Consider the following 212,891-nt stretch of genomic DNA (forward strand, 5'->3'; position numbering starts at 1 on the left):
GGGTGCTGGTATTGTTTACATTTAGGTGCAGGTATTCCACAATACTTTTTAGCTAATATTCTATAAGAGGTGCAGGAACTCAAGCAGTAGAGGTGCTGTCGGATATTCAGTTCCAGTGAGCTCTTTCCCAAGTACTGGATATTAGCAATTACATGACACCCAATTGGAAATGTAATTGGAATTTGTTTGAGAGAAAAGGCCAAAATTGTAATTTATAAACAACAAAACAATTCTTCCATTTACCACTGTCATAATAATAAAAGCCTGTTACTTTGGTCTTTATTATATTTTTATTTTATGGCCGATTTACTCCTGATCTTACACAAAGTAATGAAATGTAATATGTTGCCACCAATCCATTTGTGAATAATAAATGAATGAATTGTAGTATGTCTTTATAACTTGACAACCATTCACACTGTTGGCTCCATAAAGTATGTCATTCACATGGACTTCCACATTGAGAACATATTTCTCCCCTAATCTTCAATACCCAGCTTTTACGCAGATTAGAGTTAAAAAGAAACACACAGAGGGAAAATAAACAGCAGTTCTTCTTAGTCTGAGGGGGCTTTAGAGATGCTATCAGCAAGATGCAAAGTTGATTCCAACGCACTGTTGGGATCAACACACACACACCCCCCGAACACACACACCCACGTCCTGTGTAATTGTTTATCTATCCCGTTGGAAAGACACCTGCTTCTCCCGAGAGACGTGTTTGTTTTTGTTTGCACTTGGGACATGGGATGGAGCCAGAGGGTAGGGATACAGGCAGGGAGAGAGCTAGGAATATCCGCCATGCAGCCAGGTCTGTAGATTGGCCGGAAATATACTGGGTGTTGACTAAGTAGTAGAGCATGTAGACTAGAGTGAAATCATGGGGAGAAATAGGCAGGAAAAACCCATGGGATCAACCTATAGGACTCATGAGGAGAGTATAGGTTACACATAAGGTGATCCTACCTTGAGACATTATTTTCAGAAATATAGAATCAAACTATTACTGTTTCCAACGCTAATGTAGAATAATTTATTTGAGCATAAATTCAGTTGAGCAACAGACACATTGCTTTCATTAGAACTTGGGCCCTGAGTTTTTCCTTAGCATATGATATGACTGTGGTGAGGAGAAACTCAAGGCCCCATGACTATGACTAGTCACTAGACTATAACCAGGAAGTGACAAAGAGAGGCGACCTGTTTCTTTCTTTTGAAGACTTTAAAATTTTCCAAGGAATAAGTCTTGGCAAGCTTTGATAAAGAATGCGCTGAGCAAAACAACTGAACCAACAAAGGGATGAATGATGACATCTTGATTGGTGGAGAGAGACATGTGATGAGCTACAAGATGCTTTTGCTGTTTCATATGACTGCAGTACATACTGTATGTGGAAAATACAGACCAAATCAAGCCAAATACAGTATATCAGCTGATCAAAATCAAGTGATCTGAGGCAGATTCCTTGCATTATATCAATCACCAAACCAGCATCTCTGATATTAATTATTCTCAGATAGTTATTTTGCTAGTACAATACCAAACCTTCTAAAAGACAGCTCTGAATCCTGGGGAGCCCATTTAAAGCTAACTAATAACATCTGATCATTTCGTTTTCCTCACCAAGTATTGACATAGATTATAAGCTTTCAGTGTCTTATTGGGAATTGTCTGGGCTTGAGTCTGTCTAAGGAACAAAGCACAGTCAGTGAATACAGTGTGATCATGTTATCTTTGTGAAATCAGCAATAACATAATCTCTTCATGAGTTTGTCTATGGTTTCCAACAGTTAGCAGCCCTCCATGGTTGCCTGATCCTTATCTGTTAAACAGTCTATTTATTGGGTGGGTTTGGGATGATATCTGTTTTGTTTGGGAAAAGCCATATATCCCGTTCACTCTCACACCCTCATTCCCATTGGTTCATCCTGGAATCCCTGACCGTTGGCACTAACAGCCTGCTCTACACTCTTGGCACTCAACAACTAACCAGGATCTCATGGAAATAACATGCAAATGAATCCTCTTATCTAGGTTTGTTAGCTCATGTCTTAGCTGAGACTTATGTTATGTTGTCCCAGGCACATGAGGGTGGATGTCACTTCTCCTGTATTATCGATGAAACGAAATAAACCCGGGTATGAGTATTCATTTAATGGAGTTTCTTCATATCCTATTTGAACAAAGCAACGGTATGCTTATTTGAAGATCTCTATCAGACAGTATTCCTCTTAGGGCAATTCCACGGTAACAGAATTGCACTGAGACTCAGATTTTTCACTTAAAGTGTGTGCCAAACAAAAACCATTGATTTAAAAGTTTAACAAACCATTCAACTCTATGCAGTTTTAACAATTTACACTGAACAATTTACACTGAACATTTTACAAAAACACATTTACTGGAAGAACTGTGCAGACGCAAAGTTCGGTAACAGAATTTCTGTAAAATCTCCCTCCATTTTATATGTCCACATTTTCCCCAAACTCTGTTAAATATCTGCTCCGAATTAAGATTCGACATGACACATTGACTTTGAAAAATTATATTTTGGTCATTGAGCTACAGTAAGTGAAGTAGATTTACACCCGGTAACGGAATTGCAGTAACAAAATTTCATCATGGGTCCCTGTACATGAATGCATAATTATGCATATGAATGCCATTCTTTTCATGGTGATGTATCCTAAATAGGTACACAAAGGTATAAAATGGAATATCCTCCTTTACATATTTGGGTATTATTCTACACACTGGCTTTTATTTTAATAAGCTCTGCCCCCAAACAAGCCAAATGCTCTGCCCATAAACAAGCCAAATGACAAATTAACACACCTTTTCCAAATATTACTTTTTTGATAACATACTTTATTGACTTAAGACACACACAAAAAATGAATGGCACATGGCACACATCCAATAGCCTCCAGAGGGGAGCAGGTAATAGGAATTAAACCCGTATTAGTCACAACAGACACATTCACGTATGGTAAAACACAGGTAGGAAAAGCTGTAGAAGTAAACCATATCAATCATCTATGCACAATATTCTATGTTTTGCCAGGGAGAAATAACACAGAGAGTTGGTGCACATAAATATGATGACTAAGCCAGGGCATACGGATATGATGAGTTGAGGATGTATTTTGCTGAGGCTCGGCTTAGATGTTATCACATTGCTCTCTATGCTTACAGTGCAAACACTGGGAGACCGTAAGGGTACGACAGGCCTGTATACTAACCCCACCACCACCCTCCTCCACCCTAGCCCATCTCTTCACAATAACCTGTGTGTGTGTGTGTGTGTGTGTGTGTTTGTGTGTGTGTCAGAGACCCTGGGATCCTTAATGGAGTGTGTTGTTGCTTCAAACAACAGAGGAGATGTTATTACCCTCAGCTATGTGGAAGTTAATGGGGCTCTTAACCGACTAAAAGGAAGGACTGTTACCAACCACAACAAAGCTATCTTAAACCTGGCACAGATCACATAGGACCAGGATGATATTGTGGTGGTTATGTTGATCAGAATCCTGTAGGAAGGGGAGTTTACCAATAAACGACTTTATAATATTATTATACATTATTGTTCAAAGAGTGCTGTTCCACGCCACACTTGGATTACATTGTTTGTTCAGGCTCCAGGTTATACTGTGCTATGAACACAGCAGTATTTTACACAGTATAATCAAACAGAGTGCCTATGAAAGTCATTTATATACAGAAACTTAAGGTTCAACAGTACCTCTATTAATTTAGCTACAGGTAACTGTATTGTCCTTACAGTATATACAGGAGTACTTGTTTTTGACTTGTCTGCGCATGGCCCTACTAAAAAAATATGGTAGCCCAAAATACATAACACTTTCTGCATGTGAGATGAACTTTGAAAGACAAAGGCAAGCACCCCAACCGTCAGAGGGAGAGATATGACATAACATGACAACAGCAGAGTAACCTGAGCAGTGGAGTGCTACAGGCTCAGACATTTCCATGGGTAAATGTGGCACTGCAGCAACTGACATACCTATTCAAATCAGCCTCTGCCTGCTGATCTCACCCTAACACTTACAGAAAATGAAACTACCTCATAAGTCATGTCAAGTTGTCAAGGTTTAGTGTAGATGTGGTGTGGAATCAAGCGCAGGACACACAGAGGCTTCGTACCAACGTCTTTAGTGAAGACAACAAAAGAACAAGCCAACACCGGCAGGCAAGCGAACTTTACGCACAACGGTAAATGTACAAAACAAAAGGCACACACTGTGCGGAACTCTCTACAAAACAATACCGAGAGATAAACGAACTAGCATCCCAAGTTGACAAAGAACAATTACACACAACACATGACAAAACCCAAGAGAACTTATAGGACACATAATTAACACTAACAAGGAACAGGTGTAACAAAACAGACCAAACCAAACAAACATCGAAACATAGAACGGTGGCAGCTAGTACTCCGGAGACGACGACCGCCGAAGCCTGTCCGAACAAGGAGAAGGAGCAGCCTCGGCCGAAACCGTGACAGTACCCCCCTTGACGCGCGGCCCCAGCCGTGCGCCGACCCCGGCCTCGAGGACGACCAGGAAGACGCGGAGCAGGGCGCGTGGGATGACCACGATGGAACTCGGTCAGAAGAGACGGGTCTAAGATGTCCCTCCTCGGCACCCAGCACCGCTCCTCCGGGCCGTACCCCTCCCACTCCACGAGATATTGGAGACCCCCCATCCGGCGTCTCGATTCCAGGATGGACCGAACAGTGTACGCCGGAGCCCCCTCGATGTCCAGCGGGGGCGGAGGAGTCTCTTCTATCTCATAGTCCTGGAGTGGACCAGCTACCACCGGCCTGAGGAGAGACACATGGAACGAGGGGTTAATATTATTGTAATCAATTGGCAGTTGTAACACACCTCGTTCAATCTCCTCAGGACTTTAAAAGGCCCCACAAACCGCCGACCCAGCTTCAGGCAGGGCAGGCGGAGGGGCAGGTTTCTGGTCGAGAGCCAGACTCGATCTCCCGGTGTGTACACCGGCCCCTCACTGCGGTGGAGATCGGCGCTCGTCTTATGTCGACGGATGGCCCGCTGCAGATGGACGTGTGCAGCGTTCCACGTCTCCTCCGAGCGCCGCACCCACTCATCCACCGCAGGGGCCTCGATCTGGCTCTGATGCCAAGGTGCCAGAGCCGGCTGGTACCCTAACACACACTGGAAAGGAGTTAGTTTAGTGGAGGAGTGGCGGAGAGAGTTCTGTGCCATCTCGGCCCAGGGAACATACCTCGCCCACTCCTCCGGCCGGCCCTGGCAATACGACCTCAGAAACCTACCCACATCCTGGTTTACACGTTCGACCTGCCCATTGCTCTCTGGGTGGTACCCCGAGGTAAGGCTCACCGAAACCCCCAAACGCTCCATGAACGCTCTCCAGACTCTGGAGTTAAACTGGGGGCCTCGATCAGACACTATATCCTCGGGTACCCCGTAATGCCGGAAGACGTGGGTGAATAGGGCCTCAGCGGTCTGTAGGGCAGTAGGGAGACCCGGCATGGGAAGGAGACGACAGGCCTTCGAGAACCGATCCACAACGACCAGGATGGTGGTATTCCCCTGTGAGGGGGGAAGGTCTGTAACAAAATCCACCGAGAGGTGAGACCAGGGTCGTTGTGGAACGGGCAGGGGTTGTAACTTACCCCTGGGCAAGTGTCTGGGCGCCTTACACTGGGCACACACTGAGCAGGAGGAGACATAAACCCTCACATCCCTGGCTAACGTTGGCCACCAGTACTTTGTGCTAAGGCAGTGCACTGTCCGGCCAATACCTGGATGCCCAGAGGAGGGTGACGTGTGAGCCCAATAAATGAGTCGATCCCGAACCTCGAGCGGAACGTCACGTCCGACCCACCGGACACTGTGGAGGGCTAGGGTCGGTGCGTAACGCCCGCTCGATCTCCGTATCGACCTCCCACACCACCGGTGCCACCAGACAAGACTTCGGTAGTATGGGAGTGGGCTCAACGGACCTCTCCTCTGTGTCATACTGCCGAGACAGGGCGTCTGCCTTTCCGTTCTGGGACCCAGGGATGTAAGTGATCTTAAACACGAACCGGGCTAGAAACATAGTCCACCGAGCCTGGCGAGGATTTAGTCTCCTAGCTGCCCGAATGTATTCCAGGTTACGGTGGTCAGTCAAAATGAGAAAAGGGTGTTGAGCCCCCTCAAGCCAATGCCTCCACACCTTTAGGGCCTGTACCACGGCTAACAGCTCCCTGTCCCCTACGGACAACTGATAACCCAAAAAGGAGACCGACTCCTGGAAGAACAGACATTTCTCTGTCTTGACATACAGGTCATGCTCCAACAGCCTCCTCAACACTCGGTGCACCAGGGCTACATGCTCGGCTCGGGTAGAACTGTACACCAGAATATCGTCTATGTACACGGCCACTCCCTGCCCCTGCATGTCCCGGAAAATCTCATCCACAAAGGATTGGAAGACTGACGGAGCATTCATTAACCCGTATGGCATGACGAGATACTCATAATGACCCGAGGTAGTACTAAATGCTGTCTTCCATTCAACGCCCTCCTTAATGCTCACCAAGTTGTATGCGCTCCTGAGGTCCAATTTTGTGAAGAACCGTGCCCCGTGTAATGACTCCGTCATAGTCGCAATCAGAGGGAGTGGATAACTATATTTCACAGTAATCTGATTGAGACCGCGGTAATCAATACACGGGCGCAAACCTCCATCTTTTTTCTTCACAAAAAAGAAGCTCGAGGACGCAGGGGAAGTGGAGGGCCGTATGTATCCCTGTCTCAGAGACTCGGCAATATATGTCTCCATCGCCCTCTTCTCCTCTTGTGACAAAGGATACACATGGCTCCGCGGGAGCGCAGCTCCTGCCTGGAGGTCTATCGCACAATCCCCCTGTCTATGAGGTGGCAATCGCGCCGCCCTCGCCTTGCTAAACACGAGTGCTAAATCCTCATACTCGGGGGGAACGTGCATTGCGGGCATTTGGTTTGGACTCTCCACCGAGGTCGCCCCTACGGAAACACCCAGACACAGCCCCACACACTGGGCAGACCACCCCTTAAGAGCCCTCTCTCGCCACGAAATGGTAGGATCATGAGTAATCAACCAGGGAAGCCCCAGCACCACCGGATGCGCAGGAGAGTCGATCAGATATAGCTGAATCGTCTCCTCATGACCCCCCTGCGTCTCCATCCTAAGTGGCGCTGTGACCTCCCTAATCAACCCGGATCCCAACGGACGGCTATCTAGGGCATGTACAGGGAAGGGATTATTAACCGGAAGGAGAGGGATCCCTAACTCTATACAAAATTTTCGATCTACAAAATTCCCAGCTGCGCCTGAATCTACTAGCGCCTTATGCTGGGAACGAGGTGCAACCTGTGAAAAACAAACAGGTATGGTTAGGTGCACGACAGAGAGCTCTGGGTAAGTGGGGCGCCTACTCACCTGGGAGGACTCCCCAGTGCGTGGCCTGCCGTCTCGTCCTCCTGGAGACCCCCCTCGGACTCCTTCTCCTCCGTTCTCTAGCGCCAGCACCCCCGAGCTCCATGGGACTCGGCTCGGAGGTGCTGGAGGGTGGAATGGGCGACCCCCATCCGGGACGTCCGCGGGTGGCGAGCAGGGTGTCTAGCCGAATGGCCATGTCAACCAATTGGTCAAACGTGAGAGTGGTGTCCCTGCACGCCAACTCTCTACGGACGTCCTCCCGGAGGCTGCAGCGGAAGTGGTCTATGAGAGCCCGCTCATTCCACCCTGCATCTGCCGCTAGAGTCCGGAACTCCAGTGCAAACTCTTGAGCGCTCCTCATCCCCTGCCGGAGGTAGAATAGACGCTCCCCCGCCGCCTTCCCCTCAGGTGGATGGTCGAACACTGCCCGGAAGCGGCGGGAGAACTCCGCATAGGTGATCGTTGCGGCGTCTATCCTCCTCCATTCGGCGTTGGCCCACTCCAACGCCTTGTCGGTGAGACAGGAGATGAGGGCGGAAACGCTCTCGTGTCCCGAGGGCTCCGGGTGTACGGTGGCGAGGTAGAGTTCGACTTGCAAAAGGAAACCCTGACACCCGGCAGCGGTGCCGTCGTACGCCCTCGGGAGCGAGAGCCGAATCCCACTGGGTTCCGGAAGTTGGACAGGTGGACTGACCGATGGTGGTGGTGTGGTAGGTGGGGGCGTGGGTACCCCGCTGGTCTCCCATCGATGAAGGGTGCTCATCACTCTATCCAGAGCGTGCCCGATCTGGTTGATTCTGTCCTCCTGTCCACGAAGGTGCTCCTCAATAACCTCGGTAGGTGCGGCTGCTCCTGCTGATTCCATGGTGATAGGTGTGTAATTCTGTCAAGGTTGAGTGTAGATGTGGTGTGGAATCAAGCGCAGGACACACAGAGGCTTCGTACTAACGTCTTTAGTGAAGACAACAAAAGAACAAGCCAACACGGCTAAATACAACCCGGCAGGCAAGCAAACTTTACGCACACCGGTAAATGTACAAAACAAAAGGCACACACTGTGCGGAACTCTCTACAAAACAATACCGAGAGATAAACGAACTAGCATCCCAAGTTGACAAAGAACAATTACACACAACACATGACAAAACCCAAGAGAACTTATAGGACACATAATTAACACTAACAAGGAACAGGTGTAACAAAACAGACCAAACCAAACAAACATCGAAACATAGAACGGTGGCAGCTAGTACTCCGGAGACGACGACCGCCGAAGCCTGCCCGAACAAGGAGAAGGAGCAGCCTCGGCCGAAACCGTGCCACAAGTGTTTCGGACTTTAGATAGGTTGCTATACATTGACTCTTTCTTATGGTGTAATGAAACCTGAAAATATCTCTATAGAAGCAATCTATTATTATCAGTTTTGTTTGATTTCCTTTTGGTTTGATGGGCCCCGCTGCTGAGGCAAATAGTTCAGGTCACAATACTAGAGGAAGAGACTTGAGATTATCTTGGTCCTTGTAAACCCCGCTGTGTCCTTACAAACTGTATGTGGCTGTACAAACCACCGCACCTGACCTACCATTATCGCTGTGACCAACACTGCGCCCTCTGGCCTATTACTGAAATGTCATCATGGTGGAACATTCTATCAGATCTCTTTCAGGTTATAACATTTATACGGTTTGGGATATCTTACTACACAATGGTATAAAGTTGCTGCGTTCCATTTATTTCTCTCTCTGTCGCTCTGTGGCGTGAACTAGGCTACCTTTGTAAGGAACTTATCAGAAAATATGACCATGAATTGTTGACACACTAACTGTGATCATAATTTAGGACCAATGGTGACACCACCAGTGATAATGTCATGAGTTGCCTTATGTACTCCTGTAGATGAGGTGACAGTCATGTCATTTGTAAGGATCTGGTTTGGTTCGATCATTTTGGAATGCCAGCAAAGAGAACTTAGTGCATTCCAGTTTGATCATGGGATTTGAACATGTTCTTTTAAAAACTCACACCCATTTTGGTTTGGCAAATTTTTTAGTTTGTTCTTTGTAAGATGAAAACGTATAATTTGGTTCTATGCAACTGTGTTTTATTATATTACAGTATAATAAAGTTAGTTAATTATGCACAATGAGCAATTTTTTCCATTAAAGTTTTGAGTTAGAACCCATGAGATGGACAACGCTTACAAAAATAATGCAGAGAAAGGATGCTAGCCTATGCTTTTCTTTCTGTACAAAGATGGATTGTGTGAATTCAATGCAATTAATAACTGAACATTTTCTTAGTTGAACCTTTTAGAAATGTGTAAATGGGATATCTAGATTTAGTACTAGATAGCCCTTTTTCAGTGGTCCGCCCTAAATGTGTTTCAAGCTGTACTGTAGCAGCGCTATCCACGCCTTCAGCTGCCCAAGTTCAGGTGGTGTCAAAGTGACAGGGGAGGCAAATTATATTTATACCCACCTCTACAACTATATATGACACATAGCCAACTGCAATGTGAGATCTCTAGGCCTACATCTGTAAAAAATAAAAATAAAAATAATAAGCTATCTCCATATCAGCTCTCAGAATAAGGTCAGGATTTGTTAGACACTATACAACGGGTGGGTCTAATCCTGAATGCTGATTGGTTAAAAGTGCATTCCAGCCAGTGTCTATTGCACAAGTTACCACCTGCTAAATCTATGATTTTAAAATGCCTACAGTGCATTTGGAAAGTATTCAGACCCCTTGACTTTTTCCACATTTTGTTATGTTACAGCCTTATTCTAAAATTGATTACATTGTTTTTTCCCCCCTCATCAATCTACACACAATACCCCATAATGACAAAGCAAAAACAGGTTTTTAGCAAATGTATTTATTTTTAAACCCGGAAATATCATATTTACATAAGTATTCAGACCCTTTACTCAGTACTTTGTTGAAGCACCTTTGGCAGTGATTACAGCCTCAAGTCTTCTTGGGTATGACACTACAGGCTTGGCACACCTGTATTTGGGGAGTTTCTCCCATTCTTCTCTGCAGATCATCTCAAGCTCTGTCAGGTTGGATGGGGAGCATCGCTGCACAGCTATTTTCAGGTCTCTCCAGAGTTGTTCGATCGGGCTCTGGCTGGGCCATTCAAGGACATTCTGAAACTTGTCCCGAAGCCACACCTGCGTTGTCTTGGCTGTGTGCTTAGGGTTGTTGTCCTGTTGGAAGGTGAACCTTTGCCCCATGTCTGAGGTCCTGAGCAGGCTTTCATGTGCCTTTTACTGAGGAGTGGCTTCCGTCTGGCCACTCTACCATAAAGGCCTGATTGGTGGAGTGCTGCAGAGATGGTTGTCCTTCTGGAAGGTTCTCCCATCTCCACAGAGGAACTCTGGAGCTCTGTCAGAGTGACCATTGGGTTCTTGGTCACCTCCCTAACCAAGGCCCTTCTCCCCTGATTGCTCAGTTTGGCCGGGCAGCCAGCTCTAGGAAGAGTCTTGGTGGTTCCAAACTTCTTCCATTTAAGAATGATGGAGGCCACTGTGTTCTTGGGGACCTTCAATGCTACAGAAATGTTTTGTTACCCTTCCCCAGATCTGTGCCTCAACACAATCCTGTCTCGGAGCTCTACGGACAATTACTTCGACCTCATGGCTTGGTTTTTGCTCTGACATGCACTGTCATCTGTGGGACCTTATATAGACAGATGTGTTCCTTTCCAAATCATGTCCAATCAATTGAATTTACCACAGGTGGACTCCAATCAAGATGTAGAAACATCTCAAGGATGATCAATGGAAACAGGATGCAGCTGAGCTCAATTTCGAATCTCATAGCAAAGGGTCTGAATACTTATGTAAATAAGATATTTCTGTTTTTTATTTTTAAATACATTTGCAAAAATGTCTAAAAAACAGTTTTTGCTTTGTCATTATGGGGTATTGTGTGTAGATTGATATACGTTTAAAAAAAAAAAAAAATCAATTTTAGTATTTCAAAAGGGGTCTGAATACTTTCCGAATGCACTGTAAATTCATCAAAATAATGTTTTTAATGAAAATATGTCAATCATTATTTGAATATCATTTGGAGGATATATTGGCACGTTTTGCCAAACCTTGACTACGTCTCGGGCCTAACAACACCCATGCCAATATATCCTCCAAACACCGGCTTCGAGGGCATTATCACTTAACTGTTCCATAGGTAGAAAAACACACAATGCAATTTTTTAACCCTTTCTTTCTTTTCTCTGTGTGGAATACTGACACACTCTATCTGTGTGCATGTGTGTGACATAGCATACAGTATCTATTACAAAACAACAACTTTTTATCTCACATGCTACATAGAAGAGCAACATCCTACAGACATTGAATATTCATAACTATTGGAGAATCTACCATTTCATCAGGCTGGGTCACATAATCAGGGGAGAAATCAGGACTTAGTCATGACACATGAGTTTGGCAGAGTTGAGAGATGAAGTGGACCAGTGGGATAACTTGACTGAAGTGAGGCTTGGTTTAGGGAAGGTTTGTGTTAGGGAAGGTTTGTGTAAAGGAAAGTTTGTGTTAGGGAAGGTTTGTTTTAGGGAAAGTTGTGTTAGGGAAGATTTGTGTTAGGAAAGGTATGTTTTAGGGAAAGTTTGTGTTAGGGAAGGTTTGTGTCAGAGAAGGTTTGTGTCAGGGTAGGTTTGTGTTAGGGAAGGTTTGTGTTAGGAAAGAGTTATGTTAGGGAAGGGTTATGTTAGATATGCGTGGGAGGCCACCAAACCTTGTCTCGTCCGGTTAGATTTATGAAAGCCATTTCTGTGTGTGTGTGCAGTACACAGATTTGTTATCAAACCTGAAGTAATCTTAGAGGAAGTTAGAACTCATTTTTGTGTTCTGGTAAAAGCACTGGGTTCCATTGTGTCTTGGCCTGAGATCCCCCGCTCTACCTGTTGGTGGGGATGTTACAACATTTCTCTATTGCTTTGAGAGAGTCCCATGCAGGCCCACTTTTATTCGTTTTTTCAGAAACGGTTTTAAGAACCCTTTACCATTTTACTTTACTGCTGAATCAAATGACGGTTGAACAACGTTGAACTAATGGATGATGTTGAACATGTCTACAATCAACGTGTTTCCTGCTTACAAAGCAGCTTTACAGACCTCATCTCTGCTTTACATCCACTTTCATTGAGAGACTCTCACGTGCCAATCAAAATCAAGAAAATAACCATTCCACAAGTCTCAAAGGGAATCACACTTTTGTCAGTCAGTCAACACCAGAGTATGGGCTAAGTTGAAAGGTAGCAGCAGAAGCCAACAAAAAAAATCGGTTTCGCTACCAGCAGTCCTTATATTCATTTCACTGAGAGGGTGTGAAAGAGGAGGGGCGCTTTGGTTGTTCCCTGTCCCACAATATCCCCCCCTAATCCCATTAACCACACACACACACTGTAGGTCTGTGTGTGTGTGTGTGTGTGTACAACTGTGTGTGTTTGCGTGACGTATGTGCACAACATGTGTTTGTACTTGCTTGTTCGTTTGCATGTGTGTGAGTGTGTCGGGACAGGGGTGGGGAGGGAGAGAGAGAGAGAGAGAGAGAGAGAGAGAGAGAGAGAGAGAGAGAGAGAGAGAGAGAGAGAACAGACTGGATCCAGTTAGTAAAGGATCTCAGGGCAGGTAGGAACAAGCCTAGCTGAGTTTCTGTTGTACCACAGCCAAACTCAGCAGGTTGTTGATTACTGTCATCTTCACGTAGAGAGAAAGAGAGAAAGGAACCACAACGGTGCTCCGAAAGCCATTTATCCTTTTCTCTCAGTCTATTGCTTCCCATGTGGGTGTAGCACAGTGAAGAAAGCAACTGTCAAAAGGGCAGAGAGCTAAACCACATACTCATAAAGGGCTTGTATAGAGGCCCTTACCGCTCACCCCTTAACATAATAGTGTTGTTTAGACAGAGGGCGGCCGAGGTGTCACTTGTTTCTCAACAGACTACACATTTCAGCAAAGTCGAAGTGTTATTCCATACATACTGTATCTATCAACAGCCAATGTCTCATGCCATTATGTAAGCTTGGGAATTTTTCCCACGATCCCTGGGAATTCTAGGATGAGGCAGAATTCCCCATACGAAAAATTCCCATGTACAATCATCCCCAGCTTCCAATTGGCTCATTCATCCCCCCTCCTCTCCCATGTAACTATTCCCCAGGTTGTTGCTGTAAATGAAAATGTGTTCTAAGTCAACTTACCTGGTAAAATAAGGGTAAAATAAAATAATAACAAAAATATATTATTGACCTTGTGACTAATTAGTAAAAAGAAAACTTCAGGCCCTAATAATGAGCCAGGTGGATGACCATTGACCTTTCATGATGATTGTGAAAAAATTAAACTTATGAGACCTTTCGATGACCCATCAAGTTCAACTTCTTTCTTTCTCCTCCCCTCTCAAGATACTTATACTCTTCCTGTGTGAGACACCATTTTACTGCAATTTCATCTAATTAACCCCTTGTGAAACTAGCCTAAAATCCCTCTGGTAGGAAGGATCTTCATAAGGGATTAGATCTAATGTCTGTGCTAATTTGAAGTGAAAAATCTTTGGAGGAAAATGTCAGGACAACCCATGCACTTAAGGCGAGACAACAGACAGAGAAAAACAGAGGAGTTTCACTTGAACCTGAGCCAAGCCTCTAACCCTGCAGATCAGTGGATTGGTGTGTGTGTGTGTGTGTGTGTGTGTGTGTGTGTGTTATTGATGTTTCCAATGAATTGGTGTCTGTGTGTGTTTCTGTGTGTGTGAGTAAACACTTAACTAATGGTCCCAAAAAAAACTTGTCATTGTTAGAAGGCTATAATGTTCTCATTAACTATGGCGTTCTCATAAATCAAAGTACTGTCTTTAAGGAGTGTCTATAATAAATCAGAAACAACTTTGGGTTAGTCTATTGTTAACAGAGCTACACCCGTTAGACCTGTAGTGGTTCAACCCTGACAGACAGGTAGGCCCATCCCTGGGTGGAGTGGATAGAAATCACTGCACTTCACAAAGGTAGAGGTTAGTCCAACTGCTACCAAGGAAGTCACATCAGAGAGGACAGGAGCAATAGTGTCCATATGATTTCTTTATTTAGTGGTCCTCAAACCCCTGGTCTGTTGGCCGGTATTGGTCCCTGGGATGTTGGCCGGTATTGGTCCCTGGGATGTTGCTGATCAGATGGTTAGTGTATGCCAATTTAGACAGTTCTCAAGTGTCAATTCTAATCACTTGTCCCCAAAGAAGGAGGACCATAACAATAAGGTGCCTTCCACCTAATAGTGCTTGGCCCCCTAAACAACGTGATCAATCCAAAGAGGGTGTAATTGTATTTGTGTATGTGCAGCAAGGAGAAACAGATGTGTTAAGTTTGGGTTGACATATAGTAGGCCTACATACATAAATCTCTTGTACATGTCCAATGTTCTCCTCGCCTTTTTTCATAAATAAATTCTCAACATCAGGAAAAAGATTTTCAGAATTTATTTCATCCACACTAAAGTGTAGAGTGTTATGACCCAGACCATAATAAGCACATCAAGTGCCCTGCCGAGCAGAGATGGGTAAGTCCAGTTCTTGTGGGTACTGCTGGTTTTCCATCCTCCCTTAATCATGGACTGATTCTAACTTGGAGAATCAGTCATGTGGAATACCTAGCCATTAATGCCCCCCATTCAGTCTTTGTAATTACATTTTTAAATCATCACAGTATGCCTAGTAGCTCACTGTGTGTTTATTTAAATAAGAATAACTCAAAACTATATATTTTTGCAATTATTTTCCTCAGCCTCCTCTGGCCCTTGAAATGCTCAGTCTGATCGTGTGGGTGTTAGGAAACAAATTTGAAGATATTTACATACACAGCCCTGACTGGAAGGTCTAGAGCCCACCCCCTTACCCAGATGAACAGTCAATGGTCTATTATAATCAGATTACATTGGGAGGTCATGATGTGGGCCAAAAGTTCCATCCCACCTGAACAGGCTGAAATTCCAGGCATTTCTTTTCAAACAGCTCTTACACAAAAGGGCATTACAGTATCTTCATTTTCACAATTTAAGATAGTTATTTCGACCTGATAGTGTGGAAATATCATTAAAAAAACATGTAAATCATGTTTTTAACTGCACTGCCCCTTTAACTAATTAAAGTACCAGGAACCAAGAGTAAAACCAAAAACCAGCAGTGCCCATCCCTGAGGAACAGATTTGCCCACTCCAGCTCCCGAGTTTGCTTTTACTTTTAAAGAACAGTCAGACAAGTTATATGTTATATACAGAGCCCACTGGGCACATCACGTCATTTCAACTTGGAATTGTTGGTAATATTTGTTTGAGACCAATGCTCCCCAAAAAATATCTTCACTGAGCAAATTTCAGGTCTGCTGAGCGCAAATTTGAACGTTGTGAAAATCCTTTGTAACTTCCAGCGTGCGTTTACTGTGAACACTGAAGCTGTACCCACTTACTTACTGTTTTAACAGTGGCCAAGTAGGCTACTGTGGCTATTTGATCATAATCTAGGCCGACCAGAGTGGCCTACCATCAAAAACAATGGAGAAAATGCATCACATAGCATTTCTAACATGGAAATGGCTGTTCTATCATTCAGCCTACAGAAGCAGCCAATGTGTGGTGTTCAATGTAGGCCTACATTCCATGAGACTTTTGAAAAAACATGCAGGGCTTGACATTAACCTGTTTATCCACTTGTCCTTCAGACAAGTAGGTGACTGAAAATGTTGTGTTGTTTGATGCAAGAAACCACTTTACAAAATAAAATGCATTATTATTCCCTTACCATTATTACAGAGAATCAGACAAATTATGCTACCCTCTGCCTATTGGCTACTTAGCTTATTCAAGCCTGTCTCAAAATACAACACTGCCCCTTTAAGACAAAAATAAGCTCTTTACCTGACTCACTTTTCAAAGATGTCTAGAAATGTACACGTTTTGTGCTCTTGTGGGAAGCAATCACTCCCCTATTGCTGACTACAAATTATCTATAACTGGGCTAACTCTCACTAGCAAAGAGTGGCTACATGCAGCTCTCGCTTTGATCTCAAAACATGTGCGTCTACTCACAACCGCTCATACTGTAAACAAAGTCCAGTTCAAAGTAAATTGCACAGATCCATATATGGCAATGGTCTATTTGTACATTATATAGGCCTACTGCAGCTCTAATTGGTTATGCCACACCGGTCTTTGTAGAGTACATGCTTAGTCTTGCCTGTCAATGCAATAGTATCCTACTCCGATGCGTTCTGCCTACAACAAAATCTCTTAGTTAGTTTTGCATACTAAGTCTTGCATAGTTCGTTTTGTTTCGGTATGGATTGAAAGTGGCTAATATTGCGTTGATTCGATCACAGTTGCCACAGTAAAGGGAAACGTTAATAGTGTTAACAGAGAAAACTCTAGAAAGTTGAGTGAAATTCAATCTCGTGCTTCTCTCAGTGGGCTGATATTTATTCTTCACAGCAGTCCCAGGGAGCTGCGTCTATGCATGTGCGCAACATAGAGGGAACATTGGTTGGGTCTTTGACCAATGAGATTTCAACCTTTATTCACCCACTCAAAAAGACATCCAGAAGTTTGTTTAATTCTCAATGCATTAGCACAACCAAATTCCAATAGAAAAACAACGTCTGATTTTTGGTTTAGTTGTCATCTAAATGAGACATCACTGCGCTTTTAACCATTTAAAAGCACAACAAAGTTCAAATGGGAATACAGTGGCAGGTATTTTGTGAGTACATTGCACAACAACTTAATGTGTTATCACTGTGCTTCATCTAATAGCACAACCAAATGACCTGGATTGCAGTTGAGATTACCTTAAAAGTATTTACTGCAAGTGATCAATGCTGTTTGAGATTCTACAGATTATTATAGCAATTGTAAAAGATCTCCACAAACCTGCGATCTTTGCATGCCATCTTGGACTTCCCGAGTGGTGCAGTGGTCTAAGGCACTGCATCGCAGTGCTAGCTGTGCCACTAGAGATCCTGGTTCGAATCCAGGCTCTGTCGTAGCCGGCCGCGACCGGGAGACCCATGGGGCGGCGCACAATTGGCCCAGCGTCGTCTAGGGGAGGGGAGGGAATGGCCGGCAGGGATGTAGCTCAGTTGGTAGAGCATGGCGTTTGCAACGCCAGGGTTGTGGGTTTGATTCCCATGGGTGGCCAGTATGAAAAATATTTATAATGTATGCACTCACTAACTGTAAGTTGCTCTGGATAAGAGCGTCTGCTAAATGACTAAAATGTAAATCTTGAACATGCACATTTATAGTTACAGTAACCTCAAAATGTGTCCATGGATGTGTTACTCATTGAGATTGAACAAGTACTGTTACATTAGTTTGCAATATAGCCTTACCTTTAGGCTATTTACTGTATTACAAAAGTAATAATGAAATATGTTTGGATTACATCACAACCAAATATTAACATTTAAAGAATAGGACTAAATCAAATCAAACTTTATTTAAAGTGCATTTAAAGTTTGATTTGATTTAGTCCTATTCTTTAACTTAGATTTTTGGTTGAGATGGAGACGTGAATCCAATATATCAATTATTAATTTGTAGACAAACTGGAATTAAAGATTGCCCTATCCAAGCAGAAGATACATCTCCTTCAAATATTGATATTTGGTTCCGTTGACAACTAAACAATTCAATATCCAGTTTGTCTACAAATTAGTAATTGATATGTTGGATTCACATCTCCATCTCAACCAAAAATCAAAGTTAAGGAATATAACTAAATCAAACTTTAAATGCACTTAAAATAAAGTTTGATTTGATTTAGTCCTATTCTTTAATTATTATTATTTTTGGTTGAGCTGGAGACATGAATCCAACATATTAATTAATCATTCACGTGAAGATTAAATTTGAAATCAACCAACGCTTGAAATCCTAGGCCTATGTGTATTGTCTATTTTCAGTTGAATCCTGGGTTGAATTGAAACAATAGCTGTTAATGACTTCGCAAATGTTATATAGGCCTAGTATCATTGATGATATGACTTAAGAGATCTCTCAATAATCATTCTCACGATAGCACATTGGTAGTAGTCAGTGACAAATATCAAAGCTAAGCAGGGCTGGTCTTAGTTAAAACCCTGGATAAGAGACCAAAAGAATAGCTGTAGATAGAGCAAATATCCTGTAGGAGGTGCTGCTCAGCTTATTGTTATTTTCTGAAGTTGTTTCAAAAGGTACAAATTCAACAGACAAACCTTGTATAAAATATGTTGAAAATTGATAACCATGATCCTGTGGTTAAAATGTTACCCTCAAAACAACAGTTTAAGTTGATTACTTTTTGCAAATCCAATGTGTTTCCCCTTAGATTCCACGTCACAATACGTTGACAAATTACGTTAAAACAATGTTGATTCAACCAGTGTGTGTCCAGTGGGAAAATAAATGTTTGAATCTAGACCGATGTATGTAGTTTATTACTTTATATTATTAAAACATATTAAACTCTATAATTGAAAGAGTATGAGGAGAAAATGACCAAACAATCACATTGGTTTTTGTAATGTAAAAATGTTATGAAAGGGCACTTTCATCATTTGTCCCGTCAAATTATTTATCGTACTGTCCTGATCCCGCAAACAGTTCTATAACACCAGAACTTTCCTGTTGGGTCAAAAATCACTCCCGTCCCGTCATTATTTTTACGAGCTGAAATCAGAAATGGAAACATCAGCTCTGCATGTGAGTATCCGTAGCAACTGCTCCATCTGGCTGCTGCTCAGTATTCACGAGAAAGTTGCCTGCCCTGCACAGCACACACAGCTGAAAACAACCACATTACAAGATTTGGGCAATGCAGGCAGCCCTTCTACTTACCCAGAGTTGGATGAACTCAATTCTTCACCTGAAGGCTTCATCATTCACTGACCTATATTGGCATCTGAGGTAGCAACCTGGTCTCAGAGCATTTCGTATTATTCTGTACGTGAATTTGATTACTGCTTTTCATATGATATGTTACGAATTGCAATTCGTACATGTTTCGAATGAGCAAAATGTACAATATTCCAATTTGTTGTTCCTAACGTTAGCTAGGTGGCTAGGTTGCTAACGCTAACGTTAGCTAGGCTAAGGGTTAGGGTTAAGGCTAAACAGTTAAGGTTAGGGGAAGGGTTAGCTAAAAGGGTTAAGGTTAGGGTTTGGGGAAGTGTTAGCTAGCATGCTAAGTAGTTGCAAAGTAGCTAAAACGTAGTAAGTATACTGATCATAAATATAAATGCAACATGCAACAAGTTCAAAGATTTTGCTGAGTTACAGTTCATATAAGGATATCAGTCAAGTAAAATAAATAAATTAGGCCCTATTCTATGGATTTCACATGACTGGGAATACAGATATGCATCTGTTGGTCACAGATACCTTTTAACCCTCCCGTTGTCCTAGGGTCAAAATGACCCGCCACTGTGTTGAACCAACTTTATTAAATTTTTATATTTTTTTGATCATTTGTGAGAAGGAGGCAGTGATACTTTCTTTGAAGTCTCACTGCCTCCTTCTCACAAATGATCAAAAAAATATAAAAATTAAATAAAGTTGGTTCAACACAGTGGCGGGTCATTTTGACCCTAGGACAACGGGAGGGTTAAAAAAGGTAGGGCGTGGATCAGCAAACCAGTCTGTATCTGGTGTGACCACCATTTGCCTCATGCAGCGCGACACATCTCCTTCGCATAGAGTTGATCAGGCTGTTGATTGTGGCTTGTGGAATATTGTCCCACTCCTCTTCAATGGCTGTGCGAAGTTGCTGGATATTGACGGGAACTGGAACATGCTGTCATATGTGTCGATCCAGAGCATCCCAGACATGCTCAATGGGTGACATTTCTGGTGAGTATGCAGGTCATGGAAGAACTGGGAAATGTTCAGTTTCCAGAAATTGTGTACAGATCCTTGCGACATGGGGCCGTGCATTGAATGGCATGACAATGGGCCTCAGGATCTTGTCACGGTATCTCTGTGCATTCAAATTGCCATAGATAAAATGCATTTGTGTTCATTGTCTGTAGCTTATGTCTGCCCATACCATAACTCCACCGCCACCATGGGGCACTCTGTTCAGAACATTGACATCAGAAAACTGCTCACCCACACGATGGCATACACGTGGTCTGCGGATGTGAGGCCGGATGGACGTACTGCCAAATTCTCTAAAACAACACCGGAGGCAGCTTAACATAAATTCTCTGGCAACAGCTCTGGTGGACACTCCTACAGTCAGCATGCCAATTGCACGCTCCCTCAAAACTTGAGACATCTGTGGCATTGTGGTGTGACAAAACTGCACATTTTAGAGTGGCCTTTTAAGGTGCACCTGTGTAATGATCATGCTGTTTAATCAGCTTCTTGATATGCCACACCTGTCAGGTGGATGGATTATCTTGGCAAAGGAGAAATGCTCACTAACAAATTTATGCACAAAATTTGAGATACATTTAATTTAATTTCATGTAACATGGAACCAACACTTTACATGCTGTGTTTATATTTTTGTTTAGTGTAGTTACAAAGTTGCTAATTAGCTAAAATGCTTAAGCTGCCCGTGATGAGATTCAAATACGCACATTTTGGGTTGCTAGACGTTCGCTTTATACACCTACCCATCCACCCCGACCAACCACCCTCCTTTTGTTTTTGCCTTACGTCACCTTCGGTCTTATGTAACCATACCAAACATAACATATCTTACTAATTGGAGTGTCCTGGATTTACGTTTACTGTGTTACGTCTAGTCCAGGGGTCTCCAACACGTCGATTGTGAGCTACCAGTAGCTCGAAGCCAACATATGAGTAGCTCGCCAAACAATTCTGAAAGTTCATGCAATTTTTCATGTTTTCCACTGCAAACTGTCATAAACAAATCTCACAAGTATCAGACACTGCAAGCTCCCAGCTAATATGTAATCAATGCAACATTGACATTATCCCACCCCTGGCTAGCCACTATTGCCTTAAAAAGCCAAACCTAACACAATATCTGGCAATTAATTTCCAGAAGTCTTGCCCCTGTCTATGTGGTGCACATGTTTGTCTATCACTCTGTGTGTAGTCAGTTGATGTGATAACCCTCTTGTGGGTTGACAGAAATACATTCCACAAAACCTTCTCAATTAAATGTTCACTGCAAAGTAGGCTAACCTGGCAGAAGTATCTCATGAGTAATTTTATAATTTGCATCTATTATTTGTTATTTGCAAACTTTGCCATGAAATGAATTGTAACTTTTAGAATGGAAAAAATAAACATTCTAAAACCACGAGAAAACCCCCCGGAGAAAACATAATTTGGGAAAATATAAAATACCTTTTGGGGAATAAATCACATATTTTATAGGACCCCCTTAGAGTTGTTTATTAACCATTATTTTACCAGGTATAGTGACAGAAAATGTAGTGCACTACTTTCTCTTGTACTCTAAGGACCCGGGAAAGAGCTGCAGGGGAGAGGAGAAGAATGTGCCTATTTGAAAGCTAGAAGAAAATGAATAGCTCTCATGCTACAGAAGGTTGGAGACCCCTGGTCTAGTCTACGAGACCAGGCTGGAGGTAAAGCAGTGACTGAGCAGTGGCCATGGCTACAACTGGAGCAAGGCGTGAGAGTGAGCTGACGGAAGGGGGAGGGGGGAAATGACCATTAATTTTTTTATAGATTTTAATTATATAAGCTATTAGGCCTACACAGTTCGTTTTTTTTTTTTAATGAAATGCTCCACACATGACATATTTCTAGAACTTGACTCCCATTCCTGCCATGGGACCCGCAAGAGTCCTGTTCCTGTGTCAACCTCTACTCGTCATCACTACTGACATTTCTTCATGGACTCATGAGTGACCAAAGAGACCTCTTCCCTTATTTGGCTAGCACCAGTAGCAGCAGAAGCTGCAGCAGCAGCAGCATCAATAGGGTCATCAAACACTCCAGCAGCGCCTAAAACACCTACACTTCCTGCTGCAAAAATAGCCTCATTTGCCTACAGGGAGAAAGACAAATGGACAAAAGTACCCATCAATATGAAGTGCCTCTAGACAAAGCAAACATCATTGGAATATATATTATCTTAGTCATAGATGCTTACCTGTTTGGACTCTGATTTACCATAACAGAGGTTGATAACAAAATGCTCACAGTTACTTTTAAGGTGGTCATTTGACATTCTGGGCCTTTCAGTTTGTCTTCATCCTCCAGGGAATACTTTCAGTTTCTCTACATTCCTCCATAATTTCACTGATCACCCGTGGTGTGTACTTTCCATCCAGGTAGTTGTTGACTTGGTAAGGTCTCCTGCTGCCACACCCGTTAACTTCTCCACTGTAACTGGGCCTTTAGGAACAGCTGCATGATCCACTAACACTGATTGTGACTCTACAAATTGCCGGAAAGTGTGTTTTGATGACCAGAGAGCAAGACAGCGAGAAGAGACAGAGACAGATACAGAGACAGATACAGAGACTTTCTTAGGATATGTGTGATTGAATAAGTCCATGAATTTGTCTATGTTCTTAAAAAATGGCCTGTAAAGTTTTCATTCCATGTTAACATTCCTTCAGATTTGACTTTGTGTTATGCTTTTATCACCCATTTTTGATCAATTATAAATAATATTAACGCTTTTGTCACGCTCGTCTACGGAGGAGGACCAAGGCGCAGCGTTGAAGGCAAACATCTTCTTTATTTAATAAATGATCACACGATCAAAACAACAAAACGAAACCGTGACGTCCCTGGTTACATACACCAACCAACACGGAACAAGAAACCACAAACACAAAGTGAAAGACAGACAGTTAAATATGGCTCCCAATCAGAGACAACCAGCTGACACTCGTTGCCTCTGATTGGGAGTCACTCAGGCCAACATAGAAATACAAACATAGAATTACACACCCTGGCTCAACATAACAGTGTCCCCAGAGCCAGGGCGTGACAGTACCCCCCTAAAGGCGCGGACTCCGACCGCGCCAACTAAGTACCACAGGGGAGGGACCGAGGTGGGCACTCCGCCTAGGCGGCGGGATCCGGCTCGGGCATGATCCCCACTCCTTCTCTAACCCCCCAAAGTACCCCTGGTCCGGGTCTGGCCCTGCTGACCAGAGCTGAACTGAACACTGGTGGAGCGGATTGCTCTAGCTCCGGCGTGACGCAGCACCTGACCGGTGCCGACCCGCCACCGGTGGAACAGGCACGGGCCGTGCCGGACTGGACGACGCACACCACTGGCTTGGTGTGGGGAGCAGGAGCGGGCCGAGCCGGGCTGACGCAACGCACCACTGACTTGGTGCGGGGAGCAGGAACGGGCCGGACAGGGCTGACGAAAACGCACCACAGACTTGGTGCGGGGAGCAGGAATGGGCCGGACTGGGCTGGCGACGCGCACCACAGACTTGGTGCGGAGAGCAGGAACGGGCCGGACAGGGTTGACGAAACGCACCACAGACTTGGTGCGGGGAGCAGGAATGGGCCGGACTGGGCTGGCGCGCGCACCACAGACTTGGTGCGGAGAGCAGGAACGGGCCGGACAGGGCTGACGAAACGCACCACTGACTTGGTGCGGGGAGCAGGAATGGGCCGGGCCGAGCTGGCGATGCGCACCGTAGACTTGGTGCGAGTGGCAGGAACAGGCCGGACCGTACTGGGAACACACACCACTGGCCCTACGTGGGGATCAGGAACAGGCCGGACCGGACTGGCAACACACGCCAGTACCTCTCGCCGTGCCTCTACATCTTCCACCCCCTCTTCGACCAGTGGCCCCCGTAACCTGGCGGCCTCCTCTGCCAATCCGCTGGGCCGCTCTGCCGCGGTCTCCTGCTGGCCCGTCGTCCACGGCGTTAGCTCCCCCCCTAAACATTTTCTGGGCTTCACTCCTACCCGTGGCCAAGGTCTCCATGTCCCTCGCCAGCCGTTCGCCCTTCTGCCACAATGTCAAGCCCCTCTCCTCCTCATCCGGCTTGACCCAGTCGAGGAGGCGAAGGAGATCTGTTAGAGATCTCCCTGGCGATGGCTCCTGGACACGCTGCTTGGTCACATCTTGGAGGTTTCTTCTGTCACGCTCGTCTACGGAGGAGGACCAAGGCGCAGCGTTGAAGGCAAACATCTTCTTTATTTAATAAATGATCACACGATCAAAACAACAAAACGAAACCGTGACGTCCCTGGTTACATACACCAACCAACACGGAACAAGAAACCACAAACACAAAGTGAAAGACAGACAGTTAAATATGGCTCCCAATCAGAGACAACCAGCTGACACTCGTTGCCTCTGATTGGGAGTCACTCAGGCCAACATAGAAATACAAACATAGAATTACACACCCTGGCTCAACATAACAGTGTCCCCAGAGCCAGGGCGTGACAGCTTTATTTTATAATAAATTACATTATATTAAATTAATATTTTCATCCCAACAGCAACCCCGCCATTTGATTTTGAACATTGTTGGTTATTGTAACCACTCAAATTCAGAGCTATGGATGCAAGAACTGACAGTAAATGAGATTGACATGATTGTTTTAAATACTGTAGCTATATTTTGATGCTATACATTGTTTACAATGATTCATGACAACAAAAACAATGGATCTACTATATATATATACACACACACAACCTTTGGGGTTCTTTAAGACACTTGTACTAAGCTCAAAGTATTTATGCCACATTCAATGGATATACAGTACATTGTTAATTGAATACATCTCTAGAATAACCTGGAGTTATAAAATGGATGACATTGCCATTTCAATGGATGACATGGCCATTTCCAACGTACAAGGCCCAGTGTTTGTATGAACCCATTTTTATCTCAATCATGTCACCCATCTCCATCTAAGATTAAGGTTGGGAAGAAATGTACAGTTATGTAAAAAAACATAGAGAGATACATTATACTTTAATGCTACTGTTTATTAATAGTAATTAGTCCATGCTCTACTTCTCCTCAGTGTGTCAACATTGATTGTGCTCTGTGTCCCCAAATCCAAAACAAATTCAATGCAACGCACAGTAGTATATAGAGCCATGGTTACATGGAACTCCCTTCTCAAATTACTCAAGCAAACAACCAGGTACTCATCATGTAATCTCTGATACAATCAGACTTTAATTTGGGGAAATGGGGCTTTACCTTCCAGCAGTCACTGTCTCCTAAGCCACGTCAAAGTTTATACAAATATTATTTGAGCGCAGAAAACAAACAATAACCTTTGTGCGTCCTTCGTGTTTGTGTAGGATGGTCTCTCTTAAAGGTCTTTGGTTTAGAGGGCCTTTTCAGGACACAAGGTCGCAGGTTAGAATCCATCCTCTGCTTTCATTTTTCTCAGAAATTCCACTCCCTTAACAAGTATAGTATGATAAAGGCAATTTCTAATACACCCTCCTGTGTTCAAAGATCAATTGGTATCAGATGTCAGTGCATGTGAATGACCAGGAGAGGGCGCTACATGATAAACATTTATATCATTGCAACATCCATTCGCTTTATCCCCGCTAACGTTCATAACTAGGGCAGAGATCCTGTATATAATGACGAGATGATCTTGTCTCCACCCTAACAATGGGAATCGTTCTGCCAAATGCGGGTAGGCAGGCGGTCTGCTTATCGCTGTATTCCCGTGTGGACAGATTTTGACGGGAGTGGACCCTCTCGCATCGCATCTTCCTCTGACTAGGGCAAGGAGTTTTGGCGAAATTTTTTGAGGAACTAGGCTTTTATGGGTGTTTCCAGCATTGTCTGCAGGTAGGAAATCCTAGAAAATGTTCTGTAATTGACACAAGCTGTCTCCAATCAATCAATCAATGTCTGGTTGTGCGCGTGTTTTTGGCATAGCTCTGCGAATCTTAAATCGCACAAAACCTATTATTTGGCAGGGAATACTATTTGTAGATCAGTGATCCTAATAAAATACCAAATACACCTCAATTTGCTCAAGCTGATCATCTCCAACTGACTTTATGACAAAAAATAGGTCAATTAGGGGCAGTTAACGGAAGTACAATTTAGGGGTTGGAACTGGTTCACGAATACAGAATCGAAAACCGAAAGAATTAAAATAATAATCAAGGAACAGAAACGGAACGAAAGTGATCCATACTGTTCTGGAACAGAACCGTTATTTTTAAAAGCTTGGGAACCGGTTAATAACATTATTTTACTTTCCAGGCATTTTTTTCTTAACCAGATGCCCAGCGCTTCAAGCCTCCTCCTCAACCCTGTCTCGCCCTCTCCCCACCAGCAACATTTCTGTTGCATCTTGTGCCATAGGCTGCACTTGTCTGGCCATCAGTCATGTAAATAACTAGCTTGCAGGCTCTATCCACACTGATTGGTGAAGTAATTTAATGAGCTAAAAAAACAACATATGATTTCACAGGTTAAAAAAGGAACAGAAAGGAACAATATAAACTGGTACTTTTTTGGGGTTCGAACTGGTTCAGAACTTTATGTTGCTGGTCGGAATAGTGGAACTGAACTAAAAAAGTGTTTATGTTCAGAACAAAATGATTGGAGAAAGTATATTGTAGCGAATTCAGGAGGTAGCCTCGACCGGGACTGGAACCCGGGTTCATTGACTGTCAAGCCAACACCTTAACCATTACACCAAGAGGTCAGAACCTATTGGGGTAACAATAAAGGGGTTAGCTTGCCAGTCGCTGGATCCGGGTTTGAGTCCCAGTCAGGGCTACCCCCGAATTCACTACATTGGAGTCAGAAGTAGAATGGCTCCCGTGAGGCCATTTGAGAGGTGTGTACACGTTAGGGACTTGGTATAGCTGTAACAGCTGTCCAGCGAAGACAAGAAGACTGGTCTCGGCCCCAATGTAACAGATGTGATCGTACTTCGTAACTCTCTTTCGTAGTTGTTAGCATGGAAATTACTGAATTAGCAGGGGTTAATGCGACCATTGTATTAGAGCATGCTAGCTAACTCACTCTTACAACAATAACATACAAGAGCACATCCCAGGATGACCCCAATATCTAACAGCTACCGTACACATATACACTGAGTATACAAAACATGAAGGACACCTTCCTAATGTTCAGTTGAACCCACTCCCCTTTGGCCCTCAGAACAGCCTCAATTTGCATCCTCAATTTACATTACACAGGGATGCTGGACCATGTTGACTGAAATGCTTCCCACAGTTGTTGTTGGCTGGATGTCCTTTGGATGGTGGACCATTCTTCATACACACGGGAAATTGTTGGGCGTGAAAAACCCAGCAGCATTGCAGGTGCGCCTGGCACCTACTACCATACACTGTTCAAAGACACTTAAATATTTTGTCTTTCCCATTCACCCTCTGAATGGCACACAGACACAATCCATGTCTCAATTGTCTCTTCATCTACACTGATTGAAGTATATTTAACAAGTGACATCAATAGCTTTCACCTGGATTCACCTGGTCAGTCTGTCATGGAAAGAGCAGGTGTCCTTAATGTTTTGTACACTCAGAGTATAGCAGGCCATGTACAAAGTGAACTCATACACATTGTAAATATGGAACTAGAATACAGTATTTCAGAACGTGACCTACCGCTTGCATGTCAATATCAGATTAGGAAGAATTTAAGTTCGCAATCTCCCCCTATCTGCAAGTGTACCCAATGGCATAACACTTTATTGATATGTAAATTCAACCAACCAATAGGAATACATAAACATCGAAGTGGCAAGTGGAAACATAACCAACCCTGTTACATAGAGAAGCGTGGGGACGCTCTTCCGAAGGATGGGTGAGGTGTAGCGACCTTAAGCCAACACCAAGCAAGCCTGTCAAGAGGTTCAGACCTCTAGGCTTAGCGGTTAAGGTGTTGGCTTGACAGTCGCTGGACCCAGGTTCGAGTCCCAGCTGGGGCTACCTCCCCAATTCAGTTTATTAGGTACACCACCCCGTTAATGAAAATGATTTGCTTCTACAGACAGTGAGTCACGTGGCTGTGACTCACTATATAAAGCAGGCATAGAGGCATTCAATTACTGTTCGATTGAATGTTAGAATGGGGAAAAATTAGTGACCTGAGCGTGGTATGATCGTCGGTGCCATTTCCAGTATCTCAGAAAAGGCCGGCCTCCTGGGCTTTTCATGCACGACAGTGTCTAGGGTTTATCGAGAATGGTGCGACAAACAAAAAAACATCCAGTCAGCGGCAGTCCTGTGGCAAAAACAGCTCGTTGATGAGAGAGGTCAAAGGAGAATGGCAAGAATTGTGCAAGCTAACAGGTGGGCCAGAAACGGGCAAATAACGTTGCAGAACGGCATCTCGGAACGCACAACTCGTCAGTCCTTGTCACGGATGGACTATTGCAGCAGACGACCACACAGGATTCCACTCCTATCAGCTAAAAACAAGAAGCGGTCACCAACACAGGACAATTGAGGCATGGAAAAACATTGCCTGCTCCGACGAATCCCAGTTCCTGTTGTGTCATGCTGATGGCAGAGTCAGGATTTGGCGTAAGGAGCATGAGTCCATGGCCCCATCCTGCCTGGTGTCAACGGTACAGGCTGGTGCTGCAATGTTGTGGGGAATGTTTTCCTGACACATGTTAAGTCCCTCGATACCAATTGAGCAACGTTTCCATGCCCCGAAGAATTGTGACTGTTCTGCAGGAAAACTGCCTACAGAGTGTACTTCCATGGTTTAACAACCCCTAATTAACCTATTTGTAGCTACAACTTCCAAGTCTGTTGGAGAGGATCAGCTTAAGCAAATTGGGGTATAGAATCACTGAGCTACAAATCGTATTCCCTGCCAAATAATAGGTTTTGTGCAATTAAGATTCGCAGAGCTACGCCTCCCCTGGCTTAGACAATCCCCCAACCAAACTCACACACACAACCAGACACTGACTGATTGATTGTTGGAGACGGCTTGTGTCAACTACAGACCATTTCCTAGGATTTCCTACCTGCAGCAACACTAGTGGACAATGCTGGAAATACAGGTAAAAGCACAGTGCCTCAAAAAGTGCCCCAAAAGTGCCCCTGAGCCAAGCCGCTAACCCTGCAGGGCTGATACAGTTCTAAGGATGTGTTGCAGATGATTCCAGTGGAGTGTGTGTGTGTGTGTAATAATAATAATTTGGGGGGGTGCTTATATTTGTCCTGTTACAAGTGTGTAATGGAAATGTGCTTCTTGCATATCCCAACTATCTAGGGTCTTTCAGTTTGTATACATCCTTCATAATTTAATTGGTTGCCCTTGGTGTGTTCTCGCCATCCAGGTAGTTGTTGACTTTGTATTTGGTCCCCTGCTGCCACATACTCTAACATCTCTATTGTAACCATGCCCTTACAGGGACCGCTGAATGAGCTAATACTGCAGAGAAGTAAAGTTGAAGGGGCCTCTACAAAACAGGAGGAAATAAGAAGTAGTGAGCATGCTTATGACTGAAGGCCTTTTCAGGGCACAAGGTCGCTAGTTTGAATCCACCCTCTACTTTCATCTATAACAGTGCATTCAGCAGCAGATTATCTCAGAATTGTCACCGCCTTAACAAGTATATTATGATACAGCCAATTTCTAATACACCCTCTTGTGTTCAAAGAGCTATTTTAAGGCAGGTAGCTTAGTGGTTAAGAGCGTTGTGCCAGTAACCGAAAGTTCGCTGGTTCTAATCCCCGAGCCGACTAGGTGAAAAATCTGTCGATGTGCCCTTGAGCAAGGCACTTAACCCTAATTGCTCCTGTAAGTCGCTCTGGATAAGAGCGTCTGCTAAATGACTAAAATGTAAATGTTAAATATCAGATGTCAGTGCATGTGAATGACCAGGAGAGGGAGCTACATAATAACACAACATCCCTTTGCTCACAGTAATGTCATGCAAATGTCTTTCTGTAAGACCTAATCTCAATGGAAATCAATGTCATGCTGTAACTGACAAGCCATTCCTCATAAAATACATACTGTTTGATATGAGGCCTCTTGTTGGGCCGGGGGCAGACAAGGGCTGTTGAGAGGAGGAGGGTTATTTAAGCAATAAGGCCTGATGGGGTGTGGTCTATGGCCAGTATACCAAGGCTAAAGGCTGTTCGGCGTGCCTGGATACAGCCCTTAGCCGTGGTATATTGGACATATACCACAAACCCCTGAGGTGCCTTATTGCTATTATAAACTGGTTACCAACGTAATTAGACCAGTAAACAGTATTTTCTCAGCCAATCTGCATTCAGGGCTCCAACCACCCGGTTTATAATATGAGTTTATACAATGGGTGGGTCTAATCCTGGATGCTGATTGGTTAAAACCGCATTCCAGCCGGTGTCTATTCCACAAGTTACCACCGGCTAAATCTATGATGTTAAAATGCCTATTTACTCTGTTCCATCTCACTGCGCAATCCAATGTAAAAAAAAAACATCTACACATTATCACCAATTTCTTTTAGACTAGCAATTGGTTTTCAACAACAGAGATTTGTATAAACCTTGCTGTCTGTCTCTCCGACATTTGCAACATTGTTTCAATAATTGAAATTCCATCTCCAGCTATCCCATAGTAATGAACGTGTTGGGAGTCGGGACGAGACAGACAGGCAGCTTTTCTCAGCCAGTCGAAATCATGAATCAGCATAATATTTATGGTTATATACAAAGAAATGCCAATAGAAAAATAAAGCACAGCTAGTTTTCGGTCATTCCAGCTTCAGTTTGAAGTGATTGTTAACTGTGTAGTTGGTTAGCTCCTCTGAACAGTGTCCTGGCGAGAGAGCAAAGGTTCTATGCCAGGCGAAATCGCGCATCATTAGCTCATTGTTATAGATGTACCACCCCAAAAATCACTAGAAAACAGCAAATGCAGCTACTTTGCTGTTATTCTGGCTGCACTGTTTTTGACGTGACTGTGTTAGCGGAAGTTGGCTAGCTAGGAAGCAAGGGATAAGAACGTTGCCAGCCATCATGGCAATGGAACATTTACAACGAACTACTGGGTCGCGTCCATACATTTAGAACAAAAAAACGTAACGACTGGGTCGCGTCTCTGGCAACGAACGACCAGCATGTCGTGCACAGGAATACCCTCACACCCTCACTCATCACACACACATTCATTAATATTTTATTATTTTCATCCCCCATCACAGCCAGCCTCCTGCTCGATGCTAATGTGCTGCTGATTCGGACTGGGCTACCACTCTTCAAGCTTCATTCCCCTCTTCCACACTCTTTCATATTTTTAAAGAGAGAGGATAGCAATCTATTTACTCTCCACAGGTCGGATCACAGGAGAAAGCTGCATTCGTTGCACTTACATCCACAAACAGAGCAGAGGCCCTGCTAGCATGCTAATTGGCAATGCTAACACCCAGGGCAGTATGATTCATCTGGGTGTTTGAAGGACAGAGGAAGTGTTCATACATAGCAAAGTTACATTACATTATGGCTCACCCATATTAAAATATGCTTTTACATGACATATGAGCCCCTTCTATTTCAATCTGCTTGATTAGCTAGAACAAGCCTCTATCCCAGGGGTACTCAAGTACAATTTGAGAAGGTCTGGTCACACAAATTTCCAAGGTGGCAAAGGTCCGGATGGATAATGTAATTTATCGGTGTAGTAACAAACCCCACCTCGCAACCACTCTTGTTGGCAGAGATAAAACGTTGCAGTTTTTCCATGTCGTGTGTGTTTATACAGTGGGGGAAAAAAGTATTTAGTCAGCCACCAATTGTGCAAGTTCTCCCACTTAAAAAGATGAGAGAGGCCTGTAATTTTCATCATAGGTACACGTAAACTATAACAGACAAATTGAGATTTCTTTTCCAGAAAATCACATTGTAGGATTTTTAATGAATTTATTTGCAAATTATGGTGGAAAATAAGTATTTGATCACCTACAAACAAACAAGATTTCTGGCTCTCACAGACCTGTAACTTCTTCTTTAAGAGGCTCCTCTGTCCTCCACTTGTTACCTGTATTATTGGCACCTGTTTGAACTTGTTATCAGTATAAAAGACACCTGTCCATAACCTCAAACAGTCACACTCCAAACTCCACTATGGCCAAGACCAAAGAGCTGTCAAAGGACACCAGAAACAAAATTGTAGACCTGCACCAGGCTGGGAAGACTGAATCTGCAATAGGTAAGCAGCTTGGTTTGAAGAAATCAACTGTGGGAGCAATTATTAGGAAATGGAAGACATACAAGACCACTTATAATCTCCCTCGATCTGGGGCTCCACGCAAGATCTCACCCCGTGGGGTCAAAATGATCACAAGAACGGTGAGCAAAAATCCCAGAACCACACGGGGGGACCTAGTGAATGACCTGCAGAGAGCTGGGACCAAAGTAACAAAGCCTACCATCAGTAACACACTACGCCGCCAGGGACTCAAATCCTGCTTAAGCCAGTACATGTCCAGGACCGTCTGAAGTTTGCTAGAGTGCATTTGGATGATCCAGAAGAGGATTGGGAGAATGTCATATGGTCAGATGAAACCAAAATATAACTTTTTGGTAAAAACTCAACTCGTCGTGTTTGGAGGACAAAGAATGCTGAGTTGCATCCAAAGAACACCATACCTACTGTGAAGCATGGGGGTGGAAACATCATGCTTTGGGGCTGTTTTTCTGCAAAGGGACCAGGACGACTGATCCGTGTAAAGGAAAGAATGAATGGGGCCATGTATCGTGAGATTTTGAGTGAAAACCTCCTTCCATCAGCAAGGGCATTGAAGATGAAACGTGGCTGGGTCTTTCAGCATGACAATGATCGCAAACACACCGCCCGGGCAACGAAGGAGTGGCTTCGTAAGAAGCATTTCAAGGTCCTGGAGTGGCCTAGCCAGTCTCCAGATCTCAACCCCATAGAAAATCTTTGGAGGGAGTTGAAAGTCCGTGTTGCCCAGCGACAGCCCCAAAACATCACTGCTCTAGAGGAGATCTGCATGGAGGAATGGGCCAAAATACCAGCAACAGTTTGTGAAAACCTTGTGAAGACTTACAGAAAACGTTTGACCTGTGTCATTGCCAACAAAGGGTATATAATAAAGAATTGAGAAACTTTTGTTATTGACCAAATACTTATTTTCCACCATAATTTGCAAATAAATTCATAAAAAATCCTACAATGTGATTTTCTGGATTTTTTTTTCTCATTTTGTCTGTCATAGTTGACGTGTACCAATGATGAAAATTACAGGCCTCTCTCATCTTTTTAAGTGGGAGAACTTGCACAATTGGTGGCTGACTAAATACTTTTTTTCCCCACTGTATGATACCATGGCTCAAAGCTCGACCGAGTAAAATTATGAATCTTTTTTTTTTTTCTATCAGGACCCGCGGCCCGTATTGATCCCGTTCTGGGTCTGGATCTGGTCCGAGGTCCATCAGTTGAGTAAGGGGGCTCTATCCTGATTTATAAGGGATTCTCTCCTTTACATTCCTAAATTGCTGTAAGCAGAAGAAGAGAATAGAAGGGAAGAGAAAGGGTGTGGCAGGGAGCAGCTGAAGCGCTGTACTGTGGCTTGTGGCCAGGGAGAGAGAGGTGGCAGCGGCTAGCTGTCAGACATTGGGCTGCTGAGACACAGCTCTCTCTCTTTCTTTTTTTCCCCTCTCTCTGGAGCAGTGCCTGAGCCCAGCTGGTAAGGGTTGGGCAGCTGCATTGAGAGACTGACACACACAGAGAGATGGAAAAACAGCAGGAAACAGGAAGCAGGATATGTGGACAGGAAGTCAAGCAGCAACATTACTCCTTCCTTCCATGTTGTCCCTCCTTTCCCAGGGCCACTGCTGTATTTTAACATTTAACATTTAAGTCATTTAGCAGATGCTCTTATCCAGAGCGACTTACAGTTAGTGAGTGCATACATTATTTTTTTATTATTATTTGTATTTATTTTTCATACTGGCCCCCCATGTATGGCTGTCATGGTAAACAGATGTGTTGCCTCTTCCTGGGTTTTTTGTCTAAGGGATGGTGTGGAGGGCTCATCTATGAATGCCAAGCATGTGTGAATACATTGTGTATAGGCTTGTCTCCCATATGAATCTTCTCTTGGTGCCAGACTGGGTTCATATGCCTTCTGTTTCTTTATTTTTCTGTATTTATTTATCTGTATTTGTTATGTATGAATGTGTATATATATAGTGTGTATGTACTGTATGTATGTATGTGTGTATGTATGGATATTATTTTACTGCTCTAGCGATATAATTATTGTTTGGATAACCTTATTTACTATTATGTACAGATTTGTACCTTACATTTCTTCACTCTTTATGCGATGCACAATGCTGAGAACACCGGAAGAAGAATTATCATTTAATTACCACAGTGAATTATTGTAATGTTTGTTTATGTGTCAATTAATCCCATAAGGGATGGGTTGCCAATTGGCGATTTGACACGAAAATAGAATTTCATTCATTCATTCATGCAGACATTCACATGCGCACACATACAAAACACATACATACACCCACCCACACACAGTAGAATGGCCTTACTGAACAGCTCAGTGACTTTCAATGTGGCCCGCCATAGGATGCCTCTTTCCAACAAGTCAGTTGGTAAAATTTCTGCCATGCTAGAGCTGCCCCGGGTCAACTGTAAGTGCTGTTATTGTGAAGTGGAAACGTCTAGGAGCAACAACGGCTCAGCCACTAAGTGTAGGCCACACAACCTCACAGAACGGGACCACCGAGGGCTGAAGCGCGTAGCGTGAAAAAATCGTCTGTCCTCGGTTGCAACACTCACTACCTAGTTCCAAACTGCCTCTGGAAGCAACGTCAGCACAATAATTGTTCGTCAGGATCTTCATGAAATGGGTTTCCGTGGCCGAGCAGGCGCACATAAACCTAAGATCGCCATGCGCAATACCAAGCGTCGGCTGGAGTGGTGTAAAGCTCACCGCCATTGGACTCTAGAGCAGTGGAAACACGTTCTCTGGAGTGATGAATCACACTTCACCATCTGGCAGTCCGACGGACGAATCTGGGTTTGGCGGATGCCAGGAGAACGCTACCTGCCCCAATTCATAGAGCCAACTGTAAAGTTGGTGGAGGAGGAATAATGATCTGGGGCTTTTTCATGGTTCGTGCTAGGCCCCTTAGTTCCAGTGAAGGAAAAGCTCAACGCTACAGTATACAATGACATTCTAGATGATTCTATACTTCCAACTTTGTGGCAACAGTTTGGGTCAGGCCCTTTCCTGTTTCAGCATGACAATGCCCCCGTGCACAAATCGAGGTCCATACAGAAATGGTTTGTTGAGATCCGTGTAGAAGGACTTGACTGGCCTGCACAGAGCCCTGACCTCAACCCCATCGAACACCTTTGGGATGAATTGGAACGCCGACTGCGAGGCAGGCCTAATCGCACAACATCAATGCTCGACCTCACTAATGCTCTTGTGGCTGAATGGAAGCAAGTCCCCGCTGCAATGTTCCAACATCTACTGGAAAGCCTTCTCAGAAGAGTGGAGACTGTTATAGGAGCAAATGGGAGACCAACTCCATATTAATGCCCATGAATTTGGAATGAGATGTTCGACGAGCTGGTGTCCACATACTTTTGGTCATGTACTGTATGTACATATACACTACCGGTCAAAAGTTTTAGAACACCTACTCATTCAAGGGTTTTTCTTTATTTTTACTATTTTCTACATTGTAGAATAATAGTTAAGACATCAAGACTATGAAATAACACATATGGAATCATGTAGTAACCAAAAAAGTGTTAAACAAATCAAAATATATTTTATATTTGAGATTCTTCAAATAGCCACCCTTTGCCTTGATGACAGCTTTGCACACTCTTGGCATTCTCTCAACCAGCTTCACCTGGAATGCTTTTCCAACAGTCTTGAAGGAGTTCCCACATATCCTGAGCACTTGTTGGCTGCTTTTCCTTCATTCTGCGGTCCGACTCATCCCAAACCATCTCAATTGGGTTGAGGTCGGGAGATTGTGGAGGCCAGGTCATCTGATGAAGCACTCCATCACTCTCCTTCTTGGTAAAATAGCCCTTACACAGCCTGGAGGTGTGTTGGGTCATTGTCCTGTTGAAAAACAATTGATAGTCCCACTAAACCCAAACCAGATGGGGTGGCGTATCACTGCAGAATGCTGTGGTAGCCATGCTGGTTAAGTGTGCCCTGAATTCTAAGTAAATCACAACAGTGTCACCAGCAAAGCACCCCCACACCATAACACCTCCTCCTCCATGCTTTACAGTGGGAAAAACACATGCAGAGATCATCCGTTCACCCACACTGCGTCTCACAAAGACACAACGGTTGGAACCAAAAATGTCAAATTTGGACAAGACCAAAGGACAAATTTCCACCTGTCTAATGTCCATTGCTCGTGTTTCTTGGCCCAAGCAAGTCTCTTCTTCTTATTGGTGTCCTTTAGTAGTGGTTTCTTTGCAGCAATTCGACCATGAAGCTGAACCTCGGCAAGACGGAGCTTCTCTTCCTCCCGTTTCATGATCTCGCCATCACGGTTGACAACTCTGTTGTGTCCTCCTCCCAGAGTGCAAAGAGCCTTGGCGTGACCCTGGACAACACCCTGTCGTTCTCCGCTAACATCAAGGCGGTGACCCGATCCTGTAGGTTCATGCTCTACAACATTTGCAGAGTACGACCCTGCCTTACACAGGATGCGGAACAGGTCCTAATCCAGGCACTTGTCATCTCCCGTCTGGATTACTGCAACTCGCTGTTGGCTGGGTTCCCTGCCTGTGCCATTAAACCCCTACAACTCATCCAGAATGCCGCAGCCCGTCTGGTGTTCAACCTTCCCAAGTTCTCTCACGTCACCCCGCTCCTTCACACACTCCACTGGCTTCCAGTTGAAGCTTGCATCTGCTACAAGACCATGGTGCTTGCCTACGGAGCTGTGAGGGGAATGGCACCTCCGTACCTTCAGGCTCTGATCAGTCCCTACACCCAAACGAGGGCATTGCGTTCATCCACCTCTGGCCTGCTGGCTCCCCTACCTCTGCGGAAGCACAGTTCCCGCTCAGCCCAGTCAAAACTGTTCGCTGCTCTGGCACCCCAATGGTGGAACAAGCTCCCTCACGACGCCAGGACAGCGGAGTCACTCACCACCTTCCGGAGACACTTGAAACCCCACCTCTTTAAGGAATACCTGGGATAGGATAAAGTAATTATTCTACCCCCCCTTACCCCACCAAGAGGTTGTCCCACTGGCTATCATAAGGTGAATGCACCAATTTGTAAGTCGCTCTGGATAAGAGCGTCTGCTAAATGACGAAAATGTAAAATGTAAAAAAAAATGAAGGCCTGATTCACACAGTCTCCTCTGAACAGTTGATGTTGAGATGCGTCTGTTACTTGAACTCTGTGAAGCATTTATTTGGGCTGCAATTTCTGAGGCTGGTAACTCTAATGAACTTATCCTCTGCAGCAGAGGTAACCATGGGTCTTCCATTCCTGTGGCGGTCCTCATGAGAGCCAGTTTCATCATAGTGCTTTATGGGTTTTGCGACTGCACTTGAAGAAACTTTCAAAGCTCTTGAAATGTTCCTTATTAACTGACCTTCATGTCTTAAAGTAATGATGGACTGTCATTTCGCTTTGCTTATTTGAGCTGTTCTTGCCATAATATGGACTTGGTCTTTTACGAAATAGGGCTATCTTCTGTATACCCCCCCCCTACCTTGTCACAACACAACTGATTGGCTCAAACACATTAAGAAGGAAAGAAATTCCACAAATTAACTTTTAAGAAGGCACACCTGTTAATTGAAATGCATTCCAGGTGACTACCTCATGAAGCTGGTTAAGAGAATGCCAAGAACGTGCAAAGCTGTCATCAAGGCAAAGGGTGGCTATTTGAAGAATCTCAAAAATAAAATACATTTTGATTTGTTTAACACTTTTTTGGTTACTACATGATTCCATATGTGTTATGTCATAGTTTTGATGTTTTCACTATTATTCTACAATGTAGAAAATAGTAAAAATAAATAAAAACCCTTGAATGAGTAGGTGTTCTAAAACCTTTGACCGGTAGTGCAGGTAGGGGTAAAGTGACTAGGCAACAGAATATACTGTATAATAAACAGTAGCAGCAGCATATGTCAGGTGTCAAAATAGTTAGTGCAATAAGGGTCAATGCAGATAGTCCGGGTTGCTATTTGGTTAACTATTTAGCAGTCTTATGGCTTGGAGGTAGAAGCTGTTCAGGTTCATATTGATTCTGTACCGCTTGCCATGCAGTAGCAGAGAGAACAGTCTATGACTTGGGTGGCTGGGGTCTTTTACCATTTTTAGGGCCTTCCCCTGACACCGCCTGGTATAGAGGTCCTGGATGGCGGTTGCTATACCAAGCGGTGATGCAGCCAGGCAAGACGCTCTCAATGGTGCAGCTGTAGAACTTTGAGGATCTGAGGTGCCATGCCAAATCTTTTCAGCCTCCTGAGGGGAATGAGGCGTTGTTGTGCCTTCTTTACGACTGTGTTGGTGTGTGTGGACCATGTTAATTCCTTAATGATGTGGACATTAAGCTCCACTACAGCCTTGTCGATGCTCGGCCCTCCGTTTCCTGTAGTCCATGATCAGCTCTGCTTTGTCTTGCTAATGTTAAGGGAGAGGTTGTTGCCCTGTCAGGCCTACCACCGTTGTGTCATCAGCAAGCTTAATGGTGTTGGAGTTGTGCGCGGCCACACAGTCGTGGGTAAACAGGGAGTACAGGACTAAGCACGCACCCCTGAGGGGCCCCCGTGTTGAGTGTCAGCATGGCGGATGTGTTGTTGCCTACCCTCACCACCTGAGGGCGGCCCGTCAGGAAGTCCAGGATTCAGATGCAGAGGGAGGTGTTCAGTCCCAGGGTCCTGAGTTTAGTGATGCGCTTCGAGGGCACTATGGTGTTGACCGCTGAGCTGTAGTCAATGAACAGCATTCTCACATAGGTGTTTCTGTTGTCCAGGTGGGAGAGGGCAGTGTGGATTGCAATAGAGATTGTGTCATCTGTGGATCTGTCGGGCGGTATGCAAATTGGAGTGGGTCCAGGGTGTGTGGGATGACCGTTGATGTGAGCCATGACCAGCCTTTCAATGCATTTCATGGTGTGAATGCTACAGGGTGAAAGTAATTTAGACAGGTTACCTCTGCGTTCTTAGGCACAGGGACTATGGTGGTCTGCTTGAAACATGTAGGTATTACTGATTGGGTCAGGGAGAGGTTGAAAATGTCAGTGAAGACACTTACCAGCTGGTCAACACATCCTCAGAGTATGCATCCTGGTAATCCATTTGGCCCCACGACCTTGTGAATGTTAACCTGTTTAAAAGGTCTTACTCACATCGGCTACGGAGAGAGAGCACACCTTCACACAATCGCCCGGAACAGCTAGTGCTCTCATACATGGTTCAGTGTTGCTTGCCTCGAAGCGAGCACTGGGCAGCTCGCGGCTGTGTTTCTCTTTGTAATCGGTGATAGTTTACAATCCCTGCCACATCCAACTAGCGTCAGAGCCGGCGTAGTAGGATTCGATCTTGACGCTTTGCCTGTTTGATGGCTTGGAGGTCGTAGGGAGATTTCTTATAAGCGTCCGGATTAGAGTCCCGCTCCTTGAAAGCGGCAGCTTTAGCCTTTAGCTCAGTGCGGATGTTGCCTGTAAACCACGTCTTCTGGTTGGGATATGTATGTACGGTCACTGTGGGGATGACGTCGTCAATGCAGTTATTAATGAAGCCGATGACTGATGTGGTAAACTCCTCAATGTTATTGGATGAATCCCGGAACATATTCCAGTCTGTGCTTGGAAAACAGTCCTGTAGCTTAGCATGTGCGTTATCTGACCACTTCCGTATTGAGCGTGTGACTGGTACTTTCTGTTTGAGTTTTTGCTTGTAAGCAGGAATCAGGAGGATAGAGTTATGGTCAGATTTGCCAAATGGAGAGAGAGGGAGAGCTTTGTATGCGTTTCTGTGTGTGGAGTAAAGGTGATCAAGAGTTGTCGCCTCTAGTTGCTCAGTTTCCCTACATTAAAATCACCGGTCACAAGAAGAGTCGCTTCTGGATGTGCATGTTCTTGTTTGCTTATTCGCCAGCATCGGTTTGTGATAGTAAATAGACAGCTACGAAAAATATGGATGAAAACTCATGGTAAATGTCTGCAGCTTATCATGAGGTAGTCTAACTCTGCAGGCAGAAACTCGAGACTTCCTTAACATTAGAGATTGCACAACAGCTGTTGTTAACAAAGACACACCGCTCCCCCCTTCGTCTTACCAGAGGCTGCCGTCCGCTCTTGACGATGAATGGAAAACCAGCGAGATGTATATTATCCACGTCCTTGTTCAGCCACGACTCCGAGAAACAGAGAATATTACCGTAGAGGCGGTTTATTTGCTCACCAATGTAGTCTCGTCAGGTTGCCGGCTCATCTCGTCTGCCTCTTGCGCCTTCGTTTCTTCTTTCGAGCCCAGATGATTAGGGCCTTGTGCGGATTAAGCAGCTGGCAACTCGTTGAAGTAAAAATTGTCATCCAAATCAAGATTAGTTGATCGCTGTTCTGATGTCCAGAAGCGGTTTTCGTCATAGGAAATGATTGTGGAGACATTATATACAAAAAAAGTTAGGATCAGCGAAAGAAACACAAAATAGCAGAATTGGTCAGGAGCCCGTAAAACTGCAGCGCCATCTTACGCATTATGCTGTATGCACATATGCATGCAGTACACACACTGACAAAGCACACACATGCACACACACACGTGGGTGCACACACGCAGCTCTTTAATTCCCCACCATTTCTCTGAGGACTCGTCTGTTAGTCTCTGCACACTTGTAACAGCAGCATGCTGCGGGTCGCCATGGAAACCATTGTACTGCATGTCGTTTTCTTGAAATCCATAGACTTTATTGTTCTCATTTCTTGTGGACGCTGCCAGTGACATTTAGGACTAAATTGTAATATATTCATCCTATGAAAATGATATTTTTCAACCACCATAGAGAGAATGCAAAGGGATTGTTCATTTGTCTATTCTCAGGAAAGCCAAAACATGATATTGTGAAACAGACATACAGTACATGTCTTTATTGAACTATTGTAACTGTAATATAATTGGAATGGTCTCAGTGGTGGTTGGTTGTGTCATCACAGAATTTGGCTGATCATATCACTTTAGATAGCAATGGCAGAGTAGTCAGTTCGGATTTTTCTGCTCTGGACATCTCTTGCTCTATATTTCTCCCTCTGTCATCAGAAAGCTATAGCAACTAACCTTGAAATGTCCTATTTGTTTGCAGTCAACTGAGTTTTGCCTTGGGCTATGTTTCAGCTGTCATTGAGGAAGCGTAGCAAGGCTGAGACAGTGAAAGCCAGGCTGATGGTTTGGAACACATTCTCTGAGTAGAACTCAGTAAATACCAACGGCCAACAACACTCCATCTTCCTTCAATCCGACGGGGACAGGGGGACGGGGTCGATAGTTACAGTGCCTTCAGAAAGTATTCGTACCCCTCAACTTATTCCACATTTTGTTGTGTTACCGCCTGAATTCAAAATGGACGAAAAATATATATAATTTCACCCATCTACATACAATACCCCATATAATGACAAAGTGAAAACATGTTTTTAGACATTTTTGCAAATTTATTTTAAATGAAATACAGAAATCTAATTTACTTAAGTATTCACACCTCTGAGTCAATACATGTTAGAATCACCTTTGGCAGAGATTACAGCTGTGAGTCTTTCTGGGTAAGTCTTCTAAGAGCTTTGCACACCTGGATTGTACAATATTTGCACATTCTTAAAATTATTCAAGCTCTGTCAAGTTGTTGATCATTGCTAGACAGCCATTTTCAAGTCTTGCCATAGATTTTCAAGCCGATTTACAGTAAGTCACAATTGTAACTAGGCCCACTCAGGAACATTCAGTGTCATCTTGGTAAGCAACTCCAGTGTATATTTGGCCTTGTGTTTTAGGTTATTGTCGTGCTGAAAGGTGAATTTATCTCCCAGTGTCTGTTGGAAAGCATACTGAACCAGGTTTTCCTCTAGGATGTTGCCTGTGCTTAGCTCTATTCTGTTTATTTTTATCAAAAAAACTGAGTGGTACTCAGTGATGTGCTGGATCTGCCCCAAACATAACGCTTTGTATTGAGGACATAAAGTTAATTTCTTTGGCACACTTTTTGCAGTTTTACTTTAGTGCCTTATTGCAAATAAATGCATGTTTTGGAATATTTTTATTCTGTACAGGCTTCCTTCTTTTCACTCATTTAGGTTGGTATTATGGAGTAAAGACCATGTTGTTGATCCATCCTCAATTTCTCCTATCACAGCCATTTAACTCTAACTGTTTTAAAGTCACCATTGACCTCATGGTGAAATCCCTGAGCGGTATCATTCCTCTCCGGCAACTGAGTTAAGAAGGACGCCTATATGTTTGTAGTGACTGGGTGTATTGATACACCATCCAAAGTGTAATTAATAACTTCACCATGCTCAAAGGGATATTGAATGTCTGCCTTTTTGTTGTTGTTGACTCATCTACCAATAGGTGCCCTTCTTTACGAGGCATTGGAAAACCTCCCTGGTCTTTGTGGTTGAATCTGTGTTTGAAATTTACTGCTCAACTGAAGGACCATGCAGATAATTGTAGTTGTGGGGTACAGAGATGAGGTGGTCATTCAAAAATCAGGTTAAACACAATTATTAGACACACTGATCCCATGTGACTTGTTAAGCACATTTTTACTCCTGAACTTATTTAGCCTTGCCATAACAAAGGGGTTGAATACTTGTTGACTCAAAACATTTCAGCTTTTCATTTTTTATTAATTAGTAAAAATGTCTAAAAACATAATTCTAGGTTGACATTTTGGGGTATTGTGTGTAGCCCAGTGACACACAATCTAAATGTAATCCATTTTAAATTCAGGCTGTAACAAAATGTGTAAAAAGTCAAGGGGTGTGAATAATTTCTGAAGGCACTGTACATGTCGCAATATTATTTTTGGACGATATTATATTGATATTAGAGAATCGATTCTGAATGTTTTTGGGGGACTACTGTAGGTAGCGTTAGCTAGTGCTAGTCGGCTGTACCAGCGCCAAATCTCATCCTATAGCTTGTTCTCCATCTGCGGGCTGATTTGGTAGCCTAAGAAGGAGACCGTCCTCTGGTGAAATTGTCACTTCTCACTCCGCAGGTCCAGTTTGGTAAAGAACCGGGCCCCGCGGAGCTGCTCGATGGCTGAATGCACCAATGGGAGAGGGTACCGATATGTTGTGGTGATTACGTTGAGTCCTCTGTAGTCAATACAGGGATGTAACCCTCCATCCTTCTTGGCCATGAAGAAGAAACCAGCCGACGCAGGGGAAGTGGATGTGCGGATGAAACCTTGTTGGAGCGACTCTTGGATGTAATCCTCCATGGCCTGGGTCTTAGCCACCGACAGAGGGTAGATGCGTCTACGCGGAGGCACAGAACCTGAAAGCAGGTTGATGGCACAGTCCCAGGGGCGATGAGGAGGAAGACAGGTGGCGCGGGTCTTGGAGAATACCTCCCACAGGTCCTGGTATACCTCCGGGATGTTGGGCTGAAGGGCAACCACAGGACTCGCAACCGACGTGGTACCACAGGGGACAGGGAAGCAGGTCCTCCGGCATTCTGGTGACCAGTCTGGAATTCTCATTCTCGAACATGAGATGGTAGGGTTGTGGCGTTGAAGCCAAGGGAGGCCGAGGATGATCTTGTGGACTGGTGCACTGGTAATGAAGAAGGGAATGTTCTCCTGATGAATGAACTCCACGGTGAGAGTGAGTGGTTGAGTGATGTGGGTGACGGTTCCAGGGCTTGAACCGGAAAAGGAGAGGAGAGCGGGTATGAGTTGATGTTAAGAGAGGAGGCAAGGGTTTGGTCAATAAAGTTCCCTGCGGCACCGGAATCCACTAACACTGTAGACATTACATGAGGGACAGTCCGATAGTGTAATGGACACCAAAAAGAGCCTAGTAGACAGTGATGAAGATGGAATACTCCCTCCTGCCCTAGGGGGTGGAAGATCACGTGACCGTCCCTCTGCTCTTGTGGATCCCGGATTCGGACATGCCGGACACCTCTGGAGCTTGTGCCCTCCTTGTCCACATTACAGACAGAGCCTCAGCTGTATCCATCTGCGGCACTCTGCCGCGGGGAGACGAGTAACCCCTACCTCCATGGGTTCAGTCTCTGATCTCAAGTGTTCACTGAGGGAGGGAGAGAAGCGATGAGAGTACCGGCGCTCCCAAAGTAGGTTATCCAGATGGATGGCCATCGCAATGAGTCCGTCCAAAGTGAGGTTGTCGTCACGACAGGCCAGTTCCGTCTGGACCTCTTCACACAAACCTCTTCTAAATAGCTTACGAAGCGTCGGCTCATTCTATCCACTGGATGCTGCTACTGTCCGAAAGGTGAGCGCGTACTCAGCAGCCGTCTGGTTCCCCTTCCGTAATTGCTGTAGCCGACTGGTTGTAGAGTATCCTCCGCTGGATGAAGGCAACGCTTCCCGGGTGTGTTCGAGACGTTGCATACTGCGAAGAACCTCCTCCATAGCTGATCCCAGTTGTGCCAGCTGGTCATTGTGTTGACATAGAAGGTAACCCTGTTCATCGACCTTCTGAGAGATATTCGAATTTCCTGCTGCTTCCATGGTTTGAGTTGGTATTCTGTAACAATGACGCTGTGAGTCGAGAAGCAGGTGCAGGTGAAACGTTTCATAAAACAACAAACATGAAACGAGACAGCGTAACAGTGGCGATATAGCATGAACACAGGAACAATACTGACTGAGGAATGAACGTAAGGGAGGGACAGATAAAAGGGGAGGTAATGAGAAAGGTAATGGAGTCCAGGTGTGAATCATAATGATATGTAGGTGCGCGTAATGATGGATGCCAGGTGTTCGTAATGATAAATCCCAGGACCGGTGGTTAGTATTCCGGCGATGTCGCACGCCGGAGGGGAGGAGCAGGAGTAGATGTGACACTGACCACATGGCCAGGTAAAACTCCGGTCCCTAATGTCTTGAAATCTGCTTCAAGCAGTCTTTTACGTTTCACCCCCATGAAGCCTGCACGATTTAGAAACAAACCAGTCTTCAGTTATATGACAAAACAAGGCGTAGACTGGTCAGTGTTGCATTGCTATGGCAACAAGAACACAATTTCTTGTCCATCACAGGGGGTGAGATAGAGAAAGGGGGAGATGGAGATAACAGAGAGAGGTATGGAGTGAATGAGGGAGGAGGGAAGGAAAAAGAAAGAGGGGGAGAGGGAAAGAGAAAGATGAGGGAGAGAAACAGAGAAAGAGAAAGATGAGAGAGAAAGAGGAGCTGAGAGAACAGAGAGAGAGGGAGAGAGATGGGGTAGAGAGGTAGAGAGATAGAAAGAGGAACCGAGAGAACACAGAGCGAGAGGGAGAGAGAGAAAGAGAAAGTCTATCAGAACCACAATGGGATGGATGAAAAACACTTAATTTGAAGTGACACTACATTCAAATAGCTCCCACATACCTAATAATCCCAGCTCTTCCTATGGGCTATGTCAGACAAAGGTCACTGGGTAGGTTGACTGAACACAGATGTGTGGGTTCATAGAGAAGTGTGTAGCAGATGGGGATCTGTGAAAGTCACAGATCCCAATCCTGAAGTGAAGCACTTTTTCAATAGCGCAATAGGTAGGAACACTTCAGAAGGGTGGTCACGTGTGTTAGCGAGGCAGAGGTCCTGAGGTCGAGCCTCGGTATGAGCTGATCAGGGGTATGCGGTACTCTATAAGCAAGCAGCATCACATTCTTTACATCAGGGGGTGGTACAGTTTGAGATAACTCCATGTACCTATTCCCAGAGAGGATGCTGCAGTGTGCAAGGGTAAATAAGAGATTGCTATGGAGCGGATATGTCCTAATAGTGGTCAAAGGCTTTGACCACTATTAGGACATAACAGCCCCATAGCAGTCTACTACATAGAAATAGAATGGGGATGTCCATTCAAACTTCCTCTCCTCATCTCCTTTCCTTCACGACCACTAATATAACATAAAAAGGATTTGATAGTGTTACGAACCCCGTGGCTTTTAAACGTCTAGGGTGACGGACATGAGACCCGTAACATAAATTCATGCAAATTATAAGTGTAGTATGGAACAGTGAGAACAAATAGGACACAACTACCATGAACTACCGTCAAACACACATGGTTTATTTCAGAACACACGGTAAGGGTTTGGGAAAAAGGGCTGAGCAGGACCCAAGAAATGAAACAATAGTGTAAAACCCCCTAAACTGATCTTGCCTGCCTCAAGAACCGCTAGGCTACTGCTACCATACAAAAAATACAGTGGGTGGTCCGCTCAGGTCTAACTGGTGTTTATAGACAGATTTCTTCCCCTACGGGTAATGTACGCCCAAGGGCATCTAGCTTAAACTCCCCTTTTCCCAGAAACACACCACGCTACAAAACAGGGTAATCAGCAATAAAGTATGTACACAATACACAGGACACAACAGTATCCACACTCACATAAAGAAATGGCTTCTAACAAAGTTACCAATAGGGTAACCAACAACTTAGTGAGTACACAACACACAGGACACCACCGTGTCCATACTCACATATGGCAAAAATCTCTCTCTCTTGCAACACACACAAGTTTGGTTTTTATACAATGGGATGTGTGATTGAACAAACGAGTAACAGGTGGTGCAATTCACAGGAATGTTCACTGATTGGTCCAATCATCAGACACCTCAACGACCACCAATCAGGAACATACAGGACACCTGTGATTAGGGCAGAAGGAGAGAAAAACACAGGACACAGGATACCTGTATCCGTAACACTCCCACCCTTAAAAGAGCAAACCACAATGGTTTGCGACACACGTACTATCACAACACCCAAAATTCAATAATCATCCTACCGGGATAACAAAAAAAAAACCTAGATCATCAAACACGAGACAAAGCATCTGCCATCACATTATCTAACCCCTCATTATTTTTCTCTTAGCGACGTTGACACGATACGGATGTTGCTTGATAGGTGCAGCGTTTCCAACATTAATGTCATGTTCTAACACATTTGTACATGTAGGAACATCATTAAAAAGACATGGAAAGCTGTGTAATAGTCTCACAATATCATCTGACTGTCTGTCCGTTAAATGAATCAGGCTTGACGGGAGAGACAGCAGCATCTCTGAATTAGGCAATCTAGCACACTGCTGCTGAGTATTGCGCAACTCCAAACCATCTCCGTCCACATCATTAACATGACCTCCCACTACAGCCGTAGCAGCAACAGAGACAGCCAACTCGGCCAGTTTCTCTGGACTGTCTACCTGAGTGACGGGTCTGGTGTGGTATGTCTTCAACATGTTAACGTGGCACACACGAGATTGGCGTTTTCTATCAGGAGTCTGTATCACATAGTCAGTTTCAGTTAGTTTCTTTTCAATGACATAAGGACCAGAGAAACGTGCTGACAATGACGCTCCTGGCACAGGCAACAATACAAGAACTTCGGTCACCTGGCTGCAGTGAACGAGAAACAGCCTGTGTGTCATAGTGTCGTTTCATCCGTTTCTGTGAGGGAAGACAGTGCTTCCTTTGCTAGAGCACAGGCAGCATGTAGGCGCTCACGAAAGCGACTAACGTAGTCCAACACATTTTCTTTCACACACAACTCTTGTGACAAAAACTGATCCTTAAGGACTTTCATAGGTCCTCTCATGGTGTGTCCAAACACCAGTTCAGCTGGGCTGAACCCTAGGGATTCCTGTACTGTCTCACGGACAGCAAACAACACTAGAGGAACTCCCTCATCCCAATCTTTCTCAGATTCCATGCAATATTTACGGAGCATAGACTTCCAGTGTCTGATGCCAACGTTCAAGCGCACCCCTGAGACTCTGGGTGATATGCGCTTGACACACGGTGTGTAACTGACAAGGATTTTAACACTTGTTTGAAAAGTGTAGAAAGGAAATTCGTACCCTGATCAGTTTGTATCACCTTAGGTAATCCAAAAGTTGAGAAGAATTTGATCAACGCTTTACTCACCACTGGAGCAGTAATCCTTCGCAGAGGAATGGCCTCTGGGTACCTGGTAGCCACACACATAATTGTCAACATAAACTGGTTACCAGATTTTGTTTTTGGTAATGGTCCAACACAATCAACCATCACATGTTCGAATGGTTCACCTATGGCGGTATGGGACAAAGAGGCGCGGGGAAATAACCTGGTTCGGTTTCCCAACTACTTGACAGGTGTGGCAAGTCCGACAGAACCGAGCCACATCTTGTTTTAAGCCAGGCCAAAAGAAATGTCGCAAAACTTCGATCATAAGTCTTGGTGACCCCCAGATGTCCGGACCACTGGTGATCATGAGCGAGGATAAAACATTTTGTCGAAAGGCTGTAGGAATCACTATTTGGTAAACAGCATTCCAATCTCCGCCAGCGTCAACATGGGATGTCCATTTACGCATGAGGAGATTACCATCAATGAAGTATGCCATGTTTTTCTTCTTTAGCTCCTCCTCTGAGACAACACTAGAAAAACATTTAGCCAGGCTACTGTCAACCTGTTGGTTAGCGATCAGCTGCTCACGAGTAACTGGTAACTGTATTGCCTCAGCAACAAGTTCCACATCCTTCTTCCTTTCTCTGGGCTGTTGGTCAGACTGCACCAGCTTACCAGAGGTAGCACCCGAACTATCCTCTGGGTCACACTCTCTGAATAGAATCGTGTCTGACAAATCTACCACTTCACCCACTTGTCGTGCTTGAGCACGTGTGACAGCACAAGCGGGGAACACATCTGGATAACCCTGTGCCAGCTCCTCGGAGAGAGACTGGTCACTTTTTATCCATTACCTCCAATACGGGTATCACCTTTCCTCCGGCAATATCGTTGCCCATTATAAATGTCACACCTTTTACTGGCAACATTGGACGTACCCCAACTCTGAACAATCCACTGACTAACTCAGAGTGTACGTTCACAAAGTGCAATGGCACTGGGACGAAACCCATTTCAATTCCTTGTACTAACACACTGGAACCACAATATGTATTATTAGACAAGGGCAACACATCAGCTAGTATGAACGACTGCGCCGCACCAGTATCTCTGAGGATTCTAACTGGACGCTGAGACGCTTCGTCATCTGATATAGAAACAAACCCCTCAAAAATGAACGGTTCATAACTGTGATCTGGGACAGGGACTTTCAAACCACATTCACTATGAGGCCTCTGTCTTGATTCCGGCCTTACAACCGTACGAATCAGCCCAACACCCGTTGGTGGCCTGGTGTGCTGAGGCATCCCCGGTTTGCGTTTAAGCAAAAAGCAATCATTAACCATATGTCCCACCTTATGACAATAGAAACAGTGACGCACATCTTTTGGGCGTGCTGGATGTACTGCTGGTCGACTAGGACTAAAAGTTAGCAACTCCGCAGCCCTGCTCTCCGTCACGAGCCGGAAAACACGCTCTTATGCGTCAACACAAACTCGTCTGCCAATACAGACGCTTCCGACAGTGAGGATACTTTCTGTTCGTTCAGATAAACTACAATGCGTTCCGGTAAACAATTTTTAAACTCTTCTAACAAGATTAACTCCCGTGAGAGTTAAAATCAGTTACCTTACTAGCACTGTGCCATTTGTCAAACAGATTTCCTTTGTCTCTAGCAAACTCCACATAAGTCTGAGTAGGAGACTTTTTATGAGACCTAAATCTTTGTCGATATGCCTCAGGAACAAGCTCATAGGCACGAAGAACAGTAGCTTTGACCACTTCATAATTCAAACTGTCTTCAAGAGGTAGCGCTGCCAGAACCTCTTGGGCTTTACCTGTTAGTTTACACTGAAGTAATAGGCACCATACCTCTTCGGGCCATTTCAATGCTACCGCTATACGTTCAAACACACTGAAATAGGAATCAACCTCTGACTCCCTGAACACAGGTACCAAGGTGATCTGCCTACTAATATCAAACGTAGCAGCCGACACAGCTGGTGAGGATGGCTCACTAGCAGGCATAGTATGAGCAGCGACTAACCTCGCTGTTTCTGCCTCCAGTTCCATTTTACGCAGCTCCAGTTCCATCTTACGCGTCTCCAGTTCTTGATCAAGCCTACGCGTCTCCAGTTCTTGATCAAGCCTACGCGTCTCCAGTTCTACCTCTAGCTTACGCGTCTCCTGTTCTGCCTCTAGCTTACGCGTCTCCTGTTCTGCCTCTAGCTTACGCATCTCCAGCTTGTCTTGCCTGATTTGTGCCCGCTCTTCCGCCTCCATTTGGAGCCGTGTCGAGCGGACATCGATCCTGGCATCACTGTCAGTCAGTGGGGAGAGTGGGTCATAACGGGGCAATGTGGCTGGAGCCTTAGCCTCGTCCTCAGACACTGATGGGCTTACAGGAACAGCAACCACATCCCCCTACCGGAGCAGCAGACTCAGGCGGCGGTAACTCAAGCACTCGCTCGTTTAACAATATCGCTAGCACTACTTCCCTAACTTCTGCTTTCACTAAACCCCCTCGGTATGGGTACAGAAAAGTGGTCAGCCAAAGCCTGTAGATCCACTCTACGGCAATTATCAAAAACCTCCCACGTAGGGTTTTCCAAAAATGCCTCCAACTCAAAAGTAGCCATCCTACTAGCAACACGAGCCGTCGACTACCGAACACACAAAAAAAACAGGTAGTTACAGCTGCCAAGCTCAACACTGAACCAGACACTGACTAATTTACATGAGTATCATGGGATAGATAGGATCCCGGACGAACCCCCACTTTATGTTACGAACCCCGTGGCTTTTAAACGTCTAGGGTGACGGACATGAGACCCGTAACATAAATTCATGCAAATTATAAGTGTAGTATGGAACAGTGAGAACAAATAGGACACAACTACCATGAACTACCGTCAAACACACATGGTTTATTTCAGAACACACGGTAAGGGTTTGGGAAAAAGGGCTGAGCAGGACCCAAGAAATGAAACAATAGTGTAAAACCCCCTAAACTGATCTTGCCTGCCTCAAGAACCGCTAGGCTACTGCTACCATACAAAAATACAGTGGGTGGTCCGCTCAGGTCTAACTGGTGTTTATAGACAGATTTCTTCCTACGGGTAATGTACGCCCAAGGGCATCTAGCTTAAACTCCCCTTTTCCCAGAAACACACCACGCTACAAAACAGGGTAATCAGCAATAAAGTATGTACACAATACACAGGACACAACAGTATCCACACTCACATAAAGAAATGGCTTCTAACAAAGTTACCAATAGGGTAACCAACAACTTAGTGAGTACACAACACACAGGACACCACCGTGTCCATACTCACATATGGCAAAAATCTCTCTCTCTTGCAACACACACAAGTTTGGTTTTTATACAATGGGATGTGTGATTGAACAAACGAGTAACAGGTGGTGCAATTCACAGGAATGTTCACTGATTGGTCCAATCATCAGACACCTCAACGACCACCAATCAGGAACATACAGGACACCTGTGATTAGGGCAGAAGGAGAGAAAAACACAGGACACAGGATACCTGTATCCGTAACAGATAGATATAAGTGATTAGGTTGAGATATATCCAGGCCTTTCAACTATCCATGCTCATAGGGAGATTTCATTAGTCTCAGAACAACAGAGCAGAGAGTGCCGCAGATGCTACAGCTCTACCATTGCTCAGGCTAACTCAGGCTAGCAGGCAGGGCACTGCTGGATGTAAGTGTATCTGTGTGCTGATCTGTGCCCCCCAGGCATAAGGCATAACCCAGAAAAGACAGTGCTGACAGTCAGTTGGTGAGGCGGGCTGGGGGATGGGCCGCGGGATGGAACCTCATGATTGCCTTGTTCATCACACAAGGGTTTTTGTCTGAGATACAGAGGGATAAGAGAGGGTTTTGGAAGCAAACAGGCATTGGTGTGTGTGTGGTGACAGCTGCAATGTAAGCCATAATGTTGTCCTTAGCCATGTATGCTCCAATGTATCCTCAAAAAACCTCTCTCCAATTTACTTTTAGTAAATAGATTACCGCCACAGACATTAGCACCAACATGCTAACGCTACCCCGCTAATCAGTAGCAGTAGAAATCAACACTGACCTATTACAACATGCTAACGCTACCCCGCTAATCAGTAGCAGTAGAAATCAACACTGACCTATTACAACATGCTAACGCTACCCCGCTAATCAGTAGCAGTAGAAATCAACACTGACCTATTACAACATGCTAACGCTACCCCGCTAATCAGTAGCAGTAGAAATCAACACTGACCTATTACAACATGCTAACGCTACCCCGCTAATCAGTAGCAGTAGAAATCAACACTGACCTATTACAACATGCTAACGCTACCCCGCTAATCAGTAGCAGTAGAAATCAACACTGACCTATTACAACATGCTAACGCTACCCCGCTAATCAGTAGCAGTAGAAATCAACACTGACCTATTACAACATGCTAACGCTACCCCGCTAATCAGTAGCAGTAGAAATCAACACTGACCTATTACAACATGCTAACGCTACCCGCTAATCAGTAGCAGTAGAAATCAACACTGACCTATTACAACATGCTAACGCTACCCCGCTAATCAGTAGCAGTAGAAATCAACACTGACCTATTACAACATGCTAACGCTACCCCGCTAATCAGTAGCAGTAGAAATCAACACTGACCTATTACAACATGCTAACGCTACCCCGCTAATCAGTAGCAGTAGAAATCAACACTGACCTATTACAACATGCTAACGCTACCCCGCTAATCAGTAGCAGTAGAAATCAACACTGACCTATTACAACATGCTAACGCTACCCCGCTAATCAGTAGCAGTAGAAATCAACACTGACCTATTACAACATGCTAACGCTACCCCGCTAATCAGTAGCAGTAGAAATCAACACTGACCTATTACAACATGCTAACGCTACCCCGCTAATCAGTAGCAGTAGAAATCAACACTGACCTATTACATTGTGGCCTAGCGTGGTTAGAGACCAGCGATCCCGGCTTTTGTCAGCTCGAATGTTGTCATTAAAACATTATTTGATTGGTTGTCAAGATTAATGATGCTCTGTTAGGCCTACTGCTGCTAGGTAGCTCTCTCTCTGCTCTCCCCCTCCCCTCTGTCTGTCCTTGATTGCAGGAGTGAAGTCTGGTGTGCGGGAGTCAGGGTTCCAGCTGCAGCTCATTCACCATAATCACCTCAGCCTTTAAGACCCGGTCAAACTTTCCACTCATCGTCAGATCATAGTCAAGACAACCATGTTAGTCTCGCTGCCGACTCAACCTGTCTGTTTTCGCTCTTGTGTTTTTTGGACTGTTTATTTACTTTTTCTCCTGTGCCACAGATATTTGGAACCTGACTCCTGCCTCCGCTTCACTCCTGCCACCACCATCCTGCTCTCCACTATCGGGCCTCTCCTTTGGACTCACCACGGACACTAGGACATTACGGTACCACACCTGCCCTGACCTGGATCTGTACCCTCCCTGTAACCTGGACTTGCTCTTCCCCATTTATTGGAAACCTGGACTATTGAACATTATAATAAACCTGTTAACTTCTCTGGCTTGGTGTACTTGTCTGCATTTGGGTTCTATCCAGTTAAATCATAACAGTATGATCTGACCAACATGAACCCAGCAGACAGTAGCTCGGATACCACCCCAGAGTGCACTCAAATTTGGACTGCCATAGCCAATCAGGGCATTCTACTTGGCCAACATGATACCCTGTTTAAGACGATTGCTGAGGACAGTCAGGTGCTGCTTAATCAGGTTCAATTACTCACCAATCAAGTGTCTGTCCTTACTACCCCTTCAGCCCAGATCAGAGAGCCTTTTGTTCCTGCTCCAGAGCGCTATGACGGGAACATGGGAACCTGTGGCGATTTTTTTGACTCAATGCTCGTTAGTGTTTGAACAACAGCCCCTCACCTACGCCTCAGAAAGAGCCCGTATTGCCTACCTTATCAACTCTACTAGCGGTTCCGCTCGTGCCTGGGGATCCGCGGTCTGGGAGAGTCAGTCGGACATTTGCAACGCTTACGTGGCCTTCACCACGGAGATGAGGAAGGTTTTTGACCACCCCGTACGAGGCAAGGAGGCTGCGAAACGGTTGTTTTCTCTTCGGCAGGGGGCTCGTAGTGTGGCGGAGATGGCAGTGGAGTTTCGGACTTTAGCAGCAGTGAGTGGTTGGAATGACGAGGCATTACAAGGAGTGTTCATCAATGCTTTGTCTGAGACTTTAAAAGATGAATTGGTGTCATATGATGAATCGCCTACGCTGGATAATCTTATTTCACTCACTATCAGGTTGGATAATCGGATTCGGGAGCGCCGCCGGGAGAGGAGTGTTAGTTCCAAGCAACCTGTCTGTCATCAACAAACTCCTCCCTGCATCGTCCCTACGGAGAGAGCCGTGTCTTCCCGAGTCGATCACGAGGAGCACTGAACCCGAAGCCATGGAGGTGGGTCGTGCACGGTTGTCCTCAGAGGAGCGTGCACGTCGTATTCAGGCTCGGGTCTGCCTGTATTGTGGAGAAGCTGGTCATTTCGTTCCTTCCTGCCCAGTTCGTCCGGGAAAAGGGCCGGCTCATCATTTATGGGAGAAGTTTTGGTGAGCCGAGCAGCGGATTCTTCCTCTTCTCCCCGCATTCTGCTCCAGGCATCCCTCCAGTGGCAGTCCCAGAATTTCTCTGTTAGTGCGCTGATTGACTCTGGTGCCGACGAAAGCTTTTTGGATAGAGAGTGGGCTCAACAAATGGATTTGGAGACTGTTCCTATGGACTGTCCGCTGCAGGCTAAGGGTCTAAATGGACAATTGTTGACCCGCATTACCCATCAGACTGTTCCTGTTTGTCTTAGAGTGTCGGGAAATCATCAGGAGAACATTCAATTCCATATTATCGACTGCCCACAGACTCCCCTGGTCCTTGGTATCCCCTGGCTCATAAAACACAATCCACACATTGATTGGGTGACAGGTAGCATTGTTTCATGGAGCACATTTTGTCATGTGAATTGTTTGTGTTCTGCTCAGACTCCTGCCAGTACTGTGCCTCAACCTCCACTGGAGTCCATGGGTCTTTCTGCTGTTCCTGACGTGTATCATGACCTGGCATCCGTTTTCTGCAAACACAGAGCTACTTCTCTTCCTCCTCACCGGCCTTACGACTGCGCCATTGACCTCCAGCCAGGAGCCCCGCTCCCCAGCAGTCGCCTGTACAATCTCTCCCGGCCGGAGACGGAGGCTATGGAGAACTACATTCGGGACTCCTTGGCGGCAGGTATTATGCGTCCTTCCTCGTCACCTGTAGGAGCGGGATTCTTTTTTGTTGCTAAGAAGGATAAGACCCTCAGACCCTGTATTGATTACCGTGGACTTAACAACATCACCATTAAGAACAAGTATTCTCTGCCTTTGATTAATTCTGCTTTTCCCCTCCTTCATGGTGCTACCATCTTTACGAAACTGGATCTACGAAATGCGTATCACCTGGTGCGCATTCGTAAGGGTGATGAATGGAAGACTGCCTTCAACACACCCTTGGGACATTTTGAGTATCGGGTTATGCCTTTTGGGTTGTCTAATGCCCCTGCTGTTTTTCAGGCACTAGTCAATGATGTCCTTCGGGACATGTTGAATCGGTTTGTTTTTGTCTATCTGGATGATATCTTGATTTTCTCAGAGTCCTCCCAGGAACATGAACTGCATGTGCGCCAGGTGTTGCAAAGGTTGTTGGAGAACAAACTGTTTGTGAAGATGGAGAAATGTGAATTTCATGTGTCTGAGACCTCTTTTTGGGTTACATCATAGCTCAGGGGGAGCTGCGGATGGACCCAGCTAAGATCTCTGCTGTCACGGACTGGCCAGCTCCCTCTACCCGCAAACAACTTCAACGATTCCTGGGGTTTGCGAACTTCTATAGGAGGTTCATCAAGGACTACAGCCGCATTGCGGCGCCACTCACCGCTCTCACCTCCATCTCACGACCGTTCGCTTGGAATGAAGGGGCCGAATCAGCGTTCGAAGAACTGAAACATCGCTCGCCTCGGCTCCCATTCTGATGCAGCCGGACCCCGACCGCCAGTTTGTCGTGGAGGTGGATGCATCCGACACTGGGGTAGGTGCAGTGTTGTCACAACGTTCTCCTGAAGATAACAAACTGCATCCCTGTGCTTTTCTCTCAAGGAAACTTTCTCAGGCAGAGAGGAATTATGATGTTGGAAATCGTGAACTGCTCGCCGTTAAGCTGGCTCTCGAGGAGTGGCGACATTGGTTGGAGGGGGCGGAACAACCCTTCATCGTTTGGACGGATCATAAGAATCTGGCTTACCTCCAGTCAGCGAAGCAGCTCAACCCCGTCAAGCCAGGTGGGCACTATTTTTTGGGAGATTCAATTTTTTCTCTGTCTTACCGTCCTGGGTCACGCAACGTAAAGCCTGACGCCCTGTCTCGTGTTCATTCGGCTGTTGATACTGGTAGTAACCCTGAACCCATTTTGCCTCCTACCTGCAGTATTGCAGTCATCACATGTGACATCGAGGGGATTGTTAGACAGGCTCAACATCATCAAGCTGACCCTGGGAGGGGTCCTCCCTAACCGGATGTTTGTCCCTGAGTCTGCTCGCTCCCAGGTACTTCAGTGGGCTCACTCGTCTCCCCCTTACCTGTCACCCTGGAGTTTCACGGACCCTTGACTTTGTGCGACGGAAGTTCTGGTGGGCCACGATGGAGGCGGACACTCGAGCCTTCATTGCTGCTTGTGCGGTATGTGCACGAAGTAAAGACTCCACCCAGGCCAGCGCTGGTCATCTACGACCTCTACCTATACCCAGCCGGCCCTGGTCGCATATCGCTATGGATTTTGTCACTGGACTTCCCCCTCATCTGGTAAGACTGTCATTCTTACGGTGATTGATCGTTTTTCTAAGTTCGCTCATTTTTTGGCCCTACCTAAACTGCCCACTGCCAGAGAGACGGCTGATATTTTGGTTGAACATGTGTTCCGCTCTCATGGTCTACCCACGGATATTGTCTCTGACAGGGGTCCCCAGTTTGTCTCCCAGGTGTGGAAAGCTTTCTGTAAAGCTTTGGGCATTACATCCAGCCTGTCCTCTGGATATCACCCCCAGACCAACGGGCAAGCCGAGAGAGCGAACCAGGAGATGGAGACCGCACTTCGCTGTGTCACTGGGTCTAACCCTGGGTCATGGAGCTCCATGCTCCCCTGGGTGGAATATGCTCATAACACCTTGACTAACGCTTCCTCTGGTTTGTCTCCTTTTCTGTGTGCTCTGGGTTATCAACCTCCCCTGTTCCCTTCCCAAGAGAGGGAACTTGCGGTACCCTCGGTGCAGTCCCACATGCGCCGCTGCTGCAAGGTCTGGAGGAAGACCAGGGTAGCTCTGTCCCGAGCTTCGGCGTACATGCAGAGGCAAGCCAACCGTCACCGGTCCCAGGCTCCCAGTTACTCTCCTGGTCAAGAGGTATGGCTGAAGTCACGGGACCTTCCATTGAAGGTGGAGTCGAAGAAGATGGCGCCTCGTTTTATAGGACCGTTCAAGATACTGTCTATTGTTAACCCCTGCGCGGTTAAGCTACAGCTTCCTGCCTCCCCTACGGGTTCATTCCACCTTTCATGTTTCCCAGATTAAGCCTGTGTCGGTTAGCCCTTTGTGCCCGCCCTCTCGTCCCCCTCCTCCGCCCAAGATCGTGGGTGGGGGTCCGGTCTACACTGTCCGGCGACTTCTGGATGTTCGCCGCCGGGGTCGTGGTTTCCAGTACCTGGTGGATTGGGAGGGTTATGGTCCTGAGGAACGTTCCTGGGTGCCCAGGAGCTTCATTGTGGATCCTGCTCTGGTTCGTGAGTTTCATAGGTTACATCCTGATAGACCCTGTCGGCCGCCAGGTGGCGTCCGTAGAGGGGGGGTACTGTTAGGCCTACTGCTGCTAGGTAGCTCTCTCTCTGCTCTCTCCCTCCCCTCTGTCTGTCCTTGATTGCAGGAGTGAAGTCTGGTGTGCGGGAGTCAGGGTTCCAGCTGCAGCTCATTCACCATAATCACCTCAGCCTTTAAGACCCGGTCAAACTTTCCACTCATCGTCAGATCATAGTCAAGACAACCATGTTAGTCTCGCTGCCGACTCAACCTGTCTGTTTTCGCTCTTGTGTTTTTTGGACTGTTTATTTACTTTTTCTCCTGTGCCACAGATATTTGGAACCTGACTCCTGCCTCCGCTTCACTCCTGCCACCACCATCCTGCTCTCCACTATCGGGCCTCTCCTTTGGACTCACCACGGACACTAGGACATTACGGTACCACACCTGCCCTGACCTGGATCTGTACCCTCCCTGTAACCTGGACTTGCTCTTCCCCATTTATTGGAAACCTGGACTATTGAACATTATAATAAACCTGTTAAAACTTCTCTGGCTTGGTGTACTTGTCTGCATTTGGGTTCTATCCAGTTAAATCATAACATGCTCATTGGTCAACCATGCGTGGCAGCCGCTCAAGACTTCAGTTAATTATTTATTTTGGAGCCTCGAACGCGCTCACGGGAGCTTGAGACATTCACCACTTACCGCGGCCTGTCTGTAAGCGCCTTAACAGACCCACACACACTCTCCTTCCCTCACACACTGTCTCCCTCTCTCTCATAAACACACACGTCTCTCTCCCACAAACACACACTGCTCCAAAGTTGAAAAATGTTAGGCACCAAACAGAATGTAAGGAGCACCATAAAGAGATATATTTTTTATATAGCTTAGCCTTACATTAGTCCTGTATGAATCCTAGCTTTGAACCACATCTCATGAGTAGCAGACCCTTCCCACTGGGCACACACTGGTTGAATAAACATTGGTTCAACGTAATTTAATTGCAATGAAGCGTAAACAATGTGGAATTGACATCAGTGCCCAGTGGGTTTTCATTTCTTCCTGTGCCAATCAAATTTGCCTAGACCTACTGTCATGTTAGCAGGTTGTTAGTGTAGTGTCTGAGGAATTATGACTTTGCTAATGTTTTCAAGTGGAACCTGAGAGGATGGTTATTCAGTTTTAGAGGGAGCAGTTTTAGGAGGACACCCCATAGAACAGAAGAAGTCTGTTGTGTGGAGACAGGTGATTGGTCTGTGGGGAACACCCATATCAGATTACATAGGATATATACCACAGTTAGGACAGAGGAGAAGCAGAATAATCAGATTAGAGATGGGGCGATTGTTCTCCGGGTATCTGCAGGTATCTGTAAATCGACGCTGTAACCCTTTGTTATGAATAAACCTTATGATGAAAATACAGCGTCAGCGGGTCCTCCTTGGTCTCACAGCATAATTAGCAACGTTTGCTCGACACAACATTAGCTAGGTAACATGACTGAGTAATGTTGTGTTATTAAACCAATAATTAGCGACCCGGGATTGGTTTGTGAAATTATATTAAATGCGCGCAACATCGCGCAGGGAGAAAAACAAAAGGTAGCTCTGGTAACATGGGGCATATTATTTTAACCATTTGCGCTAGAAACAAGCCATTCTCTTTGCTGTAAAGCTGCAAGCATGCCTGTAGCGAAGCTGGCACTTACAAAGCCTACTCAGACTGACCTGTGCTCTTGGTTACCAGGGGTGAAATTATACAATGTATCAACTTTGCTCGCTCTGCGCGCTGCTCCAATGTATAAAATATACAAATGTAACAACAGAAGACTCATCAGGATCTGCATCCCCACTCGCCATCACGGCTAAATTATATTTTAAAAACGGATTGATTGAAGAATAGACGCTCAGGAAGAGTAGATGGAGAGAAGCAGATGAGTGAAGGCTGATACGGGATGCAGCTGGCTGATTACAGCTGTCACACATGATATGAGGATGAAAGTGAAGTGGTAATTATTGGACCGGCGCATACAAGAGGCTTGTTGCTTAAATTAAGCTGAATTTATAACTTTATAAACATGTTATAACAGGCGCCAGCAGTCAGGTCAGCTAAATGCTATGGCGTTTTGTAAACACATTTCATGCAATTCTACTACACTTTATATGACTGGAGACATAAGCAACATCTTTTTTAATACGACAAATTAGTAGCCTACTCTGCTGACACTGACAAACAGATCAGTACAAACAACCTTGTCTTGAATGCAACCGGTTGGATGTACTGCCAAACGTTGGAGGCGGCTTATGGTAGAGAAATGAAAATGTACTTCTCTGGCAACAGCTCTGGTGGACATTCCTGCAGTCAGCATGCCAATTGCACACTCCCTCAAAACTTTTGTCCAGCACAACTTGCACCTGTGTAATGATCACACTGTTTTATCAGCTTCTTGATATGCCACACCTGTCAGATGAATGGATAATCTTGTCAAGGAGAAATGCTCACGAAAAGGGATGTAAACAAATGTGTGCATAACATTTTAGAAAAATAAGCTTTTTGTGAGTACGAAACATTTCTGAGAACTTTTATTTCAGCTCATGAAACATGGGACCAACACTTTACATGTATAAACATTGATTGGTAAACAGAATGCATGTTTTGGAATAAATAAATAAATACACACACGACCAAAAGTATGTGGACACCTGCTTGTCGAACATCTCATTTCAAAATCAAAGCCCTTTCCTGGTGGTATATTTTGGGCAAGATTATATCAGTTGTAGAGACCCCTGGGTGGGGTCTTAGAATGTATATATTGTGAATAGGCAAGCCTGCATACCACAGTGTATGTGCAGCTGCCATGAAAGCATGAGGGCATCCGACTATTTCAGACTACCATGTATTTCAGGAATGTGACATCGTCACGGGGGGGTGGTGGGTCTGCAGGGTGTGTGTGTATGTGTGGAGGGGGGTTACTGATATGAGTGACGGGGCGTGGGGTTTTCTTGCCATGTGGTCTGCCTGTGGTCTGTCTACGATCTATTTGTGTTTGTATGAGCTAACCAGCCCCCCGCAGAATTTGACTGATAATGTCGAGGTCCACCCATATCCATTTAAATTCACTGCATCGCTGCCACTATGACCATGGTGTCCACTACTGTGTGTGAGAAATCTCACAGCAGTAGACTGGTACTGGAGTAAGCAGAGATGGAAAGTGAAAGCCCCCCTGTGGTTTGGTTTACCTGTGGTGAGTTTTTTCAAAGGCATTCTCATCCGTCATGGATGTGGCTGGTAATGCTCTCTCAATGGCTAGGTGTGGCCCTTCATGACTAGGGCCAGACTGAAGGAAACTGAGGGTGGAATTTCCCCATAAGCCTCTAGAAATGATTGACATAGAAAATCCAGTGGAGTTCATTCAAATCAAATCAAACCAGATACTACTCTTAAAGAAATGTGTACTGTATTTAATCAACTGTATTGATTAAATACATAGGGTATTGTTAAAATAATGTCACAGCCAATTATGGCCCATGGCTCATTGCAGCGGTGATTCACCTGGAGGGCGTGGCTCAGCCAGGCAGCCAATGAGGCACCAGACACCACCCTGCATATGCCAAGACATTCAGGTTATGGTAGCATGAGAAGCAAACCACAACTGATCATAGATCAGTGTCTGAATGCAACTTACTCCTACTCAATAGGAAGGGATCTCTGCTCTCTCATCACTGTGGGTCTAATGGATAGGTCAGCCATAATCAACAGGCGGACCGCAGGCCGGATCCGGACCCAGAACGAAATTGGAAATTCGGTCGGGATTTGACTCCTGGTATGAACACACAAGACATGTAAAGTCTGGAGGAAATTAGCTTTAAAACTGCTAAAGATTCCCATCACTCAATGGCATAATGTGTTGAATTGCTGGAAATGAGCTTTAAAACGGCTAATTTGTTGTCTCTTCCAACAAGAAGGGTGAGAAAAGTTGAAGTTGCAAGGTGGGGGTTTGTTACTGCGCCAATAAATGACTATCTATCTGGACCTTTGCCACCTAGGACATTTCTCAAATAGTATTTGAGTAACCCTGGGATAGATGATACAGCTGTAGCCTACACTATGCATTTATAGACATGCCTCACTTCAACCATGGGAATGGAGCCACTTGTATTGAATCTATGCTTCTGTCAAACCAATCCGGAGTGCTCCAGTGAATGACAAATTATACAGCTGTGACATTTATGCATTGACTTAATTTCCCCTATGGGCAATGTGCTTTTATGTTGTTCCCCTTTGGAGAAATCTGTTCCCCTCACAAACCAATCCTAACTGATTTGTCACCCGAAGCTATGCTGGCTTAGAGGCAAGCAACACTGAACAATGCATGAGAGCACCTGTCAGTAGTTCCGATGTGGATGTGGTGGAGGAGTCAGGCGCAGGACACAGAGGATACGTCCAAAAATACTTTAATAGTCCAAAGAGCAACAAACAAAACACGACCTCGAAAACAGACGGAGGCGAGGCAATTACGCAAACACGCGTAAACAATAATCCCAAACATAGACAGAGTGCAGACACGCAGCTCTGCACGACAGGCAGAAAATAACAACACACAATCAGACTAATGCAAAACAAGGAACTTATAAGACAAGTAATCAACACACAAATGGACACAGGTGTAAAAGACAGACAAAAGCAATCACACTACGAAACATAGAGCGGTGGCAGCTAGTACTCCGGGGACGGCGAACGGCGAAGCCTGCCCGAACCAGGAGGAGGAGCAGTCTCGGCAGAATCCGTGACAGTACCCCCCCCTTGACGCGCGGCTCCAGCTGTGCGCCGACCCCGGCCTCGGGGACGGCCAGGAGGACGCGGACCCGGGCGCGTGGGATGCCCACGGTGGAACTCAGTCAGGAGGGATGGATCGAGGATGTCCCTCCTGGGCACCCAGCACCGTTCCTCCGGACCGTACCCCTCCCACTCCACGAGATACTGGAGACCACTCATCCGGCGCCTCGAGTCCAAGATGGTCCGGACCCTGTACGCCGGGGCCCCCTCGATGTCCAAAGGGGGCGGAGGGGTCTCTCCTATCTCATCTTCTTGGAGTGGGCCAGCTACCACCGGCCTGAGAAGAGACACATGGAACGAGGGGTTAATATGTTTGTACTCTATAGGCAGTTGTAACCTGTAACACACCTCGATCAATTTTCTCAGGACTTTGAAGGGCCCCACAAACCGCCGACCCAGCTTCCGGCAGGGCAGGCGGAGGGGCAGGTTTCGAGTCGAGAGCCAGACTCGATCTCCCGGTGCGTACACCGGTCCCTCACTGCGGTGGCGATCGGCGCTCGCCTTTTGTTGACGGATGGCACGCTGCAGATGGACATGGGCAGCGTCCCCACGTCTCCTCCGAGCGCCGAATCCACTCGTCCACCGCAGGGGCCTCGATCTGGCTCTCGTGCCATGGTGCCAGGACCGGCTGATAACCTAAAACACACTGGAAAGGTGTTAAATTGGTGGAGGAGTGGCGGAGAGAGTTCTGGGCCATCTCTGCCCAGGGGATGAACCTAGACCACTCCTCCGGCCGGTCCCGGCAATAGGACCTCAAAAACCTACCCACATCCTGGTTGACACGTTCCACCTGCCCATTGCTCTCTGGGTGGTACCCCGAGGTAAGGCTTACCGAGACCCCCAATCGTTCCATGAACGCCCCCAAACTCTGGAGGTGAACTGGGGACCTCGGTCAGACACAATATCCTCGGGGACCCCATAGTGCCGGAACACATGGGTAAATAGGGCCTCAGCGGTTTGTAGGGCAGTAGGGAGACCCGGCATTGGAAGGAGACGACAGGCCTTGGAAAACCGATCCACAACGACCAAAATGGTGGTATTCCCCTGGGAGGGGGGTAGGTCAGTTACAAAATCCACCGATAGGTGGGACCATGGTCGTTGTGGAACGGGCAGGGGATGTAACTTACCCCTGGGCAAATGTCTAGGCGCCTTACACTGGGCACACACCGAGCAGGAGGAGACATAAACCCTCACATCCTTAGCTAACGTTGGCCACCAGTATTTCATGCTAAGACAGTGCACGGTCCGGCCAATACCTGGATGTCCAGAGGAGGGTGATGTATGAGCCCAATAAATAAGACGATCACGAACCTCGAGCGGAACGTACGTCCGCCCCACAGGACACTCGGGGGGAGTAGGGTCGGTACGCAGTGCCCGCTCGATTTCCGCATCGACCTCCCATACCACCGGAGCCACCAAACAAGACTCTGGCAGTATGGAAGTAGGCTCGTTGGACCTCTCCTCTGTGTCATACCGCCGGGACAGGGCGTCTGCCTTACCATTCTGGGACCCTGGGATGTATGTGATCTTAAAAACAAACCGGGTTAGGAACATGTTCCACCTAGCCTGACGAGGGTTCAATCTCCTAGCTGCTCGGATGTACTCCAGGTTACGGTGATCAGTCAGAATGAGGAAAGGGTGTTGAGCCCCCTCAAGCCAATGCCTCCACACCTTTAGGGCCTGGACTACGGCTAACAGCTCCCTGTCCCCAACGTCATAGTTGCGCTCCGCCGAGCTGAGCTTCTTGGAGTAGAACGCAAAGGGGCGGAGTTTAGATGGCGTGCCGGACCGTTGTGACAGGACTGCCCCAATACCGGTCTCGGACGCGTCTACCTCTACTTGGAATGGTAAAGAGGGATCCGGATGCGCCAGCACCGGGGCCAAGGTGAACAGGTTCTTCAGTTTGACAAATGCCCTGTCCGCCTCAGCCGACCACTGCAAACGAACCGGACCCCCCTTTAGCAGGGACGTAATGGGAGCTGCAACTTGTCCAAAACCCCGAATAAACCTCCGGTAGTAATTAGCAAAACCCAAGAACTGCTGCACCTCTTTTACAGTGGTTGGAGTTTGCCAATTACGCACGGCCAATACACGGTCTACCTCTATCTCCACACCAGACGCGGACAACCGATAACCCAAAAAGGAGACGGACTCCTGGAAGAACAGGCATTTCTCTGCCTTGACATACAAGTCATGCTCCAACAGTCTTCTCAACACTCGGCGCACCAGGGCTACATGCTTGGCTCGTGTAGAAGAGTACACTAGGATGTCGTCGATGTACACTACTACACCCTGCCCATGCATGTCCCGGAAAATCTCGTCAACAAAGGATTGGAAGACTGAAGGAGCATTCATTAACCCGTATGGCATGACGAGATACTCGTAATGACCCGAGGTGGTGCTAAATGCTGTTTTCCATTCATCCCCCTCCCTAATGCGCACCAGATTGTACGCACTCCTGAGATCCAACTTTGTGAAGAACTGCGCTCCGCGTAACGATTCCGTCATAGTCGCAATCAGTGGAAGTGGGTAACTGTACTTAACTGTGATCTGATTGAGACTACGGTAATCAATACACGGGCGCAATCCCCCGTCCTTCTTCTTCACAAAGAAGAAACTCGAGGAAACCGGGGAAGTGGAGGACCGTATGTATCCCTGTGCCAAGGACTCGGCTATGTAAGTCTCCATAGCCGCTGTCTCCTCTTGAGACAGGGGGATACACACGACTCCGTGGAAGAGCCGCTCCTGTTTGGAGATTTATCGCACAGTCCCCCTGTCTATGAGGAGGTAGCCGTGTTGCCCTCGATTTGCTGAACACAAGTGCTAAGTCCTCATACTCAGGGGGAATGCGCAGTGCGGGCACTTGGTTCGGACTCTCTACGAGGTCGCCCCTACGGAAACACCTAGACATCTCCCTACACACTGGGCAGACCACTCCATAAGAGCCCTCTGTTGCCACGCAATGGTAGGATCATGGGTGCTTAACCAGGGAAGCCCCAACACCACGGGGTACGCAGGAGAGTCAATCAGATAAAACTGAATGATCTCCTCATGACCCCCCTGCGTCGTCATCGTCAGTGGTGCTGTGACCTCCCTGATCAGGCCCGACCCCAACGGCCGGCTGTCTAAGGCGTGGACAGGAAATGGAGCTTCTACCGGCCGAAGGGGAATTCCTAACCTACAACAAAATGCCCGATCAATAAAGTTCCCACTAGCGCCTTATGCTGGGAATGAGGTGCCACCTGTGGAAATCTCACAGGAATACTCATGTGACCAACAGAAAGCTCTGGGTAAGTGGGGCGCCTACTCACCTGAAATGACTCCCCAGTGCGTGACCTGTTGTCCCCTCTCCCAGGAGACCCTCCCCAGCACCTGGCCGCGGTGTGTCCTCCACGACCACAGTTGGTGCAGGGGATGGCCCCCCTCGGGTTCTCTCTCCTCCTCTCTCTAGCGCCAGCACCCCCGAGCTCCATGGGAATCGGCTCGGAGGTGCTGGAGGGTGGAATGGACGACCCCCACTCGGGACGTCCGCGGGTAGCCAGCAGGGTGTCTAGACGGATGGAAATGTCCACCAACTGGTCGAATGACAGGTTGGTGTCCCTGCAGGCCAGCTCACGACGAACGTCCTCTCGTAGGCTACACCGGTAGTGGTCGATGAGGGCCCTCTCATTCCACCCCGCATCCGCCGCTAGCGTCCGGAACTCCAGTGCGAACTCCTGTGCGCTCCTCTTCCCCTGTCGGAGGTGGAACAGACGCTCTCCCGCCGCTTTCCCCTCAGGTGGATGATCGAAGACAGCCCTGAAGCGGCGGGAGAACTCCGCGTAGGTGATGGTAGCGGCGTCTATTCCCCCTCCATTCGGCGTTGGCCCACTCCAACGCCTTGCCGGATAGACAGGAGATGAGGGCGGAGATGCTCTCGTATCCCGAGGGCGCCGGGTGTATGGTGGCCAGGTAGAGTTCCACCTGCAGGAGGAATCCCTGACACCCGGCTGCAGAACCGTCATATGCCCTCGGGAGCGAGAGCCGAATGCCACTGGGTTCCGGTGCTGAGAGAGGAGGACTGGCCGTTGGTGATGGGATGGTGTAAGAGTGCGTGGGCACCTCTCGAGTCACCAACCGGCGCAGAGTGTTGGACACCTCGTCCATGGCGGCCCCAAGTTGCCGGATCATGGTGTCTTGGTAGCTGATCCGGTCTTCCAGGGATTCGGGTGCCGCCGCTGTTCCTGCTGACTCCATAGTTTAGGTGTGTTGTTCTGTCAGTAGTTCCGATGTGGATGTGGTGGAGGAGTCAGGCGCAGGACACAGAGGATACGTCCAAAAAGACTTTAATAGTCCAAAGAGCAACAAACAAACACGACCTCGAAAACAGACGGAGGCGAGGCAATTACGCAAACACGCGTAAACAATAATCCCAAACATAGACAGAGTGCAGACACGCAGCTCTGCACGACAGGCAGAAAATAACAACACACAATCAGACTAATGCAAAACAAGGAACATATAAGACAAGTAATCAACACACAAATGGACACAGGTGTAAAAGACAGACAAAAGCAATCACACTACGAAACATAGAGCGGTGGCAGCTAGTACTCCGGGGACGGCGAACGCCGAAGCCTGCCCGAACCAGGAGGAGGAGCAGTCTCGGCAGAATCCGTGACAGCACCAGTGTTCCGGACAACTGTGTGATCACGCTCTCCGTAGCCGATGTGAGTAAGACCTTTAAACAGGTTAACATTCACAAGGCCGCAGGGCCAGACTGATTTCAGCATGCTTATAGGGATGGACATTCAACAAGCACAGCACTTACACAAATGACTGATGATTAGCTAAGAGAAATTGCTGATAAAAAATTGTCAGAGCTGTTTTGTTAGACTTCAGTGCGGCTTTTGATATTATCTATCATAGTCTGCTGATGGAAAAACGTATGTGTTATGGCTTTACACCCCATGCTATATTGTGGATAATGAGTTACCTGTCTAACAGTACACAGTGGGTGTTCTTTAAATGGAAGCCTCTCCAACATAATTCAGGTAGAATCAGGAATTCCCCAGGGCAGCTGTCTAGGCCCCTTACAGGCTCTAGTTTTGTCGCACCTGGACTACTGTTCAGTCGCGTGGTCAGGTGCCACAAAGAGGGACCTCGGAAAAGTGTTGACATGCTGAATGCACCGAGGTGTCTGTTTAAACTACTAGCACACAGCTCGGACACCCATGCATACCCCACAAGTCATGCCACCAAAGGTCTCTTCACAATCCCCAAGTCAAGAACAGACTATGGGAGGCGCACAGTACTACATTGAGCCATGACTACATGGAACACTATTCCACATCAGGTAACTGATGCAAGCAGCAGAATCTGATTTAAAAAACAGATAACAGTGGGGAATGTGAAGAGACACACACAGGCACAGACACACATACACATGATAAGACATGCACTCTACACACACGTACACATGGATGTTGTATTGTAAATATGTGATAGTGGAGTAGTGGCCTGAGGGAACACACTAAATGTATTGGGTAAAGTGTTATAAAATGTAATGTCATGTAATATTTTAAACTGTATATACAGTGGGGAGAACAAGTATTTGATACACTGCCGATTTTGCAGGTTTTCCTACTTACAAAGCATGTAGAGGTCTGTAATTTTTATCATAGGTACACTTCACCTGTGAGAGACAGAATCTAAAACAAAAATCCAGAAAATCACATTGTATGATTTTTAAGTAATTCATTTGCATTTTATTGCATGACATAAGTATTTGCTCACCTACCAACCAGTAAGAATTCCGGCTCTCACAGACCTGTTAGTTTTTCTTTAAGAAGCCCTCCTGTTCTCCACTCATTACCTGTATTAACTGCACCTGTTTGAACTCGTTACCTGTATAAAAGACACCTGTCCACACACTCAATCAAACAGACTCCAACCTCTCCACAATGGCCAAGACCAGAGAGCTGTGTAAGGACATCAGGGATACAATTGTAGACCTGCACAAGGCTGGGATGGGCTACAGGACAATAGGCAAGCAGCTTGGTGAGAAGGCAACAACTGTTGGCGCAATTATTAGAAAATGGAAGAAGTTCAAGATGACGGTCAATCACCCTTGGTCTGGGGCTCCATGCAAGATCTCACCTCGTGGGGTATCAATGATCATGAGGAAGGTGAGGGATCAGCCCAGAACTACACGGCAGGACCTGGTCAATGACCTGAAGAGAGCTGGGACCACAGTCTCAAAGAAAACCATTAGTAACACACTACGCCGTCTTGGATTAAAATCCTGCAGCGCACGCAAGGTCCCCCTGCTCAAGCCAGCGCATGTCCAGGCCCGTCTGAAGTTTGCCAATGACCATCTGGATGATCCAGAGGAGGAATGGGAGAAGGTCATGTGGTCTGATGAGACGAAAATAGAGCTTTTTGGTCTAAACTCCACTCGCCGTGTTTGGAGGAAGAAGAAGGATTAGTACAACCCCAAGAACACCATCCCAACCGTGAAGCATGGAGGTGGAAACATCATTCTTTGGGGATACTTTTCTGCAAAGGGGACAGGACGACTGCACCGTATTGAGGGGAGGATGGATGGGGCCATGTATCGCGAGATCTTGGCCAACAATCTCCTTCCCTCAGTAAGAGCATTGAAGATGGGTCGTGGCTGGGTCTTCCAGCATGACAACGACCCAAAACACACAGCCAGGGCAACTAAGGAGTGGCTCCGTAAGAAGCATCTCAAGGTCCTGGAGTGGCCTAGCCAGTCTCCAGACCTGAACCCAATTGAAAATCTTTGAGGGAGCTGAAAGTCCGTATTGCCCAGCGTCAGCCCCGAAACCTGAAGGATCTGGAGAAGATCTGTATGGAGGAGTGGGCCAAAATCCCTGCTGCAGTGTGTGCAAACCTGGTCAAGACCTACAGGAAACGTATGATCTCTGTAATTGCAAACAAAGGTTTCTGTACCAAATATTAAGTTCTGCTTTTCTGATGAATCAAATACTTATGTCATGCAATAAAATGCAAATTAATTACTTAAAAATCATACAATGTGATTTTCTGGATTTTTGTTTTAGATTCCGTCTCTCACAGTTGAAGTGTACCTATGATAAAAATTACAGACCTCTACATGCTTTGTAAGTAGGAAAACCTGCAAATTCGGCAGTGTATCAAATACTTGTTCTCCCCACTGTAACTGTCTTAATGTTGCTGGACCCCAGGAAGAGTAGCTGCTGCCTTGGCTAATGGGGATCCTTAATAAATACAAATACAAATTACCTGGATGCGTACTCAGAGCATTTGCTGACCAGCTGGCAAGTGTTTTCACTGACATTTTCAACCTCTCCGTGACCCAGTCTGTAATACCTACATGTTTCAAGCAGATCACCATAGTCCCTGTGCCCAAGAACGCCAAGGTAACCTGTCTAAATGACTATCGCCCCGTAGCACTCACATCTGTAGCCATGAAATGCTTTGAAAGGCTGGTTCACATTAACACCATCATCCCAGACACCCTGGACCCACTCCAATTCACATACCGTCCCAACAGATCCACAGATGACGCAATCTCTAGTGCACTCCACACTGCCCTCTCCCACCTGGACAAGAGGAACACCTATGTGAGAGTACTGTTCATTGACTACAGCTCAGTGCTCAACAACATAGTGCCCTCCAAGCTCATCACTAAGCTAAGGACCCTGGGACTGAACATCTCCCTCTGCAACTGGATCCTGGACTTTCTGACTGGCCGCCACCAGGTAGTGAGGGTAGGCAACAACACATCCGCCATGCTGATTTTGATTTGATTACCTAGTTGATGCTTCTATTACCTGTGTTAAGTTATATTCCTGTCTTAAATGTTATGGCTTTACAGGGAAGCAGGAGTTGATCTGACTGACTGTGTGATCTAATTTGACAGCTGCCGCCACAGTATTTGGGTGTGTATGCGTGTATGGTTGTTTCAGTGCCATAGCTGACACAGTGTAAAATAATGACATTGGGGGGAGCACGAGCGAGAGAGAGAGGCGCGTGTGGGCTCTTGCATAACTCTAACCTTTCCCGAAACAAGTCGCCTGTTTGAAAGTGTTTACAAGCTGAGGTGAAAGAGGGAGGAAGAGGAAAGAAAGCATCAATAGATGGAGGGTGAGCAAGATAACCACTCCAACCTACACACAGCAGTAATGCATGCAGGCAAACCCAGCAGCCTGTCCCTGGGTGGGAGGAATGGATGCCTACTTGTTGCGTAACAGCGCTGTCCTCCTCCACACTCTGCAGAACACAGAGTTATCACACGGTTTATTCCCAGTGTTACACTCTCAGACCTGCTCTTCTAAGCAGCCACTCTCATACAGGAAGCCTTCCCATTATTATCCTTATGCATTAGCTATGCCAAATTTACCTCTGCACAAACATTGCGCTGATTAAGCTATGTGATTTAGATGGCTTAGTTGGTTGGAGTACTGGGTCTGATTCTCACTTGTGTATGCATATATCTGCTATCGTTTTTGCATTATATGTATGCCAATGTTGAATATATAAGAAACCCTGCAGACATTATTTACCACAAAAACTAACCCTGCAGCATTGGCGGTCATATTCTTTAAACTCAGTCCCAACATCTGATGCACTGTATGCCACTCTCAATCAACACAGGACGACTAACCCGCAAGCCTCATTGATTTGCGTTGGCTTGGCTGATTTGGCACCTGCAGGACAAAAAGTTCATTTATTTTCAAATTTTTTTGCAGTATTACTTTAGTGCCTTGTTGCAAACAGGATACATGTTTTGGAATATTTGTATTCTGTACAGGCTTCCTTCTTTTCACTCTGTCATTTAGGTTAGCATTGTGGATTAACTACAATGTTGATCCATCCAATTTTTTCTCATATCACAACCATTAAAATCGAACTGTTTTAAAATCACCATAGGCTGAAATCCCTGATCAGTTTCCTTCCTCTCCGGCAACTGAGTAAGGAAGGGCGCCTGTATCTTTGTAGTGACTGGGTGTATTGATACACCATCCAAAGCCTAATTAATAACTTCACCATGCTCAAAGGGATACTCAGCATCTGCTTTTTTTTTTAATCCATCTACCAATCGGTGCCCTTCTTTGCGAGGCATTGAAAAACCTCCCTGGTCTTTGTAATTGAATCTGTGTTTGAAATTCATTACTCGATTGAGGGAGCTTACAAATTGTATGTGTGGGGTACAGAGATGGGGTAGTCATTCAAAAATCATGTTAACCACTATTTTTTAACACAGAATGAGTCCAATATTATGTGATTTGTTAAGCAAATTTTTACTCCTGAACTTATTTAGGTTTGCCATAACAATGGGGTTGAATACTTATTGACTCAAGACATTTCAGCTTTGAATGTGTAGATCATTGACAAAAAATCTCAATTTAATCCATTTTAAATAAAATTGGTTCTGCGATGTTGAACTTATTTTAGAAGAAATAAGGGATTATTTAAGAAAAGTGCAAGGGTGCCAATATATTTGGCAGCAACTGGACATACTATATAACTTCCATTAAAGTACAGTATATGTACTGTATATGTCTGCAAGTTCCAGATACTGTATGAATACAAAACTTAAAGTACACAATGAAAGGATCAGGCACAACTCGGCTCCACAACACGACTATCCCTCATCACACAAGCAGCAAAGGTGATGGATATTGGTACTGTATTTGCTACTATACAGGGAGACATAACATAACTCACCTTCAATCTCACATCCATAAGGGTTCGATTGTGCACGGTAGCTCCATGGAATGGGAAATCTGATAAGGACAGGTAAACAACATGAATACATTGATAACTGAATGTCAACTGTTTGAATGTCACCGTGTTGGATTGTTGAAAGCTTTGGCTAGATGGGAACTTGAATTTGGTTGGTCTAATATTGGTTGGTCTGAGTGGTCATTTAATGTTAATTGTACCATATCAAAAATGGTTGATGATGTGGCGAGACTTAAGCATAAGAAGCTATTACCACTCCACCATCTTGAGTCATTTCCCGCTTTGAGCTCTCTCTCAAGCCCCACCCCCCACCCTCCCAACCGCTCAGGGGGCCTTTGGAGTGGCTATTCCATTTCGCAATGACGTGAATGTAGCTTGGCAGACAAAGCTGCAAGCCCTGAAGTGTGTGAGGGTATGTGTGTGTTGACTCAGTGTGTGAGTGTGAGCGTGTATGCGAACGTGTGTGTGTTGGGGGATGAGTTGTAAGTACATGCTTTATGTGTGCATGCGCGTGTTGTGTGCGATGTATCGGTGACTGAGTCTGTTAGCAGAGATGTGAAAGATAGCACATTACTGCATAGGGGTGGTGATGGAAATAATGAACATGGTTCACAGAGTACAGCATGCCTGTGAGTGTTCGTTAGTTTGCGCACATGTGCATCAGTGTGAACATGTCTGAATGTGATGGGGTGCTTGGGCAGGATAGGGGGTTGGATGGAGGATGGGGAAAGAATCTGAGTCAGCTAACCAGAGGGAGAGATAAATATAGGAGAGAGAGATATAGAGGAGACAGCGAGAGTTGCAGTAGCAGCAACCCCTATGCCCTGTAAGAGTAGAGCACTAAAGGACCACCAATGCAATGCTAACAGAACAGGAGGTTACCTCTGAGGCACAAAGGACTGTTAGGGTATTATAAGAGCATTCTCTTTCATTTAACCTGTCACTCTGGGGACTCCATCTCCTCCCTCCTTCTGCTTTAAAGGCCATATATCTTCTGTTAGATGGGACCCTTCACAATTGAACAAACCCAATTCACAGGAACCGTCAGGCGTAAGGTGTGATTCACTCCGACTGGCAGAGAAAATCGACTCTGGGAGAGGAAGGGAGAAATACTCAACTGAATACTAAATATGTTTTATTTCTTACGCGTGACAGAACTGGAGAGTAAGGCAACCCAAACATATGGACTATACGCTCGTACAGTCCGTAAGAGTCAAGCAGCTCATTAGGTTGACGTCGTCATGCCAATTCCATAAGGAGTTGGCAAGCGAGCAGAAACAGACTGGCACCCAGGCTAAGGTTGACTGTACTATAGTTGGCCCACGGCCCTGGATTCTGATCAGCTTTGTCTTGACCTGTCAGCTGGGAGGAGATGGCAATTAAGGACACGTCAATCAACCGCCAGGGAATCTGTTAGAAAGAGTAGCTTGAAATAACAGCTCACATCCGGTTAACATCTACAAGGGACATTTGATTGACAAGCTGAGTAAAATAATTGCAGGAATAATTGCCACTAATTGCCCATAAGTGCTAGACAGCTGCCTACCTACCATTAACCCAAAATAATCTTCCCTGAATGTATGTTTTGATATCTGGCAAGCTAGCCGATTAGCATCGCCGATGCCAACGGTGTTAGCTAGCACAGAAGCCAAAATGTCACCTTTGTTACACCTCAAATTACATTAATATACTCAGTTTGAGCTGGTTGGCTGGTGTCAGTGACGTATTGAACGCCTCTTGTCGGACACATACTTAAAAGCTATCTGAAGGTTGTCTTTTGCCTCTGGGTAGTGTTACACTGAGCACGACTATATATTTCCATTGCACCAAGCTACAGTAGGACCAAAGATGCATTTGTATTCATGCAAGGTCTCAAACCACTACGCTGTGACTGAATGATCTCCCTCTACATCTCTGACACACACAGTACAATAACCAGCCTCTTTACTGCAAAGAAAGTGTTTGGTTTTGAGGAACACCTTCATGTGATTAATTTGTTCAAGAGTGTCCTGCACTGTGCTGATATTAAAGCAAGCTGGGGAGTGAACAAGCAACTCACCTTGGTGAAGGTTGCATGACATAATACATAACACAAGCACGCACGCACACATACGCGACAATATCGTAGGCACGTGCACATACTGTAGCTACAGTCACAGTTATGCATGCATCTAAACCCAGTTCCACGCACACACACACACCTCTAGTGAAAGGCTTTACAGAGCAGTGGTCTAGTCCAAGGACAATCTCTAGGGCATTGTGCACTTCGTGAGCACTACGTCTGCACTATTCAACAAGCCAGTCACAGAATAGAGAGGGCAAGACAGAGTGCTGCTACACCGTATACTCTCAGCATAGCAAACTGAACGCAGCATCCACTGCACATCATACTCTACAGTCCACTGCACATCATTTCCCCTCGCGGATAATAGAGCAGTGAACAATTAGCTCAACTCATCATCCTGTTTGTGTGAATCAAAGGAGGCAGGAGTGAAAAGAGAGTGGTGGTAGCAGGTCTACAATACCAAGAAACAATCCTACTTATCCATTCAGTCTCTCTCCCGCTCTATTCAGTTTTGTTCATAATGAGTTCCCAGACACCAGCAGCGGAGGGTATTGTAATATGACTAATAATGTCCTCTCCAACAGTCAGTCTCAGTAGGTGCCATACACACCCTGGTGCCAGCCAGTCAGAAGGCCCGGGCTCAGGGCGTTTAAATTGGCTTTAATTACAGTAGTTGGTTGGGTGGTGAACTGGAGCACACTGGCCTAATTGCTATGCTTTCTCTGCTTTTCCCCGTAAGCACGCCTCCTCAATGTGTAAACCACCTCCTTCTTGCTCGTTCCATCAACACACACGAGGAGCCTATCATCAGAGAGGGGGTAATGGGGCATAGTGGATAGGCTGGCTTCTCATTTAGAGTAAAGCTTCAGTACCATGAATCAGTATTTAAAAGGGGTATGTTTGCAAAAGTAATGGTTTGTATTGTACATACCATCTTGGCTGTCCATCGCAGTTGATGATGACAAGTCTTGTCTTTTGGATGGGGGTGGGGGGTAGCATTTCTGGCACGGAGACCGATATGGGTGACGCACACTCTGCTGCAGGTTCATTACCACTTCCTCTCTGCTTACCTCAAAAAAGTACCCCACAAGTTATTCCTTTTTTGTCCACATATGGCACACGTGCAGGACTTTAATTTTGACATGAGGTAAGCAGAGGGGAAGTGGTTCTACAACAGACCCATGTTTGGAAAGTCTGTTTAATAATACGATCCTTTAGATATTTTGTTTCAAATTCTCCCCGTCATAATTACCATCCTGCCCATTGGCAGAGTAAGTTGAAATGGAATTGTATTTAACTTATGGTATAACGTAGACGCAGGGAGTCAGGAAGCAGGTGCAGTTAGTGAGTTTAACAACAACAAACATGGAACAATAACAAAACAAGAGAAGCGTCTGACATGGAAACACAAACAATACTACCTGATGACAAAAGAGTGCTATATAAAGGGTAAGTAATCAAGGGAGTAATGAAGTCCAGGTGTGACTGATGAGACGCAGGTGTGCGTAAAAGGTGGGTTGCCAGGACCGGTGGTTAGTAGACCGGTGACGTCGAGCGCTGGAGAGGGGAAGCGGGAGTAGATGTACAGTACTCCCCCCGATGCGTGACTCCAGGAGGATGACCCTGAGGGTGAGGAGTGGGCCGGTCCGGACGGCAAAGGTGGAACTCTCGGATGACGTTGGGATCTAGAACGTCGTCCACTGGAACCCAACACCACTCCTCTGGACCATACCCCTCCCAGTCCACCAGGTACTGGAGCCGACCCTCACAACGTCGGGAGTCCAGGAGGGATCTGAAGGCATAGGCGGGGCTTCACTCGATGTCCAGGGTAGGTGGGTGGGTGTCGTGGGGAACGGCGTCAGCCAGGGTACCAGGAACCACCGGCCTGAGGGAAACATGAAAAGATGGTGGGATCTGGTAGTTAGTTGTAATCTGTAAATTACCTCATTGACCCTCCGGAGGACCGTGAACGGCCCCACAAACTGGGGACTCAGCTTCTTACAGGGCTGCTCTTTCTGATGGCGGACGGCGCGCTGGAGTCTCACGTGGGCATCCTTCCATACCTCTTCTGTGCGCCTGAACCACTCGTCCACCGCAGGAGCGGTGGTCTGGCTCGGAGTCCACGGAGCCCGGACTGGCTGATAACCCAGAACACACTGGAAGGGAGTCAGCCCAGTGGAGGAGTGTCGCAATGAATTCTGGGCGTATTGAGCCAAAGGAAGGAATCGGGCCCACTCCCCCTGCCGGTCCTGGCAGTGGCTCCTCAGGAACCTCCCCAGCTCCTGGTTCATCCTCTCCACCTGCCCGTAATACCGAGGTTGGTACCCGGACGTGAAGACAGTGACCCCCAGCTTCTCCATGAAAGCCTTCCATACACGTGATGTGAATTGGGGGCCACGATCGGAGACAATATCCTCCGGAAGGCCACAGTGCCAGAAAACCTGCTGGAACAGAGCCTCAGCGACCTGGAGAGCGGTAGGGAGACCAGAGAGATGGATGAAACGGCATGATTTAGAGGATCTGTCCACTATCACCAAAATGGTGGTAAAACCATCAGTAGAGGGGAGATCAGTGACAAAGCCAATGGACAGAAGAGACCAGAGATGCTGAGGCACGGGAAGGAATTTCACTGCTGGAGCATTCCGGGGGGATTTGGATTGGGCACATAGTTGACATAACGAGTGACGTCCTGCGCCAAGGTAGGCCACCAGTACTTTCCAGAGATGGATTGAATGGTGCGGGTGATACCTGGATGTCCAGCGACAACAGCTGTGTGCACCCAGGTCAATAGCCGATCCCTTATCCCTGTGGGAACGTAGGTACGCTCAGGAGGACAGGTGGCAGGTGCGGGATCCCTATCCAGGGCCTGGCGAATGTCCACATCTACATCCCAGAGCACAGGGGCTACGACTCGAGAGGGCGGGATTATGGGTGCAGTCAAGACAGGAACCTCTCCCGAATCGTAGAGACGGGACAGGGCATCGGCTTTGATGTTTTTTTAACCTGTGCGATATGTCAGCGTGAAATTGAGTCTGGCGAAGAAAAGGGCCCACATGGCTTGGCGCGGGTTGAGTCGCCTCGCTGTCAGTATGTACTCCAGGTTCCGATGGTCGGTGAGGATGAGAAATGGGTCCAGGGCGCCCTCCAGCCAGTGTCTCCACTCCTCTAATGCCAACTTCACCGCCAGGGGCTCCCGATCGCCAACATCATAGTTCCTCTCTGCAGGGGACCGCTTTTTTTTGTAAAAAGCACATGGTAATCCACAGAAATTGTATCCTTGATGTTGGGACAGGACAGACCCACACCTACTTCTGAAGCGTCCACTTCCACCATGAAGGGCAGCGTAGGATCTGGACGTTTAAGCAACGGGCGGAGGTGAAATGACCTTCAGCAGGCAGAAGGCTTCGTTAGCTGCAGAATTCCATCCCAACTTACGGGGACCAGCCTTTAAGAGAGAAGTGAGAGGAGAGGCGATCAAGCTGAAGTTCTTAATGAATCTGCGTTAGAAGTTGGCAAATTGGGACTGGCCATGACCTGACAGCATCCACCTTCCTCTCATCCATCATGACTCCATGCGGGTCAATCTGGCAACCCAAAAAGGGGACCTCCACCTTGATGTACAGGTGGTTGGCCAGGAGGCGTTCCAGGACTACTCGGACATGAGCGATGTGCTCCTCCAAGGTAGCCGAGGCAAGGATGTCATCGATACACACGACCACCTGGCGTCCAAGCTTGTCCCGGAACACCTCGTTGATGAATGCCTGGAACACTGACGGAGCATTGGCTAATCCAAAAGGCATCACCAAGTACTCATAGTGACCAGACATCGTGCTGAAGGCCGTCTTCCATTCATCCCCCTCCCGGATGCGGATCAAATTGTAGGCACTCCGCAGGTTCAAGTTGTTCAATCACGGCCAGCACCAACGGGAGAGGGTAGCGGTACTTCGTGGTGATGGAATTCAGATTTCTGTAATCGATGCATGGGCGCAATTCTCCGTCCTTCTTGGCCACAAAGAAGAAGCCTGCTAACACAGGGGAGGTGGAAGTGCGAATGAAACCCTGTTGGAGAGCCTCCTGGATGTACTCCTCCATAGCCTTGGTTTCAGCCACCGATAGAGGGTAGATGCGGCCATGCGGAGGTGCAGCGCCAGCAAGCAGGTCGATGGCACAGTCCCAGGGTCGATGAAGAGGGAGACAGGTGTCGCGGGTCTTGGAATAAAAACTCCCGAAGATCTTGGTATACCTCCGGGATGTTGGGAAGAAGGGCAACCACAGGATTCTCAAACAATGTAGAACCACAGGGAAAGGGTAAGCAGGTCTTCTGGCATTCGGGTGGCCAGTTGGTGATTTTCGTCCTTGGCCATGAGATGGTGGGGTTAAGACGTTGAAGCCATGGGAAGCCGAGGATGATCTTATGTACGGGTGCACTGATGATGAGGAAGGGAAGGCTTTCTTGATGTATGGATTCCACGGTGAGGGTGAGTGGTGCTGTGATGTGTGTGATTGTCCCAGATCCTAGTGGATGACTATCCAGCGCTTGAACCGGATAAGGAGATGAGAGTGGGTATGAGGTGATGTTAAGGGAGGAGGTGAGGACCTGGTCAATAAAATTACCCTGGCACCGGAGTCCACTAGAGCTGTAGAAACAAAACATGAAGGACAGCCAGCTAGTGAAATTGATACTAGGAAAGGTTTGGCGGAAAGTGATGATGGAATACTCACGCCAAGCCCAGGAGACGGATGATCACGTGGCTGTCCCTCTGCTCTCGTGGACCCCCGGTTAGGACCCCCGGTTAGAACGTACCGGACACCGTTGAAGCTGGTACCCCTACTGTCCGCAATAAGGACAGAGCCCCAGCTGTCTACGACGGCATCGCTCAGCTGCGGAGAGGCGTGTGGCCCCCACCTCCATGGGTTCAGGCTCTGACTCAGAATGATAATCGGAGGAGGTAAAGAGGCGATGGGGGTTCCGACGCTCCCGAAGCAGGTTATCCAGACGGATGGCCATCGCGATGAGGTCGTCCAAGGATAGGTTGTCGTCTCGGCTACCACTGTCCGAAAGATGAGCGCATACTCCGCTGCGGTCTGGCCATCCTGCCGTAGTTGGAGTAGGTGCTCACCCCCCTCTCTACCCGTCGGTGGATGGTCGAAGACTCCCCTGAACAGAGCCATGAACCCCTCATTGGAACCCAGCTCCTCCTCTCCTCTCTCCCAGACGGCCTTGGCCACTCCAACGCCCGTCCGGTCAGCAGAGAAATAACCGTGGCAACCTTGGACCTCTTGGTGGTAGGGACTCCCATCTGATGAGCGAAATAGAGGGAGCACTGGAGTAGGAAGCCACGGCATTTCGATGGTCCCGTCATATTTGTCCAGGAGGGACAATCGGCATTGCTGACCAGGACAGACTGCTGGATTGGCTGGGGTACTGGCTCGATGGGTCGACTTGTGGTAGAGAATCCTCCTCTGTTTGGAGATGACGCACCTTGAGTAATGTCGACTCGTTGAAGAACGCGGAGGACCTCATCCATAGACGTTCTCAAATGAGCCAGCTGGTCGGGGGGGTTCTCAAAATAGGTGTCCCTGTTCACCGACCATCTGGTAGATGTCTTGATTAACTGCTGCTTCCATTTGTTGAGGTAGTATTCTGTAACGTAGACGCAGGGAGTCAGCAAGCAGGTGCAGTTAGTGAGTTTAATAACCATGACCGATAACTAAACAAGGGACGCGTCTGACATGGAAACACAAACAATACTACCTAATGACTGATGACAAAATAGTGCTATATAAAGGGTAAGTAATCAAGGGAGTAATGAAGTCCAGGTGTGACTGATAAAGAGACGCAGGTGTGCGTAATGATGGTTGCCAGGTGTGCGTAAAGGTGGGTTGCCAGAACCGGTGGTTAGTAGACCGGTGGTTAGTAGACCGGCGACGTCGAGCGCCGGAGAAGGAGAGGAGGAGCGGGAGTAGACGTGACATATTGCTTCCCACAGACTTTTTGTGCAACCCAATACAATTGAAAGCAATGCTAGTGTATGTAAATACACCCATGTTGCTAAAAGACTAAAATCATCAGGAATTCAGCCAAAAATGTGTTTCATTTAGGAAATCTGTTCACCAAGTATTCCTATAAATAAAAAAGATACATGTGATTGTGTCTCACTGTAATCAAGGTATGAAATGATAGTATTTGAAAATGATCTCTTTTTGGGCTTAGTTGTGGACAATTTGCAGTGTACAAATGATTATAATTATGTTCCTTCCGGCCCAGACCATCCGCTCCGACATAAATCGGCCTAAATCTAATTGCCTACCCCTGACTAGCCCCCATTACATTACACATAAGAGTCAATGGACGAAGGAGTCTTCTGTACTGGGGAGTTTTATTAAGAGTCCCTACTCTCGATCTGAACATTAACACACATCACTAGCGGTACGGTTTTGGATGCATAATGACCTAATCTATGGATTTCACATGACTGGCAGGGGTGCTGAGGAGTATTTATGTCTGTAATAAAGCCCTTTTGTGGGGAAAAACTCATTCTGATTGACTGGGCCTGGTTCCCCAGTGGGTGGGTTCGGCCGCCAAGTGGGTGGGCCTATGCCCTCCCAGGCCCACCCATGGCTGCACCCCTGCCCAGTTGTGAAATCCATAGATTAGGTCCTAATTTATTTATTTCAATTGACTGATTTCCTTATATGAACTGTAACTCAGTCAAATCTTTGAAATTGTTGCATGTGACGTTTCTAAACGTTAAAACACAGTGTCGGATTTGTAGTTTACACAGAGCCAAATATGGGCAAAAGTAATGGCTGAAAACCCTACATACAGAGAAGAACGGTTTTCGAGAGCTAGTCCGACCCTAGTGCAGCTGTAAACAAATGGGTCGGATCTGCTGGCTAGCACAAACTGAACTTTAAAGAATTCCAGCTCATAGTTGCCATAATGTTGGCTGAGATCCAAGATGAGGACTCCAAAGTAGAACTCCCGCCATGGGATTCTCCAGCCTATTTAAGGGCACTATTTATAAACTAGCAGCACTGGGGTGGACAAGAAACACTACTGTCTAAAATGAACAATTCTCAATTAACCCATGATCAATGTAACTTTCACAAGTGAATAATAAGAGGAAGATATACAAATATAATCTGCATCAATCAATGAATCAATCAATATATCAAACTTCATAATCACAGTGGGAAATACGAGACAGCCAGGCTTAAATATATTTGGGCTATCATTTTGTTTCTCTCATTGAAAGGCAGTGGTGAAGGCCTAATAACGGCATGCGGCAGTTGTTTTGTTGGTTAAAAATGTAAAATCAGTAGCCTAAATGAAATACACAGAGCCTGATCAAGTCCAAATATACATTACTATTTCAAATACATTTGTTTACATTGTATAACATTACCATTAACTTGCATCTTGTCTTTGTCTGAGTTTCTCTCTCCAGGACTGGACAGAGTAGAGTGTTGGAGTAGCTAGCTGCAGGTAGGCTTTGGGTGCGTTCCAGGAGTGTGCGCGCCTGATCAAGCGCCTTTTTACTGCAAAGGTGCTACTCTCAAAAAGTATTTTGCTAGTGATAAAACTATTATGCTCAGCATTTCTATATTTAATAATTAAGCTAAAATGTATATTTAAAATTGAAAATATAATTTAAAATACTTGCTTTGTTGTGGAAATATTCATGTTTAAAATACACTGAACACAAATATAAACGCAACATGCAACAATTTCAAAGATTTTACTGAGTAACAGTTCATATAAGGAAATCAGTCAATTGAAATAAATAAATTAGGCCCTAATCTATGTATTTCACATGACTGGGAATACAGATATGCATCTGTTGGTCACAGATACCTTAAACAAAAAAGGTAGGGGTGTGGATCAGAAAAACAGTCAGTATCTGGTGTGACCACCATTTGCCTCATGTAGCTTGACATGACTCCTTCGCATAGAGTTGACCAGGCTGTTGATTGTGGCCTGTGGAATGTTGTCCCACTCCTCTTCAATGGCTGTGCAAAGTTGCTGGATATTGGCCGGAACGCTGTCGTACACGTTGATCCAGAGGATCCCAAACATGCTCAATGGGTGATATTCCTGGTCAGTATGCAGGCCATGGAAGAACTGGGACATTTTCAGCTTCCAGGAATTGTGTACAGATTCTTGTGACATGGGGCCGTGCATTATCATGCTGAAACATGAGGTGATGACGGCTGATGAATGGCATGACCATGGGCCTCAGGATCTCGTCACGGTATCTCTGTGCATTCAAATTGCCATCAATAAAATGCAATTGTGTTCGTTGTCCGTAGCTTATGCCTGCCCATACCATAACCCCACCGGCACCATGGGGCACTCTGTTCACAACGTTGACATCAGCAAACCGCTGGCTCACACAAAGCCATACATGCTGTCTGCCATCTGCAGTTCAAACTGGGAATTATCCTTCGGTTGTACAAACCCACAGTTTCATCAGGTGGCTGGTCTTAGTCGATCTCGCAGGTGAAGAAGCCGAATGTGGAGGTCCTGGGCTGGCATAGTTACATGTAGTCTGCGGTTGTGAGGCCAATTGGACGTACTGCCAAATTCTCTAAAAACTCTTGGAGGCGGCTTATGGTAGAGAAATGAACATTAAATTCTCTGGTAACAGCTCTGGTGGACATTTTCTGCAGTCAGCATGCCAATTACACGCTCCCTCAAAATTTTAGACATCTGTGGCATTGTGTTGTGTGACAAAACTGCACATTTTAGAGTGGCCTTTTATTGTCCCCAGCACAAGGTGCACCTGTGTAATGATCATGCTGTTTAATCAGCTTCTTGATATGCCACACCTGTCAGGTGGATGGACTATCTTGGCAAAGGAGAAACGCTCACTAACAGGGATGTAAACAAATTTGTGCACAAAATTTGAGAGAAATAAGCTTTTTGTGCATATAGAACATTTCTGGGATCTTTTTCTTTTCAGCTTATGAAACATGGAACCAACACTTTACATGTTGTGTTTATATTTTTGTTCATTATAATTAGCACAGGTAGCTGCCTATGTATATTTAAAATGGAAAATATAATTTAAAATTCATGCTTTGGTGTGGAAATATTCATGCTTAAAATATGTAACTTGCTTGCCTACCTTTGTTATCTCCCTGGTATGGTGGGGCTATATAAGCAGCTATCTTGCAGCCTTATGGAGACTCAGGTTCAGAATTAGATTAGGGCAGTATTGGCGGCGGCTCGCCTACAGGCCAGTTTAAAGCTCAGGTGAGGTAACCTTTCTGGGCTTTTTGTACTGCAGGGATTTGAAGGGTTATTTGTCATCAGGATTTAAAGCAGCAGTCAACTTAAGTTTTGCTTTTTGATGCATCATTTTTTAATCTTTCCGTACAAAGTTCCTGCAAGATTTTGGCCTTTTGCTCTTTGAGGCCTACAAGAAAATAACCCTAAACTTGTATTCCTGGTGGCACGACTTCCTCCTTCCACTCCACTAACACCTCCTTGTTGCCAATACCTTTCAAGAGTAAGGCCACAAGCCTCTTTCCTACACCATCCCATGCATTTTCTGGCTGGTTTCTGCTCATTCATCACTACACGAATCAACTTGCTTACTCAACTTGCTGTATTTGCATGTTACAACAACCCTATTGCCCTTTCTCATAGCCACATCTTTAACCAGTATTTAATCTGAAGGTGAGTAACACCCAGACATTAAGCATTGCAAACCTGTTAAATATTACACTGAATTTGAAACACCAGTCCACAAAATAATGCTCTGTTTACACTACATCAACATTACAGTACATTTGTATATTATTTTATGTAAATTACAATATGATTTCTTGAATTATAGTCTGAGGTGGAATTGGGAATGGGATGCATGGGGACAGAGTTCCCAACATGAAAATCTCAGGGGAAACATTTTCACATGTATATTTTATTTATTTATTGCGACAGTGTTGAGTTCTTCTCAATGTAATGGCTCCCAATTCCACCCCTTATTACAATGACCCTAGCTCACACATAGCCCATTTACACACTGGGCCTACTGCCAACATTACGTAAGTATCCACAGACTCAAGATAGGGTCAAGATATGAGGCCTCCCACTACTTTATAGGCCTATCTCTATCAGTCATCATTCACTGAAACTAAACTACAGTAGGCCTGCTCTACACCTAACCCCACCCACAGTGTTGGAAAACTACACTGAAAACCGTAGGTACATTGGGTTGGGCTGGTTTTTATCTTATCTATCTTCAGTAAATCTCCACCAGGATTTTCAGGTTGTTAATTGGAACTCAGGGCATGAACAGTGCAAGAGACTTTGGCTTATACACTAAAGCAGCTTTACCCAAACTCGGTCCTGGGGCCCGCCCTGGGTGCACCTTTTGGTTTTTGCCCTAGCACTACACAGCTGATTCAAATAATCAAAGCTTGATGATGAGTTGGTTATTTGAATCAGCTGTGTAGTGCTAGGGCAAAAACCAAAATGTGCACCCAGGGGTGGCCCCAGGACCGAGTTTGGGAAACCCTGCCTAAAGGACTTCGCCTTTGCCCTCGTTTCTCATGAAATCTCGTCACTGTCTTTTGACAATGGTCCTAGCATTAAAACATGATCTCTTGTTATGCCTCACAGACCACTAAAGCCACTTCTGTAATCCATACTCCCACACATGATTCCATTCTGCAACTACTGAATATAACCTATAATCAGTACTCAGCCTTTGCTTTGGCCTGGGTTTCTCCTCGAATCTCACACGATGCTACAGTATATCACCTGTTTAGTCGTTTCTTAAAAATGACAAATGTTTTCAAGGGAAATAAAGAAAGAAATACAATATAGAGGTGTTTGGGTTAATGTTTTTCCCCCTTTGTTTTGATCTTTATCTTTGCCTTTTCACTTGACAGACACTCCCAACTGACATCAGGCTTCTTGCAGAGCCAAGTTGCAAGAGGAGAGAAGCCAGCCTCCAGACAGTGTGAGACAGTCTGCCCAGTCATTATGAGCAATAAATAGCAGTGCTAGGCGGCAGTCAACCGTGAAGAGGAAAATACTTTAAATAAAGCACGATGGATGCAGTCTGAGAGCAACATCATCTCCATTATTTCCCTTATTAATTATTCTCACAAACCTTTCAGCCTTTGTTTCTGTTGTTGTTGAAACCCCAAGGAAAAGGCATTCAAGGAAAGCTAATTCCAACAGGAGCAAAGATTGTGATTGATTGAAAAGATGCTCTTAATATTCCTTGCCTCGTCTCTCTCTCTCTCTCTCTCTCTCTCTCTCTCTCTCTCTCTCTCTCTCTCTCTCTCTCTCTCTCTGCCTCCCTCCATCTCTCTCTCTTTGTCACTTTGGACAGGTCATCGGAGACTGATTGCCATGAGTAAGATCCCAATTAGGCTGACTGCTGCTGGTGGCTTAAATAATGGAAGGTTACCTTGGACATTTATGACTCAGCAGCACTTTCGGCTATAAATCAAGCCTTGTCGTCTATTGGACTCATATCTGTCCTGTCTATCTGTGCAGGCAGGGTAGTGAGTGAGAGTCAGTAGGACTGTTGCCAGGCAGGCAGGTTTCAGTAGAGACGAACAACACCCAAGGGTTTCTCTGACTTACGTAAACCTACGCCTGCCTGTTCAGTTACTGAGCAGCCTGTGGAATCTACTTTTCATACTGGAGGTGAGACGGGGTGGAGGTCACACTAGTGCTGAGGGTAGATACGGGGAATGTATGCAAGAGGGGGAAATTGAAGATGGCCATTGTCCATCACTCAGCACACCTTGAGCCTCACAAAAAGCTGTGTTTTGTCCTTGAGGCAATAGGCATAGCTTAAATCCAGGTTTTCAGAAACCCTTGCTGCTTCTTCTCTGCTTCCTCTTCATTCACTTAATTCCCTGTGGGTAGCTTCCTCAAGAACAGAATGTAAAGGTGTTTGATAACCATTTGTCCAAAGGGGCCAGAAAGGCAAAAGGCCCAAATGTAAGTGTAATCATTTCACTGTCTATGACATCATCTTCAAATCTGTCATATCTCTGCAATATCATATAGGTTGTGAATTAGTCTACATTTAGCAGACAGATACCCCCTTGAAAGCAAAGATAAATCTATTGGGAAATGAGTAAAGATTCAGGGCCAAAAGAGAGTAAGGTATAACATAACTAGCCTCCCTTGTCTGTTCAGTCATAGCAAATGGGGTTCTAGAGTTACAGGGCTTGTGAGAGGACATTCCAGACCTGTAATTTATCCACATGTGAGGCCACTGTAAAAAATCACCCTAATGGCCTACAGGCCATTTTCCCCAAACAATCGAGAACACCCAAACCAACCCCATGAAATCATAGGGACTGCACTATCCATCACAACAAAAGTGTCAGGACTGAGCTGAGCATGACGAAATAATTGACCCACAAAACACGTTCATCATCTAGGCCTACCTATTACATCCCGTGGGATTTGCGTAGCCTTGTCTCAGTCAACCAAAATCACAGCAGTGTAGCCTACTTCAAAGTCAACAAAATCACAGGTTTTTATGATGAACGGACGTGGCATTGATGCTCTGTGTTTTCCACTGTAGATTGTTCCCATGACACTGTGTGAGAGCATTCAGGGCCCTTCTGAGAGACCTTTCATTTCAGCTAATGCATGCTGCCAATTATCGGACAATAAAACCACAGGGTAGACAAAGACTCGACGGAAACAAACAAAATGGCTGCTGAAAGTGGCTAATGATGAGGTTGCAATGGAAAACTGTTTAAAAAAAACAATAATAAGAAAAACATATGCTGGTTATATTTCTGAGTGGGGGAGGGGAATTTGTTTTGAAGATAGGATTCGAGAGAGAGAATATCAGTTGATCGGGAAGAAAAAGGCCGCTGGACACTGACCTCATGGAAAAAACATATGATCAATATAATTCACAGAATGAGGTCTGAATTAGAAAAATGATTTTCCAGATTACAACCTTGTTCGGCTGGTGTCAAATAAAATCTTTCTCAATAGCATATCCAGCTGTTGACATCGGGTATGATCAGAATGCATCTAGGCGTAGGATTCGATTAGACAGGTGGATCTCCCATGTCTGTGACCCCAGAAATGATAGAGAGGGCACTCAGCCCGCTTGCCTGTTGGCAGACCACTTCTGCCATTGTGATGCTAATTTTTTTACAAACCAAGCCACACAGTATTAGGCAATCACAACAATCATAGCAAATTATGACACGGAAGTCCCCTTTTCAGCTATGGGCTACAAATCATGGCCATAGGGGAAACAACATGAACACAAGGGGATGCAGATTACCCAGCCAGTTGATCATCCGAGGCATAATAACACCATCAAGATTCGGGGACATTTCCCCATGGGTGAAATGAAATAGAGGGAAAAGGCAAATCGATATTTGACATAACCAGGCCTATGTCACAAATAATTAAATACATTGCTCTGTGCTCTGTGAGCCCTATTACCAGCATCATGTGTTCTGTGCAGTGAAAATGTTATTAAAGCCATCATTGCTTTAGTGAGAACTAATATGGAGTCATTTGGTCAAGGTTGTATGGCCGACATCACCCACAAAATCTAAATTTCAGAGGGAGAAAAGGTATCAAGGGGGAGAATTAGGAATATCTCGAGTGCCACGCCCGCCTTCGTGCCTCACTTACACTCCAATGTATGAAAGTGTGCTGGAACGAAGGATAACCATGGCAATGGTGACGTCTTCTCCCTTGCTCTAATTGGAGGAAACCCCGTGGCCCCAGCCGCAGCCTACAGGCTAGTCTAAAAGTCCCTGAACTCCCGCCCCCTTTCCCCGCGCTAAATAGCTACTGGCTAGTATCTCTAGAAATTATCATTGACAGGTGAAAATGTATATTTCTGATTGGAAAATCATTCTCAGCTAGAGCCGCCCTAGCAAGTTTGGTTGAATTGCACGTCTGCTGTTTTTCGGCTCTGCCTCATACCAATCTCAAAAGCGGATCAATTCGGAGGAAGAAATCGGGACCTTAGAGGTTAGAAAATTCAGAAATTCTATTTCAATCTTTTTTAGTTTGCGATTTGTAAAGTCTGTTTCTTTTGTAGCCAAGTGTATAGAATGGTAACATTATGTTGTTGCAACCCATTCATAATTAAAGGAGTGGCCCAACGCTAACGTTACTAGTTAGCTTTTACTACCGTAGGCTAACGTTAGCTAGATGCTCATCTGGCGGGCTTATGTTAGTTAGTTTGTCTGGCGGAAGCAAGATAGATGCATCCTTTTTGTGTTGAATAAATGTCAACGTAGTAGGGATGTAGTTAGGTAACTGTTTATCTCTAGCGTAGTCTATCTGTGCACTGTCTGAATGCTAACGTTAGCTTGCTAGCTAACGTCGTTACACAGTCAGCAACTGACCACTGCACTGCCAGCCTAACTAGCTATGATTGCTAACTAGTTAACGTTAAATGGTTAGCTTATAGCTAGCGTTGAGTCTTTCTGCGTTAACTAACGTCAGGTAGCTACTGGTACTGTTTCACTAGCTAGCAAACGGTAGCGACCCATCAAATTTGACAGACACCACGTCCACGCACGCAAGACACGCGCACACACATCCGAATGTAACGGTAGTTAGCGTGTGTAACCTGTACAAGTCCGATTGCTCTCAAATGGTTATTTCTATCGGCTTCAGTTTATAATACGCTGGTGTTAGCAAAAGTGCATTCACTACATTGGGTCACAACCTCTTCCATAATAAATTGACAAACAGTGACATAAACCTCCCGTGACAAACAGTGACATAAACCTCCCGTTTTACACTTGCAGGTTTTTGGTGGAATACTCCGGAGCATCCCCTACTCTCCATCTTGTACTTCCTTCTTCAATTTATTCCCTGTTGCATTCCTGGACTCCTATTGTTTTTAAACAGTCCCTGACTAGTCAAGCTAAGGTTACACACAAAAGAATAAAAAACAATGGATAAAACGGAGCTTATTCAGAAGGCCAAGTTGGCGGAGCAAGCCGAGCGCTACGATGACATGGCTGCCTCCATGAAGGAGGTAACGGAGCAGGGGGGCGAGCTGTCAAACGAGGAGAGGAACCTGCTATCTGTCGCATACAAGAATGTGGTCGGAGCACGGCGGTCGGCATGGAGAGTCATCTCCAGCATCGGACAGAAGACCGAGGGAAGCGACAAGAAGCTCGCAATGGTCAACGAATACCGGGAGAAGGTGGAGGGAGAGCTGAGAGATATCTGCAACGACGTACTGGTATGTAGTACTAATACAGATTAATTATTCTGGAAATGTTTAGTACATAAAGTGGGCGTGGGTGTTAAGTGTATGGTACTAGCCTAGGACAGTGGTTCCCAACCAGGGGTACTAGGACCCATGGAGGTACTTGGCCTATCCACAGGGGGTACTTGAGAAGACTCATGAGACCATAGGCCTACTGGTAAAATGTGCATGAGGGGGTACTCCGGGTAGATCAAAATTCAGTTGGTGGTACAGTAACCAAAAAAAGTTGGGAACCACTGGCCTAGGATACTGAATACACTCATCTCACCCTCTCACAGCTTGCAGCTGGGAAAGTGTGGTCACTAGTCAGACAGTCACTGTGTTGCATCATTATATTGACTATGGATGTAAAATATCATTTTAAATAGTTGGTTAGTTATCTTTCTAGGTCTAGGAAGTGTTTGGTTACCTGCTCCTCCTGAGGCATATTTGAGTGCATCAGTGCAAGCACGAGACATCAGTAATTCACCCAGCCATACTGCCACAGGAATCTAATCTCTATGCTGTCTGGATAAATGTGCTGAAGAAAAGGGTCTCTTTTTAAATTAGGAGCAATGCCTTCTCTGAACAGTCAACACTACATTTAAGTATGCTCGATGAAATACATTGTTTGCATAACAAAAGCATAGCTATGCAGATTTATCTCCATGTTTTTATCAGTCTACCAGGATTGGGTTGAATTCTGTCTCAATTCAGGTAGAATTGCACATATATATTTTTTTCTATGTTAAGTTTAATTCCTGAATTGAAATGGAATTGACCTTTGGTCTCACTCTCAGCATTGAGTGTTTCCCTGAACCCAACCATGAATTTATTTAAAATCTGTTAAGCATATCACACCTCCCATTTTATTTTACTCTAAACAGAGACTAACATTAGATTGTTTCAATGCAATGTGGATCAAATGTCATGTCCCACGATTCTCCATGAGTTCCTACGGTCTAAAATGGGGATCTTCCCCCGGCCCCGAGATGAGAAGGTAGTATTGTATTTTCATCCCCTCCCCGGTTTCTTCCTGTTGGGAATGTCTCACTGAACAATGGGGTTTAACCACGTGATGGCGCAGACTGACAAAGGTCACAATCCAGTGTGTCTGCACAGCAAGGTGTGTCAGAATGGGTGGAGTAGACACTGGCAGAGCACCAGTGGTGGCTGATCAAGAGCTGTGCTGTTACAGGCCTGAAACTGGGAGTGCGTGGGCTCCTCCTGTTTTGATACTGACATAGGGTCCATGTTCCTTGGGACATCCCTACCCTAAACACTACCCTAACCATAACCTTTACCTTAATCATTTTTTAAATGTAAACTTCAATGGAGTAGTGATGTCCCAAGGAACCCGGATAGCACGGACCATTCACATAGTTTAATCTGGCACATGAGTTGTAATGAAGCTAGCGAAGTGAAAGAGTTCATTCACAATTGTGTAACAGGACTATCATAGCCCAGTTTGCTCAATAGGCTATGTCTCTCAACCCCATTAACCTAGCTTGCTACCCGTTTGGGGGCTCCGAAATGGTATGGTGCTCTGATTGATTTAAAACTGAAACCTGTAGGAAAATATATTTTTTGTTCCCTTCCATTAATATTACTTGACTGCCACTACGGACTCTTTTTCTGTTTGGTTTCATCTGAGGCAATTGTTTTCACTTCTTAAATCCAAGGCTGTACTAGTGAATGGCTCTGCCCATTATTCCTATCCAGTCTTGATAGTGGATTAAGAGAGGATCTCGTGGAGGCTTAACTGTGAGGTTGAGAGAATTTCACTGTGCTGTTGGCCTTTAGACACAAGGAGGTCTGAGGTGAGGGGATTGGGTTGAGGGGCGGGGCGGGCAGCGTTTGTAAGCACACTGGAGCCCAATCTAACACTGAACCATACATATAAGAATACGATTAAGGGTTATGACAATGTCATGTCACATCTCTACAGATTTTTATGAAGGCGGCAGTGTGCCAGGGAGATATTCAAAGCATGTCACTTGCTAATCACATTTCATTGCCACTGCTGTTCTAATTGGGTTGCTGTTATTTACTCAGACCAATATAGATATTAATGGTCACCAACAGAGATTTTTTGTGGGATATATGCATAGTGGTTCTCTATACGAGCAAGCAAACAATGTCAAACCCTATGTATGTAGGCATAACTGATAAGCAGCTAACTGTAGGCTATGGTGTAGGTGTACCTCAGGTTGGTTAACCACCCTCTCTCCTTTCCTGTATGCCAGTGAGTCATGGTTATGTAAACTGTACAGATGGGCACATCTTCTGACCACACCTTACAGCTACCCCACGTCTGTGCACTTGCCACTTTCTAGTGTGTGTGGCTCTGACTCAGCTGCCTGCCAGTGTTGACTGAGGGCGTGGTGGAGCCAGCCTATGAGAATGTGTATCACACTGCTTGCCCCAACTCGCCCCTTCTGCTTGGCGGCTGGCTACTGGTGCACATAACCACCTGTCTCCTCTCAGCTGACAGGCCTTGGCTTGACTGGGCTGAATTAGGCCTGGTGGTGGAGACAGGACTGGATAATATGGCACTCACTTTCCACTGAGGCGATGTCATGCCAGACTGGACTGGGTGAAACCCCTCTGCTCTGCTGCCCACAGCCAGGCAGACACTGTACCCTTACCCACCCTGCCTGTCTGCACTGTGAATGGATCATGGAAGCTGGATAGTTACCCCCAGTAACCACCTCTCAATCTGTTGGCAGCTGTAGTTTGTATGCAACTACAGGTGATTGGTCAGAATCGGTTCACTTATTGTTGGTTAGGCCGTGGCCATCGATGCCGCCGGGAAATTGGAGTCCTGCTGAGGGTGGTGCAGGCTGTTTTCAGTGCTCCACTTTCAGGTATAGGTAAGACCGAACAGAACGTGGCCCACTACACAACAATCCAGGCTTGTCTCTTCTTCACCTGTGAATATAACCTTGGCAAGACACATTTTTTCAAAGTCAAACCTTTGAGGTTGTAATGGCGATGGCCCACATTTTCGTGATAATTGAAAACCCGGCCAGATTCGCACAGTAGTCTTGATGGAATAGCATCCGGATGTTCACGATATGCTCATCTCCAATAGACGAGCACAGCCACTATACTGCAATCTAGTCGAACCCTGGAGAATTTCACCAGCTCTTGTTAGGACTATATCATGGCCACAGATGATATATAGGAGCTGGTTTTATCGAGCACAGTGCTATTGCCTGGGTCATTTATTAGGGCAAACCGTAGCTAAATGTTTTGCAACCCCAAAATTAAAACCAGCATTTCCTTTTGGACAGGTTCATGTAATTCCTCCCTGTTTCCTTCCATTTGGTGCCTAATAAAGACTGCCTTGGTCTGAGTGAAACTAGAGCGCTGTGTGAACTGAACACATTGTGAACAACCAGGCCACTCTCCCTCCACTCGTCTGCAGGCAGGGCGACGTATGGGAAGGAATGCTGGGAACTTTAGACATTTGAGCGTGCTGTTTATCATCTAGACTAATCTCGTCTGTAAGTAGACTGGGTGGGAGTGGCTTGGGTAAGAGCGGGGGCAGGGCCGGATGAGCCCTGAGACACGCCTACTTCGACTCACTGTCAGTGTCAGTAGTTGCCATTAGGTCTGTCAGCCTCATCTGCGGTGAACTTGTTTAATCTGGTATTTAAAACAAGGTAATGTGACCTTAAACCCTTGGTCTCACTGACAGATTCGCAGTAATCTGTAATCAGGCAGCAGTCAGGCCCTTTTGGAGACTGATCCTGATGAGTTGGCCCTGCCTGGTTAGGCTCCTTCACGCTAACTAACTGGCGATTGAGCATTCCACACCGCAGTGTCAGGAGCTGATACATTTCCCTTACAGAAGGAAACTTGCCTTGGATTGAACCCCACATGAAATGTATGGTCATGCAGGCTATAGCGCCTACTGTATTTCCTGTACCCTCTTCAGTATATTTAGTGTGTTGCAGAGGAACTGGTCTGCAGTGATGCTGGAGTTTCTGCTGCTGCAGGGTTTAAATATAGATGCATATGCTGTGGGGGGCCTGGGAGTGCTATCTAATATGTAGCGTACAAGCAGTGCTGCTATTTTCCCAGTGCAGTCAGTGCATTCAGCCGCTGGTTTTGCTTCTGAGACACGTTGATTCGATGGCGGTGTCTGTGCTACTAAGACAGAGCACTGAGGAACGTTGGAACGAAAGGAGCCCGGAAGAATCTGGGGCAAAAGATGGCCAGGAACCCGCAGGAGGCCTGGCCTCATTATGGACAAGTTGGAATGACTTGACGCAGTGCAAAATTGGCTGGCCAATTACCGTCATCCAAAATTCCATGACTGTCGCAGCCCTACGAGTGTATGCCTCCCTCGTGTGGCCACATCCAGCAAGGACATCACTCGCATGATGTCATCACGTGAGGCCACTGAACTGGTTAATCAAATTTGGTCACAGGCTCAATCAAAATGTTCAAATAATCAAGATATGAATTTTGAAACGTGTGTTCGTCATCGTTGATACACCTCCTTGGTCCAGTACAGTCACTAATGCTGCTAACCCAGTTTTTGTTGGATACATTACAGTTGTAATGGAAAGATTTAGGTTAATCTGCCCACCACTGGTGTGGGAGGGTTTGGTTGGGAACTCTGGATAAGATGGGAACTCAACTCACATGGTCATGTTTGGGTGTATGTTGTCTCAGCCAATCAGAATCAACCTTCTTTCTTTAGCCAGTCAGAGTAGGTTAACAGGATTTCAATAATAAGGAAACATTGACTGTTAAATGGATGGAAGTTTATGCAGTGTGTGAACAAATGATTAATCCCTGTTTCCTTTCAACAGGAACTGCTGAATAAATATTTAATTGAGAACTCCACAAATGCCGAAAGCAAAGTCTTCTATCTTAAGATGAAGGGCGACTACTATAGATACCTTGCCGAAGTCGCCTCCGGGGATGACAAGACAGGTGAGATTGAAATGGCCCCTTGAACTGAATACTGCATGAGGTTTTTGCCATGTTGGTATTTGCAAGAAATAAGCCTACATTTTAGGTGTGTGAATTACTCTGAATAGGGCGGCAGGTAGCCTAGCGGTTAAGAGTGTTGGGCCAGTAACCGAAAGGTTGCTGATTTGAATCCCTGAGCCGACTAGGTGAAAAATCTGTCGGTGCCCTTGAGCAAGGCACTTAACCCTAATTACTCCTGTAAATCGCTCTGGATAAGAGTGTCTGCTAAATGAATAAAATGTCAAATGTAATAATCTCCCTAGCCCAAGTGCTACTCGAGCCAGATATGTAAAATACATCAACTTTTTTTTATTTAATCCCAGAATGACATCTAAACAGGCTTGAAAGACTGTGTGGGGCATAAAGTAAATGTTCTGTGGGGTATATACGTTGGTCCTCGCAGCCCAATAGATTTCGCCTCCCTCTGATGGCGTAACAGCCCCAATATGAATCTCCCCTCCGAGTCACATCCTAATAAAGAAGCCTTTGATGGCCACTATTACAATATATTCTTTAGGACTTTGTTCTACAGTCTGTGAGGAGGTTAAAATGAGGCCCCTCCACTTTAAACTCTGAGCCCTTCGTGCAGCAGCCGAAATAGAACGGCACATTTTGTCACAGAGCGGGAAATGGTGTCAAGTGAGGCGTCACACACACTCGCGCCACCGCAGGGAACCGTCTCCTGAGGAAGAGGGGAGGATCGTATCCTACTGTATGGACCTCTATGAGACTCCCACTGGCACCCATTGTGTGACGCACACTAAAGAGGGCTCTATGCCCAGTTATAAGCATGTGCATTTCAAATGGGGCTTGGACAAAAGGAAATCAATGTGCCGCTTGACTGCGATGTTCAGTTGCTTATTGCTGAGAACATGCCACACAGAATCGTCCAATACTACACCTGTAGTCTTTAACCTAGCATCCACTAGCTGTCAATGTCCACTAGCCTATATCATAATCGCTACAGAGTGAATTTGGCTAACAAGTCTCACACTTGGTGTTAGTCAAAATAAGTCTGGTGGGGTGTCACACTGTACCATTGCCTCCAATGACTTCCAACAACGTCCACTCTGATCTCTGTGCTCCCCAGCGACCATAGAGAACTCTCAGGAGGCATACCAGCAGGCGTTTGACATCAGCAAGAAGGAGATGGATCCCACGCATCCCATCCGCCTGGGCCTGGCCCTCAACTTCTCAGTCTTCTTCTACGAGATCCTCAACTCCCCAGAGAAGGCCTGCTCACTGGCCAAACAGGTTAGTCCAGCCCCTCTCCTCTGTCCTGTCCGCTGTTTTCTTTAGATATGGGGACTTTGTTTGAAATGTGGAGAAGTTCCTGTGTTATCTGCTTGTTCTATATCAGAATTAAAGAAAGATAAGTGGTGTGTTTGATTGAATTGCTAACAAGTAGATAAGTGTGTGAATGGGTTGATTTGTAATGATATGTCTCTTCTGGGAAAAGTTATTTCAGTGGGAGATACCAAGTACATAGCTTGATATCTGTGCTGGACATGCAGGGGGTTTACTCGATCTATGGTAGCTTGGATTTTGCACAGTGATTCTATTTTCCAAGCTTGCCGTGTAATAAATGTGCTTTTTGTGTCTCCAGGCATTTGACGATGCCATTGCAGAGCTGGACAAACTGAACGAGGAGTCATACAAAGACAGCACTCTCATCATGCAGCTGCTCAGAGACAACCTGACAGTGAGTTCCCTTCCCTATCTGCTCTGCCATGTTCCTTATTCTAGGCAATCAATATTTACGGTCTGTTAAAAATGAAACTTGGATGCTGTTTAGAGACTGTACAATAATGATCATGTTCACTTATAAGAGTTAAGTTGGAAGACTGCATGGGTAACGAGGTTTTAGTAGACAAGTTTTTGACTTTTAAAGATTTTTAGACTTAATTTATTTTTTATTTATTTTTTTGCAACCCCATGTGTTTTTAACGTCAATGTGTCTTTCTCTCTCCAGTTATGGACATCCAACAACGCGCCCGAGGAAGGGGAAGGGGAAGGTGAGAGGCCGAGAGGCCGGAGAGAACGAGAACTAAAACTCAAACGGGGTCATCTCTCCAAAAAAAGAAAAATGACCTTTTTACACGTTTCCATTCCTTTATCGCTCCACTTCTAGATGATTCTAGCAATGAAACCATTACTGTCAAAACTGCGTATGGAAATTCCAAAATCATTTTAGTATTTTCATACTGTAGTTTTTGGACAAGAAAAATATTGATTGGAGAGAAAAAAAGAAACCCTCCATTCCTTGGTTTGTGTTCATCCTGGCCTTCCATATGTGCAGTTTCTGCTGTTAGAAAAGTATGAATAGCTTCACCTCTTTATATCAACGTTTTAGTCCAAATTAGAGGAAAAAATAAGAAATTCTAGGGTTTTTGCTGAGCTACAGAAAATGTTAGTCCCATCAAATACCAGGGCAGTTAAGTATTCTTAGAACAGGGGTGTTTGCTAAGCAGAATAGGATGACTGGATGAATAGTACTGTCATCCTCCATAGTCTCTTTCTCCACCCGGTTATCTGGTACGGTTACAGCTGCTGACGTCCAACATTAACAAGTCCAATTGTTCCATACTGCAGGGACAGCCAGTCTATGAGCTGGCACCCAGTCTTTCGCAGCCAGGTGATTTCCATTGGTTCTGACAAGGTCTTTCCTCACTCCCCCTGGTTATGGTATTCACTATAAAGCATGTCTGGTTGAAGAGAATACAGAGGTGGGGCATTCTAAAAACCAAAAATAATACCAATCTGATAATGGGAAGAAAAAAATACTCCTACATGCATGTAATTTAATAGTACACTGGAACGGGAACTGATGCTGTATACACACCATGTCCCAAGTGTCCAATTTAGTACTTTTCAATGCAGGTTTGTGCACATGTTAAAGAGGGTGTTTGGTTAGTCCAGAGATTGTCATTAGAGATTTGGACCACTATTGTGTTTTTGCTAATCATCGATTGTAGTCCCCAAAAGCCTCGTGGAAATGTTTAATGCCCTATGTATCAGCTATGTAACATGAATAAAAGAAATGACATTTTATAAACCAATCTTGAGCTGGGGTCTTTCTAGTAAAAAATGTTGGCGTGTATGGTGTGCCTTTTTAACTGCCTTTTGTTAATCTGTGTGCTGTTTTGAACCTGATTTCACACATTTTATAGAAAATCAGCTGACATTGTAATTGAAAAGGTCATCTAACATAATTTTGGACCAGCGTTCATGTCAGCAACAGCTGATATTGTGTGGGGCAAATGTCACATGAGATGCTCTGCTTTTTTTTGACACCACACTCCAAAAAGCGAGTCCTGCGGGCTCTAGTTGTCTTATCTTGCTGCAAAGAAATACCTAGTTAAGCTGCAGCTGGCCCAGAACAGAGCGGCAGTTCTTGCTCTTCATTGTAATCAGAGGGCTGATATAAATAATATGCATGCCAGTCTCTCTTGGCTAAGAGTTGAGGAGAGACTGACTACATCACTTCTTTTTTTTAAGAAACAATGTGTTGAAAATTCCAAATTGTTTGCATAGTCAACTTACACACAGCTCTGACACACACACACACTTACCCCACCAGACATGCCACCAGGGGTCTTTTCACAGTCCCCAAAACAAATTCAAGAAAGCATACAGTATTATATAGAGCCATTATTGCATGGAACTCCTATCTCATATTGGTAAAATTAACAGCAAACCTGGTTTAAAAAAAACATAACACAACACCTCTCCGCTATTTGACCTACCTAGATAGTGTGTATGTATTGATATGTAGGCTGTGTGCCGTTTTAAAATGTATGTAGTTCTGTCCTTGAGCTGTTCTTGTCTATTAATGTTCTGTATTATGTCATGTTTTGTGTGGACCCCAGGAAGAGTAGCTGCTGCTTTTGCAACAGCTAATGGGGATCCTAATAAAATACAAAAAAATACATGATAGATTAATTTTGAGAAGAGTGAAGATTGGAGCCCTCATCCACTAGGTCAATGTGCCCCCACCTTTTGATGGAAATAAAAAAATAACTAGTGCAGACCATAGACCTGCTGCAGGTACATCATGAGTATGATATACGTTCCCTGTCCTAAATGTTCCCTCCGCATCATTTTGTAAAGACATGGCACATTTTTATTTGTCAAGAGGATATTTTATCCGCCCTTTTATCTGACGTAGCTGCAACGGATACAGCAGATATATTAGAAAATGAGGAGATAATGCCGTGTTCAAAACAAATCGGAAATCTTCGACTTCAGTGCATTCAAGACAACTGGGAACTCGTAAAAACGTCCTCCTACAAAAAATAGTTTTGAATAGCAATCCAACTCGGAATACCAAGTCGGAAACTCGGGCATCTTTCTAGAGCTCCGACTTTCCGACCTGAAGTTCACTGACGTCATGATTTGACCTAGTTTTTTTTTCTGAGTTCCCAGTTGTCTTGAAAACGTCATAAGAATTAATGGTGAAACGTATAATGCTCCACCCAGCAGAATGTCGACCAGTCGCGTTCATGTTATCATGCTGCTTCAAGCGGTTGCTAAACTAATAATCAAGTAATCCCTTCTAAAAGTCAGGGTATAACTATTGCCGAGTTCAGATGCTAGTAGAAACCACAGAGTTTCCTTCTTCGTTGGGGAGAACGGGCTCGTGGTAAGGGCTGGAGCGGAATTGGTGGAATGGTATCAAATACATCAATTGATGCCATTCCATTTGCGATGTTCCAGTCATTATTATGAGCTGTCCTCCCCTCAGCAGCCTCCACTGAGTCAGGGTATGACTATGAGTCGAGAAACCTGCCTATTTTCCTCGAAAGAACGTAATGTCACTATTTCAAAGCTATACGATATTACATAGGACAAGTTAATAATCTGAAATCCAGGAAAATATTTGTAATGTTGAGCTTCTTGTTCACGTAATTCGTGTTAATGTTGGGGTTTTGTGCTAGCGCCCAATTGACTCCTTGAAGGAGAGATCTCCTTGTCGGAGTGTACCCAGAATGCACCACGCGGCCCATTGACAACGTACGGGCAAGTTACACAGTGGGCGTTAATATGATTCCAATGGAGTTTTACATCTCCTCAAAAGTATCTCTGGATACAGTCATTGAGCGGATGTTCCCTTTTTCCCTTTTTCAAAACAATGAACTTCCGGGTATCGGAAGTAGCATTTGGAACTCAAAACGACTGCCGTAGCTAACTGAAATTCAAATTCAGTCAAATCTACAATGCATTATTAGACATTTTAACCTTTGCGCTATAAGGCTTGCGAATAAAGTCGCCGTCAGGGAATAATTTTGATTGTGAAGTCGAGAGCGAGCAAGATAGCTAACTATTTAGCCTAGCTTGGTCAACCTGTCCGGTGTTGACATTATTCATCAACAACTTGCGATAATGACACAAGTGTAAGCTATTTTAACGTCACGATGAAGTATTTGGTGCTTGTAGCCTTTTGGGCTCCTTGTTGGGTCAATTGTGCGATTAAACCAAGGGCGATTGAGGAAGAAACACGGGAAAATGACCCCGAGTTCGGTGAGTAACGTTCGCTAGCGGCTAACTGAGCTAGCAGACATGTTGTTGCTGTTAGTAAGCTGTCAGTCAAATGTATGCAAATTAGGCCGTTAGTTATGTTATTTTTTTGTTGTATGTTAGTTTGTTGCACCATAAAGAATATAAGCAGGAATCACTTTTCCAGTACACGACACACTGACGTAACGCACAGATGCGCGCGACTCTTGGCTGCAGTAAGAAATCCATTTTACGGATGGTTTTGTCACCAAAAATTTGTTGTATAGCGAATGTGCCCACTCCGGTATTGGCACATGCGCTCTAGCAAACAGCTTGCATATACAGTGTATTATATAGCCCACATGATGAGATTATTATGGACAAAATAGTTATATTATAATTTTTTCTCAAACGGCAGCTAAGCATCGATCATCATGTCACCAGAATTAGACCCTCAATATTTATTGGCAGCATCAAGCTCATCACCTTGCACTTTCACCACCCTGTGAAGTTCATCATAACTTATTTCATCCGTAGCCTAATAAACTGCATGCTTTCCCGACAAGTCATAGTGGGAGGACCACACAATATGTCATCCTGTGACTCCAAGTTTACTTCGATATGATGGTTATTATGTCAATATTGGCGCATAAAAGCGTTTCCTCTGCCATTTCTCGCATTATTAATTTTAAAGACACAAAAAGATTCCACCTTGCCTAGCTTATTTTGCAAAGTTTACCGACAAATTTGCTGTTTCCATCAGGCCTGTCATTACATTTGTTATCCAACATGTACTTCACTTCCATAAAAAAGTTGGATGGAAACCTGGTTACTGTCTAGTTTCTTTCCATAGTCTAATCAGGAAGACTATGATTGATACATGAATCAGGTGTGTTAGTGCTGGGTGAGAACCAAAGCCTTTACATTTAAAGCTCTCCAGGACCAGGGTTGGTGACACAGGAGGTTGGTGGCACCTTAATTGGGGAGGATGGGCTCGTGGTAATGCCTGGAGTGGAATCAGTGGAATGGTCTTAAATACATCAAACACATGGTTTCCATGTGTTTGATGCCATTCCATTCACTCCATTCCAGCCATTATTATGAGCTGTCCTCCCCTCAGCAGCCTCCACTGGTTGGTGACCACTTTACTATACCAATGATGTTGAGGGAGGGAGAGACCAGTTATGCCTGTTTGTCCCTCTCACTCCCCTGTGACCCTGTCTTTTCTCTTAGAGGCTCTGAGTTCTTTGCTGTCTGACTTTGAGGTGCTGCCCGTGTCCGGCCTCCAGCAGCACTCGGTCAGGAAGAGGGACGTCCACACCCTGTCCCACCTGGAGCGCCTGGTCAGCTTCAGCGCCCTCAAGAGGTAGGTGGAACAAGGTCTCCCATATGAGACTTCCACATCGAAAGCTCTGGATAAGAGCTCCTGCTAAATGACTAAAATGTAAGGGCAAAACAGCAAAGACATGCTACTCAATGGGGTGCTCTCACCTACTCACGTAACATTCAGGAGCAAGCAAACAAGTTGGGATGTAAATGGTTCTGTATCACTAGTGCTGCCCAATGCCTAGGAAAGATTGCATGACATTTGGGGTGGGAGTCCTCCCTGCTAGGTCATATGTGTTTTGAATTGTTACTGGAATGGCTTTTCCCATTCCTAGGCCTAGTGACTAAGTGCATTTATCTTCATGTGATTTTCAGTGCTTTTGTGCAATTAAAACAGACAGACCATTGACAAAGTAAAAATGTGTTTGTATCTTCAATAAACCAAAATATGTGCATTCCCCAATAAACCAAAATATGTGCATTCCCCAATAAACCAAAATATGTGCATTCCCCAATAAACCAAAATATGTACATTCCCCAATAAACCAAAGTATGTACATTCCCCAATAAACCAAAATATGTACATTCCCCATGTTTTTTACCATCAAACTCTGACATTTTTCTTCCGCAGACATTTCAAGCTTTACTTGACAACTAACACAGACTTGTTTACTGAGGACTTCAAAGCTGTGTTTGTAGATAAGCAAGGGAAGGAGGACAGCTATGATGTTCAGCTTCAGAACTACTTTACCGGACATCTTGTAGGTAAGTCATTAGGGTATTTGGTTGGTTTTATATGGAATAACCATATGGGTGGGTGTGTGTGCTTGCGTGTCTGCGTTAGTGTGTGTGAGTAGAATCCCTTAAAAGCTCTGTCTTTTGTGTGTGTGTGTGTGTAGGAGAGGAGCACTCCCGTGTGCAGGCACACATAGACGGGGACGAGTTCTCTGCCCACATCCTGACCGATGAGACAGAGTACAATGTAGAGGTAAATGCCCTCCCAAAATAGGAGCACTGCTTTAAAGTTAAAGTAGGCCAGACATGTCTTAAAACAGTTGCTGGGTAAAGTGATGCCAAAACTGTGTGTGAGAGTAAAAACTATCAGTTATATAAACCAGCGTTTGCTTTAGTGATGGTAGAAGACCATCTAACCAATCCTTCTTCCTCTCCTTCTCCTCCTTCTCCTCCCACTCCATCTTCTTCCTCTCTCCTCCCTCTGTCATTCCCCTCTCCCTCTCTATCTCTCTCACCCCCCCGCCCTCTCTCTTCCCTCTCATTCCTCGTCCTCCTTCTCTCCATCCCCTTCCTTTCTTCCCTTTATTTACCCCATTCCCCTCCCACCTCCTCCCTCTCCTCAGCCCCTGTGGAGGTTCACCGAGGCGCCCCCCGATGGCCGTCTGTTGGTGTACCGCTCAGAGGACATCAGGAACCTCAGTCGCCTGGCCTCGCCCAAGGTGTGTGGATACGTCCACGCTGGGGCCCAGGACTTTCTACCAGAGGCAGCTAGAGGTGGAGAGGCACAGGAGGGTGAGAGAGAAGAGAGAGTGTGTGTGTGTTTGACAGTATATGCTCCATTTGTGTATGTTCCATGCGTATAGACCGGGTGCTTTACACAAGCAGTCAGAAATGTGTAAGAGGCTACCTTATACAACATTATAGTGTGAGGAGGTAGGGAGGAGGCTGAATCCTGGAGGAGGAGAGTAGGACAAGGAGGTGGTAGGTAAGTGGGCAGCCATTTTATCTTGTCCCAACACAGCCTCACAATGAATAAAAGCCTTTCATGTGTAAAATCTGTGTTCCATACATGGACTGGCAACAGGGTATTATATAAAGCTCTGATTCCTTTGTGCTGCCAGTAAAATGTAAAGCTCATTAGAATGACAATGACCTGGGGAAAATCTTAAGGACCTCAAGACAATGTCCTCTATTCAAAACACTGTGTGGAAAATGAATGGAGGTGAATGATCTCCACAGAAGAAGCATTCAAATTCATTAGAGCTCTTGTACGTAATGTGGGTGGGCTGGACTACAGTGTGAGTCGCTGGTCTCCTGGTGCTGTGGATAAAGGGAGGAAAAAGACATAGTGATTACACCCACTCGCTGTGGTTCGCTACAGTAGCTGAAAGGTTGCTTGTTCGAATCCCCAAGGTGAAAAAGTATGTTGTGCCCTTGAGCAAGGCTCTTTAACCCTAATTGCTCCAGGGTCGCCGTTGATAATGGCTGACCCTGGCCGTGACCCCACTCTCCGAGGGTGTCTCAAGGGAAGTTGGGATATGAAAAAAAAAACATTTCAAATTCTGAAATATAACCACCAAATTATTATTAATAATAACTTTTTATTAATCTTGTAAAGGGAAGGAGAGCACATTACTTGGTGTGTGTGTGGGGAGGGGGCTGACTGTGTGGCACAAAATGGATGTAGTCATAAGGGAAAGATAATTAACATTGTTAGTCTGAATTGATGCATACTCTATTATTTTACAGAGGTTTATTAAAATTATATTCCAAAAGAAGTGCTTTGCTATTTTGATTAGGGATTAATGTCATGCTGAATCATACAAGCCACAGCCAGTCTCCAACATAGAATAAGTGGTGTTGATTCATTTTACTTCACACAAAGTTGGAAATGTGGTGGTACTGGAAAGTATTCTTTCTATATTAAAGGCTTTGTCTGCTAGACCTATATCCTTCATTTACACTTTAGTCATAAGAACACAAATGGTATACTGCTTCTAATCAGTTCATACGCAAACAAATGTGAGAACAAGGGCATCTAACAGTTGGAAACTGAATTAGTGGCCTCATTCAATCATTCTCCCTTCCTGTGACATCCTACAGTAGTGTTTCTGTTTTTTACTCTCTTTCTCTCTCTTTATTTATTTATTTATTTATTTATTTATTTCTCACTCTCTCTGTCTCTCTCTCATATCTCTCCATAGATTCCTTCCACAGAGAGAAGAGAGCGGCCCACAACCACAAGAAGAACACATGTCCTCTAGCCCTGGTGGCTGACTACCGCTTCTTCAAACACATGGGCCGTGGAGAGGAGAGCATCACACTCAACTACCTGGTGAGAGGACCATTAACCTATTGGCACTTATGATTGCAAAATTCCTGTAACTTTCCCAAAATTCCCTGGTTTTCCAGAAATCCTGGTTGGAAGATTCCTGTAATTACAAGGGAATAAGCAGGGATTTCTGGGAAAATTACCAGAATTTTGCTACCCTATTGGCACTATATGGTTAGGTACAGTGCATTCAGAAAGTATTCACACCTAGGGCTGTTACGGTGACTTAGAGGCTAGGCCTACTATATTTATTTCTCAACTTTCCTAATATTAAGCACATAGCTTCTCTTTACAACATGAGTATAGCCTACCTGGCTGGCATGAAAATGAACCACGGGAAAAGCGTCCTCCATTCACTGTCCGCAAAAGGCCACACAAAGGGGATGCCGCCGGGAAATTAGAGCCACAGCCCCATTTACACCCCTTGACTATTCACACCCCTTGACCTTTTCAACATTTTGTTGTGGTACAGCCTGAATTTTTAATTGATTAAACTGAGATTTTGTTTGGTAAACCAGGGTATTTTGCCAAGGTTACCAGAATTTTGCAACTTTAGTACTAAGACAGTCTGTTGTGTTTCCTCCAGATTGAGTTGATTGACAGAGTGGACGACATGTACAGGAACACAACCTGGGATGACGAGTTCACAGGATACGGTGTTCAGATCCAACAGGTGAGGACAACTGCTACATTGCCGTGTGTGTTGGTAGTAGTTGTAGTGTAGTAATAGTAGTAGTACGCAATACCATTTTTGGCATTTTTCCATCACTACATATCACTACTGACAACATTATATCAGTGTGTAATGTGTCAGTGCTGGGTAGAGAAGTGAGGTCGTATGACTGTAGTACTGTAATTGAATTTGAAAATAATTTGTGAAAAGCGCTTTGTGTGGAAAAGCGGGTGGGGAAATCCAATTGGTTCCCCTCGCTCGGGGAATGAATTGCGACACTGTGCGTCTACTACAAATCCACCACTCTCTCACTGAAAAGATATGCTGCGGCGGTCCATGCTCCATCTCTTCTCCTGACCTTCAACCGGATATCTTGTACAGAGAATTATGGGTACTGTGGTACATGCTGCAACCTCTAATGGGGTTTAAGAAGTTGTAATGTGCTGGTTGTAGATCATCATCAACAAGGAGCCGACCAGAGCGCCACTTGGCCAGGCTGGCCCGGGCTGGACCCACTACAACATGATGGGAAGCCCCAGCCAAGGCAAGGAGGTGTGGGACGTCAAGAAACTGCTGGAGGTGAGGCACTACTACTGATCTGAAAGGAGAGCGGAATCTATACAGTGTGCTAGTATGTAGGAAGGTAATTCCCCTAGCCTGGTCCCAGATCAGCAACTAACTGACTGGCAACTGGCAAGATGGCACAAAATGATCTGGGACCAGGCTAGAGTAGTACCCACACAACCATACACAATATGATTAGGTCACTGTATTGTCTACGCCCCTCCAACTCAACTCTGGACCTCAAAGCCAGTTCCACTGCATTCTTTCATTGTTCCCCTCTAATCAGGGACTGATTTTAGACCTGGGACACCAGGTGGGTGCAATGCATTATCAGCAGGCTCCGGACCTCGTATGTTAAGAGTTGAATACCCCTGGTCTATACGTTGTAAAACTAGAAGCATTTTTTTGAAAGGGGACTAAACATGATTGACAACAAAAAATGTCCTCATCAATCGGGGATATGCTAGCTAAGCTAACTAGTATTGTTTTTTACTTTCCAATCCCTTTCTTTGTCTCCAGCAATTCAGCTCGGATATAGCGGACAATGCTAGCACTGTGTGCCTGGCCCACCTGTTCACCTACCAGGACTTTGACGAGGGGACACTGGGCCTGGCCTACGTGGCCCCCTCTAAAGCCCAGGCTCTGGGGGGCCTCTGCCCCAAACGTAAGGCTCAGCCTCTCACAGACATCCTCTCATTTGAGATCAAATTACTATGATCATTATGATGAGTGTTTTGATAATGGTGTGATAAATTCATAAGAGCTTGCTCCTATATTTCTAGTCTGATTTCTCTTCCTCTTTGTATTCTGCAGCGTACTTTCCATCTCAGTCCGTCAAGAAGCCCAGTTACCTCAACACTGGTTTAACCAGCACCAAGAATTATGGCAAAACCATTCTAACCAAGGTAGGTTCCTCATTGAGTTGAATTTAGTCATACTATTGGTATGGTATCTGAACACACTAGAACAAGGACTGAAAAACTGGGTCATAGGTCAGATGATTTAGCACTGCCTTGTGGCCTTTCAATATGATGATTTGAGCTGTTGTCTGATGACGTGATGAATCGAATAGTCTGTGGGGCACTTTGTGTTGGGTCATGGGTTGAACAGGCAGCATTATGTGACTAATGAATAATGACTTGAGACCTTACAAGACCCTCTAGGTCAATGCTCCTCCGATATCCTACTGAGAAATCTTGCTTTTATAGCCCAAAGATAATAGATCATGTAAAAATGTCTGTATTATTGAATTGTTGCAAGTCAATGTATAGTTTCCAAACATTAACGTGTGTGTGTTTTTTTTTTCTCCCACCAGGAAGCAGATTTGGTGACAACCCATGAATTGGGCCATAACTTTGGGGCAGAGCACGACCCTGACAACATCCCCTACTGCGCCCCTAGCGATGACCATGGGGGCAAGTTTGTCATGTACCCCATCGCTGTGAGCGGGGACCACTACAACAACAAGGTACAGCTCTTGCGTACTTCAAATGAGGTGATCTTCTGTCATCAGTTACCTTCTTCCTTTTCTCTCCTAGCTTTACGTTTGTCTTCCCTCCACAGCGATTCTCCAACTGCAGTAAGATATCCATAGGGAAGACGCTGCGCTTCAAGGCCCCTATCTGCTTCAAGGAGAGGAACAGCAAGGTGTGTGGGAACTCCCGCGTGGAGGAGGGGGAGGAGTGCGACCCGGGCATGCTGCACCGCAACAACGACCCGTGCTGCTCCGCCGACTGCAAGTTCAGGCCAGAGTCCCAGTGCAGGTAGAAACCCGCCACACATGACCCAAAATGGCCGCCTCTGAGTGCAGTAATTCACGAGGTAGGAGGACATTTACAAGGGCTTCGCTAATTTCATGCCTTTATTATTATCCCGTTGGGGATTTTTTTTTGCGAGAGCAGGCACATGTAAGAAGGTGATTACAAACAATTACATACTATCATTTGCATAGTATGCAGTAAACTGGTAGAATCAACTGGCACTTTCTTAGTCAACTGACATTGACTCCACACATTGCATTTGTTTGATTCAAGCAGTATCCAGTAGCCTACCTCTCTAGTATCTTGAGCAACTCTCGAGCAGCCTGACCAAGTGAAGTGCATATACACTGCTAAGCTGTTTACTAACATTCACAACATGTGAACTGAGGTTGTCTACTATTTGTCTGTGTCCCGGTACATCCAGTGACAGGAATAGTCCGTGCTGTAAGAAATGCAAGTTTGAGAAGGCAGGGAAGACGTGCCAGGAGCCCATCAACGCCACCTGCAAGGGCATGTCCCGCTGCACAGGTAAGCACCCCCTACTGGACATACACAGGACTGTCACGGCTAGACGGACAGATGGGATTAATTTTTTCGATTTGTCATTGCTGCTATGTAATGCAAGGCTCCCTTGTAAAAGAGACTTTGTTGTTAATGGGATTCTCCCCTGCTTAAATACAGGTTAAATAAACTCCTGCTTGTCTGACATTTTCCTCTATTCAACATAGCAATGTGTCATGATCTGCTATGTAAGTGATCTATTGGACCAAAATCCTCTAGCTGGATAGGTCCCCAGGTCTTGCTGTTGAGACATCTGTTGGTGTTTTTGACTGACTGTGTTGTACTGTCCATCCCCTAGGGAACAGCAGTGAGTGCCCAGCCCCAGACAACGCTCCGGACAATACCATCTGTGTGGACAGTGGGAGGTGCAGCGACGGGGAGTGCATGACCTTCTGTGAGGCCGTGCAGAACCTGCAGCCCTGTGCTTGTAATGGTACGGCCCTCTAGCAGACACACTGCTACAATCTAGATTGACACAACTGACCAGTTCCACGGTGTACCCATCAAAATACAACTGTAGACAGACTGATGTCTACGTTCTATCTCTAATCTATAGATTATATTTCTATGGTACCCAATATCTTGCATTAGAAATTATTTGTTCTTTATTTGATTTGATGCCCCGTAAGTTGACATGGTGTGAAACCCAAAGCCTTTAATTTGATTCCTGCCAATATACTGTAACTAATTGATATTCTGAGAAAGATACAGATAGCAGTATAGCACGTGGTCCAGGTTGTCTTCAAACCCAACCTGACCTCTCTCGACTCTTCCAGAGACATACGACTCGTGTAAGGTGTGCTGTCGGGACAAAAATGGTGCCTGCACACCCTTCGTCAAAAGCGACGGGAACTTCCTGTACCTGCGCAAGGGGAAACCCTGTACCGTGGGCTTCTGTGATGAGGGCGTGAGTGACTGACTTCTTCCTTTTTAGCACTGCCATTTTACCTCTACTCACACTTAATGGACACGGGCTGTATTCATAGTTTCAACACATTTCACTTCAAAAAATAAATTTCAATCGAAATAATACAATTTCATTTTGACACGAATAAAATATTTTTAAAATATTTTATTGGTCCTACAGGGGGAGTTACCGCTTTCAATTACAATTTTCTGACAATGATGATACAGTATATTGATTTGTATGTGTTTGTTTCAGGGTAAATGCATGAAGCAAGTCCAGGATGTGATCGAGAGGTTGTGGGATTTCATCGACAAGCTGGACATCAACACATTCGGTGAGTGGGGATGCAGTGAGGGGGTAGAGTTGATTGACTTGAAAGGCTGGTTGGAGTTGAAGTATTTTTCTCTCTCTCTCATAGGGAAGTTCCTAGCAGACAATATAGTGGGCTCAGTTGTGGTGTTCTCTCTAGTCTTCTGGATCCCTCTCAGCATCCTGGTGCACTGTGTGGTGAGACCTGAACCCAAAACACACTCACACCAATACCAGACTTACCTCAACCCTTCCTTCAGGCCAAAGATTCCTGCATCAATTGTTTAGTGATGACTAAAATAGCAGATACACGTATCATGTTAAATATATCAATCAGGGGGCCTCCCGAGTGGTGCAGCGGTCTAAGGCACTGCATCGCAGTGCTTGAGGTGTCACTACAGACCCGGGCTCGATCCCAGGCTGTATCACAGCCGGCTGTGACCGGGAGACCCATGAGGCGGTGCACAATTGGCCCGGTGTCGTCTGGGTTAGGGGAGGGTTTGGCTGGCTGGGATTTCCTTGTCCCATCGCGCTTTAGCGACTCCTTGTGGCGGGCCGGGCACCTGCAAGCTGACTTCGGTCGCCAGCTGGATGGTGTTTCCTCCGACACATTGGTGCGGCTGGCATCTGGGTTAAGCGAGCAGTGTGTCAAGAAGCAGTGCGGCTTGGCAGTGTCGTGTTTCGGAGGACGCATGGCTCTCGACCTTCGCCTCGCCTGAGTCCGTAGGGGAGTTGCAGCGATGGGACAAGACTGTAACTACCAATTGGATATCACGAAATTGGGGCAAAAAAGGGCTAAAAGTACAACAAAATTATTATTTATATATTATATATATATATATATATAAATCAGACCCTTGCTGTCTATACATCTTGTTGTCCAGTAGAGATCTGCTATAAGATATTTGGCTTTCAAAGCCCATCTCTTGCATTGTTGATAAAGACACAATAATGTTAGCTGTTTATACACTAATGGGATGCTTACTGTTTTCGTTTCTGTAGGATAAAAATCTGGACAAGGAGTATGAGGAGAACACCAAGACCATGTACTTCCCCAGCGTAAGTCCTTGAAGCTTCCTATGCCCTCCCATGTTCACTACTGACCACGTGCTAGGTTTGAACTTTGAAGTCGCACTCACTATAACACGCTATCCCTTTTAGAAACGTCATACTACTAGAGAGCATGTTGTCTTATTTGCTCACCTGCAGTTATTTGCCCAATTCCAAAATCGACCCCGACCCTAGCCCATATCCCCTAGATCTGAAAGGACTGCATAAGTGTAAGCAGTAAAGGGTGAAGATTCCACCAAGCCTATCAGAGGGCAAGTTGGCGTGAGAATCATACGCTATTACCCATCCAAATCCATTCCTAAACCCTTGCTCCTATGTACTTCTTGTAAATCTGAAAAGATTGGAACTGGCCCGTAGTTAGCCCATACGCAGCATGAATGAGTTCTATGCAGTAGCACATATGATGGCCTCACAGGGCTCACTTGAAAAAGAGATGTTAATCTCAATGTGACTTCCCTGGTGAAATCAAATGTAAATAATAGTAAACTGAGGGATATTTGGGTTACAATGACCTGTTCCGTTACTGTTCCGTTTGCCTTGGCCCCTCGTGGAACTGCAGCAGATGGTTGAGGTACCTGTATTTAGTAGAGCTCCACCCTCAGGTGAGTGGGTGAGGCGTTGGGGGGGGCAGGGTGCACGCTGTCGGTGTGTGACACAAGGATGCGCGACGTGTGTGAGGAGAGGAGTGCACCATGTTGTCTTTGTGGGGCCGTTTGTCGACCTTGTTGGAGCCAGAGTGTCCAAGCTGTTGTGTTTGTTGTGCTGCAGTGGACTGTTCAGTTTTAATGGTGCGGACAGACTGGGTCTGTTCCATTTCATCTCCGCCAGTTTACTTGGAAATAATGAACAGTTGCTCTTTATTTTCCAAGGTGAATTTGTGTCCCAAGTCATGACGAATTGAGTTAAAAAGGATCGCACCCCAGTTACAGGCAGAGTTAGTCAAACACAACCCTGATTCTGCTATTCCCCCCCCCAGAATGCAGAGATGCTGAACAGCCTCGAGTCGGCCTCCGTCCGCATCGTCAAGCCACCTCCGCCTCCCACTTTCTTCTCCGCCGCTCGGATCCTACCCCACTCCCTCCCTCCTCTACCCCCAATGGGCCCGTCTGCCTCAGGCAGCAGCAGTACCCCAGCCCCAGGCTCGGCTTCGGGCCCTGGCCCGTCCTCGGGGAGCGGAGTGGTGGTGGTGGGGGGGGAGGGCCCACGGATGGCCACCATCCAGGAGGATCCCAGCTGCGACTCTCACCACGACCTGGACAAGGACGACTTCCCTCCTCGCGGAGGCTCCAACGCCACCAAGTCCTCATACGAGGACCTGACAGCGGAGCAGAGCACGCCGCGCTCGGGCCGCCACGACAAGCGCCGCCTCAAGAGGCAGGCCTGCGTGGTGGACAGTAAAGAGACCGAGTGCTGAGGAACATGTTTGTATATGTACGCACACAGTTGCGCGCACGTACAGACACACTCACACACAATTGTACATGAGGGAACATTCGCACACACACAGTCTAGAATAGATACAGTATGTAGGTACATGCATACAGACACTCATGCATATCCATGCACAGAATATATGCATAGAATAGATTATACTATATAGTAGATGCAGGTAACTGCCAAAATAAAGGAAAGGCTTGAGTAAATGAGGGATACAAAGTATATTGAAGCAGGTGCTTCCACACAGGTGTGGTCCTGTGTTAATTAAATAAAAATGGCTACCATGGCTAGAAGAAAAGATCTCAGTGACTTTTAAAGAGGGGTCTCAAAGGAGCATAGGGGGTTTAAAGGGTGTGTCTGTCACCAGATCTCAACCCAATTGAACTCTTATGGGAAATTCTGGAGTGGCGCCTGAGAGCGTTTTTCACCACCATCAACAAAACCCCAAATTATAGAATTTCTCGTGGAAGAATGGTGTTGCATCCATACAACAGCATTCCAGACACTTGTAGAATCTATGCTAAGGCAAATTGAAGCTGACCTGGCAGCTCGTGGTGGCCCAACACCCTATTAAGACTTTGTTGGTGTTTCTTTTAGTTTGGCAGATACCTGTACATGCATACATGACTAAACATTGCACACACTGTTATAGTACACACCAACACCCACTCATAGAAGAGACTAATACTGGTTACACAGCACTGGCTGTGGTGTATAGAACACCGTATCTAGCAGGACTCTTATTAAGAGGCCACCACGTGGGGTTAGCTACGTCTAGATTTTATAAGGTCAATTTGAAAGACTCACCCTACAACCAAAATAGGTGCTTATTATGAGTATAGTAGTGTTCTGACGCCAGTGACTGCAGTTTAGAATAGCCTAGATACTGAATTATGTTGTGTGTGGGTAAGAAATGATTTGTGCCTTGTTAGTTTCAAGAGTCAAAGCAAAGTGCTTTCTTTGGCACCACCCACTCAGATACAGGCAAGACAGTGTAGTTTTGGACATGTTCTTTCAAATGGGTTGGTATACCACTGCCATGACTGTATCAACTATTGGTTAGGCTTTAGTGTGTCATCTTTGAATCATGCTATGAAGAAAAGAAAAGTTATTTTAAATGTCTGTTTAGTCATGTCACTTTCTGTTGTCATGTCAGTAAGAAATGTATTTTGCCTTTATTTCTGATATTTCCTGGTTTTTCACCTCGTCAAAAAACATGCATGTATTATTTACTTAAGTAATTCAGCTGTTAAATGGATGCCAAAGGGTAGTGTTAAAACGTAGGGGACTGGTTGAACTGTTGCAGAGGAAGATATTTTTCTCTGGTAATCTAAACCCAACAGGAAAAGAGTGCTGCATCAAACTTACCTAACATGAATTTAAAACTTATGTCTCCACTCTATTCAAGTATTGGTTCCGTTTCATTTGTAGTGAAATAATTATGATACATTTTTATATTGTTGTGTATGGCCTGATGTTGATTACACTGTTGTGACCTATGAACTTTGTTCTTCATCCCAAAGGTTGCAAGTAAGTGATTTATTTCACCATTCATTCAACACATTGGAAGATGAGGGACTATTCATTCATTCAGACATTGTTTGTAAACCAACCTCTGATTTATTTTAATCCACACAAAAAAGACTAGTGCCTTATTTCTGAAGTTGAGCCTAAATGTTTTTCATGTTGACCACCGCTCCTTATTTCTTTATATGTACTGTAGGCAATGGGAATGTCACAATATCACCCCAGCTGGAACTTGTGCTTACTAATGGGAAATGCAATTTCTAAGCTCCGTAAGCCCCACTTTGGAATATTAATGTGCCAATGATGAATGAATACCTATCAGCTTGTAGAATATTATGCAAAATACTGTTTGTCTTTTCACCATTTCCTATATATTAGGTGATGAGTACTTACGTATATGTTGAAATGTTTCTTGCTTGTGGGCCAAGGGCATTCTGCAGCTTTGCTATAATATTTGGCTATGGTCCGCAGACATCGAGTATAAGCCTACACCATAGTTTTTGCTCCGAGATGTGAGGGAAACTCATCAACTCCGTATGTCTTACATTTAATTTTCAGGGTGTACTGAATGACCTGAATTAATAAAATGTGCACGCCCACTTTAAACTGGCCTCTTGCTTACAGTGAAACACACATTCTAAAAATAAAGAATATGTGTTTCAACACAGACCTCAGGAAATCAAACATTGTACAACATTTAAAACATGTCACATCATGGTGTTATACATTTCAGTCCGATGGAATGAAGACTGATTCCAACCCCTTTCAGTGTCATCCCATTACCATAGCTGACATAAAACTGGGTGGACCTGAGGCTTCATCTCTACCCTTCCCCTCTCAGTCACACAGTAGACTGCTCTCTGGCTGTTTAGGGTCTACGTCGCCCCAGTAAGGCAGGATGAAGGGCAGCTCCTCCACCCTGCTCTCCAACAGCCTCCACAGATGCTGTGCCACAAACTGGTTCCCCTTCTCAGAGAGATGGAGCCCGTCTGAGAGGTAGCCTGTGAAGTCCTGCAGGAAAGAGCAAGTTGTATTCAATTACTGACACTGTGCACTATTTGTTTGTTGATAAAGTTACATAGCTACTACCATACTTTTACATTTTAGTCATTTAGCAGACGCTTTATCACATGTAAATGTGAGTGCATACATTTTTCATACTGGCCCCCCGTGGGAATCGAACCCACAACCCTGGCATTGCAAGCGCCATGCTCTACCAACTGAGCTACAGGAGACTATACATCACTATACTAGTGTTACATGACTAGAGTAAGGCTGGGATTCAATCCGATAGTGCCTTGTCAGCAATGCACTTTTTAAAGTTCCCGCCACATTCATAGTAAACGCTGCTTATGTTGGCCCGATCAGAAATTAAATTTAAATGGCGCGTTGTCGAACAAGCTGAGCAACAGTAACATCAAAATGACAGCTATTCAAATGTTGTCTCACCTGTCCATCTTTCTGCATGAGAGTCCAGAGGTCCAGCACATCTGCCCCACACTGACCTGCAGCCTGCACACAGGCCTGGGCATACTGGCCCGCCACAGAGTTGAGACGGTTCAGAGCACTACCTGTAGGGAGAGAGGAAAACAGGAGATAACAGACATATAGAAGCCAATTAGAACTACAGCACCACAAACACTACAGCATTCAAGTCCTCAAAATGCAATATCTGTTTGAGGCCATCGTTATTTGATTGCTCAGGAGCAAGAATTAGGACTTGTCTTCAGTGTATTCAGACCCCTTCCCTTTTTCCACTTTGTTACGTTACAGCCTTATTCTAAAATTGATTAAATCATTTGTTTTACTCATCAATCTACACACAATACCCCATAATGACAAAGCGAAAACAGGTTTTTTGAAATTTTAGCAAATTTCTGCTATGAGACTCGAAATTGAGCTCACGTGCATCCTGTTTCCATTGATCATCCTTGAGATGTTTCTACAACGAGTCCACCTGTGGTAAATTCAATTGATTGGACATGATTTGGAAAGGCACACACCTGTCTATATAAGGTCCCACAGTTCACAGTGCATGTCAAAGCAAAAACCAAGAAATTAGGTTGAAGGAGTTGTCCGTAGAGCCCCCGAGACAGGATTGTGTCGAGGCACAGATCTAGGGAAGAGTACCAAAAATGTCTGCAGCACTTAAGGTCCTCAAATACACAGTGGCCTCCATCATTCTTAAATGGGAGAAGTTTGAAACCACCAAGACTCTTCCTAGAGCTGGCCGCCCGGCCGAACTGAGCAATCGGGGGAGAAGGGCCTTGGTCAGGGAGGTGACCAAGAACCCAATGGTCACTCAGACAGAGCTCCTCTGTGGAGATGGGAGAACCTTCCAGAAGGAAAACCATCTCTGCAGCACTCCACCAATCAGGCCTTTATAGTAGAGTGGCCAGACGGAAGCCACGCCTCAGTAAAAGGCACATGACAGCCCGCTTGGAGTTTGCCAAAAGGCACCTAAAGGACTCTCAGACCATAATTAACAAGATTCTCTTGTCTGATGAAACCAAGATTGAACTTTTTGACCTGAATGCCAAGTGTCACTTCTGGAGGAAACCTCGCACAATCCCTACGGTGAAGCATGGTGGTGGCAGCATCATGCTGTGGGGATGTTTTTCAGCGGCAGGGACTGGGAGACTAGTCCAGGGGAGGGAAAGATGAATGGAGCAAAGAGATCCTTGATGAAAACCTGCTCCAGAGCGCTCAGGACCTCAGACTGGGGTGAAGGTTCACCTTCCAACAGGACAACGACCCTAAGCACACAAAGTACTGAGTAAAGGGTCTGAATAGTTATGTAAATGCGATATTTTTTCATTTGTTTTTATACATTTGCAAACATTTCTAAAAATATGTTTTTGCTTTGTCATTATGGAGTATTGTGTGTAGATAGATGAGGGGAAAAAAACGATTTAATCCATTTTAGAATAAGGCTGTAACGTAACAAAATGTGGAAAAAGTCAAGGGGTCTGAATACTTTCCGAACGCATTGTTATCTGGTGGACGTGCATGTGTGTTCTTTAACCTTTCAGGACACACTCTTTCTCCCATGCTGGCTCATGCAGAGGTGGAGGAGTGATGAAGATGACCTTGTCTGCAGACACACCCACAGACCCCAGGTGTTTGACTATGTCCTTCAGGTTCTCGGAGTACTCCTGCAATGGGATGTGCTGCTGTGGGTTCTTATCTAAAGAAAGAATTAGACAATATCGGACAGAGATCTCTTAATATTGGCAAGAGCAGTGTTTGTCAATCCTGGTCCTAAGGGACACAAAGGGTGTGCAGGGTTTTGTGCCCGCCCAGCACTTGGGTTGAGAGTAACAGGTTGCACTTTCCCTACCTTCTAAAGCACAGTCGTTGGCTCCAAAGAAGACGGTGACAGCAGCTATGTGGTTGCTTGAAGCATTTTCCTTGGAGATGAGGCGAGGCAGGACAACCTTTGCCCACCTGGAGTTGTAGCCTGACAACCCTCTGTTCACAACGTCACATTTTCTAGTGGACAAAAGTGACATTGTTTGATCAATTTGGCCTAATTTACCACACACCCTATTCTCAGAGCAGGAAGTTGCCCCTAACCACTGATACAGGGTCTATATCAGTGGCGGTCGGTGCCATGTAAGATGGAGGATTTTTACAAATGTTTTATGAACATGGCCTTATTTCTATTATAGCTGTCATTCATATTCCATTCACCCAGCTCAATGTAACATTGACAGGTTTAGGCTACTACATGATACTCAAATTTCCCCCTGTACCCATCATGAGGTTGCTACAACCTAGCCTATGAATGAAAGTTTACAACATAGGTGCACAGGTCGAGAGCATTTTGAGTAATCAAGGTAACAGACCGTGACACACTCAATACCGCCTTGCACACTCTTGCCTGCATCTAGGGTGTAATCATTAGTCCAACAGTCGCAAACGAAAGTTTCTATTAGACAAATTCAGGTATGTTTATCACGGTTTCGTTCCGTTTGCTTCCATTTAAGAAACGTTAACCGAATCGGCGAAATGAATACACCCCTGATCACACGCAAATACAGTTCACTTTCATACCAGACACATACAAACAGCTCATTGTATACAGTACCAGTCAAAAGTTTGGACACAACTACTCATTCAAGGGTTTTTATTTTTACTATTTTATACATTGTAATAATAATAATAATGTTGCATGAACGCTAATCTTGTGTTTCTAACTACATAAACGATTTCAGAACAATCTGTGATGTCATGGGCTTCCTGAAATGACATGGAACGACTATGGGCAACCTGCCAACCCTATGTAAAGCATGTAAGGAAGGGTGCGTGCAACTATTTAAAAGGTATGCCATGTGCGCAAAATATTACTCACCCGACTACTTTATTTGCCATTTCGGAACCCCATCCATTAGGTTGAAATGAAACCTGAAACAATAAACAAAACAAAGTGAGTAGTGACCTGTCAAGTTGCTGGCTATCAAGCTAACCCAATTTGTAAATGGACTAAACCCTACAAACAAATCGTTTCTGAATGAGAAGATTTACCTGTGTGATTGAGTCGCCAAATAATATGATTTGAGGCCAAATTATGTTCTTGATTTTGGACATTGCTAGCTGGTAGAAATATTGAGCCGATAGCTAATTTACACTTTCAGATTTAGAAATGAAAGCAGTGCTGAATGATAGAAGCTCGCATGTTAAATTGCGCCATCTACCGTGTGGAGGTGGAAGGTGAACAAAATGAGGGCAGAGTTCATGAATTTCGCATTTTTTATGTTTATTTGACTATTTTGATGAATGCCATGCATTTCTTTACTGTAAAAAAATATACATAAAACACCTTTCATAATGACATAAAACAAGATCACAACAAGTTTTCAAACAACGTTCCAAACATAGATACAGAACCATGATATACAGGTAACTGCCAAAATAAAGGAAGCACCAACCTAAAGCGTCTTAATAGGGCCTTGGGTCACCACGAGCCAGAACAACTTTAATGCACATTGGCATACATTCTACAAGTGTCTGGAACTCTATTGGAGGGATGTAACACCATTCATCCACGAAAAATTCCATAATTTGGTGTTTTGTTTATGGTGGTGGAAAACACTTTCAGGCGCCACTCCAGAATCTCCAATAAGTAAAATGTTTTATTATACATGACCCTAAGCATGATGGGATGTTAATTGATTAATTAACTCAGGAACCACACCTGTGTGGAAGCACCTGCTTTTAATTTTTAATATACTTTGTATCCCTCATTTGTTTCCATTATTCTGGAGGTTACCTGTATGGTTCCAAACATCTCTAGTTATGATCATAGCTGCCCTTGATTTCAGTTCACTATCACTGATAATACTGTTGATCAAACACTATTTGGCTGTTTCTATACTTATGATATATCAACATCACATTTTTTTCTACAAAATGTCCAAACAGATCACTACATTTGAGCCATGCATCTCAGTGCTTAGTTACAGAATGCAGTAAACTTTACAGTGGTCATCCATCTTTAATTGTGTAAACAGATCCAGACAGCCACTGCTGTCCCTCTAGTAGTCTATCCATTCTAGAAGTATCAGTGAGAGTATGGGAGGAGTAGGTTGACGTTTCCCCTCTAATGATTAACGTTACGATTTCGGAGCGTAAGATGCTCCTAAATCAGGATCAAACAACTATTGGGAACGGGGGTTGGAGGTCTGGGGAGGAACAGACAACTGCAGGATGACCCCTGACCTTTCAGGGGTTGTTTGGCACAATGATGTATATAAACAGATTAATATGTCTCTGGTTGAACCCCTCATATGACAGGATTAAGGGCACTGCCAGCTCCACCATCTCCTTCAGAGAGTCGTCCTCATATGACACTGTCCTGGTTTCTAGGCAGATGTAGGTAGTCTTACCGTCCACTGTCACCGTGAGGTTTTTACCATGTTTTAAATCTACACAGTCCTCCCCAAACATGTCGTGTAGCATTACGTTTTTACATTTTAGTCATTTAGCACACTCTTATCCAGAGCGACTTACAGGAGCAATTAGGGTTAAGTGCCTTGCTCAAGGGCACATCGACAGATTTTTCACCTAGTCGGTTCGGGGATTAGAACCAGCGACCTTTCGGTTACTGGCACAACGCTCTTAACCACTAAGCTACCTGCCACCACCCCAGGTTGACCTCCAGTCTGTTCTGGTAAATCTCCATGTCCACCGTTGCACTTCTTTGAGTCTCCATGACTCTTAAAGAGCATTTTTAGTTAAGTAACAATACATTACAGGCCTTTCAATGAAAGTAGACAAGAAGCATGGCAGAGACCTACTTTAAAATAGTTGAGCGTACATGTTTTGTGTGATGGTTTCAATACAATACAACTTTATTTATTCCCCTCAGGGGCAATTAAGAAAGGCAAGTGGATACTGGTAAAGGTCAAAGTCAATGGCCATACCTTTCTGAGCTTTAGGGTTGGACTGGATTTCCAACACAAAAGTAGTGACTGCATCAGCGTACATGTCATTCAACGGGTTGGCAATCCACTAGTGGATGACAGAGAAACATGGATGAAAACATTCCAGTTTCTCACCAATCTCAGACACCACAATTGTTCACCAAATAAAATATATTGTTATTGATACTGCAGGGTCATGTTCATTAGGGCATGTGACAGAAAATATTTTGCAACAGAAAACGTTAGTTAAGTCTAGGTAGTCCCTCCCTGTTTCAGTCCATTCTCTTCCGTTTGGTGCTTAATGAACAAGACCCAGACTACAACAGACTGCCTGCTCACCTCCAGCGTCACCATGCCTGCCTCATGCACCAGTGTGATGTTCTTGAAGATCTTAAGAGTGGTCCAGTGAATGGGATGGCCTGGGTCTGTTTCACTGTGCTCATGGCCAGGTCTGGGTAGTTTAGGAAACATTATGGATACAGTCAGAAGAACCAGGCTCCATTGTGAGAAATACGTGAGAACCTTAGCCTGTTAACAACACTACAGTGCATTGTTACCTTGTTTGGCTAGACAATGCCAGCTAGGCTAAAGCAGAAACAGACTGGCACCCAGGCTAAAAGACTGTATGATTGTATGACTTAGCTATACATGCTAATATGAATATACTGTAACATATATTAGTGGTCCAGTACTCACTAGAGAGGTATGAGGGGGTGAGGATGTGGTAGTTTTGCTAGCACAGACTGGAATATGTTCCGGGATTCTTCCGATGGCATTGAGGAGTACACCACATCAGTTACTGGCTTCATCAATAAGTGCATCGATGACGTCATCCCCACAGTGACCGTACGTACATACCCCAACCAGAAGCCATGGATTACAGGCAACATCCGCATTGAGCTAAAGGGTAGAGGTGCCGTTTTCAAGGAGCGGGACTCTAACCCGGACGCTTATAAGAAATCCCGCTATGCCCTCCGACGAACCATCAAACAGGCAAAGCGTCAACACAGGACTAAGATTGAATCGTACTACACCGGCTCTGACGCTCGTCGGATGTGGCAGGGCTTGCAAACTATTACAGACTACAAAGGGAAGCACAGCCGCGAGCTGCCCAGTGACACGAGCCTACCAGACAAGCTAAATTACTTCTATGCTCGCTTCAAGGCAAGCAACACTGACACATGCATGAGAGCATCAGCTGTTCCGGATGACTGTGTGATCACGCTCTCCGTAGCAGATGTGAGTAAGACCTTTATACAGGTCAACATTCACAAGGCCGCAGGGCCAGACGTATTACCAGGACGTGTACTCCAAGCATGCGCTGACCAACTGGCAAGTGTCTTCACTGACATTTTCAACCTGTCCCTGACTGTGTCTGTAATACCAATGTTTCAAGCAGACCACCATAGTCCCTGTGCCCAAGAACACTAAGGTAACCTGCCTAAATGACTACCGACCCGTAGCACTCACATCTGTAGCCATGAAGTGCTTTGAAAGGCTGGTCATGGCTCACATCAACACCATTATCCCAGAAACCCTAGACCCACTCCAATTTGCATACCGCCCCAACAGATCCACAGATGATGCAATCTCTATTGCACTCCACACTGCCCTTTACCACCTGGACAAAAGGAACACTTACATGAGAATGCTATTCATTGACTACAGCTCAGCGTTCAACACCATAGTGCCCTCAAAGCTCATCACTAAGCTAAGGACCCTGGGACTAAACACCTCCCTCTGCAACTGGATCCTGGACATCCTGACGGGCCGCCCCCAGGTGGTAAGGGTAGATAACAACACATCTGCCATGCTGATCCTCAACCCGGGGGCCCCTCAGAGGTGCGTGCTCAGTCCCCTCCTGTACTCTCTGTTCACCCATGACTGCATGGCCAGAGATGAGAAGGAGATGTAATCCACAGACATCTTCAGCTGCAGCTTCTGCCCTGACATGGTGTCGATCTCCTCTGGCTCTAACATGATGTGCTAGAGACCACACATGACAGACAGAGATAAAAGACAATTAGAATGATTGTAATAGCCTGTATGTCCTGAAAATGGAATCTACATAGACATTGAACAACTGAAGTGAAACCAGGGTCATATTCATTAGGGCACATAAAACGAAAACAAGTGTTTCTTATTGGACAAGTACCGGACTAGTCCCTCCCTATTTCAGTCAGTTTTTTTCTCTCCATTTGTTGCCTAATGAATGCGACCAATATGTAAGTCAATCTTACCTTGGCCAAGGTTCCCTCCACACAGTAGCCAGCGATGAGGACTCTATTCCTCTTGTCGGTGCACCACCTCTCAAACAGCTCCCTGGACAGGCCGCTCTGCATCATACCTGGAGACGCCATCACCACACTGGGACCTATGTCGTCAAAGTGGTGCATGCTCTGGAGAGACAGAGTGGGGACGAGAAGTCAGAGACGGGGGATGCTCGAGTCTGGGACATAGGTTCATCATTGAGAGAGGGTTTAAGTGGTGTCTCCCAAGCTAACTAGGTTGAAAACAGATAAGCCAGACATATTGATCCATATATGGAATATGGACATAACGACCATATTCTACCTGTCAAACATAGCATTACGAGTGTGTGCTTGTAGCATTCTCCTTAGAGAAGAAAACATACAGGTAAGTATCCTCCTAAGAGTTCCTCTAACCTTGAGGTTGCTGATGTTGATGGCTTTGCGGATCTTGTCGTTCATGGCATTGACGTAGGTCTGGTAGACGGCCATGCACTTCTTGGCCAGAGAGACGTAGTAGATATATCATGGAGCTCAGGGTGGTTCTGCCAATACACATCTACAGAGAAAACACAACCGGAGCCTCCAGTTTATATTCAATGTGTAATAAGAGGGGAGGGAGAAATGTTAGGTATTTTCAGTCAGAACCATTTGACCATAACGCAGAGGCGCTTGAGGCGGACGGTCTCACCCAGGATGTGCAGCAGCTCCTGGGCTCTTCCCCAAGGCGAACACGGGGATGAGACAGCGGCCTTCCCTGTTCATTATGTCATGGACCGTGTTACAGAAGCCAGCCTCGCGCTCCTCCCTTTTTTCGTGGATGTGCATGCCATTTGTGGACGAGAGAGAGAGAGAGATGAACTTTGAACCCATCTGCCAATGTGTGGACAAAATATCACAGTGCTTACTGACTATTGGTTCCGTAATATGATGAGGATGTGGGGTCTGATACTGGGGATTTCGGCAGCCATGATGACCGTCCTCCTGGCGAGAGAAAACAGCTAGGGAGAGAGAGATTTTTTGTTGTTGTTGAATAATTCATCCCCAATACAGAGGACTGTGATTACCAGAGACAGGCATTATAATATAATAAAAAAGGAATAGAATAACTAACACAATAACAATATCACATCATACAGTATATTGTGTACAGTTGTGTACTTCAGAGGAAACCTATACACAAATTAAGAAGTTCAATCATCACAATACTTCAATCCACTCCCTACCTTAACTCCAGCAATCTCGATCATGGCTGCACCAAGGACGTGCCCGGTGTGGCAGCACCAGAAATTGATGCCAGCCACCTACTTCACCTCGTGAAGGTTGATGGTCTCTAGCTTGTCCATACTCCCCTCCAGGTCGGTCTCTGTGTATAGCATGTCGTCTGCAGAAATAGAACGACAGAGTGACAAATATTGACATGAAATAGAAATCAAAGACACTGTGGGCCTCGATCACTAGACTTGGGCAGCTCTGCCATAAAGGAACACTGTGTAAGGAGAAAACTCCTATGAATGATGTGGCCTGTGTGGTCTAGCAGTTAGCGCCACAGACCCCAGTACACATACACGACACTCGGCTGTATGTCTCCACAAACACTGACACTGCCAATGCACTCCTGGTCAGCTGCCTGCAGGACATCAAAGCATGGAGTTTTCCTGTCGTCCTGATTGGCACTCGCACCATCATAAACAACACCAGCAGCTACAGCCTCAATATTGATGGTGTCAAGGTCCTCCCCTCCAGTGAGTTTCACAAACCGGGTTTGATATTTGACAGTCAGCATTTGTTTGAGGCCAACATCAAGAGTATGACCAAAGTCTCATTTTCCATATTTTTTGCCAGGTTAAGACCTATGCCATCACAACCTGCAGCTGAGCGACTCATCCACACCTTTATTTCATCCCGTCAGGACTATTGTAATGCCCTTTTTATAGGCGCATCTGCCATGTGCCTAAACAGGCTACAATATGTCCAGAACTGTGCTGCACGTGTCCTCACCACACCTCACTCCAGTGCTGTTCAACCTCCACTGGCTCCCCATATGCTCACGCATTGACTACAAAATCCTGGTTCACACCTACCAAGCTATCCACAACTCTGGACCCAAGTACATGTCTGACCTCATTCTACCCTCCTGCCCCACACGCACCCTTCGCACTTCCGCCTCCCTTCAGCAGCCCCGCAGCAGACTAAAAACTATGGGTGACAGGGCTTTCAGTTGCGCGGCTCCGCAGCTGTGGAACGCACTTCCAGACAGTATTATGGCTGCAGAGTCTCTGTCCTCCTTTAAGGCACAGCTCAAGACTGTGCTGTTCAGAAAGCTTTCAAGGACCTCTGCTAATTGTGTTCTCGTGTCCTCCGGATCTGACGACACCTGTATATAGCTTTGATTGTTGTCTGTGTTCTATGTTTTGTGTTTTGGATTGTTTTTATTATTATATATTTTTTTTTTATGTAGTGCCTTGGGTGTGAGAAAAACGCTTGACAAATTAAATGAATTATTATATACCCGAGTCGGCATTAGAATCCAACCCATTCCCTTCTGACTCGCACTCTCTTTCCTTTCCTGTCATCTCGCCACTGTCCTATCTGTTCAATAAAACCAATAAAATACATTAGGAATGGGACTGCCCCACTCCTTCAAAAATATATAATAATAAAAAACAAGTAGGAGTGTTGCCTACCTGACTTTGACTTAATCCGACAGCAGTAGATGGCCTGGGTGGCATGGGTCATCAAGGTTCTCCCTTTGAAGCTGCAACCAGGGCATTCCACCACAGTGGTCCAGGTGGAAGCTGGTGAGAAGAAGACATTGGTCAACACTTACTCTGCACGATCGACCTCATCTATGTAAACAACAACAACAACTCACTGGCTGATGAGGAGCAGGTCTATCACAGATGGATCTATCAAGTCGATGTAGGGAAGAGCGTCCATGCCTTCCAAGCCTGGGTGGATGCAACAGTCCAACTCAGGAGACATGTGTAGGGTCACAATACATGCTTATAACAGCATTACCCTATGTTAAGTGTTACCCACAAAACATGCATGGATGTTAAGATGGAGAATTGACCTACCATGATTTTCCTTCCTTTGAATTCCAAGATGATGCACGATCTGCCCACGTCCTGCCCTGCACTTCCATGATAAAAGCATCACAGGGAGAAAACCATCACATAATTGCATTGTACTTTTTGTTTACATCTCATTTTAATTTATTGCAAATCTCATAATACATCTGGATATCCTTGGAATGGCAGGTGCTACTCACAGTGGTCGAATAAGGAGCTGGTCGCTCTCCTCCGCGGGCTGCCGATATTTCTGTTTTAAGTTTTGCAGCCATACTGCAGAAGTAACATATTCTAATGGTACATTTATAGCAGTAGTACAGGACCTGGATAATGATGACGTTCTCCATTGAATTTTCCCTCCAGACGTATGTTTGTATGAACTTCCGGCTGGCGCACACGTGTCGTCAAAATACGACCGAAGAACACTCAAGCCATCTTTTTAGTTCCGACATAATTATATTATTTGCTCATCTTAGAAAACGTTTTTATATTTTCATTGATAGATACTGAACATACATTGGTTTAGAACTTTTAGTTTTAGCGCCCAATTCAATCACTGTATAAAAAGCAGCGTCACACTGTAGACACGTGTTTGTGGCACGTGAAACAAAAGTATCAATTGATGTTCATACTTTGTAACAATGGTGCACTGTAGGTGAGCGGCCGCGTAATTTCTTACAAAGTAACAAAGTTTACAATATTGATACAAATGTAACTAAGTTGCGTCCCCTTTAATGTGATTTTGGGTGGAACTGCAGAGGAAGTGAAGTGTCAATGCGAGTCTCTCACTCGCCTACACAGAAAGAGCCACAGCCCTGCTCCTTTGATGAACAACACCCCAAAACAGCCCCAAACTGGCTTAGAACAAGTTTCAAACTGAGGTATGCCCTGTGTATTTGTGCGTAGTGCTCCGGTTTGGCACTTTCTGTAAAAATACACGATAATTTCAACCTTTTTGAGCGTGAACGGATACGTCGATAAGGGTGTGGGTGGGGTAAATTGTTTATCATAGCAACGGGTTTCCGTTACAAGGGGCATTCATTGACAAAGTTTGGGACAATGGACTTTCATTGAGTGCCAGCCTACTCCAGACACCATTTAAGGGACAGGCGCGAGAAAGTGCGCGTGTGGCAGCCTGTTGATTCTTAATAAGTTGGACAAAGCTCTTCGAGTTGTGATGGTGGGAGTGGTAGTATAATAATGTATGCAGGACTTGAATAGTATGCATTCACTGTGTGGCAGCTGTTAGTCTCACAAGGACACACAATATTTATGTATGGAATTCCATTTCAAAACGATATTTCAATATTATTATTTTTATTTAGGAAGTAAATATTAATATTATTTGTAATAACTTTGTAATACATGTATGACCACCTTCACACCTAGTGGATGGGTTCATCTCATTCTCTGTAGACTACAAGCCAAATCACATGACTTGCCCTGTGTAGTGCTGGGACCATCACAACAAAATATCCTTGTCTTCATCAGACAGTGGTGCCTGCAAGGGAGCTGGGGGCTGGTGGAGTGCTGGCGTCATGGTGAAGAATGTTCCGGAAGGTCAAAAAGCGTCACAGCAGCAGCAGCTCCCAAAGCAGTGAGATCAGTACCAAGAGCAAGGTGGGCCATTATACATTACATTAGACTACACTGTCCTGGGCTACATTCCAATCCCAGAAAATGTGGATTTTTCCCTTCCCTCGTCCTTCGATGATGCGCTCTAGTTGATCTGAAGAGGATAGATGTAATCAGAATGGAGGAAGCTCCACCTAGTCCTCCAATAGGGAGCTTCCTTTGATTTTCCCTTGTGTTGCGTTCACCTGTCTAGTCTCTGGGGGGGTTCTGGTGCTGGAGCTGCTTGTTGTTCTTGGTAAATCATTTACCATGGAGGCAACAGGGTACAGTCTCAGAATACAAAAGCAGACGCATTCAGAAAATACTGGAGACAGACACAGGCAGGCAGACAGACAGACAGGCAGGTAGACGGACAGACAGGCGGATTAGACTGATTATAATCTTATTAGAAGATCCCTCACATCTGACAGTGGCTTTTATACATGTTAGACGAGAGCTCTGTCTGGACAATGTAATCATGTCTCATACGAGATGCCTGCCCATGTGGTGAATCACAAACAAATGCTAAGATGGTTAAGCCGAAGGGGCGGATGGAGAAATGACTCTTTATTATCATCGATTCACTTACTGCACAGCTGTCCTTTCTGATTACAAACATGACTCAGTTTATTAAGAAGGTCTTGCATTCTGTCAAGGACTCCTGAATCGATGTCTGCTTGAGTTCATTTCTATTTTTTCACTGAAACTCTACTCATAAGTGGTTGGTGTGTGTGTTTCTTTCGTTCTCATACACAAATATTGCAGCAGAAACCATGACCTCTGCGATTTGGTCAACGTTTCAGTCTATCATGTAACATTTCTCAAGACAATATGGTGAGATGGTGTGCTTTTCTCTCTCCTCTCTTTAGTCAGTAGACTCCAGTTTGGGAGGTCTCTCCAGGTCCAGTACTGTAGCTAGCCTTGACACAGACTCAACCAAGAGCTCAGGTAAGAAAACCTACAATTCTCTGAAATGACCTCGGCTAGTTTCCTCATCCCCTTTCCTTCCTATTCACTGACAGTCCGATGAAGGGGCCGGAAAGGTTCCAACAATATTGCCTGTACATATCAAGTCCTTTCAGATCTGGCTCTTGTCCATTGTAGGGCATGCAACAAAATATTTCAAAATGTTTCGCAATGGACAACTAAAATTAGTGTCTTATTGGTAGTCCCTCCCTGTTTCAGTTCATTTTATTCAGTTTGATGCCTAATGAACACCTTCATGACCCAGTGGTAATGACGACGGATGATTGAACTGTGAACTTTAGGTAACAGTGCTGCCTCGGAGACGTGTGCTGAGTTCAGGGTGAAGTATGTCGGCGCCATTGAGAAGCTGCCGTTTGAGATGAGTAAGACCCTGCAGGAGCCTCTGGAACTCATCAACTACATAGATGCAGCCCAGGTAATTAGAACCTGGAAACACCTTCAAATCTGGGATGTACAGTACAGTATGGGCACTTCAGAATGCAATACTATACATTCAGGTTCAATGCAGTGCAGTGGAGACCAATTCATGACTGTATAATCACTCAATTTGATTATGGTGATGGAGATGAATGTTGGAGTGGTGAGGCAGAGGCAGCCTCTGTTTCCTCTTTGACAAGTCACTCTATATGAACAAAGAGTATCTGTTGTGTTCCTTCCATAGCAAGATGGAAAGCTGCCGTTTGTGCCAGGAGATGAGGAGATGGTACTGGGAGTGTCCAAGTATGGAGTCAAAGTGGCCTCCATGGATCAGTGTGTGAGTGATTCCATTTCCATGTTATAAAAGTTCTAGCGCCACAAAAGTTTCTACTGAAACTTGACCTTTCTAGTTGGAACATATTGTTGTAACGTTTCCTAAGTTGGATGTTCTGCACTGTTTCCCGCTCTACCTGATTGTCTGTCTGTATGTCTGCTGTTATAATGATGTTGTAATGTGCATTATTGTTGTGGTTCCTGTATAGGACGTTCTGCACCGCCACCCTCTCTATCTGATAATGAGGATGCTCTGTTATGATGACGGCCTGGGGGCTGGGAAGAACCTGCTGGCTCTCAAGACCACTGATGCCAAGCAGCAGGACTGCAGCATCTGGGTGTACCAGTGCAGCAGCGCGGTGAGTGTGTTTGTGTTTGCATGTAATAGATAGACGGACCAATGCATTTACCCACCTATTTTTTCCCCCAACTACACCACTGACTACCACTGTCTCATATTGATAAATCTCAAAGCAATATTCTGGGGTCCACACAAACTCGGGTTCTCTAGCTTTTTTTCATACCACAGTTTGTGGCAAACTGAAGGCAATGCTGAGCAAGATAATTGTTTATCATGTGTGCGACAGCTTTCCTGTCTTGACCCCTCATCCATTCATAAGAATAGCAGCAGACTTAGGAAGCAGGCCTCAATGGCTCATACAGACAAGTCTCTTTCACAGTGGCCCCACTTCAGCGTCAGTCACTCTGGATAAACTCATCTGCCAAATGACTGAAACAGTGTGTGAATTATAGGGGGCATGAGCTCCCCTAAATGCAACAAAAGTCAAACTTTGGGTGGGTCTCTAATTGATCCATTCTCCTATTTGTTTAAAATGCCATTTTGTACTGCTACATAGTAAAGACAATGTATTTGAATGCTAAACATGTATTATCTTTTAATGAGGCATGAACACAACCAGTCATGATATTTTCATCTGATTGTCAAACAAATCACTTGAAAAAGTAGGCTACCTGCGCACATTCGTCAACTCCAAAATTATTCCAGCATCCAAACAGTGCACTGTGCACCTGCCATTTGATGAAGGGAAAGAGACATCTGTTACAAAACCCCAAAAGGTGTAATGACCATTGTCATTAGGCCTACACTCTTGTAGCTTGAATTAATTGATACGTTTTTTTTGTAAAAAGAAAAGTCGGGACACCTGAAAAGGGGCTGAAATATGGGACGCAAATACAGCTGTGTCTGTCCTGAGCTCATCGGCGCCATAGCCGTGGGAAGTAGGGGTGCTGAGGGTGCTGCGGCACCCCCTAAAAAATCTGAATTTAATACAAAATGTGAACAAACATTTTTTTCACAAAAGTAGTGCACTGGGCCTTTAGCATTAGCGGACCGATATAGATGTCCGTAGTGCGGGCATTTCTTTTTTTCAGCATCTCCGCTTTGGCAAAAAGGTTGTTGTATAATTAAGATCAGTGTCTTGCAGGATTCAATAGTTGGAATTGTAAGACTTGTTGCCCTGTCCCTTTCTTTGCGATTGTTATTCGAATGGAATCCAGAAAGAACAAAACCCTGTCCTTAAATATTTACATCAAAAGGTGCAAATTTGGGTCTAAGGCACTGCACCGCAGTGCTAGAGGCGTCACTACAGACCCAGGTTAAATTCCGGGCTGTATCATGAGCGGCCGTGATCGGGAGTCCCATAGGGCGGCGCACAATTGGCCCAACGTCGTCCGGGTTAGCGAAGGGTTTGGCCGGGAGGACTTTAGTTGGCTCATCGCGCTCTAGCGACTCCTTGTGGTTGGCCGGGCGCCTGCAGGCTGACCTCAGTCATCAGGTGAACAGTGTTTCCTCCGACACATTGGTACGGCTGGCTTCTGGGTTAAGCAGGCGGGTGTTAAGAAGCGCGATTTGGCGGGTCATGTTTCGGAGGACGCATGACTCGACCTTCGCCACCCGAGCCGTTGGGGAGTTGCAGCAATGAGACAAGATCGAAATTGGGGGTGAAATACAAAACAAAACAAAAAGTGCAAAGTTATGGGCAAAGACACAAAACATCCACATCAAATTAAATATTTTTCATGATAAAATAACTTTTTGTGCAGTATTCATTTACCATCCTAACAAACCACTTAATGTAAATGTACATTACTGTATTTTACATTGGCTGGTCATCTAGGATTGCACCTGTAAACTTTCCATCACCATGAAGAAAAACAATGCACAATACAGTCATTGAGTACATTGAGACATCAAGGGGGTTGTGATGATGTGGCTCAGTTGGTAGAGCATGGCGCTTGCAACGCTAGGGGTGTGGGTTGGATTCCCATGGGGGACCAGTACAAAAAAGTATGAAAATGTGTGTACTCACTACTGTAAATTGCTCTGGAAAAGAGCATCTACTAAAATGTAAAAGGAATGAATAGACCATTTCAGTTTTCACAGAAATATTAGCAAAGTATTTCAAGAAACTGGAAAACATATCATGCAAGTATTAACTGTTTTGTACAGATCATTACCAGACTCAAGTTACAAATGCTGGTAAACATAAAATACAAATACATTTAGTTAATATAGACGTCTTCAGCCCAGCCCCAAAAAATATATATTCGGCAACAACAACAAAAAATCACACCACCCCACAACCACTTCCCGTGGCTATGGTGAGGGCCCAATGTTGCAAGTTTGCTAACGAAAGCTCAAGATAGGCAGAGAGAGGGAGACAGGCGGAGTAGAGAGATTCATGCGATTGAAAAAAATTGAACCAACTGTCACTGGTTTAAACCATGACAGAGAGGTAGTGGTGTTCGTTTAATTTGGAATAAGCTTTTATTTTCAAATTTACTCCCACACTGTGTTTTCATAACACGTCATTTTCCCTTCTCCTCTCCCTGTCTCTGTGCAGGAACAAGCCCAGGCCATCTGCAAGGTGCTGTCTGCCTCCTTCGACTGCGTGCTGACATCAGAGAAGTCCTGAAAGGTAGTCGCCCTGAAGGACGGGACTATCCTCACGTGGGGGCAGCACCATGACCAATCGGGAGCCTGGAAACCATAGTTTACAGCAGGGTCACGACATACCCAGCATGCTTTGTAACACCTCTCACACACCACCTACAGGCCACAAACAGCTTGTTTTATTGTTTTTAATCTAACTTAATCTTATTTAATGTAAATACATTAGACAGTACAGGGAACTCATGGCTGGACTTGGGAAGGAAGTGGCTGTTTGCTGTCTAGGTCTCTGATAATAATATTGCATCCAGAGACTCCATTGACTTCCTTTATAAAAGGGGGAAAGTGGTAACCGTGGTACGTATGGTACGCCGCAGTCAATATTTCCACTATGGATGGAGAAACAGACCTAGACTATCACAAACATGCTGTAGACCCCCCCCTTCTCCTCTATCCCTCTCTCTTCTATACAAATCAAAGGTACGGTATTACATTTACATTTTTAGTCATTTAGCAGACGCTGTTATCCAGAGCGACTTACAGTTAGTGAGTGCATACATTTTCATACTGGCCCCCCGTGGGAAACGAACCCACAACCCTAGCGTTACAAGCACCATGCTCTACCAACTAAGCTACACGGGGCCCACGGTATCAAGACATAACACTGTGACTCTCATCCCCCTCTCCATACCACTCCTCCCATACTCCCTTTACTCCTTGGTCCAGATGGGATTGGATCAGTTAATATGGTACAATAAAGGAAAGGTATTGTAATGAATCATGCAGTCTTTTTTCTTTGATTCCCTGCTGTTTTGCCCTTTAAAACAGATCAGTTCCGGTGACTAGGCTGTCCAGTACTTCAGTATTCCCGTCATTCTCAGACTGACTTATGGGATGCCTGCTTCCTCCCAAACTCTGTGGGATAGGAGTCCTAAATCCTCCAGGTTTATGAAGCATCCAGCCTGGCTGTGTCTGTGAAGAAATTACCTTGAGGTACCAAATGACCCTGTCATTCGGTGTTATAGTCAGATCAAAGGAGATACTGTATACACATACCGGCCCCAACATTACAGAACTAGTTTACTCTCTATAGACCGAGATTCAATCTGATTGCCGGTTATAGGCGTTGCGGCTTTAAAAGGCAATTTACGATTGAGCTGGCATATGCAGCGTTGACAGTGAATGGGTTCTCCGCGACGTGGGAACATTGCCTTCAAAAACAGCAATGCCTATAACCTGTGATCGGATTGAATCCCGGCCGTACTCTCTATATAATAATACGTCATTTAGCAGATGCTCTTATCCAGAGCGACTTACAGGAGCAATTAGGGTTAAGTGCCTTGCTCAAGGGCACATCGACAGATTTTTCACCTAGTCGGCTCGGGGATTAGAACCAGCGACCTTTCGGTTACTGGCACAACGCTCTTAACCACTAAGCTACCTGCCACCCTATAGAGTTCAGTGTGGATGTAAACCTTAGGTGTAGTGGTATGGCACCAGAACATAAGGGAGAAAAATCGCAGAAAAAGTTAGAAACCATGGACATAGCTCATACATAGGATTGGGCTGTAGTGGGTTTGACCATTCTCCACCAGAGAGAGCTCTTGTTGCATTATGATTATATTTAGTGTACTGCCCAGAAAGTTACAAACCTAGTAGTCTAGCACTCTAAAATCACCATACTACACAGCATTTACACACTGTTAAACTGCTTTTAGAAGCAACAATACACTATGATAAATGCAAGATAAGAATGGAGAGACTAAAACACTGGGAATTATTTCATTGTATTATTCCAGTTTCAATTTCCCATTTATTTTGCACAATAGGTTAGAGTCAATGAGTATGAATGGAATAGCTTCTCAGCCTTGGTTTGCGTGTACACTACTAGTCTACACACTGAACACCAGCTGGAGTACAATCTGGCAACAGCACGTCATCACAGTGCATTAAAAGACAGTTACTGCCAAGGTCATTAACTCTTATTTTATACATTTAAATATCAACAAACAAAATCTATAACATTTACAGATTAACCATCCTATTTCCAGTGAGTTAATATGGGGAGGAATAGTGTAGCAGGTACATTTATCACATGCGACACCTCCTGTTGTCGTCGTCTATCGTAGTTCATTCACAATCGAGAGTTCTGTATGTCCCATTTAAGATTAAACATCAAACATGTACAGAGAGAGTTGCCCTGCAACCAAAATCAGACATGACATCAAATGCTTATAATTTTAAAACATACTCTTCAGTATGGGACCTAGGATATATAAAACAAGGGTAGTCTGTAACTAATGCTGGTCCCAGCTAGTAATAAAGTTGTGGAATATGGTAGAATCCTAGGCTGAGCACTATTAATCAGATTGAATACTATGGTAGGTGTGTGTGAGTGAGTGAGAAAGTGTGCGTAAAAGTATTTGCATTGTCCTTTGAAGTGTGTCATCTGGTATTGCCATCCCCCTTACAATGGCACCTCAAAGGACAAGTAATTTTTAGTACAATGACAACTATGTGCATGTGTGTCCACATGTACCTCTGTGTGTGTGTGCCATTTGGTAGCCTGCTGTCCACTACAGATAAAAGGCACAGGACAGGAGCCATCACCCTCACCCCGTGGAGGTGCATAAACCCCTCTCACTGTCTATGTCCCAAATGGCATCATATTCCCTATATAGTGCACTACTTTTGACCAGAGCCACAGAAAGATGGAGGTGTTTCACAACTAAAGTGTGATCTATGCAGCTAAGATAGTTCACAACATCCATTTCACTGATATTGATATTATAGCAGGTGGGTAAGAAGTGCAACAATTAGGCATTTTATAACAGCTAGTAAATGTGTCAGAGATGGGTATTAATGCAGTAAATCTGGTACCACACTGTAGGCCATCTAAATGGAGACGATGTGCTGTAAGTAACTTATATTGTTTCAAGCTGATTTGCACATGCAGGTACGCACACACAGTAGGGTAGTGAGCCTGGGTTCTCCCAGATCAATAGAGGCCTAAATATACCCCCAGCAACCCCATGTTGTTACCATGTTACCAAGGGCTGTCTAGAAATGGGGACAGTGGATCACCCCTAGGGAAGGGCTCCTAGCATATTACTGGGCTAGCACCATTTTGAATTACGTTTGCCCAGTGGTGTGGTGGAGGTATACGCTGTATCAATTAATACGGCTGATGGAACAGATCAGAATGTTTAGCTTAAAATGTTGATAAACTATTATTTCTTCACATTTTAAGCACAGTAATGTGCACATGGCGGTAGGGTTACACGCAAATGTTCCAAAATGCAATTTGCGGGGAAACACAATTCTAAAATGCGAGCGGTTTCATGGACAGAGACATTTTGAAAGAGGGAAGATCTAAAAATGCAACAACTATCATGGGTTGCTAATATGACTACGATAATGCCTTTGTCTGATAAACAATGAAAGAAAGTTGATTTTAAAACCAATAGAACAGGAGCGTGAATATGAGGATGTCTTTATAAATTAATTACCTCCACGTTTCTATGATGGGATTTTGACTATAGGCTACTTTGTAGAAAGTAAGACATGCCCCATAATATGAAGTAAAACGTCAAGGTTTCAAACAATTAAGGAACAGGAAAAATATAGCGAAGCTAATGATAGGCCTAACAGTCTTCTGGTAGCCTAGATGGAAAGGCTTTCCCCAAAAAACTTTCAATTAAAATGTTAACTAGCTCCAAAGTAGCCTATGCCTACCTGGCAGCATGATTATTTCCATCAATCCAGTGGCCATTTGTTTTGAAAACTCCATCTCATGTGTGCTACAGAAACACTGCTAACCAAACAGTGCTAGGCGTCTGCACAGTTTAATTAAAGGTTAATTACTGCAAAAAAAAGTCATTGTTAGATTTTTCCCATACCTCAAAAGTGGTCTCCTGCTGTGGCATTGTTGTGGACTTACAACATCCAATTTTGTTGTTTTTCTATTAAAAAGTGTGACTTAGAGTGAAAACCTGTAAAAAATAAAAAATAAAAATCTGAACTCTGAATTTATGGACTCAGTTGATGGCCTCATTTATGCATTTCAATAGTAGGCCTACTATTAGCCTACTGCACAGTACAGCTTGGGTTGGCCTGACTGTGAAAGACCAATATGGGATTGATCATTTTAGGTCATTCAGTGTCACTTTTTGTCATATAATTTTTCATACAGGCGCCTTTCCGTCACCAGGCGGGCCTTTTGGAATTTTTTGGCCAAATTATAGTATACCCACTTTTGCAGGCACCACTACACCACTGAATTTGCTTCCCACATTGTGAGTCCTATAAAGTTAACATGTCTTTGCCTATTAAGCAGTTATGTGTAAAAAATAAATAATAATCACCCTTTAACAATGCAAAGCATATCGACTATATTCACATTAATGATAAGTGAAAGAAATCCTAAAGATAAACAGTACTGTCCCTGTCAGCTGTCCTTGAAGAACTTTCTGTACAATTCACAAACCGAAGACAACAGAGTGAAATACTTATTAACAGAACCTTCATTTTGTCAATAATCCTCTAAATGTCGCGACCTGGATAAATAAGCAGAAAGTGCATTTTATTGCAAGAGGTTACCTACTACAATCATTGTTTTTGTTTTTTTATGTCAGATGGTGTCAGAAGTCTAAACACAGTTTCCCCATGAGCCTTTGCAGGCTTGGCCTAAAGGAGTGATATGACGTCACATGACATTCCTGGAGTAAAGGGTGGATCTGTTGTCATGGCAACACATTGTATAGCCAAAGCATTGGGCAGCAACACTTCACTCTTCTTTAGTGTCAGTGCAGGCACAAGCTTGATGATGATGACAAAGATAATTTCGTGAAGGGCATTTCCATCCCAGGTCAGTCCATGTGTTGACCTCCGGTGACCTTTGACCTTCAGTCCATGATGAAGTGTACGAATGTGACGGGGAAAGCCCCCCTCCTCATTGGTTCTCCTTCGATGTGGCCCAGCTGGGAGAGAACAGGAGAGATGCACAACGTAACACACTGATAATTGGGACAAAACACACACTTTTTGCATATAGCTATGGCAGGGTTGGGTAGGTTACTTTCTAAATGTAATCCGTTACAGTTACTAGTAACCTGTCCAAAATTGTAATCAGTAACGTAACTTTTGGATTACCCAAACTCAGTAATGTAATCTGATTATTTTCAGTTACTTTTGGATTACATTCCCCTTAAGAGGCATCAGCAGAAGACAAACACATTTGACTTCTAACACCTTTTCAATTCTGCTTCAGTTGTTGTCAATTCAGACGCGGACATAAACAAAATGCCATTGAAGTCAGAAAAAGAGAGAGGAAGGCTGAGATTTGGGGATTTGGAAAGGCATCTGTAACACAGAGTCCCATGGAGAATAAGTGACTAAATACGGTCATGTTTGCAGAGGTGGCTTTTGGAAAAACAAGTTGCAGCTGGTCTGTATTCAGACAACGGGCTCTGCAGAGGAAGGAAGGCAGGCGGGGGCAGGGGAGAGGGAGAGGAAGGGAGGGAGAGAGGGAGAGGAAGAAGGATGGCCAGAATGAGGTCATGGCTTTGTGCTGCTGGGGCCACCAAGATTTCTGGCACATGCTCAGTGGACTCTCTCGGAATGGGCCAAATCTGGACTAGAAAAGGGCCGGACTGCTCTCACTGCGTGTGAATGAAGACAAACACACACCCACTCTCACGCTCTCCACTTTCAATTTTCACACATCCAATACACAAAATAGTAGCCTGATCTAGAGATGATACTCACCCACCACTCCTGGTCCTCCGCCCCATCCACCACAATCACCTCCCCCTCAGAGAAGGTTAGCTCGTCTGCATTGTCCGCCATACAGTTGTAGATGGCCTTCACCCGCTTGGGCCTCTGCTTCTGAAGAGACACAGACAGACGGGCATAGCAGTATTTGTATTTATTAAGGATCCCCATTAGCTGCTGCCAAGGCAGCAGCTACTCTTCCTGGGGTCCTGCAACATTAAGGCAGTTATATACAATTTAAAATATAATTACTAGAACCAACATTCCCATTCAAGTCAACCTTCCGTGACGGGTGGTCCGGGGCCATATTGAGTGTGCCCATGACAAGTGCACTGTCAAATTGCCATGGTCTCAGGGGCTTTTCCCCATTCTAATCATTCTATTTCAATGCAGACAGGCAGGTGTACTGACTGTTCTGCAGACAGATGCTGTCGTTTAACTGAAGTATCTAACTATCTGTCACTCCTTTGGAATGCTTGACGCCCACTTCCACATTGACTGCTGGAGGGTTGCATAGCAGACAAATGACACAGGACATAGTAACTGTCAGGCAGGGGGAGTTGTGCATCACGTGTTTTCGCCACAGGCTATCCCTGATCTGTCAGTGGTTTACATGGTGAGCCCGTGTGACACAGAATGCTAGCACTGAGCTAGGGACAGATATGAGAGGTTTCCCCATCTGTCAAGAACAAGTACACACTTAAAGGTTTCCCTCCCTCTTAGCATTGTATGTTCCATGGGGTACAGGAAGGACACCTCATAGAGAAAACACTGTTAGAGCCATTGATACTCAGAGTGCATTGGACTGTGTGGGACAATAAGACCAACTGAAACACAACGACGAGATCAGATAGAGAAGTCCAATAAGTGCCTCTGTATTGTCCATAACTGTTCCATCACAATCAATAACAGGGCAAACAACCATATAAGGTCAACGGTAGGTCGGAGGAACTCACCGGATAGGTCTTCCTAGGCATGGGGGCGGGAGGCAGCGGTTGACCTATTGAGTTCTGGGGGCATCCCGGCACTTCTTTAGCTGGAGGAGGAAGAGGATTTGATGACATTGTTGTGAAAACAAACTGTTCCACACAGACACAAAATCACACAACCAGATTGTCTGCAGCCGACCCACAGATAACATACCGGCCTGTTTGTAAAATTGTAATCTGACTATGTTACTTGTGATGCTTTTACAGATTATGTACAGACACAGAATAAATCAAGTTGTTGTTTTTTACACCCACCTGGTCTTTCGATGGACCCAGTTCGAGTCGGTCCTTTGCTGAAGCTTTTGTCGTTGCTAAAAACCACAAACATAACCTTGTAGTCAGCTGCTGTTTAGGATGTGCTTAAAATGAACCCACACACATTTACCCCACAGTGCATTTCCCTTTAACAGTCACACAACTCAGACCTATGGGAGCTTGAGTAGAGCCATGTGGATGAATAGTGTTAAGTTGTTTGTCTTTTAGGACAGCTCAGCTTGGAAGTTAATGAAGTGGTAAACCAGAAACCCTATAGGCTATTTTCCAAAGATAAACTTGCTTTGTGTTCATCAAAGTAAAACATGCTGCCTCAGGCAATGTGTGTCCAACATTTTTGTGTGTGTGTGTGTGTGCGCTCACCCAGAAGGAGACTTGGGTGTTGGGGCTCTGTTGTGGCCCTGTCCGGTCCCTGGTTTAGACTGCTGGTTCATCGCCTCCATCATACTCACTGTCTTGGCCACGGGGGGAGGAGCAAGACCTGGGGTGACAGAGAGAGATAGAGGTTGAAAGAGGGCTCTAGATGGACAAAATGGAGATAGCCTCAATAGCGCTGCCCATGCTGTCACAGACATCATCAAGGCACAGATACAAAGATGAGTCCTCATCCTAAGTTACCCATCTCTTTCTCATCTAAACTGGGTGTGTTTTTCTCCTTGGTGTCATCTTTGTACATCATGTTGTAAACATACTGCATGTGCCTTATATATACTGTAACATGAGCTATCGACAATAATGCTATGTACAATCATTAACCATGATTATTATGATTATGATTATGGTTATTATTATGATTATTATGTGTTAAGACAATGAGTCCTTGAGGTGAGGTGCCTACCAGTGGTTGAGGTGACCCTCATGGGGGGTACGGGGGGGTGGATATTGGGGGGGTCTGAGGAGGACCTCTGTCGGACCCCCAGGTCTATAGAGCCAGGCTTCCACCCAGAGGACCCTGATGACTGGACCATCCCGCCCAGACCTGACAACTGGACTGGGGAGGGAGGAGGGGGAAAGAAGATATGCTTTGGCACCTGGAGACATGCATTGCTTGCTCTTTGGGGTTTTAGGCTGGGTATCTGTAAAGCACTGCTGATGTTAAACAGGGCTTTATAAAATACATTTGATTGATTGATTGATTGATTGATTGATTGATTGATTGAGAGAGACTTGACACCAATGCAGAACACAGAAAGATTGGCTACTCCTGGAATTAAATAGACAAGACTGGCCAAAGTCAAGTTCACTGGAGAGGAGTTGCTGATGGCCAATGCTCTTCGTGGGGCAATGGGCCCAAGTAAGTAAAGACAACATGTGCTTCGAAGTGAGTGAGTTTAATCAAATTGTTCAGCATGGTGGAATGTGAGCATTCGGATGCACAGACAAATTCAATTCAGGAATTGAACGTTTTGGACTATTTTCAATGCGCATTAACCAAATTGCTTTCCAGTGATATCTTGGGTTATTTTCAGTCTGCCTCTCATCATGGACTATGGAGCACAGACTGAGAACTTTTCGGAAAAATTAGCTCACTAGCTCACTCTGCCGCCGCCAATGTGCCTGTCCATGCTCCCTACCCAGAGTCCTCTCTGCCCTTCAAATAGGTCAGAGCGCCACACGAGTCACACAAGTCACCATGGGGCCTTGCACTAATTAGAGAAGGCCATCTACAGTATATGACAGATATGTGGCCAAATTGAGATTTCCCTCTATTTGAACTGAACCCATTGGGCATGTATTATAAATACCATTCTCCAAAAATGACGAGGAGGACGAGAGGTGAATCTGATTTGAAAAGGGCTTGACGCCGGGGTAATTTGATATGGATCACGTTTAGCAACTTCAAATCAGGATAATTTTTTTAACATTCTGAAACTAAATCAGTGCTCAAATAGCATTCACACTGATTCCCTGAACAAACTAAACTTGTTCATAGAATTTGGTTCGTTTCGCCAAATGAACGCAGCACCCAACTTGCTATCACAGAAAAAATATATTTTTTAAAGTACCTATGTTTCGTGGGGGCAGAGGGGGTGCGGAGGTGGGGGTGGGCCCCCCGGGCGCGGGGGGGCTGGCGTTGAGGATGGTGCCGTAGGTCTCGTTGTTGACCAGGTTAGGCATGTACCCACCACGCTGCTTGTCCTTGGCCAGGCTGGCAGCGTCCCGTGCCAGGGAAGCAGGGCTGGGCTGGCGGTGGGCGTTGGAGCCAGGGGTGTAGCAGCTGACCGGGCGCTCCTCTCGCCGGTGGGGGCTGGGCTGAGGGAGGACAGGGGTCAAAAGGTTATAGAAAGGTCATCAGGGTGTGTTTGTGTTATGTACAGTGGCTTGCGAAAGTATTCACCCCCCCTTGGCATTTTTCCTATTTTGTTGCCTTACAACCTGGAATTAAAATTGATTTTTTGGGGGTTTGTATCATTTGATTTACACAACATGCCTAGCACTTTGAAGATGCAAAATATTTTTTTATTGTGAAACAAACAAGAAATAAGACAAACAAAACAGAAAACTTGAGGGTGCATAACTATTCACCCCCCCAAAGTCAATACTTTGTAGAGCCACCTTTTGCAGCAATTACAGCTGTACGTTTCTTGGGGTATGTCTCTATAAGCTTGGCACATCTAGCCACTGGGATTTCTGCCCATTGTTCAAGGCAAAACTGCTCTAGCTCCTTTAAGTTGGATGGGTTCCACTGGTGTACAGCAATCTTTAAGTCATACCACAGATTCTCAATTGGATTGAGGTCTGGGCTTTGACTAGGGCATTCCAAGATATTTAAATGTTTCCCCTTAAACCACTCGAGTGTTGCTTTAGCAGTATGCTTAGGGTCATTGTCCTGCTGGAAGGTGAACCTCCGTCCCAGTCTCAAATCTCTGGAAGACTGAAACAGGTTTCCCCTCTAGAATTTCCCTGTATTTAGGGCCATCCATCATTCCTTCAATTCTGACCAGTTTCCCAGTCCCTGCCGATTAAAAACATCCCCCACAGCATAATGCTGCACCACCATGCTTCACTGTGCGGATGGTGTTCTCGGGGTGATGAGAGGTGTTGGGTTTGCGCCAGACATAGCGTTTTCCTTGATGGCCAAAAAGGTCAATTTTAGTCTCATCTGACCAGAGTACCTTCTTCCATATGTTTGGGGAGTCTCCCACATGCCTTTTGGCGAACACCAAATGTGTTTGCTTATTTTTTTCATTAAGCAATGGCTTTTTTCTGGGCACTCTTCCGTAAAGCCCAGCTCTGTGGAGTGTACGGCTTAAAGTGGTCCTATGGACAGATACTCCAATCTCCGCTGTGGAGCTTTGCAGCTCCTTCAGGGTTATCTTTGGTCTCTTTGTTGCCTCTCTGATTAATGCCCTCCTTGCCTGGTCCGTGAGTTTTGGTGGGCGGCCCTCTCTTGGCAGATTTGTTGTGGTGCCATATTCTTTCCATTTTTTAATAATGGATTTAATGGTGCTCCGTGGGATGTTCAAAGTTTCGGATATTTCTTTATAACCCAACCCTGATCTGTACTTCTCCACAACATTGTCCCTTGGTCTTGCTTGGTGGTGCCCTTGCTTAGTGGTGTTGCAGACTCTGGGGCCTTTCAGAACAGGTGTATATATGCTGAGATCATGTGACACTTAGATTGCACACAGGTGGACTTTAATTAACTAATTATGTGACTTCTGAAGGTAATTGGTTGCACCAGATCTTATTTAGGGGCTTCATAGCAAAGGGGGTGAATACATATGCACGCACCACTTTTCTGTTATTTATTTTTTGAAACAAGTAATTTTTTTCATTTCACTTCACCAATTTGGACTATTTTGTGCATGTCCATTACATGAAATCCCAAAAAAAATCAATTTAAATTACAGGTTGTAATGCAACAAAATAGGAAAAACGCCAAGGGGGATGAATACTTCTGCAAGGCATGTATGCATGTATGTATGTATGTATGTATGTATGTATGTATGTATATATATATATATATATCAATTTGTAAGTCGCTCTGGATAAGAGCATCTGCTAAATGAAGTAAATGTAAATGTAAATATATATATATACTTTTATGTGTGTGTCTGTGTGTATGTGTGAGTTCATGGTGTGTGTGTGTGTGTGTGTGTGTGTGTGTGTGTGTGTGTGTGTGTGTATAATCTGAAGTGAGTCCTCACCCTCACCTTCTCATCAAGGTCCTCATCACTCTCGTCCATGTCTTCATGGTGCAGACGCCACTCGTACTCTACGTGTACGTGGACGTTGAACTTCCCCGCCAGCGCTGTGTTCAGCTACACACACACACACACACACACTGACAGTGATTAATAGCTCAAACAAAGCTTGAAGATAAGGAGTCACTCTCTATCTTGCTAAAGACGTGCGCACGCACATACACTTACAGTGAGGGAAAAAAGTATTTGATCCCCTGCTGATTTTGTACGTTTGCCCACTGACAAAGACATGATCAGTCTATAATTTTAATGGTAGGTTTATTTGAACAGTGAGAGACAGAATAACAACAAAAAAAATCCAGAAAAACACGTCAAAAATGATATAAATTGATTTGCATTTTAAATTAGGGAAATAAGCATTTGACCCCTCTGCAAAACATGACTTAGTACTTGGTGGCAAAACCCTTGTTGGCAATCACAGAGGTCAGACGTTTCTTGTAGTTGGCCACCAGGTTTGCACACATCTCAGGAGGGATTTTATCCCACTCCTCTTTGCAGATCTTCTCCAAGTCATGAAGGTTTCGAGGCTGACGTTTGGCAACTCGAACCTTCAGCTCCCTCCACAGATTTTCTATGGGATTAAGGTCTGGAGACTGGCTAGGCCACTCCAGGACCTTAATGTGCTTCTTCTTGAGCCACTCCTTTGTTGCCTTGGCCGTGTGTTTTGGGTCATTGTCATGCTGGAATACCCATCCACGACCCATTTTCAATGCCCTGTCTGAGGGAAGGAGGTTCTCACCCAAGATTTGACGGTACATGGCCCTGTCCATCGTCCCTTTGATGCGGTGAAGTTGTCCTGTCCCCTTAGCAGAAAAACACCCCCAAAGCATAATGTTTCCACCTCAATGTTTGACGGTGGGGATGGTGTTCTTGGGGTCATAGGCAGCATTCCTCCTTCTCCAAACACGGCGAGTTGAGTTGATGCCAAAGAGCTCGATTTTGGTCTCATCTGACCACAACACTTTCACCCAGTTCTCCTCTGAATCATTCAGATGTTCATTGGCAAACTTCAGACGGCCCTGTATATGTGCTTTCTTGAGCAGGGGGACCTTGCGGGCGTAGTGTGTTACCAATTGTTTTCTTGGTGACTATGGTCCCAGCTGCCTTGAGATCATTGACAAGATCCTCCCGTGTAGTTCTGGGCTGATTCCTCACCGTTCTCATGATCATTGCAACTCCACGAGGTGAGATCTTGCATGGAGCCCCAGGCCGAGGGAGATTGACAGTTCTTTTGTGTTTCTTTCATTTGCGAATAATCGCACCAACTGTTGTCACCTGCTCACCAAGCTGCTTGGCGATGGTCTTGTAGCCCATTCCAGCCTTGTGTAGGTCTACAATCTTGTCCCTGACATCCTTGGAGAGCTCTTTGGTCTTGGCCATGGTGGAGAGTTTGGAATCTGATTGATTGATTGCTTCTGTGGACAGGTGTCTTTTATACAGGTAACAAGCTGAGATTAGGAGCACTCCCTTTAAGAGTGTGCTCCTAATCTCAGCTCGTTACCTGTATAAAAGACACCTGGGAGCCAGAAATTTCTTCTTTCTGATTGAGAGGGGGTCAAATACTTATTTCCCTCATTAAAATGCAAATAAATTTATAACATTTTTGACATGCGTTTTCTATATTTTTTTGTTGTTATTCTGTCTCTCACTGTTCAAATAAACCTACCATAAAAATTATAGAGTGATCATTTCTTTGTCAGTGGGCAAATGTACAAAATGAGCAGGGGATGAAATACTTTTTCCCCCTCACTGTATATATATACACACACACACACACACACACACACACACACACACACACACACACACACACACACACACACACACACACACACACACACACACACACACACACACACACACACACACACACACACACACACACACACACACACACACACACACACACACACACACACACACACACACACACACACACACACACACACACACACACACACACACACACACACACACACACACACACACACACACACACACACACACACACACACACACACACACACACACACACACACACACACACACACACACACACACACACACACACACACACACACACACACACACACACACACACACACACACACACACACACACACACACACACACACACACACACACACACACACACACACACACACACACACACACACACACACACACACACACACACACACACACACACACACACACACACACACACACACACACACACACACACACACACACACACACACACACACACACACACACACACACACACACACACACACACACACACACACACACACACACACACACACACACACACACACACACACACACACACACACACACACACACACACACACACACACACACACACACACACACACACACACACACACACACACACACACACACACACACACACACACACACACACACACACACACACACACACACACACACACACACACACACACACACACACACACACACACACACACACACACACACACACACACACACACACACACACACACACACACACACACACACACACACACACACACACACACACACACACACACACACACACACACACACACACACACACACACACACACACACACACACACACACACACACACACACACACACACACACACACACACACACACACACACACACACACACACACACACACACACACACACACACACACACACACACACACACACACACACACACACACACACACACACACACACACACACACACACACACACACACACACACACACACACACACACACACACACACACACACACACACACACACACACACACACACACACACACACACACACACACACACACACACACACACACACACACACACACACACACACACACACACACACACACACACACACACACACACACACACACACACACACACACACACACACACACACACACACACACACACACACACACACACACACACACACACACACACACACACACACACACACACACACACACACACACACACACACACACACACACACACACACACACACACACACACACACACACACACACACACACACACACACACACACACACACACACACACACACACAGCACTCACCAGCTCCTCACACTGTAGGTGCTTCAGTCTCTTAGCGATGTTCAGCGGCGTCTCCCCAGACTCATTAGCTACAGGAAGAAGACATCATTTTGATCCATTCATTTACTTTATATATGTGTAAATTACACTACCACTCGAGATCAACACCTCACAGATGAGCACTGACAAGTAACCCGAGACACAATTATCATCTCTTGGCTATGACAGCATGAATTATGAAGATATCTACACCCAACTCAACAACCTGTCAACACAATGCTAGCATACCACTAGGCTGCCAGGGGGGCCTACTGCTTTGGCAGCTAGACAGAGAGCCAAGCCATGTCTGTCAACAGCCATGTTTGTAACAACATCTCCTCTCCCTGTCTCTGTAAGCTAGATAGCATTGAAGATAGTGTGTGAAACTGGGTTGACTGAAACAAGGAGATTCGTTGGCACATAAAGACACATGCTGGTCCACAGACCATGGCCCCCTGTTCCTTTGCCAACTCTTATCATGGGCCGGTTTGTATGGAGTCAGACTGAAGCAGAGTTTGAGCCGTTGTGAGAAAGTGGTGTCTCTTGGCAAAACATGGGCCTCTGGGAACTCTGCCTGGCCAAAACAAGGCTGTATAGCACGTTCATGCGGAGGAATCTTTGTGCTTCTGTGTGTGTGTGTTTGAATAATTATGTTTGGCGGTCTCTTAGTTATAATTTCTGTAGCTATGAATTAAAACATAAAATCAGGTTATTGTTCGACCTAAATCAGTTTCTTGCTCGACAACAAAGTCTACACTAGTATTCTGTATCCATGCTGTTTCGAAACCAGTCTTTCCCGGTAGAGGAGATATGTAATGTTCTCTTACCAATGTCTATGGATGCCTTGCCCCGCAGCAGCAGTTTTAAACACTCCATGTTGTCAGTCAGGCAGCAGTAGTGGAGGGCCGTGCTGCCTTTGGCTGTCTGCTTGTCCAGGTTCACACTGTGGGGGAGAAGAGACAGGAGAAGGCAGTCAGTGAGAGTTGGAAGGATAACCATAAACACAGGACAACGGTCACTCATCAGCATAATTTCAGCATTTGTTCTGAACAATATTCAAATGTAAAATACATTTGCATTCTGTGGGACTGTGTAAAAAAAAATACAAGAGTAGTTTGTGTGATGACTGTGTTAAGTCAGTCGTCATAAGCTGTTATGACTGTTCATGACTTCTGTTGAGTCATTCTCATTACATTTATGACGGGTAGTGTTTCTATAAAAAGCTAATTGACGTTTATTTTTATTTCCTTACCTGTTTTGAGTGAGGAAGTCAACGATATGGAGCGAGGTCCTGTCCACTAGTCTGACCGCTAGGTGAAGGGCCGTCTCTCCTTGTTCCTGCAACCACACACAGAAGATCCAAAATGGCCGTGGTGAGACCTCAGGGACAAAAAGACACATCAGAGCAAAAATGGAGTGGCTGACACAGAGAAACACTGGGACTTTGATATGCTCCCTTTTGGAAGTCTGCTTTGCTATAGGCAGTAAAAGCAGTAGTAGCCCTGAATGTGAGCCAGGTGTTTGTAGTGATGATTTATCTATTATACAAAGCATTTACACTGCCAGGAGTAGTTGTTTTTCACAGCCCAGCAACGAGAACTAACCAAAATACTGCCATTTGAATTCCACTACAGCTGTGACCGTTGAGAGCACCTGGACAGATAAAATGTTGATGGCCAGTCCTGTTCCCAATCTCAAACCACCCCACCCAAGCTAAAATGAAGTCAATTGAGAGTTGGGGTTAATTCACACTACTGAGCCAAGCAGAGCCAATCCGAGCTGTACCGTGATGGTCTGGAAAGGACAATGTGGAAAAAATATCTGTACCAGCACGGTATGGTCAGTACGCTAGTGTGACAGGGGTATTGGTGGGGACATGTAGACTCACATGTCCGTTGGCCAGGGGGATGGGCTCCATCAAGTCCACTCCCTCCGCGTACACCTGGATCAGAGAGAAGATGTCCCTGGCCTTGACCGCGTCACATAGCGTGTGCAGCTTAGACGCCCCGTCTGGACACTTCCTCCTGGCGAAACGCTTCTCTGTGTACTTTGCTGTGATGAAGTCCTTACGGGCTTGCCTGTGCCAGAGGGAGGAAGGCCATATACATAAAGGGATAGTTCAGCCAGAATGTATATTTGGGTCGAATTAGCCTTACCTTGAGTTGTGTCTGAAGTCCCATGGTGACAGAATCCACAATAATCCATTATTTACTTCTGGCAACAGAATTCCAAATTCATGACTGTAAGCAGCCAAACCGATGTTAGCAAAGCTGCACTGCAAGCCGAAACTTCCTCAAAAACACTTCAAACTAAATTCGATAGTTGGTGGAGTTTGCAGGGATTTTTCTTAACGTGCATAATGCCGAAATAATTGCTGGAATTGTGTCACTCAAAACTAGAACCATTTCCTCATGTAGTCTCACAGCCGCATCCGTTTCTCAGCGGTGGCTTGATGGAACTATCAAAGCATTCATACATTTACATTTTATTGCAAAAATAACAAAATTCTCACATGGAAGAAAAACATGGACAGGTTATTCACAAGTATCGACGCTACCAAACTTAGTTTGAAGTGTTTTGAGGAAGTTGCAGTGCAGCTTTGCTAACATTGTTCAGCTGTTTACAGTCACTAATTCTGACGACGCTTTTTTACACAGGCAGCCCAATTCTAACCAATCAGATCAGCTCTTTTGCCAATAACTGGAAAAAATGATCAGAATTGGGCTGCCTGTGTAAATGCAGTCTAAGTGTGCAAATACATGTTTCTGATGTATCTGTTACTTACAGCCATAAATGATCTGAGAGTTCAAACTAAAACTTTCAATTCATCTAGACGGATGCATTAGGTTTCTTATATGTGTGCTCAATTTTACTTGAGTTGTACATACACCAAGTTGTGTGTAAACAACAACAGAATGCATATCATTCTCTTATGCTTATTGAATAAAAATGTTTTCAGTTAGTGATGCCTTCCTTATCGCTCCATCCATAATGAATGGGTATGAGTGTCTCTGTGGTGACATGTTGCCAATAGGTCACTGTAAGGTCACGGGCCCATCCACTCTAAGGATGCATCTCAAATGGCACCCTATTCCCTACATAGTGTCCTAATTTTGACCAGAGCCTTATGGGGGGGTCTGGGTAAGGGGGCTACTGTATTGGGACTCTGAGAAGGTCGAGAAAGGGATAGAGACTGATGAAAGAAGGAGAGGATAGAGTCTATGCGTGGGAGGAAAGAGCCAAAGAAAAAATATATAGAGAGAGAGAGATAGAGAGAGAGCTTACATGTCACTGGCAGGGTTGGGTTTGACCACATCTTCCGCAGATAGACAAGCCTCCATGATGTCGTTAAAGCCTGCATTCCCCACGTTCTTGGCCAGCTTCATGGTAAAACACACATGCACACAAACAGGTAAGAGCTTACCAGAGCGACAGTCCATAAAAGTGCAAATGAGCCTCCTATCTGAGGGTTCTACAGTACAGTTTATACTGTATACATGAATCTCATGCTCCATTTCTTCTGCTCTGCTACTTCAGCAAATGCTTAAATCAATGGTGTGTGTGTGTGTGTGTGTGTGTGTGCACGTGCATGTGCGAGGGGAAACATTGCATGCGTTCCACCCATCTCCTTGTGGCCAAATAATGTGAAACACTGTGGCGTATGTATTCCGTTGATTCTGTTGCAAAACGTTTCCGAAACATAAGCAAACGGAATGAAGCGGGGAGGGACCTACCTGAATTTGTCCAATAGAAACTCTCGTTTTAGTTGCAAGCGGTTTGGCTAATGATTACACCCCTGGCGTCTTAAGGAGTGCAATCATCTTGAATTATCGACAAACAATGTTCAGCCCCAAATGATTTATGGGCAATAAATTGCACCAAATTGATATTAGAAAGCCAGATGAAATGTGAAATATGCAAAGTGGAAGCAGCTCCAAGCCTCTGTAATACTGCACTGTCTATCTATCCCAATGGAGCGCAGTAGAGAGTTCAGTAGAATTAGTCCAAGGGCGTTGGTATACTTGGTGCTCTCCCACCAGCAGTAAATAATCAGCTGCACTGTGAAAGGGTTTTCACAGAAGGGACTTCTGACCTTCTCATCCAATGGGTTTTGAGAAGGAGGTGAGGAGAGAGGACGCGAGGAATCAAGGACATGCTACTGAGATTCTCCCATTATAACAGCAAGAATGGCAATGCACTGGTAGAGCCATTGTTTTCCAAGGTTTTGCTAACTAACCTAAGCGGATGTATGTTGGTACCACTTTCTACGAGCCCCCTGTGTATAAACGATTTGAACTTTCCAACACGACTGCGCCTAACCTCCCAGCGTCACAGCACCTTATCGCCATAATGTGAAACTAGCTGATGTGTGGTGAGCGTACTGGCACAAAATTGCTTCTTACCAAGAGTTCGGAGGTGCTGAGGACATCCAGTGTGAGGGACTGGATCCTAGAGTAATGGACTCCCAGCTCCCTGTGGATCCCAGAACACTCTATACACGTCAGGATGCCCAGGTTAGTGGAGAGCCAGGTAGGATCTGGGAGGAAGGGAGGGGGCGAGAGAGAGAGAGAGAGAGAGAGAGAGAGAGAGAGAGAGAGAGAGAGAGAGAGAGAGAGAGAGAGAGAGAGAGAGAGAGAGAGAGAGAGAGAGAGAGAGAGAGAGAGAGAGAGAGAGAGAGAGAGAGAGAGAGAGAGAGAGAGAGAGAGAGAGAGAGAGAGAGAGAGAGAGAGAGAGGAGAGAGAGAGAGAGAGAGAGAGAGAGAGAGAGAGAGAGAGAGAGAGAGAGAGAGAGAGAGAGAATGGAGAGCGAGGAGAGGATGAGAGAGCGAGCGAGAGAGGAGACAGAGAGCAAGAGAGGAGAGAGAAAGAAGGAGAAGATGGAGAGAGAGAGAGACAGACAAAGAGAAAGCGATAGAGAGAGATAACAGGTAAGTAGGTAAGAGTGTCCTTGGTAGGAACTACCTGCATGTGCTTAGAGGGGAGAGCTATTTCTGATACAGGTTAACGACGCTGCAGTCAAACCTAAATAACTGGCTCATGGGCGTTCCTCATTCACTACAATGTCGGTGTAAAGTGACCACATGGAGTTGTTCATTACACTCATAATACATTGGTAACCGTGTCTGTGAATAACCCGTACAATTCCTTAATAAAAGTGACCTCTAGCACAATAAAGTAAAACAGTTCATGGCTCCTTCATGCATTTTGTGTATTCATAAAGGCTGTAAGATTAATTATACACAGGTAGTATTGTGCACTGAAAAGATGTGTGTGTGTGTGTTGTGTCAAGTGTTTGTGTATTAACATGTATGTTACGCCGGGTCACTCACTGGGCGCTCCACAGTCACAGCAGATGTCGTTGCCGGTCATCCTCTTGACCTCTCCCAGGATGGCCTTGGTCAGTTCCTGGACGATGTTGTTCTCTCCAACGTGCTGGTCCCCCTTAAAGGCATTATTCAGCGCTTCCTCCTTGCTGTTCTGCAGCACAGAGATCCATCTGAAAACACACACACACACACAGGGGGAGGGGAAGTTAGTGTGTGTGTGTGAGGATGGGGTGAGGGCAGGGTCAACATTGGGTTAGACTAGAGGGTGGAAAAATGGATGCGTTAACTGTGAGAAGTGGTATGGGAACAAACAGGACACACACACACCTTTCCCCCCCACACACACACAACCCAAACGAGATGGAAACGTGTGGGCTGTGTGTGGAAAGACGTATGGGGGATCAACAGGACACACTCTCACATGTTCTGTACACAAACACACACACTTCACACAAGGAAGGAACACACACTTACATCTGACATTCTGGGTCGTCCTCGGCCTGAAAGTGATACGTTCTGTCATCTAAAAGAGAGGGGGGTGATAGGGGTGGGTGGGTCAGAGACATAGTGAAACAAGACATTTATCAAAGACAAGAAAATGTAAGAGCGGAAAGCTATTCAGCCCATCAAAGCACCCAGCTGACAAACCTGTGTGAGTACCAGGGCTGAAAAGGAAACAAAAAAACATTTCCAACTACAGTACATACAGTAAAAGTCCCACATAAGTGTAACAGCATCCCAACAGTACAAAGGATGAGGCGACAACAGTTGAGATTTTAAATGACTGTATGTGGTATCTATGCAAGACAGAGGTAAAAGTCTACCAAACATCCTGTTGTACTGTACAACAAACTAAAAACCTTGTGAAAATCCTATTGTACTCTATCCTCCTCCAGTCCGATTGGATTACATTTTACTTCAGATCCCCTTACAGCTGGGAGTTCTGACCCTGACAGTCTCTCAGTCTCTCCCTCAGTCTCTTTCTCTCTCCCTCAGTCTCTTTCTCTCTCCCTCAGTCTCTTTCTCTCTCCCTCAGTCTCTTTCTCTCTCCCTCAGTCTCTTTCTCTCTCCCTCAGTCTCTTTCTCTCTCCCTCAGTCTCTTTCTCTCTCCCTCAGGTTCTTTCTCTCTCCCTCAGTCTCTTTCTCTCTCCCTCAGTCTCTTTCTCTCTCCCTCAGTCTCTTTCTCTCTCCCTCAGTCTCTTTCTCTCTCCCTCAGTCTCTTTCTCTCTCCCTCAGTCTCTTTCTCTCTCCCTCAGTCTCTTTCTCTCTCCCTCAGTCTCTTTCTCTCTCCCTCAGGTTCTCTCTCCGGTTCTCTCTCTCCCTCAGTCTCTTTCTCTCTCCCTCAGTCTCTTTCTCTCTCCCTCAGTCTCTTTCTCTCTCCCTCAGTCTCTTTCTCTCTCCCTCAGTCTCTTTCTCTCTCCCTCAGTCTCTTTCTCTCTCCCTCAGTCTCTTTCTCTCTCCCTCAGTCTCTTTCTCTCTCCCTCAGGTTCTTTCTCTCTCCCTCAGTCTCTTTCTCTCTCCCTCAGTCTCTTTCTCTCTCCCTCAGTCTCTTTCTCTCTCCCTCAGTCTCTTTCTCTCTCCCTCAGTCTCTTTCTCTCTCCCTCAGTCTCTTTCTCTCTCCCTCAGTCTCTTTCTCTCTCCCTCAGTCTCTTTCTCTCTCTGGAGAGCAGCATCTCTCCTTGTTTCCACCTGAGTAAGCCCTTTCATATCCTGCAGCAGTAATATTGTCCTTTGACAGCAGGGTGACGGCCTGACATGAGCACTTATTTCTGGCCCAGTGTTTATGAAAGTCACCGCTCAGCTAAACTCAACACACATCCCCAAAAACCTGACTGAAGAAAGAAGAGGGTGAACAAAGAAAGAAGAGGGTGAATGGAGGAAAAAGCTCCATCTCCCTTGGTTACATGTGATTATGTGAGGACATGGGGAACAAATGAACGTGGTTGAAATTCTAAATAGGCTACAGATTTGGAGCAGCTCGTGTGGAGGCACAAAGTATTGAGTCTTCCCTGAATTTGAATCTTACAGCGATTCAACTATTCCCAACTCCTTTCCTGCTGTCCTCATTCCACGGAAAAGCTCAGATCTCCCCTTATATTGAGACATAGACCATATCGACCACTTTTCCTTTTTCTGTGAGTCTCCTCTCCTCCCTAGTTTGTCTGCAGTAGATATCTATACTCTATAATGAGAACTATCATTTGTCCCAACACAGCATCCCTCCTTGTTCTGCAGAATCTAAAAGCCAGGCTTGATTTAATTACGGAATTTGCTTTATCAGATTTACACAAATCGGAACTGCAGTGTGCAGGCACTCTGAGAACGGAGCAATATCCATTTCTAGAGGTACTTCTGTGAGACACAGAGGACAGAAGAGAGAGACGAGAATAGACAGGAGAGGACAGAAGAGAGAGAAGAGAATAGAAGAGAAGGGAAGGGAAGGAGAAGGAATAAAAGGCAGGGTAAACCTACGTGAAATGAGGTCAAAGCTCTTCTTCTCTTCTGGGTTGTGTTTCACCTGACAGGTGAGAAGGTTGAGTTTGGCCGGCGGTCGGTTCGCCTGAACGAGAGAGAGGGGGGAGGACAGGAAAGAAGAACATGTGAATCAGCGAACACAAAGCATGAACGAAAATGCACCCTTCCCACCAGAACAAAGATACAGTGCACCCTCCTCTTATAGTCATCACATCTGTACATTTGATCACTAATGGCGTCCGCATGCTTCCCACCAGAAACAGTTCGGAAAAGTTTGTGCATATATTATGACGACATTTTGTTTGGGACTTCGGTAAGGGTTTTTGCGGCTGTTCGGGCACACAACATTTTTGACTCGAGGCAAGCCGAAGTCTACGCCCCTTCGTCGGTGATTGGTCAACAGTAAGGATTCAATAGTCTTTGTTGTCATTCAACGAGAGAGGACTCGTTTTCATGCACATGTTTTCATTGAGAAATACTGCACCAAACATCTTAGTTAGATGTAAAATTGTGCAACTAAGATCTCCTCGGCAAATTAATGACAGATGTCTTGAGTTATCTTAGATTCATTCTGACTATTTTGAGGAAGTGTATACTGGCTACGGCGTCTCAAAATAGACAAACAGTACTACTACTCGTTTTTCAAGCGAAGGTCTTTTAAAGGAATATGCGAGCACACTCGTTTGGTTCACCTAGCCGAGTTCAGGTAGGCACCAGCCGAACTGAAGCATGCTGACGCCTTAAGTGGTTGATCACAATAACCATATTCACCAGAAGGGGTATGCACTGTACCTGGATGAAAGCATTACATTTAGCCTACATGCACTCAAAATATATGTAAAACATTATCTATCAATGAAAACACATTATGCTTGCTATAAAACATTATGTACATTACAACAATTTTATACAGTCCTGGACTGCAGAGCTACTTGAGAATCAACACAGCATAGAATAACCCACTGCAAAATTCACCTTCCCTTCTCCCTTAGTTAATACAACATAACATGACACTAATAGCCAGGCTCTCATATGCAGTTTTCATAAGTAATATTTCCCCCCGGTGTTAAGGTCTGTCAGAATGGGCCTGTCCATGGAGGATTAGCTTCTGTACTGTGGTGTTCGGTCTGCAGTGGAGGATGAAACCAGGCCATGGTTGGAGCTCAGCTCAGGGTGCTTAAAAACCAGCTCTGATTGCTTTCCCTGTTTCGACCTCTACACACAGCTGGTTGGCCAGGGAGAGAGGGAGAGCGCATATGTGAGGTATATTCTTTTTTTTAATTAGAGAGAAAGGGCAAGGAGAGAGATGGGGAGAAAGTGTGGTGTGTTTGTGTATGTGTGTGTGCCTTTTCAAAGAGAGAGAGAGAGAGAGAGAGAGAGAGAGAGAGAGAGAGAGAGAGAGAGAGAGAGAGAGAAGGAGAGAGAGAGAGAGAGAGAGAGAGAGAGAGAGAGAGAGAGAGAGAGAGAGAGAAGGAGAGAGAGAGAGAGAGAGAGAGAGAGAGAGAAGGAGAGAGAGAGAGAGAGAAGGAGAGAGAGAGAGAGAAGGAGAGAGAGAGAGAGAGAAGGAGAGAGAGAGAGAGAAGGAGAGAGAGAGAGAGAGAGAGAGAGAGAGAGAGAGAGAGAGAGAGAGAGAGAGAGAGAGAGAGAGAGAGAGAGAGAGAGAGAGAGAGAGAGAGAGAGAGAGAGAGAGAGAGAGAGAGCGCGAGAGCAAGACAGAGAGGGGGATAGAGTGAGGGTGCGATAAAGTGAGCAAGAGAGAGAGAAGGAGAGAGGAAGAGAGAGAGATTACATCTAGTGTAATGGAGGGAAGTAGAGCCTGCTACAGTGAGAGCAGAGCAGAGTGGGAAATCAATAGGCTGGTGAGACCCCGGGAAAGCGGTGCACGTAAAGTAGCTCTGTGAGCTAGCCTGACAAGGGCTGCATCCCAAATGGATTTTGACTAGAGCCCTATGGGTGCCATTTGGGATGCAGCCAAGTATATAATACTCTGATGTGTAAGAGTGACTGACAATAATACTAACACCACCACCATTTTAGCTAAATGAATCCAAAGTGCTCTATTTTGGACTTTAAAAAATGGAATTAAATTAAAATCACAAAAAACAGTACACCGGGCACCAAATATAATCTAGTGTCCTCTTGATACCCACTCCTGTCCCGTAGCTCTACCACCTCTGAACCCTCCCCATGTACAGTCGTGATACGTTTTGAGAATGACACAAATACTAATTTTCACAAAGTCTGCTGCCTCAGTTTTGATGATGGCAATTTGCATATACTCCAGAATGTCATGAAGAGTGATCAGATGAATTGCAAAGTCCCTCTTTGCCATGAAAATGAACTTAATCCCCAAAAAACATTTCCACTGCATTTCAGCCCTGCCACAAAAGGACCAGCTCATCATGTCAGTGATTCTCGCGTTAACAAAGGTGAGAGTGTTGACGAGGACAAGGCTGGAGATCACTCTGTCATGCTGATTGAGTTAGAATAACAGACTGGAAGCTTTAAAAGGAGGGTGGTGCTTGAAATCATTATTATTTTTCTGTTAACCATGGTAACCTGCAAGGAAACACGTGCCGTCATCATTGCTTTGCACAAAAAGGGCTTCACAGGCAAGGATATTGCTGCTAATAAGATTGCACCTAAATCAACCATTTATCGGATCATCAAGAACTTCAAGGAGAGAGGTTCAATTGTTGTGAAGAAAGTCCAGCAAGCGCCAGGACCGTCTCCTAAAGTTGATTCTGCTACGGGATCGGGGCACCACCATTGCAGAGCTTGCTCAGGAATGGCAGCAGGCAGGTGTGAGTGCATCTGCACGCACATTGAGGCGAAGACTTTTGGAGGATGGCCTGGTGTCAAGAAGGGCAGCAAAGAAGCCACTTCTCTCCAGGAAAAACATCAGGGACAGACTGATATTCTGCAAAAGGTACAGGGATTGGACTGCTGATGACTGGGGTAAAGTCATTTTCTCTTATGAATCCCCTTTCCGATTGTTTGGGGAAAACACCTTGTCCAGAGAAGACAAGGTGAGCGCTACCATCAGTCCTGTGTCATGCCAAAAGTAAAGCATCCTGAGACCATTCATGTGTGGGGTTGCTTCTCAGCCAAGGGAGTGGGCTCACTCACATTTTTGCCTAAGAACACAGCCATGAATAAAGAATGGTACCAACACATCTTCCGAGAGCAACTTCTCCCAACCATCCAAGAACAGTTTGGTGACGACCAATGCCTTTTCCAGCATGATGGAGCACCTTGCCATAAGGCAAAAGTGATAACTAAGTGGCTCGGGGAACAAAACATCGAAATGTTGGGTCCATGGCCAGGAAACTCCCCAGACCTTAATCCCATTGAGAACTTGTGGTCGATCCTCAAGAGGCGGGTGGACAAACAAACACCCACATATTCTGACAAACTCCAAGCATTGATTATGCAAGAATGGGCTGCCATCAGTCAGGATGTGGCCCAGAAGTTAATTGACAGCATGCCAGGGTGGATTGCAGAGGTCTTGAAAAATAAGGGTCAACACTGCAAATATTGACTCTTTGCATAAACTTAATTTAATTGTCAATAAAAGCCTTTGACACTTATGGAATGCTTGTACTTATACTTCAGTATACCATAGTAACATCTGACAAAAATATCTCAAAACACTGAAGCAGCGTACTTTGTGAAGACCAATACTTGTATCATTCTCAAAACTTTTGACCACGACTGTACAGTTGAAGTCAGAAGTTCACATACACCTTAGCCAAATACATTTAAACTCAGTTTCACAATTCCTGACATTTAATCCTAGTAAAAATTCCCTGTCTTAGGTCAATTAGGATCACCACTTTATTTTAAGAATGTGAAATGTCAGAATAATAGTAGAGAGAATGATTTATTTCAGCTTTTATTTATTTCATCACATTCCCAGTGGGTCAGAAGATGACATACACTCAATTAGTATTTGGTAGCATTGCCTTTAAATTGTTTAACTTGGGTCAAACATTTCGGGTAGCCTTCCACAAGCTTCCCACAATAAGTTGGGTGAATTTTGGCCCATTCCTCCTGACAGATCTGGTGTAACTGAGTCAGGTTTGTAGGCCTCCTTGCTCGCACACACTTTTTCAGTTCTGCTCTCAAATGTTCTATAGGATTGAGATCAGGGCTTTGTGATGGCCACTCCAGCATCTTGACTTTGTTGTCCTTAAGGCATTTTGCAACAACTTTGGAAGTATGCTCGTGGTCATTGTCCATTTGGAAGACCCATTTGCGACCAAGCTTTAACTTCCTGACTGATGTCTTGAGATGTTGCTTCAATATATCCACATAATTTTCCTTCCTCATGATGCCATCTATTTTGTGAAGTGCACCAGTCCCTCCTGCAGCAAAGCACCCCCACAGCATGATGCTGCCACCCCCGTGCTTCACGGTTGGGATGGTGTTCTTCGGCTTGCAAGCTACCCCCTTTTTCCTCCAAACATAACGATGGACATTACGGCCAAACAGTTCTATTTTTGTTTCATCAGACCAGAGGACATTTCTCAAAAAAGTACAATCATTGTCCCCATGTGCAGTTGCAAACCGTGTTCTGGCTTTTTTATGGCGGTTTTGGAGCAGTGGCTTCTTCCTTGCTGAGTGGCCTTTCAGGTTATGTCGATATAGGACTCGTTTTACTGTGGATATAGATTATTTCGTACCCGTTTCCTCCAGCATCTTCACAAGGTCCTTTGCTGTTGTTCTGGGATTGATTTGCACTTTTCGCACCAAAGTACGTTAATCTCTAGGAGACAGAACGCGTCTCCTTCCTGAGTGGTATGACGGCTGCGTGGTCCCATGGTGTTTATACTTGCATACTATTGTTTGTACAGATGAACGTGCTACCTTCAGGCGTTTGGAAATTGCTCCCAAGGATGAACCAGACTTGTGGAGGTCTACCATTTCTTTTCTGAGGTCTTGGCTGATTTCTTTTGATTTTCCCATGATGTCAAGCAAAGAGGCACTGAGTTTGAAGGTAGGCCTTGAAATACATCCACAGGTACACCTCCAATTGCCTCAAATGATGTCAATTAGCCTATCGAAGCCATGACATCATTTTCTGGAATTTTCCAAGCTGTTTAAAAGGCACAGTCATCTTAGTGTATGTAAACTTCTGACCCACTGGAATTGTGATACAGTGCATTATAAGTGTAATAATCTGTCTGTAAACAATTGTTGGAAAAATTACTTGTGTCTTGCACAAAGTAGATGTCCTAACCAACTTGCCAAAACTATAGTTTGTTACCAAGACATTTGTGGAGTGGTTGAAAAACAAGTTTTAATGACTCCAACCTATGTGTATGTAAACTTCCGACTTCAACTGTACATATAACTGTTTATTATAGTGAAGAAGGTAAACTACAACCAAAAAGTAAGAAAGAGCAGAAAAGTAGGGTAATAATAAATAAAAAGAGAAATAAAAAAATATGAATAAAAAGAAAATAAAGAGAAGTCAAAACAAAACAAGAGATGACCAGACTGGATAAGACAGGACAGGACAAGACTGGACCAGACAAGACAAAACTAGTGGATAAGCTGCCAGTTAGCAGAGAGCTGATAATTAGGTCGCACATGCCATATTTGATCTTGTCTGGGGTTGCCTGGGAGCAATGTAGGATAGGAATGGTTCCCAGGTGGATCTGTCCCTGGAGGCCAGGTCACAGTAAACTAAGCCAATGGATGGTTGAAACATTTAATCTGCTTTTCCAGTTAACAGTATAACTTTTTTTGCAGATTGTTAATGAAATCAATAGGAACAGTTTTTTTGTCCTTGGAGATAAAAGAAACATGTCTGATGGCTGAGAGGTTTGATAAACAGTGATAAAGTCTGGTTTGACAGAAGTAGTGAGATAGTGATTGGCTTCATCTCCATTAAGTGAAGTGGGTGAAGTGTAAGCTAACAGGCTAGAGCCACTAGCCTTACTGTAGATTAATGCTAACTGGCTAGGAGTAGGTCATCTTGCCCTCTGTGTGCGTGTGTGTGTGTATATATGTGTGTGTGTGTGTGTGTGTGTGTATGTGTGTACTCACCGTCCCATGTGATATGGTGAGGTATCCGTTCTTCACTGAACACTTTCTCTTCTGCCACACTTTCCTTAGCCTGGGGGGGGGTGACACACGACATCGTGACACACACACTTAGACATAACACCCCAGCGCCAGTGTGACACACTAAACTCTACATTAATCCACATTGTAACTGAACAGACATGGCTAATGAATTATTAACATCAACCACACCAGTGTGATGGCTCATTAATATGTGCATGCATAAGTAATGATGTACAGTTTGGGCAGTGTATTCATGTCTATGACACTCAGCCATAAAAAGAACATTAAAGAGATTATCTGGTACTTTTGTTTACTTTTTAGCCAGTAGTTATGAAAGTAGCGCTCACGAGCCAAAAGTGGTCCCCGAAAATTGCGTACTACGACACGTATGTGCAGATATGTGCACCACGTCATTGCCCCTCTCTCTCGCTCTGATGTATGTGCATCTTGATAACTGTCACTCAAATGGCAAGGGGCTGAAGCTCATTGGCTAGAACTCGAATTGCTAGGGGACTGGCCCACGTGGGGGAAAATGTAGGGAAAATGGCGCTGCACAGCTTCCAGAAATACTTATTTCCCTCATTAAAATGCAAATAAATTTCTAACATTTTTGACATGCGTTTTTCTGGATTTTTTTGTTGTTATTCTGTCTCTCACTGTTCAAATAAACCTACCATTAAAATTATGATCATTTCTTTGTCAGTGGGCAAACTTACAAAATCAGCAGGGGATCAAATACTTTTTTCCCTCACTGTATGAACTACACTATGACACATCCAGCCCAAAGCAGAAGGTTGAAAAATTACTTAGTAGTCGCCAAAGTTCCAGAGAATGTCTTTAACTATGGATAAATGCCATCACAATGAGTGAACTTTGTGAGTTTGTTTTGTCTGGCCTTTCATTTGGTTCTTTGAATGTTTGTTGAAGATGATGCAAGTTTAACGGAAGAGAGAAACTGACCCGTCACTCTTCTTGTAGAGGTTCCCACAGCGCTCAGTACCGTGCTCCTTGTTGCCCTGTGGCTGGTGCAAACTGTAGGTAGCGCTCTGTCGCACCTGGGAATCCTTCAACAATACCAGCACACACACAAACAAACATAAGGATCTATGTAGGCAAAGGCACAAGACACTGCAGTGAGTGTGGGTGGGGTGCATCTCAATTGTCTAAAGTGGCTTCCTCTCCTTGTATCTTTTCATTTGTCAACACTGATCTGAAAAATCCAGGCTAAAATATAGGATAGGAGAGCAATATGGCAGATCGGGATGCTGGCTGGGGATTTGCTTTAGTGCAGATGAAGTAGAGATGGCAAGGAAGGGGAGCCTCTTTAGACTATTGAGATGCTGCCACAATATGTATATAGGACAAGCAAAGCCTTGGGGTCATGCACTAGTGAGGTCATCTCCTCAGAGGAAGTGGTATAGGGGAAACCGAGAGGGGGAGGGGCCAAAGCAAAGACCTTTGGAAGATATTCTAAAGAAAAGTCTTCAGGGTTCTAGTATCTAGTGTTACCATTGTCAACAGGAAAAAACTAAGACAGGGTTGTATTCATTAAGTCACAATGTAGCACAATTTAAACGAAAAACAAGTATTTCAGAAGTACAGATAGTACCTCTGCGCTTCACTCTGTTCGGAGTGCTTTCTTCCATTTGGTGCCTAATGAATACAACCCAGAAATCCCCCCACTAAATCACTTTTAGAGGCCGCCACTAATGCTCTCTATTGAAAATGCTTCAGACAAACTTCTCACTATCCTTGACAAAACACCACAACCACAGATCGACAAGCACATTAAGGGGGCACTGAGGATACACTTACTCTCCTAGACTTGGTTCACAAAGAGGCAGTAAAGTAAAGAGGAGAACAGACAGGTAAGATAGTGCTGCAGTAGAAAAAACTGTACACTAGTTCTCCACATAGTAGCTGAAGGCTGAAAGGACATAAGTACATGTGTTAACTGTAAGTCGCTTTGGATAAAAGCATCTGGTAAATGAGAGTATTAAGCACATAAGAGTGCTTAACCGTAGACCATTAATGCGTGCTCTTAATGAGCTTGCTAAAGTTGACAGGGAGTGAAGAGGGCTTTGGTTATGTACATCGGGATTTTGAACATGTAAGTGCATCACTTATAGGATATGAATTAGGCGGATTAGATGAGATACAGACGGCTATATTATTGGATGTCTAACTTGGGCTTTTGACAGTGAAAAGACTAGGCCTATAGAGTTTGAGGGTTGCCGTGTGTGTTGTATACAGCAGTATGCATGCATGAATGAGTGTGAGTGTGTGTGTGTGTGTGTGTGTGTGTGTGTGTGTGTGTGTGTGTGTGTGTGTGTGTGTGTGTGTGTGTGTGTGTGAGATCTGGATGGAATTATGTGATTCTTCCTTAACCCATAAGAAGTCCCACCCAGTTGACTACTTAAAAATGGGAGGATCTCATTTGGTTTTGCTCAACTCCTGTGTCCTTTCTCCTACCTCCTCTCTCGCTTCCTTTAAAAAAAGGTCAAAGGTAATTGCAGAGAGACGGCGAGGAGGGGGAACATGGACGAAAATGTGCTTGTATGAAATGACTCTCCAATGACGTTTACAGGGGTGGAATCCCAAATTAAATGTGTAAAGTAAAAACGAATTGAATAGATAAAAGAATAAGTAGCATATGGTTTTTAAATGTTTGCTTGCTTTTCCCTTTCCAGAAAACAACAGCTGATCCAAAGGGGTGTGGCAGGTATTAAAAAACTTCAGCGCTTGCTGCCAAAGTAGTTAAATCGATTGAGGGTAGCAGACTCCTTCATTCGTCTACAAACAAAATTGACACTCTCCTCGGCCACTTATCGGTTTCTGAGTCACGGAGGAGAGAGGACGGAGGAGTCGAGGAGAGGACGGACTTTTGCCCCAATGAGAATCTCCTAATGATGAAAGTCCACAATGGCGCTGCCCATGCTAAAACATACTTTGGGGCACTAGAGTGGTCGAAGTCTATGGGTGTTACCTCCTTCTGCTCCACCTGCAGCGCTGACTTGAGGACGTCCCGTAGCTGAGTGAGCTGCTTCCTCTCCTCGTCCTGGGCCTGCTTTATCTGGAGAGCTCACAGAAAGGTCATACAAAGGCCACAGGGGTCATACAAAGGTTACAGAGTCACATAGAATACGTTTGATGAATTCAGCATACTTGATAAAGGAAAGGCAAGTCCTTACATACCCCCATGAAGATGTCAACAGTAGTCTTGAGGAACTCACCGTGTGTAAGTCTGTGGCTAGTTTCTCTATGGATGGTTTGAGGTTGTCTACTGCTTTCAGCCCATCCTGAAAGAAACTAAAGAGAGAGTGACAAATCTACATCAGCTGTTTTCCCCACGAGGTGAGCACTTGGTCAAATGCACACTTTCACTTACTGCAGGACTTACTTGCACTGTGCGTGGAAATATTTGATGAGATTCTGGAGTAGGTCCACCCCTTTCTTGATCTTGATCTCGTTCACTTTGAGAAGATACTGCGAGACAGAATTTCACAATGTCAGCAAACCCTCCACTCCAGCTCTGGACTTGACCCAACCTGGCAACCCAGGCCTGAGCTCTATCACTTTCCTTACCCACCTCACACATCTGCAGCTGGAAGAACCTCCTCTCCTTCTCCATCTCCTCTGCGATCTCCGCCCCGCTGATCTCAGTGCGGATCATGCCGTGCTGCCGCGCATGCTCTTTCTTCTCCTTCTCAATCTTAGTGCTGGGACAGGAAGTGACATCATCGGGGGGTCAAAGGGCATTTCCAACCACAGACACACACACACCCATACCAAACAGGAAATATACAGAGTGGAAGGGGGAGGGCATTCCATGCAACAGGGCATTATTTTGCATATGCTAACTAGCTTAGCATATTCCCTTAAAAAAGGATGCAGCATTTGGCTCCTCCTATGAGGAAGCAAAGGGAGACTTAAGGGACACCTGTTCTCGTTCAGATTTGAGAGCAGACGGCCTCTCACTCATGCTTTTGGATGTTAGGTCCTCGTCACTGTGGCCCATCACTAAACCAACGTAAACGACTTGTCTGTTTTTTGCACCTCAGTCAACAGCTTGGCTCATTTGAAACCATCAAGACACAGATGCAACAAGGCCATTCCAAAGGAAACTGAACCAAGAAAAAAACTACAAACGGATCATACCAAAAAAGACAGACAGAGGGGGGCATCAAGCTGATGTCAAAGTGGTGTGATTGCATGAGCCAGCGCTGCACTGTGGCCTGCTCCTGTAAGTCTACATAACATTATATAATCTACTGCTGTTCAAAAAAACCTTAACCTTTGATTCAAAGACACTTAAAGAAGTCAGTTCCTGCCACTGCTTCACAAACATTCATCTGTCTCAGGCAAAGTAATCTGGGTTATATTCAGTCATTTTGGGTGGCTTCCTTTTTTGGTCTGAAACCGTCATCTGGTAAGACATCAAGATGCGACTGCTTCATTAGTAGAACATCTGCAAAGCTGTCACCTTAATCATCAGCCCAGAAGCATGGGAGTAGAGAGAAAGCTAAAAATAGCCAGATGTTGCACAGCAGCCACAAGAGCCACCAAAGACCATTGACACAGAGATGAGACAGTAAATCAAATGGGACTCTAACTGTAGTGACGATGGCAGGGTGCTGCTCGCAAACCAATTTAAGGTGGTCGGGGCCAGAGTGGAGTTTGTGGCAGAGAGTCTCATCTCTTTCGGTCTGCAAATAGGAAAGGCCTCATTATAATCGCAGATTAAGAGATTAGAGATATTATAGAGATATGAGAAACAATCCGATTGTGATTGGCAAAGTTCAAAGAAAATCAGAGCAGATGGGACAACGATGTTCTCGATCAAGCATAGTACTGCCCTCCATTGATAGCAGACTAGCAGAGAGCGGGTGGCATCAATGGAGCAACAAGTCAGTACTGTCTCGTCATCAGATTGGCGTTGCAGAAGAAAATGTATTACCCTTTCAGTAAAGAATGTCCTTTGCAGCTTGGAAAATATATCAGAGTGGTGCTATAAAATGTCATATACCGTTGCATGCAAAATCACAAATGATGTCAGTGTGGATAGAGGGGTGTAGAGATGGGATGATTTATTATTGGTTGGGAAATAGTGGTCATTACAAGCACAGAGATGGGACAAGACAAATATCACATTGCATCTCATTCAACATATTGCTTATGCATTTGATGATCAAATCGGGCTCTACCAATGACAAATATACAGTCAAATGCAAACTATTATGATAGTACCAATATCTAGAGGTTATCAAAATGCTTGAGAATCAGTTGAACCGACTGCTACAGTATGGCCATAGTATGAACCAACGGACCAAAAGACAATGGAATGATCATCTGATTGTCTTCGTACTCTAAGCTAATAATGTCAATGGGCCAGAACCTAATTTCATATTGGTGGTAGTAAAATATATAAAAAAACTTACACTTTGGTTTCATAGTCTTTCCAGGACTTATCAAATGGCTTTTTCAGGTCCTGTGAAGAAAAAAAGCAGAAAGAAACAGGTGTCAGAAACAGAATGTGGAATAATGATGAGTTAGATCTACATAGGAATCCATTAAGCAAACCTATCAACATAACAACTTGGATGTGTTCACAAAAGCTCCACACACAAAAACCTTTTGGCTATATGTTCTCCCTAGTGGCGCAGTGGTCTAAGGCACTGCATCGCAGTGCTAGCTGTGCCACTAGAGATCCTGGTTCGAATACAGGCTCTGTCGTAGCCGGCCGCGACCGGGAGACCCATGGGGCGGCGCACAATTGGCCCAGCGTCGTCCAGGGTAGGGGAGGGAATGGCCGTCAGGGATGTAGCTCAGTTGGTAGAGCATGGCGTTTGCAACGCCAGGGTTGTGGGTTCAATTCCCACGGGGGGGGTATAAAAAATAATGTATGCACTAACTGTAAGTCGCTCTGGATAAGAGCGTCTGCTAAATTACTAAAATGTAAATGTAAATGTCAACTGTAAAAATATGGAGTAATATTAGTGCCAAAATTCAGTTTCTGTTGGCACTAACATCACTCCTTAAAGAGGCTAGAAAGATATCAACATGGTCAAAACACACATTGTGATATGAAGCATACCACTGCACACACAGACAGCGTTACTATAACCAGAAGGCACTGAAGCTACGGTACACATCAATACTCCAGTCAGGTGATGTTACAAGCTCAGGGAAAACCCTGTCAATCTCCCTGCACTAGCCAAATGTTAACAAAGCACACTGCCAATACATGACTCAATCTTGTCATCCTTTTCCCTCTTCATTGCCGTAGACTACAATACAGTACAAAGTGCTAACATAAAAAAAGAGCAGTGCTCAGAATCGTAACATGGTTTAAGTGGCCACACCGCTGAACAGATTTCCCATGGTAATAGAGTAGCGTTCAACAGTTGTTTGATCAAACATTAAATTATGCAACACTTTTCCAGCACCGCACCAATGAATAAACAGTGATTAGGGGCTAACAAAAACAGACATTAACTGGTGAAATTGCCCGTGTCATTTTTCCTCCAAACACCGCAGCGGCAACCATAAATGCTGCTTCCAAGGCCATTGAACAGACGGTGGTAAAATATGATGAGATCAATGGATTATCTGATTGCACTGCGAATCTGCTTGTTATTTTCATGTTGATTTGCTGATTGCATCCCAATCAACAATTGTGGAGAGCACGGATTGCTACAGCATCATGGTTTTTGAAATGGCATTGCTCTTTCCTTCGGAAACCTTGAACTGTAACACTGTTTTTCCTAACAAAAAAATTATTGCAGTAGCAGCCGCAGGCATTTTTAAAGAGTCATTAACTGGAATGAAAAAGAAAGGTAGTATAAAAGGTGACGCATCCTCTAACAAAAGCCAATCTTTCTAAAGCTTTGTTACAATTAATGTACTATGGCTTTATTACAATAAATATGTTGCTATTTTGCTGTCATTATATGAAACAGATTGCCTGAAATCCCATTCTCAGTGTCTTACAGAGATGTTCCCTCTGTTGACCCCTGGGCCCGTATCCACAAAGCGACTCAGAGTCGGAGAGCTTGGCTCAGGTCCCAACATTTCCATATAAAATTCATTAATATCTAAAATGCAAAACTGATCCTAGATCAGCACTCTTCCTCTGGGACGCTTTGTGGATACCAGCCCAGACTCTTCAAAACAAGTGTGGCGGTCATGGATCCATGGTCATTGGATCATGGTCTGATGAAAGAGAGAAAGAGAAAGAAAGAGAAAGAGAAAGAGAACGAGAGAGAGAGAGAGAAACACAGAGAGACACAGAGCGCGTGAGAGAAAGAGAAATAGAGGAAGCAAAAAAAAAAAGACAAAAAAAAAAAGGAGAACACTGGCTAAAAATACAAGCCGCGGGAGCGAGACGAGTTGGACAGAGCGGCACATTCTCCAAGTGCAGCCATTCCTCTCTCATTCAGCTCGATGGGAAGTGAAGTTAGGCGCTAGCTACTGTGAGAGTGGGGAACAACAGTAGGGAGTGAAGTGGGGCGCTAGCTAGCCTAGCGTGTCTGTGTGAGTAGCTACTAGCTTCCACACAACAGGGAACATGGCAGGGCAACTTAGCTGTGTGGAATGCTGGAAGAGCACAGCCAAACAGGGTTCACCTCCCATCCACTCTACCACATCAACACGCAACCTCTAATGAGTTTCCACAGAATAGATATTTGGGAGACAGAGGCTTTAAAACAAAACATAACACTCTTCTGTAAAGTTCTTGTCCTGCAACAGCCTTTTTCTTGGTCGAGTTTCTTGGTTCAATTCTTACCTCCGTTACCACTGTCCTTGTCTAATTGAACACAGCTGACTGACCTTGAATGCGTCAATGTGAAGTGTACAGCAACAAGACCAGGTTTAGGACTACATTGGAATGTAAATTGCTCTTGAATGGAATGGGTCCACTGTTGAGGTGATACAGTAGTGGAAGGTCCACATGCCTGTCCAGTGAGTTGGAATGGGACCTATTCAGACTGCTACGCAGACAAAGCCTTTTCACCAAGACCTCAAATCTAAACATGCAATTTCCATTCCAATGTAGTCCTAAACCTGGTCTTGTTGCTGTCAAGGGCACCTGTTAAAAATCCACAACTTATGATCAGCCTCCACTCCCTAATCTTTTCTTGGTGATAAATAATGGTGAGATCACTCCTTTGGCAGAGCTCCTTATAGCTAAAAGCCTCCGCCAACAATTATGTGTGTGTGGGTTTCATGACTGGGGGGGGGGGTTATGGTGTGTAAAAAAAACAAAAACACAATAGATACAAAGGATCAGAAGGTCTAGCGCTGGAAGGGATGACATCATCCCAGTGTCCAGTCCAATCCGTAAATCCCCTTGCCCTGCTGTTTGGTGGTCTCAGCACTTTCCACCAGTCTGCTTATGTTCGGTGTTTGGAGTGGGATGGTGGGTTAGGGGGTGGACACTGGACAGAGCTTAAGGGCCAATGCAGCAACAATAACACACAAGTATGAGGGCCTGAGCCAGCACTGAACTGCAGACAGACAGGGAGTGATGATGCTGTATCTTGGCTGGTTGTGCCCTATTCCAGTTTGGACTACGGATATTACAGGTAAATGCCAAAATAAAGGAAACACTTTATTTTGGCATTTGAGGAATACAAAATACACAACATGGCCAAAAGTATGTGGATTAGTGGATTTGGCTATTTCAGCCACACCCGTTGCTGACAAGTGTATACAATTGAGCACACAGCCATGCAATCTACATAGACAAACATTGGCAGTAGAATGGCCCGCACGGAAGAGCTCAGTGACTTTCAACGTGGCACTGTCTTAGGATGCCACCTTTCCAACAAATCAGTTCGTAAAATTTCTGCCTTGCTAGAGCTGCCCCGGTCAACTGTAAAACGCTGTTATTGTGAAGTAGAAATATCTAGGAGCAACAACGGCTCAGCCACGAAATGGTAGGCCACACAAGCTCACAGAACAGGACCGCCGAGTGCTGAAGCGCGTAGCAAATAGAAATCGTCTGTCCTCGGTTGCAACACTCACTACCGAGTTCCAAACTGCCTCTGGAAGCAACGTCAGCACAATAACTGTTCGTCGGGAACTTCATGAAATGGGTTTCCAATGGTCGAGAAGCCACACACAAGCCTAAGATCCCCATGCGCAATGCCAAGCGTTGGCTGGAGTGGTGTAAAACTCGCCGCCATTGGACTCTCAGGAGTGATGAATCACACTTCACCATCTGCCAGTCCGACGGACGAATCTGGGTTTGGCAGATGCAAGGAGAACGCTACCTGTCCGAATGCATAGTGCCAACTGTAAAGTTTGGTGGAGGAGGAATAATGGTCTGGGGCTGTTTTTCATGGTTCGGGCTAGGCCCCTTAGTTCCAGTAAAGGGAAATCTTAACGCTACAGCATACAATGACATTCTAGATGATTCTGTGCTTCCAACTTTGTGGCAACAGTTTGGGAATGGTGTGATCGGTGTGGAAGAACTTGACTGGCCTGCACAGAGCCCTGACCTGAACCCCATCATCAGTGCCCGACCTCACTAATGCGCTTATGGCTAAGTCCATGCAGCAATGTTCTAACATCTAGTGGAAAGCCTTCCCAGAAAGTGGAGGCTGTTATACAGCAAAGGGGGTAACAACTGCAGATTAGTGCCCATGATTTTGGAATGAGATGTTCGACGAGCAGGTGTCCACATACTTTTGGTGTATATTGAAAGCAGGTGCTTCCACACAGGTGTGGTTCCTGAGTTAATTAAGCAATTAACATCCCATCATGCTTAGGGTCATGTATAAAAGCGCCCAGTTGCCCATTCTTTTGGCTAGCATGGCTAGAAGAAGACAGTGACTTTGAAAGAGAGGTCTCAAAGGAGCATAGGTGGTTTAAAGTAAGTGTGTGCTTGTGTGTCAGTCCCCAGATCTCAACCCAATTGACCACTGATGGAATTTCTCATGAAAGAATAGTACCGCATCCCTCCGATAGAGTTCCAGACACTTGTAGAATCTATGCCAACGTGCATTGAAGTTTTTCTGGCGGCTCATGATGGCCCAACGACACTTTAAGACACTTTATTTTGGGGTTTTCTTTATTTTGGCAGTTACCTGTACTTCATATACAGTGTACCCCTTTTCAACTGAAGTACCTTATCGGGAGACCCATGAGACGGCGCACAATTGGCCCAGCGTCGTCCGGGTTAGGGAGGGTTTGGCTGGCTGGGATGTCCTTGTCCCATCGTGCTCTAGCGACTCCTGTGGCGGGCCGGGTGCATGCACGCTGACACGGTCGCCAGTTGTACGGTGCTTCCTCCAACACATTGGTGCGGCTGGCTTCCGGGTTAAGCGAGCAGTGTGTCAAGAAGCAGTGCGGCTTGGCAGGGTAGTGTTTCAGAGGATGCATGGCTCTCGACCTTTGCCTCTCCCGAGTCCGTACGGGAGTTGCAGCGATGGGACAAGACTGTAACTACCAATTGGATATAACGAAAATTTGGGAGAAAAGGGGGTAATGAAGTTAGAGGAAACCAAAAAACGCTTCTTGAAACCCCCAGAGAGCAGCATATTAAACACCTATATATTTTCCACAGTTGAGGTTCAACAGTGGGATGGAGAGATGAGTGGAGCGTAAAATGGCCTGTAATGGACCTGAAAGGAGCTGCAAAGTAAGCAGGTAAGCGGCTACTTATCTCGGGTCCACTACCCTCAATAGGCCATGAGTCCAACCACTTCAGCGAACTCCTCCAATGAATCACTGGCTGAAAATGTATTCTGCCTCAGTGGAAGTGGCATTTGTTGACAATTTAGACTGGTTCTAGATGCGGAGGGATTGTTTCAGTGAGGACAGAATATATCCCAACTACCGTGGAGCACAGAGGCTCTCTTTGAGCATAAAACAGTTGCTTACTCTGACACTTTCACAGCCCAAGTCCTCAGGAGTCTATCGCCCTCCATCCCCCACAGCAGGAGAAATCAGTGCTGTCTCAGGTAATCCCTACCATTATATCACAGCACTATCATAATAGTGTTACAGATGTTCATATTCCAACATGTCATCAGTCATAATCTTGAACCTATAAAGTTGGTGGGAAGTCCACTGTGGCTAGCGAAAGCTCAACCAGTGCTATTCGTTTAAATGTGAATTCCATAAATATGGATATCCCCTCGGTTTTCAAATCACTTAAGGGGCTTGGGCTGTGACACTTAAACGTGCAGAGTTTGATTTTAAAAAAGGACCTTCTTGATATCAGTAATCTTGTGCATATAAACAAGAATTACACAGTTAGCACTGAGACCATTTGTCCTAGTAGGAAGCCCACTGTGGGTAGCTCTCCCTGTACTATTGGCTCAAATGTAAATATCACTGACATGTCTACCTCTGATTGTTTTTAGTGCTTTCTTGGGAGGCCTTACAAGCAACCCAGAAAGGGCTAAAAATAGCCCACATTAACATATGTAGCCTGAGAAACAAGGTTCATGAAGTCGATAACATCGACAACATTCATATACTGGTTATCTCTGAAACTCACTTCCAGAAAGTATTGACACACCTTTTTCCACATTTTGATTGCGTCCTACCTGACAGATCGCTCCTATCAGGTGGCGTGGCGAGAATCTGTCTCAGCACCACGTGCTCTCACCACTGGTGTCCCCCAGGGCTCAGTTCTAGGCCCTCTCCTATTCTCTCTATACACCAAGTCACTTGGCTCTGTCATATCCTCACATGGTCTCTCCTATCATTGCTACGCAGACGACACACAATTAATTTTCTCCTTTCCCCTTTCTGATAACCAGGTGGCGAATCGCATCTCTGCATGTCTGGCAGACATATCAGTGTGGATGTCGGATCACCACCTCAAGCTGAACCTCGGCAAGACGGAGCTGCTCTTCCTCCCGGGGAAGGACTGCCCACTCCATGATCTCGCCATCACGGTTGACAACTCCATTGTGTCCTCCTCCAAGAGTGCAAAGAACATTGGCGTGACCCTGGACAACACACTGTCGTTCTCCGCTAACATCAAAGTGGTGACCCGATCCTGCAGGTTCATGCTCTACAACATTCGCAGAGTACGACCCTACTTTACACAGAAAGCGGCACAGGTCCTAATCCAGGCACTTGTCATCTCCCGTCTGGATTACTGCAACTCGCTGTTGGCTGGGCTCCCTGCCTGTGCCATTAAACCCCTACAACTTATCCAGAACGCTGCAGCCCGTCTGGTGTTCAACCTTCCCAAGTTCTCTCATGTCACCCCGCTCCCCCGCACACTCCACTGGCTTCCAGTTGAGGCTGGCATCTACTACAAGACCATGGTGCTTGCCTACGGAGCTGTGAGGGGAACGGCACCTCCTTACCTTCAGGCTCTGATCAGACCCTACACCCAAACGAGGGCACTACGTTCATCCACCTCTGACCTGCTAGCCCCCCTACCTCTACGGAAGCACAGTTCCCGCTCAGCTATTCGCTGCTCTGGCACCCCAATGGTGAAACAAGCTCCCCCACGACGCCAGGACAGCGGAGTCACTGACCACCTTCCGGAGACACTTGAAACCCTACCTCTTTAAGGAATACCTGGAATAATTAAAAGTAATCATTCTACCCCCACCTCCCCCCCTCCCCCACTGGCTATCATAAGTTGAATGCACCAATTTGTAAGTCGCTCTGGATAAGAGCATCTGCTAAATGACGTAAATGTAATGGCAAGCCTAAATAAGCACATTTTTACCCCTGAACTTAACAAGTCACATACTAAGTTGCATGGACTCTCTGTGTGCAATAATAGTGTTTAACATGATTTGTGAATGACTACCTCATCTCTTTACTCCACACATACAATTAACTGCAAGGACTCTCAGTCGAACAGTGAATTTCAAACACAGATTCAACCACCAAGACCAGGGAGGGTTTCCAATGCCTCACAAAGAAGGGCACCTATTGGTAAATTGATAAAATTACATTTAATGGCTGTGATAGGAGACAACTGAGGAAGGATCAACAACATTGTAGTTACTCCACAATACTAACCTAATTGATAGAGTGAAAAGAAGGAAACCTGTACAGAATAATATTCCAAAACAAGTATCCAGTTTGCAATAAGGCACTAAAGTAAAGCTGCAAAAAATGTGGCAAAGAAATTAACTTTATGTCCTCAACACAAAGCCTTATGTATGGGGAAAATCCAACACAACACATGAGTACCACTCTTCATATTTTCAAGCATGCTGGTGGCTTCATCATGTTATGGGTATACTTGTCATCGGCAAGGGAGTTTTTTAGGATAAAAATAAACGGAATACAGCTAAGCACAGACAAAATCCTACAGGAAAACCTGGTTCAGTCTGCTTTCCAACAGACACTGGGAGACAAATGTACCTTTCAGCAGGACAATAAACTATAACACAAGGCTTACCAAAATAACATTGTTGCTTACCAAGATAACACTGAATGTTCCTGAGTGGCCTAGTTACAGTTTTGACTTAAATTGGGTTTGAAAATCTATGGCAAGACTTGAAAATGGCTGTCTAGCAATGATCAACCACCAACTTGACAGAGCTTGAAGAATTTTTGTAAGAATAATTGTACAATCCACGTGTGCAAAGCTCTTAGAGACTTACTCAGAAAGACTCAAAGTTGTAATCGCTGCCAAAGGTGATTCTAACATGTATTGACTCAGGGGTATTTCTGTATTTCATTTTCAATCAAATGTGCACAAATTTCTAAAAATATGTTATCACTGTCTTTATGGGGTACTGTGTGTAGATGGGTGAGCATTTTTTTTATGTCATTCATTTTGAATTGAGGCTGTAACAACAAAATGTGGAATAAGTCAAGGATTATGAATCCTTTCTGAAGGCATTGTAATTCCTTTGACGAGAAAATGGTAGCAATAAATGGTTATAACATCTACAGAAGAGACAGGAATGCCAATGGGGGAGGTGTTGCTCTATTGAGAGTCATATTCCTGTAAAGCTTAGAGAGAATCTCATGTAAAATGCTGTTGAAGTAATATGACTACCGGTTTACCTGCCTCACCTAAAGCCCATTCTTGTGGGAAGTTGCTATAGACCAGGGTTTCCCAAACTCGGGTGCACATTTTGGTTTTTGCCCTAGCACTACACAGCTGATTCAAATAATCAAAGCTTGATGATGAGTTAGTTATTTGAATCAGCTGTGTAGTGCTAGGGCAAAAACCAAAATGTGCACCCAGGGGCGGCCCCAGGACCGAGTTTGGGAAACCCTGCTATAGACAACCGAGTACTCTGTCAGTATCTGGATAATATGTGTGAAATGCTTGATAGTGTATGTGATATCAACCGAGAGGTATATTTTCTGGGTGACCTAAATATTGACTGTTTTTCATCAAGCTGTCCACTCAAGAAGAAGCTTCAAACTGTAACCAGTGCCCGCAACCTGGTTCAGGTTATCAGTCAACCTACAAGGACATTTACAAACAGCACGTGTATTGATTATATCTTTACTAATGCTGCAGAAATCTGCTCTTAAGCAGTAGCCACACCCATCGGATGTAGTGATCATAATATAGTGGCCATATTTAGAAAAACCAAAGTTCCAAAGGCTGGGTCTAAAATGTTGTACAAGAGATCATACAAAAGGTTTTCTAGTGATTCCTATGTTTAAGATGTAAAACGTATTTGCTGGTGTAATGAGGAGCAACCAGACGCTGCACTTTCTGCATTTATGACATTGTTTCTTCCAGTTACTGATAAGCATGCACCTATTTAGAAACTGACTGTTAGAACTGTTAAGGCTCCATGGATTGATGAGGAATTGAAAAACTATGGTAGTGAGCGACAAGGCAAAAGGAATGGTAATTAAGTCTGGCTGCACAGCTGATTGACAAACGTACTGTAAATTGAGAAATCATGTGTCTAAACTAAACAAAAATAAGAAACAGTACTACGAAACAGATAAATTACGTGTGTGTGTGAGAGACTGCAGGGGATGTTAGAGACTTCCTGTGTTCAGTCCAACACTACTCAGGCTGGTCTAGACACCTTCCTCCTGTACTCCACAGGTACCTCCCCTGGGAGAGGAGAGGAATGATGGAGAAAGCAAGGGAGGAGGGAAAAGGCCCTGTGGCAGTGTAGGTGAGAGATAGTGAACGGTACATACTGCAAGCTGGGGATGGAAAGTCTTTAATTGTCTCTCTTTTTAACAGTCTCGCACGCATTCTCTCTTTCTCTCCCCTCCCTCTCTCCTCTCACCCCCCAGTGGTAATGGAGAGACAGGCTGTGTGAGTCAGAGCAGAAAGCACCATAACTAGCACCCCATTAGCCCCATGTCAGGAGTGTAATGAAAGTCATCAGTGGGGTAATGAGCATATCTGCACCACTGCTTCTGAACTATTCTCCTCCCGCTCCTGCTGTATAAAATATTCTGGGCCCTCAGAGTTTCCTGTGCCAGTGAGCTTGGGACAGACACAGCTGTAGGCTATTTTGCGCAAGGGATAAGAGGCAGTGCTTGACTTGGGCAGGAGCTCACCAGAGTGGAGTACCGGCACCTCAATTTTCTACTGCTTGAGCTTCTGTTCCTCTTATAGAATATTAGCTCAAAAGTATTGTGGAGCTCCTGCACCTAAATATAAACAGTACCAGCACCCAAAATGAGTACCAGAACCTATTTCAGTCCAAGTCAAGCACTGGTAAGAATTAATCAGGTAGGTCTATTTTATGACGTTTTCGGATCAAACATAAATTGGCTTTTAGTCTAGGCCTCCGCAATGGATTAGTTCATTGAGATGGGCGCAAATATTTATATATATTTTTTATTTTGTTACTAATCGACTAAAACAATCTCTGTCGACCAACAGCCTAAAGACCAAACAATCGACCAGTCGACTAATTGGGGTCAGCCTTAATCTGTACACAAGCCTAATCGTTTGGGCTGATGTAGCCTGTGGATGCCAACAGTTACAACGGTGAGGGGGAGAGGGCAAGGTAGAGAAGAAAAAAAGCAAGAGTCCTTGGAGATTTGAAGAGAGAGAGAGAGAGAGAGAGAGAGAGAGAGAGAGAGAGAGAGAGAGAGAGAGAGAGAGAGAGAGAGAGAGAGAGAGAGAGAGAGAGAGAGAGAGAGAGAGAGAGAGAGAGAGAGAGAGAGAGAGAGAGAGAGAGAGAGAGAGAGAGAGAGAGAGAGAGAGAGAGAGAGAGAGAGAGAGAGAGAGAGAGAGAGAGAGAGAGAGAGAGAGAGAGAGAGAGAGAGAGAGAGAGAGAGAGAGAGAGAGAGAGAGAGAGAGAGAGAGAGAGAGAGAGAGAGAGAGAGAGAGAGAGAGAGAGAGAGAGAGAGAGAGAGAGAGAGAGAGAGAGAGAGAGAGAGAGAGAGAGAGAGAGAGAGAGAGAGAGAGAGAGAGAGAGAGAGAGAGAGAGAGAGAGAGAGAGAGAGAGAGAGAGAGAGAGAGAGAGAGAGAGAGAGAGAGAGAGAGAGAGAGAGAGAGAGAGAGAGAGAGAGAGAGAGAGAGAGAGAGAGAGAGAGAGAGACAGTGGCACTAATGACCCACGTGGTTATAGTGTAGAGGTCAGAGAAGACAGTAATGAGTGCTGATGGGATTAGAGGCCTGGCAGACTGGATGGGTGTCTGGGCTCAGCCTCCCTTTTATATAAACAAGACGCTGATTGAATTCCTGCAGTAGGCTGTCTGCACCATCACACACTGGCTGGCTGGCTGACTGGTTTCTCCTGGAGCTAGTAGAATGTGTGGGCTGGTCCCAGACTTTACATGTGTGATGGAGTGTAGTTACGGTGTTGTCTAGTGCAAGAATGGTGCGCTGTTTATAGTTTCCACCCCCAACACACACACAAACAAACCGGGTCTGGGGTCGCACCGTGCCAGCAGGAAAACACCATCTCACACACCTTATCTCTACCAGGTACAAAACATGTACAGTACCTAGTAATTAACACCACACAAACAGAAGCCTGAGTTACTACAGTGCAGTAGGGTAATGGGAGAGCCTTTATACAAATCCTTATGGAGGCCTCTACTTTAATCTCTGCCTGTGATAACCAACACCCCAAACAGTGTAACAGAAAGCCATGGAGGATAGTGTTACTCACCCCTTTGACTCCTTTCAGGTCTCCTTTCAGCAGGCTGTCCAGAGGGAAGGTGATGATATTGTTCATGTTCTGGAACTGGAATGGACAGAGTGGAGAGGGCTTAGGTCAGAGGGGTTTAACACAAGCATGGGTGAATAGTGACAACCAGAGATGATGTGTGCTGTTTAAATGCCCTCACCTTAGCTGGTTGTGTGTGTGTGTGTGTGTGTGTGTGTGTGTGTGTGTGTGTGTGTGTGTGTGGGGGGTTGTCTTTCGATATACTGTACGGTGTGTTGTTGTCTTAAAGGGATAATCTACTCCCAGAAATAGAAATCATGAAACTCCTGTCAATTTGGTGAAAGCCTATGTTCTATCAGTAGGTCAAATAACAATTTTCACCATGATTTAACTTCTAGTGGTCTGTCAATTCAGGAAATAGTGTAGGAACGCATCATAGCTATGTACACTGAGTATACCAAACATTATGAACACCTTCCTAATATTGAGTTGCACCCCCCCCCCCCACATGTCACATGTTATAATAAGGTAGGAAGCAACAACAAAACACAACATTTTTTCACAACATCTATTGTTCACATATTTTGCATTATTTAACAACATAAATCATAGGAATTTGTGGTTTTGAGAAAAGTATTCCTTTAAGTGACATACAGTGCCTTCAGAAAGTATTCATACCCCTTGACTTATTCACAATGTTGTGTTACAGCCTGAATTTAAATGCTTTAAATATATTTTTTTCTCAACCATCTACACACAATACCCAATAATGACAAAGTGAAAACATGTTTTTAGACATTTTTGCAATTGTATAGAAAACGAAATACAGAAATATATAATTTACATAAGTATTCACACCCGTGTCAATACTTTGTAGGAGCAACCTTGGCAGCGATTACAGCTGTGAGTCTTTCTGGATAACCCTCTAAGAGCTTTCCACATGTGGATTGTGCAACATTTGCCCATTATTATTTTCAAAATTCTTCAAGCTCTGTCAAATTGGTTGTTGATCATTGCTAGACAACCATTTGCAGGTCTTGCCATATATTTTCAAGTAGATTTAAGTCAAAACTGTAACTCGGCCACTCAGGAACATTCACTGTCCTCATGGTAAGCAACTCCAGTGTAGATTTGGCCTTGTGTTTTAGGTTATTGTCCTGCTGAATAGTGAATTCATCTCCCAGTGTCTGGTGGAAAGCAGACTGAACCAGTTTTTCCTCTAGGATTTTGCCTGTGCTTAGCTCCATTCCTTAACGATTACAAGCATACCCATAACATGATGCAGCCACCACTATGCTTGAAACATGGAGTGTTGTATTGGATTTGACCCAAACATAACACTTTGTATTCAGGACAAAACGTGAATTGCTTTGCCACATTTTTTGCAGTTTTAATTTAGTGGCTTGTTGCAAACAGGACGCATGTTTTGGAATTTTTGTATTCTGTACAGGCTTCCTTCTTTTCGCTCTATCAATTAGGTTAGTATTTTGGAGAAACTACAATGTTGTTGATCCATCCTCAATTTTGTCCTATCACAGCCATTAAACTCTGTAACTGTTTTAAAGTCACCATTGGCCTCATGGTGAAATCCCTGAGCGGTTTCTTTCCTCAACTGAGTTTGGAAGGACGCCTGTATCTTTGTAGTGACTGGGCGTATTGATACACCACCCAAAGTGTAATTATTAACTTCACCATGTTCAAACGGATATTCAATGTTTATCCATCGACCAATCGGTGCCCTTCTTTGAGAGGCATTGGAAAACCTCCCTGGTCTTTCTGCTTGAATCTGTGTTTGAAATTCACTGCTCGACTGAGGGACCTTACAAATAATTTTATGTGTGGGGTACAGAGATGAGGTAGTCATTCAATAATCATGTTAAACACTATTATTGCACACAGAGTGAGTCCATGCAACTTATGTGACTTGTTAAGCACATCTTTAATCCTGAACTTATTTAGGCTTGCAATAACAAAGGGGTTGCATACTTACTGACTCAAGACATTTCAGCTTTTCATTTAAAATTAATTTGTCAAAATGTCAAAAACATAATTCCACTGACATTATGGGGTATTGTGTCTAGGCCAGTGACAAAACATTTGCAATTTAATGTGGAAAAAGTCAAGGGGTGTGAATACACCATATACACAAAAGTATGTGGACACCCCTTCAAATTAGTGGATTCGGCTATTTCAGCCACACCCGTTGCTGACAGGTGTATAAAATCGAGCACACCGCCATGCAATTTCCATAGACAAACATTGGCAGTAGAATGGCCTTACTGAAGAGCTCAGTGACTTTCAACGAGGCACCGTCATTGGATGCCACCTTTCCAACAAGTCAGTTGGTAAAATGTCTGCCCTGCTAGACCTGCCCCGGTCAACTGTAAGTGCTGTTATTGTGAAGTGGAAACGTCTAGGAGCAACAATGGCTCAGCCGCGAAGTGGTAGGCCACACAAGCTCACAGAAAGGGACTACCGAGTGCTGAAGTGCGTAAAAATCGTCATTCCTCGGTTGCAACACTCACTACCGAGTTTCAAACTGCCTCTGGAAGCAATGTCAGCACAATAACTGTTCGTCGGGAGCTTCATGAAATGGGTTTCCATGGCCGAGTAGCCGCACACGAGCCTAAGATCACCATGCGCAATGTCAAGGGTCGGCTGGAGTAGTTTAAAGCACGCCGCCATTGGACTCTGGAGCAGTGGAAACGCATTCTCTGGAGTGTTGAATCACGCTTCACCATCTGGCAGTCCGACGGACAAATCTGGGTTTGGCGGATGCCAGGAGAACGCTACCTGCCCCAATGCATAGTGCCAATTGTCAAGTTTGGTGGAGGAGGAATAATGGTCTGGGGCTGTTTTTCATAGTTCAGGCCTCTTAGTTCCAGTGAAGGGAAATCTTAACGCAACAGCATACAATGACATTCTAGACGATTCTGTGCTTCCAACTTTGTGGCAACAGTTTGGGGAAGGCCCTTCCCTGTTTCAGCATGACAATGCCCCGGTGCACAAAACGAGGTCCATACAGAAATGGTTTGTCGAGATTGGTGTAGAAGAACTTGACCGGCCTGCACAGAGCCCTGACCTCAACCCCATCGAACACCTTTGGGATGAATTGGAACGCCGACTGCGAGCCAGGCCTAATCGTCCAACCATGCCCAACCTCACTAATGCTCGTGGCTGAATGGAAGCAAGTCCCTGCAGCAATGTTCCAACATCTAGTGGAAAGCCTTCCCAGAAGAGTGGAGGCTGTTATAGCAGCAAAGGGGAGACCAACTCCATATTAATGCCCATGCTTTTGGAATAAGATATTCGATGAGCAGGTGTCCACATACATTTGGTCATGTAGTGTACTTTCTGAAAATACTGTATCTACTGTGGAATTAAAGGCATATGTGTGCGTGTGGAATTCCTACCCTAGGGACATGGAGAGATTTCCATCCTGCTCTAATTGTGTGCATATACTCTAGGGTCAGAATGTTATCTGGAATCGGAGGCCTTTGGGGTAGATCAGTTTTCCATCACAGTGTCCAAAGTGCTACTTGAAGACCAAATACCTGCTGGATCCAATTTACCGAGACCCTGCTTTGAATCCAATAGATTCAAACAACCCCAAAGCTTTATTAGAAACACCTGACAGTCATTCTAGAGGATTTTGCCTCACCACAGGAACAATGTCAATTTACACAGAGAGCTGATTCACTGGTGATTTAATCTGTGTTGCCTCAAGAACTGACCACATGGGTTGCCAGGTATGGGTTAATCTCGGTTTTTCCTCTCACCAGGTTTTTGAAGAGGGCAGTGAGCTCCTTGGTGAAGACCGAGAACTTGAGGAAGGCAGAGCCCAGGTCGGGGTCATCCCTGTAGACACAGTTCTCCCCAAACTTCTCCAGAGCCTGGGTGTACTGCTCCTCGTTCTCCACATGGGCTGGAAGGAGAGAGAGAGAGAGAGAGAGAGAGAGAGAGAGAGAGAGAGAGAGAGAGAGAGAGAGAGAGAGAGAGAGAGAGAGAGAGAGAGAGAGAGAGAGAAGAGAGAAGAGAGAGAGAGAGAGAGAGAGAGAGAGAGAGAGAGAGAGAGAGAGAGAGAGAGAGAGAGAGAGAGAGAGAGAGAGAGAGAGAGAGAGAGAGAGAGAGAGAGAGAGAGAGAGAGAGAGAGAGAGAGAGAGAAGAAGGGATGAATACGGCAGCACAATGCCAGTGTGCAATTTAACAATCAGTCTGCCAGCCTGTCCTTCAGGTATGGACATACACACGGGCCATCTCAGCAGGATAACATGTGCAAGTGCACACGCACACCTTTTCTGATCCTTACATGGCAAAAATCAATCCCTTCCCATGAATAATAAATAGGGGCCTTGTTTAGAGTGCACAGTGCAGTGTGTGTGGAATTCCATTCACTCCGATATCCCCCCCATCTCTCTGGCATTGTCTTTGGGAATCAAGGACACAATGGGACAGGAAGAGAGAGAGCGTTGGAGAAGACAGTGTCTGCATCCCAAATGGGGATGGGTCAAAAGTAGTGCACTATATAAGGAACAGGGTCCCATTTGGGACACAGCCTGTGTTGTCACACTGGAGTGACTCCAGAGCAGTGGCCATGTGGCGGGGATGAGAAAAACTAAGGCCTTGAAAGAGGAAGAGAGACAGACAGTCAAAGGGAACTGTGGTTACACTGTCTGGGTTCAATTGTGCAGACGGGGTATCACAAACTCTCTCCTACAATGAGATGAAAGAAAGAGGAATTACTCATGAACGATGCCATTCATTAGACTGTAGGAGTCGATAGCTAAAACTGCCAGTGTCACTGGTTACAGTATGCACTTCCTGATTGTAACCCAGCTAGCACATAACGTTCTGAGAACCAAATGTATCTTAAGAGCTTGGTAAGAGCGTGTTTGTCCTATGGTCATTTTGCATACAACCTTCCCATAACGTCTTCTACAGGTTCCCTCATGTTTCTATTTAAAGTAATGTTCTCAAATTGTTCAGAGAACGTTAAGAAACAACGTTCTTCTGTGGGAATTCCAGTTAATTTTTACATTCACATTTTAGTAATTTAGCAGACGCTCTTATCCAGAGCGACTTACAGTCAGTGCATTCATCTTAAGATAGGTGGGACAACCACATATCACTGGCATAGTAAGTATATTTTCATCAATAAAGTAGCTAAATCAGCAGAGTCATACTGGGGGGTTTGGCCAGCAGGGATGTCCTAGTCCCATCGCGCTCTAGCGACTCCTTGCGGCGGGCCGGGCGCATACACGCTGACTTCAGTCGCCAGTTGTACGGTGTTTCCTTCGACACATTGGTGCGGCTGGCTTCCGGGGTAAGCGAGCAGTGTGTCAAGAAGCAGTGCGGCTTGGCAGGCTCGTGTTTCGGAGGACGCATGGCTCTCGACCTTCGCCTCTCCCGAGTCCGTACGGGAGTTGCAGCGATGGGACAAGACCGTAACTACCAATTGGATATCACGAAAAATCTTCACTTCCGTTCTCAGAATGTTAAAAAAATTAATTATGGCTTCGTTCCCAGAAGCAATTGGAAAACAAAAACGTAGGTTCCCACAACTTCAAAGGAACCAAATGTGCTAGCTAAATGACTAAAATGTACATGTTAAAGTTAGGTTGATTCTAAAACTAAGGCTAAAGCTAATACATATGGGTGTGGTATTTCATTAAAAAGGAGAGTCAAACCTAAGAGGAACAGGAAGTGGGCAATTCAACTAATCAAACCCAGCAGCACCAACTCAAGCAACAAAAGGGAAGTCCATAAAGCAGGCCTGACAGATGTCACCTAGCCTCTGAGCCACACTTCATTTAGTGCTGCTAACAGCTAATAAACCAGAGGTGGAGAGGAACACTGGGATTTGAGGCACTGGTTCGGTGCAGGGAGCGTTGCCATGACGATCCAGAGACTTCCCCTCGAAAACACAGAGAGAGAGAGAAAAAAGCGAGATGTGTTAATGTTTACTGTTCATTTTTTATTCCCCTTTTGTTTCTTGTCTATTTCACTTGCTTTGGCAATGTAAACATATGTTTCCCATGCCAATAAAGCCCTTTGAATTGAATTGAGAGAGATAATATTTTTGACAAGTAGTATGGAGCTGCGGCTCTGAGTATTTTTTCTTCATCCTATGTAATGTTTTCTCAGTAAAAAAATATTTTTTCTGTTCAGAGAAAGTAGTCATTAAAGTTGTTTAGGTTTATGTCCCATCCTACATCCTCATATTACCAGGTTCTGACCACTAGACGGTGCTGTTCCTACTATTAGGTGATTTGTTAAAGGGAAAGTTCACCCAAATTACATATTGGTTTCCATACCCTGTAAGCAGTCTATGGAAAAGGTACGACAGCAACCTATGCTTTGGTTTTGTTTACTTGGCCACTGTAGCATTTGTGGCACACATCCTCTTTCCTGTGCTTTTTGAGGTGGAACGAGATACAGTAAATAATAATAATAATAATAATAATAATAATATGCCATTTAGCAGACGCTTTTATCCAAAGCGACTTAGTCATGCGTGCATACATTTTTTTTGTGTATGGGTGGTCCCGGGGATCGAACCCACTACCTTGGCGTTACAAGCGCCGTGCTCTACCAGCTGAGCTACAGAGGACCACAGACAGACAGACAGACAGAGAGACAGAGAGAGAGATGAGAGAGAGATGAGAGAGATGAGAGAGCGGTGTGGAGGAGGAGTGTGAGTATCGACACCCCAAGGCATCTGCCCCCAGAGAATGACTCAGCGGAACACATTATCGCACAGCATCTGTCCAGACAGACTGCCACACACAAACGAGCAACTTTTAACGTGTTCACACGTGAAATTGAAAAACTACAAGCAACTCTTATGGTCGTGCAATAAGATCAAGGTGGATGAATCATGTCTAGAACCAGCATATCATAAAAATCCAACTGCAATGTTAAACATGAACGACAAGCACTGCGTTCGGAGTCCTCTGAGCTCATAGGCATAGATTTAACGGGCGAGTTGAAAGTCCTTTTTAAAGGCTTTTAAACCTTATTCCCAAAGACAAAATGTCTACTGAAGGACATTTTTCCTGCTTTTAGAGAACCCATAAAGCTCTAGTCAAGTTACCTAAATGGGACCTACCGATGAACTCCTTTTGGGTTGCTGTTATATTTGCCCTTGCTCACCTCTGGCCATAGGTGTCTAACGGTACAACACGCGTTCAAACACACGCAGACTGTTTAGGCAGCAAACCCAACTGCTTTGTTGTGGGTTGCCCTGGCCTGTGTGTCGCCAGCGGGCCCTGCCTGGGCTTTTGTTTTGAAGTGGCACCTGAGTTCAGGGTCTCTCAGTGCCTTAACTATCAACCCATGACAGAACACACCCGGTGTAAAGCCCACAGGGTTAGTCTCCTGTTTACTGTTATGCAACCCCAGCCGTTAGACACGTCAGGGTACTGTGTGTCTGTGAGGGTGTAAATAGTAAATACACTAGTATACACCACCCTCCATTGCATTCCTACACTGTCTCGTCTCTTTCCGTCTCAGCCAGGGATAGTCAGTGATAACATGACATGGAGGGCTGTGTTCTGCTGTTGTGGATGAGTCGATGGAATGACTTGGGTTCCTGTCTGTGGCAGGCCCTCAGGAAAGGAGAGGTGACACATTCACCCATAGAAAGCTCTTTGACAATCAACACACGGGCAGACACACAGTTCTTTGACAACTTAATGGATACAAAGACACACAGAACAAACCAACTGTAGATCTGCAACAACAAACGTAATACACACACACAGACATGCATACACACACGCCCCTGCTGTGGATTATCTAACAGCACAGAGAGTGGTGGGGGTGTTGTTACGCCAGCATTGTCTGCTTCCCCAGACAGATCTCTGTTTAATCAACAGATAGTAGCCTAGCTTCTGTTTCCTCAACCCAAACTCTCACACCACACACACACTCTAGGGGGGTCAATCACAAGCTTACTTTGCTGGAGGTTTCAGCACTGACAAACTCCATGTCCACATCCCTATCGATTTCCAGCTTAGGGCCACTCTCCATGGAGGCTGAATAAATACTGCTGGACTTAACACCCTTTTCACAATATGGCCGTTAAGGTTTACCCAGAGGACAACCAATTGGAGGAGAGAGGGGTCGTCGTTAGGGGAGAGCTCAGTGAGAGAGGCCAGAGGAGTAAAATGTGTGTGTGTGTGTGTGTGTTATGGCTGTCCTGCGGTTTCTGTGGCTCTCAGTGGCCTCTACCTGCAGTTAAGGCACAGACACATCTATCCACAGTGTAGTTACATTATGGAAACCTAATTCACTCCGTTACCTAGAAGCTTGGCGATAAAGTGTGTGTGTGGCTTGTGATGGAAAAAGGCGAGACTGCACGGGGAATGACAAATTAATTCATGTGTGTCTGTATCTACAGTATGTGAGTGTGTGCTTCCAGTATAATGTATGGTATATTCATCACAGTTTACAACATGTGTGTATGCAAGCGAGTACTAAGTAGATGTGTACTCATTATCATGGGTGTGATGCCTGCCTATGGAGCCATGGGCTCATCGTGACAAAGTTTACCCAGAAAAACAGATCTAACCCAGTGGCACAGCAGTGCATACAGCAAACACCATCAGCTAGACCAACAGCTGTGTCTGAAAATAAACCACCCAGATGAAAAACAGCTCTGCAGGCCCAGTGATGGGCAGACTGATAGGCGGCACCAGGGAGCCATGTGGCGTGGCAAGGGGAAGCTCTGCTCCAGTTCTGTCAGTCTGACCGGGCTATCCGCTGGGTCCCTGTCCTCCAGGAGGATGGTGCTTTGTCCGTGGTGAGGGAGATACATATCATCTTCTCAGTCACTGTGACTGACTGCCTGCGTGCCTGATTGACTAAATGCCTGACTGTTCAAGACAGGCAAGAGAGGCTGCTCAGATCAACTGTAACAAGGTGAGAATCTCTTGGATGCTGCTTTCCGAGAAAACGATTCTTGTCCATTCGACAACATAGCTAGCTTCACATCTTCTCAAAAACGTGCCTTTTTACCTGAGTGTGAGAAAGGAGGGAGGAAGAGATGGAGAGGCAGAGGGAGACTGAGATAAAACAGCTTGTCGGTATTGCTGGAGGGAATAACATTACAAACCTGGGCATGTGAAGGTCGTGGTTGTCAAAGCTATGGAGGGCAGGCAGCAACACAGATAAAACAAAATCTACAGAGCAAAGAGAGACTTCTCCCCATTCGGACCAACTGTCAGGGATGAATATTTCACCAAAGGAGAGTGAGGCCCAGGTAACTGACTAAGATTGTGGGTAGGGAAGGGAACTTGGGAGAGATGTATAGGTTCAGTTCAGTGCCTCTAGCCCACATTAGAATACCAAGCAGCACAGACTCAAAGTTGCATAGACCTCCTGACTGGTCAATACCAACACAGAATCTCACTGACAATGATGTCGAGCTGTTAAAATGTCATTCTTCTTCTTAATGGTCAAGTTTAGCAATCCCTCCAGGATTTCACAGGGATTTTCTGTGATATTTGCAGGCAAAGATCCTTGATTTTGCTGCAGCAATTCTGCCATTTGCAATGATTTTGTCCAATTTGTGGTGAAAATGCGCTGACGAGGGAAAAGGTTTGTCGACGTGTGGCTTGATTGAACCATATTGTGCAGTGATTGGTTGAAATTGCGAGCCCTCTTTTTGTATTGCAGTGGTGGGTCCGTTTCTACGCTAAAATATTGCAATGATATGACTGTTTTTAATGCGTAAAAAGTGCAGTGATTGGTCAAATTTGCAAGCCCTTGCATAATATGCAGGGAATTGTTGATATTACAAAAGCATATGTGAGCGCAGAATCCTGGAGGGACTGGGTTAGGTTCTGGGTTAGGTTCTATGCCTAAGGGTACCTTCTGTTCTATGCAGAGCCTGACACAAGCGCTAAATATGATAGCTAGCATTGGAACCAACTTTAGCACTAATGCTAACAAGCCCGGCAACACAAGCTTTCACTGTTCATATTGGAACTGACAAAGTCTCTGCACAGAAGGGCCAGTAAATGTAAGCTCCCACACCTCTGCTAAAGCAAAATAGTCTTCATTCACAGCATTAATTCTCAGGAAGACTGGTTGGTCACCAAATGTTCTCCTCGTTTGTAATCAACCTCTGCTCTTCTTCTGACTGAGGGTACATTCAGAAAAGGGTCCATCTAGATGAATGACAAGGGGCAAACCACAACATGAAAGAACACCAATAGTGGAATGTCAAGGACAGATTCAAATCTAATGTGAGCGACGACTTCGGAACATCTCTTACTTCACAATAGTCTCTTTACATTAATGACCAGAGCAGTACAACTACTTTGATTTTTCTACAGCATTCTTAACACTTCTGCCTCGTGAAATTAACAAGACTACTTGAAAGGTTGTATTGACAATAAGTCCAGAGTTACTGAATACGAACAACACTAACTAATATTACCTACAGGTATCTAATATAGCTGTAACACATCTGACAGCTGAGCAGAGCTGACAGGGGTGTAATAAACCTGGGTGCTGATGTCTTGACTATTTCGTTTTCTGAGGCCTGAGGTTAACCAGTAGTCGAGGTTTATCTGTGAGGATCACAGACTAAAGCCTTCAGGAGAGATTAATCTCTCACGTCACCAGGCCTCAGATTTACTGCTGGCCTCCAACGCCACTCAAATCATGTAGCCTAGCAGTTAGAGCATTGGGCCAGTGACCTAAAGATTGCTGATTCAAATACCCGAGCCGACAAGGTGAAAAATCTGTCGATGTGCCCTTGAGCAAGGCACTTAACCCTAACCCCGCCGACACTGTAAAACATTTCACTGCACCTTTTTAAAAAATGTTATCGAAACCTTCCTGTTATGCACTGATTTTACTGTACTGAACATCTACGCAGTTATTACGTTTCTCAAATGAGAAATGGCTTGTACTGGCACCTTAGGGGAATTGTAGGCTAGGTTACAATCACAAGCTGCTAGCTGCGTTTACACGCTCATTGTACGCTCACGCTCAGTGGCTAGCAAAGCCATCAAATTTACATTAAATTTGAATCTCTAACTTCCCTTTATGTCAGCAAAAATAATGTCAGAAACAAGATGAATCTATAGTGTGTTTTCTGTACTGAAATACAGATAATTACCTAAAGCATACGGATGGAACCCCTGGAGTTTCTGTTGTCCAAGAAACAATTAAGATTGTCAGTGTTAAGAGGTCCATAAAGCCTCTTACCGAAAGTGCTTAAAAGCTTAATGTGGTTTTAAAGAATTTAAGCCACTTGTTTTTGAGAGGATTCAGCCAACACCATGAATTCTATTGAGGGTGATACCACAGCAAATTATGCAGATGTTGCCTAGTAACCAACTGGTAAAAGAGTCAAAACGCCTACCAGAGCCATCCACACATATACACACACATAAAAACACATCTGCAATGTTGTTTAGTGACACAAAGGCACTATTTCAGGATACCAGGAAGAGAGGAAGGAGATGGGAGTGAGTGCTGGGAACTCCATTAGAACACAGTGTAGTGGGGCAGAGCGGAACACTGTCACCATCTTTCCCCCGTACACTCACAAGCACTCACACAAAGGGTGTGCCCTGGTACAGCTGTTCCTCGAGGGTCTGGGGTAGACAGCTGTCCCCCCTTGAACAGAGGTAGCAGTGTTCCCAAAAAAGCCCAGCTCAGCACAGATAGAGAAAAGCATTCCATACGCTCTCAGCAGGACCCTGTCATACAGCCCAAACACAAGGCGCTGGAAACACCCCACACTGTCACAGCCAGCCAGAGTGAGCATGATGATGAGCTCCATGCACACACAAACACACGCACGTACACATGCAACCCACCCAAAACAAGCACACACTAATGAAGCCAGTCTACCAGTGGCCATCTTCCAGTACATATGGATTCCTCAGTGTAAACCCTAGCCTATTGACAAGCATTGACAGAGGTAGTCAGCGATGCTGTTCATACCCTGTGTTTGGAGAACATATGGAGTTTGAAGGCAGGGCCATAAATCTTCAAACAGAGGCCATCCTCTCCCCTCATCTGACCCTAAAACACCCGGACCCTAAACCCTGTCATACCCTGGCCCACACACAGCCTGAGCAGGTACATGGACTAGCTTATTGAGTTTCTGTGATGACCGTCACAGGTGGCTCTGAACTCTGACCTATGACCTTTCATCAGATGGGAGCGGTATGGTGTTGTGACTGTAAATGAGTGTTAACCTTTCTGACTCACCCAGACCCGAGGTGTAGATGGCCTTGACTGACTTCTTCATCTTGTACAGCACGCTGCGGTCCACATCCAGCGCCTGGAGGGAGGGAAGGAAAGAAAGAGGGAGGAGAAAAGGGGGAAGGAAGTCCAGTTATTGTCAGATCAAGATCACAATGAAAGCAATATGGCACACATGCCGTAGCATTCATTTTGCCTTGCCTATTAACATGTCTGAATCGTTTCCAAGGGTAATATTGGATGTGATAATGTCGTTTGAGGCACTTTGTCAGCTCTGGGCTACTTCTGTTTCCTAACGTTCTCTCTAGAGGATAGAGAGTTTCTCTCATCTTTGGCATTGGTAGCGGTTATCTTGCCACAAGCCATTGTGGACACAGGGGTGTCGGTGTGTGCCTACTATCTGTATGTGGGTGCACGTTTGTTTTTGTAGGTAGCAGGTGTGTTTGAAAGTGTATATGTGTGTGACTTTGGGTAACATCTGTGTATCTGTGTGTTTGTGTGTGTGTGTGTGTGTCTAAGGAGGAAGGGCAAAGCCTCCTGACTGCAGGAGATTCATTATTCAGGACGATGCTATAAATAGGCTCAACAGAATCCCAGTGTGGCGTAAGAGGGGAGAGAGAGGAGTGCAGGAGGCATCCATACAGACCAGATAGGTGGAGCCACTCCGTTATGGAGGTAGGTCAGGCTGATGAGGTCTCACACTACTAAGAAGCCTTTCCTATAAGATGTACACACACTCACAAAGCATACATATTCATGCACACACACACACTCATGCTAACGCGCTCACACACACACACAGACGCTAATTCACTTACAGTACACACATACTCTCTCTGACTCCAGCGGAGACAATGCACCACTGTACCAACCAACCAACGATTGGAGGGTCTCCGGGGGATTTGGGAAATTAGTTTTGTCCTTCACCAAGTAGATCCACCCGGCGCCACTCTGCCCTTGTTCCCAATATCACTGAATTCAACAGATCATCATATCCCTCCTCTTTGCCTCAGTCTGAATCTACTTTAGTGAAAACTAACCCAGGCACAGCAGCTCCATTCAGTTGCCACAGATAAACATACACAGTATTCCCCGTGCTACACTGCTAGCCATGAGAGAGAATAAGTAGGCCTAAATCAGCGTTATATTAAAAAAAGGCCCTGAGAAGTGCTCTGTGCTCTGTTTTTGTTGGTATTGAATTTCACGGAGTGGGCGAGAGCTGACAATGTACTTATCCACATTTATCAGGGGTGGCCTCTTGCTGACACAGGGAAGGCCACCTACATACAAAGTGTTGGAGACAAGGTGGGCGTAGGGATATCTAAATAGACTTCTTACCTACAGAGAAGATATAATAAAAAGAGAGGAATTGAGAATTAGAAGACAGTTGAGCACCCACGCTTATCGACCACGACCATAGACTAGTGGTCAAATATATGCTACAACTTGTTGAATCCTACAATTTAGGGGCGGTTCCCTTTTAGAAAGTGGAAAATAAGATGAAAACATGTCAGTGACTGGAATTCTGAAAACCGTTCCTCTTTCTAGTAATGTCAAACAAGGGCTGCCTCTGACCTTAACTTGACCTCTGAGATTGGACAATAGGAAGTAGTGCAGCAGCATTGCCCCGGGTTACGATGCCACTGGGCCTATTGTGTGAGACATTATTGACTTTCAATCCACATCCCACTTCTAGAAGTTTCCATCAAACCCGTTTTTTCAGGAGAGAAGAAAGCCATCTCTCATAAGAGCTCTTCAAATAGTCATTTTCATCCTGGCGCTGAAGTACCGTTTGCTCTGAAAGAGAGAAAAACAAACAACACAAAAACTAAAAACACTGTCTCATTAGCTGAACAGAATTACTCATCACAAGCGTTGACGCTAACGAGATCTCCACCTGGGTTCTCCCACTTAATCTTAGCTGCCTGCCCACCACTAGCTGAGAGTCACACAACACAAGCCTCCTAAGATTCTCCTAAGACAGCCTATAAGCATTTATCACACAACAGTCACTGCATGTGCTACAGCTGACTGATTTAGCCAGTGGCCAGCAATTCTTTGCAGCAATTGTAGCTAATTGATGTTGTCAGACAAACCTCCAAATGTCATCGATATAGATGGCGTTATCCTAACCACCCTTCCTAAGGTGTATTCTGCCTTGTTTTAATTTGGTGCCAAAAGTTTCCCATTCACCATTCTACTGTACAAATATGAGTCATGAGCCAGTCTAGCGTAAAATATGACTCACATAAACACAATTCTATTAGCTCCACAGAGACCATCTGGATTCATAGACCCAAACAAAGTCCAGACCCCACACATACTGAAACTCTGGTTTTCAACGACTCTGGAGGTACTGTTCAAAGCAAGCTATGAAACAAAGTGTAGGCCAAAATACAGATAAATCAATTCCTTTCTGGATCCAATGTTCAACAACGGGTTCCGCCTTTTAAAGAATAACCTGAGATGCAGGGTTGTAAAATGTTTTTGCGCCATCCAATTTCACCTTGGGCTCAAACACTCTGCACTCTCCTTCCAGCCGTGATTTATCTGCTTTTTTTAGTAGATATTTTACCTAACCTTGAGAGGATACTTCGTGATAATGCCCTAAAAGCATTTCTGCTGACATCATCCCTCCATAAGTATACAGCAACACATTGGATCTGAAAACCAGTCAGTATCTGCTGTAACCACCATTTGCCTCATGTAGCGTGACAAATCTCATTCTCATAGAGTTGATCAGGCTGTTGATTGTGGCCTGTGGAATGGTGTCCCACTCCTCTTCAATGGCTGTGCAAAGTTGTTGGACATTGGCGGGAACTGAAACACGCTGTCGTACAAGTCGATCCAGAGCATCCCAAACATGCTCAATGGGTGACATGTCTGGAGAGTATGCAGGCCATGGAAGAACTGGGCATTTTCAACTTCCAGGAATTGCGTACAGATCTTTGCAACATTGGGTCGTGCATTATCATGCTGAAACATGAGGTGATGGCGGTGGATGAATGGCACGACAATGGGCCTCAGGATCTCGTCACGGTATCTCTGTACATTCAAATTGCCATTGATAAAATGCAAATTGTGTTTGTTGTCCATAGCTTATGCCTGCCCACACCATAACCTCACCACCACCATGGGGCACTCTGTTCACAACGTGGACATCAACAAACCGCTTGTCCACATGACACCATACATGTGGTATGCGGTTGTGAGGCCAGTTGGACGTACTGCCAAATTCTTTAAAACAACATTGGAGGTGGATTTGGTAGAGAAATTAACATTCAGTTCTCTGGCAACAGCTCTGATGGACATTCCTGCAGTCAGCATGCCAATTGCATCATCCCTCAAAACTTGAGACATCTATGGCATTGTGTTGTGTGACAAAACTGCACATTTTAGAGTGGCCTTATATTGTCCCCAGCAGAAGTTGTACCTGTGTAATGATCATGCTGTTTAATCAGCTTCTTGATATACCACACCTGTCAGGTGGATGGATTATCTTGGCTAAGGAAACATGCTCACTAACAGGGATGTGAACAAATTTGTGCACAAAATTTGAGAGAAATTAGCTTTTTGTGCGTATGGCAAATTTCTGGGATCTTTTATTTCATCTCATGAAACATGGGACCAACACTTTACATGTTGCATTTATATTTTTGGTCAGTGTAATTTCACTAGCTATATACACCCAATCTCTCAATTTTGAAAGTAAGCTAACTAGCTAATTAAAACATAATTAGGTTCTGTCCTTACAACTTTACTTGAACTGTAGTTTTCACGTAGAGACACCTTGCAGTTTTGGAGACAGCTTCGCCTTTGGTAACATAAAGGCGATGCAGTAGTGTTAGTACTGGTAAAGCAGTGATTTACTCACTGAACTATATATATATTGAACTTAGCTACTTCATATTAGGGTTGGGCAGTATCCAGATTTTCATACAGTCATACCGTTTCTGTACCATACCGGGGTATATGGTATTACCAGAAGTGCACACAAGGGGCGCTATTGAATGGGATTGAATGTCTTTGCTGTAACCAAGAAGCTTGATCTTGACATCTAGCCACATAGCTAGCAAGTAAAAGCCGATTTATGGTCAATCCGTCGTCTGCAGTGGCCATACAGCATTTACTGCAATGTGGCCTCTGCAGAAATCAGAGCATTCATACTTCTTGCGCTTTGGGGAGCTGTCATACGCATCCAATAAATTAGTCTGCGCCACACCACTTGTAGTGATTCAGGGCTAATCTCTTTAGCCATCCAGCTAATTTCGAGCAACTGGCTAAACGAAAAGACCGTACCTCTTCTGAGATGTTAGAGTCCGTTTCCCGGTGCTTGACATAGGAGCTCAGCCAAGATAGCATGAAGTAAAAAGGCTGCACTGTTTTCCCACCTGCATCTCCATCCCGAATCTCCCCATTGTAGGCTAATTTAGCTGGGGGCATTTAGGCTATTGTTTATGTGTATTTCACACTATGTTTAGGTAAAAATCTGAGTATAATGCTTGTATGGATGTCAACCCCAAAACATGTTCATGTCATCGTCATCAATCAACTGCATTACAGTTAAAAACGACTTTGACTACCACCACCAATTTCTGTATGTTAGCAGCTTATACGAACGGGAGTTAGCATTTAGCAGTCACTTTTTCTAAACCTGAAACCGGACATCTTCTAAATGTTACACAGCGAAAAACAGCCAAATATATCCAAATCGTATTTTAGTAACCACATTGAGGGCCTGTTACAATACGTTAATCATGACAAATTTGACGAATATCCACTTTGTTAGATCAGATGTGTTGAATGTGCGCCAATCCGGCGTCCTTCTATCCCCCACGGTCTGCGTTCCATTGACCTCTTTATCGCATCTATCCCCATCACCTCCCCGATCTCTTTCCAGGAGTTGAAACACATGTTTGTGTCTTTGAAATCCCTACACGAGGTATCATAAAGATGTATATTTTTTTTTCTGATAGCCTTTCGTCAAAGTTCTCCATGTTTCTGGTCAAATAAGTGAATTTGTGTTTATACAGGATGTACCACCTACACCTACCGGCAACCAATCATGTCAATGTGGAGCAATACGGAGCCCTCCGCAGTGTTCCAAAGGTGCCGCATTTATGTCACACCCTACGTACGGAGCCTCCGGATCGCATTGCAGGATCAAGCATAAAATCGGCTTTAAGCAAACCAAATGCATAGCTGGAGCCCTGAGCTGGATATAACTTATGACACATCAAAGACTTCTTCTAGTTATACTTAACTTATAAGCAGTGGCGTAGTCACTTTTAGATGATAGAAAACTGCTTTTGCTGGTGTGGGTGTTTAACTACTGCTGCGAAAAAAAAGGAACATCATCTCCAAGCATCCCCAAGACCGCGCTATAAATCACTCTGTAGCTCCATGTTCCCCAGATCCAGTATTTTATCACTTCTGCCAAATAAACTGAGTCTGAACACACATAACTTCCACAGGAGTCAGTCAGTGGGGTCTTAGCTTTGCCCTGTAGCTGCAATATCAAAGTGTTGATTGATTAAAGCCATAGCCATGGCTGGCAGAGGTAAGCAATCAACCCAACCAGGGCTCTAGAGTGCGACCATTTTACTCGCATATTCGCCTAAATATTTTGCTGTGTGACCTGGAATTTTTATTTAGGAGCACCAGTGCTCTATCTTTATGACCTCAAATATTTTTTGTTCTCCTCCTACATTTCTTTGTGTGAGCCAACATTTTTCTACTTAGGCGCGTGCTCCTTGTAAAAAAAGGTCAGCGTAGAGCCCTGACAGCAGGGGAGCCCCATAAGAGAAATAATTATACAGGCCCCTAAAACAACTTGCGAAGTCTGGCAGTTGAAAATGTGCCGACTAAGTGGCTGTGGTGCGATGGGTTCAGATCCAGCAGACTACTAAGCGCAGCTGTCCTCTCTGGCAAGTTGGTTGTCGGCTTTCTGGATAGGTACAAGCCAAATGGACAGACGATTTAGAACGTAGTGAGAACATGCTGCTTCTGGCTTTTGCCACGTTTTCACTGAAGGCAGCAATTTGTTAGAGATAAAGGCACTCTTTCAAACCTACAGGGATGTACTGTATTTCACTCTTGCTTTCTAAGAAGATAATACCTACCTAGATCACCCACAAAGATAAGAGGCTTTGAGAGGAGCAACAGTGCCTTGCAGAAGTATTCATCCCCCTTGGCGTTTTTCCTATTTTGTTGCATTACAACCTGTAATTTAAATTGATTTTTATTTGGATTTCATGTAATAGACATACAGAAATTAGTCCAAATTGGTGAAGTGAAATGAAAAAAATAACTTGTTTCAAAGAATTCTAAAAAATAAATAACAGAAAAGTGGTGCGTGCATATGTATTTACCCCCTTTGCTATGAAGCCCCTAAATAAGATCTGGTGCAACCAATTACCTTCAGAAGTCACATAATTAGTTAAATAAAGTCCACCTGTGTGCAATCTAAGTGTCACATGATCTCAGTATATATATACACCTGTTCTGAAAGGCCCCAGAGTCTGCAACACCACTAAGCAAGCGGCACCATGAAGACCAAGGAGCTCTCCAAACAGGTCAGGGATAAAGTTGTGGAGAAGTACAGATCAGGATTGGGTTATAAAAAAATATCAGAAACTTTGAACATCCCACAGAGCACCATTACATCCATTATTTAAAAAAATTGAAAGAATATGGCACCACAACAATGGGGATGGTGTTCGCCAAAAGGCATGTGGGAGACTCCCCAAACATACGGAAGAAGGTACTCTGGTCAGATGAGACTAAAATTGAGCTTTTTGGTCATCAAGGAAAACACTAAGTCTGATTCAAACCCAACACCTCTCATCACCCCGAGAACACCATCCCCACAGTGAAGCATGGTGGTGCAGCATTATGCTGTGGGGATGTTTTTCCATCACCAGGGACTGGGAAACTGGTCAGAATTGAAGGAATGATAGATGGCGCTAAATACAGGGAAATTCTTGAGGGAAATTACATTTTATTTATCACATGCGCCGAATATAACAGGTGTAGACCTTACCATGAAATACTTACAAGCCCTTAACCATGAGTGCAGTTAAGAAAATAAGTAAATAAATAAACTAAAGTACCGGTACCAAGTCATTGTGAGGGGGTACAGGTTACTCGAGGTAATATGTACATGTAGGTAGGGGTAAAGTGACTATTCATAGATAATAAACAGCGAGTAGCAACAGTGTAAGAATAGTCCGTGTAGCCATTTGCTTAATTGTTCAGCAGTCTTATTGCTTGGGGGTAGACGCTGTTAAGGATAATTTTTTTGGTACCCTTCCCCAGATCTGTGCCTCGACAAATTCCTGTCTCAAAGCTCTACGGACAATTCCTTCGACCTCTGCTTGGTTTTTGCTCTGGCATGCACTGTCAACTGTGGGACCTTATATACACAGGTGTGTGTGCCTTTCCAAATCATGTCCAATCAATTGAATTTACCACAGGTGGACTCCAATCAAGGATGATCAATGGAAACAGGATGCACCGGAGCTCAATTTCGAGTCTCATGGCAAAGGGTCTGAATACTTATGTAAATAAGGTATTTCAGTTTTTATTTTTAATAAATGTGCAAACATTTCTAAAAATCTGTTTTTGCTTTGTCATTATGGGGTATTGTTTGTAGATTGATGAGGATTTTTATTTATTTTATCCATTTTAGAATAAGGCTGTAACGTAACAAAATGCAGCAAAAGTCAAGGGGTCTGAATACTTTCCGAATGCACTGTATATGCTCCTAAAAACCAATGAGGAGATGGGAGAGGCGGAACTTGCATAGCCTCAATTGTAAAAAATAGAACACATTTCTATTTTAGCGCCTAGCTACGCAGACTTCCGCAAACAGTTGATGAAAACATTGAATAACATTTATGTGTAGATGTATTTTGCAATGCGAGCAGTGTGGTCAGCCAGCATCATGCCTCAGTAGACACTTTCAATCTGGAGAGTGTTCTGTCAGGAAACTGGGCGAGTGCACAGGGACAGACGGAGTCATAAACCAAGCCCAGCTGAACACGACAACACAACCCTCAATCACTCTCACACATTCACTCTCCCTTGCTCAGAGGCATTTATCCTCACTGAGGCATTCACCATTCCAAGCGCTGAAAAAATGTCTTGCCCAGGCCACTCTTTTGTATGTCTTGCTGTTTGAAGCAGACGTTTTTAAAATTAGAGGCTTGTAACCAAAAGAGTAGAGAACAAGAGGGGATTTCCATCACTGGCCACTGCGCCATAGTATGATAAGACAATGCTGGGCCTTGTTACACCCCACCCAGCCTGAATGGATTGGGCTTATGTCAGAATCTGTTCCAAGAGAAAACATTAAAAATGCAAACTCAGCACATTTCGCAGATGATAAACAAAGTATTTTTTGAGGATGAAGATTTCAGTTCCTCTGCTGGTACCGACGATGACCTTGCTTGAGTTGAGTAGATAAGAGTCAAATAATGAGTCTTAATGCATGACATCAGGCACCATCTGGCTCTCTCCAATCTGGAGACTAACACCATTGAGCCTGTAGGGTACATCCCAGGACACAGAGAGGGTTAAGGTTTCAAAGCTCCTCATCAATTCCGATAGATTCACTCTAAATTTACAATGCATCATCATCAGGAAACAACCGGCCCGGAGTCAAATGACAAAACAGGGCAGGCTACAGCATCAAGATGTTGCAAGCCATGTTATTTCACAGAGAGAGTTGCGTATAGAAATATGTTTTTATAATGTCTTAAGAGAGAGCAATAATATATTTCTGAATGAATTCACCAGTCTAACCAGAAATATTGGCCATTGTAAAAGAAACTGAGCCAATGGACATAAATTGGGTTCTCACTAGTGGGTTTATTACGTCACGATTAGCCTAACACTTGTTGAACAAATGGAAAATCCTTGTATGATCTACTTGGCTTTAAGATAACAGGAAAAGATGGACACAGATCTTATTTTAAGGCTTTACAAGTAAACCCATTTCCCCAAACCACACTAACATCCTCTCTGGCTGCGCTACCATGCCACTTCCCTCCTGGCTGTCAGTGTCACCGCCATAACCGGAGAAAAACGCCAATTCCTGCCAGCCAGATATTAACTGACCAACACAGGCCCCCACATCTACTGTCTGGGCCTGGTTTAGCTCAGAGCTGGGAAGGTGAGGCAAGGCCTCATACCTAAACCACTTGCCCTACAATATCCAAGGTCTCCCAAACAAAAACATGGAGGGAAATTAGCTGGGGAGGGTCATTTATATTTCATAAGCTTTTCATAGTGCATCCATTGTTCAGTCTCTTCGTGGGTTTGGTGTATATTTCAATGCCCCTTTCTTCTTCTGCTGTTTGTGAAAATGAGGGAGGAAAATTCTTGGAATAACAAGTGATATTTAAAAATTCATGTGTATTCTTAGGCTATGATATCATCACATTGGCTAGAGACAGTTTTGTTTTGTAATCAGAAAAGAGCCTCTGTCAAGGCTCAAACTGAATCCTTCCGCCAATCAGAGAATTGAAGCCAATGACACATTTTCAGAATGTCATTTTACTACTCAGTTTCTAAACCCAGAGGCGCAACATCGCCAGACTTCCGGCAACGCTTGCGAAAGAGACCAAACAGACCAGGCCGGGGTTTGAGAAGTTAATGAGAAAAATAAAAAAATATTACTTACTTGTTAATTTTCTCAAATCTCAAAAGGTACAACCTACATTTGAGCCAACATCTTAAGTAGTTGAATATGTTATTACTCCAACCTTATGTCAGTTTGTCACTTTCATGTTTTCATTTTCGTCGAAAACAACTTTATATCGAAGGACTGCCTTTGATTTGACGGCCTGCACATGTGCAGTTCGGCACAAGACGACCATTAGACCCGATTATATGTTTCTGCGCATGAGATTAAATAGCCAACGTCACCATGACATTGCCTACAAGAGTGATCGGGGATTTCTATTGGAGAAGCAATTTCTGCCTACCATACTGTACTGTCTTTGGCTTTACTCACGTGTGTTCTGGCTCTGGCCCAACCCATCGGTCTCTGGGACCAATCAGACGATCTAAGAATGTATTTCCATTCTAGGAATCATAGGGGAGTAACTCAGATCCAGACTCATCGTGGAGAAGAAACTAACGTCCGTGGGTGTGGCATAGCATTTGGCCGAAACAATGAGTTTGGGTAGCCAGGCAAACGCGTTTTCTGTCCACAGCTGATTCCAAGGCCATCGTAAGGCCAGAGGAGTTGGAACTGGGCAAGAAGAGTAAAAAGAGCAGATGTTTTGGTCAATAAGGGACATGAGAAAGATATGTTGACAATCTAGGACAATATGCTCTTCCTCCTAGACAGGAAGAGACTAATCAAAATGCCAGGATTAGATTAGTTACACAGAATAAAAGGCATTCCTGGATGATTGCATATTGTGTGGTGTCAGGGACAACCCTGACTAATTTTTTTGGAACTATTTGATGACTGTACGTCTAGCAGCTGGGACCCCACCACGACACACTCCCACCCAGAGAAAACAAAGCAGTTGTGTGGGGTCGGCACTTTTTTAACCCACACAGCCAGCTCTCCTAGTCTGGCCTCAGACTAGTCGGTCAACCTCGCCGCCACACCTTCTTTGAACTGCTGAAGATCATGGGAGGGAGTAGGGAGGGACACCCACAAAACACGTCTGGTTCCCGTCTGGTGTCAATTTATTACACGTCACCGACTCCCCTCCCCCAAAGCTGGAGTCATACGAGGAAACAGTCTGACACAAATTGGGACAGTGCCAAGAAAGGAGGCAGTCTGGGGTAATTATCTAATTCATTGGGGGTAGGAGGGGGGGGAGGGCTTGATTCTAATCCAAGTTTTATAGGAGGCACCAGATGTTATAGTTAAAGCAAACAAACACCCCGAAAAAGGGGGGAAAAAAGCCGGCTGGGCCTAGGCAGCAGTGTTTCTGCCATAGGGTTTACTTTACACTACCCTGGTCTGTGTGAAAGAAGAGAAATCCTGTATGCCATGGGAGAGACTTGGCGCACAGTGCTCCAACACTCATTTTACTACTGTGTTCAAGCCTCCCCCTTCTGACGGTGGCAGTAAAAGTACACACTAGAGTGTCACTCCTGGAAGTCTTCACAGAAGATATTGGCTACCTCTTAGCTCTTGCTGTAAGTCATATTTCAGAAAAATGGAGCAAGACTGGGGAGGTGAGGAATTAAATGAGGCAGAGAGAGGTCTGGGTAATGATGTCTCTATGTGCAGCCATGACCGTGGGGAGTAGGCTGCCACTGCAGAGCCCATTACTGTAACTGCTGAGGTGGACAAACCTCCTCCTCTCTAATGGTGCCCTCTTTGAATGGGCCTCATCTGCCACGTCAGACCGACCAATTGGCATCATAGCAGGGGTCCAGTCACTCAATGGCAAGCCGGCAGCTACTCTAGTTACCTTGGATGCGAACACGCAATTGCATGCACGTACACTCAAATACAGATGCATTTGAGCGAGCACACACAAAACCCTGATACACACAAGAGCACAATGGTAAGACACGCCTGCACACACAGCTTTCTCCATTAAGTGTAGTCAACCACACAGTAACGGTCAGTAGGAGCCCCCATGCTCTGGTAGGCAGCTGACACAGAGCATGTTATAAAGCAGTAGACACGTGGCACAGGGTGAACAGCACTCTCTCTCAGCCTCCCCGTCGAGAGGAGGAGAAACAGAAGTGGGAAAGCTGCAACTCATTAAAAAACATATGACCGCACAGGCACACACATATCCCCCTTATATACAGTGCCTTCGGAAAGTATTCAGACCCCTTGACATTTTCCACATTTCGTAACAGCCTTATTCTAAAATGGATTAAATACAAAAAATCCTCAGCAATCTACACACAATACCCCATAATGTACCCCATAATGACAAAGCGAAAACAGGTTTTTAGAATTTTTTGCAAATGTATTAACAATAAAAAAAAGAAGAAATACCTTATTTACATAAGTATTCAGACCCTTTGCTATGAGACTCGAAATTGAGCTCAGGTGCATCCTGTTTCCATTGCTCATCCTTGAGATGTTTCTACAACTTCATTGGAGTCCACCTGTGGTAAATTCAATTGATTGGACATGATTTGGAAAGGCACACACCTGTCTATATAAAGGTCCCACAGTTGACAGTGCATGTCAGAGCAAAAACCAAGTCGAAGGAATTGTCCGTAGAGAACTGAGAGAGGATTGTGTCGAGGCACAGATCTGAGGAAGGGTACCAAAACATTTCTGCAGCATTAAGGTCCCCAAGAACACAGTGGCCTCCATCATTCTTAAATGGAAGAAGTTTGGAACCACCAAGACTCTTGCTAGAGCTGGCTGCCCGGACAAACTGAGCAATCAGGGGAGAAGGACCTTAGTCAGGGAGGTGACCAAGAACCTGATGGTCAATCTGACAGAGCTCTAGAGGTCCTCTGTGGAGATGGGAGAACCTTCCAGAAGGAAAACCATCTCCGCAGCACTCCACCAATCAGGCCTTTATGGTAGAGTGGCCAGACGGAAGCCACTCCTCAGTAAAAAGGCACATGATAGCCTGTTTGGAGTTTGCCAAAAAGCACCTAAAGACTCTCAGACCATGAGAAACAAGATTCTCTGGTCTGACGAAACCAAGATTGAACTCTTTGGCCTGAATGCCAAACGTCACATCTGGAGGAAACCTGGTACCATCCCTACGGCGAAGCATGGTGGTGGCAGCATCATGCTGTGGGGATGTTTTTCAGCGGCAGGGACTGGAAGACTAGTCAGGATCGAGGGAAAGATGAACGGAGCAAAGTACAGAGAGATCCTTGATGAAAACCTGCTCCAGAGCCCTCAGGACCTCAAGGTTCACCTTCCAACAGGACAACGACTCTAAGCACACAGCCAAGACAATGCAGGAGTGGCTTCGAGACAAGTCTCTGAATGTCCTTGAGTGGCCCAGCCAGAGCCTGGACTTGAACCCGATCTAACATCTCTGGAGAGACCTGAAAATAGCTGTGCAGCAATGGTCCCCATCCAACCGGACAGAGCTTGAGAGGATCTGCAGAGAAGAATGGGAGAAACTCCCCAAATACAGGTGTGCCAAGCTTGTAGAGTCATACCCAAGAAGACTCGAGGCTGTAATCGCTGCCAAAGGTACTTCAACAAAGTAAGATGAGGAGGAAAAAACGATTTAATCCATTTTAGAATAAGGCTGTAACGTACCAAAATGTGGAAAATGTCAAAGGGTCTGAATACTTTCCGAATGCACTGTAGGTTCATGGCTGAAGTGCGTAGTTAAGAGCGCGTGAGAGCAGGCAGGAGACTAAAGGAGCTGCCTTGTGGTAAAGCTATTCAGAGCTCTAGAGAATAAGACTGATGTCATTTAACAATTGAAACGCACAGCAGACGAGTCGGGCCAGAAAACATGTGTGTGCATGAGAAGAGTACTGAGCAAAGGAAACAGCACAGCCTACTTCCATATCAATTTTTCTGTGTGCTTTACTGCCTCAGTTCTATGCACTCACAGTATGTGATTTGAGTGAGAAATAAAAGGAAAAAACCCTTTCAAGCGCTTCATTCACAACTTTGAGCAATTTGGAGCAACTAAGTAAATATTTGAATAGGCCCGTGAACCATTAAGGGAACTACTAACAAGCCATGGTTCCAGTGTTTGGCAGAGAACAGTAATGCATGCAGCTAGCCTGGGGGACTGTGGAAAAGTCAGTCGGCTCAAAGAGTCAGTGTCTTCACTGGGCATATTATGTTCACTGGGCATATTATGTTCGCTGGGAATGTTTAAAGAGCCATGCAGAGGAAGGTTAGCAAAAAGAAGGGAGAACACAGCCCTCTCTCTCTCTCTCTACCGGTGTCACAAGACCAGCCCCTGCAGCTTCTGACCAGTGAGTGAGTCTCAAGTACACACACACACCTCTCTGAAGGCCACTCCATTACACAGCAAAACAGGAGTCTGATGTTAAGCAGGATTCATGTGCAGTACCTGCTACTTTAAACACAACATAGAAGAAAAAGAAACACAGGACAACACACAAAATGGTAAACTGAGAACAAGTGTACCAGCTTACATTGACAACCTGGTAAATATGTAAAACTTACTGCCAGACTCACACTTATTTCAAAACTAACTCAAAGGTGTTTGGTGCTTTACTACTCCTTAGTGAAAACTGTAAAAACTACTAAAGGGGGCACCCTTGGACCTGAACAGTCACCACCTGCCAGCAATAATACTCACACTTTGGTGAGGACATAAACTGAGGTACTAAAACCGTCAAAGAAAACAAACCCTAGTTTGAAATAGAAAGCCAGCCAGTGCCGAACCTCTGGTGTAGCTAGCTACCTCATGTCAATCTAGGCTACATCAATGGATGGCTCCATTTGTGTCTGGAGAAACCACTTGCCATCCGACTGACCCTCTGCCCTTCAATTGACCACTTCAAAAGACATATACCCTTCCTTTGTGTTCATTGGGGGTTTATTGTGTTATCTAGACACTTTCGAACATATGAGGTCCAAAATTCCCCATCGCAAATTGGCTTTCTCAACCATCGTCAACAAACTTTCAAGGGTCTAGTCTGAGCAGATTCTCACAGGTTATAATGCACTTGGGGTTTGGGTGCAAGATGATTCTCAGCTTTCATGAGCCACCACTGCCTGTGAACACTGGACAAGATGGGGCATGCCTCAAAAGCATAGGGATTTGGGCTTTTTCAACACGTGGTGGCTATTTGAGACCGTGTGAGAACTGTCCATCTCAACACTACAGACTCACAGGGACCGATTGAAAATATATACTACTGATGTGCTTGTAGATTGAGGTGACTGAGCAGTGGGGGCAAGTGGGACTTTTCCTCAGCCCTCAATGATTGGTCATTGATAGAGCGCTCAGAAGATGAAAAGGTCAAATAAAGACAAACAGGGAGCGTCGCCAAACCCCAATGGTGCAGTACACTTTTACTTAATCACACATAGACCATTAGCTGTAAGTGTGACACAGTGACCCGCATCCACTCTCAGTGGGCATGTTCTGGTAGGCAGTACAATGAGTAACTGTTAAACTGGAAATTCAGGATTCGATGATGCCCTGTCTGAGTATACCAAGTGACAATGCAAATATCAAGCTTTGAAGGAAAAGAGAGCTTTAACTACCTAGGGGAATCAGGAAAGAGACCCGACAGCACACTTTTTGGGAGTCTGTTTGACTTTTAACAGAGTATTTAACAAAGTCTATAAATTAGCAGGGGACTGATAAACTCAGCTTGAGGGAGGGGCGGGTAAATTAGGACCAAATGTGTCTTGCAAAAAAAACAATCCAGTGAACGTAAACAGTTTCTGGTCTGCTCGCATCTACCAATGTGTAGGCACCATGGTGGAAACTTAGCAATGCCAAAGGCAAAGTGTCATAGTTACATTCAAGGAGCATATGAGGAGGCTTGATAGACAAGGAGTAAGACCATGCGTTCACCTAGAAAAGATCAACTGGTCATTCTGGAAAACATATTGTACAGTGTGCTGTGGAAGGGATGCTATGAAGAGGAATGCAAGATCCTTGTATGAAGCTCCTTTTAAGTTTTTCAGGACTTACTTTTAAGGATTCTCATCCCACTTAAGTCCTGTCTCTAGGAGTACCAAGTCAACATGAAGAGAGGTACCGCAACAGAATCACGTTAGGCAGAGGCATAATAAATTCAGCTGTGTTAAAAAATAGAGTTCTTTGAGATGCACGAACAGTTGAAATCTCTCAGCACATTTCTGTAGTTTTTTTCAGCTCTACAATATGTGGAGAGAATGGGTGCACTGTCCATTTCCCAACAATCTAGGGAGACAGATTTGCTTGAGAAATGGAACTAGTCAGTCAGAGGACCGACATTCAGGAAACTAGAATATCAGCCACATGAGGACAGAGGATATCAAAGATATCATAGCCTGACAAGGATGACTTAGATCATTTCTAAAACAGAGTTCCTTTAAGAGTCTTTAAATCTATATTTTGTTGATTAATGTAGAACATCTGTTGAAAAGGGGCATAATTGCTAAGAGCACTTCCAATCATGTAAAAAACAACATAACCTAAATCTAGCCATTTATGACTACTTAAGACATTTGGCTTTCTTGATGGCTTACTTAGATCCAGCTTCACAGAACCTAATAAAAGCTCTCGAGGGTGAACACATCTGAAAGCCCGTCCTCCATGAGCCCACTGCAGTTTTCTTAAGTGAAAGCGACAACCCAGCAACACAATTACAAGGATTCCTAAGGAAACTGCATGTGCAGAGGGCACGGCAACAAATCAATGAGGGAGTTCATTAATGAAGAGGCACGGCCTGTCAGAGAACAATGGCCTTAAAAAGGAGCTGTCCTTGGCAATCTTTGACAGGCCCCCTGACAGAGGGCCTCCACACTTCCATGTAACCCCACTCCCAACAAAGGCCAGTGCACTCCTGACCCCCCTACCCAATCAATGCCCACACACCACCGAGATTTGCTTGCAGTATTGTATCCCAACAGCCTAGGCTCACCAGTTGGGAGGACAGCCTCAAAAGATTATTGGGTCAGTACCGTGACCCCCCCCTTTCCACTGTTTAGCCCCATGGGGAGGATTTCTCATCTGTAGGAAAGCCCAAGAGAGAGAGCCTGAGACTCAGTGATAACAGGGAGCCTGCTGCCTCTGGCTCCAGCTGTATGAGATACCTCACACTTCTAACACACGCCATGGAGGAAACACGCTGGGTACTCTTGGGGTGGAAAAGATGACTTTTCATAGTTTCCGATTGTGTGATACCACATGGCATTTCTGCCTATTTGCTAAACAAACAGATTGAAGTGAAGCTGTAGAAAAAACATTGCCTCAAGCCTTAAAGGTCTCATTTTTTAAAACAAAGACCAAGTTGAAGAATGAAGAGACACAAAAAACACTTACACAGCTTTCAATGACCGAATAGAACAACGTTAACAGACTTGAAGTCTTCGGGTACAGCACTAAGCTAGTTAGCATTGGCTCGCGAAACTACCTCCAACTTCCTTCATACTGGACGCAGAGACATACAATTTTTATCCACAAGTTCATCTGATCCAAAAGTTAATCTGACATTTCAATTACAGTAAGTATGATAAGCTCCTTAAGAGGGATATGCAGGCCAAGGTGGCTGGCAGTCTGGGTAGCTCACTAGGCAAACGTCCTCCTGTGTTGTCCCTAAGGCAATTACTCATGGATCGTCTCTGCATGCATGCTTAATCCTTGTGTCTGAGGCCTTGTTAAAACTTTCCTCCATGCCACCTGTTCTGCCCCACAGCTGCTCGTTCCAGTCCAGCCTGGCTGGCTGTTCCCGTGGACAATGCCTGGAATGGCCACAAGAATCTCTGAGTAGATGAGGCTACGTCTTCCACTGGCCCGGGAACACAACCACAACACATGAAGGGTTGTCGGACACACCATCACGCTGCTTATCTAGAGGGAACAGGGTTGTAGGCTCCATGAGAAAACCTATTACTCTTTGTCTGTAGATACGGTCAGGGGCATATTGCTGTTAAGCCTTCAGATTACACACCTCTCAGCAGAGTGGAGCAGCCTGGTGTGGCTGGACGCTAGAGTATTGATATAATCTTTTATAAAGGATATCAGTTGCATCCATTTCTCCGTACTCAAAGAGGAACCGCAATTCAGAACAACTGGAGAGGGGTTTGAAAAGTGTGCTGAAAAGGATGATTGAAGGCCAAGAAGAGTCCTTTTTGCATCATTCCTTTCATGAGACAATGCAGCTAGCCTTGGCAGTCACCCTCACTGCATCCGCTATTCCCCCTGCTTTCCAAAATCTTTGGGAATTCAATTAGAAACCACTTGAGTATGGAGCGGAGACCACTTCCTCATTGTTAACCAGGAACATAGAATTTACTCAATACAGAGTCTGGCTGGTGCAAACAGTTGCCCCAGATTCCAGGAACAACACTGTCATTCCCCTAATACTTCCCAATAATCTCCATACAGAACAATGCAGTTGGACAACATGCATCACCAGCACATTGCTGGAATACCAACGTGATGAACTCAGAGTTGTGCCGAGATAAAATAGCCAGAGGGTTCAGGAATGTATGTACAGGACAACAACAAAAATGTCCATGCAAAATGCTGGTTATAAATATCCATGATTCAACTGAGAAAAATGAGCAGCATGGATGGGGGGGAGAGACAGTCAATGAACCTGGTCCACCATTGGTCCCCCTATTGTCGACTCGTGTGGCCTGCTGCCATGCTCAGAGTCCAGGAATGTTTCTCTGTGAAAGGAAGGCCCGTGTGTGCACCGTGGGTGCTATCAGAACACATGAAATATCATCCAATTTACAGGCCAACACAAAGGATAGGCGCCGTTTATGCAACACGGTGTGGGTTTCACACTGATGTGCTAACCCACATGTACCTTTGAGTAGGAAACTGCAGTTTGTTTGGAACCCATAATCAGAGGTGACATGGCTGTCAGCTGAAGTTCCATAAAACCAAAATAACTAGAAGTCATATCTAAGAACTAGATAACTCACCTGCTGTTCAACGCTGATATTCAGTAAGACCAGCAATTTAGTTCTTGAGTCAGAGGCTTCGCTCACGTTGTGAGTGAGGCCAAAAGCAAATCCTCTCTGCCAGTGCCTCTAGTCTACTGTACAAATGCTCCTGTCTTGAACCCCTGCCATAGCAGTTAAATGGGAGCGTAATTGAACAACAGCCATTAGTGAAGGGAACATTAACTTATCAGAAAAATCTCTCCTTCTGACACAGATCTGGAGGTATGATAAATCAGAGCCAGGGGCAAAGACAAGACTGGGGCTTAACTGCTCCAAATAACTAACTAAGAGTGTCTGACATTCTTAGCCTCAAGTGGGAGGGAGTTTGACATCTTTTCAGTTCTTCGTAAGGCATACAAGTGATGGTATATTTTGACTCTGAATACATTAGAGTGAGTGCCATTTGACCTGAGCACTTAGTCCACACTAATGGGTGCCGATGACGAGGATGTCGATTAAGGCAGCCCCCCGCACCTCTCTGATTCAGAGGGGTTGGGTTAAATGCGGAAGACACATTTCGGTTGAATGCATTCAGTTGTACAACTGACTGGGTATCCCCCTTTCCCTTTCCCTAATGTTCTGTGAATGGCATTGCCTCTTTCAAAACACAGTGTGCATTTCTCTTGAACTCTGAGCAAAGTAACATCTGCACAGTCAGAGACTTGCTTGCTCAAAATGAGAACGTATGTGATCATCAGACTAATATAAACCAAGGCTCTTGTAAAAAAAGCTCAGCGGGTAAAACAAAGGCATGGAGGAGTTGCCTTGTTTTACAGCAACCCAGGGGGGGTTAATGACACAAGGCACAAACATCCTCTTAGTTGACAAACCGTTTTTTATAGTTGTGGTTTTAAGAACACGGTAATCCGAGTAGCACTTCTAGTGGCTCCTCCTCTGCTGGACACATTAAGCCAATTTATTTGGGGATGATCGACAAAGCTTTTACAGCCGCAAGCCTAATTAACGTTCCGTCCACTGTAATTGGTTTATCACGCAACAGACAAGGTCCCATTAAGCTCTGTGAGTTGTATAGTGTCTCATAGATAGAGTATCTCCCTCTGTGCAACACTGTGGGGATAGAGGGCTCATCTGAACAGACCCCATCAATGCCATCAGTCCAGTTTGAGGGATGTGAAGAGTGAGGCAGTATGACAAGCAATAAGGCAATTATAAAAACTGGAATGACAACGGTTGTTCTATATATTGCGAAAGATCTGCTGCACAGTCGACATTTTTCATTGCTGAAATACAGACTTGAGTAGGCTAGATGTGTTCAGCTACCGCTACATTCAGACAGTCCTCAACTGTCACTTCAAGGACAAAAATGGAGACACTAGCACTTTTATAGCAAGCCACAATTCTTTATGGTCACAGAATCAGCACAGTGCTGGGAATCCAAAACAGCCCTATCAGATATCCTTGGTGCACTCTATAAACAGGGATGTAGCCTAATGCCCATGTGAAATAAAACAGTGGGTCTTTATTGTTTCGTCATCAACAAGGAGCGAGGAATAGAGAACCAAAAGGCACTGGGGTCTTTCTTTGTTGTCTATTTACCTCATTTAATAGGAAGTTGCTTCTCTGATTGACAGTGCCAGTGTCCACTGATAGACATGACAATGAATATTAGGCCTACTTCCCATACACAAAACAAGAAAAAAAAAACTTGTGACCTTTCACCTGCTTAAATCAAATGGATTAATCAAATACGGTTTGCATTTGTTCATAGCTCCTTAATAACACTACTAGAACAATAAGAAGAAAAATCTGTAGAGATTACACTGTCGTGTTCAAAAGCACTGCTGCGGGCCAAGGCACCTTTTGACTGCATTTCTGATTCCAGGCAGCCGTCTGGACACAATGTGTGTTCGAAAAATATACCTCACCATACATCCATGTCTTCATCACTGGAAAATATAAACGGTTGAGATTGATATCATTTCAAAGCATACAAAACAGTTTGTTTAGCATGAACCTATTGTCCCTCCTTCAGCATTTCCTCCCTGAAATAACTACATATACTGAACAAAAATATAAAACACAACATGCAACAATTTCAAACATTTTACTGCGTTACAGTTCCTATAAGGAAATCAGTCAATTGAAATAAATAAATGAGTCCCTAATCTATGGATTTCACTCCTCAGCACCCCTCCTTCTCCCCCCTCAGACGATCCAGCAGGTGAAGAAGCCAGATGTGGAGGTCCTGGGCTGGAGTGTGCCCAAAATTTGAGAGAAATAGGCTTTTTGTGCGTATGGAACATTTCTGGGATCTTTTATTTCAGCTCATGAAACATGGGACCAACACTATACATGTTGCATTTATATTTTTGTTCAGTATACATCTTTACATGCATGATAATGGAGGAAGATTAGCTGCACACCTTTCATGCAAACAATGGCAATACAACAGGTTTGGGGACATGATCAAGGGCTTAGGTGGGTCTCCTCACGCACAACCAAGAATGGAGCAGGCATATTTCAAACATTTTGCTGGGTCTCAAATGCTGGTCACTTATGTAACTTCAGAAATGGATGACATTAGCTATTGTTGCCTTTTGAACAATGGCTATGTGATTAGTAATATGTGGAAGTGGCGCATATGCAGTCTGTGGTGCGAAGCTTCCCATGTGGGAAATGCTATTTATATCATTTGACAGGGCGAGGCTCAGAGCTCTCAGTTGGCTGTATAGAGATGGGTGGTGTTGGTGGGTTTTCATAGAACAAAGCAGAAGTGTCCTTTCTGATAACGACCTGCAAGTTTGATTAAGCTTCCCCATCTAATAAACCAAAGTAAAATAGTATTTCGGGCGTAGCCTAACAATGCAACATAAATACTTAATTTTTGAGACAGGTGCCACATTCATTGCAAAGCTCTATTCCTCAATATACATTACATTGTAAAAACAAAAAAACATGTAGAGTCTTTGTTTGCATGATATAATTTTCCACTGTGCTGTCCATGTTTCCCTGGGAAAATTGTTATTATTTTACGTTAATTTGTCATTAGGGGCAAGCGATTCGTTTTGAACTCGTTGATTGTAAACTAATGGCTAAAGGCGGCGTCCCCAAGTAAACAAAGAGGCTAATTCCCATTACGCAGTTCTATTATCCAACAACTATTTGGCTTTTATTCTCTTATGCACATAATAGCAACAATAGAGAAGCTGTGTAAAATCAATGACGATTAGTAGCCTAATTGGAGAAGATACGTTTCCACTTTCCTCTGTGTGAGAGCAATGCAGGACAAATGGAGCTAGTAGCCTGCTTGATGAAAACGCCCAACCATTCACAAAATAGCCTACTGTGATGACAACATCTTGCCAGTTACTTTAGGGTACGTTTATAACCGACCAACGTAATACAACTAGGTTGAAGTTATGCATTAGCTATAACCCCCGTCGTGTCCAGTGACGCTACCGAATGAGGACCTTGAAGTAGCCTATAGGCTTCTACATTCACCGAACAACTCACCTCCTCCAAAGCAGTAACGGTATTCCTACAGTGGGACATTCTAGTGGTGAAGTTTGAAGCCGTTGGCGCTTTATAATCTTCATTTGTCTCCGCCACGAACTCCGAAACTGTAATTTGGTCCGGCATTCTTTATCCTTTTAGAAAATATATTGTATTCCTGTTAAACTTCAAGGATTTAATTCGAATTTGAGAAAAGTTTACAATAGAAAAGTCTGATAAAATGCTCTCAAGTTAACCATTGCTGTGTGCTATTCCCTTGTTCGCGCTCGCGCAGTCACAGCACAACCTCACTGCAACAATGTTGCACGCTTCTAACTCAGTTGCTACTGCAGCCTTTTCGATTCGATGGCTCGCGGTCACTGTTCTAAAATGTATCCTTTCCCGTCAATTTGGCGGGTACTCGACTTCCAGGGAAATCCAAAAAGAGCTTCTAGGCTTTTCTCTTCTGGTGGTGCCCTCTGTCTTCCAAACCTCAGATAAAGCCTGTGAACTTCTTTCCTATCCTTGGAAACAACAAGGCGTTTCAATGAAAGTGCAGAAATTGACAAAGGTGAAGGAGGGATTCAATGGATGTGCACTATCCAATGGAGAACACCAGCTGGCAAATATAACCCAATCAGAGTCGAAGGAAGGCGTGGTCTCTGTCATCATTACAGCGGTATTCTGAGAGGTTTTTAAAATTGATTAAAACTGACTGGAAAATAGAAATAGTACTGAATCTGTTCATTATTATGTTTCCATTCATTGTAAGATAAAACTAAATCAGAATAATCTTTATATTAATTAATACACATATTAAATTACAGTTAAAAAGTTAACTTGTTGTTTGGAAAAGGGGATACCTAGCCAGTTGCACAACTGAACATACTTCAATATCTTAAAAAGGCTATAAAATGAAAGCTTGTGGAAAACAAATAATTATTAGCAACAGCTTGACTTTCAACGTACTATTATTCTATGGTGCATTTGCATTTGCAAAAGAGTTAGTCTCATAGAGATAGACATTTCCATTGAGGGCGTCCACCATTTTAAAGTTGTCAACTGGGTGTGGATTCCTATGAGTTGGGAGCAATCAGCCGGTTGGACGTACTGCCAAATTCTCTAAAACGATGTTGGAGGCGGCACATGGTAAAGAAATGAACATTCCATTCTCTGGCAACAGCTTTGGTGGACATTCCTGCAGTCAGCATGCCAATTGCACACTCTTTTATTTCAGCTCATGAAACA

The 212,891-nt window shown here is 44.8% G+C and overlaps 6 protein-coding genes and 1 pseudogene across 13 annotated transcripts; 3 read left to right on the forward strand and 4 right to left on the reverse strand.

Annotated features, from left to right (window-relative positions):
* Window positions 1–89,006: 89,006 nt before the first annotated feature.
* Window positions 89,007–98,396, forward strand: LOC121545087 (14-3-3 protein beta/alpha-1). The gene is given in 7 exon segments (XM_041855472.2): window positions 89,007–89,111; window positions 89,900–90,342; window positions 95,175–95,298; window positions 96,428–96,591; window positions 96,944–97,039; window positions 97,310–97,357; window positions 97,359–98,396. Coding segments are annotated over 6 exon segments (756 nt in total). The 5' UTR covers window positions 89,007–89,111; window positions 89,900–90,048; the 3' UTR covers window positions 97,389–98,396.
* A 2,043-nt stretch (window positions 98,397–100,439) lies between these two features.
* Window positions 100,440–112,750, forward strand: LOC121545088 (disintegrin and metalloproteinase domain-containing protein 17). Of its 2 annotated transcripts, XM_045209180.1 has the most exons (20): window positions 100,440–100,857; window positions 102,067–102,199; window positions 102,791–102,924; window positions 103,059–103,147; window positions 103,518–103,686; window positions 105,099–105,229; window positions 105,813–105,899; window positions 106,353–106,478; window positions 106,983–107,127; window positions 107,277–107,368; window positions 107,779–107,931; window positions 108,027–108,226; window positions 108,648–108,751; window positions 109,083–109,217; window positions 109,561–109,691; window positions 109,947–110,025; window positions 110,110–110,198; window positions 111,003–111,059; window positions 111,631–111,673; window positions 112,048–112,750. In XM_045209180.1, exons 1-20 carry the CDS (start codon window positions 100,752–100,754, stop codon window positions 112,467–112,469), a joined length of 2,625 nt encoding a protein of 874 aa, XP_045065115.1. In that variant the 5' UTR covers window positions 100,440–100,751; the 3' UTR covers window positions 112,470–112,750. The 2 variants fall into 2 exon arrangements, with proteins under 2 accessions (XP_045065115.1, XP_045065116.1); XM_045209181.1 differs by lacking the exon at window positions 111,631–111,673 and having other exon boundaries at window positions 100,441–100,857.
* A 654-nt stretch (window positions 112,751–113,404) lies between these two features.
* Window positions 113,405–118,716, reverse strand: iah1 (isoamyl acetate hydrolyzing esterase 1 (putative)). The gene is made up of 6 exons (XM_041855475.2): window positions 118,563–118,716; window positions 118,390–118,442; window positions 117,376–117,527; window positions 117,061–117,222; window positions 115,485–115,606; window positions 113,405–115,046 (listed from the first exon to the last, which is right to left on the reverse strand). The coding sequence occupies exons 1-6, from the start codon at window positions 118,623–118,625 to the stop codon at window positions 114,873–114,875; spliced, it is 726 nt and encodes a 241-aa protein (XP_041711409.1). The 5' UTR covers window positions 118,626–118,716; the 3' UTR covers window positions 113,405–114,872.
* A 1,388-nt stretch (window positions 118,717–120,104) lies between these two features.
* Window positions 120,105–121,260, reverse strand: LOC123482228 (cleavage and polyadenylation specificity factor subunit 3-like). The gene is made up of 2 exons (XM_045209182.1): window positions 120,800–121,260; window positions 120,105–120,548 (listed from the first exon to the last, which is right to left on the reverse strand). Exons 1-2 carry the CDS (start codon window positions 120,929–120,931, stop codon window positions 120,402–120,404), a joined length of 279 nt encoding a protein of 92 aa, XP_045065117.1. The 5' UTR covers window positions 120,932–121,260; the 3' UTR covers window positions 120,105–120,401.
* A 1,022-nt stretch (window positions 121,261–122,282) lies between these two features.
* LOC121545090 lies at window positions 122,283–126,170 on the reverse strand (annotated as a pseudogene).
* A 317-nt stretch (window positions 126,171–126,487) lies between these two features.
* On the forward strand, window positions 126,488–132,557 carry itgb1bp1 (integrin beta 1 binding protein 1). Of its 2 annotated transcripts, none has more exons than XM_041855476.2 (7): window positions 126,488–126,664; window positions 127,275–127,403; window positions 128,267–128,345; window positions 128,666–128,799; window positions 129,046–129,138; window positions 129,344–129,493; window positions 131,999–132,557. In XM_041855476.2, the coding sequence occupies exons 2-7, from the start codon at window positions 127,332–127,334 to the stop codon at window positions 132,068–132,070; spliced, it is 600 nt and encodes a 199-aa protein (XP_041711410.1). In that variant the 5' UTR covers window positions 126,488–126,664; window positions 127,275–127,331; the 3' UTR covers window positions 132,071–132,557. The 2 variants fall into 2 exon arrangements, with proteins under 2 accessions (XP_041711410.1, XP_045064952.1); XM_045209017.1 differs by lacking the exon at window positions 126,488–126,664 and adding an exon at window positions 126,691–126,985.
* Window positions 132,558–133,813: 1,256 nt separating this feature from the next.
* Window positions 133,814–212,196, reverse strand: asap2a (ArfGAP with SH3 domain, ankyrin repeat and PH domain 2a). Of its 6 annotated transcripts, none has more exons than XM_041855479.2 (29): window positions 211,665–212,196; window positions 189,623–189,695; window positions 181,168–181,313; window positions 177,392–177,466; window positions 165,782–165,831; window positions 163,933–164,062; window positions 163,744–163,829; window positions 163,577–163,652; window positions 163,330–163,416; window positions 162,159–162,167; window positions 161,304–161,407; window positions 160,323–160,392; window positions 154,266–154,353; window positions 152,268–152,316; window positions 151,797–151,963; window positions 150,871–151,004; window positions 149,753–149,847; window positions 148,356–148,545; window positions 147,720–147,805; window positions 147,295–147,410; window positions 146,450–146,517; window positions 143,237–143,344; window positions 141,086–141,332; window positions 139,918–140,070; window positions 139,443–139,560; window positions 139,062–139,117; window positions 138,774–138,853; window positions 137,812–137,931; window positions 133,814–137,024 (listed from the first exon to the last, which is right to left on the reverse strand). In XM_041855479.2, exons 1-29 carry the CDS (start codon window positions 211,788–211,790, stop codon window positions 136,950–136,952), a joined length of 2,982 nt encoding a protein of 993 aa, XP_041711413.1. In that variant the 5' UTR covers window positions 211,791–212,196; the 3' UTR covers window positions 133,814–136,949. The 6 variants fall into 6 exon arrangements, with proteins under 6 accessions (XP_041711413.1, XP_041711412.1, XP_041711411.1 ...); XM_041855478.2 differs by having other exon boundaries at window positions 137,812–137,928; window positions 143,231–143,344; XM_041855477.2 differs by having other exon boundaries at window positions 143,231–143,344.
* Between the last annotated feature and the right edge of the window lie 695 nt (window positions 212,197–212,891).

This window comes from Coregonus clupeaformis, chromosome 29 (assembly GCF_020615455.1).
Source record: "Coregonus clupeaformis isolate EN_2021a chromosome 29, ASM2061545v1, whole genome shotgun sequence".
In the NCBI taxonomy this organism is placed as follows: domain Eukaryota; kingdom Metazoa; phylum Chordata; class Actinopteri; order Salmoniformes; family Salmonidae; genus Coregonus; species Coregonus clupeaformis.

Coding starts and splice junctions, on each gene's coding strand:
- iah1 (XM_041855475.2), bottom strand. CDS start 118,625: ATGTCCAAAATCAAGAACATAATTTGGCCTCAAATCATATTATTTGGC. Junction 117,528..118,389: donor ATGGCAAATAAAGTAGTCGG/GTGAGTAATATT, acceptor TTTGTCCACTAG/AAAATGTGACGTTGTGAACA. Junction 115,047..115,484: donor TCATGCAGAAAGATGGACAG/GTGAGACAACAT, acceptor TCTTTCCTGCAG/GACTTCACAGGCTACCTCTC.
- LOC121545088 (XM_045209180.1), top strand. CDS start 100,752: ATGAAGTATTTGGTGCTTGTAGCCTTTTGGGCTCCTTGTTGGGTCAAT. Junction 107,369..107,778: donor GCAAAACCATTCTAACCAAG/GTAGGTTCCTCA, acceptor TTCTCCCACCAG/GAAGCAGATTTGGTGACAAC. Junction 110,026..110,109: donor GCTGGACATCAACACATTCG/GTGAGTGGGGAT, acceptor TCTCTCTCATAG/GGAAGTTCCTAGCAGACAAT.
- LOC123482228 (XM_045209182.1), bottom strand. CDS start 120,931: ATGTTTCCTAAACTACCCAGACCTGGCCATGAGCACAGTGAAACAGAC. Junction 120,549..120,799: donor CAGGCATGGTGACGCTGGAG/GTGAGCAGGCAG, acceptor GTCATCCACTAG/TGGATTGCCAACCCGTTGAA.
- itgb1bp1 (XM_041855476.2), top strand. CDS start 127,332: ATGTTCCGGAAGGTCAAAAAGCGTCACAGCAGCAGCAGCTCCCAAAGC. Junction 128,800..129,045: donor ACTACATAGATGCAGCCCAG/GTAATTAGAACC, acceptor TTCCTTCCATAG/CAAGATGGAAAGCTGCCGTT. Junction 129,139..129,343: donor TGGCCTCCATGGATCAGTGT/GTGAGTGATTCC, acceptor GTTCCTGTATAG/GACGTTCTGCACCGCCACCC.
- asap2a (XM_041855477.2), bottom strand. CDS start 211,790: ATGCCGGACCAAATTACAGTTTCGGAGTTCGTGGCGGAGACAAATGAA. Junction 152,317..154,265: donor GAGCTTTGACCTCATTTCAC/GTAGGTTTACCC, acceptor CCTCTCTTTTAG/ATGACAGAACGTATCACTTT. Junction 149,848..150,870: donor TCAGCACCTCCGAACTCTTG/GTAAGAAGCAAT, acceptor TTTACCATGAAG/CTGGCCAAGAACGTGGGGAA.